Source organism: Trichosurus vulpecula, chromosome 1 (genome assembly GCF_011100635.1).
Source record: "Trichosurus vulpecula isolate mTriVul1 chromosome 1, mTriVul1.pri, whole genome shotgun sequence".
Lineage (NCBI taxonomy): Eukaryota > Metazoa > Chordata > Mammalia > Diprotodontia > Phalangeridae > Trichosurus > Trichosurus vulpecula.
In genome coordinates, this window is record NC_050573.1 from 15,454,973 (window position 1) to 15,743,330 (window position 288,358).

At 45.5% G+C, this 288,358-nt stretch overlaps 4 protein-coding genes across 10 annotated transcripts; 2 read left to right on the forward strand and 2 right to left on the reverse strand.

The window, feature by feature from the left end:
* Positions 1–2,864: 2,864 nt before the first annotated feature.
* NF2 (neurofibromin 2) lies at positions 2,865–120,407 on the reverse strand. Of its 5 annotated transcripts, none has more exons than XM_036753699.1 (17): positions 120,236–120,396; positions 78,316–78,441; positions 76,563–76,685; positions 70,724–70,807; positions 54,750–54,818; positions 53,619–53,701; positions 52,679–52,754; positions 47,226–47,360; positions 42,051–42,125; positions 41,437–41,550; positions 34,680–34,802; positions 23,863–24,080; positions 21,622–21,727; positions 20,622–20,752; positions 19,530–19,689; positions 17,848–17,892; positions 2,865–6,458 (listed from the first exon to the last, which is right to left on the reverse strand). In XM_036753699.1, the coding sequence occupies exons 1-16, from the start codon at positions 120,347–120,349 to the stop codon at positions 17,857–17,859; spliced, it is 1,773 nt and encodes a 590-aa protein (XP_036609594.1). In that variant the 5' UTR covers positions 120,350–120,396; the 3' UTR covers positions 2,865–6,458; positions 17,848–17,856. The 5 variants fall into 5 exon arrangements, with proteins under 5 accessions (XP_036609594.1, XP_036609603.1, XP_036609588.1 ...); XM_036753708.1 differs by having other exon boundaries at positions 17,833–17,892; XM_036753693.1 differs by lacking the exon at positions 17,848–17,892.
* Positions 120,408–169,876: 49,469 nt separating this feature from the next.
* On the forward strand, positions 169,877–214,852 carry NIPSNAP1 (nipsnap homolog 1). Its single transcript, XM_036762538.1, has 10 exons — positions 169,877–170,019; positions 187,224–187,351; positions 191,569–191,614; positions 192,876–192,970; positions 197,261–197,331; positions 202,462–202,602; positions 203,717–203,748; positions 205,434–205,528; positions 208,181–208,264; positions 210,502–214,852. The coding sequence occupies exons 1-10, from the start codon at positions 169,910–169,912 to the stop codon at positions 210,564–210,566; spliced, it is 867 nt and encodes a 288-aa protein (XP_036618433.1). The 5' UTR covers positions 169,877–169,909; the 3' UTR covers positions 210,567–214,852.
* Positions 214,853–215,682: 830 nt separating this feature from the next.
* THOC5 (THO complex 5) lies at positions 215,683–253,514 on the forward strand. Of its 2 annotated transcripts, XM_036757664.1 has the most exons (21): positions 215,683–215,889; positions 219,991–220,095; positions 221,623–221,766; positions 225,525–225,638; positions 225,721–225,818; positions 231,499–231,645; positions 232,753–232,867; positions 239,287–239,419; positions 240,159–240,194; positions 240,955–241,032; positions 241,249–241,289; positions 241,429–241,528; positions 241,950–242,058; positions 243,596–243,697; positions 244,980–245,076; positions 246,462–246,576; positions 247,385–247,488; positions 247,646–247,733; positions 248,277–248,392; positions 248,875–249,065; positions 250,603–253,514. In XM_036757664.1, exons 2-21 carry the CDS (start codon positions 220,000–220,002, stop codon positions 250,664–250,666), a joined length of 2,088 nt encoding a protein of 695 aa, XP_036613559.1. In that variant the 5' UTR covers positions 215,683–215,889; positions 219,991–219,999; the 3' UTR covers positions 250,667–253,514. The 2 variants fall into 2 exon arrangements, with proteins under 2 accessions (XP_036613559.1, XP_036613566.1); XM_036757671.1 differs by lacking the exon at positions 240,159–240,194 and having other exon boundaries at positions 215,707–215,889.
* A 19,829-nt stretch (positions 253,515–273,343) lies between these two features.
* NEFH (neurofilament heavy) lies at positions 273,344–282,607 on the reverse strand. Of its 2 annotated transcripts, XM_036767711.1 has the most exons (5): positions 281,718–282,552; positions 279,026–279,225; positions 278,079–278,203; positions 275,211–275,799; positions 273,956–274,904 (listed from the first exon to the last, which is right to left on the reverse strand). In XM_036767711.1, exons 1-5 carry the CDS (start codon positions 282,550–282,552, stop codon positions 274,005–274,007), a joined length of 2,649 nt encoding a protein of 882 aa, XP_036623606.1. In that variant the 3' UTR covers positions 273,956–274,004. The 2 variants fall into 2 exon arrangements, with proteins under 2 accessions (XP_036623597.1, XP_036623606.1); XM_036767702.1 differs by having other exon boundaries at positions 273,344–275,799; positions 281,718–282,607.
* Between the last annotated feature and the right edge of the window lie 5,751 nt (positions 282,608–288,358).

The following is a 288,358-nucleotide window of genomic DNA, read 5'->3' on the forward strand; positions in this document are numbered from 1 at the left end:
ATCAACTCTTCATCACGGGAGAGGGGCTCCTCATCTGCTCCCTAAAGGCAGCCAGCTGCCTCTGGGGTGGGCTGCTATCAAGAACAGGGGCCAAACAACACAACACGGTGGTGGAGGATTAATAGAAAATGCCAATTCTGAGTTCAAACTACCCAGGGGAGGGTGTCAGAGGATACCCGGGAGGGAAACAGAGTTGTACAGGAGGGGCAACAGTGATCTCTCTCACACACACACACACACACACACTTCATGGAGGTTTGTTTTTGAAGAGGGAAAACAACCGAGGTAGAGTCCACATTTTCTATTTTGTGATTCCATCGTTTTTCAGTTGTCTCTAACTCTCCATTTGGGGTTTTCTTAGCAAAGATACTGGAGCAGTTTTCCATTTTCTTCTCCAGCTCATTTTACAGATGAAGAAACTGAGGCAAACAGAGTGAAGTGACTCGCCCAGGGTCACACAGCTAGTAAGGGTCTGAAGCCACATTTGAATGAAGGAAGAGTCTTTCTCACTCCAGGACTGGCAGTCTATCCATGATCCACCTAGCTGCCCTACATTCTCTATTAAGCCCCTTGAACTACTGGATAATTTAAAGACAGGTCTTCCTGAGTTCCTCTAACTGTAGTATCATCACCCTGAAGCCAAACTGGTGAAGAACCCCTCCAAACTTAGCCAGGGTGACATCTGGTGTTTTTTGTTTTTGAGAAAGAAGGCGGCCTCCCGCTCACGAGGTAGATGGAGAATGGAGAATTTCTTTCTTTTTAAAGGCTGCTCTAAATCGACTGGTTTCTGTTAAACACAAACACAATTACTGAGGAGGTTACTGGAAAGCCCATAGTTGTCTCGGATACTGGTTTATTTTCATTTTGGGGATTTCGCTTTTGTTTTCCCTTAAAAACCACACAGCCCCACTCCACCTAAGCAGTCTGCCCCATCATGGGGACTGGAGGGAAAGGGAAAAGAGGAGCTAGGGTTGAAATGGCCTTTCTCTGATGGATGTCGAGTGAACTCCAGCAGGAATGGTGTTACCCGTCACAGAGAAGGTCTACTGTTGGTTTTGTCTGGCTCAGCAATATGTGGCTTCCTCCAGGCCTCCGAAGTCCTGGGAGCCACTGAATGCTCCAGGGATTCTAGTATGGCTGTCACCAATGGATGACTAGACATGCCAAAGAGGAAGCTTGCCTGCCACTGACCTGGGTGTGGTTTTGTGATACCAGGATGGTGCAGGATAGCTTCCCCAGAGTCCTTGACCCTTTCACAAGAGCTGTAGCTGGAAGTGGTACCCAGACATTGTTGGTGGCAGTCCCGGGTTGCTACAAGCCAGTTGCTGGATGGGACTGCTGCCATGTTGTTTGGTCTTGCTTCCTGTGATGATGCTTCTGGGCAGACGCTGTCATGCAGCAGCCTGTGCAGGATGATAAGAGGTGAGCTGGCTTATGGGAAGAGGGGCAACAGAAAATGTAAGCATTCTCTGAGTTTCCTCTATGGAAAACCAGTTCAGCACTAATTACCTACACACCTTCTATGATCCTGGAATCCCACAGAATGGGAAGGCATGGAGGGCGGTGATTAGTACGGCTGGAGGGAATACTCAAAGACCATCCAGTCCAAGGGTTCTTAATCCAGAGTCTGTGAACTTTTAAAAATACTTTGCTAATTACTGAAAAATCACTGGTTTTCATTGCGATCCCATATATTTTATTTATGCATTTAGAAACATTAGTCACCAGACTGCTGAAGGGGTCCATGTCACAAAAAGGTTAAGAACATTCGGACCAGTCAAGTCCCTCCATCTTACAAAGAAGCAGGCTCAGAAAGATTAACTGATTGTCCGAGGCCCATGATAACATTTACGTAGAGCACTTACTACATGCCAGGCATTGTGCCAAGGCTTTACAATTATCACACCATTTAATCCTCTCTACAACCCTGGGAGGTAGGTGTTAATTCCATTTCACAGCTGAGGAAACTGAGGCAGAGAGAAGTTAAGTGGTTTGCCCAGGGTCACACAGGTAGGAAGGATCTGAGGCTGGATTTGAACTCAGGACTTCCTGATTCCAGGCCCAGTGCTCTCTCTGCTGGACCACCCAGCTGTCTGCCAGGCAGACCCGAGTTCTAATCCTAGCCCGAAGACATGGGAAAGGCTGTGTCTTTGTATGCCTGCTGCCTCACCCACAGCATGCCCATAACCAATGCCTGTGGATGGGGTTGGATTGTCCCAAGTCAGGCACCAAGTGATAGAGTCAGGCTGGCAGAGAGCTTCGGTCTGGTGACTATCAGGGCACACTATGTTATCCGTGGGTCTGATGCTTTTCCCTTGCCCCCTCCTGCATAGATAATCTTGTACCCTGTTCATTAGGGCATGCCTTCCATTCTGGGGTGATGCCAACTCCAGTCAAGATGTGGCTCTTGGGCTCATGTTACTAAGTCTGGCCCTGGTAAAACACCTTGAGAAAAAGAACATTGTCTGTGTTCATCTCTGGCCCCCCAGCACTGGGCCAGACACACAGACACAGACACACATACACACACCATATGTAGATGTTTGTAGAACTGACATCAACTTTGAAATGGGTGTTTATCACCAACACCCAAATGATGCACCCCAAGAGCTGAAGAGTCACCTCAGTTTGTGTGTAGTCAGTTGGGGGTGTCATTCTGGCCCAGAATCCCCCAGATCTGGGCTGGGGCAGCTCTTAGAGGCCAACCGTCTCACTTAGACAGGAGGAAAATGGAGGCTTGGAGAGAAGTGACTCACCCAAGGTCACCCAGCCCGGGAAGTGGCTCCTGGCCCTCCCTCCTCCCCACGAGAAAGGGTGAAGAGCTGAACCTCCAATCCAGTTGCAAGCTCAAGACAACCACAGACTTTTACAGCTTTGAATTTTTATTAAAACAATCAGTTAAAATATAACAATCCCCCAGAATAGAAAAGACTTGTGGGTATTTCACCTGGCAGCAGAGGGGGCTGTACAAATCCAAATCTCAAACTTTTGTTTTGAAAAGAGGGCTGGACGAGACATTCGTATTGGGGGCGTGACACGCCAAGAGTCAGACCAGAGAAAGGGGTCGACTCCCCTGGGTTGGAGACCAGGGAGATTGGCACAAATGAGAGCCAAGGTTTCCTTCTCCCCAGGCTGGGAGCTCTGAGCTCTCTAGTCAAAGCTGGAGAAGGATTTTGATTTGCTGGACTGCAGAGGTTTAGACAGACTTTTACTCTGGAGAGAGTGGAGCCAGGGAGACAGAGATACACGGAGACATGAGAGAAGGACAGAGAGACAGAGAGAGAGTGGCAAAGAGAGAGAGACAGAGAGAAAGAAAGAGGTGCAGGGGCCTCTCCCCGCCAGGTTACAAAATGCACTTTCACTTGGAAGTGTGAGTGTGAGGGTGTCCAGCTTGGGGGGCTGGGCCCAACATTTTTTCACGGATTTCTAAGTGCTGTGATGTAACTCAGGGGAGACAATCAGTCTGGATGCAGGAGCAAGGGGTAGGGAGTGGGGAAGTCTGGGGCCACCAGCATAGCCTTCTGGGGGTGCTTGGCAGGAACCTGGTTCCAGGAAGCCACTCCCACCCTCCACTGCTCCTGCCCACAGGCCTTCCCAGGGCTCAGTGAAATCACTGCTAAGTCAGCACTATCTCTTCCCTTCTCTCCTATGGCATGTCAGAAGCTCAGGTACACGTTACATGTTATGCGCTTTATTGACATAAAATACACCTAACAGAGCCATCTCTAAGCTCTGGGGGACAAGCATCCAAAAGCCAAAGCCCCCACCCCTCAATCTTCCTCCAGACAAGACCCTCATTGGGGCTGACTACTTCCTGCCTACAGAGCTTTACCTGGGGGGGGGGAACCTGGCAGCCCACATCCCCTGCCCTGCCAAGGATCGAAGTGTTTGGTCTGCCAGGCAGAGGGGCCAGTGGAGCAGACAAGAGGGGTAGTTCTTGAGTTGAATTAATTGGCTCTCCACAGTTTTCCCTTCCCATAAGCAGAGAATGGCCATTAAATCCTTTGTGGCCAAGGAAGCTTGGCGGTTTCCTATCTTTACAGATTACAGACATTTACTTTTGTGGCCCTGGGGGGGTGAGGGGTGGAAGCCAGATCTGTGATTTCACTGACATGGGGGCTCTCCTCTGCACAGGAGAGAAGGGCTTGGGCACTGAGACATTAAGTCAGAGAACCAGTACTCGAAGTTGGGGTCTCCTGCCTCCAGGGCCAGCTCCCTCCCCCTATGTCTTTCAATTTTCAAGAGGAGCAATGGTGTTTATGACAAGAATTCAGGTAAGATCATGATGGATGGCAAAGAGAAAACGTGAGACAGGTTCAGGGGCTTGGCATCACTGTCCAGCCCACACCCCTCCCCCCAAAAGGGAGAGGTTCTGACCTTGGGCAACCTCACTCACAAGTCTCTCGAACCTCTTTGTAAGATAAGGAACAAAGACTGAGAAACTGAAGTTATCTGGTGAGCCAGGCTCATGCCCAGCAGCCAGAGGAGGCACTGGACTTTCACTGCTAATTAAATAAGAGCAGCAATCCCCAGAGGCAGGGAGCGCAGACACCTCCCAGCTGGCCCCAACCCATCCCAGAGGTGGCTGCACCAGAGACAGCATGGTACCATGGAGCCAGAGCCCCATCCTATGGAGCAGGTGGGGGGTGGGGCAGGGTCCCAGGCCTTCCTATAGGCTGGATGACTAAGTGTTTTTATTATTCAAAAAGAGGTGACCCACAGAGAGCAAAGCCCCCAGATTCACATTTGCTGCCTAACAGCCACAAGTAATCATGAGGTCATTTCAGCCATCCTCCTGCCAGCAGGAAGGGCAGAAACAGGGCCAGGCAGCAGGGTGCTGACCCGCCAGCCAGACCAGGAGGGGCTTCACTAATCTGCTACTCTTCCTGAGCATGGCTCTCAAGGCCCAGAGGGCAGACTGTGGAGGAGCCACACAATGAAGCCCACAGCTCCTTCTGACCACACAGGGACGGCCTCCTTCACTTCTCAGTCTGACAAGCTGTCAAAGCCATGTAACCGCTCAAAACCACCCAGGTCACACTGTGCACAGCAGCTGGTGGCCCAAGGCAGGGACATCGCCTAGGGAGGAGCAGCACCCAACCAAGTACAAGGGAGGATGATTTCTTTAGCATAGAATATTCAAAGAGCATCTACTGAGCACCCACTACAGTGGGGCAGAACACCATCCTAGGCACAGCGACAGGAGGAAAGGGAGCACAAAAGGACCTAAACATCCAGCAGGGAGTTTTTTTAAAAAGGGCATTGGGCACAGGAACAAGATTAAACATGTGGATGATGCAAGGGTTAAGTAGTATGTTTCAAGATACAGAGAGCAGAGCTTAGCCAGAGCAGTCAAGCTTCTTGCCAAGAGAGAACATAAGATAAATTAGTGCCAAAGAAAGGCTTGCCATCGACAGCAGATTAGAGCAGCGGGGAGTGCCTGCAAAGACCCACAGCCCTCTGAGTCTTGGCTGATTACTAGAAGGTCCCCAGAAACACTAGGTCCCTCACGTCTTATGTGAACCATGGCATGGGGAGTGAGGCCCAGAAGGGACAAAGCTGTGCAGGCTTTGGGGGCGACCGTTCTCCTCGGCTGTGGACAGGGCACAAGGCAAGCTTGGGAGCTGAGGCCGCTCCTTCCTAGACCCAGCCCCAGCTGCAGCTTTGGCCTGAGCTTCTTCTCGCAAACACGGCTGCTGTTCTAGCACCTGGCTGTCTGGCAGCCAAAGCCCATTCTCAGGGGGCCGGGATCTGAGGCCTGATGGCTGGGATGAGCCCATGGCCCCACTCCGGGAAGATTCTCAGCCTCCCTCCTCCAAAGAGGCTGGCCCTCTACAGCACCAGCATGAAGGCATTTCCTTCACAGGTCTGGCTACTGAGACGCCACCCTGGCAAGGTCAGATCTTTCACTCTTCTGAAACTCTGGCTTGGGGCAGCAGCACAAACGCACTGATCTTCTTGACCCCTGGTGTTTCAGAAGGTGTCACGAGAACACTTGTCCACACAGGGGCTTCGCCTCTCCCATCTACTTGGATATTCTCTCTCAAATCAGCTTCCCCTCTCCCCTTGGTCGAATAGGCTGAGACTGCAGCTAGCAAAAATTACATACCAAGGTGTCTGAAGACCACATGGGATGTCACAACTATACATTAGAGAAAAGAGACTGCACATTTTTTTAAAAATCCATAGGGCTGAACTTGAATCCCACATAAGAAATCCTTGGAAGGGCTGGAATTCAAGGCCATTGCACATCGTTGACGTTGGGGTCACCGCTTGGCCAGAAAAAGTTCAAGGAGATCCTCATCCTCCGGCCAGCATGTCCCACGATCGCTCCCATGGTGCTCGGTCAAACCTGCTGATGCAGAGGGCCCAGGCAGAAGTGGCCGCTGGGATGGCTGGGTCACTTCCTAAAGTTCCTCAAAGAAGGCCACTCGGGACTTTGTACTCTGCAGGGTGAGCTGTAAGAAAAGAGAGAAGGTGAAGGTAGGTCTAGCTGCCCTCCCCCTGCCCAGGGGGATCCACCCTGTTCACAACAGGTCTTGGTTCAGACAGGAAAGGAGGCCTGGGGACCAGCAGGGGGGCTTTCCCAGGCTCAGGAAGATGCTAGAGCACTTAGTGAGGTTCCATACTTTCCTCCCAATTCAAAACTCAGAGGCCGTGGCCACTTCATTGTGGATGACTAGTGGGCAAAAGCATGTTAGCAAAGAGATGTCATCAAAGCCATTTTCCCACAGAGAGCATGACGTCCGTGCCACATTAAAGAGCAGAGGGCACTTTCCTCAGTCAGCCTCTGTCTCACCGCTGACTGCAGAGAGACCATTTGTGAAGCCCACGTGGGACGAGGCTCATGCTGGCGAGGGCCACTTGGCACTCACCCAGTCAGACAAGCAGAAGTCTACTTCCCCCCATGCTGACCCCCAGGGAAAGCCCAAGGAGGAATCTCTCCATCTTCCTAACTCTTGCCGCCTAGAATGGCCCAAATGGAAAGTGCTTCCCCCGCTCCTGCGCAGGGTCCGAGGCCAAGAGCTGTGCGCAGTGAAAGGCAGGCAGGGAGCAAGCCTGCCCCTGATGTGTGGAGGAAGGAAAGGAGACGCCAGGACAGCCCATCTGTCTGCCTATTGCATCGTCTCTCTCGGCTCACAAGCATACAACTCCAGACACTTTGCAATGGATCGCAAGCCCGGGACATGATCCATGGAGAGAGCTCTGGAAGCCAGAGAGGAAGGCAGCATCCCGCTTCTGAAACCATCTCCCTGCTCTTAGGCTGGCCTGCAATGAAGCTGCTCTGCCTGGCTCTTCTTGGGATGGGGCACAAGCCATGAAAACTCGTAGCTGGCTACTGTGTGCTTTAATTTCTCCCCAGAATCAGCCAAGCCACAAGCATCTGGTGCACGAATGCCAGAGGTGAAACTAAAGCTTCTGGGGCAGGGGGATCTGGAGAGGTGGCAACATCCTCCACCAGCCCTGGGCCAGAGAAGCAGCAACAGCGCCGCACTGGGAAAGGGCGTTCTCTAGACTGGTGAAAAACCGATTGGCACTGTTGTGCTTGCTGTAGAGGCTGCTCTCAGGGCTGCCTTTGGAGCATGGAACGGTCTTCTTTGTCCCAACTACAGCTTTTATCTGCCAGCATTGCATTTCCTGCCTCCTCTGCCAACTCTGATTTCTATTCCCTTCAAGGGAGAAGAGTAAAAAGGGCTAGCGAGCTACTAGCATTTACAGAAAAGGCAGGAGGACCCAGTGGGGTTGCCCAGCAGCAGCCCCTCGGGCAGACGTCCATGCTCCCAGGTCGCCCTGCAGCGCTCTCGGGACAGGCTCCTTCCTCCTCTGCCAGGCCAGGCTGCAAGTGCAGGCACACAGACCTCCCAAAGAAGCTGACCCACTGCTCATGAAGCCAAGCTCCCGAGCTCCTTGCTGGAGTCCAAGAATTCTTGGATCCCACACATGACGAGCCAGGCTGGCTGTGCCCAAAAGGCGAGGGGAGGATCCTGGCAGCCAGAGCAGCCCCATATTCCAGGTACTCCAGCATGGGCTTCTTAGTATGCAAAGTGCCCTGGTGGTGGTAGCATGCCTATGTTCCAAACACTCCCTGCCTCTGCACAGACTCCACCTGGTCTTGGGTCTTTTAGGAACAGAAGTAGCATTGCCTCCACTCCAGGAAAAGAGGCCAAAGGCAAAGGAGAGGAGCAAAGTCAAAGGCTCCTGAGGGTAAAAAGGAGGACCAAGGCATTGGTTGCCCTCCCTGACAGAGCAGGCCAGCAGGAGCTGAGCCCCATGCGCTCAGGCAGAGAGAAAGATGGCCCTCCACAAAGGCCTGAAGAGGGCGGGCCTCTGGCCTGACGCTGGGGAGCCAGGATTTCCTGGTTGCCAGGCCTGGCTTCCAGCATGTGCCCACCTCACCACCATGCCACACAAGGCCTCGTGGTTCCAATTCCAGCAGGGACCTTAGAGCGCCAAAAGAGTCACTGTCAGTGCCAAAGGCTTCTCTATGCTCTGGACCTCTGTCTGCTTCTACCATGGCGGCTCTTCCTGTCCCTGTCCTCCACCCTGGCTGCCTAAAGGTGTCCCACTGGGCCGCCATTCCTCTCTCTAGCCAGGAGAGCAGGCAATTCTTCAGGGGGCAGGAGACAAGCAAAGGAGTAAGCCACAGAGCAAAGGGGAAATTCCGGGCTTCCTTCCTCAAGACAGAAATCCATTTGGTTCATAAACGCACGAACCACAAGAGCTTTGCTCAAGGAAGGTCTTACCAGAGCCTGGTTAACCTTAAGGTTAATTGCCAATTTCCCCAAAATGCCACCAGGTCAGCTTCCTGGCTCTTCCATCTCCTAATCTGGAACAGCCCTGAGAAGTACCTTAGAGATCAGCTAGTCATGTGCCAACATGTATTAAGCACCTACTGTGGGCACACTGCTGCCTGAGGCCTTTGGGATGACACTCCTAGAACCTGTTTTTGATTCCTTTACCATAAGGAAACTAAGAGCCAGGCTGGAAAGCATGCCCATGATCCCTGAGGGAGTCAGGTGCACAGCAGCGCTCCAGGCCACGCATCACAGTGCACGGCTTTCCCAGAAAGAGGGATGAGAGACCCAAAAGATATCGCGGTACACACATGACAGCTTGGACCTGGAGCCAGGAACCTCCTCCAGGGGCAGCAGCAGGAAACCCAGAACATGGACATCAAGGGGCAGGACCAGGTCAAGACAGATGGGGCAGAGTCAGGGGCAGGTCTACACTTGGGACCTGCAGAATGCCGATTCTAGCTCCCTCAAGTCCCAGGAGTTTGGTGTGTCACAGGGGCTGCGAGGCGGCACAGCCACATGGCTGGTGCCTACCTGCCTCTCCATGGCCCAGCTCATTGAGGGAGAGCTACACGTACCTCCTGCTGCTGCTGGCATTGCTGGCTTCTTCCAAAATCTTCCCAAATGGCCACTGGGACAAGAGACAGCAGAACCACAAGGGGGATGAGGGCCAAGACACCAGCTATTGTTGGGGCATACCCAGCCTGACATGTGGGGTACAGAGGAAAGAACACTGGACTTTGAGTCAGAATACCAACAATTACTGGCCATGGGACCTAACCCCTCACAGACTCCATTTCTCAATTTGTAAGATAAAAGATATCTCCATTATTTACCCCAAAAGGTGACTCCAAGTCAAGTGTTCTGTGAGTCTTAAAGTACTATGAAGAAAAGGGAGCTCACAGAGATGACGGCCTTTGACCCCAGATGGCCTCCCTGGTCCCTCTGGGGCCCTCACACGCCACAGGTCACAGGGCTTAGAGTTGGAAGGGCCTTTGGAGATGCTCTAGGCCAATGGGTCACCAACTTTGGGGTCTCAGGACTGTCTCCCCTTCCAAAGAGCTTCTGTCTACGTGGCTGATATTTATGGAAAGAGCTCTGAACCTGCCGATTCCTGGTAAGGGTCTCGGGGGACCTTGGTGAACTGCTGACCTAGACCAATCTCGTACAAATGAGACAATTCTGAGACATGAAGTTATCTTGGACCAGGTCAGAGTAGCAGCAAAGAGCCCAGATTCACACCCAGTATGCTTTTTCTCTGTAATAGGCTGCCTCTCCTTACTTCAGGGGATCTCCTTCTAGACAAACAGAGCTGCACACGGTCCTTTGGGCCCTCCACTGAGGCCCTCCAGGGCTTCCCAAAAGTGACAGTGGGGGATAAAGAAATGTATATGCAAGGTGCAGCCTACAGCAACAAGGCAGGTTGATTAAGAATAAATTACATTTTCATCAGCACAGAGAGAAAATTGATTTACAAGGCCGCATTGTGATAATCTTGTTCCTACTGCAAAGTAGGATGGAGGGGCAGGCAGGACAACCAGCATCACTTTGGATCTCAGTGAAGAGAGGAAACGTTACGATTAAACTGGGAGAACAAACCACTCACGGGGCCAAGATTCCTCCCATCATCCTCTGGCAGCCTCACCTCAATGCCTGAAGCCTTGGGGAATGGAAAGGTGCTGGAGCTGGAACACCGTTTAATTCATTTAAAACAACGACTCCCCACCATTGCAAACCCTGCAGGCCCTGGAGCTCTGCTCATCCTATCAAAACGCAATGGAATTGAAATGCAAGCCCCCTCTCCTCCTCTACACACCAAGCACTAAGGAGCAGGTCAGGGAGAATCTAAAATGGCGTGTGGGTGGATGCTCAGTCCCCAGACCTGCCAGGAAGGTGGCCTTTCAGAGCACCGAGGCGCGAGCCAAATCCTGCAGCCCTGAGCACCAATATAATCTGGGGCTTAGGGGGTGATAAACATCCCTGTTCCAAACTAGGAAAGAAGGATGGACAGGAGGGGATTTCCATTTTAAAGCGAAATGGTTAAGCTTTCCCCAGCCTCTCCTGGGGGTAAGTTTCATCTAAAGAAATGGTTTCACATAATGCACAAATGGGAACAAGTCACACACAGACAATGGCTCACCTGCCTGTCCCTAGTCAAAGGAAGAATTTAAGGCCAGTTCCGTCCTAATTAACAAACTGAATTTGGGTTTATCTTCTTTATCAGTCCTAGGAAAGAAGGCTGCCCTGGGAAATTCCAGAGGATCTCTCCTAAATGCTTCTCCTTTGGGGGGGCTGTGTCGATACAAAAAGACTGTGGAGGAAGCTGAATTATCACAGCAAAGGCAGCAAATGGAGGTAAAATGGTCTAAGACGAAATGGCGCTCTCTGCCAGGTGGGCCCAAAGCCTATTTTTGACTGCCCCTAATTTACCATGTGACAGACACTATGTCTCAGTTTCTCTAGCTGAAAACTGGGCTAATGACAATGACTCGCTTCACGAGGCTGGTGAGGAACCAAATGACGTCTATGAGGCTCTTTGAGCTCCTTGGATGGAAAGGTCCGGCCAATGACCTTGCCAGGACACGACCAAGGTTCATCTAAGAGATTGGGGCTCCTCCCTGGGGAGCCGCGTGTGCCGCCTGTCCCGTTCCTGCTAGTGCTGTGGTCCCACCATCGGGGGCTAGGAGTAGCACCAAATGGAACATTCCCCTCCACCACCATGAGACAAAGAGGGCTCACATACCAGTCCGAGTCACTTTCCAAAGGCACTTGGGCAGCAGCAGACCGCATTTCTTGGGCTCCTCACCACCTCCCAAGGATGCGGAAACCTACTCACGCAAGTGGCCTCTCTCTCAACCCCTGGACGCCATCTTGGATGCTTCCTTCTTTCTCACGCTTGACATCACCTATTCTTCCTACCCTTCTGCTCTCCCCTTTATTTCTGCTGCTGCCAGCCCAGTTCAGGACTATTTTAATCACGTATTAACTAGTCTTTCTGCCTTCAGTCTCCCTCCTCCCATCCATCCTACTTCTTTGTGGGCCAGAAAACATGTGGAACTGGGGGCTGACCCCCTACATGTTCACAACACCAGCTGGACTGTTGTGAGCAATGAAACACTGGTGTAGACCTGAGGTAACTGGAGTTAACTTTGCTCTCTGGGGGACTGGCATTCCACCACGGGCCCTCTAGGCAATAAGAATATAAAAGCAGTGTTTAAGACTTTTGTAGGGAGCTCCCAAAATGCCAGGGAACCTCCACATCCTTCATGGCAGCTTTTATCTGTTATAGTGTGCAGAACTGCTTTTAACTGTCTCGAGAAATGCTTCTTCTACCTTGGGGTACTGGAATATATTTTAAGTAAAAAACACTGTTTGTCTGAACCTAGGGGCTCTCATTCACTGTCCATGCACCAGACGCAGAAAGTCAGCTGGGACAAGTGTGCTGCTCGACTCCACTTCCCAGAGCACTGCTGGGACATCAACCCTTCTTTGGGAGCCTCACTGGCCACCCTCACATCCTGAATAAGACCCCACTCTTCCACCTGCTTCCAGGAAACTTGGTCCACAAATGGGCTACCGCCACTCTCCTTCGGAGCCCCGACATTCCAAACCCAGTTACTTGCTAGGACCGCAAATAGCCCCTAATTTCCTGTCCTCAATTTCCTTGCTTATGCTTTTCCTTAGACTGGAACGACTTTCCCTTCAGATTTATCTATTGAATTCAACACATTTTATTTATTAGGTACCTACTCTGTGTGAGGCCCTATGCCAGGATACAAAGATAATTATGACACAGGAAGTGCTCCTGAGGAGCCTGCAATGCTATGGGGGAAAAGATAAACAGATGAACATCGATGATACAAGAAAGAGTGAGCAAATGAAAAGGAGAGACCCCAACAAAATGCCATGGGACATGGGAGGCCGGGAACGCCAACTGGGAAGGAGGCGTGTAATGGAGTTCCCTAGGGAGCTACCCTCGGTCCTATACAGTTCTACATTTTTACCAATGACTTGGATGAAGCCACAGAACATATGCTTGCAAAATTTACAGATGACATGAAGCTTGGAGAGCTGGTTAACCCCTGGGATGGTAAGAGCCAGTATCCTAAAAGATCTTGACAGGTTAGAACTATGGACAAATCGAATTAAGATAAAATTTAATGGAGAGAAATGTAAAGTTCTACACTTGGGCTCAAAATGGCAACTTTACATGTAAAGGTTGGGGGCAGCCAAGTTAGATTAGGCAAAATTCTTCTGGCCCAGGATAAGTCAAGAACGTGACAGGACAACCAACCAAGGAGATGCCAAGGGAGTATCCTAGTGAGGCTTGGCACAGGGCTCCAAAGGAGGGAGACAAGAGGCCTATGGCCACAGTCCAGGCCATGTCTCTAGCACTACATTCAGTTCTGGGAACCCTATTTTAAGTAGGGCGCTGACAAGCTGAGTTGTGCCTAAGAGTGGGTGACCAGGACAATGCAAGTACCCTGAGGAGTAGGCAAAGCAATGTCAGGATGCTGACCGACAGAAGAAAAAGCACTGTCTTCAAGTGTCTGAAGGGCTCGGATGGCAAAGGAAGATTGGTCTGGTTCTGCTTGGCCCCACAGGTCAGAAATAGGCAGAAGCTGCTGGGAGGAGCAGTTTAGGCTGATGACAGGAAACGCTCCATAGAGATGGGGGAGTCCTCTACAGGCTCATGGAAAGGGGTGAGCGAAGGCCCAAAGAGGGGAGAGGGCAGAATGTGAATGGAACAGCACAGTTCAGTGTGCCTGGAACATGACAACTATTCCTGATTGGTCTCCCTGAATCAAAGCTCTGTCCTCTCCAATCCATCCCACACACAGATGCCAAGATTATATTCCCAGAGCACACGTCTGGCCGTAGCACTACCTGCTCTAAAAGCTCCAGTGGTGGCAAAGCCAAGATGGTGGAGGAGCAGGGAGTAGTAGAGTAAGCTCCCTCCAACCAAAAAGCCTCTTCCAAATAAATCTAGAAAATGCACCAAACCAAATACTGATGAGGAATTCCAAGAAAAAAATCAGTAATTTCTTGCTCCAGTCCAAATAGCAAAATATGAAAAAGGAGACTAGTTAGCACTCAAATGAAAAACCAGTTTGAGTGGGTAGAGACCCCCGATTTTTTGGAAGGGCTCCTTACTGATGTCATCCAGACAGCTACTAGAAACAAATAAAATAAGGCCAGGAGACATACAGAAGGGTAGGGTTCTAAAAGAGGAAGCCATCTTGAGGAATTAACTTAAGTCTTTGCTCAATCTGAACTCTAACAATCAAAGTGCCCTGGCTGGGAAAGGGAGAGGGATTCCTGAGCTCTCCACTGCTCCTGAAGAGATGGAAAGCCTGGAGGGGCCTTCTGGGCAGCCAAAGAGAATTTGGTACCACACTCGATGCTCGTCCTGTACTGGTACCCCCAAGGTGGACCGCTTCTCTAGGACACAGGCACTCGATTCACTCGGTCAGAAAGTGGGATTTCTACGTTAAGCACATAGTGAAGCATAAAGTATTGAGCAGCTCACTTCAAAGTAGGCTGTGCAGAGCAGAGGTCGCCAAGGTGGCCGTGGCCGTTTGTTTTAATTGCAGCAGATGCCTTTCATGAATATGCAATTTCCTTTCTGTGATTTATTATTTCCTGAGGTGTTTTAGCGTCTCATTTGATACCAATGGTGCTCCAGCAAGAGGTGGACTCTAACAAAATTAAAAATGACGTTGTGTTTTTATGTCTTCCTGGCCCCGAAGAGGCTGATCACAGATTGCTCTGCCCTGGAACGAGAGACCCTCATCCAAGACAGAACCGGGGGACTGGAACCATTTGGGCTTTTAAGAAAGGGCCTCTTCCACCATCCACCTCTGACCCTAAAAACCCTATTACTTTTCCTCTGGATACTCACTCTATTACTTTGGCCCTATCAAAATTACACAGGGAAGAACACTGACCATTTTGCGGGCATGTCCCCCATGTGCAAACCCTGAGAAGGAAGCCATCCTGGTGAGAGCCCTCTCTCCCAGAGCCTTGGGTGGGCTTCAGGGTAGCTTCTGAACAGCTCTGGCTAGTGAGATAGTTTAGCCCAAACTCTGGCATTGTCTCCCCCAGCCCTCAGACCCTTCCGTGGTAGCTCCAGACAATGGGAATCAACTGCCTTTAGCTTTGCCCCCTAAGCTGTGCTGTGCGCACACAGCCCACGCTCCATAGCGACTCCACGGCAGCTTCCCCAAAGACAGCTGTCACAAACAAAGCTCTTGCCACCAGTATAAATCTGACTCACATGGAAATGCCAACATGGTCATACTAACCAATTGGTATAGAGGAGCAGAGAGAACAGAAAATACACCCACCAAACCCCAAACCAAACCCTAGTAACATTACATCCCAGTCGGACTGACTCCCCCTCTCCTGATCCACCCCCCCTTAAAGTTTCTAACCTAAAATCCAAGTGGCCAGGTAGATTGGCGGATAGAGGGCTAGCCTTGGAGTCAGGAGGACATGGGGGCAAGTCTTACCTCTGATATATGGGAGCTGTGTAGCACTGGACCTCTCAGGACCCCAGGCCACACTCAAAGACTGAACTACCTTACTCAGACCCAATGAGGAAATTGCACATCTGGTTCCCCACCTCCCATCTAGATGTGAACTGGGAGAGACACTTCTTTAAAATGGCTTCTCCTTCCCCAGCTGAAGCTGCTATCTTTCCTGCAAGGCTACCACCAGGAAATCAGTTCTCAGCTCAGGAAGAAAGGGCAGCCCCTTGAACCGATGGCTTCCCCAAAGACTGGATGAGAGAAGTTCTCACATTCTGACCACACAGTGAAGGGGCCACCCAAGAGAGAGGAGAGCATTGACAGCCATAAGCCACAACAGGCAGCGAGAGGTAGTCAGGTAGAAAACACTTTAGTTCTATGAGTCGAAGGATGAAAAATGGAAAAAATCACTATGGGGTGATTTTAATGGAGAGCACCAGAAGATTCACTGGTTCTCCAATGGCCCTCCTCCATTCACCTGCCCTGGCCATCCTCAGGCAAGCCTGCAAGGCCACTCTGGCCCAGACTGGGGGCAGTCTAAAACCATGTGGTTGTGAGTGAGTTCAAGCCAGATCCCAGCAAAGGGAAAGAGTATCAAACTTTACAAATGTGGCCAAAACAACTACTATTTAACTAGAGATGATGAGGCAACCTTAGCCAAATATAAACCAGGACCAACTTTCTAAGCAACAGTAAAACCTCTATTAACCAGAATCCTCCATGAGCTAGATTTATCCTTTTTTCCTGTGGTTACTCTGATCTTGACAGAAGGAAAGAAATTATCTAACAAGTTTATATTGGGGGGCTGACTTTATATACTTTTTTAAAGCTGCTCTCTAGAGTATGACATAAGATCAGGGATAGATTCAGTCCATTCCGTTATTCCTTTTGTGGCTGCAACACTGCCCAGGGAAAAATGACATTCAAAGTCACAGCCTTGATGCATCTGAAGATCCTACATCAGTTTAAAAAAAAAAGCAAAATTCAATTTTCTTCTGTTTACTGTACTTAGCCAAAAAAGAGTAGATGAATTTATCTTATGAAGCTTTTCACCAAGGGTCAAAACAAAAAGGATTTTCTACTTAACCTTGAGTTAATCTGAAAACTTATTAAGACTCTCCATTCCCAGAGCATTGTGGGTGACTGGGCTTTTCCCCTGCATCAGCAGGTCATGCCCATTGCCCATCCGTGGCAAGGCTCATCCTGACACAGCGCCCTCCAGCTCTTGGCACCAGGGCACTTAATGGACTGTAGCTGTAAGGGAACCTAGGATTAGAGGCTGAATTGTCCAGCTCTTCCACAGGGCTGTCCTGGGGAGTCACGCCGCAGAAGCTGCCTCCCAGATCAGGGGCCTCATCATAAGATCTCTTTGGTACTTTAATTACTGGCTTCCCTTCCGTGGGATTCCAGATGAACCCAACAAATTATGTTTCACGATAAAGAGTGTGATAATAATGGATTCATTTTCCCGTCAACCTCTGTACTGCTCATGGCCGGCATGAACACATGAATGGGCGCTCACTGGCATCTGGAGGGGAGCAAGGGGAGAAGGTTGAATGAAGGTGACCAGCCCTGTCCCTTATGAGAAAACAGGCCCAGAGAGGGGAAGAGTCTTGCTCAGGACTAAACAAGTGCTAAGTAACAGAGAGAGGTTCTGAATCCAGGCCCGCTGCCGGCCAAACCGGGGCCCTGCCGCTTCCCTAGGATGCCAGGCATATGGCTCACTAGGAACGCTTTACCCTACTGCCCAGGCCCCTGGCAAGTCTGATGGCTGGATTGCGTCAAAAGCTTCTGAAGATCACTGCAGATCCATAATCATAATCTCACTGAATTTCACAGCTAGAAGGGAATTCTGAGATCATTCAGCCCAAACAAGTACCTACTATGTGCACAGGTCTGCACAGAACTAACAGTGACTGCATGTTCTCAATCTAAATTCACCCAGGCCACAAGCTCACTCCCCTCCCCGCTTTGGGGAAGATGCCCCTTGGAATTCTGGTGGGGGCACCAAGGCCCTCAAACTTAGTGAGATGCCACTCGATGACTGTGTTTCAGAGCATCTGGCAGCACTAGGTGCTCGTGCCAGGAAGGCGAGGCTCTGGAGAAAGACGGAAGGGAAGGGCTGGGGTGGCCATGCTTGCTCAGAAGGCCATCGCTCCCTCCCCACAGGAAGGGTCCCAGAGAAGAGTTAAAGCTCCCACTTGACTAGTTTCCATGCCAGATGTCACCCCCACGAAGGACTCTCCGACACAGCAGAGCAGATACAGCTGGGGCACCCAGAGGAGGGGTCAGGCCGGCTGACTCCATGGCATGCGCCTCTGGGGGAGGGGGCAGGGCACTTCAGAACTCGCACCTGACCAAGCATGCAGTGGCTGCAGTCCCTGCAGTCGCTGGGGGCCCAGCGCCCTGGGGGGCAGGGAGGGAGGACGACCTGGAGCACGAGGACAGGCAAGCTCATGCACAAGTTAGTGTTACAGAGGGCAGTCCCATCACCACACACAAAGTACCTTGGAACAACCTACTTGGAAGGCTCAAATGCAGATAGGTCTTCTGCCTTGGGCTTGAGGCTAAACCAGCAAAATAAAATGAAAACAGAGAACAAGGAATGACAGAGGCCGGGGAGGTATGAAGGGGAGTCAGCCTCTTCCCCTCACCCCCTCTCTGGCAGCACCCCCTGAGGCCCAAGGCTTTCCCCAGCTGCTGACATATGCCTCTCAGGACTTCCAAAGGGCAGGCTGAAATACTGAAAACGAAGAGACCTCTCTTCAACCGGAGAGCAGCTCTCAACTCAAGACTACTGCTGTTCAGTCATTTTCAGTTGTGTCCAACTCTTTGTGACTCCACTGGGAGTATTCTTAGCAGAGACACTGGAATGCTTTGCCATTTCGTTCTCCAGCTCATTTTACAGATGAGGGAACTGAGGCACACAGGGTGAAGTGACTGGCCCAGGGTCACAAGTTAGGAAGCATCTGAGGCCAGATCTGAACTCATGAAGACGAGTCTTCCTGACTCCAGGCCCACTGCTCTGTGTACTAAGGCACCACCTGGCTTCCCAACTCTACAATAAACAGCCAAATAGTAATGAGCTGGGGCTCTAGATCACTAGCCAGCACCAATATTGAGACTACCAACTGTTATCACCTCAGTGACACCCACTGGATGAGGCAGGTAATGGCATATTTGAAAGAACAGACTCTGGAGTCAGAAGATCTGGGTTCGAAATCTGCCTCTCATGCTGACTGCATGTATGACCTTGAAAAAGTCCTACCCACTTCCCAGGCCTCAGTTTCTCCATCTGTAAAATAGGTGAGAGTTGGACTCGCTGGCCAGAGGCCCCTTCCCACTCCAGGGCTCGGATGCTCCGACAGACACAGGGAAAAGGAGGCCTTTGTCAGCGGAGCAAGACGGCAGCCAGCCTCTGTGCCCAGAGCTATGATTTAACCATCACAACTAACCTCACCAGTTTGGAATAATGCCAATAGAAATAGGATGTGATGCTTGGAAGGGGAGGGGCATGTGACGCTAGATCTGGTGCAAATTCAAGCCAAACATCAGGGCCCACGGGTGTCCATCTGACCATCTTCCTGATGGGCAAACCGCGACCTGGGGGAGGGAGGCGCCAGGCCCAGGGCAGGGGGCCTGGCCGGGGAAGCTGAAGCACCAGCCAGGGGGCTTTTCTTGACACCACTGCAGCCTCTCCACATCCAGCAAAACTGGACAAAAAGGGGGTCGATTGAGCTGTCCAGCCCAAGGGAAAAACCAAGTAATAAATGATGGTTTTGATTTATTATTTTCTTGGGGAAGAGGAGCACAGGACACCGTGACACGTATGAGCACAGCTCTGGTCTCATGGTAGGCTGGTTTCTGCAGAAACGTATTCAACATAGCTTAGAATTTTGTTTTCCAATCCGCCCTCTCGACTCTGTAAACATCTCCCAAAGGAACGCTTAGTCCTCAGCGCCCTCACTCTGGTGGTCCCTTCTGGGTAGGCCAGGTGGCTCCCCCTCCCCCAATGCCAGTCCGCTTTCCTGCTAAGGGGGCGGGGGCTGCAAAGCTCTGGTGCACGCCCCCCCCCCACCCCACCCCCTCCCCGGGCCTCACTTGTTCTCAGGACCTTTTCACACCGACTTGACATCCCAGCCAGCCAGTACCTCCACAAGCCCCCACTCTGATAGTGGCCCTCAGGCCCCCAGAGGCAGCCAACCTTTCGGATGGTGTTGTGCTTGCTGCCACCCCTGTCGGAGCTCTCGCTGTGCAGAATGTCCAAGGCCGTCTCCCTCTCCTTCAGCTTGAGGGCCTCGATCTCCGTCTTCAGCTCGTTCAGCTGCTCCTGCAGGTGCTTGCTCTTCTCCATGTACTCCACTCTGCCAGAAAGGAGACAGAATGTGATCGCTGCTGCCAAGGGGGTGACGCATGCCCAGTCAAGGCACCCCAACCCATTGAGATGCTCAGATTGGCTTCTCCAAAGTGCTGATGCCTCACGTTTCTCATCCTGGTGATGCCACCCCCACCCAACAGAGCCTTCCCCATCCAACCAAGGAAAACAAACTTGTCGGATGTCCTTTGGATGTCTTAGCCAGCCCGGGGGAGCCCAACAAGGCGCTTCCAGCCTCAGGAAGCCCCCAGAGCCTGCCAGACATCTTCTCACCTGGCTCACCACATGTTAGCATCACATTCTGGCAGGCTGCGCCCCCATCCCACTGTAAGCATGAGTGGCTGCAGACGATGGCTCCATGACCCTATGAGTACTCCAAGAGCCCCAGCGCAAGGAGGGTCTTTGCAGACCCTCTCCAAGCCAGGACTGCTTTGGGGACTCACGCTCCCTACCACAGCCAGCCACTCAGGGTTTGCTTGCTGCACCTGCCGGCCAAGGGCTCTGGGCACAACTTTGCTGGCCTTCTGCCCAGGTCCAGTCTGTGGCCAGGGAAAGCTGACCTTCAGGTGAGCATGAATCATGGGTCCCCTCAGTCCCCCAAAGAGTCTAGAGGAGTCCTACTGAAGGCACCAAAGAATGCAATTAGGAGAAAACACCTGTCGAGCACCATGGGGGTCATCATTCAATTGGCTGACAAGGGCTGGTCTGACCAGCCAGTCCTCTCTCTGGTTATTCCTTAGGGCGCCTTGTCTCCAACGGGCATTACTGGCCCTTTGGCAGGTGGGAAGTTGTGATCAGGAGGTGATAAAAGAACAAAGGCTTCATGGACACCAGGACTGCCCTGCTGTATCACATTCCCTCAGACCTAAACCCTTCATCACCAGCTGCCCCGCCCAGAAAACAGACGAGTAAGTGACTTACTTCTCTTTCTCTATCTCCATGGAGAGCCGCTTCATGTCAGTGTCCTTAAAGTCAAAAGACAGGCTCTCGCCAATGAGCCCGAAGCCAGGCACATCGGGAGGCAGGGCTGTGGTACTCGAGCTCACGGGGGGCTGAGGAGAGAGCTCTGTTTAGATGGCACCCCAGACAGCAGGAGGTGCTAGGGGCAACAACTGGGGGGCCGTGGGTTTGTGGAAGCTCAGGAATGAATGGTGGAAGGGCTGGGACCTGGGAATGGCCTAGACTACTTCCTGAACACCCTGAAAACATCATTCTTACAACATCTCTAAAACCTCCTCTTCCAATGACTCCCCAACCCCCAAAAGAATGGTATTTACAGAAACTAACTCAACAGCTTGTAAAAAGGTGACCGAATAAATGGGGGAGTCTCTCAGACTTTACAAAGAGTTCCATCCATTCAATCATCTCTTAACACAGCCTGAGTAAAGAGTCCCAATGATGGCAACATCATAAATCCCAGAGGAGGAACAAGAGAAAGAAACCAGGGCTCACACCCTCTGCCTCCTTCTTGAAAGCCAAGAGCTCGAAGCTGGCCCTTGCTAAGCTGGGTAGACTGACCAACGCCATCACTACAGTGACTCAAGGAGCAAGTGTGTATGCTAACAATGAAGCTCGAACTCAAAGTCCTGTCTGTGGCCACTGCCCAGCAGCTCAGCATTTCAAGGGTGGGCAGGAGACTCTCTTACAAAAACATCCCTCTGGGATTCAGGGTGTAGAGCGACAGGACCAGAGGCTTTGAGAGCTGGAAGGGATGGTGGAGACCACCTTGCCCATTCTTCTCATTTTACAAATGAGGAAACAAGGAGAAATACAGAGTAAGGGGCCAAGGTTGTGTGTTCGAGGCAAGTCGAGGACCCCAGGGCTCTGCCGCTGAGAGCAGAAGAGCTGCTGCTTCGGGGATGGGCCCGCCCACAGCTCAGCCCTCCCTTGGCCCAGCGGCCCTCCAGCACATGGCTCTCACCGGGTAGGAAGCCTTGCTGGTGATTTCCAAGAGCTTCTGCTTTGCTCTTCTCTCAGACTCTCTGGCCTCCTGGAGATCCTGCTTCAACTGATCGGCCTCCTTCGCTCTAGCAGGAAGAGAGAAGCAGAAAGGAAATGAGACCCTAGCTCCAAGGGAGCAGGAGGTGAAGGGAGACACAAGCTCTAGGCTGCAACGCCAGCTCAGCCCTAAGACCGAAGCATCCCAGGGCGAGTTCCTTTGTCCCTCTGAGCGCCCACTGGCCACTCTGTGAAATGAGGGCCCCTGCAGCTCTAAAGCTGGGTTCAGTCACAGCAGACCCACTGTCCCATGGGGTCCTTAGGGTGGACCTGAACCCTAAGAGACCTCATTCTCCCCGTTCTACACTCAGAGACTGGGCCACACAACCAGGAAGCCTCTCCCTTTCACCACCATTCCACCTCATTCTACAATGTCACTGACAAGCAAGTGGCCAGCCTCCATCTGGAGAGCCTGGGCCAGGACATCTCTCCCTCCCAAGGCAGCTCCAGTCTCTCATTGTCAGGATGGACTAATACGGCTTCCTTGTGACTCCCACCTTCCAAGCCCAGTTCCGTCTTCAGAAACTCATCCCTAGTTCTTCCAACCAATCCTCGTGGCATGGTCTGAGCCCTCTCCTCAGCCTGCACTCTGGCTGTCAATGTCCTGCCTCAAATGTAGAGCCCAGACCTGGAAACACTATACCAGAGGTGGTCTCATCAGGCCAGGGTACAAAGAAACTATCATCAGCTTTCTATTAATGAGGCCTCCTGTCTGTATGAGCTTTTTTGACTGCCACATCACAAAACTAACATCTACTGATCTTGGAAAGATCCCAAGGTCTTTTTTCACACGGACTGTCTCCTAACCCTGTCTTGCTCATTCTGCAATGGTTTAGTTGATTTTTTTTTAAACCCAAGTTCAGAACTTTATACTTGGAAATCAGAGTGGGTGAGATGAAGAAATTTACTTAAGAGAGGAGAGATAAACAAAGATTTGGCAACAAAATTATCGGTCATTTGAGCAAAGACTACTAGGTACCAGACATGCCAAAAAGGGAACCTGAGTACTAACAACTTCCCTTGCTTCCTTTTGAGTTCATCCTGCCTCCTGCATCTATTGCCAGGCCTCTTCTATCCCACTCAGCTGTAAGTGCCTCCTCCCCCAAAACTGTTCAGTGCTTCTTAATATACTTCTTTAGTACATATTGCCCAGGTCACACAGCTAGGAAATGCCTGGGGCAGAATCTGAACCCAGGTCTTCCTGGCTCCAGGCCCAGTGCTCCATGCACTATGGAATCATGTTAAGACCTCCTTTGGCATAGGCTGTAACAGGACAGTGGCCCTCTGTATCCCATGCCAAATTTCTACATCTGGTCTGACTCACAGGAATCCGTGCTTGGCAAAACACGAAAGGCCACAGCCACCAAAGGGAGCTCCTGGCAGCTGAGTGGTCAGCAGAGACCAGTAAGGAAAGACACTATTTGGTAGGGGAGCAAGAGTGCCAGGTTAGGGTCTGCACCCTTAAATATGAATGAGCAGAACTTCCTGCCCTGAGATTCAGCAGGCCACTCTGCAAACTGCATGGGGAAGGGAATTTCCTCCCATTACATATAAAAAGACACACTTTCCTTTAGATGTAAATCTGAAAATAATTTGGAATAAAAATAAATTTGTTTTAAAGCGAACAAATAGGAACTTCAGAGGGAGGGAGGCTGGCAAAAATTGCCCTCATACCTGAGGTGTGGTGAAAAGATCCCTGGGCCTGGTGCCAAAAGAAAAGGCTTTGCATTTTGCTTCTGTCATATACCAGCTGTGTGACCTTAGCCAAGTCACTGAACCTCTCACTGAGCCTTATTTTTCTCCTCTGCACAGGAAAAAAGTGATTTCTAACCCTTAAAGGGCTACAGGAAAGCCGGCAGTTGTTCCAAGCCAATGTCACCTCCTCCCTAAGAGATGACTGCCTGGATCCCTGGGCCCTCTCACCTCAAAGCTGACAGAGATACCTAACTGGGGAGGTGGGAACTCAGGCTGCTACCCTCCACCCATAATATCCTAACAGCGCAGCTAAAGAGCTTGAGACCAAGCCCAGCCAAGCCCTGAGCTGGAATACGGCAGAAGCTACAAGGGCTGACCATTGCGACCGACCATGAAGCCACCCTCGGAGCCTAGTGGCCTACGGGCTTGCTGGGAATGTGGAGAAGAGCAGCTCCGCCGCCCAGCTCACCGCCTCTCTGACTCCTCTGCCATCTTCAGTGCCAGCATCTCGGCCTCTAGCACCTTCTGCTCCATCAGGCGCTTTTCCTCCTCCGTCCTAATGGCTGTGGCCTTGACCCTCTGCATCTCCTGCTCAGCCTCAGCCGCCTTCTGCGCTAAGAGCTTTGCCTCCTCCTCTGTGATCTGGGCCTTTTCCGCCAGCAGGTCAGCTGTCTCCTCAGACCGCATCTGAAAGGTTAAAAACTCCCTGGTAGGAACGGACTCCATCCTTATCGACCACGTGACCTCCACCGCAGATCTTAGGTCTCTGTACCATTAATATCCCAGCTGCCAAGGGCCTACCCTATCCATTCCACTGAGCTAGGAGCACTGCCCCAAGTCCAAAGGTGGCCCCAAACACTTCTTAGCTGTGTGGCCGTGGACAACTCACTTGGTTGTTTGCCTCAGTTTCTTCAACTGTAAAATGGGAATTGTAACAGCATTTATCCCCAGGCTTGTGAGGATCAAATGAGAAAATATCTTTAAAGTGTTTTCCAAACCTTAAAGCTCGACAGAAATGCAAGCTGCTGGTGACAGAAATGTACTGACCTGCTTTTTGGAAATGAGACAGCAGTTTCTCCCTCTACCCCACTGGAAGAAACAACATTTGGGAAAACCCACATGCCTTGCCGGGAAAAGGAGAACCCTCCGGCTACAGTAAAGGAACGAGCTGTAAGACTACTATGCAGGAAGGAATCAAGATGGCGGATGAAGAGGAAGAATTAAGAGTCTAGTTCTTCCCCCTCAATACCTCCACAAAGACTCAGAAAAAGCATCAGACGACTGAATGCTGATCAGGAAAGCCAAGAAAAAGTCACACAGTGTAATTTTTCCAGGCCAGGGCAGTTTAGGGAGACAGAGAGGCCTGTGGGTCTGGCCAGGAGTGTACAAAGAAGCAGCAGTGGCTGCAAGAATTCCAGTGTCCAGAGACTGAAAGAGGGTCAAGAAAGGTACCAGGGCAGAAAGTTCCAGAGCAGAGCGTGATTCCAGGGGATCACAAGAGCTGGGTACAGGAACGGGCGCATTGGGCAGCTCTGTGGGCCAATACCCAGCTCAGGTCATGGATATAGGGTGGAAAGAAATAGGTGTGCTGGTCCTAGTAATGTACCAAGCAAGGAACAAGTTCTGGGGAGAAAAAGCATCTGTGTGGCTCTGACCCCAGCAGACTAGAAGTGGAGAGCAACATCCCAGACCAAAGTGGGGGCAGTAGGTCAGACACTCTGAACCCACAGAACCTCCCAGGGGAACAATAGTAGCTGAGTCCAGTGGCAGGTTGCAATCTGGCTTAGGAACTTGTAGAACTCAGACAAGGAGAGCAGTGAGCAAACCTTGATCTGATTACATCACTTTGGGGGGGCACTGAAAGCTTGCAGGCCCTTAGCCTGAGTTATGAAAGCAGCAAATGGATATACAAGGTCAGAAGCTTGAGTCAAATATCTCCCCACCAGAGGTACACAAGGCCTGGCACTAACATAAAGTCCAAAGTCAAGAAATTGGCTCAAAGAATAAGCAAACAAAAAAAGAATCCCACAATAAGGAGCTATTAAAACAACAGAGATGCTCAGGACACACACGAAGTAAAAAAGAAAACTCCCTTCCAAAAAAAACTACAAATAAAGCCTCAAAGAAAAGTGCAGCTTGGACATAAGCCCAACAAGATTACCTAGAAAAACTGAAGCAAAGGTTTAAAAAAGAGCTAAAAAATTATTTTAAGAACCAAAAGAAAGTAGAGGAAAAAATGGGAAAGTAGGGAAGAAGGATGTGAAAAGAAAATTAACAGCTTGGGAAAAAGTACAAAACCTAACTGAGGAAAATAACTTCTTAAAAGCTGGAATTGGCCAAGTGGAAGCTAATGATTCCATGAGACATCAAAGAATAATAAAGCAAAATTAAAATGCTAAAAAAATAGAAGAAAATGTGAAGCTCTCATAGGAAAAAAACTGACCCAAAAAATAGACTGAGGAGAGATAATTAAGAACCAGTGGACTATCTGAAAGTCAAAAACAAAAAAAGAGCTTCAATATCCTAAGTCAAGAAATCATAAAACTATCTGATATCTCAGAACTGGAGGGCAAAGTAGAAATTGAAAGACTCTACCTCCTGAAGAAACACCGAAAGGAAAATTCCCAGGAATATCAAAGCCAAAATCCAGAGTTCCCAGGTTATGGGGGAAAAAAGTACTGCAAGTAGCCAAACAGAAAGAATTCAAGTACCAAGGAGCCACAGTCAGGATCACACATGATTAAGCAGTCACAACTATAAAGGAACAGACAGCTTATTCTATGACATTTCAGAAGATAAAGGATTTAGGCTTACAAAAAGAATAACCTACTCAAAAAACAAAATTCCCACAGGGAACAAAATGAACCTTTAATAAAATAGAGAACTTCCAAACATTCTTGATGAAAAGACTAAAGCTGAGTAGATAGTTTGATAAACACAGGAGTTAGGAGAAGGATAAAAAGATAAACATAAGTGAGAAATCACGAGGAGTAAAACATGGGTGGGGAGTCCCCACTCCTGGACTGAAAATTAAAATGTACCCATTCTTCCGTGGGAAGATGATAGATGTAGTCCCTTGGCATTCTATCCCCACCAGGAGTCCCAGAAGGAGTCTAATTAGAGTGCCTGGTGTAATTCTGTTATGGTAGATGATCTCTAAAGAAGAATAGAAAGGGTGAAGAAGAGGAGTGCATGAGGAGAGGGGAGAAGTGAGAGAAGTATGGGGAAAATTATCTCACCTAAATGGGGTGAGCAAAGAAGAGTTTATATGACAAGAAGGTGGCAGTGGGGGATGAGACCTGAACTGTACTTGCATCTCAACCAGCTAAAGAAGGGAAGAAAATACAATCCCACACGAGTGAGTACAGAAATACATCCTATGCAACAGGGTTAAGAGGTAAATAAGAGGGAGGGTAGATTAAAGAATGCATTAGAAACAAAACAAGTTCATAAAGAGGGAGGAGGGGGAAAGAAAAGAAAAGCATAAGAGAATAAGATGGAGGGTAACATGCAGTGAGTAATCCTAACTGTAAAGGTGAATGGGATGAACTCACCCATATAAAAGAAGAGGATGGCAGCATGGATTAGAAACTAGAATCCAACAATATGTTGTTCATAAGGGACATACTTGAAACACAAAGATACACACAGAGGTAAATAAGGGGTTGGACCAGAATCTATTACACTTCAGAAGAAGAAAAAAGATAGGGGTACCAATCATGATCTCAAATTTTGGATTTCAACCTAAGTAGTACTTGGGGAAAATTTATATTTTGAAACACTTTCATCAATAAAAAAAGAGAAATTAGACATAGAAATAAAATAAACTAGAAAGCCAAAAAATTAAAAACTTTTTATTAAAAACCAAAATAGAAATCCTAAAAAATCAAAGGGGAGATGAACAAAAAAAAAAAGGAAGAAAAACCCCAATGAATGAATTAAGAAATAAACTAGGAGCTGGATTTTGAAAAAAAAATTTAAAATTCATAAACCATTAGCTAATTTAATTTTTAAAAAACCCCAATAAATTACCAGTATCAAAAATGAAAAAGGCAAATTCACAAGCAATGAAGAAGAAATAAAAATAATTATTAGGAGTTATTTTGCCCAACTACATGACAACATAGATGAAATGGATCAATATTTACCAAAATATAAATTGCCCAGGTGAATAGGAAAAACAGTACACATATTACCTCATCTTAGAAAAAGAAATTGAATAAGCCATAAGTGAACACTCAAAAAAAAAAAAAACAACCCAATCAGGATAAGATGGAGTTACAAATGAATTCTACCAAAGACTTAAAAAACAATTAATTCCAATACTATATAAAGTGTTTACACTCTCTCTATAACATGAATATATCTTGATACCTAAACCAGGGAGAATCAAAACAGAGAACTATAGAACAACTTCACTACTATTAAACTAAATTACATTTTAATTTTTAAAATAAAATATTAGCAAGGAAACTACAGGAATATATCACAAAGATCATCACTATGACAATGCTGGACACTGAATACTAATGGTGATAATGAACATTTTTGCTTCACTCTTGATCTTACTGGAAAGGCTTCTAACTTGTCCTCATTACAGATAATGCTAGCTCTTGGTCAGGAATGCAGGGATGGTTCAATATTAGAAAAACTATAAATTTGACCATATAACAATAAAAACAACAAAAAAATCATGATTATTTAAGTAAATGTAGAAAAAGCTTTTTACAAAATACCACACTCATTCCTGTTAAAAAGCACTAGCAAAGAAAATAAAGAGCATAGGAAATAAGCAGTTTTCCTTTTTTCCCCTTAATTTTATTATTTATTTTAAATATTTTTTTCTTTTTAAATTTTGAATTCCAGACCTCTCTCTCCCTTATAACCCTCTCCCACCCACTGAGAAGGCAAACAATTATACATGTGAAATCATGCAAAACATATTTTCATATTAGCTATATTGCAAAACAAAACACAAAGATAAAGAAAGTGAGAAAATTATACTTCAATTTGCACTCAGAATTCATCAATCCTCTCTCTGGAGGTGGATAACATTTTTCCATCACAAGTCCTTTGGAAACTGTCATGGATCATTGTATCGATCAGACCATTTTCTCTTCCACTATAAAAACTCTTGCATTCCTCTTTAATGAGAAAATTTTCCCCATTCTCTCTCTCCCTTCCCCCTTCTCCCAGTACATCCTTCATTCTCAGCCCTTCATATTTTGGGGGAGGGGGACATTATCTCAACATAATTGACATACATCCCTGCCCCCTGTCTATGCAGACTCCTTCTTAATTGCCCCAATAATGATAAAGTTCTTGCGAGTCACGTGTATTATCTTCTCATGTAGGAATGTAAATAATTTGACCTTATTTTGCCCCTTATGATTTCTCTTTCATGTTTACCTTTTTATGCGTCTCTTGAGTCTTGTGTTTGAATATTAAATTTTCTGTTCAGCTCTGGTCATTTCATCAGGAATGTCTGAAAGTCCTCTATTTTGTTAAATGTCCAGTTTCCCCCCCGAAGGATTATATTCAGTTTTGCTGGGCAGGCTATTCTTGGTTGTAACTCTAGCTCCTCTGCCTTCTAGAATATCATATACCAAGCACTCTGCTCCTTTAACATAAAAGCTGCTAAAACTTGTGTGATCCTGACTGTGGCTCCATGACATTTGAACTGTTTCTGGTTACTCGCAATATTTTCTCTTTGACCTGGGACTGCTGAAATTCGACTATAACATTCCAAGGAGTTTTCATTTTAGGATCTAAAAAGGTGATTGATTGGTGGATCCTTTCAATTTCTATTTTATCTTTGGATATAAGATATCACAGCAGTTTTCCTTAATAATTTCTTGAAATGTGATGTCTACATATTTTTTTTTGATCATTGCTTTCAGGTCATCAAATATTAAATTACCTCTCATTGATCTATTTTCCAGGTCAGTAGTTTTTCCAATGAGATATTTCACATTTTCTTCTATTTTTTCATTGTTTTGACTTTATTTTTTCTTGATGTTTCATGGAGTCATTAGCTTCCACTTTCCCAATTATAATTTTTAAGGAATTATTTTCCTCAGTAAGCTTTTTTTTTTTTAACAGCCAAAGCAAAACAAAGTTTATTGAAGATTTGCCATATAGGTAAGACTCTAAGGAGTCTGAGTATTTGTGATGCTTGTGTTGACAAGCAGGCCAGACTGAATCTGAATTAGATTGAATCTGAGCCTTCAGTCAGCTTTTGTACTTTTTCCATTTGGCCAATTCTGCTTTTTAAGGAGTCCTTTCCTTCAGCGATTTTTTTTTTGTATCTCTTTTTCCATCTGGCCTATTCTGCTTTAATGAAGCTTTTTTCTTCAGTGAATTTTTGTGCCTTTTATCATTAGGCCAATTCTGTTTCTTCCAGGAAGTCTTGCTGGCTTTGGGTCCAATTAGTATTTTTCTTTGACGCTTTGCTTGCAGCTGTTTTTAAACTGCTATCTTCTCAGTTTATGTCTTGTACTTCCCTGCCACCATAGTAGTTTTTTATGGTCAAGTTCTTTTTTTGCTGTATGCTCATTTTCCCAGCCTATTTCTTGACTTTGAACTTTATGTTAAAGTTGGGCTCTGCTCACCTTCAGGAGGGAAGGCACTGTTGCAAACTTCAGGCTTTCTCATGCTCTTGTTTTCAGAGCTAGTTCTGGGGGTCTGCAAGTTTTCAGTGCTTCCAAGGTGGTGTGATCCTGGGAGACTTGTGGTCACTGCTCTTCTTGTCTGCACTCTGGTCTCTTGCAGCTACAAGCGCTAGCATTCCTCTTGGCCCTGAAACTGTGACTTGGGTCCCTGCTCCTTTCACAATCCTCTCTATCTTGGAATTGCGACCCAGAACTGATTATGGGCAACAGTCTTTCCAATCAGCAGCAGCTACACCCAGGGCCAGCAAAGGATCCATTGTAATCTCTTTCTAACCAGTTGTCTGACCTCCTTACTGTCTCCGGGTTGAGAGCTCCCAAAGTTGTTGCTACTACTGCTGCTGCGGCCACTTCTAAGGCCCACCGCTGGTGGTCTTGCCACACTTTGGGCCGGTGCCCATTCCTCTCTTGCAGACCTCCTAAGTTGTCTTAGGGTGGATAAATATCTCCCTCTGATCTTTTGTTGGCTTTGTTGCTCCAAAATTTGATTTAAGGCATTATTTTGAAGTTGTTTGGAAGGGAATGTTGGGAGCTGGGTCCCAAACTCTACTCCATCATCTTGGCTCTGCCTATCTCCAGAGTTTTCCTTAAAATGATAAGTAGTGTCTAAGACCAAAAGCAAGCAACATCGGTAATGGCGACAAGCTAGAAATCTTTCCAATAAGATCAGGAGTGAAGCAAGGATGTTCACTATCACCATTACTATTCTATACTGTACTAGAAATGCTAAATATAGCAAGAAGACAAGAAAAAAAAAAGAATTGAACAGAATAAGCACTGGCAAATTTTGCAGATGATATGATTTACTTAAGAGAAACCTTAAAGAGTCCATGAAAAAACTAATCGAAGCAAAGAACAACTTCAACAGAACAGCAGAATATAAAATAAACCTACAAAAGTCAGCATTTCTGTACATTACTAACAAAACCCAGGAAGAAGAAACAGAAGAATTCCATTTAAAATAACTACAGACAATAAAAAACCTGCCAAGGCACACACAGGAACTATGTAAACATAATTACAAAATAATCTGCACCCAAATAAAGAGAGATCAAAATAACTGGAGAAATAGTAATTATTCGTGGGTAGGACAAGCCAATATCATAAAAATGACAACAGCAGCCAGTCAATAAGCATTCGTTGAGTGTCTGCTACATGCCAGGCACTGTGCTAGGTGCTGGACAATTTATGTACTCAATGCCATACCAACCGAACTATTGAAGGATTACATTAGAGAGCTAGAAAAAATAATAACAAAATTCACCTGGAGAAACAAAAGGTCAAGAATATCAAGGGATTCAATGAAAACAAAAGGAAGGAAGGAGGCCTAGCAGCACCAGACCTAAAACCATAACCGTCATTACAACTTGGTAGTAGGTAAAGAAATAGAGAAGCCGATCAGTGGAGCAGACGAGGTACACGATACAATAGCAAATGAAAACAGTATTTTAATGTCTGATAAACCCAAAGATCCCAGCTATTGAGGCGAGAGCTCACTGTTCAAACGAAAACCACTGGGAAAACTGGAAAGCTGCCTAGCTTTCCACAGACCAACATCTCACTCTCATCTACCAAGACAAGTTCAAAATGGATACATGATTTGGACATAAACAGTGATGTCATAAGCAGATTAGTAGAGCAATTACCTGCGACATCTGTGGATAGCAGGAGAATTCATAAATAGGTTCAAAGGAGATAAAAGGGGTTATTTTGATTACGTAAAATCAAAAAGTTTTTGTACAAACAAAGCCACCTTGGCTTTTTTGCGGCAAGTTTCTTTCATAAAGGTCTAACTTCTAAGATATATAGGGAACGGATACAAATTTATAAGAAGAAAAGCCCTTCCTTACTTGACAAAGGGTCAAAGGATGTGAATAGGCAGTTTTCAGAGGAAAAAATTCAAGCCATCAGCAACCACATAAAAACGTTCTAAATCACTAAGAGAGAAATACAAATTAAAACAACTTTGAGGTAGCACCTCACACCCATCAGACTGGCTAAGATAAAAAAGGAAAATGGCAAGTGCTGGAAGAGATGTGGGAAAACAGGCATTTTAATGGTAGAGCTGTGAACTGGTCCAACCATTCTGGAGAACAATTTGGAACTATGCCCAAATAGATATTAAACTGTGTATCCCCTTTGATCAATACTGCTACTAGGTCTACACCCCAAAAAGATCAAAGAAAGAGGTAAAGAACCCATACGTACAAAAATGTACCTTTTTTTGTGGTGGCAAAGAATCGGAAACTGAAGAGGTACCCATTAACTGGGGAATGACTAAACAAATTATGGTATATTTAATATAATGTAATACTATTGTGCCATAAGAAATGATGAAAGAGGTGATTTCAGGAAAACATAGGAAGACTTTTAAGAACTAATACAGAGTGAAGTGAGTAGAACCAAGAGAACAATTTATACAATAACAATATTGTAAAGATAAACAATTTTGAAACACTTACTTGCTCTGATCAACACAATGACACACCACAATTCCGAGAAAGTCATGATGAAACATGCTGCCTAGGGAGCTGATGCACAGAGAATACTGACTGAAATTCTCATTCTCTCTCTCTCTCTCTCTCTCAGAAGGGCGCATGAGAAAATTTGTTTTGCATGACTATACATATTTGTAATGGCTTTTGTTTTTCTTGCCACCTCAATGAGTGGGGTAAGGGAAGGAGGAAGTAAGAGATTTCAGAACTGAAAATAAAATGGAATTAAAGAAAATAAAACAACTCTGCATCATGAAGTTTCCTCTACCTACTTTACATGGTCTGCATCCTCAATGACTTATAATGTGAAGCTTAATATACATAGGGTCTACAGTGCTTAGCACCACACCTGAAACATAATAGGTACTTAATAAATGCTTGCTGCCTTGACTTGCAATGTCTCATCATCTCACTATTTAAACTCAATCTAACCCCAAGAATGTCAAAGATTAAAAAAAAAGTCCAATGAATCCCAAAATATTCATAGCAGCATTTCTGTCATACTGAAAAATGAGAAACAAAGTAGGTGACTACACACTGGGGAATGCTTAAACATATCGTGGGGCATGAATGTAATCGAATATTACTGAAATTTGGACTTAAAAATTGAAAGAGGTGTGGAAAGACATATGAACTTTTGAAGAGGAAAATAAGATGAAAAAATGGAAAACCAGTATACATGATGAAAACAAATATGGCAGAAAGTGAAAAAAAATGAAGAAGCTTCTTGATGAGGGTGAAAGAGGAGAGTGGAAAAGCTGGCTTAACAATAAAAAAACCCAAAGCACCAAAGATCTTGGCAAACAGAGGGAGAAGAAGTGCAGGCAGTGTCAGAATTTCTATTCTTGGGCTCAAGGATTCCTGAAGACAGTGGCTGCAGCCATGAAATTAAAAGACACTCACTCCTGGGAAGGAAAGCTGTGGCAAATCTGGCCAGCAGACTAAAAAGCAGAGACATTACCTTGCTGACAAAGGGCCATACAGTCAAAGCTATGGTTTTTTCAGCAGCAACGTTTGGCTACATGAGTCAGACTGTAAGGGAAGTTGAGTGTCACAGAATCAACATTCTTGAATTGTGGTGCTGGAGACTTTGGAGAGTCTCTTGGGGATCGAGGAGATCAAATCAATCGATACTTAAAGAAATTAATTCAGATTATTCATTGGAAGTGAAGCTGAAGCTCAAATACTTTGGCCACATAATAAGACGGGACTCACTGGAAAATGATATTGAGAAAGACTGAAGGCAAACGGAGAAGGGGATGGCAGAGGATGAGATGGATAGAGAGTATCATGGAAAAAAGGAACTTGAAATTGGACAGACTTCCAGAGATAATGGAGGGCAGAAAAGCCTTGCATGCTATGTCCCATGGGGTCATGAAGAGTCAGACACGGCTAAACAACCAAACAACAATAACAAAGGAACACTGTGAAACTATAATAACCAAGCTTTAGCTTGGAGCAGAGTTGAGAAAATTCTACTCTCCCTTCATTGCAGAAGTGGGGAACTACAGGTGCAGAATATCGTACACACTATGAGACATGGGGGATTTGAGGATTAGTTTTGATTTGCCCTGTGCCCTCTTTTTCATTCTTTGATACAAGAGACTGGCTCTCTAGGGAAGCAGGAAAAAGATATAGCTGGTAATGAGTTTGATGAAAACAAAAGGTATCAGTAAGAGGTAAGACTTTAAGAACTCAGTCTAAGTGTGCTTCTGATGGTAACAATGGAGAAATGTAGACACAGCAAAATTAGCAAAGAGAGTGAAGCTGGGTCTGTGTGTTTCCCCCCAAAGAATGTCTTCAAAAAGGAGGGTTATTAGGCTCAAAAAGAAATCCCAGAGCTGCCAGGTCCTCTCGGATACCAGTGGCCACTTCTACTCTCACAGGTTTTCAATTCTCACCCTGATTAAAAATGCCCAATGACAACAGTGACAGAAGCCTAGGATTTACAGATGAAAGGGACCATCCAGTCCGCCTCTACCAACCTGCTGCCCACCTCCCCATCTTGGATAGGTTGAAACTGAAGCAGGACTAGAACCCAGACCCTCGAGGCTCCACTCCCCTCTCCTTTCCATCACACTGGGCAATGTCACATAGCATAGTTGGTCTCTCCAAGGACTCACCAGAGCTTCATTGGCCATGGTAGCTTCCTCCTTCAACTGTAAGAGCCTCCTCTCCAATTCATCCCTTGTTCGCTCAGCCTCTTCCCTCATCTGCTTCTCTCGAGCCAAACGCTGCCGCTCCATCTAGGGAGGCGAGGGACAAGAAGACTTAGAATGATGACAAGTGATGAGGAATCCACACCAGTCCAGCCCACAAGCAGACCCCTGTAATCTCTGCAGACTGATATGGAAAACCACAAAGTAGCATCACCTATGGCACATGCATCACTCATTCAGCACAAAAATTTTACTGACATTTTCTGCTTCTTACATCACACAGTATCCCAAGGATCCATTCCCTACCCCCCGCCCCCAGCCATAGAACAAACGGTATTTCTTGGAAAGGGAAAAGTGGAACAACTGATCGCTACCCTGGGGACGTCCGAAAACCCGTGCCCTGGGCAACAGCAGAGGTCCTGCCACCTCCATGATGGGGCAGGACGCTCATCTCTCTTCGTCCTGGCCCCAGTCGAGCTTTACAATTTTGGGACTTTGACTTCTGGCTTTTCCAGGCATCATCACTCTTCTCATTTACACCACTGCGGTCACTGGGTATAGTGTTTCCTTGGCTCCACTGACTTCACTCTGCATCAGGTCATGGAGATCATCGTGGGCTTCTCTTAATTCATCACAGCCATCATTTCTTACAGCTCAGTCACGTTCCCTTCACCACCCTCCAATGGACGGGCATCTACCTTGTTTCCAATCCTTGGCCATCAGTATTTTGGATTATATAGGGACTTCCTTGGGGCATAAGCCCAGTCATGGAGTCTCCGGTTTAAAGGGTGAGGACATTTCAGTGACTCTTATCTGCATAATTCCAGAATGGCTGCAAACCTTTCACAGCTCCACCAGCCACGTATCAGCGTGCCGCCATTGCTGTCAATTTGCTGGGTGCGTTTCTCTTACTCCTTGTGATTTCGAGCTTTTCATGTGGTTGTGAACATTCTGCAGTTCTTCTTTTGAGAGCTGTCTGTTTATATCCTTTCACCATTTACGTACTGGAGAATGGCTATTCGTCATATATACTTACTGTTTATGTGTCTCGAGACACCAAGGCCTTATCAGAGAAACACAGTACAGCGATATTTTCCCATTCAACCACTTCCCTTCTCATGCTTGATGCATTAATGTTGTCCGTGCAGAAGCTTTGCAGTTTCCCATTCCCTCTTCTGCTGTGGACGCAGCCTAATGCTCCTTCAGTTACTCCACTTCGGTCCTTAAGGTGGCCCTGTTCCCCCAGCTCTCTTCCCCTCACCTTGATCCCCTCTTCTCATCCGATATCCCCCCTTCAGCTTAGTTTTTAAATTTCCTTCTTTTTTTGCCCCTTTCCAAATAAGGCCTTCTCTGACTCTCTCCTCTTTCTGTTTATTCCAGACCCTCATTCTCTGACTCCAGGATCTCCATAGTTATCTGCTCTCTCTCTTCACGCTATCCGAGCTTCTGAAGCATACCTCCTGAGTTCTCCTCTCTAGGCACTTTCTGCCACTGCCTGGTAGGGCTCCTCCCATGGATTCCCCTTTTTGGTGGTGCCTCATTTCTGGAGCAATGCCAATCACTATTAATATTGCTGATATATTACATATTAATGTAGTACTAGTAATAACGTTATCAGCTAGCATTTATCATGCACTTATCCTGTACCAGGAGCTGTGCTTAACGCTTTACAATATTATCTCATTTTATCCCGGGACGTAGGTGCTATCATTATTAAATTATTATCCTCCTTTAACAGATGAGGAAATCGAGGCAAACAGAGATAAGGGGCTTGCCGAGGGTCACACAGCTGGGCACTATCCAAGGCCAGATTTGAACTTGGGTCTTCCTGACTCCAGGTCCAGCACTCTATTCACGGTGCCACCTGCCACTGCCCCATGGTGGGGCCCCAACCCACCACATCCCTGACTATGCAATCCACTACTAATTATATCCTTTCTTGCTGATCGTTTCTTCTACATCTGCCTGAAAATCATCTTCCTACGTCCATGCTCTCCCAGTCCTCTAGGTGCCAGCTGGAACCTCCAGAGTTCCCAACATTCTCCTTTGTCCCCCAGCCCTAAACAAGCAGACTTTTCAAGCACCAAATCCCCCATTCCTTACCCAGTGTAAGGTCCTAATCTCCCTTCACTGCCCACCTATCTTCATTCATATGAACATTAGTCAGTGGAACCCCTCCACCTTCAAAGTAAGGCCTCCTTCCTCTTCCCATCCTTTTCAAGCTTTGCCCCCTCCCCACCCACTCCCTTGTAGGCTCTTCTCTTTCTGAGACCTCCTTTTCACTATTCTTGATTTGACAACGGTGCATCACTTCCCACCACCCCCCATCATGGACCCTCCTATGTTACAATGTAGTCTCATGAAAACAAAAACAAAAACCCATTGCTTCGCCTGTAGGCAGGGTGCTGCCAGATTCTGTCCATATTTCCCACTGACCTCCTCACTGCATTTATTCATCCCTCCTGCATTTCTGTTGTTTGGAGTATTTGAAAAGCACATGACCTCTTTTAGTTCCGGTTTTCTTTCTAAAAATGTTTCCATTTTTCTTTATTATTGAATTTATTACTGAATTTTGCCTGTATGGTTAAGCTCAGATTTGTAGGTCTTCAAGCTATGTATGTTTTACTTGTATAACGAGTATATTTCTTTTGACGTACTTGTTTTTCACTTCTTTTCTCCTAGATTGTCCTTCACTTCTGTGTATTTATATTCCCAAGCTAGTGTTCTCTCTAGTTTCTTTGAAGAGGCTTGCCATTGCAGATTCAAGTTTTTCAATTCTGCCTCTTAGGTACATGTGTGTATGTGTGCATATGTGCAGGCCATAAATTCTGCTTCCATAATCCTCATTTTTCTTTGTAACCAGTCAGAAACAATGTATTATGGTTCCACGCTCTCAAATTCCCCAGGGTCTTCTGTCTAATCAAGTGTGGGATCATTTTTTTTGCACACCATTTACTCATAGATGCCTGAACTCATTTACTAGATCTAGACTCTATATTTCCTTTTGTTGATGTTTTTCCTCTTGATGTCTCTGTTTATGTTCAAGGAATTTGAATCTTCTTCTTCCTGAGACGTTTGGTAATTTCAGTCTTTTTTTCCCCTTATTTTCCCATCACTCACTTCCTGACTCCTTCCCCTCTGCTTGTGGTTCCCTTGGGGCTGATCTCAAAGCATCTCGGCCTCCTCCTACACTGGGCAATTCACAGTCCATCAGCCTAGGTAGCGTACTGGACAGCCCCCTACATGCGCAGTGTCCTGTCTTGGTTACCTGTCCTTCCTCTGTTCCTTAGGTCTCTGGCCCAGCACCAGCAGATCCTGCTTTCCCCAGCATTGTCGCTTCTATATTACAAGCCCCTGGTTGGCTTTTGCTCCTGAAGGGCTATGGCTGAGCTGGCTATGACACCCAACGAAACTTCCACAGCTTGGAGCTGGGATCTTTCTGGCACTAGAAAGGGGGAAGGGGACCAGGGCATAAGAGTGGGTTTCAATATAGGCCTGTGTCATGTCCTTGGGTCTGCCAGTGCAGCCTTGCTGTTAGTGGGAGGTGGGGAAGGGGTGCTGAATGAGCTGAGTCAGTGGGCATCAGTTCATGGGTTTTTGGAGGATTTTTTTTTTTTACCTTGCCCTAGACCACAGAAACAGCTGAAATGGCATTATCTTTGGCATATAATTTTTGCTTTGGAGAGGCTTAAGTTTATGTTCATGGTCACAGGGTTTAAGGTCATGGGGATCAGAGAAAATCTCTAGTCCACCATCTTGCTGCTTATGTGACTCAGAAGTCATTGCAGGACATTTTTATTTGTTTTGTTAAACATTTCCCAATTCCATTTTAAGCCGGTTCCTATACCCTGGAGACATCTATGGGCTATGTCATATCTGATACAGGCTATAACTTCTTTGAGTTACAGATACTGATTGTGCAAAACATCCAAGATTTACAATAATAAGAAGAATGTGAGAGTGGTGTACAGTTGTACCGTAATTTAAAATACCCAGATGCAGTAAAATGTGAGAAAGAGTGCGGCATGGTAGCCTGAGGGCTGAGCTTTGCAGTGGAAGCCACACAGCAAGCAGCCCAGGACTGGGGGAGGGGCAGCCTTCACCACTGCCTCCAGCCCTTCACCTGCACGCTAAGCTTCAGAGGACCAGAGAGTAGGGTAAAGAAGAGATGTAGAGAAATCTGCACTGTGCAAGGAGTTCTGCCACTTCCGAAATCACAGGTCATCTTGACATAGAGCAGAATTTATGGTGAGAAGCAGAGAAAGGAGAGACAGAGAGGGAAGAGAGGAAGAAACAGGGGAAAGGGGAGAGAGGGAGAGAGACAGAGACAGAGAAGGAAAGACACAAGAGACAGACAGTGAGAGGGCGCTGTTGTTAAAGCCCCACCTCTGCAAACATACTATCTGTTTGTGGGACTCTGGGCCAATCACCGAAAAGCTCAGTGTCCCCCACAACGTGCCGAGACTAAGTCGCCAAACTCCCAGCGCACGCATTAGCGAGGGAGGCCACATGCTCCTGACAAAGCGGCGACACCAATGAATGAGAGAATTCATGCCCCTGCCCCATCACTCGCATTATTTTTCATCTCATCCTTAAACTGACCCTGTGAGAGAGGAGGGCACAAATATTAGCATAACTCTTTTATGGATAAGAAAACTGAGGAACAGAAAGAGTCCGAGGTCACCAGGGGAGTAAGAAGGGAAGCCAGAACGCACACCAGGTGTCCCGACTCCTTGCAGTAGCAAGAGGGGCCCTCTGACCCTGTTTCCTAGAACACCCTCCTCGTGAAGATGCTATTAGCTGCAACGCCACAGGGCAGAGAGGCCTGCTCTCCTACACGGCCCCGACTGTAGATGGAACAGATGCTCACAAAGGCCCTGACGGCTCCAGGTCAGTCAATGACACGAGCTCCACAGCCTGACTCATCTGAAGCCCTGGAGTCAGCACCTCCGTGTGCATCCCAGGTCCCCAGCAGCACCGTGCACACCCGCATGGACCCAAAAGCAGCAGCCTGGCAGGGGGAGTCTGGCTGGGAACACAGGGAGCACCCACGTGGCTCCCTACAAAGACAGCACCCCACCTTCATCCTGGATTACTCTGCTGACTGGCCTGCACGCTCAGATTGAGACATAAGCACAGGACAAGCGCTGTGTTCTTGGGGTTCCAGCTAACTTCAGGAAGTGAGCACTGTACTGTTTTCTCCTTCTTCATTAAAGGCATGGCTGGGGTTATTACTTCAATCCATTCCCAAGATGTAATAACACGTGTCTTCTCCGAATGCCGTGCAATTACACTCATCCATCTCAGCCGAAGAAGGGATGCTCGAGTACATGCCCCCCTTGGCGTGACCCCTTCAGAGTCATCTGCTTGGGAGCTGCTCTCTGTCACTTCTCTCCCCGCTCCTTGTCTTATTCTTTGTTCTAAGGAGTATTTCTCTGCGAGAGGGCAGACTTGGAAACAAATCGAACATGAAAACAAAAGGCAGCAATATGTACATATATTTTTTAAAAACATTAATGATTCTAAGGTTGCATGTTCCTACTAAACTCTAAGCAAAAAAAGGGAAAGGGAAGACCAGAGAAAAAGAACCAAACGGTGCCCAGGCCCTCCCCCTTTCCCTCTTACAAATACGCCCGAAGACACCCTGGAAAATTCGTCTCCCTTTGAAGAAGCACCCAAGGGGAGAGCTAACCTGCTCCTCTTATGTTAGTGGGAAGCAGACAAAGCTGGGGAAGGAAGATCACACGGTTGCTGGCCAGAGGCAAAGCCAGGACCAACCTAGTGCACCTTCCACTGGTCTCCACCCTGAAAACCTCACCGCAACGCCCCCAAAGCAGCCCTCCCTCCTCCACACACTGACAATCTCGGTCTTTGTTCTGAGCACAACATCTAAAGTGGGGTCACTGGGACTTTGAGAAGCCTCCCCTCGCTCCTGAGCCCTGCCCATAGGAAGGGAGGTCAGACTGGGGTCTCAGGAAGAATGTCAGTGCATTTACCTGACTGCCCCATCACCCCACTGGGGACTGCTCCAGGAGCACTGCCCCCCACTACCGTTCCAGAAAACAAAATGACACGTGAGTCTCCTAATGGCCAATGCCCCACACTCACAAGAACCAACACACATGCTCCGTCCCAAACTCCAGCCTTCGACGCTAACCGCCCCCTTCCTTCCGGGACCCCAATCTATGTGAGGCAAGGAGCCAGGTCAGGCTACTAGCGGCCGGCCACTCTCTAGTGGTCTGGCCAAAGATGCCATTGGTATTCTGAGCAGCAGGGCTCAAATTAGTTGTGTGGGTTTCAGGGAGTGGAAAAGGTCCATGAGCACAAGACAATGATTCAGACAGCCCAATTTTGCTGACGTGTGCTCATTGGCTCCACGCTGCTGCCTGGGATGGGCTGTGACTAGTGCTGGGGCTGACCTGCAGGGAAGAAGCAAGTCCAGAACCTGATCAGCATTCTGGTGGTGAGCTGTGAAATGCTGCCATGCATTCCATCACCATCTAATTAGTGAAGGAGAACACTGGGCCAAGGAGTGAGGCCAGCCTTCTGCCAACTGCCCTCAGCTTCACTCATGTACCCCAACTTCCTCTACGCCTGGGGCCCAGACACACAGTGCAATGGCAATGCGGGCAGCCAGGGAGGCCCTTTTGGGAGATCCAACTGCTACTCACTCCTATGCCAGGCAGGAAGGCCATCCCTCCATAGGGAAGGGCTCACTCACCTGCTTTCGGGCCTTCTCCTCTCTGGCCTGGGCTTTCATCTGCTGTACTTCCAATGAGTCGGCCTTCCTTCTTCGCATAAAGAGGTCATGGTTCCCAATGCACAGCTGCAGAATCTGTCCAGATGAGACGAGAAGCATTACTGTCCGTGGTTATTTCATGGACCCCATGGCTCATGGCCACATCTGTAAGGTCAGCAAACTTGGAAAAGCTGGGAAAGAGGGAGCCAAGAAAAGGTTCTGTAGGGGATCTTTTCAGACCTTTAGGGCTATGACACTGAAAACGGGTTAGCCTTCTCTAGGCTTCTTAATTCCTGGGCCTACATGAGAACGCATTTGGAACAGGTGTGCCGTGGGTGGGCAGAGAACCAGAACTGAAGGAGGACAGGATGAGGAAGTCTCTCACCTTCCTTCCAGATATAGTTCAATGTTCCCCACCAGTATAGTTTAAGTGTGACTCTTCAAGGATAAGTAAAAAGAAGTAAAAAGCTGCGTGCTACTTGGCATGTCCCTCCAATTCACAAGGATGACATTCTGATTCCTTCTAAGAGAGGGTTCATTTTTTTTCTGAAATCCCAGCTATGTAACAGAGCAGTAAAATCTGAGCCTCCACTTACCAGCTTGTTAACACGCAGCTTTGAGGAGTTAAATTTAAAGACGTCAATCTTCTTGTCCAGAGGCTTAATGGTGAACTACAAGAAGAAGAAAAGGTGTCATGCTGCCTGATGCCCACCCGCCCAGAGGGAGCTTGGCAGCAGGGCTGCTGCCACTGCTACGGGCGCAGCCACTGCTGTGGGCACAGTCACTGTGGTCCCTTCAACATGGAGTGGATGAAGACGGGGGAACTTTCCTCAAGGTGCTGCCATTTGGAAGTCAAAATTTCTGAGGGCCTGGCCAGGTGGTAGATGGGCTGGCAGGGTCATAGTTGCACTTGGACCTTGAAGGCAGCCAGACTGAGCTGAGAGCAGGCCAGACAGCCAACAAACCCTGAGGTTCAGAGCCAGGCACTGTAAGGGACCGAGAAGAGGAGAATGCACTCTCTACCCCAAGGCGGCCTACACCCAAAGTGGCAGAGCCGAACCCAGTACACACAAAGCAACAACTAATGGTACAAGATGTTCTAGAAGAAACCAACACAGGACTGTGTGACAGAGACTGCGTCTTACAGAATTTCAGCCAAGAGAAACACCGGGGAGGCCTGGGATGGCCAGGACAGGACAGAGGCAGGTGGTAAGAGAAGGGGCAAGGGCAGGGAGAGGAGGGCAAATGTGATAAGGGGAAGCTGCAGGGTAGAGTAGAATTGTGCTGTAGGAACCAGTGAGAGAATGGAGGAGATTGGGCCACAGCACACAGGCTGGAAGAGGGGTGGGAAATAACCACGGAGAGACAGGCTGGGCCCAGATAGGTTGAGGCCCCAGAAAGCCGGGCTGCAGGACTTCAGTTTGACATGACAGGAAAAGGGAATCCTCTCAAGGTTCCTAAGCAATCACTTCATCAACACAATTTTCCTAAGGGCTAATGAAGCCAGGCATGAATCAAGCCCTGCCTTTAAGAGTGAGAGAGAGAGAGAGTGTGTGTGTGTGTGTGTGTGTGTGTGTGTGTGTAGGCATTTAGCTAGCTTTAAGTCAGCATTTATAGAGCTCTTTAAGGTTTGCAAATTGCTTTACAAATATATCCTTTAACCCTGATCATATCCCTGAGAGGTAGGAGTATGCCCACTTTATAGATAAGGACATTGAGGCAGAAAGAGGTTAAATGATTTGCCCTGGTCACACACTGGAATTCAGGTTTGCCAGGGTTCTACCCTTAGTACCACCTCACTGCCTCTGTTGATACAAAAGGATCTGGGAGTCAGGTATATGGTTGGGCTGGGGTGGGGGGTGCGGTGGGCTGTCAACAAAGTCTTGATGCAGATATATTTTCTCAAGGGACCAGGGTCACCCAGCCGGCCAGTTTCTAGGGCAGATCTCCTGACTCAGTGGCCTGCACTCCATCCACTCCTGCAGTAATCTGATTTCAGCTGAAGACAGTACCGGCCCCTCAAGTGGCCAAGGCCAGACTCATCCTGAAGCATTCTTCTCCCTCCCTCACCCCTGAATCCAGTTGCTGCCAAGTCCTATCACTCTCCCTTGGTAAATTCTCCTCCATCCACGTCCTCCCCATCCCAACTACATTGTGTCAAGGGCCTCTCTCCTCTTGTCAAGACAAGTGCCTCCCAAGCAATCCCTGTGGCCACAGTCCGGCCTCTCGCGCTGCTTGCTGCATGTGCGGCAGTCCTAGGGAATGGGACTGCTGAAGGCTGTTTTAGACCCCTGAACAGTTCCTCACTGCCAAGCCCGTTTGCTCTCGGCCAGACCCCCGGGCTCTCTGTGACCCGAGGCCCACTTTCTGTTCTGACTTGATCCCACTCCATGGTCTACAGCTTGTCCCCTTGTTCATGGCTCTCCTCCTGCACTCTCCTGGGTCGTCCTTCCCTTTGCTCACACTGTTTATTTGCCCATGCCTCAATTCCACTCAAAAAGGATTTATTACACCTCTACTTTGAGAAAGGCCCATGTGCTAGAATGGGCTCTTCCCCTTCTGGGAGGCCTCAGTCAGGAAGACCTTCCAAGTCTGCCTCCTCCAGGAAGTCTTCCCTGCCCCCTGCCCACAGCTGAAATGGATCTCTGCCTTCCTCAGGCCTCTCCCTGGCCTGCTGCCCTGGTGGCACTCCCCACATTAGACATGCGCAGTGAGTAGAGCACCGGCCCTGGAGTCAGGAGGACCTGAGTTCAAATCCGGCCTCAGACACTTGACACACTTACTAGCTGTGTGACCTTGGGCAAGTCACTTAACCCCAATTGCCTTGCCTTCCCCCCTCCAAAAAAAAAAATAAAATCTGGACAATGAAGCTCATACCACTCACTCAAAGCAGTGTTGATAAGAAAAGTGCCTTACAAACTTAACTGGAATTACTGCAGGCCCACGAAGCAAGGACCCGGGAGCTCCTGCAAGTGGAGCCCGAGGCCTACCCCCTTCCTGCATCACGCTTGCCACCCTAGGGCCTCAGTAGCTGGAGCCCTCCAGGAGATCCTGAGGAGTTTCCCTACTTATTCAGTCATTGTGGCTGATCCAGTACTTCAGGAATGCCTTTTAAACACACACACACACACACACACACACACACACACACACATCACACTCACCACATGGGGCGGCGGGGTGGGGAGGGCAGTCCTCAGAGTGGCAGAAAGGTTCTTTCTTTCACACATCAACAAGAGGGGAGCCAGGCAAGCAAAGAACCGCCCGGAATCCTTCATGGCCATGGCCAGGTTCCTTTACCACCCCAGGCAGCTCTAGAAGAGCATTTCTTGAGCTCTCTTTGTTGTTTAACTGGAAAGCTGTCAGTGGGAAACCACAAACAGTGGAGAAAACCCCAGTCTCAGCACTAAAGAACATTCCCAGGATCAATGGATCGCTTATAATAAATGAACCTTTCTGTTCTGACAGCTGGGCTGTCACGCATGCAGAACCATGAAGACGACTACCTTACACCAAGTCAGGTCAGCTCAGGGTTGTCTTATTATGTGGATTATGGACATGATGGAGCACGATGGCTCCGTTCCCCTGGAGAAGCTCTATTAGAGTTTATGATGTCAGGTCTCACTAGGGGAGACTTTAATCCTTGGGTTCTTTGAAGAATGGGGGTTTGGGGAGCTTTTAGTGCTCCAACCCAAGGTTGTGCAGTAAACATTTTTATAAAATGGGAGAGGAAGAATTATCATACTGGGGCAAATCAAATGCTTGAGTAATGTGGGCTTTCGACTGAAGGGCTTTTAGAAGGAAACACGTAAAAGCCCATCCCAGGGTCTCTATCTCTCCAAAACTTTCAAAATCGATTACAATGTTCAATTTGTCTGACACCAACCCAATCTAAGGTCTAGGCCTCTTTTCCTCTGGTTTATATAAACAAAGGAAACAAGGAATTGTCCACCCCACCTCCTAGACACAGTGGCCCACAATGCCAGGGCAGCCATTGGGGTGGGGACCTCGCCAGGTCACCCATACTTTGTGCTCAATACTCATCCATCCCTGACGGCAACCCCTGTGGGCCTCTTGTCTTCCCTATTACGCTAAGGTCTTCGAGGGTGGAGACTACTTTCTCTTGTGTTTTTATCTCCACTGTCTGAGATGATGCCTTGGATATTAATAAAAGTCTGTTAAACGGAAGACTTTCTGTAATGCTTTGTCAGTTATCAGAGAACATTTTTAATAAATATTTGTTGAGTGAATTAAAATGGCTGAGAAATCTGGGTCATCATCTTGCAGGAAGAGATTTAAATTCTGAGACCATACATCTCTGTTATTAAAACTTAATTATGTGCTAACTGTTTAGGGTGAGCTAGTTTTTTCTTCATTATTAGTTTATAAGTTTCATGAGGACAAAGTCTGCTTGATTATAATGATAACAACTCATATTTGCAGAGTGCTTTAACATCTACAAAGGTGCAGCTAGATGGTTCAGTGGATTGAGTGCTGGGCCTGGAGTCAGAAAGACCGGAGTTCAAATCTATTTCAAACATTTACTAGCTGTATGACCGTGGGCAAGTCAATTAACCCCTGCCTGAATAAAACTTGAGAAGGAAATGGAAAACTACTCCAGTATCTCTGCCAAGAAAATCTCACGGGCAGTTGGTCTATGGAGCCACAAAGAGTCGGACACAACTGTAAGACTGAACGACAACAATTAACATCCACAATCCCGTGAGATCAAGCATTATTATCCCTATTTTACAGATGAGAAAGCTCTGGGGTTACATCACTAGCCCACAGACAGAGAACAAAAGTGTCAGAGGCAGGATTCAAGCCCGGCCACGAGCGCTGGCTCCAAGCGCCAGATATAAATTCCATCATCTACATCAGTGGGGTCCAGCTCAAACAGAAACAGGGATCACCAAGCCATCCATTCATTTTGTTCAGTATTTCCCAATTATATTTTAATGTGGTTCAGGCTGCATTCAGGAGTGCTGTGGGCCACATGTCTGACCTACACCACCTCAGACATGAATCTTAACACGCTCATGCCCCAGCTTCCTCATCTGTAGAATGGAAAGCGTGATCCTTGTACAGTCTGGCTCCCGGGGTTGTTACGGGATAAACACTGGATGAGAATCATTCACCCTGCTGTAAGGCTTTAAGGCAAACAAAGCATCTTCCTCAGAACAGCCCTAGAAAGTCAGTATTGCCAGTACGTTTTTAATCCCCAATTTACAAACAAGGAAACAGACAGAAAGGGTAGATGCCTTGCTCAGAGTCACACAGCCCATAGGTGTCTATGCTTGCTGCAAACACTAGTCTTCCTGACTTCATGCCTGACATTCTTTCCAGGACAGTGTACGGTGAGTTACTATTGTCACGTTAGACCCCGCAGAGTATTTAACAAAAGACTGGGCACTGAAAAAGCCCTCAGTAAGTTCCAGCTCTCGCCTGACTAGCTAGCCTTGAAACCCAAAAAAGCCTTTCTAACCAGGCTCAGAATCCATCTGTTAGTTAGAAATGTTTATTTTCCATTGTACTTGGTGGTATAAGCAACCCAGCCAGGTTAAGCCTCTTGCCTCCTAAGCAGTGGGGCTGGGTGACTCTCTTTGAAAAAGCAGCGGAGGCTGCCAGAGTTGACAGCCAGAAGCCACCATTCCAGACCTGAAGAGTCCTGCACTTAGAGGAAGCATCTGTGCCACGGTGCTTCTGGACGGCGGGACAAGCAAGAACATTCTGGGCTGCCCCGGCAGGGGAGGGTGCCGCACCCGCCCTACCTCTTTGTCGCTGTAAGAGATGTTCCGGATTTCATTCCAAGGGAAGGAGATTTTGGGGGTCAGCCTGTTTTCAGGGTCGTAGATGTGGAGGCCCAGAGCATCTACCCCGAGCAGCAGTTCCGTGCCCTTCTTATTCTGCACAGCAAATAAAGAGCCACTGTCAGGTTCAACTCAATCAAAAGATTTGATTCACATTTTTAAAGATCCGTACAAACGGTTACATTTGGCATATTTCAACTGGTTCCAGCTAAAAAATGCAGTAAGTGGTTAAGCCAGAGAAGTGATAGCTTCTTGGAGGAGGCCCAGTGAGACACCCAGAAAACAAATGTAATATGTTTTGCCAACATTAAAGCACCACAGAAATGTTAGTATTATTATCATCAAAATACCACTGAAATGTACTGTTACGTGATACCTTGGTAGCCCAGGAAGGTGACAGGTAATTCTTAATGCAGGCTCCAAGAATATCCACAGGCTAAAGAATGCAGATGCATCTAACAGCTGCTCATTTATTGACATCAAAAGATAATCTAAAATAAACCCCAAGACCTAAGCTATGAAGCTTAACAATTCACTATAGGACACAAACTGCTGGGGAAACGGGAGAGTAGTCTGGCAGAAAATATATATAAAGACCAATGTCTCACACCACATACCAAGATAAACTCCAAATGGATACATGCCTTAGACATAAAGGATAATATCATAACCAAATTAGGGGACCAACAGAAAAATTAGGATGGATAGGGGAAGAGTTCATGACTTAAATAAGCAATAAAATCATAGAATCACAAAATCATAAATTTGATTACACAAAATTTAAAAGCTTTTGAACAAACAAAACCAATGCATCCAAAATTAGAAGGGAAACAAGTAATAGGTGGAAAAAAAAATTTTTTTCAGCAAGTTTCTCTGTTAAGGGCTTCAGAATCACTTCCAAGATAGACTTTTTAAAGACACTGATCAAAATTTACAAGAATAAGAGCCATTCCCCAACATAAATAAATGGTCAAAGGACACAAATAGGTATTTCTCAAGGGAAGATATAGAAACCCTCTATAGCCATATAGAAAAATGCTTCAAATCACTAATAATTAGAAAAATGCAAACTCTTGAAGTCTTAGCTTAAACTTATCAGACTGGAAAGGTTGACAAAAAGGGAAAATGACAAATGCTGGTGGGACCATAGAAAAACAGGTATATTAATGCCCTACTGGTGGAGCTATGAATTGATATAGCTGTTCTGTACTAACTATATCCAAAGAGCTACTAATCTGTGCTATCACTTTGACCTAGTGATATCATTACTCAATCTATGACCCAAAGAGATCAAAGAAAAAGGAAGAGGACCTATATATTAAAAAATATTTATAGCAGTTCTTTGTAGACCAGCAAAGAACTGGAAACTAAGGCTGTACTCATCAATTGTAGAATAGCTGAAGAAATTATGGTATATAAATGTGTAATGGAATTCTATTGTACTGTAAGAAATGATGAAGGGGACAGTTTCTGAGAAACATGGGAAGACTTATCTGAACAGACATAGAGTGAAGTAAACAGAACCAGGAGTTTAACAACACTATAAAGACAAACAGCTCTGAAAGACTTAAGAACTCTGGTCCCCTCAATGACCAGCCACAATTTCAGATGGCCCATGATGAAGCATTCAATCTCTCCTAACAGAGAAGTGATGGATTCAGGATACAGACTGAGACAAATATTTTTTGGACACAGTGCAGAAATCCATTTTGCTTGTCTATGCATATTTGTTACAACAGTTCTCTTTTCCTTTAATGGAGGGGCAAGTAAAAGGAGGGAAAGAAAATAAAATTTTTGTTAATCTTTTAAAATTAAGTTTAAAAAAAATTTTAAAGTGAGAATTTAAAAACCAACACTAAAGTAACATAATGAAGTTCACTGCAAAAACCTCAAATTGTAATTAAACAACCACACTATCAGTGATGTAGAATAAAAACTTAAATAGTAGATAAAGTTATCCTTACCTGGGGGAAGGAGGAGGAAAGGGAGAACTGTAACTAGAACCTGACTGATTTAATTTTAAAACAGGTAATCATATACCTGACAAGCTCTAGTATTTAGAAGTCAGAATGGACACAGAGAATTCTCAATCCAACCCAATATGAACTCCATTCCAAATCTAAGATGGTGCTCATGTCACAGCCCAACAGTCTTTCTCTACAACAGAAGATGTTTACACTGAGGGGAAGCAAGGAAAGGTACACTCCTCCACTAACCCACTTACCAATGACAGAGAAATCTAACTCAGAGTCAAGAGCATATGAGGTACAGCAACTCTAAAGAGGTAGGCAGGATAGGGAACTGGGCTCAATCAGAAGGCCTGTGATTTAGTCCCAATTCAGACAATTGCTAGCTATGAGACCTTGTGTGAGTCACTGGTCCTCAGTCTCCTCATTCATAAAGCTGACACTTGTTCTAGCTACCTCCAGAGGTATTCTGGGGATCAGGTAACATATGTAAAACCCCACATGAGTACGAGCAGTTATCATGATCCATCTATTATGCAAAGATGAAACTTCTTGTAACACTTTGAAGACAAGCATGTGCTACCAGCCTAAGGTTCATAATTCCTCTCTCTGACCATAAAGCACTTTAAAAAATAAATAAAACTAAGGGGCATTTTGGCACTATTTTTTATAGCTGCAGTTGAGTTTAAGTAAAACAAGAAAGACTATATTCTTCTTTTTGGACCATATAGCCATTAGGGTTTTAAAAAATGATAGTAAGAAAACCTGGAAAAACTTACACGAACTGATGCAAAACAAGTGAACAGAATCAGCAGAACAGTGAACACTGTGAACTCTAACATTAATGTAATATTAACTTGGTGATGAAGAACTGTGAATGACTTGGCTATTCTCAGCAATACGGTGATCCAGACAACTCTGAAGGAATTCCGAAGTTCACTTACCTTGGTAGTGCACTTTCCAGGGATGTTCACACTGATAATGAGGTTGATGCACGCATTGCCAGAGCTACCTCAGTGTTTGGGAGGTTCCCAAGGAAAGTATGGGAGGGAGGAGGTATTAGACTGATGGTCTACAGAGCCATTGTGCCGACCTCATTGTTGTATGCCTGAGAAACCTGGACAGTCTACCAGTGCCATGCCAGGAAAGTGAATCACTTCCATTTGAACTGTTTTAGGAAGATTCTGAAGATCGCCTGGTAGGTTTAAGGTACCAGACACTGAGGTCCTTACTCGAACTAAATTGCCAAGCATTCAGAGTCTGGTGCATAGAGCACAACTCTGATGGGCTGGCCATGCTGTTCAAATGTAAAACATATGTTTGCCAAAAAGACTGTTTTATGGAGAACTCACACAGGGCAAGTGCTCACATGGTGGTCAGAAGAAGCGATACAAAGACACTCTCAAGGTCTCTCTTGAGAACTCTGGAATTGATTGTGTGACATGGGAGACACTGGCACAGGACCACTCAGCATGGCGTGCCCGCATCGGAAAAGGTGCTGTGCTCTATGAGCAAAACAGAACTGAAACAGCTCAAAGGAAACACAGGATGTGCTAGTTTAAAGTATCCACCCCAAATATTCATACCTGACTATTTGTGCCTGACCTGTGGTAGAATGTTCCAAGCTCATAGTGGTGTGATCAGCCACAGTCAGACACACTGAAACTTGAGTTTAGTATTGTGATATCATTTTGGTCCTCTTTGAGAACAGAAGACAACAACTAACAAATATAACTGAGAGGTCTTTATCAGAGAAATCTCCTGTAAAATATTTTGATATTACTTCACTGTCTATGGTACCTTTTAGCAAAATGCAGTTTCCCTGATTATCTCTTATAATTAGGTATATTTTATCTTTTGTTTTGTCTGAGATCATGATTGCTACCCCTGCCTTTTTTTTATTTCAGCTGGAGTATCATAGATTCTGCTCCAGCCCTTTATTTAACTCTGTGTGCGTTTTTCTGTTTCAAATAAGTCTCCTGTAAACAACATATTGTTGGATTCTGGTTTCTAATCCCTTCTGCTATCTACTTCCATTTTATGGGAGAGTTCATCCCTTTGGCAGTTAAGATTAGTGTGTATTTTCCTCCATCGTATTTTCTCCTCTTTATCCTTACTCTCTTCAAAAGTCTATTTTGCTTCTGAGCATTGTCTCCCTCACTTTGTCCTTCCTTTTTTCATACCTTTCCCCCATAATCTCTTATGTCCTTCCTCTCCTATTTCTCTATGGGGTAGGATAGATTTCTACACCCAACTCTGTGTGTGAGAGTGTGTGTGTGTGTATTCTTTCTTTGAATTAATCCCAATGACAGTGAGGTTCAAGCATTGCCTGCTACCCCCTCATTTTCCCTTCCATTATAAAAGCTCTTCCTTTTTCCACTTTTTAAGGAATTCTTCAGTGAATTTCTGTGCCTCTTTTACCATTAGGTCAATTCTGTTTTTTAAGGTGTTATTTTCTTCAGTATTTTTTGGTGCCTTGATGTTAATTAATTATTATTGTTTTTGGTGCCTCGATGTTAATTATTAATTAACCAAGATGTTAATTTTCTTGCATCCTTCTCATTTTTCCCTCAATTTTTCTTCTGCCACTCTTAATAATTTTCTTTAACTCCTCCAAGACTTCTTGCTGGGCTTGGGTCCAATTAACATTTTTTCTTTAAGGCTTTGGTTATAAATGTTTTTATACTGTTGTCTTCTTCTCTGCCACTGTAGTTGCTTTTTATGGTGAAGTTCTTTTTTTGGTTTTTGGGAGGAGGGTTTTGTCCATTGTTCCAGCCTGTTTTCTTGACTTTGAACTTTACATTAAAAGTTGGGCTCTGCTCACCTGGGGGTGGGGAGGCCCTGTGCCAAGCTCCAGGTTTTTTCATGCTGCTCTCTCCCTTCCCCTCCCCCCTCTTGTCTATTCCCACTGACCCCACAGTCTGCCTAGACAGTACTACCAGCTACCTAGAATGCTCGAGTAGCCAGTCTCTGGTCTTGTCTCCAAGGAATAAGATGATCCTCCCAGGATAAGCTCATCACTTCTAAACTCACCACCATGATGCTGACTCAGGCCTTCAGGACCACCTCTCTGAGCTTCCTTTCCCTTCTGACTCAAGGGCTGCAGGGTGGAGCATGAAACTCCTTCCAATGTCTTCTTTATAGAGAACAGAGACTGGACTCTGCTCTCCTCCACTCTGCTTCTGCTTCCTGACCTGGTTTCACTCCACAGAATGAGATGACCCCGGCTGGCTACTGCGAGATGTCCCTCTCCCTCCCCCCCGCCCCATTCCTGTGGCGTGCTGTCTCCTTTTAGATCAGGAGCTCCTTGAGAGTAAGGTCTGTTTCTTCTTTTTATTAACTGTCTCCCTGGTGCTTAGCACAATGCCTGCCACGCTACAAGAGCTTAATAAATGTTGACTGGATTGAATCATTGGGCACAAATAAGGAAGCAAGGCCTTAACTCACCCGGATGGCAAAGTAGTTCACACCATACATCTCCAAGTCCTGGGCAATCTTCAAATACTCCATTTCCGCTTCATCTCTGTGAGAACAATGAAAAGCATTGTGATAGCAGTCAAGTGAGAAGGGAAAGGGATGATTCTGCCAGGAGTCACTGAAAGAGACAAGGTCTCAGACAAACTGGGCTGCGCATACAAAGACGTCGTACTCCCATTAAAAGCAGGGCAACAGTGTCACTCTCTTAGAATCAGGTGGGACCTCAGAGAATGTCTAAACCAACTATCTATGGAAATACAAATCCTCTCTACTGTGTCCTGATGGATAAGTCACAGGGAACTCATCAGTTTACCAAGGTTTTGGGCAGAATTAACCTCAGGAAGCTCTTCATGAAGTTAAAGGAAGTTGAAATCAGCCTCCTAGGTACCTTCCACCTATTTACCCCAGGTTCAGTGGGAGGAGTGCAGGATTTCAGAATTCACACTCCATCCCAAGTCAAGACTGGCGCTGTCTTAAGTAGCTCCAGTTCACTGGCCCCTGCCTGAGTACAAGAAGCCACAAGAAAACATTACCATTTGCTTCAGTACCGGACAAGCACGTCTAATGAGCCTTACTCTAGACTCCAATTCATGTTTCACAACCTGCTTCTTTTCTTCAAGAAGCCAGGTTAAACTCCCCCAAAGGTCTACAGAGAGAGCCAGCTAGGCCTGGCTGCCCCATCAGGTGTGTGGCTCCACTCCCAAATCTTCACAACTAAACACCCTGAGCTCTCCCTATGTAGCTCAGCACATAGCATTACCTGCATCCAACATAAGGGCCTTTATAAGAAAAGTTATTTACGGCCTAGGAAGGTTGGCTCAGATCTTAGTTACCCACTACACAAGGAAACAAGCAGTGTCCACATGACTAGAGGAGAAATCCATCACACTCATGCCTTTGGGAGGCTCACCTTGCTCTGCCCCGGTGCTCTGCATACCAGGAGGTAATTCTCTCTTCCCACATCTCCTGTGTCATCTGATACAGATTTATTACCTAAAAGAAGCAAACAAGGATGTGTACACATATGCATAACACCTATTTTGGTAGCATAGCCAGGCTTCCCTATAAAAGGCCTGCTCTAATGGCTCCATGGAGCATGAAGGGAGTACCAGGATCCTCAAAGGCAAACCATGGTGGGCAAGCTCTGGCAGGTTCTACCAAGCCAGGAAAGATTGAAGTATTGACTCTGTATCTGTCATTCCAGAAATAACTAAGTTTAAAAAGGTCATCACCAGGTTTGTCACAAGATTATTTTTTTTGGTCGCTACTCATCAAATTGTCCATTAAGGCAAGAAGAAAGTGCAATCAACATTCATGAAGCAAATCCTCTGCGAGAATGAAATCACAAATGAACTACTGTTGGAGAAGAAATTCCTAGTGACCAGGTCTCAAAGAGGATCACCACCAATCAAAAGCCTGACCAGACATGTGATTTATTTCAATCACATACATGCAGTGTTGGCTTCATCTGTTCTACGCTGGTAGAAGACACCAAATAAATAGTTGAAGGCCACATGAAGTGACATTTAGGTCTTTGTTAAGCATTGCAGACCGAGCAGATGCACTACACGCATGATGCAGCAAAAGATGTTTGTGCTGTCGGTGAACTGAAGGGGCAACATAAAGGTATTACTCTCGAAAACCACTCTTCCCTCCCTCCAATTTGTCTTGTCAAACTTCTCACAGCTCAATCCTGAATCCACTTGAATAACTTCAAAATTCAGGTTGCCTCATCCTCTGACCTAAGGATAATGTCATGCATGATTTAGTCAACCACTATCTGGAGCAATACTCACTGAGTAAGATCCCCCTTTTATCCCTAAACCAACATGAAAAGTCTGTTGGAAGCAACTGGCCTGTGGTCAAGACCCAATGGGCACCAAAGCTCTGTGCTCAAGACTTATTAAGAATACCTTAAAACTCTTAGGTTTCTGTCGTATACTTCCCGAGGTCCTTCTGGTCCTCTGGCTTGCTTCCTTTAGAATGTGTACCTGCCTAGGCTTCCCAAAGAGGTCCATCCAAACCCAGTGTCGTTACTTACCCTTTTTGGAAGCAGCTCTTCCTGGGCCAAAAACCCACGCTTGTGAACAGAGGGGTCATAGTCGCCATACTACAGGAAAAGGAAAGCGAGCAAATGAGACAATACGACTGACATTTATTTCCATACAAGCTTCTTCCCTTTCTGTATTCTCAAAGCATTTCCATTGTGATCACAGTCAAGATTTAAATGTTACCAGTTTGTTATCCCTAAATAAAAATACAAAGCTGACCCTATCTGCGAATTGAGTTGCAAAATCCCACAGGGACAGGGTTGGGTGATGTGGTAATTAGAATGGGTGATGGCACAGAAATGGTGACCCTACTTTCTAACTTTCAAAGAAAGCACTTTTTTGCTAAAACATTAGTTTTTCCTTAAAAAAAAAAGGCTATGTAAATTGCTGGAAGCAATATGAGATAAGAATATTATCTATTTATGATACAAAAATGTTAAATGGTTGTGAGGCCACAAAAATAATACATGTAATGGTTTTAAGTAACTTTCCCTCAGAGCCCTGAAAAGCGCTTTCAAACATAAAAAGGAAGGAAGGAAGGAAGGAAAAGAAAGAACCCCAATGTCAGTATTGTCACTTCCATTTTAGAGACAAAGAAACTTGTAAAAGGGTTAGCTGATTTTCTCAAGGTTACAAGCAAGTCAATGAATAAAGAAGCCAGAAATAGAGGCTCAGGCATTTTACTGCATTCATTCATTCCATGACAACAACTGAGAAATTTGTTTCATGATAAAAAACATCCTCCTTTTCTCCTAGGAGACTTAAGGTTGACTAGTTAGAAAATCAGAACTGACACTATTTACAAATGAGGCATGCAGGAGAATATAAAACAAATCATGCCTTTAAACCATTGGCATTCACAAGAGCGGCTATTGGTTGAAGTCCACCTACCACCTCATCTGAACCAGCAAAGCTCAGTATTCCATCATGAACTCTGTATAAACATTTATCCTGTTAGCAAATAATACTCACCAAGCAAAACAATTAAGGCAGAGAACAAAGATTATAACCACCACCAAAAAGAAAAGAGACAGCTAGCTTGATAAACCAATCACTGAGTTAAGACTGAACGAGTACTGGAGTTGGAGTGCATTTAGGGTTCCAAGGCCTTGCTTTGCCACTGACTGCATGACTTTGGGCATGGAATTTCTCTACTCTGGGCCTCAGTCTTCTCTTCTGTAATAGGATAGGGTTGGACTAGATGAGCTCTAAAGCTATGACCTCATGAGCCTGCTTATTGCCTGAAAAAACTTGAGCAAATCCCTCTCCCTCCCAGGGCCTTGTTTCCTTATCTGTAAAAGCAGCAGGGCGGGGTGAACAAGGTGGACCTGAGTCTCTTCAAGATCGAAGGTTCAACAAAGCTGAGGCCCCACCACATCTTCTATATGACACACAATGTGCTCAGCAGCAATCATCGCCCTCTTTCTCTTTTTAGGAGGATGGCGTACCTCTACAATATCTTATGAAGACGAAGCCGGCACTAACAGTCACATCATAATACAAAAGCACGCGTGCAAAGTTCAAGTCATAAAACACTGAGTCCAAGCAACTCACGAGACTGACTATCCACATTATTCTCTATGCTGCCAGCAAACAACCTATTTATCAAGTTCTTGACATCTGAGCAATACAGCTCTGAAAACACAGTGACTTCTCTAGTCAATCTGTTCTATTTATCATATTAAAGCTACCCTGATAGAAACATTTTTCTAAATGTAGCATTTCTGAGGTGTACAAGGCATTTTCATAATGTCATGGTTTTATGGTGAACATCACTTTAATCAGTAGATGTATTCCTCAAATGTACAACAAAGAATTGACCGTTTAATGTAACTGCTGGATTTTCCAGCTGGAAGGGCCTGGGAAATCATCTTGTCCAATACATTCATTTACCAAGGGGGAAGATGTCTTGTATAAGGTCATACAACTAATGAGTGACAGCATTAGGACTAAAATTCAGCTATCCCAATTCCCAGTATAGTACTCTTTCTACTACACCATGCTCATTTCAAAAACATCCATAACCCAACTGAACAAACATGCATTAAGTACCTACTATGTGCAGGGCCTGGCGATATAAAGACAAAAGGCTTGGGTGCCACAGTTTAAGAACCGTAATAAGTTAGAAAGTGTCCAGAGGATGATCAAGAGTCTTGAGTTTGTGAGGATCAATTGAAGGAACTGGGAATATTTGCCCTAGAGAAGAGAAGACTCATGTGGGATATATTAGATGCCTTCAAATATGCCAAGGGCTGTCATGTGTCTGTCATGTGACTAGATTTTTTCTGTCTGGCCCCAGAGGCAGGACCAGGAGCCACAGGAAAAAAATTGCAAAGGGGCAAACAGGTTCAGGGTCAGGAAAAATTGAACACCTTAGCTTTGCCTGAGGAGATGGGACCCCACCACTTGAAATGAAGCATCCAGATGGCTGCTGAGATCCTTTCTCCATCTCACCTCATGCTCCGAGCAAAAGGAGCTTTGGGTCATAGGGAGTGTAAGAAACATTTGTGAACTGTGTTAATAGACCAAGGCAAGGGCAAACTATACTGTTTTGAGAATTATTTCTTTTGAGTTATATCTGTAATTTTAGTTTTTCTTTTTTACCAAAGTATGTTTACTTTTTCTTCTCATTTTTTTCAATTTAAAAAAATATTTAATTCTATATAAAGTCTATACCACAGGAAAATTTACATCTGCAAACCAATGATATCTAAGCTGTGGCTATAACATATGTATCAGAAAAAATAATTTGTTGAACTATTGGACTATTCATCAGAATGAAGAAAATATAAAGTCCAGGAAAAGCAAATATCAGACTGGAGAGGGCTAAATGTCAAAAATGAAACCTGAATGGAAGAACATTAGCAGCACAAACCCATTCTTTTTCTTTTTCCTTTTAAAACATTCAACTGATCTTTTGGTCTTGACATTATATTCATTTCCTAACATAAGCTCCTTACTTCCAAAAAAACCCCTAACTTTAAAATAAAAAATTCAAAAGAGGGGAAAAAAAAGCAATTCAGAATGGAAAATGAAAATGCGAGCTCTCGTCTCTCTTCTTTGAAGTCAAGTTGACTCATTCATTCAATAAACATCTCATTAAGTACCTGCTACATGCCGGGCACAGAGCTCAGTAGGGATACAGAAAAAGGCAAAAGCCAGCCCCTGCTCTCAAGGAGCTCAGTCTAATGGGGGAGATGACATACAAACAAACAACTCTGAATAAGCAATATTGAGGGGGTAAATTAGAGGTAATCGATGGGTCATCACTGCACAGCCTTCATTTCGATTCGATGATTGGTCTTTCCTGTGACATTGTTGTAAGCACTGTCCATCCTCGACCCGATTCTGCTTACTTCACACTCTGGGTCACTTATGTCTCCCCATGCTTCTCTGTGTTCAGAATTTCTTACAGCATAACAATAATCCACCCCATTCATGCAACATGTAGTCCTTCCCCAATCAACAAGCATCGACTCTGATTCTAATTCTCTGTTACTACAAAGAGGTGCTGCTCTAAATATCATGTTTGTGGGGCTTTTTTTCCATCACCAACTTCCTGGGGTATATGCCTAGAGGCAGCTAGGTGGTAAAGAGTGCTGGGCCTGGGGACAGGAAGACCTGACTTCAAATCCATCCTCAGATACTCCTCGCTGTATGGCCCGAGGCAAGTTATTTAACCTCTGTTTGCATTAGTTTGCTCAGCTGTAAAATGAGGATGATGATGGTGCTGCCTCACCGGACTGTTGTGATGATTAAATGAGATGTGTGTGAAGAGCTCAGCACAGGGCCTGGCACATAGTAGATACTGTATTAAATGCTCATTTCCTCTCTCCCTCCCTCCAAGTCAGAAGACACGGATGTTTCAATTAGTTCTTAGCCTGATTCCACATTGCTTGCAAGAATGGCTGAACTCATCGATTTAGTGGTCCATCAATAGTGTACCAATATGTGTCTTTCCACCACTCGTCCAACACTGACGATTCCCATCTTTTGTCAGCTTGTTCAGTTTACTGGGCATGATCAATCTGTAATCTAACACTTCAGGGTTGCTTTGACTTGCATTTCTCATTATTGATTTAGAACACATTTCTTATGGTTATTAACAGTTGGCGATTCTTCTTTTGAGAGTGTTTGTTCACATCTTTTGATCACTAATAAATATACCTGAGTCATTTGGATATCAGATTCTTGTCAGAGATATTTGATGTGAAGATTTTTTTCCTCCAAGTGACTACTTCCCTTATAATGCTAGTTATGTTGATTTTATTCATGTAAAAGCTTTTCAATTTTCAGTTTTGTATATTCTAAATAATCTAGTTTATCTTTTTTATCTTGTGTGGTCAAGAATTCTCCCCCTCATTACAGCTAAATGCAAGATACCTGGTCTGATTGCATTTTTTTTTGGTGTGATCTTTAATGTTCAGGTCCAGTGTGCACATTGCTTGTAGGGTGGTGTATGGTTATAAGCTGTTGGCCTAAACTTAATTTCTGCCAAATGCTTTCCAGTCTTCCTGGCAACTCTGGACAAAGAGGTAGTTCTTTTCCAAGTAATCTGTGCTCTTGATTTTGTCAAATACTGGAAACCCTCCTTTTATATCAGTAGATTATCTTGATATAGCAATCTCTCTCTGATTTGGAGATCATATATCCAGCAACCTAACCGGAACAATGCTGAGAACCAAGATGAGGCAAGGTCTTTGGGTAGCCCACACAGAAGACTCCAAGTCCATACCAATAGCTCATAGTTATAGTTGGCATGTTCAAAGCATCTTAAGATTTACAAAAGCACTTTCACAAGAGCCCAGTGAGGTGAGGTCATGTACTTTATTCACAACAGGGTTCCTCATACCCTCATTCATACAGTTCTAAGAGGCTTAGCAAACTGATTTCTGAGTTCAAAGCAAAGAGGAAAGGAGAGGAGAGGAGAGGAGAGAAAGAAGGGATGAAGATTCAAAGCAGTCACACTAATGGTAGTAAGATGTGACAGCTAAGAACAAGGGAAAAGACAGAAAAATCACAAAAAGTGAACCAGAACCCCAAAACCATAGCACATGGAATCATTCTGTGTGGCCTACCCATCCTTTAGAAACAGATACAACAAGTGTGACTTCCTTCACAAAGCTGACAGGTCAAAAACTGCAATCCAGAAACATTTCTAAGTGTCTCCTCTGTACAAGGAGAGAGGCAGCACAGTCTAGCAGATAAAGGGGCAGTTCCAGAAAGCCAGCAAGAACTGGGCCCAAGCCCTACGTCAGGTACATCCTGGCTGTGTGACCCTGGACAAGGCACTTCACATCTCAAGGCTCAAGATGAGAAGCTACAAAGACAGAGGGTGTACAAGGTGCTGCCGAAAGCATAAGGGAGATCAAGATAAACAATGACGTTTCTCCCCCTAAAGAAGCTGATGCTCTACTGAGAAGGGGGACAAAGAATACATTATGGAATAGGACAAGTACAAAGATAAGCACAGTACAAAGCTGGGTGAGATGAGAGCACAGGAGAGGTGCAAAGTCATACACGAAAATCTGAAGAAAGAAAAAACGCATACATCTAGCTGGGGAGCCGAGGGAAAGCTTCTCAGATCAAGGAGCACCCAAAAAAAGAAGACATGAGGAGGGAGCCCTGCCAGGGATGGGGGACTGGCAGGAGAGAGCTGATAGTTTAATGTGAGCGGAATGTGGAATGCACCAAGGGGGCACAGTGAAACAAAGCTGAGAAAGTTTGGTGGAGGTCTTAACTACTAGACTAAAAAGTCCTCTAGGCAATCGAGAATACTCGAGTGCTCCTGGGCAGGGAAGCATCATGATCAGACCCATCGTGTGGAAGATGGCCCGGTATGGGGAGAGACCAAGGGTTACCAACAAGAGAAAGAGAACAGGGTGCAAAAAGATGCTTAACTTAACACTATCCTCAACCTTTGACTCCCTTGTTTCACTGTTTACTGACTATGTAGCTATGGCCAATCAACCAAAGCTGGATTCGAGGCCACCTACCAATTCCACTCCTACACAAGTGCAGCTGAACATGGAGAAGGAAGTGAGACGAGCATGATGAATGGACTAAAACTTCTGTAGTATACTTTCAAGGGGGCCTTCACAGCTGCACCCCAAAGCTCAGACTATTTCTGATCAACTCTCTTCTCGACTTTCATCATTTGTTGAAGCTTTCTCTTCCCTCCTCAAACCACCTCCAAATTTACTCCTCTTTACTCTCAGCAGACACTCTACCTCATACTTAGCTAAAATATCTGAGGCTCTCTTTCATGAATTCCCTCTTCTTGCCTCATATCCAACTATGAATTCTTTATGAATTTTCTCTTGCCCTCAACCCTCTAATTCAGACTGCTCTCTCCACACCTCACTCCCTCTTCCTCTCCTCCAGGCTCTGATGAAGATGTGGTCCTTCCTCTTGCAAAGGCTAAGCCCTCTACCAGTGCCTTTGATCCCACCCCATCTGACCTTCTCCATAAGCTTGTATCTCCCCACCTTCGCACCTTCACCCCAACTTCCAGTCTCTCCTTATCCACTGATCCGTTCCCTACGGCTTAAGAGAAATGCCCAGATCTTCTCCGTCCTTAAACTAATTTGGTATTGGTATTCCCCCTCAAGCTGTCACTCTACAGCTCTCCTCCCTTTCAGGCCAAACTCCTAGAAAAATCTGCTTAGTCAACCTCCTTGCCTTCACTTTCTCACCTCCGGTCACTTCTCAGCCTGTTGTGACCTGGCTTCAGACCATATCACTCAATAGAAAATGCTCCCTCCAAGCAGCATTTGGAAGTGCAGCCTGAGGTCCACACTGCTCCCCCTTAGACACCCTCTCTTTCTTGGTTTTTTATGACCATGGTTCTCCTCCCACCACTGGGGCCCCTCCCTCTCAGTCCCACCATTGGGGCCCCTCCCTCTCAGCCTCCTTTGCTGGGTCATCGTCCACATCTCACCTCCTATGCATGAGTGTACCCCAATGCTCTTTTCTCTCTACACTTTCTCTCAATGATGTCATCAGTCTTCATGGATTCAGATTCCCTAAATATTTAGCCTCACTCTGCCCTCTGAACTCCAGCCCCATATCCCCACTGCCTTTTGGAAAAACAGTGCAATCAACATTAATTAAGCACCCACTGTGTTCAAGGCACTGTGCTATGTGCTGGGAACACAAATAAGAAGAAAAGAAGATCTTTACTTTCAAGGAGCTTCCAATCTAAAGGGGGAAGACAACAAAGGAAGCTGGGGGGGGGGGGCCTGTACCCAGCAGGGGGCATGAAGGTGGTGGGGTCAAAATCAAGCAGTGCAGCTGGTAGAAAAAGCTGACAGTGCTTCTGAATCCTCATTAAACAGAGGAAGACTTGTTTTATCTATCCTCCAGCCCTCTGATTAGAGGGACAGAGGCAACTGAGGGTCCTGATGAGGTGTGGGAACCAAAGCTGATGAGCTCTCTTGACGATGGGTTCCAGGATGAGAAGGAGCATGACAAGAGTGAAGTCCAAACCGAGTGGCCAAAGGGATGGCCCCTGGCATCTCAAAATCAGCACAGGTAAAACTAAAGCCCTCCCTTCTTGATAACATCCTTATTTCTGTGGAGGGCACCGCCACTCTCGCAGGCAGCCAGGCTCACAGTTCAATATCACAGTCAGCTCTTCCCTCTCCCTCACACCCCACACCCTGTCAGCTGTCAAGTCCACAACATCCTGAATCTTCTGTTCACTCACACTGTCATTTCCCTCTCTTCCTGTACTTTCTCAACAGCCTCCTAATTGGTGTGCTGGCATTTGGTTCCCCTCACCCACAGCTGTCACGCTGATATTCCTGAAGCACAGGTCAGATCAGGTCACTTCCCTGTTCAGGAAGCTCTAATGGCCCCCAACTACCTCTAGGCTAGAATGGAAACTCCTCTGGTTAAACATATAATAGCCTTCCCCATGTGGCTACAGGCTACTTTACTGCACACTCCTCTCTTCATACACTCTCTGCAGCCTCTTTGCCACCCCACTGCCTTTCTCTGGGCCTCACCATCAGCTATCCCCTGGGCCTGGAATGTCCTCACCTTCCTCATATCATATCCACCACCTAGCATCCCTAGCTCCTTTCAAAGCTCAACCCAAGCACCAGAGCCTAGAGAACATCAAATTCTTTCCTATCAGAAATTATTCTTTATCAGAGGTTCCCAAAGTGAACAATACCATCCCCTGGGGGGCGCTGAAAGGATCCAGAGGGGTTGTAGTAGCCTTGCGTGCAATTAGGGGTGTGGAATAAAAATAAGAAGGCAGTGGAAGTGTAAGGAAAGAAGAGAAGAAAATTGTGAAAAACCATTCCTACTTGTTTCATCTGTTGTGTAACAGAGTTAAAGTCACAGTGATTACATTATTGTCCAAATAAACACACGAAATGCAAGTCATAACCAATCAGTGGTCAAGTCTGCTGACAGGTCTTAACAAGCAAGTGTTGGCAGGCAATCCTGTTGGAAAGTCCAGCGCGCATCAGCAGGAATATGTGCATATAATGACTTGTTTACAATATGATACTCTAGGGTTACACGATGCAATACTGAGTCATTGAAATTTCAATGCAGGAGAAAAAACCCAAATTTACAATAAATTATTAAATTTAAGATGCGTTGTTTAAAAAAAATTTATAATTTTTTTTGAAATGACACAAATTTCCAAAAAATTGTTAATGGGTTAAAGAAAATAGATTTCCAGGGGGGCACTAAGTAATTTTTTCCTGAAAAGGGGGTGGGAGGCCAAATAAGTTTGGGAACCTCTGCTCTACATAGTATTTCATTCCATGTTGTTCTCTCCTCCCAGTACAATATAAGCCGCTTGGGGGACCTTCAATCAATCACTCCAGTATTCGTTAGGTATCTACTATGTGCCAGGTGCCAGGGCTACAAAGAACAAACCAATCTCTAATCTGAGGGTTTACCTTATACAAGTATACACAGAATAACTCTAAGGAGAATAAATCCAAGGAAGGCTAAGGAAGAGGGACAATCAGAAGTGCTTCGTGTAGAAGATGGTGCTTGAGCTGCCCTCTGCAAAGGAAGAGAGGAATTCTTGGAGACAGAGGAGAGAAGGGAGTGCGTTGGGCACAACCAGAAGGCCCAGGGTCACCTGGGAGGAAGGACAGAGCCTGTCCAGATCATAAAGCACAGGAATAAAAGGCATGTATGAGGCGGCTGGAAAAAGGAGTTCACATTTTTTCTAGAGGTGAAGGGAACCCCTAAACATGAATGAGCAGCAGAGCAACCTGGTCAGATCTGTGTGTTAAAAACAATGATTTTGGCAGTTGTGTGGAGCATGGGCTGGAGAGGAGAGGAAGGAGACAAAGTAGGAGTCCACTGGAGTGATCCAGGTGGGAAGTAATGAGGGCCTGAATAAAGGTGGTGGCTGAGTGACTGGAGAGAAGGGGAGAGATAGGAGAGATGTGACAGACACAGAAGGACTGTGAGGCAGAAAAGGCAGGCTTTGGCCACTGTGGAGTGAAGGAGGCATAAGAGCCAAGGATCACAGCAAGGCTGGGAACCTGGGAGCCTACTGAGAATGCTGGCACCTCTTACAGAAACAGGTAAGTCTGGAAGAGGAGACATGTATTCACACTTGCTGATTTTGAGATGTCTCTGGGACATCCAGTTTGAAATGACAAACAAGCAGTTGAGAAAGTCATGGGGAAAGGCTGTGGCTGGATATAGAGATCTGGGCCTTATCTGCAGAGAGATGATCATTAAACTTACTGAAGCTAACGAAGGCACCAACACAGAGAGTCAAGTCAAGTCAATTGGCATTTATTAAGCACTTACTATATGCCAGCCACCATGCTAAGCCACTAGAATACAAATCCAAGCAGAAGGAAGGAAGGTGACATTCTAAGGGCAGAAACAACACAAAAGGAGGCTGGAAGAGGGCAAAGGGAGTTAAGATGAAATTAGCTGGAGGCAGAGGCCTTGTAGAGAAAGTCTGGATGGAGAATCCAGAGAAAGAGAAGAGGGCCCAAGACAAGGACTTGAGGTATAGCCACGGTTAGGAAGCAGGATGTAAACAATGAGCCAGCAAAAGAGACTGAGAAGGAGAGGTCAGGCAGGTTGGAGATGAGCCTGAGACAGACAAAAACCCAGAAAGCCTGAGAAATCTTCAAGCAAAGAGGGGTCAACCACATCAAATGCAAGAGAAAGGTCAAGAGCAAGAAGGCAGAGACAAGACTATATCCCTTTGCCCGGTTTATTTTTTCTTTATATCCACAGTTCTTAGCACAGTGCTAGGCACATGGTAGGCTCTTAAATGTTAAATGAAAAGAATGAATTTTACGAAGATAGAAGGACCTCATATAGAGCTTGGTTTGGCAGCTTTCTGATGGATGGACTGGGAACTGCTGGGCATTCTAGTCACCCTAGTGATTGTCTCATCTGCCAGCAGGGACAGAGAGTTCCACAAGGGAAGGAAACATGTCAGGCAGTCAGTGAGCAAAAATTTACTAAGGACTAACTTCTTCTTCAAAGGGATGATCATCAATGTGTATGAGTGAGGTGAAGTGGAGGAGCAGGTTGCGGGAAGGGAGCAGACTGAGAAACTGGGACATCGGAGCATCTGAAGGAATATACACATTGACACACACATCTATACATAATATATATATACACATACACACATACACATGTACACCCCCACACACATACATACGTGTGTGTGTATGTATTTTTTTTTAAGTTTCCCAGTATGAGGGGAGGAGGTGGGGTAGAAAGACTGCATCTGGCACTGAACTCATTGGATTAAGGAAGACAAGTATCCTGAGGATTCAAAGATGGAAGCTACCAGAATCTTCACTGGGTAATAAATGTGGATTGAATGAACCTTAAAGGAGGAGAAGCTACTGAGTTAAGGTGGTAGCCTAAGAGCCTGGGAATGGTAATGGGGAACAAGGGGTATGTGGGTATACGCGCGTGTGCACGCGCACACACACACCAGCAAGTTATAGTGGATATACAACCAGGACTAGAAAGGGTCGGCCATGGAAGCAGTGCCATCAGCAGGGAGCCAGATCTCAATGAGAACCAGAATATAGAGGGGGTGAGAAAGGAAAAGGCCTAAAACAAAAAACACATTTATTAACTATAAAGCAGGCATTCCAGACAGCATAGTGGAGGGCGCAGGCAGCCGGCCGGTCAGCCAGCATTTATTGAGCACCTACACTGTGCAAAGTTCTAGGAATACAAAGATAAGTGTAGTCTAAGGTGGGGAGCATGTCAACAACCACATACAAACAAAATAAATACAGGAAAAATGAGAGCTAATCAGCAGAGGACTCCAGAGACTTGAAGGCTGCCAGAAGGCCAAGATGAGGAGTTCAAGAGTTCTAGATACAGGTGAAGGGAGTGAAAGTGCCTCAAGAGGAGAGATGCAAGAAGGCCAGTGTCACCAGGTCACAAGAGTCTGTTTCACAGCTGGGGCATGGTGTAAGAAGGCTGGAAAGGGCAGATCTGGAAAGGGACAATGTTGGTTGCGGGGACGGGGGGAGGCAGAATAGAGGAGCAGGCCATGAGGCACGAGGAATGGGACTGGCACAATACCACGTAGGGGTTCAGAATCCCTGGAAAAGAGAAGGCATAGGGGACAGGAGTAAGCCACCCATCAAGGAATGAGTCCAGGCCAAGAACCAGTGCAGAACATGAGGGAGGCAGGCAATCAGGCCCAAGACCCAGCTTCTGGCAGGTGGCAACATATCTCGAAAGGCTCAGGACGACCTCCCAGCAGGCAAAAGTATGGCCTGGGGGAGTCTGCACAAGAAGCAGGAGTTGGCAGTCTAGGTGGGTCAGCCTCAGCCTCCAGGAGCACTGGGGAAGGCCCTGGAGGGGACAAGAGGACAGAAGGCAGGTGGTCTGGAAGCAAGGATGACTCAGGACTCCCTGGAAAGCCTTCCCTAAGCCTTATAGCATGCTCCACATACTGCAGGCTCCCAAAGAACTGTCTGCTGAAGAAAAACACCAAACAGCCCCCACACCTAAATGAGCTCTAGGGACATGATTCAATTGAACACAGCACAATCACTGGTATTCGTAATAATGATTCTAAGTCATCCAGAAAAGGTTAATTGTGTTCTCAGTCTTCTGTTTCAGAAGACAAGGAAGTGATTCATAATCCATTTTTGAAAGGTTTTCATCAAAAGTGTTTAAACTAAAAACTGTTTGGGTATTTAAAGGGTGAGAATTTTAGTTATATAGAAAATTTCAATTACATACAACAGTTCTTTTTCCACTGTCACGGGAGCCAACACTGCAGACGGCTAATAAGACCTCTGTGCTCTCCTTACTTCCAACTCAGCTCCTTCTACCTAGAGACCCCTAACTCCTGGGCACGTCAGAGAGCTCTGCAGGCCCAGACCACTGTCAAATGCCTACTGTTGTCTTCCACAGATGCTTTTAATTAGTACAAGTTTCAAAACAACACATTTCCAAAATTAAATCAACTGATGGCTGAAACCTTCCAAGGTGAGATGCTATCCTCCCAACACGCTCCCCTCCCCCACCATCTAAAGCCCATCCTTTTGATTCACGCATAACTCAAAGCCCATCCAAGAAATGTGGTGCTTGCTAACTGAACCATGTGATTAATATTTGTATTTACACTTGGACGTTAATTGTCTCTTTATGCCGTGGGATTGAGTCTATATCATTCAAGCAGCTGACACACTATAATGAGTGCATTTGTTCCCAACTACTTTCCATATGTTAATGAGCTCAATTCACTTTCCTTTCCATCTTAGAGTTGTGCAGGCCAACAATCCACACAAGGAAATAAAGCACCACAAATTCACTCTGATGGGAAGAAGGCCCATCAGACTCAGGCCAAGGTCAGAAGCAACCTAAAGGGGTCGTCCAAAGACTTCTGGCAGCTGGCATAACTTGGAACGATACAGCTTTTGAAAAGTGCTCATTTTCACTGGATCTCCATGACAATCCTGTGACATCGCTAGGGCAAGAGATGATTACCCTCAACTCCAAAAAGAGGATGTTCTACGCGCCCTGACCAAGGCTACTTTGTTAGAAAGTGACGAAGTCAAGATTCTGGACTCCAGCGTCAATCCACTTTCCGCCACATCAGATGGTGCCTCATTAAATCACAGAAAATACAATTCACCTTAGGTCCACACTATATAAGAAAGCACCAAATACAGAAGTCACCAGACTACACAGAATTAACTAACATACTCATAAACTAAAGAATTAGTAAGAGAGATCCTTAAGTTCTTAAAGCCGTTAAACCCTAGGTTTGAGAAAACCACTCATCATGGATGGGGCTCTCTTCACTTCTAAGACACAGATAAGTCACTGGGAGCTTTTTCCTGAATAAGAATCATGTATACTGCTTCTAAATTTGTATAAGTTTCTAATTACTAGAATCCAAATTTATGGGATTTTCTTGCAGTAAAATCTATTTAATGAGACACCTGCTGTTCCCTGGGAAAGGTATTTTTTTTTCCTGGACAGGTGGCTTCTGAATGCAGGTTCTGATCATTTGTTGTCTAAAATCTATGTTAAGAAAATCCAGCCTTTCAGACAGGTGCCCTTCAAACAGGAGAGGTCTCCTTGAAGGTTTCAGTCTAGTTAGAGCTGAAGAAAAAGTCATGCTGAAAAGAAATTGGAGTCAGAGCCAGGCTGTGTATGGATTTAATGAAAGTGACAGCGGCAGCTTCAGCACTGGCAGGAGGACAGTGATTGAAGGGACACGCTTTTCCAATTACTAATGTTCTTCTTAATCAAAACATAAAAGGAAGTGTGTTTGGTAGAATCAAACCCCTCTTTTGTTTTCTGAATCACTCACTTCTCAGAGGATCAGTATACTTATGCTATCAAGTACCAGATGAAGCCCCCAAATTCCCACCCCCCATCTGCCACAGATTGTCTGGGTGACTCTGGACAGTTCACCTGGCCCTACATTCCTGTCTGGGATAGGAGCCCTAGAAGTCCTGGGAATACTTAATGAATGTAGACCTCAGTTATCAGATGAATAAACCGACTTAAGCACCTTTGTGGATGTAACTGAAAAAAAATCTCACGTTCTTTTTTCAAAAAAATTCATTTATCTAATTTTACAATATATATTTTATTTGTACATCATCTTCATTTCCAGATACATCCCTCCTTAGAGAGCTACCCTTTGCATCAAAGAAAAAAAATATATAAAAAGTTTGGTCAACCCAACTGAGCTGGCCGGTATCCCTGGTCACCCACATGTTCTGGCCCCAAGGGAGAGGACCATTTTCTCATCTCCTCCCCAGCACTGGTTCATCCGCTCCTTAGAAGGCTGTTCTGAAGTCTTCACACACATCGCACCTAATGGCCCAGGAATATTCTGTTACATGTACATGCCACAAATGGGTAGCTGCTCTCTGGTGGATCAGCCACTTTGCTTCTTGTCTTTTGCTACTATATAATATGCCGCTATCAGTGCATGGGACCTTTTTTCCTGTCTTTGATCTCCTTGGGCACAGGCCCAGGATCCAATAGACATTTTAGTCACTTTCGTAGTCTAATTCCAAACTGCTTTCCAGAATGGTTGCATTGATTCAGAATTCCACTACTAATATATTGCTCCCAGGCCTCCTATGGCCCCTCCACTACGAACTCCTCCACCTTTAGTCTCATGCATTCATTTTTCGATAACAGAGGCAAATCTAGGTGGCACAGAGGATAGAGCACTGAAACTGGGGTCAGGGAAACCTGAGCTCAAATCTGACCTCAGAGACTTATGAGCTATGTGACCCTGAGCAAGTAACTTAATGTCTATCTCAGTTTCTTCACCTGTAAGATGGGGCTATCAGCACCTATATCCCAGGATTGTTGTGAGGTGCAAATGAGTTAATATAAGGGCTTTACAAACATTAAAGCATTATAGAAAGGCTAATTATCATGTGAGTTCCATTAGTTATCATTAATGGATGTGGACAAGCCAAGCGATTCCATAGTACTCAATGGACAAACTCTCTACAAAAACAGACTTACAACACTGGGATCAGCAGATACAGGCATGCTGGGGGGTCAAAAGACCTGGCTTCCAATTCTAGCTCTTCCAATAATTAAGCTAAGTGACCCTGGGCAAGTCACTCAATCCCTTAGGCTTCAGGGTCCTAGTCTAGTCTGGATCTGGGTTTGGCAAACTACGGCCAGCAGGCCTATCGTGGCCTGTCACCTGCTTTTGTACAGAGTGGGAGCTAAGAATGGTCTTTACAATTTTAAATAAAGCTTTACTGTATTTAAAAATATAAACTCTTCTTAGCTTTCTGGTAGCCATCCAAAAACAGGCCAGGCAGCAGGCCTGGAGTTTGCCAACCTCTGACCTCAACGATCTTCAAGGCCCCTTCTACCGCTGAGATACCCAGATACGTGTGAGGGCAGCAAACGCTGGCTATGCATCCTTAGAGCGCAAGGCACTGTCCAATCCCTCAACAGATTCAAAAGGTGTGGCAATCATGTCTTAGGAAGAATGTTGAGATGGGGCTGAAATGGCTTTGCAAAAGGCAGAGCACAGAACCTAATGGACTGGTTCCTAGCAGCCACCAACAGAAGAAAAAGTGGGGTGTCTAGTGAAAATAATCAAGGCCAGCACAGTGCCTGGGGCTGTTCCAATAAATATGGGAGGATGGGGATAGACTGATGCGGAACTACAATAACACACAGGACCAACAATAACGTAAGTAAAACTAGTCCTCAAAGGTGGCAAATCCAGACGCATTGCGATGACCAATGTCAGCTGGGGGCCCAGAGGGGCAGTGTTTCATATACAAGGAGGCCCAGCTGCTATGTCAGGCGGTTCTGTTGAACCCTTCTGTTTCATTGGAAAGGAAGGTTCAACAAGGGAGCCTCCTTACCTGTGGTGTAAAAAGAGAAGGCATCAATGACCCTTAAACACAAGCCAGCTCCCTCCCCTGGCAGGCATCTCAGTCCCAGGTTCAGAACCACAGGGAGAACGGCCTACCTTGGCCTGGACTGCGTAGGAAGCCAAAAGCACCGACGCCTCAGGAGGGCAATAGATCTTCTCATCCAGAATCTGCTTCTTCACCTGCACAGAGCACCAAGAGAGACGTGAGAAGGCACACGTGGTCCATGCGACACATGACAGCCATGGCAGATGGCTGCAGCCCACTCTGACAAGGTCTCCCCAACCAGGCCAATAATGAGTTTTCTGACATGGGGTATGAGTCTTTACTGACAGAGCCTCCAGGACTCTATAGAGCGGACCCTTCCTCACTAGGAAGTCAGCATTAAGAAGACAGCTTATCTTCACCTTATCATATGCTGACTAAGCACAAAAAAGATCTTTACTATCAAAAAGAAAATGACAAATGACGGGGAGTAAAGCTGGAACCCTGTGTTGTTGGACTAGGTTATAGCTAAACACAAAAAATCTCCAAAGATACAGCTCTGACGGAGGCTTCACACTGGGCCCTGCTGAGTCGGAACACAAGATCAAAGCTGCACAGTCAGCCTAGCTGAACTAGAGCCGATAAAGAGCCAGCCCTTTCAATTTGATCCCTCTAACATAAATGGAAGCAATCAGGTCTGACCATTAAGCTTTTCAATGCTTCCAAGTCCAGGAAACTGAATTCTGGGGCCATAATGTTGAACTGCCATTCTGTCATGTCAGATACCCAAAATGAAGGGGGGGAGGAAGAGGATCGATTGTGATTTCACAGAGCTATGTCCCCTAGACGTCCCTGTATACACTGTAGTTCAATCTTCATCCAAACACTGAGGCTGCAATATGGGAAAACCTGGGAGGAAGCCACACTGTGTCTATGTACCATTTCCAAGTACTTTTAAGGGAACCATTTAACACCTGGGCCATCACTCATGCCCAGTCAATGGTTACATGGTAATCAATCCTACTCGAGATTTCTTCTCAAGTTTTAAAGTTGTCTTTGCCTTCTTGGAGTAAAAACTAAAACCCAGATGCTTCCAAATGCAGGAAAGAAGCGTCCCCTCTATCTTTTTATCCCATGGCTTAAAAGAGGAGGAGGGGAGGGAAGATACATACATGAAACCTCTTGTTTTTGAGACTAAGTCTCAAGCTTCTGTCCTCTCCCCCTCCCTGCACCTCTCCTTCTCTGTCCCCTCACCTTTCCTGTCCATCTTGAACTCATGTCCAGGAGGCCTTCTGGTCTGGCTACCTTGCAGGGTGGCCTTCATGCATGCACACACACACACACACACACACACACACATTTTATTCTAGCTGTGGATACTGTCTTTCTGGTTCTACATCAATTTATGTAGATCCCTTCTTTGAGGTGGTGGCACCCAGACAGGAAGAGCCCCTTGGCAGGTCAGAGCAGGACAAAATACGCACCTCCATCCTCTCCCCCTGCCCTCTTCGCTAAGGGCAAAAGCTTGTCACAGCATCCAACAGTTCAATGACAATGAGTGAGACTGAGAATGATGATATGGGGAAGCAAGGCAGGTGACCCAGGCCCAGAAGGATAAGGCCTAGGCAGGTTTAGATCAACGCCAAGAGAACAAGCAGCTGTGTATGCCAGAGGTCCACTGAAGTAGCCAAGTCAGACGGCAGCGGGTCATCGAGCTGCAGCGGCCCCACCACGGACCATCCGTCCGTGTCAGAGTTCTGGGGAGCTGACAGTAACACAGGGGTGCCACGCTCCTACCATCCTTTGCTGCTCTCTCTCCTATACCACTGAAAATACATTTTATTAAGTGAATGAGCTGCATCTACATGCCCGTGTCTTACTGTCCTTATTCGACTACAAGGCCCTGGAAGGCTGATCCCCTGTCTTCCTTGCAAAATGACAGAATCTCCCAGTGAGGTGGGATGTGACAGCACATTCCTGTATCCCCTACTACGCTCAGTTCCCCTCTTCTAGTAAAAGAGGAAGACTAATGGAAAGAGAGTCATCTTTTTTTCTCTGAGAAAAGTCTGTTATTAAATTTAGCTTTCACTGAGCACAACAATATGCTGAGGGCTCAGGCTCAAATTAACGATAATAGCGCTACATGACAGACACAACATTCACTTCTGGGAAATTATGTAATTATCCCCCCCCCCAGTAATCTTTTCTATCACTGACAGCTGGCACCTTTGGGCATAAAAGGCAGCTCAGGCACAAATCGCTGGTAACTAACCATGAAATTGTGGCAGGGCTATGACCAGATAGGAAAACAGGAGGACGAGCAAAACTGGCGGCCTTCTTGTGTCCCTGAGGACCATGCCCAGCAACCCCAGAAGAACCCAACGCCCTGGCTTGTAGCCTTCAATCGTGGGTCTCTTGATTGCTTCCATTCATTCCAGTTCAACAAGTATTTCCTTTTGAGCGCTCAAGTCTCAACCTGAGAAGCCTTTTCCAGTTAGTCCTCTTTATTCTCTCCGAATACTCCCAACCTATCCTCTCTAGCTGGTTTGTACCTAGTGATCAGCACGTGGTCTCCCCAGATCCTTGAGGGCCCTTCTTTGCATTCCCAGTACCTAGCCTAGTGCCTGGCACACAGCAGGTGCATAATAAATGATCGTTTACCGACTACTTCCTAAGTACTAGAGGTTGTGAGCTATCAAAAGTTGGCTAACAAATTTTCCTGACCCCCATGGCTTGAGTAAGGGAGCTAAGCCATGACTGACTATAACGCAAGGCAGAATGTGATAAAAGGCCATATTAGTGGTTTAAAAAAAGTTCTACTGGAGCTCACAGGAGGGAGAAACTCTCTCTTCAATGTGGGCAAGAGTTAGAGTTCTTTCCCCTTGTGACTGTCATCCACCACTGCGCCCACCTCTTCTTTCCCTGGTACATATTTGACGGGCTGTAGCCCGCTGCCCATTCCACTTGCGTGAACTCTCTCTCAGGCATCCCCCGCTTTCTATTCCCATGATCACCGTGCTAGCCCTTGCTCTCATAAGCACCCATGGGGCCTCACAGAAGAGCTCTCTAACAGGAATCCCGCCTCCACCGTCCCCTCAAGCCCAATATGATCTCCATGGCACTGCCCAAATCATCAGCCTTTATACAGGATCAGGCAGCAGCATGAGGTAGTAGCTAGGAAGCCGGACTTCGAGTGCTGCTGCCAACACAAACAGGCTGGGCACCCCTGGCAAGAGACTCAGGCAGCTGTCTGGGCCACTGAATTGAAGAGCACGGCCAATCTTCTTCACTGGGAGCTCCTGTACCAATAATTCATACATCTAGCCAAAAAAAGCCAATCAATGTGGCCTGGCTACGTGGCCTGGAGGGGAGAATCCAAACTTTTCTGCCTGGCAGTCCTCGTGCCATCCCCAGGACCCCCCCGGCACCACCAGCTGGCACCTGCACTCCCCAGCCTTGGCTTCCCTGTCTCCTCTGTACTAGGAATACCTTCTGTGCTCCCTGCTATCTTCACTCACACTGTGCCCTGTGCCAGGAATGTCCTTCCTCTGGGGATGAATGCCTAACTCAAAAGCCACCTCCTCCATGAAGTCTTCCTGGATCTGCCACATGCAGACAACATGCTCTCTGCATGTCTGACTACAAGACCTTCCATCTGTCCCTGCACCTCCTCCCTCCTCACTGTGGCTTCAATCCCGCCAGGGCTTAGACTCTCAGCCATGCCTTAACTCATCCAACTCTACACTGTTCACTTCTCTCCTGACCTAGTGGCCAAGCCCCACCCAGCCCTCATCACTTCTGTCCCTTGCCTCAAGTCCAACAGAGTCAGAACGAGTTAACTGGATCCATGACAAGCTTGTTATGTGTTCTCAACTGGGCCCTCACTGCAATGAGGCAATCCTTTTACTCCTCCCTAATTGACTCTTTTTTTAAAGTGACTTGCCCAGGGTCACACAGCTAGTAGAGTCTGAGGCTGCATTTGAACTCTGGTCCTTGTGACTCCAGGACTGGTGCGCCATCTTTCTCCCCAAGGAGGAGCCTCCTCATTCTCCTCCTTCCTGTCTTGACAAAGCCTTAGCAGACGCCTTTCCTGGTTCATCATCCATATTATGCTCTTTAATGCTGGGTGTACCCCAGGCCCTCTTCTCCTTTCTCTATTCCCTCCCTTTTTGTTACTTCATCGGTATTCATAGATTTAATTATCATCTTTATGCAGATGATTCCAAAATTTACATATTTGGCCCACTGGATATTTCAAACTAGATGTCCCACAGGCATCTCAAACTCAACTGAGGAAGTTATATTTGGAAAGCTACCCAAAAGAAAATATATTCAAATAGAAGTCAAGACAAAACTCATTGACTTTCACCCCAAACACACCCCTCCCTTGGTCAAGGACAGCACCCCACTTCCAGTCCCCCAGGTTTGCTACCCTGGCATTAGGGTCAACTCTTTACTCTCTGCCACCCACATCTCTAATCAGTTACCACCTCCTGCTGCTGCTGCCACAACATCTCCGGCATCAGCCCCTTCTCTCCACTCGGTCACCATGTCTGTCTGTCAGTCCCTCATTCCCTCTCACCTAATCCCCTCAGACCTCTCCTCACTGCAGTCTCCATAGAGTTAGTTTCTAAAGGGCAGATCTGGCATGGTCACTCCCCTATTCAATAAACTCCAGTGATTCCCTACTGCTTTGAGGATCAAATATAAATTTCTGTCTCTGAGTTTTAAGGGGCTCTACCCCAGCCCCACCTGCCTTTCCTATCCTCCTGCACTTTGCTGCCTAGCCAGACTGACTTTCTTGCAATCTATTTCTCCCAAATGACACTGATTTCCCATGTCCATGCCTTTTCATTGGCTGTCGCCATGCCTGGAATTTACTCCCCACCCCCAGCCTCTCCTCACTGAAGCCCTGGGGTGCTTCCAAATCAGCTCAGCAGCACCCCCTACACAAACCATGTCCCCACCCCCTCTGTTGCCAGCCCTGTCCCCTTGTGCAGGGGAACTGCCTTGTGCAGACTTACCCAGGTTCAGAGGGCCCTCGGTGACCCCAGTGTCTAGCACAGAACGTGAGTTTATTAAATCCTTGTTACTGACTAATCTACCTTTCATGGAGGGCTTTGTTTTCTAGTCATCTGTGAATGGCTCCTACCTCAACGAGGACTCTCAGCACTACAGAAAGAAGGGTGGCCTCTCCTCTGAGGCTGGGGTCTGCTAGGGCTCGTGAATGCTCACTGAGCCTGCAAAGATCACTTTAAGCCTAGAGGAAGGAGGGTGAAAGGAGTGATGGATTAGAAGCCAGCACCCTGGGATCCAGCTCCAGCTGACCAACTGGACACATGGCCACAGGCAAATCGCTGTAGCTTTCTCAGCCTCAGTTTCCTTATCTGTCACATGAGGAGTAAAGATTAGATAGCTCTTAGGATGTCCTCTAATACAAGACTTACATGGAGAATGAATTCCATATTCAATATTCTCTCCTCAGACTCTGTGGCACAGTAGATTTAGAATCCAGACCTGGGTTCAATTCTGCCATCTACAGGCTACAAGCAAGTGGGCAAGCCTCGTCACTCTTCTGGGCCTCAATTTCCCTTAGATGTTAAAGAAGGGGGAGGGGCTGGGACCTCGGCGCTTCTTAAGACCCCATGGGGTCTCAACCCCCCGTTTAAGAAGTGCTGAAAGGTTTAAGTCCTGGACTAGGTGACCTCCAAAGGCCCCTTCAAACCCCAAATCTATGGGCCCATGGTCTCAACTCACAAGCTAAGGTTACTCTCAAGCCTCTTCCTGTACAGAGCTGTAGGGCATGCCTCGCTGAGCTCCTAGAGGAGGTGTTTTTGCAATAAGACAGGCTGTCCATAAAATCCTAGAGGAAGTCTCTAAACCAAACCTTGCCACTGCATTTGGGGCATTCACCTCAGGGATAAGGGGGACAGCAGGGATATATCAAGGTACCTGTAGGAAGAATAAATGCTGTGTGATCTCCTGGACCAGCTCCTCCTCTGCATTCTCTGGATAAAATTTGGCCAGGAAGTGAAAGGTGACTGGCTCTTCCTTTGAAACATCATGATCCAGCACCTGAAAAATTGCAGGGCAAAAGATCAACGAGGCAAGAGCCAGCCTGTGCCCAAAGCACCGCTGCCTTCATGCGTGAGGCCATGACGCGGCCACATGCAACACGCACAACCCAGCACTGAATGCCACAAAGGTTCACCTCACACTGCTGTTATGGAGCTAAGCTAACCTCCAGGACCTCCATGGATGCTGTTTTTTTGTTTTGGAAGGGAAGGAAGTTGAACAAAACTATTTCTTTTGCTCAGATAAAAGGTAAAAGTGACGTCTTCAAGGTCAAAAAACATGGCCATCCACCTGCTAGCTTGTGACTGGGTCTTGTTTGGGCCACTGGTTGTCCAACATCAGGGTCTACAGAGCCCCTTGGGCACTGCTTTCTCCTCCTGCCCAACCTCGGTCCATGTACTGGAGTGGAACCTGGAAGTGATGGGCAGGACAGAAAAAAGCCTGGCCGCCGCGATCTCACTGGTTTGGAGCGAACTCTTGAGATGCTTCCAGCACCCTGGAGGCCTGAAGGCCCTCGTCTCGGAGCCCTTGGCCAATCTGGCAACTCCATCCACTGCCTCCCCTAATGTCAAGCATCTGCTACCCAGAATGCATCTGAATTCAGGGGACAAACATGTCATCCTTCAAGCTACAAAGTTCCATTAACAGGTCATCATTTATTTCCTCTGAGCAGTACACTCTATAGGTCCTTATGCCCTCAATCCATCATCAATTTTTCTAGTAGTCAGACGTAAGTCAAACTCACTTTGTTTAGAATTGCGAAAGACTAAGAAAAGTTCTACAGTTTTGGGGGTGTATGATTCTCCTGCTCGAACTCCATGTGGAATCACCCACATTAGAAACAAACCCAGAGTCAGTGCCCTGCCTCTCACATCGGCCAACTGCCAAGCGTCCTTGCTGTGAACTCTATCTTGCTGTGTTTATAACTGCAAGGGATTCCAATATGTCAGGTCACATTAATATGTGTACACATTCATACACACATAGTCTAGGTGTTAAGACTGAATATAAAATGAGAAAAAGCTTCCACAGTTTGTTAGGCACGTAATTAGTGCAGATTTTTGAAGAGTTTTGGACGTAAGCATGAGGCCCATGTCCAAAACGCCGGAGAAACACAATTTCTCCTGCTCCAGGAAGCCTGATACAGAAATGGCCTGCCCTGAATGGTGTCAAAGGAACTCCATGCCCTTGGATTATAATCTGAATTCAAGCTGGGGTCCTGGACTTACTTAAAAATCTATAAAATTCAAAATCCCAGCAGAAGAGCAGAAGCTCTGACACAGCCTTTTAAACTCACAAATTGCAAAAATGCAAGTGGGAAAGAAATAGACATTTTTGTTTACAAAAGCAGACCAGTGGCTCGATCAATTGAAGGGCATAAAGCCAGTCACAAGCAGCTTAGCAATAACAGATAAATAAACTGGGATCGCAATAATTTCATCTTGGTTTATGTGACTTGACCAGTAGAGCCTGGGAGTAGAAACTGCCTTCTGCCTTCCTGTCTGCGGGTGGATATGAAGGACTCCACTCTCCTGAACACAGACCTAAAGCGCCTGATGAGTCAATATTAAAACTAGATGCACACTCAGGAAAAGGGCTGGGATAAAACAGTCCAAGTTCAAGGCCCAACCTTTTTGTCCATTTTGAGCCAGGCCACAGTATCCTTGATTGTGTACTGCAGTCCAAAGAACCAGGTTTCCCGTAGTCCCAGAGTCCGGCACACCAGGTCAAACAGGTCCTTCCCCTTCCATTTCATCTGCAATGGAACCAACAGCAGAGAGCATTGAACAACACCAACAAGAACAAGAACAGATGCTCCCCTGACTCAGCCACTCTGCACTATCACTTTCCAGTTTTAGGATTCCAAAGCACAAAGCTCCTAGGAAGATGGCTGATGACCACAGAAGCTAAAATGGACTTTCCCAATATACTGAGCAAAGGCAGCTGGAAAATGTCACATGAAGCTTAATGATTTGCTAACTGTGAAGCAAACACACCGAGCACCTCCCAGGGACATTTCCAAAGGTTCTGAGAACAGCTAGTAAGTACACACAAACCTGCAGATGAGTCCAACATGGTTTGTGAGCCTAGTAAGACGCTGAGCTTTCAGAGACATTGTCAATATTTTTTTACGTCATTACTCTGTCCTGTGATTAAGGGGAATTAAAAAGGCTAAGTTTCAGAACTAAATGTCTGGTTTTAACCACTGGTCCTTTGTTAGTGCCACAGTAAGAATTTAATAAATGCTAGCTGAATCAATCCTCCACGTGGAGGGTAAGAAGACAGAGTCGTGCATGACAATAAAAGGCAACAAGGATCTAAACAACTATAAGGTCCAGAACAATACACGGAAAAAAAGTTTAGATAAACTATAGGAACTACCCCTCTAACAGGAGAAGGCAGGCATGTGAACTGACAACCACAACCTGACACTCTATGTAGGTATGCTAGAAAGGCACCAAACAAAGGACCGATCGAGAGCGGAAGGAGGAAGGAGGCAGGGCCTGAAAGGTCTCCTGCTCAGATGAGGAAAACAACACGAGGCAGGCAACGTCTTGCCCAGGCTGACACAGTAATTCCAAAATTTTAAGAAACTGAGATTGTTTGGTTTTCTTCCTGAAACCAAAGTGGCTGGCCCAGATCTGCTGGCCATCTGGAAGGCTGGCATCTTGGTGCACACCAGCATTGACGTGACTCGCTCCCTCCTTAGCTTTAGGCGCTGCTACCCCCTTGTGGATAACCCAGTTAAACCAACCAGGGTCACAGCCCCACAGGCTCCTCCAGGAGAAATGCTGGGGTCCAGCCATCCAAACCATTGCTGGGGTCTTGCTTCTGTCTCCAAGATTCCAAAGCAAAAGCTAAATGGCACCGTGTGGAAGCATCACCAAAGTGACGGGAGCGTCGGTGGCAGGCCGTGATTCGGGTCTATGTGCTGTACCCGCCGAGAGATGAGGCTACTGCAGCACTAGCTCTCCCTTGGGGCACTCAGGCTTTAGGATGCTTAATGTTAATCAGTGAAAAAGAGTGCCCCAAACTCCCTAGCATCATCAAAAAAGGGACTGAGGGTAAGGGACTGTTTAAAATTGTAAACAAAAATGAAAACTATTCTAAAAAAACAAAACCTCCAGTGTTTGAGCTGCTTTCATTAGACAGTGAGCTCCTTGGAAGCAGGGACTATTTTGCCTTTCTTTGGGCTTAGCACATAGTAGGTGCTTAATAAGTGCTTGCCGATGTTGATGATGCTTTACTAAAACCTGACTCTGAAAGGGTTCTTACAACTCCCTGTGCTACTGTCCCTATAAGTGAGTGGGCCCAGGGCACAGGGAGTTCAGATCCCAGCTACTGAGCTTACCAGCAGGCAGCCAGAGGCAGGACAGCAGCGCAGGGAGAAGTCTGGGAGGCAGGGGTCATCCCAGGCATCATCATCCCAGGCCCTTCGGCCTACTCTCTGGCTCAAAGGAGCTTGGGTTTTAAGAGTGATTTTAAATAAAGTAAAACAGCATAAAGTTTATTTCTGCGAGATCTTAACAAATCGAACTTTCAGTGACAGTTTTGGGCACACCTGTTTCCCCATCAAGCTAAGGGTTTTTCCAGTTCCCAGCATATTTTAATCCCAGGGTACAGACTTTACTGAAATAACATTTATTTTGGAAAAGAAAAACCACATAAGTTCAGAATATTTTCCTCCTAACACTATTTTAAGCCTGAACACAGTACATTACTTACAAATGCCTGGCTGTTTAACAGGAGAATGCCAACACTGAACAATCACTATGAGCTCTGGAGAAGAGGAGCAGCCAGGGTCCAAGAAGCTCTGAGAGCTGACGCCCCCAAACTAAGCAACGCTTTCCATCACATCCCATCCCATTCAGAGTGTACAGACTAGCATCTGCTTCTTATGGCAGATGTGGGTGGCAAATTGTATGCATAACGTTACTAAACTATAGTTACTAAGGGAATTTTAACCAAATTCCTTGACTTGGAAGTTTGAATCCTCAACTGAGATACTGTATCAGGAAAGTTCTACCACACTGCACAGTATATTTGCACTGAACTTTACAAGCAAACACAAAAACCACAGATATGGGAACTATGGCCTCCCAGACAGGAGGCTTGGCTTGAACTCAGGACTATCAACCAATCAACAAAAATTTAGACGGTAATCCTGGGCCTCTTCTGGGTCCACCTCACAAAAACAATGAAATTAGCAAACCCTATTAGGGATGGAAGCAGTAGACACAGCACCCGCCCACCAGCCACTGACAAACTAAGAGACTAGCTTTCTTTATTTTCAAGGAACCTGTGCTCTCCAGGGCCACTAGGAGGGCCTTGCTGAGTCCCACACGTGGACCTTCCCAAGCCACCTCTGGCCTGTCCAGAAAGGAAATCCCTTCTCCCTTTTAACTAACCAAGATTCACCAAGATGACAGAATCCAATGTTACTAAACAAGGAGCGTAATGAAAACCTGGTACAAAGATTAGCTGAAATAAATGGTGAAGGTTACAAAGACACAATCTGTCAGTAACCTGGTCCAGGCAATAGCAAACATTCCCTTCAGCTCTCCAAGATCCCAACTCTCCCTCCCTGTTCCCCCTCTCCTCCTCTTCTTACCCAATTCTGATCCTCTGAGGATCTCTCTAGGCTTCCTTCTAAGTCTTTTCCATATCCCAAGGGCCCTCAACAACATCTTCAGCAGGGCCAGCTCTCACTTTCAGGAAGTTAGGAAGCTTTAGCCTGCCTTCCCACAATTTCCCAGCAAGGCCCCTCCTGCCCCCCTCCCTCCCCCCGCCACTTCCCAATAAGCATAATCCTATTTCTAAGTGACCATCCTGGCTCTCAAACTCTGGCCCAGTTGGCCCACAGAGGGCCTGCATTTCAGGGTGGGGTACGCCAACCCGAAGGACTCCTGGGGAGAGCAAAAGGAAGCCCCAGAATTTTGGCAGCAGGAACTTTTTTGTGTAGCCATGGCCCAGGCAGGTTTCTGGTTCAGCCACTCCAGGGCTCAGACACCTTCCACAGACAAAGTTCATGAGTTCCCACGCCTGGTTAGCCAGCTGGCCCTCCCGAGGTGACCCTCCCGAGGTGGCCCTCCCAGAGCCGACCATGGAGAGCTGGTCCTTAAACAGCAGACACGCACAGCTTGACAAGGACTGACAATCTTGGGCTCTGCTGATACGGACTTCAAAAACGTAGCAGGGTCCTGGGCTCTCTTCGGCAGCACACAGATGACATGCAAATTCCTGAAGTGTCCCATATTTTTTTAAAGTCACCCCTATGCCACAGAAGGCGTTAGATGCAGAGTGAATTGAGTAGAACACAGAGAACCACTTATATTCTAACAAGGTCACTATAAAGATTTTAGAACTCTGATTGATACTCTCACCAAGCATCGTCCAGCGGATTCCGGATACAACAGCTGCCTGCCTGCCAACAGTGAGAAAATGGGTCCAGAGGGCACAATGAGATGCCTTCTTTTGGACGTGGACAATGGAGGAATTCGTTTGCAACAGGGGTTTTGTTTTTCTTTATTTTTTCAATGGGGGAGAGGTGAAAGTCGGAGGGAGAGAAGATGGATTTTCAAGGACTAAAAAAATAATTGAATTTTTTTTTTTTTAAATGAGACCTTGGGGGCTCCAGTGAAATCCCTCAAATACAGCTGTATAATTTTTTTTTTAATTAATGAAAATCCACCTTCTCTTCCTCTCACCTTCCTCTGACCTACTCCTGAAAAAGAAAAACAAACCCATTGTAACAAGTATGCATAATCAAGCAAGACAAATTTCCACATTGGCCATGTCCCCAAAAATGTCCCAGTCTGCACCCTGAGTTTATCACCTCTCTATCAGGTGGTAGAGAATCCATATAAAATTAACCTACTGTATAACCCTGCTCCCCTCCACTGATGTCTGCCAGACCAAGGAAGGATGGATCACCAAGCCTCATAAGCTAATATGAAGAAGACAGAATCTGTGTGTCTGACAGAGACATCACTGCATAATGGATGGATAGTGACCTGGATTTAAACCTAAATCACAAAGATGTGGATTCAAATCTTCCCCCAACATTGTGTGGGTTATTCAGGCCCTAAGCAAGTAAGTAAATCTTTCTGAGCCCCAGTGGAGATCTAGAAAAACAGCACCTACTTCACAAGGCTATCGTGAGGATGAACTGATGCAATGTATATAGAAGGATTTCTGATGCTTCCAGGGCTATAAAAATCCCAGCTATTATTATGATGTCGGGGCAAAAATAGTTGCAAGGTAAATAAATGCAGGAGAGGTCAATGTGTTCCACTTTCCCCACCTCTGAAGAGCCTAAGCACGGGCTCTGCAGTGGAACCCTGATGCCTGGAGCCTTGAGGCAAACCAGGGAAACACAGACCAGCTCATTTCCGCCTTGGTTCACAGGAGCACTGCCTCAGACACAGTCAACACAAATATTTTTTGGACATGAAGCACTAGCACAAGGACCTTTTCAAAGCGTTTCCACTAAAATATCTGTCTAATAACCACTATTTTCCACCCTGATACGCCTCTCTTTCAGGCCCTGCACCAATATTATTTTAGTATCTTTTTTAAAACTTCTTTAACAGAATGCTGAAGGAACAGTGAGTTTCTGTTAAGGGCACTCACCGTGCCAGGCACTGTGCAGAGCACTGGAATGCAAAAACAGGGAAAATCAAAGAGGGCAGCACGGCCCATGCCAGGGCTGGCAAACCAGGGCCCCAGGGCCAAATGCAGGCTGTTGTTGCTCTGATGGCCCGAACTAAGAAGCAAGCAATCAATAAGCATTTATTAAGCACCTACTATGTGCCGAGCACTGTGATCAGTACTGGGGATACAAAAAGGGGACAAAAGATAGCCCCTGCCTTCATGGAGCTTACAATCAAATTGGGTTTTTATGTTTTAAAATATTATAAAAGTTTATTTAAAAATCTAAGCCCCCTTCTTCGCTCCCCAGGGCTACACAAAGGCAGCGCTGTGGCCCCTCTGGTAGATGGAGAAAGCGCCAATCTGGACTCAGGTCTCACCTGGGCAGGGTGACTTGGGCAGCTGAAATGTCCCCAAACCAACCATGTATACCTAGATAGGAATGCCCCAAGGGCCATGTTTGTTTTGAGCCTATCACGAGCTAGGCCTGGGGAATACAAAGGCAGTCCTTGCCCTCCAGGAGTTTCTGACATGCTACAAAGGGGTGGGGGGTGGGGATAATGATGATGAGAAGGAGGATGAGGATGAGCAGGAGGAGAACAGCTAACATTTATACTGCACATACTAAGTGCCAGATGTGCTGAGAGCCTTACAGTTATTATCTCATTAGATGCTCACGACAGCTCTGGGAGGTGGAAGCTTTCATTACCCCCACTGTATCGGTAAGGAAGCTGAAGCAGGCAAAGGCCAAGAGACTTGGCCAGGGTCACAAAGCTAGTAAGGATGGAAGTCTTCCTGACTCCAGGTCCAGTGTTCTGCCCACTTTGCCACCTCGCTGCCCTGGTATACCACATGTTCACAAAAGGGTAAATACCGGCTATAAACAAAATAAATGCACACTGTTTGGGGGGTGGGAAGAACATTGAAACAAATGGCGAAATAAAGAAAGGTCTCTTGAAGGAGCTGGCGGCTGAGCTAGGTGTCTGAGGGGGGCCGGGTGCTGCCCATCCCAAGCATGCAGATGTGAGGCCACAAGGCAGGGAGGGAGAGATGGAGTGTCGGATGCCAGGGACAGCCAGAAGGCCAGTGTGTGCTATGAGCACAAGCCAGAGCCCACAATGAAAGCTGTAACGTGTCCCCAAGGTGGATAATGGGAGCTGGGAGAATTCAACACAATACCAACTCATCTTTCCACCCACAATCCCAAAGACCCTCCAGCAGAGCCCTCCCCCTGCAGTTCCTAAGGGCCCAGTCCTTGCCTTTAGAGCCGTGCTCTCCATGATTTTAACACGCTGCAGTTTCATTTCTGAGATAGGTACTTGCTGTGTGTACTGAAGACAGATGGGGGTGAACTGTCTACAAGAGCTGCTGGCCTGCCCTTCTGTGTAGGGTCTGGATTTATGAGTTCTTTCCTGGGATCAGCACAGGCTGTGCTCGGTGAGTGGCACGGGGCACCGGAGCCGGGAGCTGCTCTCTGCTACAGGAAAATGGGGCCACACCAACACCCCACAGCTGCTGTATGCGAGCTCCATCAGCAGGACCCCGAGATTCTGTGCCCTTTCACTCAGTCTCTCCAAACCCCTCTGAGCCCTATCATAAGGGGCATTACATCTGGCAGTGGGAATAAATTCCCCCCAGCCAAAGGCCAGCCAGACCCAAACTGCCTTGCCAGGAAGCCTTCACCCTGAACGCGTGGGCTCTCACCAGACAGCAAATGAGAAGCAGCCCAAGTCTTGCGGAATAGTCACTAACCAGGGTTTTTATAATAAGCTCACAAGCTGCTATGACATTTGTCACAGATCTGATTAAAGGTCAGCTCGGTCACAGAAGAAATTCATGTATTTCATTCCCCAGTCACCACCAAGTTCAGCGGAGATCTCTACTCACCAAATCACAGGAAAGGCAGAACACCTAAGGCCTCAAGGCCACCAAAGGGGAGCCGAAGGTGACCAATCACATGGCATTTAAAGCTGGAAAGGATCAATAGCACCCCCTCGTTTTACAAACAAATGAATTGAGGCCCATAAAGGTTAAGTGACTTGCTCAAGGTCACACAGGCAGCAAATGACAAAGGCAGGATTCGAATCCAGGTCTTCTGACTCCAAATACTTTCCACCATCTATACTTCCCATTTAACTTTAAAAGTGTAATAAACCAACGATAGACATGATTTGTTCATTTAAAAACCACAGCAAAACAGATGTCAAATACCTTAGGTTACAAGCTAAACACAACAGGAAGGGTTATAGAACGATTTTGCTGCTTTACAAGTGCTGGGGAGCAACTTGCTAATGAATTCCATTAAAATCTATTCCAATTAACCCCAGAGGATGCAGAAAGTGCTAATGCTTGTCTCCAGCTGACACTCTCCAGAATTAATGGTGAGGTCTCAGCACAGGGAGCAAAGACAGGGCCTCATGCTCCTTAGGCTGAGCCATCTTCTCTGGCCAGGAAAGGATATAGACCCTCCTGGATTCAGGTCCCTCAGTAGAGCAGAACCGGGAACTGTCCAAATGAGAATGTCTCCCAGCACAGAGAGTCTTCATGAGGGAGCACTGCATTTGTGGAGTTTCATCTATTTCCTGTGTGATAAAATCCGCTCCTTTTGTCACCCCAGCCACAGAATAGAAAGGGATTTTTCTGTTCCACACGACTGTCACTGGTGACTGCCCTAATGAATCACAGGGGCTAGTGCATTTCTCTCATTTGTCTTCTTCCTATTGCTAGCGTCTGGCAGTTATATATTTTTTACAAATCACTTTTTCCCAATAAGCAACATGATTCTTAAATATCCTTTCTCTCTAACTGCTTCCTCAGAGAACTGAGCGATCCAACATGGTCTCAGTTACAAGATTTTTCTCAATTCTGGGCCTCTTCTTCCTTAGTCCAGGGTTCATTTTATCTCTGTATACAGTAAGAGTTTAATAAGTGGGCTTTTTTTTCATTCCTCTCTTCCAACTGCCTTAACGATTGCTACCATCTCAAAACCAGCAGAGTAACCCTCCTTACCAAACCAATGGCCAGTGTGCCACCTAAACGGTCCTCCCAAATCAGTCATCAATGAAAGAGTTTCTTTTGGGGCTTATAGGTGGTGCAGTTGTAAGAGATAGGTAAAAGTTAGGGAAAGTTAGGTTTCCACAGAATTGTCAGCTTGAACAAAGAAGGAGTAAAGATTAACCAGGATGAGGGTCCCCAGCCAATGGGAATAAAGTTTGCGGTTTTGCAGAAACCACAGATTCAGAATACTATCCAGGATGTTAGGGAAACTGGTCTAAACTGGCCAGAAAACAATCAGGGTTGAAGAGAAAGCTGGGTCAAATGGCTACCAGGCATGATTAATTGGCTAACTGAATATTACCTCACACACCCACAGGGAGGAGTTTTCCACCATTTTTAAGCATGGGACATATGTTGAGGAGGGAACATGTTAAGGAGTTGCATGTTGGGGGCGTATAGGGAAGATTGTGACCTAGAAGGGAGCAGGCCAATCCGTTCTCTGAAGGGAGGTACTGAGCTGATGGTGCAGCAATCTGTCAGTCTAACAGAATAAAGTTGGTCTCACTCCTGTACTCCCCACTCCCCCTTCCTAGAGAAGTGTGGAGTCCACTTCTGGCCAGGAACGTTCACCAGTTCCTTTGGATTCCTCAATAATAATAAATTGCCCTTGATACCTGAATTTCAGTGTCAAGCATGTTTCTAACACAGAAGATAGGCGCTGGGCTTGGAATCAGGGAGACTCATCTTCCTGAGTTCAAATCCAGCCTCAGACACTAGCTATGACCCTGAACAAGGTGCCTCACCCTGTTGGCCTCAGTTTCCTCATCTGTAAAATGAGCTGGACAAGGGAATGGCAAACCTCTGCCAAGAAAACCCTAAATGGGGTCACCGCCTGGCCTGCCTATTTCTCTACTTTCTCATTGCCAGACTTCACTCAATCCTTCTGGTCCTCAGGTCACAGCTTCCACAAAAACAGAGTCCAGATGCTTTCCCCACTTTCTAATTTCTCCTCCTGTCCATTTCATACCTAAAATGTCCTCAGCCTGCGCCCCACTTCACCCCACTCTGAGTCTCCTACTCTGCTCCAGGAAGCCTGTCTGCGAGATCAGAGACCACACAGACTCAAAGCTGAAAGGAACCTACTATGTGTAAGGGTACTAGTGATACAAAAAAAAAAAAAAAAAACCAACAAGCCCACAGTCCTTGCCCTCAAGTAATCCCATAATCTTAGGATCAAAAGGCCCTCAGAGGCCATCCAGTCCAACTCACACCTCAACAATACATCTGACAAGTAGTGACTCAACCTTGCATGAAGCCCTCCAGTGAGGGGGAACCTGCCACCACCCTAGGTGGAAGAGATTTGTTAGCAAGTTTTTCTTTACATAAAACTAATAGTGCCCCTTGATAACCTCCCTTCCCAAAACTAACTAACTAATCCCCCTCCAAGAAGGACTAAGCCAGGCCCCTTTCAAATTCCTGAAGATGACTAGCTTGCGCCTTCCCCTGCCCAAGTCTCAAGTCTTCTCTCTCTCAGCCAAATATTTTGTATCATTTCCCCTATTAAAATGTAATAGTTATGATATATAGCTGAATTGAAATTCAGTGTGTGGGTGTATATATACATATATAATCGTATCTACAATCTATATAATACATTTATATATACATATATTCCCTCAGAATATACACACATAATTGTAATTCAGTCAAGTATATTTATTTATACTTATCATCCACAAATTTCTGGGTAAGACAGCCTATACACTACTCATGAGGCTTACTTAATACAGCAGGCAGTTACAACAAATAACTATAATGCACAATACATAAGTACATAAAAGATATATAAAATTATCATTTAGAATAGATATTAAAAGATACAAAATGGCACCAGGCTGGAAAGATCACTTCTAACTGAGGAAAAAAGAAAGCCGAAGAGAGGATCACCTGATAGGGGGCGGGTGGAACCCTCAAAGGATGGATGGAGAGCCCTGCGCTTAGAGAATGATGGAAACAAAGGAAAGAAGGCCCCAGGTGTGTATGAGAGATGGAGAATCCAGGTGTGACTGGAGCAGTGAACCAGAGGCACGGAGGAGCCCAAGGAAAGGGCTGGAAAGGTAAAGGGACAGCCCCAGGCTCCAGGACTTTGGATTTTATCCTTTGGGGTGGGCACCAAAGTGCAGAAAGCCTGGAAGCAGAAGTGCATGAGCAGATCTGTGCAGAAGGAAAATCTCAGCTGCCTTTCACATACAGAACTCCAGTGACCCAGGAATCAAGGCATTTATTCAGACTCTCGAGTATGAAAAGGAGCGTTTCCTCATTCACCACCATGTATACTCCCTTTGTTTAGGAGCAGCTGGCTGGCAGGCCAGAGACCTGGATGTTAGTCTTGGCTTTGTCCCTAGCCCACCGAAGGACCTTGGTGAGAACCACAGCAGCCAAGGCCTCCCTTGTCTGGGCCAGAATTCTTGATTTGCAACACGAGGGGACTGAATTAGATAATGTTGAGGTACCTTCCAGACGTAAAATGCTGTTATCTCTGATTTGGAAGATGCAGCTAAATGCTCCCCAATTAATTCCAAATCCTTAACCTACCACTCCCCTGCAGCTACCCACTGCAATGATTAGGATCTCTCTCTCTCCCTTCCCTTATCTCTCTCTCTCTCTCTCCCTCTCACACACACACACACACACACGTTAGTATGTGTTAAATACATACATGTGCATAATGTGCCCATATTTCCTTCAAAATATAAACTCTTTGAAAGCAAGAACTAATTACATTCTTGAATCTAAAACATCCTCAGAGCCTAGGGAATGCTCCCCACTCCAGACACTCCACAACTGTTTGTGGTTGCTGTGAATGTGGATGAGTCTTCAGAGCAGCACAGCTTTCAAAGCAATGATTGCAATAAAGCAAGAATTTATTATCTGCCTTATGAAAGTTCTAATTGCATAATTAAGCCTTAAGGTGTATATTTCCCCCATTGGTGACACATACTGATTTCCTCTTTCTAAAAATACCTTGAAGAAAACCTAGATCTCAAACTTTCAAATATTAAAAATATCCTAAGAGCAAAAAAGATAAGCATGAAATATATTAGAGAGAGCTTAAAATGCTACAAATTAAAATTCTAGCCGTCCAAATTGCCTGCTGTGTGGTAACAAGTTTTAAATGCATGCACACACACACACACATACAGAGCTTCAAATAGAGAGATATATACATATATATGTGTTTGTGTGTAACATTTATGCACACACACCAACACCTCCCACTTATTCTCTATGGCTTCTTGCATCTTCCCCACTGAGAAGCTGAGGGCCTGGCTGAGGAATCCCAAGCCCTGGGTTCTGGCCCTGGCTCTGACACATTACAGCTGTGGGATTCTCAGCACAGGGGTCAGCCCCAGGTATACAGAGATAAATAGTAAGGCCCTGTTCTCAAGGGGGACATAAGGGGAATAAAACAGGTAAACAAGATACATACACATGAATCTCAAGAAGGCCAGAGTACTAGTAAGAGGGAGGCATCAGGAAAGACCTAATGTAGAAGTGGCACCTGGGCTGGGCCTCCACTTCTCCCACATTCTGACTCAGTGGAGGGCAAGGAGAATCAAAATCCTCCCTCTTCCCCATCCCCACTTCCAGAGTCTCCCCCCATCACCATAACTCTGCAATCTCTCTTCCTTTGAGGTTCACTCAGTTCAAATTTATCATCAATCCAGAGACCCTGGTGGCCATTAGCTCCCCAATTGCAGGCCACTCTCTGTCCTTTCTCACTCACTCCTTCACCCCAACTCCTGCCTTCATACTAGGTGACTTCATGTTGATGTTCCCTCAAACACCCTAACTTCCTAGCTGCTCATTCACTCCGCTGCCATGATATGCCCTCTCCTCTCCCTCAGCCACATGAGGGATGGTCATACCCCTGATTTTAGCATTACCCACACTTCCATCAAGAACTCCAAAATTCTCCTCTTAAATTGTGATTTTTTTGACCATTCCATATCTCCAGAGGCTCATCACTCCTGACCCTACAACCTCCAATCCCAACTACTGGGGATCATCCATCACTTCCTGTGCTACCTCCATTCTCCTCCCCTCCATATATGACCTCTTGGTGAACCAGGGCAGCTCCACACTCTCTTCTCCTCTTTAACCCCTTCCTCCCTTGTCCTATTGCCAATAAGCTTAACAAACCCCAACCCAGAATTACTCTCCCTCTTTTCTTCCCTCCTACTTATGGTGCTGCTAAGCAGAGCTGGAGAAAAGTCACAAAACCCACTCCAAACTGTCATCTAATCTCCACTGGCCCCTCAGGAGAGGAAGGCAACCCTCCTACTCCCTAATCAATTTTCCATCCTCCTCACTAGTGGCTTTTCCAGACCTTCTCTACTCTCCTCAAGCCTCCCACGTGTGAAAGCATCTTAAAAGCCTCTTTTTTTAGTTGAACTGAAAATGTTAAGACATAAATATTTATCAGAAGTACTTAATCAAACCTCTGAGGAAACAAAAAATCCTTTCTCTCCCACCTTTTTCTCATAAGAAAGTATTTAAAAAGTTAAGAACAAAAGCTAAGGCCCTAGAAAATAGAACTGTGCTGATAACCAAACTCAGACTGAGAAATATCTCATATAGTCTAAAAGAGAAATTAGCCGATGAGACCAGTCCCTACAAGCAAATACAAAGAGTCCATGATGCAGTTCCCCACATGCCTCCTGGAGAAGGAGAGTCGTGGTAACAGATAATGGAAGTGCCTTGAAGAGTCTTAGAGCCTACACCGACATCACCTAACTGGAGCACAGGGTAAATAAGAGGCCTCTGCATTAATAATGCTGTAAGGGGAGAGATCTCCTGCCTTCCTCTCTTCACAGCCAACACGTGCCCCTTGTAAACAGGCCTTGGTTCTTGATATTTGTTCTTTCCTTTTTGGTGAAGAAAGCTGGAGGCAACTAGTTTGTGAGTGTCCTAAGGTCAGGAGAGCGAGTAGTGCAACAGCCTGGAGATTCAGGCATCAAGTCCATGCTGGTGCCGGGTTTTACAGAGAGTACGGTATCAATGCCCTGAGGAGCAAGAAATGACCTTTGGGACCCAGCCCAGCATTAGCTGAGACAATATAGGATTCATCCTCCACCAATGATGCATCTGGAATTGAACTTGGCAGGATAAAGGGTATGCAGAAAGAGCACAAAGCCCAAGCCCACTCTTCCCAGAGGGATCAACAGCCAGGGGCCCAAATGGGAGAGAACACGTATATGTAGGGCACCCAGTTGGCACAGTTTTTCCTTTATTTCAAATGTGCCCAGCAGAATTCTGAATCACTCGGAGAAAAATGGGAAGACTTGTATGAAGCAGAGCAGAGTGAAGAAAGCAGAACCAAAAGAATCATTCATACAATGAAAACAATGCAAACACAGTTCCCTTGGAGGGGCAACGACACTCAAATACCACAGCTAAACTTCAACACTGGAAAAAGGGGCCCCACCGTACTTCCTGCAGTTGTTGATGACAACATATTAAAATAAGTTGTGATGACAAACAAAAGCTTTTTTTTAAAGAATGTCAATTGACAAAGAAGGAAAAAGATGTCACAAGTAGCACATTAGTTCAAGGTGCTACATAGAGGCTGGCGCTGGAGATGGAGACATTTACGTGACCAGAGCTAGAACATAAAATAGCTTTTCACTTCAGTCAACGGGGTGGGTAAGCATCATCATAAGAGCAATCAGGGTGGTCACATAATAATTATGAAAAAAAGTGAATACTTTCAGCAACTCTCTTTTTCATGGTAGTAGAATAAAGGCTGAGACCTTAAAATGTCTCAATTTCCTTCTTGATAAACTTTGAGGACTGACAAAGCTCTGGAAATTAGGAGCCCAGTGGGAATGAACGAAGGGCAAATGGACAAGCAGAAGCGGCCCACGCTGTTCGAGCACTTTAAAGGTCTGCAGAGTGCCACGCACATTATTCCATCTGACCTCACAGCGACTTGGCACGTACAGATGCTTTAATGAGGCCTATTTTACCAATGAGCCAACTGAAGGTGGGGGAGCTCAGGGTCACACAGCTACTCCCAATTGGAATGCAGGTCTTCCCAACTCCAAGTCTAGTGTTCTAGCTACTTTACCACCTTTTCATTCAATAAACTAAGTTTAATAAACATTTAGTAAGCATTCTAGGCATTCCCCGTCTCAATAAAAACCAGGAGACAGTGATTGTTCTGAAAGGGCAGAGCTCGAATGTGAAGCCTGGTCTCTTTTACCTCTAAATCTGGGAACTTTTCCCTACCCCACTTCTCCCTCTCTGACTAGATAAGAAAGGAAAATATAAAAATTCATTTGCAAAAATGACTCCCAGCAAGTTCCAATGATCCAACCAGCAATTCTGGTTGGCGATTAAGTTAGCAGTATTTTTCTCCCTGCTAATAATATGCTTTTCTTTAAATTCTTTAAAATGACTCCAAAAGGACTTCTGAGATGATAGAGCGAGAAGTCATAGGGGAGTCTGGGTCTTCATGATACTCCTCCAAAACAATAGGAAAAGAATCGTAATAAAATCACTAGAAAGACTGACACAAAATTAAAATTCAGCAGAAACAATGAGCAAGCTGAATAACTTCAGTTTTAAAATCATTATGGATGAAAAGAAATAAGGTAAAACAACAGTAGAAAAGTTTACCACAATGATTACAGAAGCAGCTCCAAAAATAACACAAGAAATCCTGAGAGAGGAAGAATTAAGCAGAGAGCAGACCTACTGGAGGAATCAAAGGAAGAATTAAAATGACTCCTTTGCCTCTCCAAAAAATAATGAAATCACAAGAGAAATTAAAAGAATCCAAACAGCTTTTAAAAATCCTGAAGGAATTAAAGAAGAATCACAATGCCGCTAGAAAATCTTAGGAGATGACACTACAGAGGAAAGCAAAAGAAGGCGGCAGGCCACCTAGCAAGGGCTTGGAGAGCCCAATGGGAAGCGGCTCAGGCGCTTCAGTAAACTGAGGGGCTGGGGAGAAGGTCTCTACAGACCCTTCCAGTACAAAATTCTAGGATGTTATGATTCTATGACTCCAAAAACACTGCTAAGTAGGAAGTGGAATCTCAAAAAGGGCGGTGGATTTGGAATCAAGCCCCCAAACATTTCTGGGCTCCAGCTTCTTCCTCTCTAAAATGGAGTTCTCCAAAGGACCTTTTCAACTCCAATATCCTGAGTTTATTATTAAAACAGGAGAAGACAGAATGGCAAATAATGGTGGGATAGGAGCAAACCAGCTCAGAAAGTAAGTAATTCAACTAGAAAAAGCTTAAGAGCACAGATTTGTAGAAAACAACAAATCAAGGAAAAGAAAACCTCAGAATTACAGCATTGCTTGGAAAATATCGTAGTTAAGAAAGCTATTTCAAGAAAGTTTACAAAAAATTTTCCTAGGGCCCACTGGAAGGGTTTTGGGGGCTCATCTGGTCCAACCTATACCTGAAGCAAGAATCCCTCCGCATCATTACCTGACAAAGGCCTCTCGCACACCTCCAATGCAGAAGAGCTCACAATTTTTCAAGGCATTTAGGGATAGTGCCAATTGCTAGGAACGTCTTCCTAGACTGAGCTGAAATCTCTAAAGCGAAACAAAGCTAATGCCAAGTCAGGGCCCTACTAAGTCTTCTCTTCTCCCAGCACAAAAAACCAAACCAAAAAAGCCTTCAATTTCCACATGTGATCGATCACTGCAACATTCAAATGTTTTTGACCAAGGCTACACAAAACTGTCTAGCAGAGAGACAGAATACATATAAAGACAATAAATAACAATAGATAGAACTAAAAATAAAGTGGTAATTTCAACTCTCAACCACAACTTGGCAGATTTTTCAGAGCTGACAAAATGTCCCATGATGTCGATACAAAAATCCATACCCACTGCTAGTATTAATTTTTGTGGGATCAATAAAAAAGACTGGTAAATAACCTTAATGTTATCTCCGAATCTTCCTTTATCATCATCTCTCACATCCAATCGGTTACCAAAGTCTTCTTCCCATCTTTTGCATCTCTTCTCTATTCCCACCGCCAGTGGCCTAGTTCAAGCCATCATTATCACTATTAGACCAGCCTCTGAAGAGTGTTCCTGCCTCTGATTCTTCTGCCAGAAAAAACCTTCCCCAATCTGGTCAGATCATTCCTGGGCACAGAATTCCTGGCTCCTTATTACCCGCACAGCCCAGGTAAACCTGGCCATCCCACCTGCAGCCTAATATCATGGTGCTCACCTCTGCATACTCTATACTCCTTCCCAATGTCACCTGCCCTGGTTCTGTGCTTTCCCACCTCTGGACCATAATGATTCCTTCTATTCCTGTATCAGTAATTAAGGTGGGCTTTTTGCTGTTCTTCTCTTAAGTGCCTTCAATGATGCTGGCCTCTGAATGGGGCAGGAGTGTTTCTCAGCACTAAGACAGTGCAAAGGTAATCAGCAAAGGCTTGTGGTTGTCTTCTCCTTTGGAATGCAGGGAGTAGTTAAGTACCTTTGATGAGTCTTGCCTTTCAAATGTAATGGCCAGCCAAATGGGATTTTTCACTGTTCTTTGTTTGAGTGATTCTCAGGGCCCTGATATAAGATCCAAGGTTGGTGTTTGACTTCTGGGGCTTGCGACTTGAAGAGACTCTGGGAGCCATTGTTAAGAGCCCCCCGGCTTGTAAATCCAGACGTTGATGCCTTCTTGGTAACTATGAACTGTGATTTGAATCAGACAAGGTCCGTCTGTTGATGTTTGTAATTTCTATTTGTTTGTATGTGCTCTGAAGTTCAGGTTGCTGGCTTTTCCTCCTGAACTAAGTAAGTTTATGTATGCGTGTGTGATTAAAGGGAGACTGCTAACCCTTTAACGTTGCTTTCCTTAGTAAGGCAGATCAAAGAACCTGTGCTGGCAGCTCTTGTTGCTGGTCTTGTTGGGTCTTACACCCAGCGACAGCTGCCAGCTGAATTGTTGCTATGACTCCCACATCAGTCAGTTAGTCACTTAGGATTTATGAAGTGCTTACTATGTGACAGTTGTTTCAGTCACATCTGACTCCCTGTGACCCCATTTGGGGTTTTCTTGGCAGAGAGGCTGGAGCGGTTTGCCATTTCCTTCTCCAGCTCACTTCACAGATGAGGAAACTGGCAAACAGGGTGAAGTGACTTGCCCAGCGTCACACAATCAGTAAGTGTTTGAGGCTGGATTTGAATTCAGGTCTTCTGACTCCAGGCCCAGCATTCTATCTACTGCACCACCTAGCTACCCTTACTATGTGACAAGGACTGTGTTAAATGCTGAATACAAAAAAGGGAGCTGGGTTCTGCCTCTTATATTCTTACTTTCTTTTGTCCTTAGTCATTGAATGGGCATTGCCTCAGACAAACTGAGGCCTGGGAAAGACCTTATTTTACAAAGGCCAAGGTCTGCCATTGCCTCATGGGCCATCGCCATTCATCCTGACTTCTGTCTGGCCACTAGACTTCAATGACTCCGGAGGAAAGAGTGAGGCTGACGTCTGCACAGCTCTTCCTCACTAAAATCCAGTTCAAGAGCAAGTCAAAACATCACCCTCCTGACTTCATGGGAACTCTTCTGGAGCAAAGGATGAACAACTGGAGATACAACATCAATGAAAAATGTGCCCAGAGTGGCTTGGGGGGATAGAGGGAGGATGAGGGCCCTGATCAGAGAGCCAATCAGGAAAGGCTTCCTAAAGGGGGAGGCATGTGGGCTGGACCTGGAGGGGAGGCTGAGTGACTAAGGAGAGAACATTCCAGGCCTGGGGGCACAGATGGCTGTGAGGCCCGCCACATCTGAGGATCAGCAAGGAAGCTGGCCTGGCAGGAGTGAGGTGTGATCAGCCAAAAAAAGAGGTGCCGAAGCTAGACTGGGAAGGGCTTTCAGCACTAACAGAGGCCATGGGGAGCCACTGAAGTTTCTTGAAGAGAGGAGTGACAAGTCAGACTTGGAAAGGAGCCCAGGAGGCACATCATCCAACCTCCTCACTTTACAGAGGAGGAAACTGAGGTCCAGAGAAGGGAAGTGGCTTGCATGAGGTCACACAGGGGGTAGAGAGCAGAGGCGGGATTTCAGCCTGGCTCCGACTCCAGACCCAGCATTCTCTCCTATTCCTCTCTATCTGTGAAGGCCTAATTTTCTAGGTAGCTTGCTCTATGAAGCACAGCTCTGATCTGCCCCTCCCCCAGCCCCATTCTATCCACTCTAGGAACACCCGATTACTGGGATCAAACAGACGATCCTTTCCTCAGGATGCTGAAAGCCCTTCCCAGTCCAGCTGAGGCCTCTCTTTTTAGGCTGATCACACCTCACTCCAGCCAGGTGGCTTCCTTGCAGATCCTCAGACATAGCAGGCTGTCTCTTCTGCACTGCTGTCTGTGCCCCCTCTGCTTTATCACTTCTGCCTCCTTCTTCTCCTTCCCCTCCTCCCCCCACCTGGCTCAGCTCACAGGCCCGCTCTTTTAGAAAGCCTCTCCTGAACACCCTAGCGCTTGGGGCCCTCTCCCTCTCAAACCAGCCTGCTGTATCACTACCAAGAAGGTAAGAGGCAGAAACAGCTCCCTTTTTTGTGTCCCAGCATTTAGCATAGTGCCAAGCACTTCATAAATCCTGACTGATTTATATGAACATTTCAAGCATCAGGGATAGATGAAGTTATGGTCCAGAGATGGGAAAACAGAACCAGAGCAGGTCACATTGGAAAGGAGCATGGAGTGCTCAGAGGTAAGCATAGTAAGATCGGGCTAGAAAGATGAGACGGCCCCAGACTGTGACGTGCCCTTAATAACCTGGCCCCTCCTGCCTTTCCATGCACATATTCTATGATCCCACAACACCAGCCTCCTTGCTGTTATTCGCACATAACACTCCATCTCCCAATAGCTGACCTTTTCTCTGCCATTCCCTATGCCTGGGACTCTCTGCCTGCTGGGCTTCTGTGGCTTCCTCAACCATAGATTGTTGTTAGAAGAATACCCCTTTATTGGTGACAGGAAATAAGCTGGGATCACTGAAAATGCCTTACCATTTGCTAAATGTGACCTACCTCCTCTTTTTCCCCCTTTTCTAAGCCTAGCTCTCACCAGCCACACACACACACTAACTCACTCCCTTTCTCTCTCTCTCTCTCTCTCTCTCTCTCTCTCTCTCTCTCAGTAGCTACCATGGAGCTCCACTAGCATAATCTTCAAGAACCCAATATCATTTCTATACTATGACAAAGAATCAGTTAACACTTCACTGGAAGAAGACATAGAAAAGATGTAAGATGCAGGCCAAATGGGCCTCTAAATATCACTCCATGCCTGTATTAACAAGAAAGAAAAAAGGAACTCAATGAAATTGGTTCTATATTAAAAAAAAAAAAAAGAAAATGAAGAAGTAACTAATACATCAAAAGAGCAAAAAAGGCATGATTATTAGAGAAGAAATGAATAAATTGGAAAACAAGAGGAGCTACAACTATGGGTGCCCCCAGGGCTCTGTCCTGGGCTTTCTTCTCTTCTCCCTCTATGTTACTTTACTTGGTGATCTCTTCCACTCCCACAGGTTAGATGATCATCACCATGTGATGATGTTTCTCAAATCTAACCATCTGGCCCTAACCTCTCTGCTGACCTCCAATCTCTCAGATCCAACTGCCTTTCAGACATCTCAAACTAGATATTCAGCAGACATCTTCAACTCAACATGTCCAAAACAGAGCTCAGTATCTTCCCCGAACTGTCCCCTGCTTCCAAACTTCTCTATTATTGTCAAGGGCACCACCAACTTCCCAGTCCCTTGGGCTCCCAACCCAGGGTCTTCCTCAACTCCTCTGTATCTCTTATCCCCCAGATCCAAGCCGTTGGCAAGGCCCCCCAGCTTCACCTTAGTGACATCTCTGGAATACAGCCGTTCTCTCCTGACACTGTCACCCCCTTAGTGCAGGCCCTAATCACCTCCCTGGACTATTTCAAGAGCTGATGGGGCCCTGCCTGCCTCCGGTCTCTCCCCACCCGGTCCATATTCCATTCAGCCACTAAAGTGATTTTCCAAAAGTATGGATCAACCATGTGACACTCACTATCCCCCAACTCAATAAACACCAGTGGCTCCCAATCATCAAATGCAAAATCCTCTGCATGGTGTTCAAAGCCCTTCATGACCGAGACCCTTCCATCTTCTCCAATCTCCTTACACCTTCCCTTCAATGACACCGGCCTCCTTGCTGTTCCATCTCTCCATTCTGGCTGTCCCCCGTCCCCCCCCCCCGGAATGCTTTCCTGCTCATCTCCACCTGCTGGCTTCCCTGGCTCCTTTCGAGTGCCAGCTAAAATGCTACCTTCTACAAGAAACCTTTCCAGTTTTCTCTTAATTCTAGTGTCTTCCCTCTGCTATTTATTTCCTATTTATCCTACATATAGTCTGTTAGTATATATTGTTTGTCTGTTATCCACCCCATTAGATTGCGTGAGCTCCTGGAGGGCAGGGACTATACTTTCTCTTTGCATCCCCAGCACTTAGCACAGTGCCTGGCACATAGTAGGTGCTTAAATAATGCTCACTGACTAACTGACAGACTACCTCCCCAGGAAACCTATTCCGTTTTGGGTAGTTCTACTTGTTGGGAGACGTTTCCTCCTATCAAGCTTAAATTTGTATATTCTACTCATTGCTCTTAGTTCATGCCCTCTGAGGTCAAAGAACGTGAAAACAAGTATCACATCATGTTCCACCTCAGCCTTTTCTTCTCCAGGCTAAGTATTCCCAATTCCTACAATTGGTCCTCATATGAAATGGAGTCCAAGGCTCTGACCACTCTATCCTGGAAATGTTTGACATGAAAATATTTGAGACTAAGAACTGACATCTTAAAGTTTATTTCTTAAAATACTAATACTAAACAAATACAAAAACAAAATATGGGTCAGCTCCCCAAAGAAAGCTTTAAAATCCAAACTGGGTATATTTGTATTTAAGAAAAACAATCAATTTTTATTTATTTATTAGCGTTCTTTTTTGAAACTTTGAGTTCCAAATTCTCTCTCTCTCTCTCTCTCTCTCCAGCCCCTCCTACCACCCATGGAGAAAGCAAGCAACTTGCTATCAATTATATATATGAAGTCATACAAAACATATTTCCATATTAACTATGCTGCAAAAAAAGCAGGAAAAACAGTGAAAAAAAAACTATGTTTCACTCAAGAATTCATCTGTTCTCTCTCTGGAGGTGAATAGCATTTTTCATCATTAATCCTTTGGAACTCTCTGGGATCACTGTCTTGATTAGAGCAGCTTAAGTCTTTCACAGTTGATAATCATTACAATGTTGCTGTTACTGCGTACAAAGTTCTCCCGGTTCTGCTCATTTCACTTTGCATCAGTTCATCATCAGTTTTCCAAGAAAACCAATAAATCTTACCCACGTAGCAACAATTTGTATAGTCTCCTTCTGAATCTACGTAGTCACAGCTTCGTGGGCCATTTTTTCAAGAGTACATTTTCAGCCTTATTCAATTTTTTAAAACCCCATTAACTTATAGAATCACAGACTCAGAGTCGAACAAGACTCCAAAAGTCTTCTAGGTTAGTCCTGAAGGCTTCTAGCAATACAGTACACACTAACCTCTTAAACCTGACTATTCCAGTACTCTACAGCTCTAAAAGGATTACAAAATTTAAAACACGGAGAATAGACAAAACCACATCAGTTTACATTAATATAAGAACATAATTATTATGGTACAGTAGTTGTTCTTGGTTCTCAAAGAGGACCAGAATGACATCACTATGTTTGAGTCAAGTTTCAGCGTGCCCACCTGCGGCCGATCAGACCACACAAGCTCAGAATGTTCTACCGTAGGTCAGGCACAAACAGTCTGTGTGAACATCTGGGGCAAATTCTCTAAATCTGTGCATCTCGCATTTCTTTTGAGCTACTTCATATAATTATTATATTGTAACATCATAATGCAAGTAAGACTGAATAATGTGAAGGGACAAAGAAATCTGGAAAAATTCTTTATGAAATAATGCAGAGCAATAATGCGGAAGCCTCAGAGGGAGGGACTAAACACTGTTCTGATCTGTCATAGGTTAAAGTTAATTTTACACGTCAAGAGCTATTAAGCAAAAGGAATTAGTTATGCTGGGGGTACAATGATAGTTTTTAATAAAATATGTAATTAAAATGAATAACAGACTCTAGCTCCTTTATTACCCATCATGGATCTTTCTAACGCCCTTTGTGACAAATGCAACTCTAACTCTTCCCAGCTCCCTGCTACTCCAGAGCTGAGCCCGGTAATAAAACCACGAGATCGAGCAGAGGCTCAGCACTTTCCGTGATCCCAAAGATGTTGTTAAAAAGATGGCTAGTGAAGCCTAGTGGTGACAAATATTTATTGCTGTTTTATTTGTAATAGTGAAAAACAGGCAGCAAGTTATATGTCCAACTACTGCGGAAACAACTGAATAATTTTGCATATTCACATAATGGAATATTACTAGATCATAAAAAATAACCAAGAAGCTGCCAAAGAAACAGGCAGAGGCATTCGAAGCTATTTACAATGAAGAAACACATATTAAGAGCACACACTGACTATAACTATATAAAAAATAACAGCAGCAAAACTTTATAAATATATAGAAAAGAGATTGAAAACAATTACTACATTTGTTAAAATTTACAATGCTTTCTTTTCTCATGATGTAATCAGATTAAATTTTATAACTTTATTTGGTTTTTATTCTTCATTTGACCATTTATAAGTTTATAATAAAAAGATTAAATAAAATTAAAATAAAGTGAATTCACCCTACACTTTAGACTCATTCTTTAGAATACTAAGTATCCGAACAGGCATCTTGAGCCTAATTTACATGTATTTTTATAGTCTTTCCCTTTATTTAGTCTAGATTATCATATTTCGTGTTTCTCCTCTGATCAAAAGCTGATTATATAATAATGAGTCTTCCAAGCTAACAAAGTGATGATTTCAATCTGCAGAACAGAAATTTTGCAGTACCTTCTACACTGTTGACAATTAGTAATTATCAAATAATTATGAATATTTGAATTACTGAGAATAATTCTGGATGTAGCTACAAATAAGCAATAATCAATTCCAGGCAGCCAGAAGCGTGGCCAAACTTCAAACACCTCACAGTCCACAGAAACTAGGAAAGAAATGCAAAAGCTGATGAAGTATTATTCCACTGACTAATTATTTTTGCTCTGGGCATTTTAAAAATAGTACTTTGCATTTAAAAGTGCCTATCTTCAAAGAGCTCCCAGCACATTAGACATACTTTATTTCCCTCATGCAAATGAGCCCAGGCCCCAAGGCCTAAAAGTAAACAGTGTCCTACAAAGACATTGTTAAACCTCAAAGTTGGGTTGGGTTTTTTTCCCTTCCCTTCATTATCTTTTAGCTAAGTTTCATGGTGAGGTATGTTGATGAGAACACTAATGACAAACTAATGCGCCAAATCTGTAATAAATGTCTACTGTGTAGTGGGGAGATGAGTCAGAGTTTTTCTTACATTTCTAGAGTTTACAATTCACAAGAAAAAAACAAAGCACACAAGACAAAGATAATAAAATAAAGCCCACAAGGGCATGAGAGATGTACAAAGTGCTAGGGATACGGAAAGGCTTTAGAGAGGAGCAGATACATGAACTAGGTAGGATTTCAACAGGCAGAGATGAGGCAGCAGGGTGTTCTAGGCAACTAGAACTCATGGAGCATGCATATCGAATAACGTAGAGGTAAATCTGAGCTGAAGAAGGTCCCGGTAGAGGCAGAGAGGCAACATGAAATTTAGGTTTGGAAGGACCCTGAAACTTAGGAGTCCGGAGGGCTAGGTCGAAATCCACTTCTGATACCTACAAGCCATAAGACGACCATGGACGAGTAGTTTAACTTCTCTGGAATTTAGGGACTTCTCACCTGTAAAGGGAAGACATGAGAAATGGAGCACCTTCTTCGCAGAGCTTTCAGAGGAAAAGAGATAATGCATTTAAAATGCTTTATAAACCTAAAATAGGGAGCCAAGATGTAAGGGTATCAGGAAGCAGAGCAGTAAGCTCCCCACAGAACTAGAATCGCAGCAGACCAAAGCCTGAGGAGAAAACCCAAGAGAAAGGTACAGTCCAGGTATGCCTAAAGAGACTAGAGGGAGCAGATCATGCAGGGAGAGGCTGTCCAAGGGCAGGAGGCGGTTCCAGACTCATCTGAGGGCAGCACAGGGTACAGGAACCCACTACCCAAGTACTGGGTCATAGGCTCAGAGTAGATTATGGGAGGGGACCTGAACCAGGGAAGGGCTGGCAATCTAAGAGAGGAAGGCTCTAGAGAAACAAGTGCAGAGGCAAACAGCAACAATGTGACTCCGAGCCCAGGGGCAGAGCAGGGTCTCAGGGTCCAGCTTCCAGTCCAATCTGAAGCCTGCAGAAGAATATCCAGGGCAGAAATCCCAGACCAAAGGGGAGCCTGCAATTCTGTTCCCCAGAACCAGCAGAGCTTCCTAGCTGGCTGATAACGGCTGAGTCCAGCAGCAGTCCACTGTCGCTGACCAGACCCAGATCGGAACTTGCAGAGCTTGACTAGGGAAGAAACCATCAGACTCTGCCCTGGATCAGACCACTTCAGGAGCACTGAAAGCCTGCAGGTCCCCAGCCTGAACTGATCCTGAAGTCCACATTCACTACGCCAAGAAAGCAGTGACAGGGACCAGCAGCTTAATATCAAGTCTGAACTCAGGAAAGAGGCTGGAAGAATAAGCAAACAAAAAGAGAATTGTGCTACAAAAAGCCAAAAAACTATTATAGTGACAGGGAGGCTTAAGGCACAAATGCAGAAGGAAAGAATGATTTCAAACACCTACAAACAAAGTCTCAAAGAAAAACATAGCGTGGACACAAATTTAACTAGAATTTCTGGAAGAGATGAAACAAGGGTTTAAAAAAAAAAGAACTATAAATGTTTTTGTCAGCGAAATGAGGGTGCCAGATGAAAAATTTGGAAGAGAAGTAAGAGCTATGGAACAAAGAACTGGAAAGGGGATCAATTGCTTGGCACAAGAGGTATAAAATACTAACCAAGCAACAAACTCTCTGAAAATTAGGATGGACAAATAGTAAATGACTCCTTAAGACAAAAAGAAATATTAAAGCAAAGTCAAATGCCTGAAAAAAAATAGAAGAAAATGAAAGATGTCTCATAGCAAAAACAACTGACCTGAAGAATAAACCGAGGAGAAAAAAAAATTCAAGTATCTTTGGACTACCTGAACACCATAACAAAAAAAGGATCCTAGACATAATTTTCCAAGAAATTTCAACAGAGAAACTGTCAAGATCTCTTAGAACCAGACGGCAAAGTAGAAATAGAAAGAATCCACTGGTCACCTCCTGAAGGAAACACGCAAATGAAAACTCCCAGGAACATTAGAGTAAAAAACCAGAGTTTCTAGATCAAAGAAAAAAATACTGCAAACAGCCAGAAAGAAAAAATTCAAGCATCAAGGTCCCACAGTCAGGATGACGCACGATCCACTAAATAGCCACTAGTAAGAAGCCACTAAGCTCCTATGAAGGAGCAGAGAACATACTTCCAAATTGCTCTCCAGAATGGCTGGATTAGCTCATAGCTCCACCAACAGTGAAGTAGTGTTCCAACTCTCCCACACCTACTCCAACATTGATCATTTTCCTGTTTTGTCATGTTAGCCAATCTGATAGATGTGATGTGGTACCTCAGAGTTGTTTTGATTTGGTTAGTCCTTTAACATTGGGCTTGCTTTTTTCTGTTTCTCTTCACTCTTGTGTTTGAACTTCAGAGTTTCTAGACAGATCCTGTCTTTTCACCAGGAATGCTTAGAAGTCCTCTCTTTCATTAAAGGTCTGTGGTTTCCCAGGGCATTACACTCAGCCTTTGCTGGGTAAGTGTTTCTTGGCTATAAACCTATATCCATTGCTCTCTATACAACATGACTAATGTGAAAATGTTTAATAGGAATGTATATGTAGAGCCTATATAAGATTGCATGCCATCCAGGGGAGGGAGGGGGAGAAAGTTTAAAACTTATGGAAGTGAATGTTGAAAACTAAAAATAAATAAACTAATAAAATAAATAAAAAGGGGAGGGGGAGGCACGGAAGAATCACAGATCTAGAGCTGAGGGGACTTACTTACCTAAGTGGCAGTGCTAGGAATTCAAGCCAGGGCCTCACCTCAACTCCAGCTTCTTCCCACGGTGCCATACACTGCCACCTCACCTTTACTAGGTGCTAAGCCTATGTGGGTGTGAATTGGTAACTAAGGTAGGGCCAGTGAAGGGAGGTGCTAACACCAGAGCCAATCTAGGGAGCCTAAGTCCTGGTCACTCAGATGACGGTTATCATCTGAAATGGCATAAAAAGGGAAGACAGAGCTATCTGCTTAAGGCTCTCACTCCTGGAGGCTCGGGACTCTGGGCAGCCGCTGTAAGGGGCTTCCGGCTGAACGCAGATGTTGATGGTTCTCTTGGTAACTATAAATTGTATTTGGTCTGTCGATGTTTGTAATTTGTTTGGATTTGTTCTGAAGTTCAGGGTGCTGGCTTATTCCCCTGAACTGAGTGAATGATATTTGTATGCTGGATTAAAATGAGATTGGTAACCCCTTAATGTTGCTTTCCTTAGTAAAGAAATCAAAAGAATCTGGGCTTGCAGTGTTCTGTGAGCTGGTTGTTGTTGGTTTTACACCCCCACTGCAGCTGCTAGCCAGATTGTTGAAACAGTGGGCAAAACACAATCAAACAAATTCACAATCTGAGCCCAGCTATGGGAGGCACATGTGAATCATGGGAACTGTTTAACCTGATCCAGCTGATCTTTCCCAGCTCTGTCAATCAGCATGGCACCTGGAATAAACTCAACTTAGTGGGAGGGCTGAGAAAGGGCACTGATTCTAAAAATGCAAAAAAAAAAAGTTGGATTTAGGCACTGATGAGAATGGTTCTGCCTATCCCCTTATCAAGGACAGCGAGCTGGCACAGTGGATAGGGTGCTAGGCCTGGAGTCAGGAGGACCTGAGTTCAAATCTGACCTCAGATACTTCCTAGCTGTGTGACCTTGGGCAAGTCACTTAACCCTGTTTGCCTTAGTTCCTCATCTGTAAAATGAGCTGGAGAAAGAAATGGCAAACCACTCTAGCATCTTTGCCAAGAAAACCCCAAATGAGGTCACAGAGAGTCAGACATGATGAATAACAACATCCCCTCCTTTTCCTTCTCAGAAAAACCCTTAAAAAAAAACAACACTCTGTCTCTGGTGACTGAATATAAGACTGGAGTGTTCAAAGAGCCAGGAGAATCAAAGGTTCACAGTATCTCTCAATCAATCCACAAACACTTTTTAAGTACTTTCTACAATGCACAGAACTGTACAAACTGTACTAAGTGCTGGGGAACAAGGCCAAATCCAGTCCATTACACTGTGGGAAATGCTTTTGGCCTTCCTTTATATCTTAGCATGTAGCACAGTGCCTGGAACACAGTAGGCACTTAATAAATGCTTACTTGTTGCCTGGGGATACAAAGACAAAATGGAAACAGCCCCTCTCTGCCCTCCAGAAGCTTACCTTACTCTCTAGGGCCTGGCAAGGATCGCTGAGAAGGGAGGAAAGTGAAGAGCTGAGACTATCCCAGAAATTACCCACCTGAGTGAGGGGGTGGGGATAGAGGAAGAGATAAGCACTTATACAGCACCTACTATGTGCCAGGCACTGAGCTAAGCACTTTTTACAAATACGATCTCATTTGATCCTCACTACAATCCAAGGAGGGAGGTGCTGTTATTATCCCATTTACAGCTGAGGAAACTGAGGCAGGCCAAGGTGAAGTGACCTGTCCAGGGTCACACAGCTAGTAAGTGTCTGAGGCTGGATTTGAACTCCAGTTTCCCTGACTCCAGTGCTCTATTCTCTGCACCACCTATACATCTTATCTAAGCTGACTGAAAGGATGGTGATGATAGAGAACAGAAATATACACGTAAGTTGGAAAAGGGGGATAATTTTGAAGCCCTCCAAGGAAATGGAATCCAGTATTTCCCCAGGCAATCTAGTCCACTTTTAGAAAGCTCTCAGCAGTAGGAAGTTTTTCCCAACATTGAGTCTGCTTGCTTCTCCGAAGCTCCTGGTTCTGTACTGTGGCACAAGCAGAACCAGCCTCTTCCATGTGACCGCCCTTCAAATATGCGAAGAAAACCAGAATGCGGCCCCTCCCCCCAACAAGTCTCTTCTTTTTCTAAGATAAATGTCCCGTGTCTCTCCAGCCAATCCTCAAAATGGCCCAGACTCTGGGCCTCAGACCTTCCGGCTGCCCTGCTGGAGACAGTGGATTCAATTCAAGGAGCAGCTGGCATGTGTTCTTGAGGCCAGAGGCCCTAGGCAGGGAAGAGGGAGCAAAAGACAAAGAAGAAACATGGGCGGCCTTCAAGGAGCTCACCTTCCCTTCCTCACCACAGACACCCCCGTTAAAGCCACTGCTTACCTACCATTGAGATACCAGGCTGATCACGAATGTACATTAACCCAGAGAGGTGAAGGAACTTGGGCTAAACCACAATTTCAATGAAGAGACTAACTGCACCGGCCTCCCGGCTGTCGTGAAAGGGATATTATCCATGTCCTTCCTAAAGCCTGGGCTGTAAAACTCATCCGACGGCTCGACGGCCCTCCTCCCTCAGAATCCTCCGTCTCTCTCGCCTAGGATCACTGCAGCTTTCCATGACCACGCTGCTAGTTAACTAATGTTTAGTTTAGAGTCCCCTAAAATGCCCACATCTTTTTCAATCACATCAGGGTCTCTAGTTCAACTGGCTCATTACCAGGTCCTGGACATCCATGGACAGACATCTAAGACCATTAGTTTCATTATTCAATCCTTAGATTTTTTTGTCCGCCATCTACTTTGGATGTCTCAGCCAATATTCTTCCCGCACTGTAGCTACTCGCCATGGTATCTAGTCTAGGGAATGTAAATAAAAAGAGGCAGCCCCACCCCACTTCTGTTTGAAGCCCCTTGGATTAGATTTGTAAGATTTTAGGCCATGGTACAAATGAAACAATATTTATAAAGCACTTAGCACAGTGCCTGGCACACAGTAGGTACATACAAATGCTTGTTCCTTCCCCTCTTCCCCATTCCGGGACTGGGTCTGTTATTTCTATATTTTAATGTATCATCCATATCTTTTGGCCACATACTTCTGGGAAACCATTTTTGGTCTCACAGATTTCTTTTAGTTGCCTGTATATCTTGGATACCAAACCCTTATCCAATAAATTTGATACACACATCTTTTTTTTCCCCAGTCAATCACTTCCCTTCTGTGCATTAATTTTGTTGATGCAAAAGCTTTTCAATTTCACATGATCAAAATTATCCATTTTATTTTCCATCTTTGCCTCTACCCGTTCTTTGGTCAAGAATTCATCTTCTGCCCACATCTACAAAAGGCATATGATCGCCTCTTCGAATTTATTTCTAATTCTTTAATATTCAGGCCATATATCCATTTTCAATTTGTTGTGGAGTTACTGGTCTAAGTCTAATTCCTGACACACTGCTTTCCAGCTTTCCTAGTAATTTTTGTCAAACAATGGTCTCTTCTTAAGTAATTTATGTTTCTGGATTTCTCAAACACTGGACTACTGAGTTCCGTTATTTCTGATTGTCCATTATCTATACTCTTCTATTTTTTAACCAATACCAAATGGTTTTGTTGACTGATGTTTTATAATACAGTTTGAGGTCTAGAGATGCTATTCCCCCTCCAAGCCTGCCTTTTTTCATCAATTAATAATAAATGAATAATAAAAGAAATTTAAATCAAAACAATCCTATGATTTCACCTCACATCTGGCAAAGATAACAAGAGATGGGGATAGTCGATGTTAGAGGAAGTGTGGAAAGACAAGCACATTAATGCATTGTTGGTAGAATTGAATTAGTGTGAATTAGTGTGCCCATCTGGGCCAAAGGTTATGGACATTTTAACCACATCATCAGCATAATTTCAAACAGCTTTCCAGAATGGTTGTACTAATTCACACTAATTCAACTAATTCAACAGATCACATTCATTTTCCCAAGGCTTGTCCATGTGTCCTGTGCAAGCCACAAGTCACCAGACAGATGCCTACCTCAGTTTCCCTCAGCAAGGACTCACCATCCTCCACTCCTCTGACCCTTACTGGACGATCTCTCACCTCACGGCACCCGCACTATTACTCCTCAGAGCAAGCGCTGGCTCCCTCCTCTTCAACAAGAGCTCCAAGCATTCAGTGGTCTTTCCTCTTGCCAATCTCCAGGCACAGGGTCAAGATTCACCTCTACAGGTAAGGAGTCTGCCTCTTTAGAACCTCTTAATTTAGTTTCAGGAAGGCAAAAGTGGAATGAGTGGCCCTGCATTCCTCTTCACTGGAACTCAAGAGAAAGCTGTTAAAAATGTCAGAGGGGATTCCCAGTCAGGTGTAAGTTGGCTTAGAGGACTTCTTGGATCCCTTCCAACTCTAGATACTCACAATAATCCTATGGCATAAGCCAGGAGTTTGACTTCCATTTCAGAGATGAGAAAACTGAGGCTCATCTGTAAAGTGCTGTGGTCCCACTGCCATTAGATGATGGAGCTGGGGCCTGGATGACTTTTTTTCAGGTTCCTGGCCCAATGTTCTCTCTACTACTACATCAACTATCAAAACAACCAAGGTAAAGCTGGCAAGCCACCACCCACAAAATCCTTATGGAGCCAATACTGAAGTCTAAAGTGTGTGACTATTAAGGAAAAAAAAGTACTGAAAGTGAGAAAAAAAGCCTATCTGAGTCCCTGGGAAAAAGATGAGCTCCATCTCCGCCTAGTGGTCCTGGAGTGGGCTATGCTGCATCTGCTGCCTTCAGGCTGGAGAGAAAGGATTCAAGATTTGTCCCTGAAAAAGAAATACATCATCTTCTTATTAATAAATCTTAAGCACTACCAATGTTCTAGAACATGACAATTTGTCATCGGAATTAGCCAAGGCACAGACAGAAGGGAGGAACACATCATTCCCCCCAATACTCCAGAAAGGCTGAGTGACCAGCTGGTTAAGAAGATAGGCAAGCCGAAGAAAACTTAACTCGAGTTTCTAAAACACTTCAAACAAAGACCTTCAAAAGCTTTTAACTTGTGAAGCCAAAAATAAATATGCCCCAGAAATGTTCCTGGAGCAGAATGCAAAACAACTGTGACAAGCTGAAGTGGAACGTGAAGTGTGACGAGTGGAGACCAAGACAATGGACGGTGGAAAGAGAAGTCTGCAGAGCAGACCGGTCAGGATGGGGAGGAAATCTCATGGGACAGTGAGCCATGGATAGAGCCAAAAATCAGAAAAGGACATTGGCCTACACGAGGTGTGAGCCTCAGAACCTCTCTGCTCAGCACCACACGGTAGGGAGACCAAAGGCACAAAGTCCTCCCAGACCCAACATGTTTAGAAGAGCTCTTTTTGTCACAGAAAACACCTAGAAATAAAGGAGACCTCAATCGACAGAGGAGCAGCTGGACAAATACAGAGCATGAATGTGAGGGAATATTCATTACTGGGCTACAAGGAACAAACATGAGGAATTCCAAAAAAGGGGTGGGGAGTGGGGGGTGATATATGTTATATATGGCCAGACTCAATTAATGTGTGAGTCTAGTTCTGCTGAATTGCTTTTTGTCTCCCTCTTTAAAAAGTTATTACAAGGAATGATTCATTGCTTAGAATCTGGAAATGAAGGTGATGCAAAAACCAAAGATAAAAATTTTAAATTTTTTTACCATAGAGTAGAGGATGAGGTAACCTCTTGTTAGATCCCACATCGGTCAGACCCTCACTAAGAACTAAGATGAACCGGTAAGTTGAAAAGACTCTTTGGAGAGAAAGGCCAGAGAAGGAAGGAAGATAATTCAAGGACTGGAAAATTCTGTAATCCTGCCCTTTTTCCATCTTATTCCCCATGTTCCCAACGTGAGGCCTCATCATTTCCCTTGGTGCCAGGGCTATAGGAGGGCCCCCACATATCTAATCTCTTTACCCCTCTGACCAATCTACATACCCACTCCTGCCGAATTCATCTAATACACAGGCCTGATCCCACTACTTCATTGTTCAAAAATCTGCAGGGGCTCCCCATTACCTAAAGCAACACTGAAGTTCCTTATCTGCCAGATTGTGGGAGGTATTCAAAGATCTCATAGTATATATTGTATTATACACGTGGTATATATTTACCTCTATGTCTCTTACCACTCCTATGAGGCTGTAAGCTCCTGAGCAAGACAGGCTGTGTTTCATTTCTCTTTCTATCCCCTTGAGGGCACCTAGCCCAATACACTGTGTAGGTAGGAATTCATGGAGAGTAGGAATTCAATAGTCTGCTGAATTAATGACTATCAGGACCCTACCAGTGCTTAGCAAAGTGCCTGGCACACAGGAGGCGCCTAATAAATGTTTACTAATTGACTAAAGTTGATACTCCATTCATCTGAACCAGCTACAGCCACATTCCCTGCACAGACCCAGACTGTTAAGACTATTTCCTATCTAGACCACACAAAAGAGAATGAAGGGAAAACAAACTCTGGCCTAGGCTCCTTTGGATGTGCTCTGGGTGCTCATGCAATTCCTCTGCATAACATGACCCTCTGGACTCCTAACCAGGGACTGCCCTCACTCCTGAATCTTGATTTCTCTCTTTTACCTGACTGAGCCCTAGACCCAGTCAATCCCCTCCGCATACTCTGCCCTCCTGGCCATTCCTCCATCCCCCAATCACAGACATTTTCATTTGCCAACCCCCACACTGCTCTCTCTCTCCCCTCACCTCTGACTCCTGGCTTCCCTGGCTTCCTTCAAGGCTCACCTAAACCTCACCTTCTACCAGAAGCCTTTCCCAATCCCCCTTCATGCTGGTGCCTTTCCTCTGCTTATTACTTCAATTAGTGTGTGTGTGTGTGTGTGTGTGTGTGTGTGTGTGTGTGTGTGTACTGCTAGATGGACAGATAGATAGATGAATGAATGGACAAATGGATGGATAGTCACGCAGACAGATAGACGGATGGATGGATAGACAGACATATAGAGGGATGGATGGATGAGTGAACAGATAGATGGATGATGGATGGATAGATAGACTAAAAGACAGATGGACAGATGGACGGACAGATGGATGATGGGTGGATGGACAGATAGATAGATGGATGAATGGATAAATGGATGGACAGTCATGCAGACATATAGACGGATGGATGGATAGACAGACATATAGAGGGATGGATGGATAAGTGAACAGATAGATGGATGATAGATGGATAGATAGACTAAAAGACAGATGGACAGACGGACAGACAGATGGATGATGGGTGGATGGACAGATAGATGGATGAATGGATAAATGGATGGATGGTCACGCAGACAGATAGACGGATGGATGGATAGACAGACATGTAGAGAGATGGATGGATGGATGGATGGATGAACAGATAGATGGATGATGGATGGATAGATAGACTAAAAGACAGATGGACAGACGGACAGACAGATGGATGATGGATGGATGGACAGAGAGATCGATAGATTGAGGGCTTGTTGTTCTCATGCTGTCTCTCCCCATTAGACAATGAGCTCCTTGGGAACTGGGTTTTTGTCTTTCTTGTAGCCTCAGTGCTTAGCCTGGCACACAGCAGGCACTTAATGCTGACTGACCTCTGCTGTGACTTCCTCATTCTTCTTCCTGAATTAAAACAAATGAGAGGGGAAGAGGGGAAAGGAGAGAAAGAAGAGGAGGCATTACAGAACTTCCTCATCTTTAAATTATCCTGTTTACGAAGGTGAGAGAATACAAGTACGGAACACAGCAAATCCCATCTGAGAGAATCCATAATAGTGCTTGGTTTTGCTGAAATGCTACATTTTTCTTTTTTTTAAGTATCTATCACAAGAGAAAGCTCACTGGGTAAGGAGAGAAGGACATATTCACAAATGAATGTATGAGAATAACCGAAAATATCAATAAAAATGTTTTAAAAATTAGAGCTGCTCTTTAGATCCTGACGTGCGCACTGCAGGCCCCAGAGCGATTAGTATTCCAGCTCTAGCAGTGCTCACATTGTTCTCTATTTCGACAGAAGGGTTGCAATCTGTGTTGTGGAAGGGAATAATCCCCTTGGATTCCTGAAGCACAGGGCATACACAACCAACAGAACAGGGGCTGGCTGCCAGTCACAGAAAGCTGAGCGTGACTCTCACCAAAACTGGCAAATAGAATGTCGTCAATAAAGACCTCCAGAATCAAGCTCTAAAGTGCCACGATCACCTGTCACCTGGATGGTTGCACAGCCTTCCCACTGCTCTCTGCCTCCAGTGTCTCCCCCCACACACACTGATGCTAAAGTGATTTTCCTCCAGCTCAAGTCTAACCATATCATTCCCCAAACCCACCAGCTCCTTACTTCCTCTAGAATTAAATACCAACTGCTATGTCTGGCATTTAGAATCCTCCAAACTATCTGACTGGACGTGACTCATCTTCACCCACTTAATAAATGTTCTCTCCATCAGTACTTATCCTTTCCTCCGTGTTTCTGTCTGTGTTCATTGGGGCCCACTACTAGGACATACAAGGCTTCACAGAACCAAACGAACCGGTCCATGCCAAAAGCAGTAGACGCTTTAGCTTGGCAAACTTACAGGAAGGCCTCACCAAATGGCTTAATGAGAGGAGCTTCAGGGAGCAGAGGGGAAGGCAGGAGCAGCATGAAAAGGGTGGCATCCATCCCCTAAACTGGGCCAGCACAGCAACTGACACCTCCACAACAAAGGCAGCCCACCAAGTCCTCCCTCCAACACACACACACACACACACACACACACACACACACACACACACGTACACACACTGAGGCCAGCACCAATACCAACAAAGAAGCAAAGGCAAGATCAGGAAGGCACATAAGGCATACAACCAGACCTGTGCTTAGAGGATCTCCTGGCCTTTGGGCCTTGGCAAGAGGAAAGATTCTACAATCATGTCACAGGAGGCCACTCCTAGGAGCTCCGACTAACTTGGGAACCCTGAGTCCTTCTTCACTCCATGTATGAATCAGAAATTACAACAATGTCCATTTCGGAGAGGAAGACCAGGATTCCAATCCTGGCTGTGTGGCCCTGGGCAAGTCCTACCACTTTTCAGGGCACCGTGTTCATCATCTGTAAAATGGGGGGTCGGGCTGGATGACTCCTAGTGACCCTTCTAGACTAAATCTCTAACCCCAGGATCAAAGCCACTCTGAGAGGCTGAAGAGGACCAAGGCTTGAGGCCCTCCGTAGTCTACCAGGGCCTCCTCGTCTGAGCTCACATTCCACTCACTTGGAATACACCTGTGTGCCATCCACATCTCTACCACTACGAGGGCAGAGGCTGCTTTTGCCTTTCTCTGCAGCCTCCCAGGTTAGCACAGCGCCAGGCACATGGTAAGTGCTTAATAAATTCGGGGTGACTGAAAAGGGGTAGGGCACAGCAGGGAGGTGCCAGGGAGTATTAAGACAAGTACTGCCGATGCCCACCTCTATACCATACGCATCTTCCTTTCCCCAGATCTATTTCCCTTCCTTCTCAGCTAAAGCCTAAAGCCCAGCCAAAGATGTGCAGGCCACCTGGGGGGGGGGGGCGGTGCAGTGTGCATCCACTGGAACTTAGAACAAAGCAATTCCAAAGAAAATCACTGCCCTCTGGGAAGGTAGTCCACAAGAGTTCCACAAAAGTTTTCAGAATTTTGCAGTTAAACTCCTCATTGAAAACACCAGAATTTTGTACCAGAAAGAATATGAGATTTGGAAGGTCCAGGTTCAAATCCTGGTTTTGCCACTTATTAGCTATGCCCTCTTGAACCAGGCACTTAAACTTTAACTTAAGTTACTTATTAACACTCGGTGCTCCTGGAGTCATGGATGATTCTTCCCATTTACAAAATGTCTCATGTGCAGGTGTGATCTGCAGCTCTAGGTTTGATTGCCTCTGCTCTGGGATGGAAGGCCCACCCAAAGTGCCAAAGCAGGCGTTTGTCTGCAACAGAACAAGTAGTTTGGGAATCTCTTAAAGCTCAATTTGGAGAATTCTCAAAAGTGGGCTCTTTCTTGATTAATTATTAGGGAAAAACTCTGAAGAAGGGCCATTCCCATTTACTGGCAAAATCATGGGCAGCACCTTATTTCTCAAAATGACTAAAACCAAAATAACAACTCTTTCAAACATAAAATTTCTCCAAAGCAGCAGGCTAAATGTGCAAAGTGACTCAAGGAACAAGAAGAGGCTGGGGAAGGTGGAAGAGCTGGGCCCTAATTCTCTTCAGTAAAAGTATGAACTTGTTAGCTTCGAGTCATCTGAATCACATACTATCCACATCGTGAAATCTAATCCTTCTTGGAAAGCCACCTCAACTTAATCTCACCTAGCTGAGAATTCCTCTCGCCCAAAGGCCATCTGCCAAAGATGGCACTGACTTACCCCTTGTTCTGGTAATGCCGAACAAGCAAAAAGTCCCTCAAGTTCGGAGCACACTCTGTTATCACACATCACTCAGCTGCTTTCAAACTGACATTCAACAGCACTTTACAAACATATTTCCACTAGAAATCTCAGGATGAAACAACTTGTCAAATCACAGAAACTCACTGTCTGTCTAATTCATGAGCTCTTAATCATTTTTAGTTTCAGAACTCTTTGGCAGACCCTTCTCAGAATCCTGTTTTCAAATGCATCAAATACAATACACAGGATTACAAAGGAAACCCATTCTATTGAAATAAAGGTGTAATCCTCCTGGCCAAGTTCATGGATCCCTAGAAATCTACCTACAGATGCCAGCTTAAGAATCTTGGACTCAATGAAATCTACTACTCTAAAACAAATTGTTTAAAGAACATTCTGCTCATAGAACAAAAAAATTGCAAAAGACCTTGGAAGCCATTCAGTCCAACTTAGACATGGGCCATGAAGGTCCTCCATAATAACCCCTACAAGCAGATTCCTCCCCATGGACAAGGAAATCATTATCTCTGCAAACAGCCCATTCCTGCCTTTCTAAGGATACTGGAACTGAATCACAATGGGCTTCCTTTATGTGCCTCTTTTATTCTGCATTCTGGAGGCTTCCACAAGACAATCATTTAATATCTGAACACAATTATCAAGTTTCTTCACACACGACAGTTTTGTGTCGCCTTGCCATCCTTGCTGGATTTCTTCTGCCTCAAATCCCCAAATCCCCAAATCTGGGATCACTCTGAGAAACCAGGTGCTGCATGTGATTTGCCAGTCAATGGGAATGGCCCTTCTTGGTCCTTCCTAATATCTCTACTATGTCTCTTTCTATAATGGATGATATTTTCTTTCCACCTTCAGGTGTCAACTATACTTGAGGGAGAGCACAAGGACAAAGGTCAAATCCTTCAAGGAGTGAAGGTGGTTTCACTGAAGGAGGCTGCAACCCTGTTTACCACTCCAAGTAAATGGTGTTCCAGTGTCCATAGGGCCAAATCTGCCGGCCTGTCTTAGCTAGGCTGGGCCTCAGGAGACAGGCAGACATACAGCCAATCCATCATCGGCTCGTACCTAATGAACAAGGTGGAGAAGCCATGGTTACCTCCAATCAATCAATCAACATATATTAAGTGCCTAGTGAGTTCCAGGCACAGAGCAAAGCACTGAGGACACAAAAAAAGGCAAAAGACAGTTGAGCTTACAATCTAATGGGGGAGACAACGTGCAAACGCACACATACAAAGCAAGCCATATAGAGGACAAACGGGAAATAACTAACTGAGGAAGGCCCTAGAATTCAGAGGGGTTGGGGAAGGCTTCCTGTAGAAGAAGAGATTTTAGTTGGGCCTTTAAGGAAGCCAGGGAGGTCTGTGGGCTGAATGGAGAAGGAAGAAAGCAAAAGCTGAATTTGAAATCCCCCCTCTTCCCTTTATCTCAGTCCAACTTTAGGCTAAAACCTCTCACCATGTTTTTAAAATTGAGTTTTCATTATGATTATGATCAATGAACAAACATACATTAAGTGACTGCTACATGGAAAGTGCCACGTTAGCCGACTGTCAGAGACAAAGACCAGACGCTGCCTTCAAGGAGTTTGATTTTCCCCCCAAATACTTCACTTATATAATTTCTGACAAGTGAGGTGCATGACACCATTTTAGATCTGTCTGGCATCCCATCTCCAAGATAGGAATGGTATACCTAAAACTGCAAAGGAGAATTCCCTCCCGAGATACTGCCAGCCTGGATACAGCTGCTGGGGATCTGCCTGCTATCGGTCTCTCTCCCCTCCAAATTCATCCTCCATTCAGACACCAGAGTGACCTTCCTAAAGCACAGATGCCACCATGTCACCCCCCCCCCACTACACCCCAGTGGCTCCCTACCGCCTCCGGGACCAAAAACGAAGTGCTCTCTTTGGCATTTGGAGCCCTCCACATTTGGTCCCTTCCTAGAGCCCTCCAACAGGTACTCAACTACGAAGGGCCCCCAGCCTCCTTGGTATTCCTCCCCACAATGCTCTAGCTCCCAAAGCCAAACATTTCACTGGCTGCCTCCCATTCCCAGAATGCTCTCCCTCCTCCTCTCTGTTCTTGGCCTCCCAGCTCAGATCTCATCCTCTCTAAGAAGCCTTTCTGGAAGGCCTTCAGGGCTGCTGTCTGCCCTCAGGGTATTAGCTCCAATTTTCCTTGTCTATGGCTGGTCTGTCCATAGTTGTCTGCATGTTGTCTCTCCCATTAGACTGGGAGCCCTTTGACAGCAGGGCCTGTCTTTGGCCTTTCTTTGCATCCCCCGTGCTTGGCACAGTGCCAATAAATGTGGGCTGACTGGACTGCCAGCTTCTCCCAGGACATAGTAATGACTAAACCTATTAACAGGAGCTTTCAAATTCAGAATTCACCTATGGAAAAACTGTACCTTCCCATGATCATAATGAGGCACTGAAGATCACACAAGATGTGGACTCTTCTAAAGTGCATGGCCTTTTCCCTTGGCCTTTGCAAAGACTACTGGGTCCAGGGCATTAGATCCACTTCATTAAAGGTGATTCTCTATTTCTAAGTTGGAACCAAACAATCGTCTTTCACACCCTACCAAAAAAATTACTACATAATGCTAACTAGAATAATTGCTAACATTTATACTGCACCATGTGCCAAGCATTGTGCTAAGAACTGTTTACAAAGATTATCTCATTTAATCTTCACAACAACCTGGTGCTAGGTAGGTGGCATTATCATTCTTAGGTGGCAGCTAGGGGACCCAGTGGATAGTGCTGGCTCTGGAGGGAGAAAGACCTTAATTCAAAGCCAGCCTCATACATTTACTAGCTGTTCAACCCGAGGCAAGTCACTTAACCCTGTTTCTCAACTTCAGTTTCCTCATGTGTAAAAGGAAGGGCTTGGACCAGATCACCACGAAGGCCTCTTCCAGCTCCACAGAGCAGTATGGCACGGTAGAAGGAGCCCTGAATTTAGAAATCAGAAGGCCTGGGTTCCAGCCCCGTTCTGACACTAACGAGCTCTGTGACTATGGACAAGCCACTTCGCTTACTGTAAAGTGAGGGGGTTGGACTAGGTGGCCTCTAGCTGGAGGTATCAGGAGGCAATATGGCCCAAACACATGGACTCCAGCCCTGCCTGACCCTGCAGTCACCTGGCCGAACAGCACAAAGTGAGGATGACCCGATCAGCCCAGGAGGGTGTGTGCAAGGCCCTTCACTGACCTAAAAGCTCCCCAAGGCTGTCATTATTACATGCTCTCCCCGCCAAGCTACCCTGGCTGAGCTAGCGAAATACCCCCTTCCTCACCCCAGGCAGGGCCTCCTGGTGCTGGATAACCAGACCTTTTTGGATGCTTCACTCCATGCACTCTCTGGGCAACCAGCAGGGCCCAGAACGGACCAACCTGCCCTCTCACCTGCCTCTCTCTTTACAGAGGTGGAAACCAAGGCCCAGAAGGGCCAAGCACCGAGTCACACAAGTAACAAGCAGCAGAGGCAGAGGCAGGTCTCTGCCCCCCATCCAGGGCTCTCTTCACTACAGCCCAGCTCTCTTTCCCCTAGGGAAGCATGAGGGTCCCTGTCCTAGGGGGGGCCTCAAGCAGAGGGGGGCCTGGCCACTTGCCAGGGATGCTACAGTGTGGCTGTTTGTCATGTATGGGTGAGTCTGGACGTCACTGAAGTTCTAGCCAAGTCTCCAAATACTTCACATTTCCTTATCTGTGTATCTCTCATGAAATGAATGTTGGCTCCAGGAGGCTGGGTGACGTTTAGTGATCCAGGGAAGCAAGACATCGGAGGCCTGAATCCAGTGCTCTTTCCATCCCACAGGGCTGCCTGCTACACACCAGGGTGCACATACACAGACGCAATCACAGTCTATATATACATACGTACACACAGTTGCACATCGGTTTACACACATTTGCATGTATACGTATACATGCTTAGATCCTTATACGTGGGCAGCTAAGTTGCACAGTGCATAGAGCACCAGGGCTGAATGGAGAAGACTCATCTCCATGAGTTCAAATCCGACCTCAGACACTTACTAGCCGTGTGACCCTGGGCAAGTCACCGTTTGCCTCAGTTTCCTCATCTGTAAAATGAGCTGGAGAAGGAAATGGCAAATCCCCCTAGTATCTCTGCCAGAAAAACCCCAAATGGGGTCATGAAGAGTTGCACATTGCTGAAACGACTCAACAGTTACAACATACTTACACATACATGTACATATATTTATATACTTATGTATACATGTTTATATTATATATATGTAGATAGATACTTGTGCATAATGATATATACTTACATTGTGCATATATACCAATGTACATGTACATTTACACGGGTGCAGATATACATATGCAATACACATGTGTACTAAGATACACAACTATACTTACATGTGTGTATGCATACATACATATACGTGCTTATGTGTGCATATATACCTAGATACACATCTAGACTTAGGTGGATATACACATGCCTATGTATAATGTGTCCTTACATGTGTGTATGATAAACACACACATCTATACTTGGATGCACGTCTATACTTACAAGTGTGTATACATATACAGGCTTATGCGTGCATATATACTTAGATACACATCTAGACTTAGGTGGGTCTAGGCACACCTATGTATCCTTATATGTGTGTGTAAATAGAGACATCCACATCTACACTCATGTGGCATAGGGGTCTGGGTGTGTCTTTGCTAAAATTAACCACCTGAGTTGGGACGCTCAGGGGGGCGGGCACTTCGCACACTGGGGCTCCAGGGACGTGTCCCATTTGCCAACAGGGCAGGTCACACCGGACGCTGAGCTCGCACGAAGAATCAGCAGAGGTGGCCGGTGGACAGGAAGCCGGCCTGTCCCGAAGTCCACAGGGCCAGGCTGCAAGTCCTGCCTGGGGCAGGGAAGCAGAGGCGCCCCTCTCTGCCTTATAGATCCAGGGATCGCCTTCTCGATCCACGGATCGATCCGGGATGGTCCAGAACAAAACAACGGCCACCTAGTCCCTAGGTTCCCCCTCCCCCCAGCCTAGGCACACAGTGGGTGCTAGGCAGCCCAGGACCGCCCAGCCTGGCTTCGGGCGGGGACTGGAGGGGTCTGGACCGCCCAGCCCCCAGCCGCGGAGGGCTTCTGCTCCGGGGACACGTGGCCCGCGCCCCCACGTCCCGCCCCCTGGCGGGCGGGGCTCTTTCTGGCAGTGTACACACTGGCGCTCAATCAGTGCTTGCAGAGGAACGGATTACCTCGCAGTTGAACTCCATCTCCGCGTCCATAGTGACAATGCGCACGGTGAACGTCTTGGGCTGCTTCCTCTTGAGGGAGCTGAAACTCATGCGTGAAGCGATGGCCCCGGCCATGGCGAGGCCCCGGCCCCGGCCCGGCTCGGGACACCCCCCCCACCCCTGGCCCGGCCCGGCTCAGCCCACAGGCCGCCCAGGCCTCAGGGCCGCCAGGGCGCCTGCGCGGACCCGGGGGGCCTCATGGCGCCTGCGCGAAGCCGCGCGGCCTCGGGCCTCGGGGCCCCGGGCCCCGGACCCCGGACCCTGGGCCCAAGCCGGCCGCCCACCCTGCGGGGCCCGGGCGGCGGGGACGGGCCCCCTCCGCGGTGGGCGGCGGCCGGAGGCTGGTGCTCAAGTTCTCGGGAGGCACGGAGGCTTCTCCACGTTCTGCTCCCGGCGCTTCGGTCCCGCCTCGGAGGAACCGCGGCCGAACGGGCACGCGAGCGAGTGGACGGGGACGTGCGCGCGCTCCCGCGGGCGCCCAGGCCCGGGCCCTGTCCGCTCGGCGCGCGCCCTCGGCCCGTAGCCTTAGGCACTGGCGGGCAACCGAGCGCCACTCTGATTGGTCCGACCTCTCCTCTCCCGCCCCCAGCCCGGCGGGGGCGGGGCTTCGCTACTCGGTCCCGCCTCCTTGGAGAAGGTCGGCCAGTGGCAAGTTGGGTCTCACCGGCGCGTAAGGCCGGACTGGGCACTGAGTGGCCGATACGGCTGTCGCTCTAGAGGCCTTTGTTCCCCTGGGTTCCTCCTCCTCCATCTGGAGAGCTGGAGAAAGCAAGGTTTGATTAGGGGCCGGCTCGGCGAGCGAAGTGGGGGGGTGGGGCGTAGCAGTGACGTCACTGCATGGTATGCGGAGGGGCGTGGCATAGCGGATAAATCCTGTTCTTCAGGAGTTTCGGCTTCCGTCATTCCCGGTTTTGCCCAGGCTGTTCCCCGTGGCAGCCATGCGCTCCTCCATTCTCTCCCGCCAGGGTTTCCCTTCCAAAACACAGCCACCACCTAGCAGCACCTCCATTACTACTACTGCTGCCGCCGCTGCTGCTGCTGCTAGCATTTTTAAGATTTTGCAGGTCGTAGCGACAATGGGCATCCTTACTTTGCGTCTGAACTTACTGGCAAGGAAAGAAGAGGAAAGAGGAGGAGGAAGAATATTTACGTAGCAAGTTTACAAAGTGTTTCCCATCTGCTCCCCATTTTATAGACAAGGAAACCTAAGGGTGGAAAAGGTTAAGTGATGTCATGCCCAGGAAGACGCATCCAGTCACTGAGGCAGGATTCGAATTCAGATCTTCATGACTTGAGGTTGAGCACAAACAACAGCACCGCCTAACCACCTGAAGGTCAGCATGGGTGCCACGCCCCCCGAGAAGCCTTCCCTGCCCCTCCTCCCTTTAATGTTCCTCGCCCAGCGCTTCTGTATTGTGCTTGTGAGTATACATGTTGTGTTCACCCAATAGAATGTAAACTTCTCGAGGGTAGGGACTGTTTCTTGAGGACCCGGACCCTTCATTGTCGTGTCTTTGCATCCCAGCACGGCAGCTAGGTGGCAACAGAGTGCGCAGAGGGCAGATCCTGGAATTAGGAAGACTTCCAGGAGTTCAAATGTGGCCTCGGAAACTGACTAGTTGTGTGACCCTGGGCAAGTCACTTAACCCCGTTTTGCCTCAGTTTCCTCATCTGTAAGATGAGCCGGAGTCTCTTTGCAAGAAAACCCCAAGTGGGGTTGTGAAGAGTCAGACACGGCTGGACCGACTGGACGACAACAAACCGCAGCCCCTCGCCTTGCACGTAGGATGGACTTCATGAATTTCTGCTGCGTTAAGTTAGAGTTTAGCTCTTAGTGGCTATGTGACTCTGGTCAAATCTTTTACCCTTTTTGAAACTCGGTTTCCTCATCTGTGACATGGGGGTGCGAGCCATTGTATCATTTACTTCGAGGCTGTCCAAATCCTGCCGCAGGCTCCACGGAGCCCCCAGTGCGATTTTCTGCGGCCAGTCTGCGGGTTTTAATTTTCATAAGCAAAAAAATAAAGTAATAATTTACACAGAATATGTATTAGATTTTTTAACTCTATCGCTAATAAATAATCTCCTCGATGTTAATTTTCTTTGGTGTTTTTAAGCAGTGTTTCGTGGGAATATTCAATCCATCTGTGGGATGCATTCCTTCTGTGCTACGCAGACTAGTCAGCGTGTACCTACCTTTGTACTGTCCTATTGTGGCTTTGCTGTTCTGTGTTTGCTTTCACGCTTCACGCCTTGGCCTGTCTTATCGATGATGACACGCGATGACACGCGTTCCCCCACGTTCTATCAGCCTACTGTATTTTCTATTCTGGGTGCAGCCCTCGAATAACTATTTTATTTTAGTGCAGCCCTAACCTAAGGTTGGACAGCCCTGGTTTACTTCACGGACTTGTGAGGCGAGAGATCCTTGTTAGACCCAAACTATAGAATGTGAGTTGTCCTTTACCGGGGAATGCATCGTAAGCATGAGTATCCACCTGAAAGAATGAGGTTGTTTGTCTGCCTCCAGCTTTCTAGCACCATGGTCTCCCGCCCCCCCCCACTCCAGCTCCAGCCCGTCCCAAAGCACAGACCTGACCAGGTAAGTACCCCGCTCAAAAAGTTCCAGCGGCGTTTACCTTCTCCTTCTCCAGCTCATTTGACAGATGAGGAAACTGAGGCAAACAGGGTGAAGTGACTTGTCCAGGATCACACAGCCTGTAAAGTGTCTGAGGCCGGATTTGAACTCAGGTCTTCCTGACTCCAGGCCCCTCACTCTATCCCACTGCACCACCTAGCTGCATACATATATGTACACACATACATCATGTATGTAAACAATAATAATAGCTAACACATATGTGGTGCCTGAAGCAAAGCACATTATCTCATTTCATCATAGCGGCTCTTATTATCTCCTTTTTACTGCTGAGGAAACTGAGGCAAACAGGGTGAAGTGACTCGTCCAGGGTCACGTAACAAGCAAGCGTCTGAGGCAGGATGTGAACTCAGGGCTTCCTAACTCCAAGTCCACCTAATTGCCCTAGTTGTTTGCATGTTGAGTGTGAGCTCCTTGAGGGCAGGGACTGTATTGCTTTTCTTAGTACCTCCAACACTTAGCGCAAATAGAAAGGGCTTAATAAATGTTCTTTGACTGTCTGGCTCAGGGGTGGGGGCCCTCTAGGTCCTCAAGTGGGGACCTTTGGCAGTCAAAGGGCCTTGAGGCCGCAGGTTCCCCACTCTTGATCTGGCTTGTCTTCTTTTGGGACACACTTGGTTATTTCGACTACACGCTGTTCAAACTCTGCCCTTTTGTTCTTTCCAATTATCTTTTTGAAGTCATTGTGTATGCTGCTCTCCTGGTTTTGCTGACTTCATTTTTTTTTTATTCTATACATCTCCCCGTTCTTCAAATTTGTCACTTCTTCCAACTCAGTAATATTCCATATCATCATTCGTGTTGACTTCATGGCCTACAAGTTGTCTGGCCACTCCCTATTTGATGCCCAAAGTGGTGGAGGGAAGGGATGGAAAGAGTTGTCATTTGTAAAGAGCGATTTCCTCACAAAAAGCCTATGAGAAAGGAAGTGTCATAGAAGCAGAAGGGGAAGTGACCTTGGAGGCTTTGAAGTCCATCCCTTCATTTCACAGATGAGGAGCTATGACAAAGAGAGAGTTGATCAGTTAATAAATTTATTAAGCATCTGCTGTGTGCCAGGCATTGTGCTGGGTGCCAAAGATAGTCCCTGCCCACAAAGAGCTTATGATCTAATGGGAGAGACACCATGCAAACATAAACAAAGCAAGCTATATACAAGATAAATAGGAAATCATTAATAGAGAAAAAGTATCAGAACTAAGAGGGGTTAGGGAGGGCTTCCTGTAGAAGGTGGGGTTTTTGTTGGGACTTAAAGGAAGCCAGGGAGGTCAGTAGTTGGAGCAGAGAGAAAGAGCATTCCGGGGGCGGGGAGGGGGGGGCACGCAGCCAGAGAAGATGCCCAGAGCCAAGAAATGATGGAGTATCTTGTGGAAAAGCCAGGAGGCCAGTGTCACTGGATCAAGTCCAGGTGTGGGGTGAAGAGGGCCTGCCCCAGGGTGGGGGCAGCATCAGAAGAGAGGAGGGGTATATTGGGGAAACTTTGCAAGGTGAAATTGAAAAGTCTTGGCAATGGCTTGGATACGGGGGAGGCAAGAGGTAGTGAGGAATCCAAGTTGTGAGCCTGAGGGAAGATGGGCACCCTCTACAATAGGGAAGGTGGGAGGGAAGAGAAGAGTAGATTTAGGGGAAAAGATAATGAGTATAATTTGAATTCACATTGAGTTTAAGGTATCTACTGGGCCTCCGGTTAGAAATGTCTGAAAGGCGTTGGAGATGCAAGATTGGAGGTCAATAAAAGTCACATTTGAGAATCATCAGTAAAGAGGTAATTCAATCCATGGGAGCTGATGAGATCACCAAGTGAAATACTATAGAGGGAGAAGAGAGCCCAGGGTAGAACCCAGTGGGACACCTGTGGTTAGAGGGCATGATCTGGAGAAGGATCCATCAAAGGAGACAGAGGAGTGGTCAGAGAGGTAGGAGGAGAATCAGGGGAAAGTTTGGGGGGTGAGGTGTGCCCTGAAAACCTAGAGAGGAGAGTATCAGAAGGAGAGCCATTGGCAGTGCCAGAGACTGCAGAGAGGTTAAGGACAATAAGGATTGAGAAAAGGCTGTTGGGTTTGGTAACGAAGGGGTCGCTGGTAATTTTGGAGAGAGCAGTTTTAGTGGAATGATCAAGTAGGAAGCTGGATCGGAATGCTTTAAGAGGAGAATTCTAGGAGACAAAGTAGAATGCCCCTGTTATAAGAAGGCCTTTTCAAGGAGTTTAGCCACAAAACACAGCAGAGACATGCAATGATAATGAGGCTGGAAGTATTATGTAGGGTTTTTTGGAGGATGAGGGAGGACGTGGACGTGTTGATAGGCAGTAGGGAAGGAGCCAACAGACAGAAAGAGACTGAAAATTAGTGAAAGACTGGGGCTTGACAGAGGGGGAAATCTTTATTTAACAGTATTTTATTTTTTCCTAATTACATGTAGACAATTTTTAGCATTCATTTTTAGAAGAATTTGAGTTCCAAATTTTTTCTCCTTCCCTTTCTCTCCTCCCTTCTTCCTAAAACAGTAAACAATTTGATATAGGTTATATATGTGCAATCATGTAAAACATATTTCCATATTAGAGTTGTAAAAGAAGAAATAGACCAAAAGGAAAAAACCATGAAAAAATAAAGTGAAAAAAGTGTGCTTCGATCTAAATTCAGAGTCCATCAGTTCTTTATCTGGATGTGGATAAGCATTTCCCATCATGAGTCCTTTGTAATTGTCTTAGATCATTGTGTTGCTGAGAAGAGCTAAGTTATTCGTAGTTGATCATCACACAATGTTGCTGTTACCCTATACGATGTTTTCCGGTTCTGCTCATTTTACTTTGCATCAGTTGTGCACGTCTTTCCAGGTTTTTCTGAAACCTGCCTGTTTGTTTCTTATTGCACAAAAGTATTCCATTACATTCATATACCACAACTTGTTCAGCCATCTCCCAATTGATAGGCATCCCCTCAATTTCCAATATTTTGCCACTATGAAAAAGAGTGCTATAACTATTTTTGCATAATGCAATAATAAAATTTTTGCAAATACAATAAATATTGTAGGTCCTTTTCCCCTTTTTATGATCTCTTTGAGATTCAGATCTGGTAGTGGTATTGCTGGATCAAAGGGTATGCACAGTTTGGTTGCCCTTTGGGCATAATTCCAAATTCTTCTCCAGAATGGTTAGATCAGTTCACAGCTTCACCAATAGTACATTAGCATCCCAATTTTCCCATATCCTCTCCAACATTTATCATTTTCCTTTTTTTCATATTAGCCAATCTGAAGGTGTGAGGTGGTACTTCAGAGTTGTATTAATTTGCATTTCTCTAATCAAAAGTGATATAGAGCACTTCTTCGTATGACTATAGATAGCTTTGGTTTTTTCATCTGGAAACTGCCTATCCATTTCAGAGGGGGGAATCTTATGGAGAAGATGAGATGGGATTGAGATCACTTGAAAACGTAGAGGGATTGGCCTTGGTAAGGAGTAAGAAGATGGAAGGTCTAAGGTCAAAGAGAAGGTTGGTTTACCCAAAGTCATATACAAGATCATGGAAGAGAGCTCACTAGCTATACAGTTCAAAACCCTCATTTTATAGATGAGGGAACTGAGGCCCAGATGGGAGAAGTGACTTCATAGGTCATTAATCTATAGCTGGAAGGGGTCTCAGAAGCCATCTGGTTGAACATGCTTATTTTACAACTGAGGAAACATACAGAAGGGAAGTAACTCGATCAGGGTCACCCAGGGAGTAAACAGAAGAGCCAGGATTTGAACCCAGGTATTGGAGTCCATTACAGAGACAAAAAGAACTTTGAAGAAACAAGTCAATTGAGAAGCAATGGTTTCAGAGAATCCTGGGAAGACTTGTATGAACTAATGCACAGTGAAATCAGCAGAACCAGGAGAACAACTTATATACCATGACAACAACATTGTAAAGACAAACAACTTTGAAAGACTTGGGAACTTTGATCATTGCAATGACTGGCCACAATTCCATAGGACCAAGGATGAAAAATGCTACCCACTTCCTCCCAGAGAGGTAGGTGACATCAAGACTGAGCAAGATAGAGGGATCAAGATGCAGAATGGCATATACATTCTTGGACATAGACAAGGTGGAGATTTCTTTTGCTTGACTTCATATTTGTTATGAGGGTTTGTTGTTTTTTTTCAGGGGAGGGAGTTAGGGAGAGAGAACAAATTTTGTTAACTTTTAGTTAACAAAAAGAAATAATGAAAAAGTAAACACTGAAGGCAACAGGTCTTTTATTTGTCATGTTTGAGGGAAGGCCATTTGGCTTAATTGGATAATACCAAAGGTACTCAAAAGATAAGGCAAAAGCAACAAGAGTCATGCTAGCATACCAACAGCTCCCCATCCATGGGTTGAGATTGACTCCTCCAGAATAGGACTGGGCAGGGTAGAGAAGACTTACATAGTCTGATAGTCTTTATACTAGCAGAATTTTATTGCACTGGTCTTTAACCTGGGAATGGCCAGAAACAAAACAGAACAGGTCAGAGGCAAGTGTGCCAGCAATCGAATAGCTATTTAATTAATTTCAGAGTGAGGAACTCAGTTTGCAAACCTGAAGTTCTCCTGGGAATGCAAGCTTATCATGCTGGAATAAAGGCAGAGTTTATATACATAAATCACAGGTGGGAAGAGTTGGGAGAAGGTGGATTACAACATAATCATTTCTAGGTTTTGAGAGGTTTCCCACGGCAAACCCACATGTGTAGGACAATACAGGTGTTCTTGAGTCCTGTGGGAACAGTTCTTAAGCTGATTGTCTCAAACCTTGGGGGTCATGATTACTTGATGGGGCACAGAACCACAGTTCTGTGACAGGAACAAGTTCTACAATCTTTGATTCGCTTCACTTAAGGTACACAGGTGCTGGAATGTAGGAATTGTCAGAGTTGATTGATCACTTTAAGCTGCATCATGAATCTCTGACTTCCAAACCAGAATCTGCTGGGAAAACAGGAGCTCTAAAAAATCCAGATAGCATAGTCATCACACATATCGTATCGATTAATATGAGAATCATAAATCCCTTTGCAATGCCATAATGAAGGAAGAGGAGGGGTCCAAGATGGCCTCTCATGAAACTGTTCCCATGATTTGGGCTATGGTCATACCTACCTCTCCCTGGGATTCCTGGGTCCAGTTTCACTCTGTGCTTCAGGGCAGCTCAGGAATCAGGGCAAAGGTTTTAGAGGGATAAGTAGGGATCCCAATTAGGATCAGACAGATGAGGTTGATCTTGCACCCCTAACATCCAGGAAACCAAATAGGTTTATAGGTTGGAAGCCTCCAAGCATAGAAAATCCAGATCTGAGAGGTGGGGAGTAGAGAGAGTGTTCCAGAAAAGGGTCAGGGCAGGAGAGAGTGGACCTCCAGCCAGGAGGAGAGAACATGGCTAGGACACAAAGGACCTGTGGGGTGGAGAAAGACCAGAAATGAAAAACTGGTTTTTCCAGAAGCCCTCATCAGGCTTCCTGATTTCAAATCCATGTTCTTTCCACCACACCATGCAGGGCAAATATTAGAGCCCTGGTTTTTCAGTTGAAAAATCTGGAGCAATGAAAGGCAGAATGACAATTTTCACTCAATCAAAACGCATATTAAGTACCTACTTTATGCTACACAGTGCTAGGCACCAGAGACACAAAGACAAAGTAATCCCTCTCTTCAGCGAGTTAGTGTTTTATTGGAGAAAGCAATATGTGCCCTTCTAAGCAAGGCAGTTGTTGGAACCTTAGTTGGTCTTTCTATTCTAAGATCAATGTCCTTCCAGACTTCCTACAGTTGGCCTGGAAGCTCCTCTGGGGCAAGGACCAGCTTTTGTATCCCTGAGGGCTTAGAATAAGGGCCAGGCACATAGCAGAAGCTTGATAAATGCCAGTGACCTTGACTGCATAGCACACTATCTCTTAAACATTAGATCTGGGAGCCTTTTTGGCCACCTGACTTGTGATTGCAATGACTTCTCCCTTGATTTCTGTTCATTTCAGATTTTGCAACCAGCAAGCACCATATTCTGTTGATAAATGAGTGAATATGAATACTTCCTGCTCTTAGAAGAGTCACACGAAGAGACAGCTTGGAATAATAAAGAAAGAGTTGTCCTTGGAGTTAAGAAGACCTAGGTTCAAGTCTCACTTTGACACCTACTGGTTTTGTGACCCTGGACAAGTTCGTTAGCCTCTGAGTGTTCCATCCTACTAAGATCACAAAAAGCAAAATAGTTCCCATTGTGCATTGGGAGAGGGAGCTGCTTCACCTTCCCCATCCCAATGAAGTAACAGGCTCCAAACAAAAACCATGCAGTTCTCTATTCTTTTCCTCGGTAACTAGGAGATTCTGGGCCTTTTGTGCCTCATCAGATGGAATCCGGCTCTTGCCAATGGTGTGAATGTCTGCTGTGTGCTTGGAGCACCCAGATAAGGCAGACACTGCTCAAAAGATGTCACCTCTGTGATAGAATATAGACTCCTCTGGTCGGTATTTAAGTCCTTGCAGAACCTAATTCCAGTCAGTCATGGATTGACTTTTCTAGCTATTACTCCAATTCTGAACTTCAGTAACCTGGACCTGTTCTCCTGACCCATGACACCCCATCTCTGTGAGCGGGTCCTACCCCCAGAGCCAGGAATGCCCTCTCTTTTCATCTCCACCTCTTAGAATTCCCATTTTCCTTCAAAGATACCACCTGCTACATGAAGCCATTCCTGATTTCCCCCAAGCTGCTAGCTTGTGTGTGTGTGCGCGCGCGCGCACATGTGCCTGATGGACCTGGAGTCAGAAGACCTGAGTTTCTGCATCCCCAGACACTTACTAGACACTTTACCTCTCTATACTTGTTTCCTCATATGTAAAAAATGGATAATAACCACACCTGCCTGCCAGGGCTATTGTGACAATAAATTGAGTTAATATTTGTAAAGCTCCTTGCAAACCTTAAAGCACTAGCTTACAGTATCATTATGTGTATAGCGGTAGTTTTTATTATTATGTATATGTTTTATAGACATACTTGCTGACTCCCCTTACAGAATGTAAATTCCTTGAGGGAAATGGCTGTTTAAATTGTATCTTCATATCCCTAGTATGTGGCAAATACGAGGGGCTTAATAAATGTTACTGATTGAATGACTGAACTCATACTGGTTATTTGGTATATGTGAGTGACAGAGAATCACGTGTCATGCATGTAGAGAGACTATGCTCTACTATGTTTTACTATCTCTTTCTATGAGCTTAAACAGGCCCCTTGTATTCCTGTCGCTGCTTTACATTCCTAGAGGGAAATTGAGGCAGACAAGTCAAGTAACCTGCCCGGGATAACTTTCCTAACATACAAATCTAATCACATGATAAGATGATTGGCAGAGGTAGAGCTGGGAGAGATGTTGGAGACCACACATTAAAAGGGTCACACAGCTGGAAGTACCTGAGGCAGGATTTGAATTCAGGTCTATACTAACTCTAGGTCCAGCACTCTGTCTACTGTACCACCTAGCTGCCTCTAAAGGATATATATATAAAGGAACGCAGTACAAGGTGAGTTAGAAAGATAATTGGATGGCAGAGAGCCTTAAATGTCATGCTGGCTGGCAATGGGAAGTCTCTATAGGTCCTTGGTGATTTTTTTTTTTAAAAAGCAATAGGGTTAAGTGACTCGCCCAGGGTCACACAGCTAGTAAGTATCTGAGGTCAGACTTGACCTCAGGTCCTTGTGACTCCAGAGCTGGTGGTGTTCTATCCACTATGCCACCCAGCTGCCCCATCTTTGGTGATTTTTAAAAGACAGCATAGACTTGGGTCTGGATTCTGATCTGTCACTTAATGGTCATGTGACCTTGGACAAGGCATTGAAGGTCTCAATCTATTCATATACAAAATGTGAGGATTGGACCTGATAGTCTCCAATGAGCTCACCAGCTCTCCCTCTATCTCTAATCCTATTATGTGATTAGATTTATACTTTGGGAAAGTTAACTCTGGCATCCTGAGCAGGATGGTGTCGTCAGGCCCAGACAAGGGAATATGTGTAAACTGCTTTACAAACATGAAAATATGACTGCGACATTGGCTCTTTTTTAAATTTCTGGGTCTGTTACATCACTGGTATGGGGAGCATTTCCTTCTACAGAGATGAGTGTCTTCTTTGAAAATTAAAATCTTAGTGAGTTGCCTGGTGGTAGTAAAAGGTCCAGTGACTTGGCTAGGGTCACACAGACAATGTGGGTCAGAGGGAGGACCTGAACCCAGGTCCTCCTGATTATAAGGCCAGCCCCTCCCCCCACTCCACCATGCTTCCTCTCTGAATGAGTTATCTCACAATATTTTTGTGGTTATTACTATGAAGAATCTCAGGGTGGGGCATCTGGTCCAAGCCAGATCCACACAGGAGTCTCCTCTACAGCCTTCCCAGTGAGGGGGTATCCAACCTCTGCTTGAGAACCTCCAGGGAAGGCAAGCCTACCACCTCCTGAGACAGCCCCAAGTTTTGTGATGGGTTTCTGGTTCTGCCCTCTGGGGCTTAAAATGAGGTACCTGAAGCTAGATATCATGGCTAAACTCCCCAGTTCCATGATCCAGTTCTGGGAGGTAGAAGACCTGGTTCCTTGCCCTAGAGGTATGTATCTTGCTGCCACGAGGACAGTCTAGGCCTGCCAGGATCCAGACAGGGACTTGGAATATCCATTCTCTTTGCTAGGAGACAGATTCTCTCAATGCTCCAGCTGGGCAGAGAGGCAGCCCCTCCGCCTCTTATCTCTGGCTGCAGCTTCCCAGCATCCAGACACTTAATAGCTACCCCTCCCAGCTCCCAGAACATTTCATAATTCACTGACAGATGTAGGGAAGCTCTCACAATGACCTGTTCACAGACCCAATCCTTCTTCCTGTGCCTTTCTCTCCACCCCAGGCCCCAGCAATTAAATGAGCTGCCAGCCAAACCAGAAAACTAATTCCACCCCCACCCCCATGGCAGCTGTTTGGAGGACTTTATAATCTGCATCCAATAACCAGTCACCTCCCCAGGAAGCTGCTTTTTTTTTAATTTGTGAGAATAAAACTTCCAGCTTCATGCTTAAATGACTGCATCCCTGGGGTCCCTCGATCTATGCCTCTGGTGGGAACAGCAGGTGGAGAGGATGGTTAGAACGTTTGCAGAGCGCCCCCGCCCTGACCTGCCCCAGAAGAGAAAAAAACAGCCTTTACCCTGACATGCCAGATGGGCAGAGGCTCAGAGAGGCCACTAGGGGCCTGGCTTCTGCTCCCAGCTTCAACATAACCCCAACAGACCACCTTTTTGTGGACCCATTTCCCCTCTTTCTGAGAACCCTAGGTACACTCAGATCCATTCTTCAAGTCTTTGAAGAGCTGTCTTGTGGAAGACAATTACCCTGGTTCTGCTTGGCCCCAGAGGGTGGAACCAGGAGCAATTGGGGGTGGGGGGAGTGGGAGGTAGGGCAGGGAGCTGCAGAGGGTCAAATTTAGGCTGAGAATCCCCCAAACTGACTCACAATTGGAACTGTCCCCAAGTGGGATGGGCTTCCTCTAAAGAGTAAGTTTCCCATCACTGAAAGTCTTCAAGATAACCACTTATTAGGGATGTTGTAGAGGGGATTCTTGGTCAGATTCAGGTTGGAATAGCCTGGGGTGGGCCAAGAGTGATAGTGTCAAGTAAACTAATTAATGATCTAGGTGGGCTGGGGTGGGCCAGATGCCTTGGGCAGAGGTACCAGTGATCTGGGCTACTGAGATGTACGGGAAAATTCAGGGACTGGGTTGCTTTCCAAGATGCAGTCTTTCTCTTTTAGGTTTAGGAGTCCAGGTCCCATCACCCCATCAGTGTTGCTGGGTCAAAGGGTATGCACAGTTCTATAGCCCGTTGGACATAGTTCCAAATTGTTCTCCAAAAGAGTTGAACCAATTCACAACTCCACCAACAATGCATTATTTTCCCTAGTTTTCTATATCTCCTCCAACATTTGTCATTTCTGATAGGTGTGAGGTGGTACCTCAAAGTCGTTTTAATTTATATTTCTCTAATCAATAATGACTTAGAGCATTTTTTCATATGACTAGATAGCTTAGATTTCTTCTTCTGAAAACTGCCTGTTCATATCCTTTGATCATTTATTAATTGGGGAATGGCTGTTATTTTTATAAAATTTGCCTCAGTTTATATTTTTATTTATTTATGTTTAGTTAGATATGCATATAGATGTACATACATATTTGAGAAGTGAAGCCTTTATCAGAGAAACTTGCTGTAAAAATATTTCCCCAACTGGGGCCGGTTCTGACTACCTAAAAGTCACTTGCACTAGTAAGCAGTGAATTGACCAATGTGGGAGGAGACTGAGATAATTTGAAATGCACAGTTCAGTTCAAAAACAAATTCTGCAAGTGATTGGGAGAAAGACCTTCCAATAAGAAGGAAAGGAAATTTGAATAATACAAGACTATTCTGTACCCACTATAAAAGGTAGGAGGGAATGGAATAATGTGTTCCCGAGAACAATGGAGCTCAGGATGAAGGCCAGGGTCACCTCCCCTGCAAATCTGAGCTTAACCATACTTGAAAAAAGGATGGACTCCAATAATAAAGAAGCATTTGGAACATTTTTGGAAAGAAAACGAGAACCAAAGAGATTATTTGTTTCTGAACACTCCAAACAACAGTAATTCAGAAGTGAATAAATACAACACTAACAGAATGACCAACAAAAGAATTCTTTCTAAATGTGCACAAGGAGCCGGGGTAAGGTAACAAGGAGTCTGGTGAAGGTAACAGTGAAGAGGATGGCCTGGGCATTGTGGAGAGAACCTGGTGACAACAAGCCCACAGATGAATCAATGTGAGACAACATGGGAGAGTTCATGAAGAGGGGGGAGGAAAGCAAGGGGATAGAGAAGAATGAGGAATGGGCTGGGGTCAGATCAAGAGCTAGTAATAGGAAGGTGATTCCTGCGGTATCAGAAGAGGAAAAGCCTTCTGGGGAGTGATTGAGGAGAAGAGGGGAGGAATTGAAAAAGAGGGAAAAGGAAGCAGAGGCCCAACTTTGATGGAGGGAGGTGGGTTCCACTGATGCTTACTCCAATGGATTAAGAGAGGTAGTTTGTGGAGGGAGACAAAGACCTTTGCACTAGGTGTGGCCTGGGGGATTTGGTGCTTGAAAAGTCTAGTCATGGAGGGGGGGGATAGAGATGGAACTCATTGGGGTAACTAGTGCCTGGGGGAGTGGGAGAGCCTGGACCCAGGGAGGAAATTTTGAAGCAAAGGAGAGAAAAAAAGGTAACCAGGAAAGGTATAGATCAGTGTTGGGGTACACAATCTGATGGGGGAGGGGTCCTGCCGTGGGACAGTGTACTTGCTGACACTTGTTATAATCAACATTACTTTGGGAGGGAGACACAAGGGAAGGAGAGAATCTATGGGAAAAACTTTACTTGGAAGTGTCAGGTGCTACCTAAAGGGGAGAGTCTGCAATGGATACATTAAGAGTTATGATTGCATAAGGAATACAGAGAAAAGGGTGAAACCAGATAATTAAAGGAGTCATCCATCACAGAATGGTCTAAACTAGACAGAAAGAGAAGATGGATGATGAAGAGAGTAATAGAAATCCTTTTTGGAAAGAAGCACAAAAAAATGAAATGTAAAAAACTAATGAACAGGACTATTTGAAGGGGAGGAGAGGAAGGAAGAATCTATTTGAATTTTTTTGAAAGTGGAAAGAATTATATAACCAGATAAAAGCAGGAGAAAAAAAAATGAACCAATAACCTAAACTTCAAAGGATGAGAGGTAATATACATGAGGTAATCTGGGATGAGGAGAAGAGAGCCAGTGGGAATAAGGTCCCCCTTTTAAAATTAATTTTATTAATTAATTTGTTTTTTTTAGCTTACAATACTCAGTTCCACAAGTTTTTGAGTTCCAAATTTTCTCCCCCTTCCCCTCTGAGACAGCATGTAGTCCCATATAGGTTCTACATATACCAATAAGACCCCCTTTAAAAAGATTAAGGTAAAGTAACTGAAGGAATGTAGTACTGTGCTTATAGCAGAAGAGGGAAAAAAAATCAGAACTTGGTGAATAACAACAGCAACATTAGAGACAGATGGAAGAAAACATAAACCTAACTCTCAGAACTTGAAATGTGAACAAATTAAACAATCCAAAAATAAAAATAAAAAAGAATGACTGATTGAATAAGAAAACAAAACTCTATAATCTGATGCTTATAAGAAGTGTAGTTTAAAAAACAAAGGCATCCCAAAAATAAAACTGAGAGGATGGAAAAAAAATTATTATGTATCAAGTGAATCCTTTGCAGGAGTTCTAATCATACTATCAGACAAAGCAAAAACAAACATTCAAAAAATAAAATGAGATAAACAAGGAAATTATGTCATGCTATAAAGAAACTATAGACAACAAACTAATATCAGCAATGATATTAGCCTTAGCACTGGAATTCATAAAGGAAATATTATCTGACCTACAAGAAGACATATATAGTAACACAATGGTGGGTAAAAATTGGAAAAGGCACAGAAATCTTGAAAACAAATGTAAAAAGTCAGAAATAGTTAATACATCCTTTATAGATCACAGTGCAATAAAAATGGTAGTTGGCTCAAGGACAAAAAATAAAAGATGGACTTAACGATGAAATACGATGAAAAAATGAAAATGAGGAAACAACATACCAAATTCTGAGATGCTAAAGCGGTTCCCAGAGAACAAATATTATCTGCACAAACATAAATGAACGAAATAGAAAAAGAGAGGATTAATGAACTGAATGTGCACTTTAAAAAATTAGAAAGCCAACAAACAAGCCGAAAATACGCACAGAAGAGGAGATGCTAAAAATTCGAAGAGTAATAGATAAACTGAAAACAAAAAATACATAAATGATAAAACTAAAAGCTGCTTCTTTGAAGAAAATTAATAAAATGAATAAACCTTTAGCTCATCTGATTAAAAAGAAGAGAGCAGAAAATCAAATCAATAAAATAGCTACTGAATAATGTAAAATCACAGCAAAACCAGAAGAAATAAAAAAAATCAGAATATTATGCACAGTTATGTGCTAACAAAACAGGAAGCACAAAAAATAGAATACATTCAAAAACACAAAATACCCAAACTTTCAGAAGGTCAGAGAGAGAGAGAGATCTTGACCCAAATTCAGAAAAGTAGCTAGATCTAGTTGTAAAGGAACTGCTAAAGAAAAAATCTTCTGGTCCTAATGGATTCACAGGAGAATTCTATCAAACTTTTAAAGAATATTTAGTACCCACACTACACAAATTATTTAAAAAAAACTGAGAAAGAAAGCACCTTAGCAGAATTTTCCTTATAAGACAAATATAGCCCTAATACCTAAACCAGGGAAAGATAAAACACAGAAAGAAAACTATAGATCAATATCATTAATGAAAATTGACATAAAAAATTTTAAACAAAATCTTGTGAAACAAACTTCAGCAATTTATCCAAGAAATTATTCATTATGACCAAGGAAGAACTATACCAATTAATAAATGTATACAGAGAGAGAGAGAGAGAGAGAGAGAGAGAGAGAGAGAGAGAGAGCAGCCATTCCCCTATAGATAAGTGGTCAAAGGATGTGAACAAGCAGTTCGCAACAGAATTGCGATGTATTCGCAACCACACGAAATAAAAATTAAAACAACCCTGAGGCTTTACTTCATACTTGCAAATTGGTAAAAATGACAAAAATGTCAATAATGAATGTTGGGGGAATTGTAGAATAATAAAAACACTAAGTGATTGTTGGTGGAGCTGTGAAATGGCACGACCTTTTGGAAAGCAATTTGGAATTATTCAAAGTGACTAAAATGGCCCTTTGAATCAAAGACTCCATTAATGGGTTAATACCCCAATAAGAAGAGAGCCCCTATATACACCAAAATATTTATGGCAGCATTTTTTTTTGTGATAGCTAAGAATTGGAAACAAAGTTGATGCCCATCAATTGGGGAATGGCTAAACAGATTGTGGTGTGTGGATTTAATGAAATATTACTGTGCTGTAAGAAATGATGCATGTGATTAATACAGAGAAACATGGAAAGATCTGATGCAGAGTGAAGCAGAGCCAATAACACATTAGGTACAATAATTAAAACAATATAAATGTAAAGAACAATGACACACCAGAAATCTGAAGTACACATAACAAAATTAAAAAGATCAAGCAGGATTCTAATGAAGAGATAGAGAAGACACCCCTAATGCACCTCTTCATGGAGGTAGGAGGTCCACAAGTATTATGCATTGCACATGTTTTTGGTCTTTTTCAATGTATTGATCAGTTGTGTTGGGTTTTTTTCCCTATCTAAGAAATACTATTTGTTATATAAGATGGCTTTCTGGGAAAGGGTGCGGGGGTGGGGGGGCGGGAATACTTGAGATAATAATAATGATTTAAGAAGTAGAAGATGTCAATAAAAACTTATTTAAAAAATTAAAGTAATTTTTTTGAAAGAATTAGCAGTATTATCAGGACTGATTTCATGAGAGAAACACACCAGTGGGGACTCATGATCTATAGTTGCAAATAGTAGAAGTGCATCCTCCCCCCAGTTGTGTTACTTTTAGGATCCTGAGAAATTAGTGAGTTTTACCAGGTTGTCTATGGCAATCTCAGATCTGAAAGCATAACTACAGGCTGATTGAGTAAACTAGCCTACCGATTGAGAATGGGTGTCATTCAGTACTCAATGGTGCTACAAAGGTAAAAGATAGGATCCTCAGATGAAAAAGGGAGGGGTAGGACTTTACATGGTGGGAAGGGGCATATATTATAGCTCTTTCAATGGAACTGGGATCCTGTTAGTAGGACCAAGGAACCAATCAAGATCCCTCTCCATGGAGCAGAAGTGCCCTTGCCCATCTTCACAGGAAGTGTTCTAATCTAGCAACTCATCAAGGATGGCTAGGATGACCACTTGTCAGGTATGTTATTAAGTAAGGGGTTCCTTTCATTTATGGGTTGGACTAGGTAGCTCCAGAGGTCTCTTCTGACTCTTAAAAACATTATGTGACTCTATGACTCTATGAACTCTTTGTTATACATACATTATTTCATTTGAGCCTTACAGCAATCCCATAAGACAGAGAATACATTTATTATTTTCCCATTTTATACATATAGAAATTGAAGCCCAGAAAGATTCATGACTTGTCCAAGGTCACAGATAATAAATGACAAAGGGAGGATTTGAACCCAGGTCCTCTGTCTATAGATCTATTACCCTTTCCACTATCCCATGCTGTCTTACCAGGAAGGCATAACTAATATCTCTGTGTAACAGATGTGAAATGGGAACTTGGGTCTTCTTTATTTCAAGACAGCTAGGAGGTGCCACAGTGCACAAAGCACTGGGTCTAGAGTCAGGAAGACTGGAGTTCAAGTCCAGCCTCAGATACTCATATAACCCTGAGCCAGTCACTTAATATCTCTCCGACTCAGTTTCTGCATCTTTAGACTATAAGCTCCTTGAGGGCAGGGACTCTCTTTTGCCTCTTTTTGTATCCCCAGCACTTAGCACAATGCCTAGAACACAGTAGGTGCTCAATAAATGTTTATTGACTCGAACTGTAAAATTAGGATAATAATAGCACTTCCCTCTGTGCCATGTTGTAAGGAACAAACGAAATAATATTTGTAAAATGTTTAGAACCATGCCTGTCCCATAAGAGACATCATACAAATACTAGTTACTTATCATTATCCTTATGGTCCAGAACCTTATATACTACACCTTGCAGACTCTCTGATAGCTTTTGAAACCCTTTCGAACTCTAAGGGCCTGTGATTGTGCCCTCCTACCTATTTAGCAACATTAAACAGAGCAACGATAGTGAATGGTGGGGTCTATTTAAGCCCCTTGTTCAACCCCCAGCTGAGTCAACCTGACTGTTTCCATTTCAGAGAACCACAGTTGGTCGCCTTGTCCAATTTAGGCTCTTTCTGGCATTGAAGGATTGAAGTGTTGTGGGAAGAATGTTGGATTTAAAGTCAGCCTCAGTCTGAATTCTGGTTCAGCTACTTACTTCCTGGGTGACCCAGGCCAAATCATTTCCCTTTTCTGGGCCTCAGTTTCCACATCTGTCAAATGAAGAAAGTTGGGAGAAATGGACCCATCAGCTTCCAATCCTAAAACTATGACGTGGCGATGGGCCTGCTCATATTTCCTCCACTAGTATACCCACAAACTTGTTCTTTGGTAACAACCAGCTCTCAAAAGAAACCACTTAAATGATTAGATTTCAGGGCAGTGGCCTTCCAAAAATATCTCTCCCAAAGGAAAATACCTGCCCTACTGATATCTTTATAGGGAGACATCAGGGTTAACCACTGACCAAAGTGTAGCACCAAAGCTAGGGAGCTGTGTTGGGGACAGATTACAAAGCAAGAGAAATGCCTTGGTGTTTGTGGAGAATAATGTCCAGGGGCATGTGGGAGCCTGGTTGTTAAATTTAAATTGTTAAATTTTCAGTGTGAACATTTTGGCAAACACAACAAATCGAGCCTTAATTGATTGTTTCCTTGATTGCCTAGACCTAAGAAAGTGATGAAGAAATTGAAAATAATGCAGATTAAACTTACAAGTGTTTCGAGAAAATTTGTTGGGGGAGGGAGGGTGAGTTGTTAAACATTTACCAACACACCCTTGACCTTGCTTTTTTCTCTTCCTTACCTTTCATTCTGGGTCAACTTCATTTGTATCTCAAGTCAGGGACAATATCAGGAATTTTCAACCCTCAACCAGACAGTGGTCTGGAACAAAGGACCAAGATCACAGTCATAGCCTTTGGGGCGAAGAGATAATGTTGGCTGAGGTGCACTCTCTCTAGCTATGGTTACCTGGGTATGATGGCTGTGACCAAAGAAATGTCACCCTGCCCTTATCAGGAAGGTTGCTAATCACTATAGCCTAGTAATCTGAAGCTGAGATGATCAGCAGAAAAAAAAATGCCTAGCTCAGATACTACACCCAGCAGAGACCAGATCCAGGGGGAAGAAGACAACAACATCACCAAAAGACAGTAGTGGTCCTTCAGCATCAGAGGCATGACCACCTGCCCTGGTCACATACATTCTGTGTGTTTGTATATGAGTGATTCCTATGCGTGCCCTCTCTTTTCATCGATGGTATCTATATTTGTGGGAGAGGTCTATCCAGAGTTTATGGGGCAATGGACAACTGCTATTTACATATGCAGACTGCATTAATAGCCTCTGACCTGGCTATTAATTATATTATATTCACCAGAAAGAATCATAGGGCCCAAGTCTCATATTCAGCCTAGAAGTTCTAATGCTTCTCCTCCATGTCTGTCACTGACAGGGGTGGGGCCATCTCCAAAAGCCCTAATCTATATCTTGCCACCTGACCCAGATGGCTCCAGAGGAGAAAGTGAGACTGGTGACTTTGCACAGCCCTTCCTCCCTTAAATCCAATTCACTTGCAAGTCATGGCATCACCTCCCTGATGTCATGGTCCTCTTTGAGAAGGAAAGACAAACAGCCAGCACAGGAATCTAAACTGCTTTTCTCCTGGCTAGCGTACAGAAGAATGAGTTCACACATCGAGCCTGACAAAGGAGTCTGTTACTGTTCTACTTTGATCTCCTATCTCTCTAATCTTGAGACTTTTAGCTTGAGGCACCTTGCCCCATTACCAAATTGCTTTCAGTTCCAAATTTCCTCTGCTTTTCTACATAAGAGATAAGAGAAGATACTACAGTTATTTTTATTATTGTGATTATTTTGCTATTTGTATAAAGTGCTTTGCAGCCTTTAAAGCACATTAGCTTTTTAATGTTAGCAATTATTATTATTAAATGCATTCTTTAACTAAATGTATGCTTTGGCTGACTATAAAAAAATTAACACACTAGTGGGGGCTCTGGGGCTATGGTTTGGAATAGATATGTGCCCACAGAGTCCTTTGAACCTAAGGTAGCTATTCTAGGAGCCCTGCATGTAAGAACCACACCTGAGATAACAAGGAACAAAGTTGTTTATGGTTTGGTCAATTTACTACCTGTGTGAAGTTGCACAGGTTGCTTCTCTGAGCCTCAGTTTACTCATCAAAAAATAAAGATAATAATATCTACAGGACCTACCTCATCCAATGGCTAGATTTGTAATTTCATTGGTACAGAGGACTCCTGAGTGAGAGAATTCCCTCTTCCAGTGCAGGTTAACACCAACACCCCTTCTCTTCGAATTTTAAGAGAGAGGCCCAGAACGTTAGGATATGAAGTAAATTAATTACCCAGAGTCAAACGGCCAGTATGTTTCAAAGGCAGGACTTGAAGCCAGCAAGGCCAACTCTATCCGCTAAGCCACTCTGCACAGGGTTGTTGGGAAAATAAAGTGAAATAACGCAGATGAAGCCCTTTAGAAAGCTGAAAGCACTTCCCAGCTCCAGGGGCTAAGTGCAGCCCTAAGATTTATCTAAGGCTTTTCAAGGTAATTTTCATAGTTGGAATAGTTGCCAGAGGTGTGACCCAAACCAAAAGCAATTTGTTCAACCAAATATCACAGAGCTAAATGTCACAGAGAGCTGGGGACTTCCTGTACAAGTGAAGCTGGAAGAAAAAGATGTTGATTAGAGGTGTCCTCTTGTGAGCCTGCAGGGGCCTTTTGGAGACAGAAAGAGTCTGAATCTGCTGTCTGGTTTAGTGACAAGGCAGTTCATTTAGATACACAGAGTGTCAGAGCTGGGAGGGGCCTTAGAACAGGGAATGACAGAGCTGGGAAGGGCCTTAGAAGAGAGGATATCAGAGCTGGGAGGGGCCTCAGAACTGGGGAATGTCAGGGCCTTTGGGACACCCAGGAGATAAAACCCCAAAATGAGCCTGGCCTCCAGTATCTGTAAAGTTGATCAGGAGATGAAGACCTTTTACCTTCCTTTCCCCAATCCCCTTCCCCCATCCAGTGGATGAAATCCCATCATGTCAAAGGACAGGTAATAAAGAGGAGGTATGAGGGTGTTAAGGGAAGTACCAGGCAGTTAGCACCTTCAGAGATAAGAAAAAGCATTCACCCAAGCTTGGTAGAATCAAATCTATGAGCCAGTCAAAATTCAACCATACCCCAGGGGAAAATATCACTTTTATTCTTCTCCCTAACCCCCAGCTAATGGTTTAATCCCTGGTCATGAAATATGTAAAAACATATAACCACACAAAAACATAAGCTATGAAAAACAATCACAATATATCCCTTGAGTCTTCTTACCCCTGGAGAGGTAGCAGGGCTCAGGGCTCAGGGTGAGGAGAGGTAATTACAAAATAGAGAGGAAAAGGGGTGGTGGGCCCCTAAGCCACTAACACAAGTAAGATGTCTCCTGAGGAACCTGTATGCAGGCCAAGGAGCAACAGTTAGAATCAAACATGTAACAACTGGTTGATTTAAGATTGGAACAGGAGTATGACAAGGCTGTATATTGTCACCTTATTTATGGAACTTCTGTGCAGAGTACATCATGCAAAATGCCATTCAGACAAATGGAAAGAACCAGAGCTAAGAGACAAAGAGAAGAGAGCGACTCCTCAGTGAGAGGTTCAGGGGAGAAGCTTCTTATGGACAAGGCTGCATCTGGGACATGGCTCCAGAGGTGGGCAGCGTTTGGAGGCAGCGGAGGGATGCTGAGGCATTTCTGGGTGAGGCTGGGAGCTGCAGGAAGGTAAAGCAGTAGCAATGGAGGAAAATTGGCAAAATGACAGAGGTATTCCTGCATCAAGCATCCATGACCCAACAGAAGGATTCCCAGGGCAAGGTGGAAGCCGAAAGCTTCAGTCCTGGGGTAGGGGTTACCAAGACAGTAGCCATTCCCAGAATGAGTGGACCAGAGGACCAGAGTGAAGATTAAACAACATCATTGCTTTTGAGGCCAGGGTTAATACCTGAATTCCAGGGGGACCCCAGCCCACCCAGGAGTTGCCCAGAATGGAAATTTTTCATCCAAATGTCACATATGTTCAGGGGTCCCAGAGGAGTTATGGGAATCCTATTCATTGACAGCTGATTAGGCCTTTGCATAAATATCCCATCTATATAGAGCCCATGACACTACCAGCTGCCAGGTAATTTGTCTCCTTGATCACTTACAGCCCATTCTGTGTGATCTATTTGTCCTAAGCAATATACGGTGGCAGATTTGCCCATATTTTATACTTATGAACCTACCTGTTTCTTTCTTCCCTGTTCTGGTCACATTTATCTTTGTCCCTTATAGCTTCCCCTTTCAGACTTTGCTCCCCTCCCCCAACTCCCCCTTCCCACCTGCGACTGCACATGGAACAGTAGCTGGCCTTGAAAAGACTAATGAATAAAGATTACATCAAAAGAAGCATTAGGGAAAAATGGAAAGGCGGTAGCAGTGACAGACAGTTTGGAGTGGCTAAGAGGACAAGCACTGTGTGAGGTCCTGTAGACTGGAGTGGGAGCAGAAGGAAAATGGCGAGACAAAGGGAGGCCATTGAGGTTTCTCCTCCTTCCCAGCACATTAACAGTAAACAGTATTGGAGGGGGTGGGGAAAGACAGCACACTACATTGTTGGTGCAGCTGTGACGGTGTACAACCATTCTGGAGAGCAATCTGGAATTGTGTAAAAAAAGGAGATTATCATAGCCCTTGTCCCGGAGATTTCACGGCTAGGCATTCATCTTAAGGAGGCCTTTGGCAGAAAGGAAGGGTCCGTAGGCACCAAAATATTTGCAGGAGCACTTTTCATGATTGCAAAAAGACTGGAAACAAAGTAGATGCCCGTGGATGGATTGGGGGATGGTTCAACAAAGAGTGGCATGTGAACGTAGTGAGACGTTCTGTACTGTAAGAAACAGTGAATATGATGAAAACAGAGAAGCATGGAAAGAATTCCATGAACTGATGCAGAGCAAAGTCAGTAGAGCCAAGAAAACAGCGTACACAGTGACTGCAACAGGGTAAATGGAAGAAATAAGCAGAAAACAATGGAAACAGTGCTGTGGGATTGTAAGGACTAAGCTTAGCTTCACAGGGGAGATGAGAAAATATAACTTCTCAGGCTCCTTTGGAGAGGTGGGGGCGGGGTGGTGGTGGTGCAGGGCAGGGCAGGTCCCTGGATATGGAACATTGTATATAATGTCAGAATTGTTTTGAAGTGTTGGCTGATTTTGCGGAATTATTTTTTCTCATATTTTTCTTTTAAAAAAAATGTTTTTATAAGGGATGGCTCTCTGTAAGGCAGATGAGGAATACAAGGAAATCTATTGATGTGAAATAAAAATATCAATAAAAATTTGTTTAAAAAGATCAGAATCCTAGAATTCACAGTTATTAAATTAGAGCTGGATGAGGCCTTCCAGGCCATCTGGTCTGAACCCCCCAAAGGATCCCAGAGCTAGCATTGGAGGGGATCTCAGAGGTAATCTAATCCACCTCTTTCATTTTATAGATGAGGAAACTGAGGTCCAGAGAGGTGAGGTTACTTCCTCAGATCACGCACCTAGGAAGTATCAGGGCCAGGATCTGGACCCAAGTCCTTTCACTCCAAATTCATTATGATTTTTCCACTATATGGGGCTATAATGTCAAAGGAACGTTAGATTTGAAGGGCAAAAGATAGTGAAGGCAAAGGGAGGAAAGAATATGAAGAAGAAAGGGAGATGATCTGGATAAAGATGAGGGGAAGCCAGCTAGGGGTGCTTAGGCATCCTAAACAGCACTAAAAGAGGGAATAGTAGTTATAAGTTGTTGTGAAGCCAAGTCATGAAGAATTAAGAGATAATAGGAAATAACATCATGGCATAGTGAGGAAAACAGTAGGCAGAGAATGGTCTCTGTTCTAGACCTTATTCTGACACTCTGAGGAAGTTAACCTTAAGGTAAAGAAACAAATTTGGCCTCAGAAATACCGCTGAAATTTAGTGGAATGGAACCAGGTCTAGAATATGGCCCTAAGGAGGTATACTATACTCAGAAGAAATAGAATAAGTAAAGGGGGTAGTAGACAGTACATTCATGTGAAAAGCCAGAGGGAGGAAGAAGTAAATCTTTTGGGGGGGAGTGGGGGGAGGTGAATCACTCATGAGAGCTATTTGAATGAAGAGGCAGATACACAGGTGATATTGTCATTGTAGTATACTGGAGACCACCTATGCAGAAGGAGAAAATAGATGAAGAGTCAGGGGAAATAGTTTACCAGCTTGGCACAGAAGCATTGCATAGTGATGATGAGTGATTTCAATTATCTGTGAGACTGCTGAAATGCTCTCTTTTTCCCTCTCCTTCCCTTCTTCTCTTTTTCTCTGCCCTCTCCCTCCCTTTCTCTTTCTTTCCTTCTTTCTTTCCTACCTTCTTCTTCTTCTTCTTCTTCTTTTCCTTCTTCTTCTTCTTCTTCTTCTTCTTCTTCTTCTTCTTCTTCTTCTTCTTCTTCTTCTTCTTCTTCTTCTTCTTCTTCTTCTTTTCCTTCTTCTTCTTCTTCTTCTTCTTCTTTTCCTTCTTCTTCTTCTTCTTCTTCTTCTTCTTCTTCTTCTTCTTCTTCTTCTTCTTCTTCTTCTTCTTCTTCTTCTTCTTTTTCCTCCTCCTCCTCCTCCTCCTCTCTTTCTCTCTCTCTCTCCCTCCCTTCTTCCCTCTTTTTTCTCTTTCCCCCTCTCTCTCCCTCTTTCCCTCCCCTCTTCTTCTTTCTTTGCGTCTCTCTCTTTCTCTCTATCTCTGTCTCTCTGTAAGATGCAAAGCAGTTAATAATTTCCTGGTTTGTCTTGGTGATATGTTTATTCTTTAGAAGATCATTCTCATAAGCTCAGAGGTAAAGAAAAGATGTCTATTATCACCATTACTATTTGACATAATGTTAGAAATACTAGATCTAATGATGAGACAAGAAAAAGAAATTGAGAGAATAAGCATAGGCAAAGAAGAAACAAAATTATTGAGTTTTGCAGATGATTAGAGAACCCTAGAGAACCAACTCAAAATTTATTGAAACAATTAACAACTTCAGCAAAGTTGCAGGATATAAAATGAACCCACACATACCATCAGCATTTCTGTATATTACCAACAAAATCCAGCAGGAAGAGCTAGAAAGAGAAATTCCATTTAAAATCACTGCAGACGGTTTAAAATACTTGGAGGTCTACCTGCCAAGACACACACAGGAACCATATGAGCACAACTACAGAATACTCTTTACACAAATAAAGACAGAGCTAAATAATTAGAGAAATATTAATTGCCTGTGGGTAGGCCGAGCCAATAACATAAAAATGACAATACCATTAAACTTAATTTACTTATTCAGGGCAATGCCAATCAAACTACCAAAGGATTACTTTATTATTTTATGGAGCTAGAAAAATCATAGCAAAATTCATCTGAAAGAACAAAAGAAATCTCAAGGAAAATAATGGGGAAAAAGTGGGAAGGAAGGGGACCTAACAGTACCAGATTCAAACTATATTACAAAGCAATAAACATAAATATCATTTGGAGATGGTTAAGAAATGGAGAGATTGATCAGGGGAACAGATTAAATACATAACATATAGGACAAGGAAGCACAATAGCCTAGTATTTGATAAACCTAAAGATCCCAGTTATTGGGGTAAGAACTCACTATTCAACAAAAACTGGTGGGAAAATTGGAAAGCAGTATAGCTGAAATTAAGTATGGAGCAACATCTCACATCTTAAACCAAAATAAGCTCCCAATGGAGACATCACTTAGACATAAATGGTGACACCACAAACAAATTAGAGGAGAAAGGAAGGAATTACCTTTCAGAACTATAGATAGAGGAAGAGTTCATGACCAAAGAAGACATAGAGAGGGTTACAAATGTTAAAATGAACAATTTTGATTACATAAAATGTAAAAGTTCTTGCACAAATAAAACTAATGCAGCTAACATTAGAAGTGAAGCAGGGAAACGGGAAAAATCTGCAGCAAAGTTTCTCTAATGAAGTTACATAGGGAATAGATTAAACATTTATAAGAATAAGAACTACTCCCCAATTGATAAATGATCAAAAGATAAGAACAGGTAGTTTTCAGAGTGTAAGGGATGACTGAATTTTTTTCCAAAGAAATTATATGAAATATAATTTGCGAAACCCAAGAAAGGTCATACCGATAGCAAACTGATTGTAGCGGAGGGCAGTGGGGGATGTTGACCGCCTGTTAATCAGCATATCTAAAAGCAAACTCCTCTTCTTTTGTTCTGAGAAGGCCTTTTTCCTGTGTATGAAAAAAACTGCCAGACCAGGCATGGCTCACAAAGGATGAGGTCCTTTGACCTAGATGCTATCTTAGATAATGGGACTCTCTTTATGGATATCCAGGTCTGAATCTTCAACTTGCAGCAATTGAGAAAATTCCTTTCTCATGCTATGGAGACCATAAAATCTAATGCAGACAAGCTGGAATGAGACTAAATGCATTTTATGGCTTGGCATTTCCTTTATTAAATAAAGTATAAAGAAAATGAAGATGAAAGGGTGAGGGGATTGAAATGTGGAAATGAGAGATGTAAACAGGGGTGTAGACCCAAGTGGGGGTGGGGGTTAGGTGTTTTCAGATAGGCTGTGAACCCTGAAATGCCTGACTAATGGAATACAGGGGGAAAATGAGAATCAGGATAGAAATCATAAAAGGGCATTGTGATTGTCTTGAAGTATGCCTGCGCCTGCTAGGTTATCCTTTTTCACAAGACAGGTGAAGGCTAGGTTACCCATCCAAAGTGATGTGAAATGAAAATCTTTCCTTAATTCACTGAGGGCCATGTGAAGTTTTTTTTGTAAGATGATTATTTCTCACAAGAGGAAGAAATCCAAGCAACCAATAGCCATATAAAGATAAAACAGTCCAAATTATTAATAGAGAAATACAAATTAATATAACTGAGGTACTAATTCACACCTCTTAGATTGGCAAAGTGGGCAAAAAAGGAAAAATTATAAATTCTCCAGGGGTTGAGGGAAAAGACACATATTATGCATTGTTGATGGATCTCTGAACTGGTCTAGCCATTCTGAAAGGTAATTTAGAACTGTGCCCCAAGATTTACTGCATTGCGTCTACCCTTTGACTCAGATATGCCACTAGTCGGCATATACTCCCAAAAGATCGAAGAATGAGGAAAAAGACCCATATGTACAAAAATATTTATAGCAGCTTTCTTTTGTAGTGGCAAAGACCTGGAAACTAAGAGGGTACCCATCAATTGTTGAATAGCTAAACAAGTTATGGTGTATGAATGTAATGGAATAATAAAACTGTGCTGTAAGAAATGATGAAAGGGATGGTTTCAGAGAAACCTGGGAAGACTTATATCATCTGATGTAGGGTGAAGTGAGCAGAACCAGGACAACAACTTACACAATAACAACAATATTGTAAAGACAAGCAACTTTGAAAGACTTAAGAACTCTGATCAACGAAATGACTGACCACAAGTCCAGAAAACTCATGATGGAACATGTAAGCCACCTGATAATCGAGAGGTGACAGGCTCAGGGTACAGGTTGAGACATACTTTTTTTTTAAATGTCCAATGTGGAAATTTCTTTTGTTTGGCTATGCATATTTTGTTTTTCTCTCTTTTTTAAAGGGGGATAGGGGAAGAAACGAAATTGTCCTTAATCCAAAACAACCTAATTTTTCTTTTTAAAAAAAGATCATTTTCCTCCTTGACATTGGTAACCATTGAGAGGGACTGCTATTCTGGACCTGTTTACTAAAATAGAAACAAAGCAGAATTCAGGCCCAGTGGGGTTTTTGCCCAAGGGCAGGATTGTTGGCAGTAGCACCTTTACAAGCAATTGGAAAGACAAATAGAGCCTGAGGACAAAGGTCGTTGTGGAGGCTACAACAGGCTAGGTTCAGGCTTCTTCTCTTCTCCCAAAAATCCTTCTAGTGATGGGTAAAAGAGAACTGAGGCCGCTATGGTCAGGAGATCTCAGCTCGGCCTGACCCAAGTCTGGGCAGAGAAATCCCAGCCCTGGTCATGTCCTGGAAACTTCTCCCCTAAATGGGGACAGCAGGTGCCCTTCAGAGACCACTGAGGGAGCGGCTGCAACCCAGGGACTGGGAAGCTCTAGTCAAGCGGCAGGCTAGGAAAGAGCCTCTCATCCATGATTACTCCGTGTATGTATGCATGCGTATATGTGTCTATCTGTGTGTATGTATGTATGGATATATGCATGTACGTGCATGTATGTATGAATGTATGTGTGGGTGTATGCGTGGATGTATGTGTGTACATGTGTGAATGTATGTGCGTACATATGTACGTGTATGTATGTGTGAATGCATGTGTTTATGTATGTGTGAATGTACATATGTGTATGAATGTATGTATGTGTGTATGTGTATATGTGTCTGTACATGTGGATGTACGTGTGGATATATGTGTGGATATATGTGTATACGTGTGTGAATATATGTGTGTAGATATATGTGAATGTATGCGTGTATGTATGTGAGAATGTATATGTGGATGTGTGTGCCTCTACCTCTCCTGTCCAGGAAACTTTTCGTTTCCCTTAAGATTTTCCATCCTCAATTTCTCAAGCATATATGTATTGCCATTTACCCCACCACCACCCACAGCTCAGGGGTTAGGCAGGAGGATAATATTGGAAATGTTTGTGTGTGTATGGGACAGGGGAGGAGGTGCAGACATTCTGTTTACTCATGCAATTTTACTTCATTTTCTGACATCCCGGAGTTCAAAGTCTGGTAATAATCGATAGTACTAAGATTTCTTCCAAATCTATCTTCTTTGTTCTGTGCTCTCAGGTCCTTCCCAGGTCTGACATTCTGTATTCTATGTTCTAAGGCAACTAATTGAATCAATTGGGTGCGGGTGCGGGGGTGGGCTTTAGGCCTTCTGCAGGAGACAATCAGTCTAGCAATAAATATTAAGTACCTACTATGTGCCAGGTACCTACTATGTGCTAAGTGGGGGGGGGGCAGGGCTGGAGGGGGGGGGATACAAAAAGAGGCAAAAGACAGTCCCTGCCCTCAAGGAGCTTACAATCCAATGGAAGCGAAAACAAGCAAAGGAATATGTACAAACAATGTATAGACAGGAGAAATAGGACACAGTGGCAGGGCTGCAGGGGGAGCCCTGTTATCATCTGCCCCTTGGTACAGTCTGGGGGGGTGGGGGGTGGGGGGGGGTGGAACAGAGACAGTTTTGAAGAGACAAGGTAAGGGTGGAGGCTGTCCTGGGAATGCCTCTGCCTTCCCCATCTCAGGGACCTTTTCTCTCCTTTGTTATTTTATCCTTCCCATCTTCTCAGTCCCTACCAAGAGGAAGGAGTGGGGTATCAGCTTGGGGTCAGTCAGGGTGTTCATGTTCCTTGAAGGAGTAAGGGTTCCCTACATTGCTCAGCAGCTTGTTCTGTGTCACAAAATCAGGAGCTTGTCACAGGGGGTCAAAATCAGACAACCTTGCTGGAGGCAGGAGACCTGAGTTCTAGTCACTCTAACTGCAACTTTTAGGATAGAGTTCCTCAGTTCAGTCTCAATTTTGGCAAAATTTGAATGAGCCTTCTTCTGTGATCATAGGCAACTTGATACCAAATATTTTAAAAACCTTGGAATATAGGCTTAAGCTGACGGTGAGTATATCCTTTTAATGGTTACAAGTAACTGGTTATAACCGGTAGTGTGCTGGTAAATATTTAACAACCAGATCTCTTAGGGGAAAATGTATGCCTGACAAATCGTTCAGTTTAATTGGCAGTATTAACACATTCTCCTTCACTTTCTTAAAACAATTTCTCAAAACAATATATCAGGCCCTAATTGTAGCATTTGCTGATTTCCAAGGTGTAATTGCTCACACTGAAAACTTAACAAGCAGCTCTTTCAAGCCAACACGAGCTGGCATCAGTATACTCCTGGTTATAACTAATAAATAATGTTTCTTCAGTTTCCTTTGCTGCCAAATTCAGCAGTTAGCATAAATAACTCCCTAAGGTCCATCTGGCTCTAACCTGGTACTTGGAGGACATTTTTGGGTGGGGGGGTTTAGCTTTAAGCCTTCTTTCTGCCCCTTGCCCAAAGCATCTCTCTGTTTGCTGTAAGGGTTACAGCACTCCTCCTCCTTCCACTAAAATTATCAGGATTTTTATGTGCTAAAAATACAGAAACAATGGACCTTAATATCCAACTATCAAGGATACTTAGTTAATAACAATGATTGCTAGACTTTATGTAGGATCTGAAGGTTTGCAAAGCGTGTTATAAATATTATCTTATTTGATACTCATAACAACCTTGGAAGTAGGTGCAATTATTATCCCCATTTTACAGGTGAGGAAATAGACAGAGGCGGAAGTGGTTTGCCCATGGTCACACAGCTAGTGAGTGAGGCTGGATTTGAATTCAGATCTTCCTAATTACAAGTCTAGCCCACTATCCACTGTACCACATAGCTGCCCTGATTAGAATAGAAAAGTACCAGATGGGCTCCTTGGGAGTGGGAGGAATAAATAAGAAATGTCCTCTTGGGGTTCCGGAGCATGGTATCCTGGGGTCACTGTCTCTCTACTAAGGGGCATTGTCTACCTGTGACCTTGACTTTGGCACTAAGGATCCATTCCATGCTTGCCTGTTCTGGGCTCAGATGTGCCGTGATGCTTTACCCAAATGCCCAAATTCCCAGTTATGGTTTTCAATAGAAATGATGGCAATCTTAGGGAGAAGGGACCACTTCCTCTTAGACTTTGACACATCGACAGGAAGAAATTCTCCAGTTAGTCTGACGTACCCATTAGATTTGGGGAGAATCTTCAAAGGGATCCTGGAAAGGCAGAGAGGAACCCATGGGATGAAATTTTGTAAAACAAGTCAGCCCAGGAGTAATGGGGAGAACTGTGAAAATGCAAAGAGAGACAATTTTGATGAGGATTTCAAAAATATGAGGCTATTGTCTAGAACAGTGGATGGAGTGCGGGGCTGGAAATCAGAGAGAGCTGAGTCCAACCCAGCCTCAGACACTTAGCAGCTCCTTGACCTTGAGAAGGTCACTTATCCTCTCTCAGCTTCATGAAGTTTCCACATCCGTAAAATGGGCATAATCCTAATAGCCCGTACTTCTCTGGGTTGTCATGAGGATCAAATGAGATCTTTGTAAAGTATGTTGCAAACTTTAAAGTGCTATGTTGTTGTCGAGTCATGAAGCACTATATAAATGCTAGCTATCATGGTTGTTGTTATTAAAAATTCACCGAGCAAATTAGATTTTTAAAGACAGGTACAAAAGATGGAACCTTGGCTAAACCCTATCACCTTACAAAAGGCAGTGACATTATTATAAAAACCAATAACAGTATAGTCATCGGTGGTAATAATTTTTATCTCAATCATGACAAACATTGTGTGGCGGTGTGCACACTTAACAAATACCTTCTTAAAGTATTGAGGTAAGAAGTGGGAGGTCAAGATCCATAGCAGTAATTTCAGTTGGCTGTTCTACACAATATATCTCATGTTCCCAGTTCAATCTTTTCTTGTTCTTCTCAGAAAGACATTCTTTTTTTAAAAAAATACTCATTTTAGACATTCTTTTCTTTTTAAATTTTCAGTTCCAGATTCTCTCCCTCCCTCACCCACTCAGAAGGAAAACAATACGGTATGAATTATAGCTGTGAAATCATGCAAAACATGTTTCCATATTAGCCATGTCACCAAAAAAGCAAAAAATATGGAAAATGAGAAAATTATACTTCATTTTGCATTCAGAGTTCATCAATTGTCTCTGCAAGTGGATAGCATTTTTCACTGAGTCCTTTGGAATTGTCTTGGATCATTGCGTTGAGCGGAGAAGCCAAATCTTTCCCAGCTGATCATCGTTACAACACTACTGTTACTGCACGCAATGATCTCCCAGCTCTTCTCACTTTCCTGTGCATCAGGTGTTGCCACGTTTTTCTGAAATCACCCCCCTCATGATCTCTTATAGCACAGTCATATTCCATCATAGTCATAGGCCACAACTGGTTTAACCATTCCCCAACTGATGAGCTTTCCCTCAATTTGCAATTCTTTGCCACCACAAAAAAAAAAAGTTGGTATAAACATTTTTGAATATACAGGTCCTTTCCCTTTGATCTCTCTGGGGTATAAAACTAGTAGCAGTTGCTGGATCAAAGGGCATGCAGTTTTATAGCCCTTTGGGCATAGTTCCAGATTGTTCTCCAGAATGGTTAGACCAGTAAACTCCTCTAGCAACAATTCATTAGTGTGCCTATTTTCCCTCATCCCCTACAGCATTTGTCATTTCTGATAGGTATGAGCTGGTACCTTAGAGCTCTTTTAATTTGCCTTTCTCTAATCAATAGTGATTTAGAGCATTTTTCACGTGACTATTGATAACTTTGATTTTTTCTTCCCAAAACTTCCTGTTTATATCCTTTGACCATTTACCAATAGGGGAATGGATCTTTTTTTTTTTTTTGTAATTTGTCTCAGTTCCCTGTATATTTGAGAAATGAGGCTTTTGTTGAAGAAACTTGCTGTAGAATTTCCCCTTAGCTTCCTGCTTTCCTTCTAATTTTGCCTGCATTTGTTTTGTTTGTGCAAAAGCTTTTCAACTTCATGTGACCAAAATTATCTATTTTACTACCCATAATCCTATCTGTCTTTTGCCTGGTCATGAACTCTTCCCTTATCCATAGATCCGACAGGTACATTTTTCCATGCTGACCTATCATTCCCCCCCCTTTTTTTATCCCCTTCCCCTTACTTTCCTGTGGAGTAAGATACTCGATTGAGTGTGTATGTTATTCCCCCCTCAAGTTGAATCCTATGAGAGTAAGATTCACTCATTCCCCCTCACCTGCCCCCTCTTCCTTTCCAACAGAACTGCTTTTTCTTGCTGCTCTTATGTGAAATAATTTACCCCCATTCTATCTCTCCCTTTCTCCCTCTCTCAATATATTCCTCTCTCACCTCTTAAATTTATTTCATTTTTTTAGATGTCATTCCTTCATATTCACCTCATCCTGTGCCCTCTGTCTATATTCCCTTCAACTCCCCTAATACTGAGAAAGGTCTCATGAATTATACATATCATCTTTCCACGTAGGAATGTAAACATAACAGTTCAACTTTAGTAAGTCCCTTATGTCTAAATCATTTACTGATTTTGACCTTAACTTGGCATATGAGATGTTGGTCTAGGCCTAGTTTCTGCCAAACTGCTTTGCAGTTTTACCAGCAAATTTTTTCCAATGTTGAGTTCTTACCCCAAAAGCTTGGATCTTTGGGTTTATCAAACACCATATTACTATGGTCCTTTACTACTGTGTATTTTGTACCTAACCTATTCCATTGTTCCATCACTCTGTTTCTTAGCCAGTACCAGCTTGGTTTGATAATTACTGTTTTGTAGTATAGTTTGAAATCTGAAACTGCCAGGATGCTGTTAGAAATACACTTGACATTGAAATTCAGGCGTCAAGGGTAATTTATTATTATTGAGGAATCCAAAGGAATTGGTAAACATCCTGGCCAGGAGCAGACTCCACCCTTCTCTAGGAAGGGGGAGTGGGGAGTACAGGAGTGAAACCAACTTTATTCTCTTAGACTGACATAGATTGATGCACCATCAGTTCAATACCTCCCTTCAGAGAATGGATTGGTCTGCTCCCTTCTGGGTTACAATCTTCCCTACTTGCCCCCCACATGTAACTCCTTGGTATGTTCCCCTCACTTCAACATAAGTCCCATATTTAAAAATGGCAGAAAACTCCTCCCTGTGGGTGTGTGAGGTAATATTCAATTAGCCAATTAAGCATGCATAGTAGCCATTTGACCCAGTTTTCTCTTCAACCCTGACCATTCTCTGGCTAGTTTAGACCAATTTCCCTAACATCCTGAATCTGTGGTTTCTGCAAAACTGCAAACTTTATTCTGATTGGCTGGGGACCGTCATCCTGGTTAATTTTTATTCTCTTCTTTGTTCAAGCTGACACTTCATTAATTATTCTGGGGAACTTAATTAGCTCTTCTGTGGAAACCCTAACTTTCCCTAACTTTTACCAATCTCTCACAGCTGCCTTCATTCACAATTTTTTTTCATTGACTTCCTTGATGTTGTAATCCTTTGTTCTTCCAGATGAACTTTGTTACTATTTTGTCTAGCTCTACAAAGTAGTTCTTCGGTAGTTTGATTGGTATGGCACTGAATAAGTAAATTAACTTAGGTAGAATTGTCATTTTTGTTATATTGGTTCACTTTGTTGCAGTTTGGGGTTCTGGGAACCCCAAAACACAAGGGTACAGGGGGTCTGCCTTGAAAGAATTCTACCACTCAAGCTTTCTTTCAGTCAGAATAGTGAGGCTTTATTATTACACCAGCCAGGCAGGCAAGATTCCTAGTAAATCCATGGTATTGTGCTGTCAATAGGAGTGGGTGAGATTGTTAGAGAATCTGCCCAATTTAATGGGGGTAAGATTGGTACTTATATACAAGGAAAGATGGTGAGAAGATCTGGACGGGGTTAAGGAGTAGTAAATTGCCTGGGGTGGTCCGGGTGCACACAATGAAAGGGGTTATATGGTCAGAGAGCCACCGTGAAAGGACAGTTAAAAGGATTATTGAGTATCTAGGCAGACCAGGATGGGCCTGATGCCTCAGGAGAAAGGCCAGTGTGGGAAAGCTCAGCGGCTTTTAGGGGTCCCAAGGACATGGGCCAGGTTCCATAACCCCATCAGGTCTACCCATGAGCTAACAATATTTCTCCAATTGTTCAGATCTGTCTTTATTTGTGTGAAAAGCATTTTGTAATTGCGTCCATATGATCCTTGCATTTATCTTGGCAGGTGGAAGACAAATTTTCAAAGAAATGTTTTGTATTACAGTAACAAAACCAATTATCACCAATGAAACCAGTTGAAGCACTGGAGGAAGGCAAAGAAGAATTACCTTCATTGTGAAAACAAGCCATCTAGAAGAGCAAGACCTTTAGACAGCCTAACATAAGCTGAAAGGATAGATAATCATAATTGTTCTGCTGGAGGGGTGGGAAAATGCTACGTAGGTCGGCTATAGAGGCCGCCTGGCTTTCCTAGAGATAGCTAGATGGCACACTGGAATCTGGAGTCAGGAAGTCATGAGCTCAAACCAGCCTCAAACACTGTAAATGGGGATAATGACAGCTCAGTGCCTCAGTTTCCTCATCTGTAAAATGGGGGGTAATAATAGGACCTACTGCCCTTCTCTATTTCCCCTCTCTATGCTTCAGTTTCCCCTACTTTCCAGGGTTGTTGTGATAATCGAATGAGATAATCTTTATAACTTTTTTTTTTTGCAAACCTTAAAGTATTATGTAAATGCTAGCTATTAGTATTGTCTAAATGGCCTAACCATTCCCAGGAAGGTCTTAGATTGTATTTCTAAAAATATCCCTCTGCATGGGCTTCCTGCAGTCTACAAAAACCCAAAGATGCTGAAGTCTGTTCATGATTGAAACCATCCACTTCCCTTTTTTGATCCTCTCTTCTCTCCTCCCTCTATACTATTTGACTAGGTGATCTCATCACTTCCCATGGATTTAATGACTGTTTCTATGCTGATAACTCTCACCTCTACCTTTTCTGACCTAACTTCTCTGCCAACTTCTGGTGTCATATTTCCAAATACCTTTCAGACACCTTGAACTGGATGTCCAGCAGATACCTCAAACCCAACATGAACTAGGACTTCACTGGTTATCTTTCTCCCTAGGTAAAATGCCCCATTACCTCCTTACTATCCTTCTATTCCCCCAAACTCCCAACCTAGAATCTGCACCATCTCTCATCTTCCATATCTTAATCTGTTGCCAAGGCCTGTCAATTTCACCTTTGCAGTATGTCTAGAATACTCTCTCTCTCTTCTCCAATGCAACCACCATCTTGGTGACGAGGATACAAATGGTGTCCTAAGGGTGAAGAGTTGCTTTTTCAGTACTTTGTGAAACCTCTAGTTTATTCTCTAACCTGAAGGCATCCTAAAGTCTCTTCCCCTTATCTTGAAATACAATAAAACCTCCCCCCTTATCCTGGACCATAAAATTCCTCATCTCCCCCCATCCTGGGTCATAAAATTTCCTGTCTCCCTTATCTAGTGTCTCCTGTCTTCTCATCCGTTTTCCTCATCCTCTCCCTAATCTTTTAACCCACATAAAACCTCTAAAACTACATCACCATTCTGAAACATGTATATATTATATATAAGCATAACTTCCCCAAATATTGGGGTCTCACTTAGCTTTCCTGCTAGGAGATCCGTGCTGCTTTTTCATCAATAAAGCTCCCCTTGGTTAGGACAAAATTGTCTAAGTGAATTCTTTCACACCTGAACCTGCACTCCCAACTCTAAACCTCATCACTGGTGCAGGTCCTCATCACCTCATGCCTGGGCTACTACAGTAGTTTGCTGGGGGTGAGGGGTGGGGTCTGTCAACCTCAAGTCTCTCCCCTGCTCTAGTCCATCCTCCATTCAGCTGGCAAAGTGATTTTCCTAAGCACAGATCTAACCATATCATCTTCTACTCAAACACTAGTGGTTCCTTATCACCTCCAAAATCAAAGATAAAATTCTCTATTTCAAAGCTTTTCATAACCTACTCCCCTCCCCCACCCCAGACTCCTAACAAATTACACAAGGCCCCAATGTGCTTATTCTTTGATCCAGGAAAACTGGCCTCCAGGCTGTTCCATGAAAACTACGCTCTTATCTCTTGGCTCTGGGGATTTTCCTTAGCTGTCCCTTACACCTGGAATGCTCTCCTCCCTCACCTCCACCTCCTGGCTTCCCTGGCTTTCTTCTAGTCCCAACAAAAATGCTACTCTCTACAGGAAGCCTTCCCCAACCCCTCTTAATTCTAGTACCTTCCCTCTTTTAATTATTTCTTATTTATCCTGTGTGAAAAATGATTTTTCTTAGTAATCATAATCTTGGAGACTCAGATCTTCCCCCCATCCCCCTTTCTTTCAAAGTTCAGCTTCTTCCTCATTGTGTCGCCCAGATAGGTCTGGGAAAATGTTGATTCCTCCCTAACATCAAGCCAAGTGATGTGGAAACCGATGTCTCTTTGACCAAGATGAAGTGACCTAACCCAAAGATGCTCATTTTAATATAGCCCACTTCCCAGTGTGTTGACCAATCAGAGTTGATTGGCACCCCTTGGGAACACCTACTCTCCAAAGGGCATATAACTCTGTACCCCCAGCTCCCAAATTGAGCCAGTTCTGGACTGGCTCCCTTAGGGGAGCCCAGTTCTGAATTGTAACTCCCATGCAATGCATGCATGTTGCCAGCTTGAGAGAAATTAAAAACATGGATACAACCTAATTGTGTTTGTCTCCTTTTTGAAAATTAATTAATTTTTAGTTTTCAACATTCACTTCCACAAGATTTTGAGTTCCAAACTTTCTCTCCGTATCTCCCCTCCCACCACCCCAAGACTGAGTGCATTCTGATTACTCCTTCCCCCAATCTGTCCTCCCTTCTATCACCACCCCCCTTCTCTTATCCCCTTCTCTTCTATTTTCCTGTAGGGCGAGATAGATGTCTATACCCCATGGCCTGTATATTTTATTTCCCAGTTGCATGTAAAAGCAATTTTTAACATTTGTTTGTAAAACTTTGAGTTCCACATTCTCTCCCTTCCTCCCTCCCCACCCATCCTCATTGAGGAGGCAAGCATTCGATAGAGATTATACATGCGTAGTCCTGCAAAATACTTCTGTAATAGTCATGTTGTGAAAGACTGACTCTACTTTCCTCCATTCTATTCCACCCCCCATTTATTCAATTCTCTCCTTTTACTCTGTCCCTCCTCAAAAGTGTTTGATTCTGATTACCCTCCCATTTGCCCTCCTTTCTATCATCCCCCCCTCCCTTATTCGCTTCTCTCCTACTTTCCTGTAGGGTAAGATGGATTTTCATACTCAATTGAGTGTTTGTTATTCCCTCCTTAAGCCAAATCCTATGAGAGTAAGGTTCACTCATTCCCTCTCACCTCCCACCTCTTCCCCTCCATTGTAAAAGATTTTTCTTGCCTCTTTTATGTAAGATAATTTACTCCATTCTATCTCTCCCTTTCTCCTTCTCCCAGTACATTCCTCTCTCACCCCTTAATTTTATTTTTTAGATATCATCCCATCATATTCAACACACCCTGTGCCCTCTGTCTATACACACACACACACACACACACACACACACACACACACATTCTTTCCAATTACCCTAATACTGAGAAAGGTCTCATGAGTTATAAATATCATCTTTCCATGTAGGAATGTAAACAGTTCAACTTTAATAAATCCCTTATGATTTCTCTTTCCTGTTTACCTTTTTATGCATCTCTTGAATCTTGTATTTGAAAGTCAAATTTTCTATTCAGCTCTGGTCTTTTCACCAAGAATGCTTGAAAGTCCTCTTTCTCATTGAATGTCCATTTTCTCCCCTGAAGTATTATACTCAGTTTTGCTGGGTTGGTGATTCTTGGTTTTAATCCTAGATCCTTTGACCTCTGGAATATTATATTCCAAGCCCTTTGATCTCTTAATGTAGAAGCTGCTAGATCTTGTGTTATCCTGATTGTGTTTCCACAATACTTGAATTGTTTCTCTATGGCTGCTTGTAATATTTTCTCCTTAACCTGAGAACTCTGGAATTTGGAGTAACAGCAACCACAGTGGTATACTCAGGATGGCTGCTAGTACAGGTCCTTTGATGTGCTTTTCTAAAGGAAAGCAACTTTAAAAGGGTCAACAATCTTACTTTAATTAAACATATATATTTATCATTCACTTAGTTTAGGGGAAAAGTCAACACCCTGAACTTCAGAGAAAATACAAACAGAGATTACAAGCAGAGAAAATAGCACATATCAACAGACAGGTTTCTAACTGTCTGAGAAATTAGCACAGATCAACAGACAGATCCAATGGTACATACATAGTTTCCAGAGAGAGAATCACCAACATCTGGGTTTTCAAAGCCTGGGGGATCCTTAACGGCCACCCAGAGTCTCATCTGGCCAAATCACATGAACACTCTTCCAATGAGTGAGCCCCAAAGCAAAATGCTAACCTCACAGTATATATACACTTTTCAGAGCCAGAGGGCATCACAACTCGTGTGACACAATGCCTAATTAGAAATTAGCAAAAGGTGTGAGCCTTCCTATAAACAAGCCTCCCCTAATCAAGCTTCCCTTAATGGGCTCCACTTGAGGCCTATTTACAGGTGGGGAAGATCTTGCCATTCTATTAACCTTACATTTGGCTACAATGTTCCTAGGAGTTTTCCTTTTGGGATCTCTTTCAGGAGGTGATCAGTGGATTCTTTCACTATCTATTTTCCCTTCTAGTTCTAGAATATCAGGGCAGTTTTTCTTGATAATTTCTTGAAAGGTGACGTCTAGGCTCTTTTTTTTTAATCATGGTTTTCAGGTAGTCCAGTAATTTTAAAATTCTCTCTCCTGGATCTATTTTCCAGGTCAGTTGTTTTTCCAATGAGATATTTCACATTGTCTTCTATTTTTTCATTCTTTTGTTTTGTTTTATAATTTCTTGATTTCTCAAAAAGTCATTAGTTTCCTTTTGCTCCATTCTAATTTTTAAGGAATTATTTTCTTCAGTGAGTCTTAGGACCTCCTTTTCCACTTGGCCAATTCTGCTTTTTAAGGCATTCTTCTCCTCACTGGCTTTTTGGACCTCTTTGCCTTTTGGGTTAGTCTATTTTTAAGGTGTTATTTTCTTCAGCATTTTTGGGGTCTCCTTTAACAAGCTGTTGACTCATTTTTCATGATTTTCTCATATCACTCTCATTTCTCTTCCCAATTTTTCCTCTATTTCTCTTACTTGATTTTCAAAATCCTTTTTGAGCTCTTCCATGGGCTGTGACCAATTCATATTTTTTCTTGGAGGCTTTGGATGCCTAGTCTTTGACTTTGTTGTCTTCTTCTGGTTGTATGTTTTGATATTCCTTGTTACCAAAGTAAGATTCTATAGTCTGATTTTTTATGCTGTTTGTTCATTTTCCTAGCCAATTATTTGACTTTTTAGCTCTTTGTTAAGGTAGGTCTCTCCTTCCAGTGTGGAGAGTGTACTGTCCCAAGCTTTGGGGATTTTGTGCAGCTGTTTTCAGAGATATTTCTTGAGACCTGTAAATTTTCAGTTCTTCCAAGGCTGTATGATCAAATGAGAAGTGTTTACTCCTCTCTTGGCTAGTGTTCTGGTCTGTGAGTGACTACAAGCACTCTTCTCTGCCTTGGAATTATGAGGATGATTCCCTCTCTACTGCTTGCCAAGCTCCCCCATGCCAGAGCTCCTCCTTGCCCCAGGACCACCACCCAGGATTGCTACCCTGATCGAAGCACAGGTAAAGCAAGAGAATCCTGCCTCAGCTCTAGCAAAGAGATCCCTGCAACCCCACTCTGATCAGCCACTCGATCCCTCCACTGTCTGTGGGCTGAAAGTTTCAGAAGCAGCCACTGCTGCTACAGCCACCACTGTTGCCACCACCCTGGGATTGGGGCTGGACCCTGCTCCTCTATCACCCAGGTCTGACAGACCTTTCCTACTGACCTCCTTTGTTGTCTTTGGCATTTGTGGGTTGAGAAGTCTGGAAATCACCACAGCTGCTAGTGATTCAGTCCCCTGAGAACTGCTCTGGCTCAGTCTACTGGCGCAACCCATGCTAGATTTCACTCTTCTCTCATACTGGTGCAACAGACCTTTCCTGTTGACCTTCCAGGTTGTCTTGGGCTGGAAATTTGTTTTATCATGGGTTCTACTGCTCTAGAATTTGTTTAGAGTTATTTTTCTAGGTATTTGGAGGGGTTTGGGGGACAGCTCAAGCCAGTCCCTGCTTTTACTCTGCCATCTTGGCTCCACCCTCCTGTTTGTCTCTTTCTTAGAACAAACTCTACAAGGTTGACACCTGTACATAGTTTGTTTGTACATGTTTGCATGTGGTTTTTTCCATTAGACTGTAAGCTCTTTGAGGTCAGAGACTGTCTTCTGCTTCTTTTTATTTCCCCAAGACTTTGACACAGTAGGCACTAAATAAATGCTCATTGGCTAGTACCAAATCCTAGAGGAAGAAACAAGCAAGTCTCCTGCTGGGTTCCTGATGGAGCTGTTTGCCTTGAGATCAAAGCTTTCCAAATCTGGAGCTTTTTTTTTCTTTTCTTCCTCTAAATTGGTCTTTGAAGGAAGAAGATTTTGAGAGGTGATAAAAATGGGTCCTTGTTTGCATTCAGTTTCCCTGGGGTCAGAAGAATAAGGGATTGAAGCTCCTTATCTGGGTTTAGATGAGTCAATACTACTATATGCATAATTCCTTTTGTGGATTCCCCCTCTCCATCCCCACCCCCCATACTTTTAGGGGCAACTTTATACATTTCTCATTGCCTTTGAATTAAGCGACCTGAAGGTCTACACCATGTCAGTGGAAACTACTTCCAATTTCTTTCAAAATTATTTTATTTTTACTCATTGATTAATGGAGAGTAAGCCTTGGAAATTGCGGAATTCCTTTTATCATGATTTAACATTCCCTAAATTTTACATTCTAATATTGTTCATTACTAAACCTCGTATTTTGGTTTTCAAATCACATTTCGAATCTTTGTTTAGATCTGTTTTTCTTTTACTTGATTGTCACTGAGTCAACTGACATGCATTTATTAATTGTGTTCTATGTGCCAGGAACTGTGCTAAGCAATAAGGATAGAAACTATTGCTATTTGTCCTTTGTTTACAAAGAAGACCAATGACGTCACATCATCATGATGTCCTGACTGGCAAGTGAATTGGATTTAAGTGAGGCGCAGTTACACATCAGCCTCTCTCTACTCTCTCCTCCGGAGTCGTCAAAGTCCAGCAGCTAGAGGAAAGCCAGGGTGCCTGGAGAGCAGAGGATGACTTTGGTGTTTGATGTGTGAGCTCTAAGCTCTCACAGAGCCTGTTTCAGCCACCTTCGTGGTGATACAAATAGAAGCAAAAAGACAACTTCTGCCCTCCAGGAACGTACAGTGTGGATAGGCAACAGGTGAGAAGCTGGAGGAAGGGGCCATGATGGAGAAGTCCAGGACACAGCCTGGTGAACAAGGAAGAGGTGGCTGGCCTCAGCACCCTCTTTAAATAGAAGTTTTTTCTGCAGTGAGAACTGGGGTAGCTGCAAAGGAATCTGACTCTGGCTAATTTGCCTACTCTTATGCGTCTCAAATTCATTGCCAAACTTTGCTTTAAATAATAGCTAGCATTTACACAATACTTTCAGGTTTATAAAGCATATGGTATTTCATCTGCTCCTCGCTATAACCCTGGGAGACAGTTGCCACTATTCACCCCATTTTACAGATAAAGAACTTGAGGTTGAAAGAGATTAAGTGACTTTCACAGGGTCCCACAGCTAGTAAACTCTCAAGGCAGGATTTGAACTCAGGGCTTCCTGACTGGAGGCCCAGCCCTTTTTCCACTGAGCCACCTGGCTCCTTTTTCTTAGTCTAAGCTGAAACTTTACTGGCAGTTTCTTGTTTTGGCATGGAAAGCATTTCCAATTTGGTTTCTTACTTAATAATTTATAAATTCATTAGGTAGCTAGGTGGTAAAGTATAGAGTACCAGATCCCAAGGTAGGAAAGCCTGAGTTAAACAAACACTAGCTGTGTGACCCTGGGCAAGTCACTTGTCATCTGCCTGCCTCAGTTTTTCTCATCAGCAAAATGAGGATAATCACAGCACCTACCCACCAGGGCTGTCATGAGGAGCAAGTGAGATATTTGTAAAGTGCTTAGCACATGGCCAGGAACATGGCTAACCATTTTTATCAATTAAATTCTGCCAAACACCCTGAATTTTGCCTTTTAAAAATTGTTTTACTTGCCTTTTCTGAAGTAGTCTCTTTTGCTCAAGGCAATTTAAACAAAAGAAAACTTAAGAGGAGAATTGCCTGCTAGGCAGTTCTTAAACACTAGAGAATAGCTTCAAAATTCCAACTGTAAAACTCTATCTCTCTGTCTCTGTCTGTCTCTGTCTGCCTGTCTCTCTCTCTCCTCTTCTCTTCCCCTTCCCCTCCCCTCTAGGTCACAGGAGGAGAAACTTTTGAACTGGCTTCAGTTCTGTTTGGGAACTGATCACCTTTGTTTGTATTTAGTATTTAATTTTCCCCCAGTTACATGTAAAAGCAATTGGTTTTTGAAATTTTGAGTTCCAAATTCTCTCCCTTCCTCCTTCCCCATCCCCCCTGGTTGAGAAGGCAAGCAATTCAATGTAGGTTATACATGTATAGTCATGCAAAACATATTTCCATATTAGCCACATTGCAAAAGAAAACAGACAAAAAAACTCGAGAAAAATAAAGCTTAAAAAAAAGTATGCTTCAGTCGGTATTCAGTCTGTACACCGTCAGTTCTTCCTCTGGAAATGGATAACCTTTTTCATCATAAGTCCTTCAGAGTTGTCTTGGATTGTTGTATTTGGAGAATAGTTTAGTCATTCATAGCTGATTGCCTTTTTTACTGAATAGCTATCAACACATACTGTAAGATAAAAACATACATTTCTGTTGTTTTAGCACCAGTCATTCATACAACCAAACAACCCAGAATGGACTCTGTGATGCCAATCAGTGATTAAAGATCTTTCCTGCCCATTCAATAGGCCTCAGGTGGGACCAACAAAGGGAGGCTTGATTAGAGGCAGCCCACACCTTTGCAGATGCCAATCAGTGATTAAAGACCTTTCCCACCCAGGAAATAGACCTCAGATGGAGCCAATTAAGGGAAGCTTGACTGAAGTTTGTTTGTAGGCAGGCCTTTACTTACTAGGCACTAAGCCTCAGGCCCATACCCTTTTGACGATTGGTTATGAAGCCCTTGGGCCCTAAAAAGAGTATATACACCCAGAAGGTAGCCATTGAGAACTGAGAATTCAGAAGTCAGAAGTCAGAAATCAGAAGGGAGAATTTAGAAGCATGAATTCAGAATCCAGCGAAAGGAGAAGTAAGAACTCCTGAGAAGACAGAGCTGCAGAAAGAGTGCAGAGCCGAGAGTGGAGTACAAACCAGAGAGCTTCAGAGACCAGAGAACTGAGGGGCAAGAGAACTCAGGCAAGCAGACAGTTAGGATTTGTGAGTGTTTATGAGGAGGCCCCAGTAGGAAGTAAGGTTACAAGATGACTTGGTTCCTTGCTATAATACTGTGTTATAATTTCCTTGTTGCTACATTAAGGTGGGCTTACTGGTTTTAGAATATAATTACTGCTATATCCAATTGGGGTTATTTGGGACTGGATCCTCTGGTGTCTAAATAAATGTTATACTTCCTCTGCCTTCTTCCTAGAAAGTTTTTCTTACTTTGCAGTTCCGAACCAAACAAGCATGTTCATGGTCTTCCTCCAGGTGATGAATCTTTCCTTAATGATTCAGACTCTTAATTTAAATTAAACAAGGATACTTAAAAAAAAAACTTTAGCCAAATAATTTTGGCCAAGAATTTGCAAGTTTTATTTCTCTAGCAGGTGAGATGGAAATGCCAACTTTTCCAGCGACAGACACATTTTTATATGTTCTGTTTCTATGGTCTATGGTCCTTCCAACTTTTGCCAAGTTGTTTTTTATTGTTCATTTTAGTTGGGTCTGAATTTTCATGGCCCCATTTGGGGTTTTCTTGGCAAAGATACTGGAGCGGTTTTGTCATTTCCTTCTCCAGCTCATTTTATAAGTGAGGAAACTGAGGCAAACAGGGTAAAGGGTAAAGTGATTTGCCCAGGATCACCTAGCTAGTAAGTGACTGAGGCCAGATTTGAACTCAGGAAGATGAGTCTTTCTGACTTCAGGTCTGGCACTCTATCAACTGTCCCACCTAGCTGCCCCTATCAGTCTGTGTTTAAAGATATATAAAATCCTAAGGAAGTGCCTGATCTTAAAACCAGTATATTCTCCACTTCGCTGTGGGGTGTATGATCTACTAATCTAGTTATGTAGTTAGCAGCCACTCTGAGATTGATGACCTGCCACCCAGGTCTGCTGCTCACTGCTAAGGAGAGGGTGAGGAAAGAGTACCTGTCACCTGGGCTCAGCTGTGGGGTTAGGTACAAGCTTCCATTGCTATCAGACATATTGAGGAACTTGGCAGCTGAAACTAGTTTAGTCCCAGAGAAGATAGGGAATTTGAAGTTCTTAAAGCAGGTTTTAATCTGGCATGGTAGCCTGGGGAGGTCAGGAGAATAGAGGATCTTTTCTTAGAGCTCACTGACCAATAGAGAGTTGTGTCGAGCTCCACTCCTACAGTTGGGGTCAAGCATTTCTATATAGCACTTACTACAAACCAGGAACTGTACCAAATGTTTTACAAATATTTAATTCTCACAACAGGCTCATTTTTCTCATTTTACAGTTGAGGAAACTGAGGCAGACAGAGGTTAAGTGGCTTGCTCAGAATCACATAGAGGCTATTAAGCATCTGTGGCTGGATCTGAATTCAGATCTTCCTGACTCCAGGCACACAGCCACTTAGCTGCCTCTGTTGTATCTCTAGCCTCATTTCTCATAACCTGAGGATCTGCTGACATTGACATCAGTAGCCACTCTCAGATAGGAGGGTCTGTTGACCAAATTTTGGACCAGCATTTCAAAATGAGCAGCAAGAGGGGCAGCTAGGTAGTGCAGTGAATAGAGCATCAGTCCTGGAATTAGGAGGACCTGAGTTCAAATCCGGCCTCAGACACTTGAAACTTACTAACTGTGTGACCTTGGGCAAGTCACTTAACCCCAATTGCCTTGCCTCCCCCCTTTCAAAAAAAACCCAACCAAACAAAAAAGATGACCATCAAGATCTTTAATTAATGTCAAGCATTCCTGGTGGGAATTCTTGTAACTTTGTGTTCATACACCCCACAGTAAAATGGAGAATTATACTGATTTTAAGAAAAGGCACTTCCTTAGGACTTTACATATCTTTAAATGCAGAACAGACTGATAGACATGGAAATGTACCACAAAACAGTGGAAAACACCAAATGTCACTTAGTGAGCTTGGAATCTTCGAACTGAGAGCCATAGGGTTTGTGAACTTCCCAGGGCAGCTGGGAGCGATTAGGCTGCTACTCAGAGCTGGTGTTCAATCATTTGTCAATTGTGTCCAACTCTTCATGACCCCATTTGGGGTTTTCTGGGGCAAATATACTAGAGTGGTTTGGCATTTCCTTCTCCAGCTCATTTTACAAGTGAGGAAACTGAGGCAAACAAGGTTAAGTGACTTGCCCAGGGTCATATAGATAGGGTCTGAGGCCAGATTTGAACTCTGGAAGATGAGTCTTCCTGACTTAAAGTCTGATGCTCTATCCACTTCCCCATCTAGTTGCCCCTACTCATAGACTGGTCACTAGTCTGAGGTAACCTGCCACCAGATCTGCTTATCCAGAAGAGGGTAAGGAAAGTTTACCTGTCACCTGGACTCAACTACAAGGTCAGGTTCAATCTCCCTTGTTAGCAGACATACTTGAGGAATTTGGCAGCTAAAATGGTTTAATCCCAGAGCAGACAGTTGTTAAAAGAAGGGTTTAAGCTAGCATAACAGAAACTGTACCCATTTAACAGGAAAGGTGAGGTGGCCTCTGACATAGACACACACAAATGCTCCCTGCCTGTGTCTGACAGACCGGCCTTCCTCTCAATCAGATTCTAATGAGAGTAATCAGCAGACAGCAAGGCTGGGGCAACTATCTTCCAAAACTCTTCCTATTGAGGCCGAAAAGGTCCTTTGCCTCTAGTATTTAGTCAGCCATGGAAGTCTTCGGCAGAGAAGGTCCTGGGCTTGATGCTCATTTCTCTGAGGCTTAGGCATTTGAGTCTGAAACACCATTAAGTTGTTGAAGAAAAAAAATTACTATTAATCCACTACTCTACACTTTAGTCTAAAGTCTTCCAGAAAGTTCTATTTAACTTAATATTGAACTAATATTCAAGCCATTTCTAGCTTGGAAAGCTTGGCATAATCCCTCATGCCTTCCAATAGGACTATCAGCCCCAAGAAGGTTCCAGGTAATATCTATAGAAATCTGGAACAACCCCGTTCCAGAACTGAACAACCATATTTCTAGCCCCTTCTTCCTGGACTCCTCTCCTAGAGGAATCAGTGGAGCTCCCCCCCACAGATTTATGACTAGAATGTTGTTCATCCTTTGTTCTCTTAGGGGACCAATGACGTCAGGAAGGTGATGTCCTGATTTGCAAGTGAACTGGATTTCAGTGAGGCAGAGCTGTGCAAAGTCGCCAGCCTTGCCCTCTACTTGAGTCATCATGATGAGGTTAAGGAAAATGATGAGGGATTTTTAGGGGTGCTCCAAGACCCCAAAATACCGACACACCGAGTCTTGCCAAATGAATTCGACTCAAGCCTTCTCAGCCCAAGAAAAACAAAGTTTATTAAAGATTCTCTGTAATGGGTAGGCTCTTAAGTAGCCTGAGCATTTGTGACACTAATGCTGGTGGGCCAGATAAATCTGAGCTGAGCTAGATTGAATCTGAGAGCCTTCATGGAGGCAAGATGAGATATATACAGAAAGATTGTGGGAGGGGTCTAGAGGTGGTCAAGTAGTCTGGGGTGACTAGAGGAGAGGTTTAGGGAGGGTCTTGAGGAGGAGCCTAAGGGGGATCTTGATGGGACTGGGGTGACTAGAGGTCAAGACTCCAGGAGTGAGATTAAGGGTGGGAAATAGCTGAAGGCCACCTGGAGATAACAGACAACACAGGGCTGGCTAGTTTAGGGGTAAGGGAGATTTGGGCCTAGCTGATGGAAGGCTTATAGCCTCAGGCGAAGACCAGATCAAGTGGGAAGATTTAAGGAGAGTTCAAGGGGGTTCCCAGATACTGTACCCCATCAACCAGAGTACAGTGGCAAGACAAAAGTCAAGATGATGGCCCAGCTATATGTAGAATAGGAAACAGTTTGAGCGCCCCTCATTGAAAGGAAGAGGATGCTTTCCATGGGGTTGACTCTAGTCCTTTCTGCAGGATAGAGTGAGGAAATCATGTTATCTTGGGGTAGGGAAAGGATGTGATGGAGAAGTACAAAGTAGTACATTGGGATCCAAAACAGAGATGGCTTGCCAAGAGCCCAAAAAGGCCTTTAGAGAAAAATAATTCTGAATTTATACAGAGAAACTAAAGGGGGAGGGAGGAGTTAAAATGTGCTTCCACAGAGGGTCTCCATTTTGGCCAGATCCAACTTCCTGACCATGGGAAGGCCTGGCTGCCCAGAGGGAGTGGGTGGCCTACAAGTGGAGGCGCTGAAGCAAATGCAGAGGTAGGACTGAGTAACTTCCGAGTTCTCTCTGTGGTCTATGCCTAGAATTTGAATCCAGCTCTGTATGAGTGGGTGGCTGAGGACTTGAGGGCTATCTTCCAACATCAGTAGGGTTGTTTCTTGGGGGAGGAATATTAGACTTGCTCTCCTTAACTCGGAAAGCAGAAGTAGGAGAGATGGTGAGAAGGGACCAGGAGGCAGATTTCAGGCCGGATGTGAGGGCCAGGAAAAACTTCTTAATGGTGAGAGCCAGCCCAAAGTTCAGAGCGAGCCCCGGAAATCCCCAAAGGCTACACCTCAGGGCATGATCCTGGGCTCCCTCTCCTCGGGGAGCTTCAGGCAGAGGCGGGGTGACCACCTGTCCGGGATATCTTGGGGAGTTGTGCCCCCTGGGCACCTTGCCCAGATTTGGGGACGTGGCCCCAGGTATCAGCCGCTGGAGGCGGTGGGGTGAGGGGCGGGGCTGGAAGGGGCGGGGGCGGGGTGTCACTCAGCCCGCCCTGCCCATGCCAGACACCGCCCCCTGGGCGGGGCCGCCGGCCCTCCCCTCCCCTCCTGTTGTTGGGTTTCCCTCGCGCCTCTGCTGCTGCCGCCCGAACATGGCTGCGCGGGTGTGCAGCATCTCGGCGAGCGCGCTCCGCCGTCCGCCCCTGCGAAGGGGCCCCGGCCCCGGCCACCCCACCGGAGCTGCACCTGGGGCCGGGCCGAGGTGAGCGCGGGCTCGGGGCTTCCTGCGGCCCGGCCTGAGGGGCCAAGCGTGGGGCTCCTGCTGACTCAGGAGGTGCCTGGGCTGGGATGGGAGAACGGGAAGCGGAGAGGGGGAGGGGCGGAGGCCACCCCTAGGATGGAAGGAAGGTGGGGGGCAAAAGGGTTGAACCTGGCGGCGGGGGAGGCGGTGTGCTGGGGTGGTGGAGCGAAGAGCAGGGTCCACAATGGGAAGATGGGGCGGGGGGAGGGGCAAAACCCAGACGAACGGGGTGAGGAGCTAGCCTTGGGATGGGAGGATGGTCAGTGCCCACAATGGGAGGATGGGGGGAAGGGCAGGACCCGGAGGGATGGGTCGAGGGGCTAGATCTGGTGTGGGAGGTTGGTCTGTGTCCACTGTGGGAGGGTGCGGGGGGGAGGGGCTGGACCGGGAGGGATGCGTCGAGGGGCTAGGTTTGGTGCGGGAGGGTGGTCGGTCTGTGTCCACTACGGGAGGGTGGGGGGGAAGAGGAAAGCTACAGTAGGACAAGGAAGAGAGGGAACGGATGGGGGGGGGGGCGGAGAGAGAAGAAAGAGTTAGGACTCAGCGTGGTGGGGAAGAAAGGGAAGGTTTAAGTCTAGATAAGGGGGAAGGACCGTGCCCACAATAGGATGGGGGAGGGGCAGGCGCTGCCCTGTGGAAGAGGTAAGGGCCTGGGATGGGGCTGAGATTGGAGGGGGGAGGGTCAGAATAGGAGAGAAGAGGGAGGTTGGGAGGGGGACTTTGCTGAGATGGGGACAAGGGAGCTGGGAGGGCCAGGACCTCTCTGAGGATGGGGGAAGGGCCGACACTAGGGCTGGGTTGGGGGGAGGGGCAGGACTGGAGCTGTCCCTGGGTGGGAGGTGAGCTATACTTGAGGGGAGCTGACGTGGTTTGTGCTCAGAACCCCCCTGAAAGGGGGGTGGTGGAGTGGGAAGGGAGGGCTCTCCTATTAGGCCGGAGGCCAATCGGCAGGAGGGAGAAGGTGTCCTATTGTGCTGCTCTCCAGAGGGGCATTGTTGGGTGATTCAAAGCTAAGAAAGGGTCCTTGCCTGTGTGCCTCGGTTGAAGGAGTGGGGGAGGAGCAGGGCGAGACTTCGGGCTGGTGAATGAATGCTGCTGGTTCTTTGTGCACACACAGTGCCTTGTAGCAGGCATAAAGTGGACCATGCAGTGAATCCTCTGTCCCAGTAAGCACCTCGGTTTCCCATGTGTTAGAGGGAAAGGGGGCCTACTGGGTCACCTGAGCCTCAGCTCTGGAAGGGACTTGAGAGATGGGCCATGGGTAAGGAAGCCCAAAAGATCTCTTCCTTTTCTCTGGCTAAAGGTTACACTTGGTCTGATCCCTTAGCTAAAGAAGAGACAATGGAACCCTGGTAGCCTTGACAACTAGAAGGGCCCTTAGAGGTCATCTACTTCAAGCCCCCCTCATTTTTCAGGTGGAGAAACTGAAGCCTAGAAAGGAGAAGTGACTTTACTCAGGGTTGGGTGGGGAGCAGCAACAGACACTGGAGTCTGCTCTCACCTTTGCTCCAAGAAAGGGTACTTACCAAGTATGTGCAGGCCCTGGGAGAGAAAGAATCAGGTGTGAGAGAGCCAACTACCACAGACTGATGGGTAGGAGGCCTGAATCTGCTACCTAGTTGGGTGCTCCCGGAGTCCATTCCTTCCCTTCTCCAGGTATTGGTTTCTTCCTTCGTAGAAATGAGTAGTTAGACTCGATTTGGTCCAGCTCCAGTTGCCAGTGATCTTACTTTTTGGCTTGTTTGTTTTTTTTAAATGAGAGAGCAGTCTAGGTGTTCTTAACCGGAGGTTAAGATTTCAGGGGGTTCATGAATTTCAATAAGAAAAAACAATCCATCTTTATTTTCACTAACCTCTAACTTTCTTTGTAACTCTGTGTATTTAAAAACATTTTAAGAATGAGTCCCTGATTTAAAAGAGGTTAAGAACCCCTGATCTAATCTATCCCTTCCTCCCCCCCCCCACTAAGACTTGCCTAAAGTCACATAGTTTCGAAACTGGAATTGAAAGTCTGGTCTATCCCTGGGGCATATGTACCCTTGAGAAGAGAAGACTGGGGTGGGGGGGAGGAGATGGGGAGACTGGGAGAAAGCAGACATGAGAAACCATCCTCCAATTTTCCAAGGGCTGTCATGTCCTGGTGGGATCTACCTTGTCCTACTTGGCCCCAGAGGACAGAACCAGGAGCATTGTAGAAGTTGGCAGAGAGGTGGGTTTAGGCTTGATAGCCCAGTCATCAGAGCTGCCCTAAGGCAGAAAGCCCTGCCTGGACAGGTGGTGAGCTCCCCATCCATGGAAGTCTTCAAGCAGTATTCCTTTCAGGTCTGAGTGGGGTTCAATTTTGCTCCTCTCTCTTCCTTCACGTTTTGTGACTCATGCCCATTCCCACAGTACACATTGTAACCCAAGTGCCAGCACTTACCACATGTGCTACTTCATATCTTTGTCTTTTAAAGTTTGTGTCCTTTCTCTCTAAATAGATTGCAAGATTGTATCTTAGACTACCACATCATAGGCACTCAGGAAGTGTGGCCCTGGTTTGGAGGCAGATCAGAAGCCTTGACCTAGGAATGAGTCAAGTTTTCGAGTCTGTGAACATTCAAAAACCATTTGCTATCAAAGGATTAAACTATTGCAATAGCGACCTACCTGGCTTCCATTCTCTCCCCTCTTTAATTCCTCTCTACGGTTCCTCTCTACTCCTAAAGCAAAAGCGGGAGCACCTCACTACTCTAGAAACTGTTGCCTCTAGGATAAAATATAAATTCATTAATCTGCCATAAAATAATTTGGCTTCAGCCAATGTTTCCAGAGTGATTCGCTATCACTCCCCTCTGCACAGTCTACCCAACTTGCTGACTTGCCTAGCATTCCGTCTCCTGCCTGTGTGCCTCTGCAAGGCTGGGCCCCATACCTAGGCTATGTGTCTTCTTTACCTTTAAAACCCATTGGTCTCTTTAAGTCCCACCTCGTGTGCCACTTTCACGAGGCCTTTCCTGGTCCTCCGGTTTTTAAAAGCCCCCGTGAATATTTATTTTGTCTTCATCATCACATGTATTGCCCAGTTGGAGACTCTGTACTATTTGTATCTCCAGCACACAACAGGTAGGTACCTGGTGTAGCCTCCTTATTGTTCAGGGAAAGAAACTGAAGCCCAGAAGAGAAAAGATTTGTTCCAAAGTTTTATAGGTACCAAGTCAACCACAAGTCAGCAAACATTTACTAAGTGCTTACTATGTGCCAGGCACTGTGCTAAGCTGTAGAGATACAAATACAAGCAAAAAAGAAACATAATCCCTGCCTTCAAGGAGCTTATATTCCATTGGGAAAACAACATGGAAAAGGAAGATGTAACACATAGGGGGAGGGAGGGCAGAATGAGAAGGGTCATGATGAGGAAATGTAGGAGAGTGAGAGATGGTGGGAAATGAAGAAATGTCTGGCTTGGGCAGCCCCCTTAAATGGAGCCCTCCTAATCAGAGGGTGCAGGGTACCTCTGAGGTGTGAGTTCCAGGGCCAATGTGCTCCTTCCAGATGAAAAGCTTTCTGGGGTATGATGAAAAAATACAGAAGAGTCCAGCCTGGTGGCCTCCACAGGAGCCTTGTTTAGCCCTTTTGATTAAAGGTTTTTTTTTTTAAATAAGCATTTATTAAGCACCTACTATGTGTCAGGAACTGTGCTAAATGTTTTACAAATATCAGTTTGATCCTTACAACAACCCCGTGAAGTAGGTGCTGTTATCCCAGTTTTACAATTAAGAAAACTGAGGCAGGCAGCAGTTAAGTGACTTTCATAGGGTCACACAGCTGGTAAGTGTTAGTTTGGATGAGGTGAGGGGTCTGCCAATCTTGGTCAGCTGCTAGTACTGTTCAGAATCTTTGCCTGACAGCCCTCAGAGCTTCCAGAGCAGAGATCAGAATTAGAACGGTGAAAATTACTGGAAGTAATGTTATCATCTGAATAAGTTAAAATGGAAGGGCCCTGAGGACAATGATCTCTAAATTTCTTTTAGTGCTGAATCTTGTGAAACAATTCAAAAGCCCCAGCAATGCAGATTTAATTTCACTTGGGTGTCAGCCCGTATCGAGGCTCATGGACCCTGATGGGCAGTTTGATAGCTGAGTCTAGATCGGCCTGCTCGGACTTTTGAAGTGGCAGGTCCACTAAGCGACATTTCTATAAAGGTTCTGAACCTGTCTAAGCAAAAGAGGTGAGACACCACAAGGGATGTTGAGTATTTGGTGCGGTTGGGAAGACCAGTCATTCAATCACTGAGCATTTATTACGTGCTTGCTATATACCAGGCACTGGGCTTAGTTCCGAGGACACAAAGGCAAAAAAGAAAGAGTCCCTGCCCTCAAGGAGCTTACACTCCAGGGAGACAACATCAACATAAATATGTATATACGCAATATCTTTGAGATAAATTGGAGAGGCAGGTGGGAGAGCATAAGCAGATGGAGATGATCAGGAAAGGCTTCATGTGCTCATGTGGTGTTTGGAAGGGGTTCCAAGAGGTGGAGGTAAAGAGGGAGTGCATTCCGGGCATGGGGGACAGCCAATGCACAGATGTGCAGATGGGAGATAAAATGAACAATGGGAGAAGAACAGCAAGGAGGCAAATTTGAGGTTGTAGAGTGCATAGAGAGGAGTAAAGTATAATAAGGTTGAAAAAGCAGATTATGAAGGACTTTGAAGGGTAAATAGAGGACAGTGTTTGATCCTAGAAGTAATAGGGAGCTAGTAAGGTTGATTGAGTAAGAGCAATGACCTGGTTAGATTTGTGCTTCAAAAAAATCACTTTGGTGACCAGGTGGAGTATGGATTGCAGTGGGAAGAGCCTTGAGGCAAGATCAATGAGAAAGCCATTGTCACAGTCCCAGCAAGAAGTGACAAGGGTCTGGACCAGGGTGGTTGCTGTGTGAGTAGGGAGTAGGTGGGAAGACACACTTCACAGTAGCAGTGCAGAAGAGCAGATGCTAGGAGCCTCGTACTATTGGAAGGAGAGGTTAAGATTGTAGAATTTAGGCCTGGAAGGCTCTTAGAGACCATCCAGGCCAACTTCTTCATTAGACAGAAAAGAATACTTGGCTCCAGAGAGAACGTAGGATTTGCCCAGCAGCAGAGAAAGGATTTGAACTCCAGACTGAATTCTTGGTTCTATCCTCTAACCCAGGTTCTTTCCCAAATTATCAGCTTTAGCAAAGGGGTCTAATAGATTCTAGTATCTGAAAGAGACTTGTAGGACTCATATCCAAAATTTAACAATTCATTTTCTTTCCCTCTTACCTCCTTTGCCTTGAAAAAGAAAGAACCAAAACAAAACAAAAGAAAACTCTTACAGTGAACGTGCGTAGCCAAGTAAAACATTTCCACATTGGCCATGTCCGAAAAATGGATATCATTATGTGCCTTGGTCCATTACCTCTATGTCAGGAGGTGGGTAGCAGGCTTCCAGACTGGTCTTCTGGAATCAGGGTTTGTCACTGAACAGATTAGAGTTCTTTGTCTTTACAATGTTGTTACTGTGTCAATTATTTTAGCTCTGCTCACTTCACTTTGCATCAGTTCATATAAATTTTCTCAAGTTTCTCTGAAGCCATCCCTTTCATCATTTTTTAATGATACATCAGTATTCCATTATGTTCCTATACCATGATTTGCTTGGCTATTCCCCAGTTGATGGGGACCCCTTTAATTTCCAAGTCTTTGCCACCACAAAAAGAGCTGCTAAAAATTGTTTTTGTCTATATGGGCCCTTTTCCTTTTTCTTTGATCTCTTTGCAGTATGGATGTATTAATGATATATGCTGGGCCACAATTTAGGTGGAATTTTAGGGGCCTAATTCCCACATATTACTGATGCAGAAACTGAAACCGAGAGAGGGAAAGTGACATCCAAGGTCACATAGGCTATAAGAGGCAGAGCCCAGACCCAGATTTGAACCTCAAATCTAATTCTCTTAACTGCTGAGTCCCACTGCCTCTGACCTTAGGCTGAGGGTAGTAAATGTGGGAGCTCAGCTGCGTCCTTCCAGGCAGTGGGAATGCTGTGACCATATGGAAGTGTGAAAGTGTGTGTATTTAGTGATCAGATGGGTCTGCTTGAGGGGAAAGGGAAATGGGGTCAGAGAGAAGATAAGGAAGGGTCAGATGGTGGAGAACTTTAAATGCCAAGCTAAAGAGTTTAGATTTTATTTCATAAGCAATGGGGAGCCATTGAAGATTTATGGGAGACAGGACGAAAGTCATTTTTCAGAAACAAAACCATTCTTCTGCAGAATGAATTGGAGAACAAAAGGGACTGGAGGGGAGGAGACCCATTAGGAATCTACCACAGGGTCTGGATTAGTGCTGGGACTTTGGGGATGGAGAGGAATCTAATAATCAACTTGATAGTAATACTCAGTTCCAACATGCCCACTTGAGCATGGTGCCCTGGAAAATGTGTGCCATCTATAATATGGCATTGGGCTAGCCTGGGAGTGGGGAAACCAGACTTTGGGAGTACTCTCTGCCTCTGAATTTGTTCTTGTATGTAACCTTGAGGGAATGAAATGAAACGTGAATGGTGGGGAGGACCCACCTTATGCATTAAATCAGCAAACCTATATATTAGGCACCTACTGCATGCAGGGAACATGTAGTACCTTAACAATGCATAAAATTGTATGGCAATAGAAGGCTGGACTTGGAGCAGTTAGGGGAGCCTTGGGTTCAGATTCTATCTTTGACTGGGTAGTTGATAAGTTCTAGCTTTACTTCTCTTCTTTGTAAAGTGGGGATAATAATGAGGTTGTTGTGAGAGATAGGTTTTGTGAACTTTAGAGCACTGCCTATGTGCCTGTTATTATTAGTGTATGGAATATAAGATTTTTTTTTACAGATGGAGAAACTGAGGTCCAGAAAACGTAAGTGGTCTTGGAATGGTTCATCCCAGGAATAAAGTGGGTTGACTTTACCGAATTTGGGAGAGGGTGATGGGGGTGAAATATTAGATTATTTCTACTGTGTGCTCTAAGGTTCCCCTAAAACTCAGTTCTTTTTAGACTTGATTTACCATTGGATTGGACCTTAGAGGTGATCTCGTCAATAAAGAATGTTCAGGTACTAAACAGACAAAGACAAAAATGAAATTATCTGTACTGTCTGAGGGTATCTGTTTTATTGTTTCCAAACCCTCCATTTTATAAGAGAAAATTGAGGACCAGAGTGAAGTGACTTACCCAGGATCTCATAGCCTTGGGAGCAAGACTGCCTCAAATGTTCTGTAAAGAGCTTTAAGCCAGACACTAGGGCAGTGAGGCCAAGTGACCAGGGCCTTTCCCTAGCAGAGGCTTGGAGCTTTGCAGACTGGAAGGCAGCTAGGTGGCTCAGTGGACATTTTGCTGGGCCTGGAGTCAGGAAGATAAGAGTTCAAATTCAACCTTGGATGCTGACTGGCTGTGCGACCCTGGTCAAGTCATTTAACCTCTGTCTGCCTCAGTTTCCTAAACTGTAAAGTGGGGGTCATAATAGTACCTCCCTCCCAGAGTCGTCCTGAGGATCAAATGGGATAATATTTGTAGAGTGTTTAGCACATAGTAGGCGCTTAATAAATGCTTATTCCCTTCCCCGGAAGGAGAATCTGGCTTTGGGGTCGGACTGCTTGATTGTTTATCTTGGGCATTTCCAGTGTTAATGAATGACTAGAGTCTGAAGTCCAAGAACAAAGGTCTTGCCCTGCGTAAACAGGACAGGATTCTGAATTCATCCCCTAGTGACAAACAGGTTCTTTAAGTTTTGAATAGGAAGGAAAAGCAGAATATGTCACCGCCACCCCTCCACACATGCTCTGCCTCCAAACAAAGGTCACAGCGACTAGTCATGCACAGTAGCCCCTCACAAGTCCAGCCCCAGGGGTGCTGCTCTGACTCCTTGGGCAGTGTGGCCCAGGCCCTGGCAGGCAGTGAGGCATTGTGGGGGAAAAGCTGGGCAAGATAGCAGGCCTGGGCTCTAGCCTGCTGCTTACCTTGGCAAGTTAGCCTCCTTCTCTGAGGGGGACATTCTCTGTCTAAGGTCCCTCCCAGCTCTGACATTCCTTGTTCTCAGGCCCCTCCCAGCCCTGACATTCCCTGTTGTCAGGCCCCTCCCAGCCCTGACAGTCTCTGTTCTAAGGCCCCTCTAAGCTCTGACATCCCCTGTTCTAAGGCCCCTTCCAGCTCTGACATCCCCTCTTCTAAGGCCCCTCCCAGCTCTGACATTCTCTGTTCTGACCCTCACTTTTCATAGTATTCTGATGCTATGATCAGTGGTTAGAGGCTTTAAAGCTGGGATTCTTAACCTGAGGCCTATAAACATTTTAAAGATATTTTGTCAACTGTTTTGCATATACAATTGGTTTCCTTCATAATCCTATGTCTGCCTTTAAAAATGCAAACACTTAGGGGACATCTAGACTATGCAGCGAATAGATTGTCAGATTTGGTGTCAGGAATACCTGAGTCCACATCATGACTTAGATACTAGCTGTTTGACTATGGACAAGTCACTTAACCTCTCATCCTCAGTTTCCTCATCTGTAATTTGGGAGTAATAGTAGCTCCCACCTCCCAGGGGTGTTGAGAACCCCAAATGAGATTATGTATTTTAAAAGCTCTATAAGCTTTAGAAAGCTATAGAAATTGTAGCTATTAAAAACTTGATTCTGGGAAGGGGTCCTTAGGCTTCCCCAGACTGCAGAAGGGGGCCAGAAAATGTTGAGAACCCCCCCCTCTCCCCGGGGCTAGAGGATACCACTTGACTATCTCAGTGGGCCTGTTGGGTATTTTTAAGATTGAACATTTCTAGCCCCTATGTGCCAGGCATCGTGCTAAGTACTGGGGATATAATGAAAGGCAGAAGACAGCCTTCTCTCAATGATCTAATGAGGGAGACAACATGCAAAAAAGCTATACTATATATACAGTAAAACCTTATATGCAAACTAAACTGGAGATTACCACGGAAAGAAAGCACTGGAATTAAGGGCATCAGGGAATCTTCCTGTAGAGGGTGTGATTTTTGCTGAAAGTTGAGAAAGACCGGATCTAGAGATACAGAGAGAGAATTTCAGGGGGGACAGCCAGAGACTATAACATGCACTGAGTCAGGAGGTAGCATGTCCTGTGCAAGGAAGAGTAAAGTGGGCAGTGTCACCAAGTCACAGAGAATGTGGGGAGGAACATTTAAGGTGTAAGAACAGAAATATAGGAGGGAGGCAGCTTGTGAAGGACGTTGAATGCTCTTTAAATGCGGTTTTTATATTTGATCCTGGAGATGATAGGAGTCACTGGAATTTATTGAGTGGCTAACATGGTCAGACCTGGGCTTTAGGAAGATAAATTTGATGGCTGAGCGGATGATGGTAATGGGGAGAGATTTATGGCAGACAGACTAAGCAGTGATGAGGCCCTGCACACAGTGGTGATGGTGTCAGAGGAAAGAGGAGGCGTATTCAAGAGATGTTAGGAAGGTGGCAGGTGATGTTGGCAAAAGATTGGATTCGGTGGAAGGGGAAGGTGAGAGAGACCGACCGATCAGGCATGACAGCCAGGGTGTGAGTCTGGGGGACTGAGAAGGTGATGGTGCCCTTAAAAGCAAGGGAGAAGTTTAGAGGCGGGGGGAGAACAGGGTCTAGGATAGAGACCCAGGTTTGAACCTCAGCTTGAGTACTTACTTTAACAAAGATTCAGCAAACATTTAAGTTCTACTATGTGCTAGGACCTGGAGATACAAAGTCAAAAAAGGAGCTAGCCACAATTGGTGGCTGTGACCTGGATGAAGTTCCAGCAAAGGAGACTGAGAATAGTTAAATAGGAAAACCAGGAGAGAGCAGCATCCCAAACACCTAGAGAGAAGAGTCCCAAGGGCAGCTAAATGGTGCAGTGGTTCAAGTGCTCGGGAAGATCCGAGTTCCAATTCAGCTTCAAGACCCTAGCTGTGTGATGCTGGGCAAGTCATTTGACTTTGTTGCTTCATCTGTAAAATGTGAATAGCACCTGCCTCCTAGGGTTGTGAGGAGAGATGGTGATTGTAAAGCACTTACTTAGCACACCGTGCCTGGCACTTAAGTGCCATAGAAATGTTAGCTATCATTCTTAAGGAGAAGAGAGTGAGTGATAGTGTCAGAAGCTACAGAGAGGTCAGGAAGGATGAGAAGGAAAAGCAAGCTGTTGCTTTGGCAATGAAGACGTCATTGGTAACTCGGGAGAGGGTGAGTTCAGGGAGATCAGCCCAGTGACTGGCCAGGGTGACCAGGACGCTCTCCTCAGGTGGCTGTTTTCGAGGATGCTGACAATATTGGAGCGTGTCAGAGGTGTGGAAAAGGCAGAGCCCAGGGCCAAGGCAGCGATGGCAAATAACAGCTCCCATTCACAGAGGGCTACAAGGTGTATAAAGCATTTCCCATTTTCTCCTTCGAACCTCAACAAATGGTACCCCTTGTTATGGACAAAGAAACTAAGGCTGAGACAGTGACTTGAGCAGGTCATTGGAACTTTGGCTCAAACCTCACTTCTGTCACTGCTTGTGTGACCCTGTGTAAGTCACTTCCCTCTCTGGGCCTCAGTTTCCCCATCTGCAAAATGAGAGGGTTAGACAATATGACCTCTAAAGCCTCTTCTCACTCCAATAAAACTAGCTACCATAGTATAGTGCTTTCACATTTCCGAAGCTCTTTTGATCCTTAAAACATCCCTGTGAGATACCCATTTTACAAATGAAGAAACTGAGGCTGCAATGGGGTTAACCGACTTGCCCAGGGTAGCACAGTTGGGAGGTATTTGAGGCAGGATTCAACCTCATGTCTTCCTGCCTCCAAATCCTGGATTCTAGCTATTATAACACCTGGCTGACTCTGACAAGGATAATTAGTTTGAAAAGAATTGCAAAGGGCCTTGAATGCCAGGCTGAGAAGTTTGTATTTTCTTTTCTCTAACATGATGTTCTGGAAAGAATGCAGAGTTGGAGCCAAAACACCCAGGTTTGAACCTCAGCTTGACTACTTACTTTAACAAAGATTCAGCAAACAATTAAGTGCCTGCTACGTGCAAGGCCCTGGAGATACAAAGTCAGAAAAGGAGCTTTGTGTTCCCTTTCTCTGGGCTTCAGGTTAAGTGGACTAAATACTTCCCAAGGTTTCTTCCATGTATGTAATCCTCTAATGTTTGCAAAGCTCTGTCCATCACGTCGTTGGAGTCAATACCCCTCTACAGCTGGGTAAGAAGCTGAAGCTTAGATGTGTTTAAACCATTGGCCCATCGGAAGCCGGCTAGTGAGTGTCACAGAGCGGGGCCTTGAACCCAGATCTTCCAGACACATCTGGCGCTTCATCTGTGACGTCATTCTGTGAATCTTCATTTATCTCTAGGGCTTGGGGAGCCAGTGGAAGTTCTCAGTTAACATCATGTCTAAAGCACCTACTAAATGCTACAGATTCAAAGAAAGACAAATCACAGTTCCAATCCTCCAGGAACTCATAATCTTATGGGGGAGATAATAGGCCCAGCAGCTTTTTGATAAGATAAGAGTTTATTTGATAAGAATAAGAATAGTGATCTGGGAGTGATAGCTGCCACCATAACAATGGTTTGGGGTGTGTGTGGGAGAATGAAAGAGGTGGTTGGCACTTGGGATTGGCTAGTGGTGTGTGTGGGCATAGCTTGGGAATGGCCAGTGGTGCCAGGAGGCAGAGGCTGGCTATCCTACAGCTACAAAGAACAATGAGATAAAAAATGACTTCATATCTCTAGGAGGGTGGTATGGGAGGGGGCAGATTAGAGTTTAAGCTGCTGGAATCCTTTAAGAATAGATGTGAAAAAGAGTTGGAATATTTATCCCCCACCCAGCAAGAGATTTTAGCTTTCCTCTCCTGGGTGGTGCTGAAGGGTTAGAGCTGGACCAGGAGAATTCGGTCATTCGCTTGCAAACATTTATTACCAGTAATAGTAGTCAACATATATATTATTATTGCTATGTTTTATATATATACACATATTTATGTATTAGTAATATGTATGTTGACTATAATTACTTCTAATAGTATATATGTATATGTGTTTACATGCATATGTATGTATGTATGTGTGTGTGTGTATACTCAAATGGGGCATCTAGGTGGAGCAATGGATAAAACACTGATCCAGGAGTCAGGAAGGCCTGAGTTCAAATCTGGCTTCAGACATTTACTAGCTGTGTGACCCTGGGCAAGTCACTTAACTCTGTTTACCTCAGTTTCCTCATCTGTAAAATGAACTGGAGAAGGAAATGGCAAGCCATTCCAATATCTTTGCCAAGAAAACCCTAAATAGGGTCACAAAGAGTTGTACACGATGGAAACAACTGTATAACAACTATATATATATGTATATATCCATACACACATACATGTATGTATATGTAATATAAAAATCCATGTGTATATCTAGATCTATCTATCTATATCTGGGTCAGCCATTATCTCATTGGTCCTCACAACTACCCCATCAAGTAGTTGTAATAGATCCATACCCCTATTTCACCAGTAAAGATACTCAACTTAGAAGTATAAAGTGAGTTACCCATGGTCACACAGCTGGCAAGTGTTAGAGGCAGGATTTGAACTCTAGTCTCTTCTGAGTCCATTTCTTTCTAGTAAATCCTGCTGCCTTACTACAGATATTGACAAGGATGAGGACTGGCCCCTTGATTTCATCTCTATAGGGCAGAAGTGTCAAACCTCAGAAGGCAGCAGATTAAAATGTAATTAGAAAGTGTTTAACAAAATAAATAGAAATACAGTGCAACGTAGATAATGCTAATTTGTGGTTTTCTAAGTCACTATGCAGATCTGTTTCTGTTTGTGTTTGGCACCACTAGTCTAGGGAACTTTGAGATAGAAAACCCTTCATCAGTGCAGATCACCACCCTCTCTTCAGCTTCTGGTTTTAGACAATTGCCTGATTTGCTCAGAGGTTAAGTTATTGATAGGCTCAGGGCATAATATTATCCCCTAACTTTGTGTTAGGGGATAATATTAACATGTAACATTGTCTTGGGGGATATTAATACCTGACATCATCTACCTCACAGGGTCTGTACATGTGTGAAGCTAGCATCCAACCCAGATCTTCCTGACTCTGAGGCTGGCTGTCTTTCCACCCAGCCAGTGCCCATTATTTCAGGCACTGTGCTAAGTAAGCAGTGGGTTTGATTTTTTTAAAAAATTGAAATAACATAATCTGTGCCTGCCCTAAGAGCCTTGTTATCTGACTGGGAGTCATCCACAGATGGGTCTCATCCAGATTAGAGTGGGATAGGGCAAGGAAAGATCCAGAGGGCACTGGGAAAATTTAAGGAGGAGTGAATGTATTTAACTGAGAAGTCAGGAAAGGCTTCCTGTAGGAGGGGGCCACTGGGGCTCAGCCTTGAAGTAAGAGGTGGCTTCTAAAAGGCAGAGACAAAGAAGGGAGTCCATCAAAGGCATGGGGGACAACATGTCATGTTTGGGGAACACATAGCAGTGCAGTTCACTTGGAACATAGAATGTGTAAAGGAGAAAAATGAGAATTAAAGCTGGAAAGATGGGCTCAGCTCTGATTAGAGAAGCCCTTAAATGGCAGGCTAAGGAGTCTGTATTGTAAGCCCTTAGGCAGTAGGGAGCCAGTGAAAGTATTTGAGCAGGAGAGTGACATGGTCAGGTCTGTCCATTTGGTTATTGTGTGAAGGATGGACCCAAAGAGACTGGAGGTAGGGAGACCAATTCAGGAGGCTGTTAGAGTAAGGAAGATGAAGCGCAATGAGAGTCTCCACTTGAGTTATGGTATTATGAGTGGAGCAGAAAGGACAGCTGTGACATGTACTGTGCATATGGAATTGAAGGGATCTGGCGACTGATTGGATGTGGAGGTGGACTAGCCATGCGGGAAGTGAAGAGTCAGCCATTACAAGATCTTCATCCTGAGTGACTGGGAGCATGGTGGTGCCCTCTGCAGGAAGGGGGGCATTTAGGGGAGAAGAGGATGTATTCTGCTTGGACCATGTTAAATTTGAGCGTTTGTCAGGATCTGGTGGAATGTCAGCTCCTTGAGGTCAGCGATTGTTTCATTTTGGTCTTTGTTCCCAGAGTCTAGCATATTCTCAGCTGGCACGTAGTAGGTGCTTAATAAATGCTTGATGGTTGATTGATTGACTTCTAGATGAAAATGTCTGGCAGGCAGTTGGTGATGCTAGTGCTCAGCGAGAGAGATTCAGGTAAGTTGCAGAGATTTGGTAGTCATCTGCCTGGAGATTACTGCTATGTAATTGAATTCATAGAGGCAGTTGGTAGCCCACTGGATAGAGCACTGGGGCTTTGGTAGCCCAGTGGGGAGAGCGCTGGGGCTTGGAATCCAGAAGACGAGCTAAAATCTAACCTCAAACACTTACTAGCTGTGTGACCCTGGGCAAGTCACTTTACCCTGTTCCTCACCTGTAAAATGAGCTGAAGAAGAAAATGGCAAAGCACTCCAGTATTTTTGCTAAGAAAACTCCAAATGAGGTCAGGAAGAGTTGGACATAACTGAAATGCCTGAACAATGGTGCCTGGGACCACTCTGGACACAAATGTTTATTTATTGATTAAACATTTATTCATTGATTGATTTAGTCAATAAGTAAATACTTACTAAACACCCACTGTGTGCCAAGGAAACCATAGATGCGGTCACAGAGTTTGACACAGCAGAAAAATAACAAAGATGTGTCTGGCACTCTTTGTCAACTGACGACCAGCTTCTGTAGAGGTGTGAGATAAGAAGCCAACTTTCCGAGTTGAGGAATGAATGAATGGGGAGTGAGGAAGTGAAGTGGAGGGAGGAGGGGAGACAGTGCTTTCTTTGGAGTTTAGCAGTGAATGGATAGAGGATGACGTTTGGATTGGATAGGTAGGATCAAGGGAATTTTTTCAAAGTATTATGGATCCCTGAGTGCCTTTGTAAGAAGCTCGAAAGGGACAGATTGAAGATGGGGTGGGGGGAGGGGAGAGAATATGAAAATGATGGGGGCAGGCTCTTAAAGGAGACTGGAGGTGATACAGCAAATTCACAAAACAAACATAATTTGACCTATAAAGAATGTAGTAGTAACATCCTGCTGCAAGAACGTTTTTCAGGTTTTTTATAATGAATCCAAGTGTGTCTCACCCACAACAGCTATGTTCCTGAAATAGAATGACTTTAAATTAATTACAGAAAACTAAAGGAACCCTTTTGTAAATCACATTATTATAATGTTAAAGCTACTTTCCAATCTGATCTGTCCTAAGTTAGACTTTCACTGTTAGTTTTGAGAAAATGAGATGTAATCTGGATCTCTTTAAAGACAAGAAAACATCACACCAAATATGTGTGCATGTGTGTGTTTGTGTGTGTGCGTGCATGCACGTGTGTAATATGTGTAGAGAGATAGAAATGTGGCTATAGCTATATTCAACTGGGTCAAAACATTTAAATTGTCTCTTTTAAATACTATGCTATTAATCCATTCCTCATATTAGGGAAAATTTTCACCTCAGCTAATGATAGAATCTGTTTTACAACAATATTGTAACAAAGCACCAAAAATCTGGTAAAAAGAGACAGATTGGAGGTGATGATGGGAAGGGAGAAAGAGAATCTGAGAATGGGGGAGAGGGATAGCTCCAAAACGAGACTGGAGGCAATGCAGTCAGGAGCACAAGGGAAAGGTTAGCCTTGGTAAGGAGAGCCACCATGTCCTAGGAGCCTGGAGAAACGGAGATGGAGACTGGTGACAATGGAAGAGTGTGAAGGGAAGGTGAGGCAGCTTGAGCTGGCCTCATGCTTCTCTGGGGAGTAGGAACTGATCTCTACTGAGCTCTGGGGGAGTGAGATTGGAGTTGAGGGATTCAGACGAGAGCTATGGGGGTAGAGCGTGGGCTCATAGACTGAGGGCCGGAGGAGACCTTAGAGGTAGTTATCTGGTCCAACACCCTCATTTTACTGAGGAGTAAATATGAAATGTAGAGGATTCGAACGCAGATCTTCCTGCCTTTGTGACCAGCACTCTATCCATTACACTAGTAAATGAATAAGTAAAGCATTTGCTAAGTACTTACTGTGTGCAAAGAGCTGTGTGAAGGACTGGGGATAAAAAGAAAAATCAGACAGTCCCTGCCCTCAGCAAGTTTAAGCCACAAGTCAGCTGGAAGGTGCCAAGGCCTCTGGTGACAAGAACTTGCTTTTCTGGGTCTTCAAAACCTGTGGCTATGGAGCAGTTTCTGAGTGGGCTGACTCCCCAGGATGATGGCTGCAGAGACCAGGCTCGAAGCCTGGCTGTTCCCAAGGCCCTTGGGCTCCTGGACTCTCTTCATCAGGATCTGAGAGGCCTTGGTGGTCAAGGTGATGGTGGTTTGACTGGATAGAATTGCTAGATTAATAATCGATAGATAAAAGGAGATCCACACAGGACGAAGACTCAGTTGAAGTCATATGGTATCGGTTCTTAGATCTGTGTCAGGTCTCAACTGTAGGGTTTTGTGCTTTCCTCTCCTAATTATCTCCTGTTCCTCCCATTTGTACTTTGTACATAGTTGTGTGCATGCTGTCTCCCCTATTAGACTGTAAGCTCCTTGAGGGTAGGGATTTTTTTTTGCCCTTTCTTTGTATCCCCAGCATTTGGCACATTGCCTGATGGATTGACTCGGCAATGATAGAAATTGAGAAGACAGAGGTTAAAGATTATAAGTACGTCATGAGGTCAAGGAGTATGGTCAAATGAAGAGAGTGTTGGATTTGGATTCAGAAGACCTGGGTTCAAGTCTTGCCCTAGCACCTTGGGCAAATCATTTCCTGCCTTTAAACACCTCTGTTTTCTTGTCTGTAAAATAAGGGAGTTGGTCTACACAGCCTTCGAGGCCCCTTCCATCTCTAGCTCTATGATCCTGTGAACTACCTGTGACCTCTGGTACCTGTGATCCTCTGAATTTACCTGGGGGTAAATGTCCTTTCCTTAATGAGCCTCAGTTTCCTCATCTGTAAAATGAGCACCTTGAATTCAACAACCCCCAGGTCCCTTTCAGCTCTGTGTATATCCCCGTGGATGGGATTGGGGTTCCTTCCACCCCCTCCCACCTGCCAGCCATGACCCTTTGACCTCCCTGCTTTTTCAGGGCCTACTCAAAAGACAGCGAAAGCAGCTGGTTCCGTTCCCTCTTTGTCCACAAAGTGGATCCCCGGAAGGATGCCCATTCCACCCTCCTGTCAAAGAAGGAGACCAGCAACCTGTACAAGATTCAATGTGAGTGTCTTCCCCTCCCCTCCCCTCCCCTCCCATTCCTTCCCCTCTCCTTTCCTCTCTCCTCATCTTTTTCCTTCTCTTTATTTTCCCTCCCTATTGGAGCTTCCTAGGTTCCTTTCCAGGTAACAGGTAGAAACTTTGGATTTGACTCAGACATAGGAGTAAATAAGATGTTATTTTGTTAGGCTGACGCATGTCTACTATGTTGCTGAGAAATAGCCCAATGTATTGACTCCAGGTCTTAGAATCGGGAAGAGATGGGGTTCAAATTCTGCCTGACCTATATTGAATGTGTGACCCTGGTGAAGTCACTTCCAGGCAGCTCTCTAGGACTGTGAGCTCTCAATTGGTACCAGTGGAGTGAGCTTCCACACTGGGAGTTCCCTGTGCTGATAGAATCAATGTGTCTTGACCACCCCTCCCTTGACAAATAACAATGATGTGTGGATTTGCCCCTAAAGCCTTCCTCTGCCTGAACTTGGCGTCATGGCAACCTTGGGCTTTGGAAGGCTAAGTCAGCAGTAGGTAAGCTCTGCTAAGTTTTATCAATCAATTAATTAGAAAGCATTTGTTAAGCACCTACTATGTGCCAGACACTATTCCACATAGGGAAAGGCTTTGGGATAGGCTCAGTGTCCACTACGTGCCGGGCGCTGTGCCAAGTGCTGTGGATACAAAAAGAGGCAAGAGACATCCCCTGCCCTCAGGAGCTCAGAGCAGTGGAGGAGACAACATTCAAACAAGGGATGTAGAAACCAGCTATAGCAGGATAAATAGGGAATACTGACCGCAGGAAGGTATCATATTTTAGTGGGATTGGGAAAGGCTTCCTGGAGAAGGTGGAGATTTTGAAGGAAGCAGGGGAGCCAGTAGAGTGTATGGAGATGAGATCACTCCAGGCATGGGGGATGGCCACATATGATTCCCGGAGCTGAGAGATGGAGGGTCTTGTGGAACAGCCAGGAGGCCAGAGTCCCTGGATGTAAGAGTATGTGTCAGGGAGGAAGGTTTGAGAAGACTGGAAAGGGAGGAGGGGGCCAGGTTAGGAAGGGCTTTGAAGGCCAAACAGAACATTTTGTATTTGCTCCTGGAGGTGATAGGGAGCCACTGAACTTTACTGGTAGGGTTGGATGGGAGGGTGATTCTTCAATGAATGGATTAAAAAAAATTTCTTAACCACTTACTATGTGCCTAGCTAATAGAGATACAAAAAAGGAAGACAGTTCCTGTCCTCAAGGAGCTTATATTCTAAACAGGGGAGACAACACACCAAGGCCTGGAAGACCTGAGCTACATAAGTTGGCCCAGTAGCAGAGGTAGGGGATGGTGGGGTAATGAGGCAGAGCAAAGGGTGAGACATGGTGGTCTTCCATCTTATCCAAAGGGCATGGAGATGTTGACTCCCATTTCCTCTAAGGTCAATGAGCAACTAACCATGTGGTGAAGGGGAATGGCAAGGGCAGAGGGTGCTCCCTGCAGGCCAGGCCAGGCACACAAAGACCAAAGAGACAGTCATGGGATTAAGATTTAGAGCTGGAAGGGGCCGAAGAGGTCATTGATCCCCCCCATCCCCCTTCGTGTTACAGAGGAGAAACATGAGAAGTGATGTCCCTGAGGTCACAAAGATCGTGAATGTCTGAGGTGGTTTTTGACCCTAGGTCTTCCTAATTTCCAAGTCCAGAGCCATATCTGCTTGCTATACCTGAGCTGTCCCTGCTCTCAGGGAGCTTATATTCCTTCCATTGATATAATCATTCACACTCTTTATTGCCCATCGCTGGTTGTAGATCAGAGCCTCCTTATCCTCCTCCCTGCTTGTCTTTGGGACGCCCTGCAGTTCTGAGGCTCCAGAACTCACCGCCCTCCATGGCCACCATTACCCAGCATCACTGGAAGAATGCTGGTGTTAGAAAGAAGGACTTTTGTAATGGGGATGAGAGCGGGCCATTGGGAGCTTGAAGGCAGGGAATGCTGGGTTGTTTTTGTTTTAGTACTAGGGCTGAGGCCTGTGCCCATTCAATTCAGTCCACATTTTTAAGTACCTACTATGTGCCAGGCACTGTACTTAAGTTCTGGGGATACAAATAAGCAAAAAGACAATCCCTGCCCTCAAGGAGCTTATAAAGTAATGGAGGAAGACAACACACCAAATGAAGCTGAAAAGAGGTGGGGAGGGGCCACCAGGGGTACCCGATTATGTAGGAGGAGGATATTCTGTTGGAGGAAAGCTGTTGATGGCAAATGGAGAGTTATCTATAAACTACGTGCTGCTCATGTAGCAGGTGCTTAATGAATGCTCACTGATTACCTAATTGTGGAATGACCCAAAAGAAAGTCAGGTGGTCCTAGAGTCATAAAATGTGAGAGCCAGAAGGGCCCAAAGGGGGCTCTTGTCCAGGAATGCTGGGGTCCAGACCTCTCTCTCCTTCCCATTTGATTCTGGGCCTAGCTTGTGGTTCAACCTCCATGCCTACCCAGGGTAGGTGGACTGATGAACTGAGTCAGTGGGCATGGGCCTCTCTGACTTGAGCAGAGACTGGTCCTTAGGCTGGAGACTCCAGTGTCTGCTCTGTATGGGAAGGCCCTCCCAGCTTGCTGCCCCCTCCCTTCCGGAACACACATTCTTCTGGCCTAGCTTTGAAAGAAGCACAAATGCACATGGAAGCCTTTGAGGAAGCTGGGATGGGGAAGGGAATGCTCATTTGTTTGTTTTTACAAACTGAAAATAGGTCAGGGTTAATGAGTTCATGAGTTTTTCAAGTTTTAGTGAAGCTTCTGACCTCCTAAGTTTTATGAATGAATGAATGAATGAAGTAGCAGTTATTAAATGTTTGCTATGTTACATTATTACATACTATGTTACACATTTACTATGTTTACAACGTGGGTCATACAAGAACAAAAAAGACAGTCCCTGCCCCCAGGGAGTTTGCGTTTTCATGAGAGGGGGAATAAACATTAATCAACAAACATTTATTAAACTCCTTCTATGTGCTGGGCACTTTGCTAAGCACTGAGGACACAAATAAAGGAAAGAATTACGCCTCCCCATAGGAGTTCATAATGTAATGAGAGTGACTAAGTCTTTCAATGGATAGAGCGTTGGGCCTGGAGTCAGGAAGACCCAAGTTCAAATCCAGCCTCAGATACTTACTAGCTGTGTGACCCTGGGTAAGTCACTTCACCCTTGTTAGCCTCAGTTTCCTCATCTGTAAAATGGAATGCAATGCACTGATAATACTTTCCTGGGTATCGTAAGGAGGCTAAGTCTTGGGGATGGTGAGTAGAGCCTCATTCATCGTACCCATTTTACAGAGGCAGTTTCTTATTCTCTCTCCTGGCCTCCCCTCTATGCCTTTTCCTTTCCTAATAATAATAATAGCCTGTTTACATAGGCCCTTAAGCTTTGCTAAGCCCTTATATACGTTATGTCATTTGAGCCTTCATAACCAAGATCATTTTAATAATTCTAGCCAGTGTTTATTTCTATGGTGCTCTGAGGCTTGTAACATTTTACATGTTATCCCAATTGATTTGATTTTTAATATTTATTTCAGCGTTTTGATGGATGGTTATTTGGTTTATACCTTTTTAGAGAGGAAGATGTAAATCAGAAATGCCTAGCTTTGATTAAGGCTTAGCTGCCTTAGGCAAATCCCTTTGCGTCTGCAAGTCTTTGTGTGCACAGATGGCGTAGATGGATGGCCTCTTGGGGTCCTGGGAGCTCTGCCAATACTTAATAATGATGATGCTAGCTAGCAGGTACATCGCACCTACTATGTGCTAAGCTATTTACAAACTGATCTCATTTGATCCTCACAACAACCTTAGCAAGTAAGTGCTCTTATGATGTCTTTTTTACAGTTGAGGAAACTGAGGCACGTGGCATTGATATAGTGCCCGAAGGTTTGCAAAGTGTTTCCCATACATGAGCTTCTTTGATCCTCATGGCAACCCCATGAAGTAGGTACTACTGAGCTTTTCCTCCTCATTTTACAGATGGGGAAAGTGAGGCCCAGAGCAATGCAGTGGTTTGCTCAGGTTCACATAGCCACGAAGTGTCAGGGATGGGACTTGAACCCGGCTCTCTTCTTGACTGGCTCCAAGTCTAGCGCATTCTTGTGGCTGTTTCTGCTCGAAGTCACCCCCTCTGGAGCCCCATCTCTGTTCACCCGAGCCCCAGAATAACTGCTTCTTCTCTGATTGGCTTATTACAGTTCACAATGTGAAGCCTGAGTGCCTGGATGCCTACAACAGCCTGACGTGAGTCTCCTTCACTCCTTCTGTTCTTTCAGCCCTGAGGTGGCCAAGGTGCCCTGCCTGTCATCATGGCCACTGTGCCCACCTTCCAGGGCTGAGCCTTGTCCCCAGACTCCTCTTGCTACCACATTGGTTCAATCCAACCACCAGTTTATAAAATCCTTCCTGTGTGCCAAACACTGGGCAGGGAGTTGGGGATACAGAGACAAAGTATCCAAGCAGTCCCTGCCCTCCAGGGGCTTACATTCTATTGAGATGAAACATGTATCTGCCTAAATGAAGACAAAATGTATACAAAGTGATTTTGATTGTATTGGGTGGGAGAGGCTCATCCTCATGTAGCTGGCACTTGAAGTGAGCCTTGAAGGTTCTAGAGAGCTTTCCAGCCATGGGGCACAGCCTGTGTACAGGTACAGAGGCCGGAGATGGGATATGGTATATGGGGACAGGAAGGAGGCCTGGTAAGAGGGAGGAATATGTTATCAGCCTAGTTGAGGAGAGATAGAGGAGTGGGGGAAGAGAAAGAAAAGGTGAAGAGAAGAAGGGGTAAGGGAGAGAGGAGAAAGAAAGGAAGAAAGAAAGAGAGGGGGAGGGAAGAAGAGAGAAAGGGAGAGGCAGAGAGATAGAAAGGAAGAGGGAGGGAGAGAGGAGTGGGGAAAGAGAGGAAAGGTGAAAGAGAAAGGGAAGAGAGGGGCAAGGGAAGGAGGAGAAAGAAAGGGAGGGAGGAAAAAGAAAGGGAGTGGAAAGAGAGAAGGAGGAAGAGGGAGAAAGGGAGAGAGAGGGAGAGAGGAGTTGGGGAAGAGAGGGAAGGTGAAAGAGAAAGGGAAGAGAGGAGGGGGCAAGGGAGGGAGGACAAAGGAAGAGGAAGAAAGGGAGAGAGAGTGAGAGAGAGGAGAGGAAGGAAAGAGAAAAGAATGGGGGGGGGGAGGAAGAAAAGGGGGAGAGAGAATTCTAAATACAAAAGAAAAAAGCCACAAGTCTGGTTCCTGCCCCCTACCCCCCCCCATTTCATTGACTAGAAAACCAAGGCCCAGAGAGGTGATAACCTAAGTTGCCCAAGGCAGTAGAAATGGTAGAAGCAGGTCTTTTGTCATCTGGGATCAGAGCTGTTTCCTGCAGGGTTCCCAGGGCTGGATGGCTATGGAAGTGGGAGAGAAGCTCTTAGCCTCATCCTTCTCTGACCAGGCCATATACTAAGTGCCTGGAGAGAGAAGGCAAAGCCCTTCCTCATCCTCATTTTCCTTCTCTTTGTTTTTTTTTTCAGGGAAGCAGTGCTCCCCCAGCTTCACCTGGACCCGGACTACCCTTGTGCACTGGTGGGAAACTGGAACACCTGGTATGGGGAGCAGGACCAGGCAGGTGAGGCCTCAGCTTTTGCCTGGAGGACCAGACCTAGTGCCTAGCTTCTCCAGACTTCCCCCTTTCCTCGCCCCAGAACCCACCCCAACCTTCCCACCGGTGTCCCCTGCTTTTTGCTGGCTAGCTGCGCACTGAGCCCCCTTCTCTACCCCTGCCAGAGGGAACCCAGACATCCCTCTCCACTTTGACCCTTCTCCGAGGCCGTGCATCCTAATGACTCCCAGGCCTTGCCGTTTGGACCGTGGTTGCACTCTCAGGACCTCTGGTCCTTTCCCTCTGTGCGGTGGCCAGATTTTCTTACCTGTGTTACGTTCCTCCATGAGGACAGGGACCTTTCTTCTTTCTCTCTTTGTATCCCCAACACTTAGCACGATGATTGGCACACAGTAAGCCTTTAACAAATGCATTCATCCATTCATCGTCTTTATTTTAGACACTGAGGCTCAGAAGGAAGAGGAGCATAGAGTTTTACATTTCTGTGCAGTCATGTCCGACTCTTCATGACTCCATTTGGGATTTTCTTAGCAAAGATATTGGAGTGGTTTGCCATTTCCTTCTCCAGCTCATTTTACAGATGAGGAAACTGAGGAAAATAGGGGCGAGGTGACTTGCCCAGGGTCACACAGCTAGTAAGTGTCTGAGGCCAGATTGAACTCAGAAGAAGAGTCTTCCTGGTTCCAGGCCTGGCACTCTATCCACTATGGCACCACCTAGCTGCCCATTTTAATGCTAGAAGGAACCTTGAGGTCATCTGGCCCAGCCCTGTCATTTTCCATAAGAGAAAGCTGAGGCCCTCAAGGATGAAGTTACTTACCCCCTTACTAGACTCAGAAATCATAGAGTTGGGATTTGACATGGGGTGGCTGTGGGGCCTGCCAGAGGGTCATTTTAGAATCCAATGCCACCCCCAGATATGGCAGAGGGAGGCCAAAGAAGGGGTGAAGATCCCAAATTGGCTGCCCTTGGAACATGGGAATGTTTCTTCCTTTCCTTCTAAAATGTGGGAGTCATATTTTGGGATGGATGTCGGTAAGTTAGACCCTCCACCAGATGGCAGCCAGGATGGGGAATTGGTCCCATGCAATGGGAGAATCTGTTGAAGGAACTGGGAGCATATACTGTGGAGAAGAAGAGACTCAGGGGAGACGTGATCACTGGCTTCTGTTATTTTAAGGGCTATTATGGGAAAAGGAGTCAGTTGTGTTGTGCTTGGCCCCTGTGGGAAGAACCAGTAGCAGGGGGAGGAGGGTGTAAAGGAGCCAATTTTGGTTTGATGTCAGGAAAACTTTACTAACAGTGACATGTGAAGTGGTGAGCAGCCCCTTATTGGAAGTAAGCAAAGACTTGAAGAGCCTTTTTCAGGGAAGCTGACCCTGTATGTTTTCTGTGTTCAGGAGGCAGACTTACTAGAGAACTTTCTCAGGGTGGGAAGACAGGTTCTAGTCCCTCTTCTGACACCTTCTGGCGTGTGACCAGGCAGGGAACTTTGCCTGTCAGTGCTCTAGACCAGAGGTGTAAAACTCAGAAACTAGGACCATTAAATCCTACATAAGAATTCTTCCTGGCTAAATATTAACTTAGAAAACTGTACACCAATATTTTATCCATGTTCTATTGTATTTTTAGGGAAGCTGGGTGGCGCAGTGGATAGGACACCAGGTCTGGAGTCAGGAAGACCTGAGTTCAAATCCAGCTTCAGACATGTACTAGTTGCATGACCCTGTGGGAGTCACTTAACCCTGTTTACCTCCATTTCCTCATTTGTTAAATGAGCTGAAGAAGGAAATGGCAAACCACTGCAGCATCTCTGCCAAGAAATCCCCCAATAGGGTCACAAAGAGTTGGACACAACTGAAAGACTGAACAAATTGTATTTTTATTTATTTTGTTAAATATTCCCCAATTTCATCCTAATCCGGTTCCTGTGTTTGACACCTCTTATATAGACAACCTTCCATGACCAAAAGTTGAAGAGAAGGTGCCCATCTCAGTGGTAGAGGGAGTTTCTTCATGTGCGAATTAGTTCCCTATACCAGTGAAATTATGGGTCTGGTCTGTACCCCTATTTATGCATATGTTGTTAAGTCCCTCAATAGAGGGTAAGCTCCTCGAAGGTAGGGATTGTTTCATTTTTGTCCTTGTTCTAGATCTATGATCCTATGACTTAAATTTAAGAAAAGGCAAACAAAAATCAGTGGACAATAGGCTGGCACATTTTTGTCGTTCAGTTGTTTCAGGCATGCCCAACTCCTTCTGACTCCATTTGGGGTTTTCTTGGCAAAAATACTGGAGCAGTTTGTCATTCCATTTTCCAGCTTATTTTGTAGATGAGGAACTGAGGCAAAGAGAGTTAAATGACGTGCCCAGGGTCACACAGCTAGCTGCCCATGCGACCTAGCTGCCCATAATAGATCTTGCTGGCACATAATAGTTCATTAATAAATGCTTGCTGATTCATTGATGTTTTAGAGGAAATTCTTGTTCATGTCTGGGTTGGACTACATGACCTCAGAGGTCACTTCCAAAGCTGAAGGTCACTTCCAAAGCTAAGACTCTGATTCTTTTCTCCCCAGGCATTTCATAGAAACAGGTGACAGGGACCTAAAGGGGCTTCTCTATCTGAAGAATGAGCCCCCACCTATAGTGTCTCTGAAAAATGGTCATCCAGTCCTTGTTCTGCCCTTCATTTTTTAAAGTTCAATTTTAGGTATTTAAATGAAGGGCTTTGCAGCGATCCCTAGTCTGTTTTATCTGGCCAGAGCGGCTCTATGTTCCAGATGGCTGAGATCATTTTGAATCTCAATTCTGTCATTTACTGAATTGGCTGTTCTGCAAGCTTTGTCATCCAGAGATTTAGTAAGGGTCCTTTTTGTATCTTTATTCACAGAATTTCAAAGTTTGAAGGACCTCAGAAGCCAGCTAACCTACTCCATGTACCACAAAGAATCCTTTCTATAATATCCCCAATGAGGTCATCGAGCCTTTCCTCAAAAGCCTCCAGTGAGGAGGGGAACCCATTTCTCCGAGCTGCTGCCTCTTTTTTTGGATAGCTCCAGTTATTAGGAAGCTAAAATCTGCCTCTCTGTAACTTTTATCCACTGAATGAATGAATGAAAAGGCATTTATTAAGTGGTTATCATGTGCTGAGCCCTGTGCCGGGGGCTTGGAAATTGATTCATCAAGCAAGCAAGCGATACGTATTAAGTATTGGTTACTTACTGTGTGCCAGCCATTATGGAGTACTGGGGACACATATACAAAGAATGAAATAATCCCTGCCTGCAAGAAGCTTGCGTTCTAATAGTCAGGGCAAGTGTGTGTGTGTGTGTGTGTGTGTGTGTGTGTGTGTGTGTGTGCAGCATAAAAACAAAGGTATAAAAAGTAGTTCTACAAGAGAATTTGGGAAGGAGGGATACTAGAATAAAAGTAAAGATGGTCCCTGCCCTCAAGGAACTTGCATTCTAATGGGGGAGATAGCATGTATAGGGAAGTGATGGCCAAATTGCAGGGGTGTTTAGATTTGGAAAGTTGCAGGGATGTGAGTGGAGAAGATTAACCTGGCCTTTTCAAAACAGTGACAGAAATGATTTGATTTTCTTCCAGAATTGGAGGGTTGGGGGATTCAGGGGACACACCTGCAGTGTTGTGGTGGCTAGTGAGATTGTCTGAGAAAGAAGTGAAATGTGGTTGGAGCCAGACCCCAAATAAAGTGGGCAACTGAGGCAACTAGCAATCAGCTATCATTCTCTAAGACAGAGATCCAGGCATGAAAGAGTTAAGTTGTTCAGAGCTTGGATTCTGGATTGGTCTATATGTCAGTGGGTGAGATGGTTAGGGAGTCAATTGTTTTTTGTTTTTTATTTGTTTTGTTTTTTGGAGGGGGGAAGGCAGGGCAATTGGGATTAAGTGACTTGCCCAAGGTCACACAGCTAGTAAGTGTGTCAAGTGTCTGAGGCTGGATTTGAATTCAGGTCCTACTGACTCCAGGACCGGTGCTCTACTCACTGTGCCACCTAGCTGCCCCCAGTTGTTTTTATGGTTCTGCCCACTGGGGCCGAGCGGTACAACTCTAATCCCTCTTTCCCATGAATTGAGTGGCATTTGAAGGACGGACTTTGTTGCGGCCGTCATCATGGGGACTGATTCCCCAGCCAAAGGAAAGAGAACTCATGAGGGTCACAGTTCAGGGAAGCTGGGCGGTCCTGGGGCAGAAGATCTGGGAGGGACAGTCTGATGGGCCAAGGGCTCAGTATGTGTTTGACATTGTCTTTTACTTCCATCTCCTTACAGTACATCTGTGGCGATTCTCAGGAGGTTACCCTGCCCTCATGGACTGCATGAACAAACTCAAAGGAAACAAGGTAATCAGTCAGCAATAAGCATTAAGCATCATGTGCCAGGCACTGTGTTTAAAAAAAAATAAAGGTAGCGACCATCATCATAGCTCATGAGTTTTAAAACAAGTCAATAATTACCTAGAAAAGGAAGCGTGATATAGAACTGGCATTGGAACTAGCAAGCACCTGGGCTTGATTCCTGCCTGTCTAAGACCGCAAGTTGGAGAAAAGTTGGCACGCTGCACTAGTGGAAAGAAATTCTTCTCCTGGGAGTTCCCTAAACTGATAAAATCACAGGTTCAGACCAAAAAAGAAAACTATACATTTAACAATTACCTAAGAGGCACATGTCATAGTAGATAGAGAGCTGGTCTCGGAGCTTCTGACACATACTGGCTTTGTGACTGTGGGCAAGTCACTTCTTTTGTCCTTCTATGTTTGTAAAAAGTTTTGTTGCCACTGCTGTTTTTTACATTTTTATGTCTGTTCTAATCCTTTTTTTTTTTTTTTGCTCTTCTTCATTTCATACTGGTAATTTGATTTTCCTTCTTTTTTAAAATCAAGTTAACTATGGCCTGTCTGCTTTACTATTATTAAATAACAGCTCCTGGTTTTATTAATTTAATGAGATTTTTGCTTTCAATTTATTAATCTCTTATTTTCAGGATTTCTATTTTGGTGTTTAATTGGGTTTTTGTTTTTTATTTTGCTGGTTTTCTAGTTTTTTTAGTTGTATGCCCAAGTTGTTGATCCACTCTTTCTCTTTTTTACTGTTGAAAGTGTTTAGAGATATAAACTTTCCCCTAAGGACTTCTTTGGCTGCATCCCCAAAATTTTGGTATGTTGTCTTATTGTTATGCTTATCTTTAATAAATTATTTTGTTTCTGTGATTTGTTCTTTGACCCATCTTTGACCCATTTAGGATTGAATTATTTAGTCTCTGATTAATTTTTAATTGTTTCATCAGCTGCCCTTTATTGAGAATAATTTTTATTGCATTGTGGTTTGCACTTTGTGGAATAAAATTTTTAATTACATCATAGTAAAAGATGCATTTTAATATTTCTGCTTTTCTGATTTGTTTATGCAGATTTTATCCCCTAATAGAAGATTGACTTTTATGAAGGAGAAATAAGTATACTCCTTTCTACTTCCATTCAGTAATCTACAGAGGTCAATCTTATTTAACTTTTCTAAAATTCTGTTCAACTCCACTTCTTTTTTGTTTCTTTTTTGTTTAGATTTAGCATAGGTTAGAAAGGGCTAAAATGAGTAAATTGAGTTCCCCCACCATTATAGTTTTTTGGTATATTTCTCCCTGTAATTCATTTAACTTTTAAGTATTTAGATACTATGCCATTTGGTGCATATATGTTCAGTATTGATATTAATTGTCTATGGTACCTTTCAGGAAAATGTAGTTTCTTTGTTTATCTCTTTCAATTAAATTGATTGCTGTTGTCTTGTCTAAAATCGTGATTTACCCCCTTTTTAATTTCAGCAGAAACATAATAGATTTTGCTCTAGATTCTTAAGTTTCTGCGTATCTTTCTATTTCAAGTATGTTTCTTATAACAGCATAGTTAGATTCTGCTTTCTAATCCATTTTGCTGTCTTCATTTTTATGGGTAAATTCATCCCATTCACAGTTATAATTGTTAACTGTATATATCCTTGCATCCTATTCTCTTTTACCTTTCCTTCATTTTGCTTCCCATCCCCTCTTTAGAGTTTGTTTTGCTTAAGATCTCCCTTAATCTACTCCTCCCTCTACCCTAACTCTAACCCTAACTTCTCCCCTTTCCTTCCTATTAACCCATTGAGTGAAATGTATTTCTGTACCAAACTGTGTGTGTATTTCACCTTCCTTCAACTAGTTCAAATGAGAGTGAGTTTCAAATGTTACCCACTCATGTTATTCCTTCTTCCTTATTTGTGTAGACTTCTACTTGTGTACTACACTTAAGTGTGATAATTTTCCCCTTCCTTCTTCTCCCTTCCCTCCAACCTCCATGTATTCCTCTTCTATTCTTCTTTTAAGATCATCAAAACACAACAATCACTCTCAGGGCTTCTCTCTGATTAGAATCCCTCTATGACCCTTGATGATGATGATGATGATGATGATAGAATTCTGAGGGGATACATATTAGGATGTAAACAGTTGTCTGTTCCCTCATAGTGGTGGCAGCTTAGTCTTGGGATACTGACTGTGGCTCCTCAGTACTTGAATTCTTTCTAGATACTGGCAGTATTTTTTCTTTGACTCAAAAGCTCTCAATTTTAGCTTTGATATTTCTGGGAGTTTTTATTTGGGAGTTTCTTTTAGGAAGTAATTGGTGGGTTCTTTTTATTTCTACTTTACCTTCTGGCTCTAAGAGATCAGGAAAATTTTGTTTTATGATTTCTTGAAATATGATGTCTAGTCTCTTCTTTTGTGCATGGCTTTCAGGTAGTCCAACGATTCTTAAATTATCTCTCCTCTATCTGTTTTCCTGGTCAGTTGTTTCTTCTATGAGATACCTGCATTACATTTTCTTTTATTTTTTCCCCAGTATTTTTATTTGTTTTAATATTTTGTTTGATATCAGTCAATAAGCATTTATCAAGTATGTTTTATGTGCCTACAGTCCCAAGCACTGTGCAAAGTGCTGGGGTCATTTGCTTTTGATTGGTCAGTTCTAATTTTCAGAGATTTATTTTTTCCTTTGGTTGGGTTTTGTTCCTCTTGTGCTAAGCTGTTAATTCTCTTTCAAATATTTCTTCTATAGCTCTCCTTTGGTTTTAAAAATAGTTTTTAATTCTTTTAGAAACTTTTGTTTCATCTTTTCTAGGAATTCTCCTTAAATTTGTGCCCAAGCTGTGTTTTTCTTTGAGATTTTGCTCATAGATGTTTTGAGTCATCGTCTTCTTTGGATTTGTATCTTAAGCATCCTTGTCGTGATTAGGGCTTTTTAATGGTAGGATTCTCCTTTTGTTTACGTATTCTTCCAGTCTCCTTCTTGACTTCAGAATTGATATTGAGGCTGAACCTTATTCACTTGTGGGGAGAATATCTCAGCTGAGCTTATGTCGTCTTGGGCACTTCTGCTACATTCTTGGGGTTTTGAGTGTTGTGCTATTCTAGACTCTTGAGGAGAGCTCAGGCTGAGGACTCAAAGCTGTTCCCATGATTCCTGATCCAGGGCAAAGTCTGATCAGTGCCTTCCTGGTATGACTTCTGCAAGTTCCTGACCTGGGTTTGGGTCTGCACAACACTTGTTGTCTTGCTCCTGGCTGGAAGTACCAGCAAACTATTGCTAGACTCAGCTACTATTAGCAACCCATGGAAGTTCTTCACGGTCAAAGTGACTGAAATGCAGGCTCTTCTTTGGTTCAGAATTCCTATCTTCATTTTTCCACTGTAGGCTTCAGCCTGGGCTGGAGGATGGAGTTGAGGCCATGTTCCACTCCTGAGGTCAGAGGTACACAGCTACTGTTTGTTTCTAAACACATTCCTAGCTCAGTATATAGTCTAGGGCTTGCAAATGCTTGCCTCCCTGGAATTCTTCCCTCCCCCTCCCTAGGCACAGGTTCCCTTCTCATTTCCCCCTTGATCTCTGATCCAGAACTGGGTAGTGATCATCAGAGCTTCCAGATGGCACATATTCCTGCATCTTGTACAAGTCCTTATCTCATGTGGGGTCTAGGACTTTTCCTTGCCCTGGTGTACAGTCCTCAGTCCTCAGTTCCTGCACACCAGAATACTTCACTCTGTGGGTTCCTGGCCAGACCCTATCCTCAATGTCCTTAGACCTTTCTGTCTGTCTTCCTTTGTTGATGTAGGCTGGGAAAATGACTCCCTATGATTTTTTAAAAAGTACTGGATCTAGTGCATTTTTAGATCTATATGGAGAAGAGAGGGAGGCATGGGAGGAGGGGAGTTAGGCCATACTTCTTCTTGATACTCCTCCATCTTGGCTCCACCTTTGCCTCAATTCCAGTGAATGAGCCTTGCAGCATTTCTTAGTATTTCTTATCTTTTTTGCACAATAATAATCCATGATGTTGACAGATGACATTTTCAGCCGTTACCCAACCAATGGTAGGTTGTTTCCAGCTTTTTTTTTTTTGCCTTACAGATAAGGTGGCTCCCATATAGATAAGGTTTTCCTGCCTTTTGTTATTATTAATAACTGACATTTGTATAACACTTTGATAACAGCAAAGCACTTTATTACCATTATCTCATAAGCCTCCTAACAACCCTGTGAGCCAAATGCCACTTTTCCAGATGAGGGACCTGCTGTTGGGGGGGGGAGGGTTAACTTGCCCAGGGTCACACAGCTACTGAGTATCTCAATCAGGATTCATGCTGATGTCTTCCTGACTCTAAAGTCAAGGCTACTGAGTCCCTCAAACTTAGGTTTTAGTCCCCTTATGACTTCAAGACCAATTTTAATATCTACTTACCTGTAAGCACCACCTATAAGGTGGATGCTTTATCTGTCTCTGTTTTACAGCTGAGGAAACTGAGGCTGGGGGAGATTTAAGTTATAATCATAGCTACCATTTTTATAGTACTTTAAGGTGTACATGTATATGTACGTGTGTATATGTGTATATGTGTGTATATGCATGTATAAGTGTGTATATATGTATGTACGTGTGCATAATTTAATTCTCACAACAATCCTAGAAGGTATTATTATCCCCATTTTATAGGCTAATACCATGAGGAAACTAAAGTAGGCAGAGGTCAAAGGACTTGCCCAGGGTCATACAGTTAAGCTAGTTAGTGGCTGGGGCAGGATTCAAACTCCAGTCTTCCTGACTCCAGATCCAGCACTCTATCCCTCAGCTGCCTCCACTCTTCCTTCCATATACTTGCTGCGTCCTTAGTTATATGCCTTTTTCTTTTTTGACATTTCTATTAGCAACTCAGGCAGATGTACCATGCCCCATCATTCATTCATTTATTCAAAAATTGTTTATAGAATACCTGCTATGTGCAAGGCACTATGGTTCTGGGTTCAGTACCTCCAGTAGACCTCCACTTAGTGTTCTAGCCCAAATCCAGCCCTTCCCCTGGTCTCCCTGTTATGTCATGGCTAGGCTAAGCTCTTCTCCCTTTGCCCCATACCCCAGAGCTACCCTACTGTGTGCCCCAACAGGAGTATCTGGAATTCCGGAAGGAGAGGAGTAAGATGTTGCTGTCCAGGAGAAACCAGCTGCTTTTGGAATTCAGTTTCTGGAATGAACCCCAACCTCGTGAAGGCCCCAACATTTACGAATTAAGGACTTACAAGCTGAAGGTGATTCTGGGCTTCCTCCCTGCCCCATTCCCTCTTTTCCTCTCTCAGAGCCAGAATGGAGAGGCCATGGGGATTGAAGGTCCCTATAGCTCTGCATCTGGCCACCACTGTGCTCTCAGCCCAGCCCATTCCTATCCCACATTGAGCTAATCCAATGCCCTAGGTGCTTGTCAGACACTTGTTATGTGTAGGGCATTAGGGAAAGGATTAGGTACAGAGAAAACCCAGCCCTTCCCCCGAAGAGCTCATAGTCTGCTGAGGTTGTAAGACACAGACAACTGGCAACAACAATGATGAAACCGTAGCTCACATTTCTGGGTCTCTCCCAATTTAATAAGCATTTGTGAACTACTTATTATGCAGTACAAATCTAAAGTGAGACAGTCTCTGCCACTGGGGATCTTATATCATTTTAAAAAATTAGATCCTTTTAAAAATGGATTTTGTTATTTTATTGTTTTTTGAAAGCTTTTATATCGGTATCTTTTTTTTTTTACCCCACATTCATTTCCAAGTGTATCCCACCCTCCTCTTCTACCCTTTATGCCATTCCCTGTAATGAAGAATAAGGAGAAGGAAGGAAAGCAGTTCAGCAAATCTAATGAACTTGTAAAGTAATTCTGTTAGGGTATGAAGTATTCCAAATCTATTTCTCGCCCCCCCCCCCCCGCCCCTTCTGAAAAGAGGTAAGGAGAAAATCCCATTTCTCAAGTGTTCAAAGCTTTACAAAGCCTTGTGAAGTAGATGGCACCAGTATTGCTATCCCCATTTTACAGATAGAGAACACTGAGGCTTATAAATTAAAATGATTCGCCTCTGTACTTTGCAGCGTAGGCTAGCTCATTAGCAAGGTATTGTATGAGATCAGAGGACAGAAAGTTATCTCTGACAGGAGAAATCAGGGGAGGCTTTCTGGAAGAAGTGACCATGAAAAGTTGGATAGAATTCATTAGATGAAGAAGGAGAGTCACGGTCCCACTTAATTAAGGTGAACTGAGGTCTCCGGGATGGAGAGATTAATGTCCCTTCTGGGTGTCTCTTATTAGCCTGGGAGCCGAAGTTAATACTAGAAGGTCAGCGTCTGTATTCACTAATCCCTTATGTTTCCTTTTAGCCAGGGACCATGATTGAGTGGGGAAACAATTGGTAAGTAAGAGCTCCAGGCCTGAGAAGAGTGCGGGGTGGGGGGAGACCATCCTTCGTTTCACCAAGACCTCTTGTTATTTTTTAAAGTGAATAATGTATCGCTGTGTTGGTTTTACATCCCTTCATCTTCCAACCTTTTCCTTCAACGTATCCCCCTCCCAGAGAGCCATCCTTTACGATGAAGAAAAAAATTGAGCAAAACTAAACAAAAACATTTGCCAAATCTGACGTAACATGTAGCGTTTCACACTCATCGTCCACCGCCTCCACAATGACGGGAAGCTGGTACCTTTTCATGTCGCTTCTTCAGGGCCAAACGTAATCATTTTAGTTGCCCAGAATTCAGATTCACTTTTTCTTTTTTTCCCCATTTTCTTGTAGTCATTCTTGATGCTGTTTTCCTGGTTCTGTTTATTTCTCTGTGCATCAGTTCATAGAAGTCATCCTGTACTTCTCTGAATCCTTCATATTCATCGATTCTTACGGCACAGTGCTATTCCATCACATTCACGTATTGTAGTATGCCCTGGTTGATGGGCATCGGCTTTGTTTCCTATTCTTTGATATCTCAAAAAAAGAAAAATAAACAGTCCATCACCGATTATTTTGGCTTTTATGGAACCTTTCTTTTGGTCGTTGACTTCCATGAGGTATATGATCTCTGTGTCAAAGGATATGCGCATTCTGATAACTTTTCTTAGCGCGTTCCAATTTGCTTTCCAGAATTGGACCAATACAGCTCCACCAACAATGTATGAATGTTCCTGTCCTTCCATGACCCCTCCTACATTGTCTCTTCCCATCTTTGCCCATTTGCCGGCTGTGATCACTAAGCCTTCTCTTATTTATGTGACTCCTCTCACAGATCAGGGATCAGATAAGACAGGTGATGGATTTAACCCGTCAGTCTCCAAGACAGCAGTAGCATTCTCCCTATCTCCATCTTTCTGCTCTTCCCCTCACCAAGCCTTGAGGCTTGGTTTATACTATACTTTTTAAATAGTTTCTACTATATATATATAGTATATACACACATATATAGTTTATATATATGGTTTATACTATAGTTTAATACTCACTGGCATTCACATAGGGCTATATGGTTTGCAAAGCATGTGATCTCCATCATAGCAAGAATAATGATGAAAGCATTTATAACGATTATTATTTATGTGTTTATAGAGTATTAAGGTTTGCAAGGAGTTTTACAAATATTATCTCATTTTATCCCTGGGAGGTAGATGCTGTTATGACCTCTGTTTTACAGATAAAGAAACTGAGGCAGGCAGAGGTTAAGTGACTCGTCCAAGGTCAGACAACTAGTAAGTGTCTGGAGTCAGGTCTTCCCGACTATAGACCCAGCATTCTATCCACCACACCTGATAGCAGCCTCTTACCTCATTTGAGCCTCACCATCAGCTTGTGACTTGAGCTGATTAATTGGCATCAACTCCATTTTCTCTTGGACAAAGCTGAGGCTTTGGGTGAAAGTGACTTGTCCGTAGTGATACAGGTGGGTAAAGTAGACCTTCGGATTCAAACCCATATCTCCTGATTCCGAGACTGGTGTCCTTGACCCAACACCATGAGCTTAGACTATGACTATGAATATGGTACCCAAGCTCCAGGCCAGGTCAACCCCTAAGCTATGGTCTCTTCCTAACTTCCGTTCTGCCCTCCTCCAGGGCCCGAGCGATCAAGTACCGTCAGGAAAACCAGGAAGCCGTGGGTGGCTTCTTCTCCCAGATTGGAGAGCTCTATGTGGTCCACCATCTCTGGGGTAGGTTGGTCTTTCTCTCGTTTTTTGTCCCTATTGCCAGCTGTGGGTCTGAGGCAACTGGAGATTAGCCATCTAGTTTACCCATTCCCTATTTTCTGAAGTACGGCCCCCTTGATTAAGACAAAAGAGGAAGAAAACTCTCAGGGACTTAGCAAGGAGAAACAGAGTTTCCTTCCCCTGGCCCTGTAAATGATGGGCTGGGTCCTGGGCTGTGCCCTCTCTTTTATGTGGATATGAGCTAGATGTTATAAGTAAACAAGTGAAAATATCAGTCCACATCTAGGCAACACATTTTAGAGCAGGAGGTTTAGATCTTTTTTGTATCATGGTCCCCTCTTACCCACTTTGGCCATCCAGTGAAGCCTATGGATCCCTCCTCAGAATAATGTTTGTAAGTGGTTGAAAGAAATACTAAATTTTAGTTCAAGATGAGTGAACAGAGATATAATTGTTTTCCCAGTCAACTTCACAGACCCTCTGAAATTTATCCCCAGACTCCTTTATGTTCTAGAGCAAGGGACGCGTGAGTCCCACCTTATTCTTCCGGGCTCAGAGAGTATCTGGAGTCCTGTGTTCAATTTACGGCGCCACATTTTAGGAAGGACATGTGGGAGGAGGGCCAAGATGGTGAGAGTACTGGAGACTAGACCATATGAGGATGGATGAAAAGAACTGGAACACTGTGGGTGTGGAACATTGAATATACTGTCAGATTTTGATGTGTATGTATACCTGCATTTATTTCTTCCTTTTTTCTCCCTTGTTCATAGTGACAGCTGGCTAGGTAAGGGTAGAGTCTGACATGAAGGCGATGGAAAACCAAAGCGATCTATATAAATTTAGAATGAAAAAGACAGAGAAGAACTGGGCATGTTTAGCCTAGAAAAGATCAGGCTTAGTGGGGATTTGATTGCTGTCTTCTTTCTTTTCCCCTGAACTTAACCAACCCCAATAAAACCAGCATTTGTATTTACATATAAAAAGTAGTTGAGAAAAAGGAGGATTATACTTGAAGCCGTCTTCAAGTATTTGCAATGGGCTGTCATGTGGAAGAGGGATTAGCCTTGTTCTGCTTGACTCCAGGGGGCTGAACCAGGAGCTGTGTAAGACAGAGATTTAGCTGGGTGTCAGAAAACCCCAGGCCATGTGATAGCTGGCCCAAGGTAGGATGAGCTGCCTCCTGAGGTGGCGGCAGGCTGGCTCCTCCTCTTTAGAGATCTTGAAGCAGAGACTGGACAATGGAGCACTTCTCGGAGATGTTGTTGGGGGAGCTAATTATTCAATTGGGGCTTGGACTGGATTCTTTTTGAGATGCCTTCCAACTCAGAAATTCCGTGACCAAACTTAGCCTCCTCCATTTAGAATCTTATAATCTTGTGAACAAATCTTTCATACCCATAATACCAACTCCCATTTCTATGATTACATCACCATAAATGTTCCCTTTTGGTCCTTGTGATAACTCAGGAATTCAGCATATTTTAATTTCACTTTCGCAGACATTGAAACTGAGGGGTTATGGTTCCTTAAGCCAGTGGCAGACCCTGGATTTTGTCCTGTATTCTATGGATTCCAAGTCCGTGCACTTTCCGTTATCCTGCCATTCTTGTTAGATGCTTTACACATAGACTTAGATCTTGTGATCTAATAACAATAGAGATAAAGGTGGCCATGAGCCCATTAAAGACACTCACGGGCACACTGGGTCAGCCTATGGTATGGTCAAGCCAGTATTCCCACCCCACCCCCCACCCCAGTGGTGACTGCCAGGCTTCTTTTCATCTGAAGTTGTTGATGCTCCCTGCTTGGCAAAGAGCTGCACTCCTCTAGGTAGGAATCACTGAATCTGGGAAATGGAAGGAACCTCAGGGGCCCTACCTCATCCTCCAACTCATACACCAAAGGACTTCCCACCACAACATACCCAATAAATGGCCTTCCAGCCTCTGCTCGATGACCTCCAAGGAGGAAGAGTGTACTGCCTCTCTAGTCAGCTCCTTCCATTTTGGGAGAGCTCTCATTGGATGAAAGGGGTGGGGGGAGTGTTTCCTGATATCAAGCCTAAAGTGGCTCTTTGCACCTTTCCCCATTGCTACTGGACCTCTCCTCTAGGGGCAAACAGAACAAGGCTGATCCCTCTTCTATGTGATAGTCCCCTCCAAACACCTGAAGACAGCTATCATTCCTTATCTCTGCCCTGCCCCAAGTCTTTTTCCTTCAGTTAAGGAGTGTTTCCTCTCTTTCACCAAAATCCCCAGGACCAGCCAGACTTGACCTGGAAGCCTGGGCCTTCCCTGAGGTGAAGAGACAATAAACATTTTTTTTGTACCTAATAGTATTTTATTTTTTTCCAATTACGTGTAGACGTAGTTTTCAACATTCATTTTTGTAAGATTTTGAGTTCCAGATTTTTCTCCCTCCCTTCCTTCCTCCCCCCCAAGACACCAAGCCATCTAATATAGGTTATGACAGTTGTAATATAGGTTATGTCAGATGTTGGGCCTGTGGGTCTTCACTCCTCAGTAAGGTGGATCCAAAGCAGATGTCTTTCTGGGGACCCTCTGGATGTTCCTAAGCTGGAGAAGAGACAGAAGAAGGACCTCCTGGCCATGAATTCCCCATTTAACGAACACATCCTGTTTCTTCCCCTAGCCTATAAAGACTTGCAGTCCCGGGAGGAAACTCGAAATGCCGCCTGGAGAAAGAGGGGCTGGGACGAGAATGTATATTACACAGGTAAGGTGCTTGGCGGTCCATCCTGTTCTCAGTCTCTCACCTCACCACCACTACCCTCAAAAATGGGGCTGCACTTAATCGCTCAATAAGCATTTATGGAAATGCTGATCAGTTCCCAGGTGTGATGTGAAGCACTCAAGATACAAAGACAAAAAATTGTTCCTGTCCTCAAGAGGGTTACATTCTATTGGCGGGGGTGAGCTAGGTGAGAAGCAATATGGTGCCTGGCAAGATGTAGAGGACCTGACTGACTTGTCGGAGTCACTCATTCTCAGGGTCTCAGTTTCTTATCTTTAAATTCTTTATCTTTAAAGTTGTTCTAGATTGTCTCTAAGCCCCCTTCCAGCCTTGAATCTTTGAGCCTATGATTTACGACATTTCATATTTGTGTGTGTGTGTGTGTGTGTGTGTGTGTGTGTGTGTGTGTGTTGTTCTCTTTCCTCCCCACCCACCCCTATAGAACATAAGTGCCTTGAGGGCAGGGACTGGTCCATTTTTGGTTTTGCATCCCCAGGTCCTGGCAAACAGTAGGCACTTAATAAATGCTTGCTGCTTATTTGGTTGATTCTCAACAGCAGGAGGATAGGTAGGATCTTAGCTTGAAGTCATAGATGAGAGAGTTTGAGAATTAATGCTCTAATGTCTTTGAGCTCTCTTATAGCAGTTATTGGCAATCCAGGCAAATGGACCATGCGCCTCATTCATTCATTAACTCATTCATTCAACAGATATTTATGAAACACGTACAATATGTAAGACACTGGGTTAAAGTACCTTTACTAGACATTTACGTGGTCCTCTCCATCAAGTGAAGGGGTCACTTCTTGGCCCTTTCCTCTTTCCATTTCTGCTCCATCTTATGGATGGACCTTGGATAATATCTATGTGATGACTTACCATTTATAGTATTTTTTCACAGGCTTCCCTGAAGGAGAAGCAATACAAATCTTATCTCCATTTTATAAGGGAAGGAACAGAGTCTCAGAGAAGTCAGGCGATTTTTTCCGAGACACACAGCTACAAGGAGTCCAGGGCAGGAGCTCAAGTTCTGGGCTCTGGGTTCTTTTGACCAGCCCATGCTATTTCCTGATCTAGGTCTAGAGCTGGTGTCAGTAAACTGTGGCCTCCAGGTCAACTCTGACCTGCTGCCTCTCCTTTTCATACATATTATATTTAATGTACATATAATAATTTAATACATGTATGCTAAATGTCTGTATAGTAATTTGCATTTAATGTAAAAACCATTCCGATCTCAGAGCATATAAAAACAGGCAGTGGGCCAGATTTGGCCCATGGGAGATAGTTTGCTAACACCTGCCCTAGAGGATAGGTGTATGGCATGGTAGCTGGGGTCATCACTGTGTCATAGTGAGTAGAGAAGTGGCCTCGGAGGGAGTCAGGAAGGAGCTGGTTTTAAATCCTGCCTTTGCAGGGCATACAGTCCAATATTGACTATGTGACCCCAAGGAAATCACTAAGCCCCTTAACCCTCTGGGCAACTCTGTGGACCAATTGCTGATCTGCATTGGAAGAGAGCGTTTCTTCGTTGGGAGGTCTCCAGATCGATGAAGTCATAGGACTGGTCTAAAAGGGCATTGGAAGGATGCCTGTTGGATGAACCACAGCAACTGTGTAGGACACAGTTGACAAATCTGTGTAAAGAATAGAATCTAAGAAGTGGATGATGAAAAGGAGAGGGGGGGCAGCTAGGTGGTGCAGTGAGTAGAGCACTGGCTCTGGAATCATGAGGGCCTGAGTTCAAATCCAGCCTCAGACACTTGACACACTTATTAGCTGTGTGACCTTGGGCAAGTCACTTAACCCCAATTGCCCTGCCTTCCCCCCTTCAAAAAAAAAAGAAAAAAAAGAAAAGGAAAGAGGGTTGTCATGAAGGAACAGCCAAGGATAACCAGGGACAACCTGCATGCCCCCTGGGTGCCCACACCATGGCAGGAGAAAGGGAGGAAGGCCTCCAGCATGTTGGGTGGACCCCTGGGGGTGAACTTATGGGAGGCCCTGTGTCAGGAGTTGTCCAGGATGGACTGCTAGCATCATCATTGAAGGGAATGCCATATCAGATCTCCATTGGCATCCTGGACTTCACGGGGCAATAGCCTGTGAGATTATGGATGTAAAGAGCTTCTCAAGCTTTGAATCACTGTCAAAAAGTCCCTAGTTATGAGGGGAGGGGTCCTCTGCGCAGCCCCAGTGACCTTGATCCTTTCTTTCCACAGTCCCTCTGGTACGGAACATGGAGTCTCGTATCATGATTCCCCTGAAGATCTCACCCCTCCAGTGACCCTGCGGACTCCTTCCTCATTCCTGGAGGGAGCTGTTAGCCAGAAGAGCCCCTCTCCTCCCCTCCCCAGACACTCCCCCTTCCTCCCTGCAGCCCTCCCCCCACCTCATACCCCATTTCCCCTGCTCCCCGCATCCTCTCAGACTTCATGCCTCATTCCTTCTTTGGGGTCTGACGGGCTCCTCAGGGAATTAGGTCAGGCTGAGGCTAGCTGAATTAGACCAAGACCTGGCTGCTTCTAATTCCCAACTGCCCTCACCCCTTTCTGCTCTTCCTTTGGTTTCTGGCAGCGAGGTGACTCAGTAGATAGAGTCTGGGCCTTGGAATCAGGAAGACCTGTGTTTAAATCATGCTTAAGACACTTACTAGCTAGCTGTGTAACCAGCTGGGCTATGTCCCTTCATCTCTAGGCCTGTTTCCTCATCTCTAAAATGGGGATAACGCCACCTACCTCCCAGGGTTGTTGTGAGGCATGAACAAGATAACGTATGTAAATAGCTTTGCAAACCTTCGAGCTAGCTATCATTCTTCCACTTTTCCTTGTTCTGCCAATCCCTTATCCCCTGGAGAGGTCTGAGCAGATCTCAGCTTCTGATTTCCTTTTCCCAAGGCCCCTCAGCTCTGGCTGCTCAGGCCTGGTCTCCTTCCATGTGAACATCACAAATGCAAACGTTTTACATAAAAGGTGGTGGTGTCCCGTGGTCAGAAGGCAAGAGCTGGGGCCATGCCTACCTCAGTTCCTAGCTCCCCCATCTGCCTGAGCCAGGTCCCTCTCTGCTTCTTAACCCAGGCTCTTATCATATTATCCTGAACCAGTGAGAGGGCTAATAGAGGTCAAGGGTGTTGGGATGGGGACTTTTGAGCCAACAGCTCCCTGCCTCAGGCCAGGAGCCCAATGGAAGGACAGGCTTGCATCTGTGCTATCCTGTTCTCATGGGTATGTCTCTGGGTCAGGCTTTGAAGTATTACTGCAGCCACCTGCCAGGCAGAAGGGGAGCTTCCCCAGTAGGTTTCTTTTTTTCTTAGAGCTCTGGGCTGTGCTCTCCCTGCCCTCCCCAATCTCTGGAATGGGGGTTTTGGCTATCATCCCCCTTCTCTCTCCTCCCTCCTATTTCCTCTCGGGTCTACAGTCCTTCCTTCTATGACTATCTGCTGCCATGTGGGGATCATTGCAATACCTGGGAGGGGCGGGGTTGGGCCTCTTCAGGTCCCTGTACCCCATGAGGCTTGCACCCATCCCCCTCCGGGGCAGCCTGTACTGAAAGTCACTGACTGACCTAATTAAATATTTAATAGAAATGGTGTTTGCTCTTCTTCACTTGCCAGGAATCTCCCCCAGCTGCCCCAAGATTCCAGAGATAGGAGAAATTGGAGCTGGTGAAGGGGAGGAACTAAGAAGCAGCTCGGAAGATGAGGTTGGAACCAAAGGAGACAGACAGGGTTGGAGTTTTTCAGTGGGACACCTGGGCAGAGAACACATTGGGGTTAGCCTATTTCTCCTGAAGGATCTGGGATCCGGGGAAGGGAAGGATCAGGGAAGGCTTGGGAGATCTTTCTGAAGGGCTATCACCTGGGTGTATTACTTTGTTCTTGGAGGGCAGAACCAGGAGCAGTGGGAAGAAGGGGGAGCTTCAAAGAGGCAGATTAGGCATTGTGTCAAGCAAAATTTCCTCCTTACAGTTAAAGTCTTGGGGCCAGGGTGTCTTCAAGCGATGGCTGGATGCTGATTTATTGGGCATCACAGTCTGAGTGTAGGAAAGACCTCAGCAGCCATCTGGTCCAGCTGATACTAGAAAAGGAATCCACATCATAACATACATAACATGTGCTTGTCTGGCCTCTGCTGGAAGACCTCCCAAGGATGGGAAACCATTCAAATCTCCAGGCAGTTCATTCCACTTTAGGGTAACTCTCATTGTCAGGAAATCTGTCCTGGTATCAAACCCTGAACTGGCTTCGCTGCAAAGATCTCCCCTTTCCTTCAGCTTTTCCTAGCTGAAGAGGGGTATTTTAACTTAAAAATGGAGGCAATTAGGTGGCAGAGTAGATAGAGGGCAGTACCTGGAGTCAGGAAGACCTGAATTCTAATCCTCCTTCTGATACTAGCTGTGTGACTTTGGGCAAGTCACTTCATCACCATGCCCAGTGCCTCAGTTTCCTCATCTGTAAAATGAGGCTAATAATAGCACCTACCTCACAATGTTGTGAGAATAAAATGAGATAATATGTAAAATGTTTTACCAACTTAAATACTTGTATAAACGCTAGCTGTTATGAACCATGTGGACATTAGTCACCTTGGCCTAATGACATTGCAGCTGTGTTTGAGAAGGGGTTTGGTTTGGTTTTGTTTTGTTTTGTTTTCCCGAGTAGGACCGGATTTTGTGGAAATCATTTCTATTACTTTATAGCTAAATTTTATTTAAAAGGACCAACTCATCTGACTTTTAAATCAGCAAGAAGGACCACAAAATCTGATCCAATGAGTGCAATTACTATTGAAAATAAGCCCCAGAGTGAGAGGGAAGGAGAGTTAGGAAGGTGGTGGGGAGGAAGAGATAGGGGATCCAAGCTGGAAACGTGGAGAGAGGCAGAGGAACATCTAGCACCCACATACTGACTTAATCCTGCAAAAACCTGAAATTTACTCCAGATTGAATAATGATTAAGACGATCACTGTAGTTCAAGAAATCACAAATGAAAACTACCCAGATTTATTAGAACCAGAGGGCAAGATGAAGATGGAAAGGATCCACTGATTACCTCCTGAAAGAAACCCCCAAAGGAACAGTCCTAGTAATATCATAGCCAAAATTCAGAGCTCCTACGTCAAAGAGAATGTACTTCAAGCATTCACAAAGAATCAGTTTAAGAACCAAAGAACCAAAATCAGGATCATACAAGAACTGGCCAGCATCTACTAAAAACCAGAGGACAGCATGGAATTCAGTTTCCAAAAGGCAAGAGATACTGGTTTACAACCAAGAATAACTTACCCTGCAAAGTGTAAATTTATTGGAGTAATTAATGGGACTTTATTTAACATGAACATATTAATGGGAGAGAACAAACAAGTCCTCCTTCAGAACTGTAATGTCTTCAAAGGACATTGAAGGAATTGAATAAGAAAAACAGAGGAATTTGGGATTGGATTAGTTCTGTTTTAACTGGTTGTAGACAGGAAAAATAAGGGAGAATGAAAGGAATATACTTGTGTTGTATGGAGGAAAAAGGGAATAGAACTTCTCATAACCGAGATGGATGAGAAGACAAGTATTTTCAAGCATGAAGGAAAGGGTAGGGGAAACATCAGGGGAAGCTTTTATCAGAATCAAACAAAAGAGGGTTGAACACACCTCTGGTTTGGTGTAGAAATAAATCAAACAACAAAAAAAAAAAGGATTGTGAAGAGGGGAGATAATGCCTCTGAGGGTATAGTTACCAGCCAAACAAACTTCTGGATCTTTAAGGGAAAGAGAAAAGAGCTAGAATCTAAGGAAATGTTCAACAATTAGGAGAATGCCTGAACAAGTAGTGGTCCATGGATGTAATAGAATACGATCATGCTCTAAGAGACAATGAAAGAGATGTTTTTAGAGAAGTAGGAGCCGATGCAGAGTGAATTGAGCAAAACAAAGTACGTATGGACAACAAAATTGCAATGAAAAAATGATACAGAAAGACCTAAGAACTCTTGAGCGAAACAGTGACCAACCATGTCTCCAGTGGACCCATGAGAAAGCACAGTACCCTCCTCCTGACAGAGGGATGATGGACACTCAGGCTGCACAATGATACATAGATGTATAAAGATATATTGGTGTGTGATCATTGTATGATTTTGTTTTTCTTGACGGCTTGTTATAAGAGTTTTTGTTTTTTTGAGGTAGTGAGGTGGTGCTGTAGATAGAGCACTGATTTGGAGTCAGGAAGACCTGAGTTCAAATGCAGCTTCAGCTTCTTACTAATTGTGTGACCCTTGACAAATTGCTTAATCCCTCTCTGCCTCAGCTGCTGCCTCTGTAAAATATGGATCATAACACCTACCTCACAGAATTGTTTTGAGGATCAACTGAGATATTTGTAAAGCACATTGAGATAAAGTGCTAATTGGGGAGCTGAGATAGAGGGAATGACCAAGAGCCATGAAATGTTTTTTTGAAAATATGTGAAAAAGACCAGAAGGGAAATACATACATTTGAGGAGGGCCAGTTCTGAAAGCGATGTGAAATTGATTGTATGCTTTTAAGTGAATGTAATAGAGACTCACGATTTTATACACAATCCTATTTTGTGTTTTTATATGTTTATGAAAATGCTTATTATTACTATTTTTTGGTCTTTAAGTTCAAAATAAAAGTAAAATTGAAGAGTGCTGAATTTCACATCAAAGCACCTGGGTTTAAAACTCTAATCCTATCTCTGTAACACTAATCAAGTCACTTGACCTCTGAGGGTCTTGGGTTCCTTATTTGTCAAATGAGTGGGTTTCACTAACTTCTCAGAATCCCAGACAAGTCTCTTAAGACTTAGAAATGAGAAGCCTCTAAGACCATAAGTTTCAGACAAGGCGTTTATCTGCATTGCTCGAGGAAGTCCCTCGATGGAAATTCCCTTCACCATTGAAATCATAGGGCTGTCCAATAAAAATTGCTTGAAGAATGCCTTGCCGGAAATCAGGGATTCTCAGGGATGGAAGTGAGACAAAATACCTTCCACCTCTCAGAATCCCTATTTTCTTTCAAGGTACAGCTCCAACTACAAATACCTTCTCCGGCTGCGGTTGTTCAATAAATGCTATATGTTGTTATTGCCTGGGCCTCTTATTTCTGTCTATGCTGGCCGTGTCTGCTCTGCTTAATTGAGGTTAAGTGACTTGCTCCTACTCACACAGCACAGCAGGTGGCAGAGGTGGGATTTGAATTTGGGTCTTTGTGGGTTAAGAGCCACTAAGCCCGGCTGCTCCTAACCAGGGAGGGAACTTGACACTTGAGTGCCAGAGAAGCTGAAAGGCAGTGAGACGCCTGCGCTGAGCGCCCGGGGCCACTAGGGGGTAGCAGAGCGCCCCGGCGCGCGCCGCTCCTCTCGCCTGCTTTTCTATGGTACTCGGGTGGGCGTGGCCTGGACTCTCTAGCCACCGGAAGGGGAAGGCTCGGCGGCTCTGGTTTGGTCTGTGGTGGTGGTGGCGGCAGAGGCGGCTGCTGTGCTGCTTCTCCGTTGTTCCCGTCCGGGCCTGTGGACGTCGAGGTCCTGCTTCCCTCTGCCCCACGGACGACCACGGGAGCTCCCGCGGCCTCTCCGAGCCTCGGGCCGGCCGTCAGGTACGTGACTCCTCCCGGACTGAGCCCCTCCCCCCCCACCGCGGGCGCCCTCGCGCCGGGCCCCATCCCCCAACCGTGCCCCTCGTCCCTCCTCCAGCCAAGCCTCTCCCCAGGACCCCCACCCTTCCAATTGAGCTCCTCCCCCTCCCTCCAACTTGGTTCCTCCCCCAGCTCTTACCCCCAATGTGTCTCTCTGCCCGGGACCCCCAACTTACCAGCTGAACCCTAGGTCCCTCCTCTGGGGTCGCCATCCCCTGACTCCCCTCCCCCCAGGCTCCCCCCCCCATGCTCCCAACTAAGCCCCTCCCCCGCCGCCTCCCCTCTCCAACTCAGCTCCTCCCCCAACGCCCCCATCCCAGGACTGCGCCTCTCTCCAGGACCCCCAACCTTCCAGCTGAGCCCCTCCCCCAGGACCTTCCCCCACTCCTCCCTCAAACTGAACCCTTCCTTCCCTGTGCCTTTGCCCCCCATCTTCCCTTCAGCTGGGTCCCCTCTCCCCAGTGCCCTCCTCCATACTGCCCCCATTCCATCACCTCTACACCCCGTACTTCCCTAGCGTGCCTCCGTCTCTCAAACTGAGCCTCCTGCCCCAGGGCCCACATCCTCCTCCTCCAGACCCCCTTTGCCCCTCTAGCTGGATCTCTCCCTGTAACCTTTGGCCTCCCTTTCATCCCTCAAATTGAGCCCCTTCCTCCACACTTGGCTTCTCCTTCACCCTTTCCCCCTCCAGTTCTCACTCCCCCTTCATCAGTTTGAGAGGTGGAGCTATCTCACACTGAGCCCCTTCCTTAGGCTCCTTCACCCACCTCTCCTCCAGACCCCCTCCCCCCAGCTCATCAATCTGCTACAGAGCCCCTTCCCCTCCAGATTCTCCTTCCATACAGCTACCCCCCCAGGCACAGTCCCCTCTTCAAGAAGTCCTGGTGGCCTCCCTCTGGTCTCTTGATCTAATACAGACTTCTCTGGGTGTTGAAAGCCATTCTTTCACAGGCCCCAAACCTTTTAGGTTAATGGCACAATCTGGTCCAACCAAACTGGACTCCTGGTTATTGCCCTGCAAGACAACCATACATTCCTTCCTTTAACCAGACATTTATTATGTACCCGCTGTGGGCCATCTGCTAGCTCTGTGCCAGGGGCCATCTCCCCTCTCCCTGACTGTCCAGGTTGTTCCCTGTGCTTTAAATGAATGAAAAGCACTTATTAAGCCCTCCCTCACTTCATGCCAGCCCCAGGAATGTGCTCCTTCCTCACCTCCCTTTCCTCACCTCTGCCTCCTGCATGGAGCCCCAGGCTCCCATCAGGCTGTAGCTCATCTCCTTGAAGGGGCCTTTCTCCTTCAACTCCTTGTGAGTGGGGCTGGTTTGCTTGTATTAATGTCCCCTGCTGAGCCTTGACCAGGGCATCTCATGGGTGGGCTGATGACCCAAACTGTTAGTGGGTACCCCCCACCCCATTCCTCCCAGCAACTGCTTTGCATTTACTTTGTACCCATTTCACGTGTATGCACTGTTTCTCACACTAGTTAACTTCAGGTGGGGACATTCCCTCAGCCTCAGTTTCTCCCTATAAGAAGTGGGGTCAGGGTTAGGGGTGGGTAGGTGGAGAACTAAATGATCTACAAGGCCCCATCCAGTTTTAGAACTGGTTCTGTGTTCTCTTGCTTTCCTCCACTGTGCTGGAGTACGCAAGACTCCTGGAGGGCAGGAGCCATCCCAGCTTTTGTCTTTGTCCTCTCTGAGCCTGGCACAAGGACTCTTGGAGACCAGGTCTTCTTTTTTGTGACCCCTAGAGTGTCTAACAGCACTTGACTCATGGAATTAGCTGTAGAGCAGGAGTAGACCTTGGGACCAGTGTCTAGTGTAACCTCACCGTTTTACACGTGAGAAAACTGAGACCTAGAGAGGTTAGATGATTTACCCAAGGTCACACAGGCTCCAGATTCAGTGTTCACTCTCCTGTGCCACAACCAGAACTTAATAAATGCTTGACAGCAGAGCCCCTTCCCTGCCTGAGCTCCTGCTCCCCGAGATTGATCTGCTTGACTGAACCTCCCTCTTGTGGTGGGTGAAGACCTGAGCCCTAGGTGAGAGGCAGCCCAAGGGCCTGGAGCATTTGCTAAGTGAGACAAAACAGGAGAAGGCTTTATTTTGAAGATGCTCCCATGCTTTTGGAGAGAGACACCATGTAGACAAGCATAGCCATGATCATCTGGAGGTGGAGGATAGAGTGGGTGCAATTCAAAGGGAATCAGAGAGTGCTGCTTTTATGAGATGGTGCATTGTAGACACTGGAGATGAGAAGGTGAAACCTTGGGGGGAGTGGGGGCTACAGCCTAAGCAAAGGCCTGGAAGTGAAGGTGCAAGGCCAAATTGGAGGAGTAGCTTTTAGGCCAGTGTGGCTCAAACACAGAACTCCCAAGAATGCCTTTGGGAAGGCGGCCTGCTGCTAGGTTGTGAAAGTCTTTGAAGGCCAAGCTGAGGCGTTTGTATTTTGTCCTGGAGGCCATAGGGCCCTGAAGCTTCTTGAGGACAGACTTGTGCTTTAAGAAGATTATTTTGACAGTCCTATGAAGAGGGACTGGATTAGATTCCTGCAGGCCTGATAGAAAGCTGTTTGAAATAGTCCAGGTGAGAAGTAATAGGGTCTGAACTAATAAGAATAGCTAGCGTTTATATAGCACTTTGCATATTTTGACTCTTTCGGGAGTGGAGAGAAAGATAGAGCAGAGGAGTTAAACTCAATTAGATTTGGCTGCTAATTAAATTTGGGAAGTTAGGGAGAGAGGGAAGAGTAGGGATGGCTGAGGTGTTGACCAGAAGGACGGTGTAGTAAGACTGAATGCATAGAGAACACTGTGAGTTCTGTACCCACTTTCCATGTATCACATCATTTGATCCTTGTAGCAATCTTGGAAGGCAGGTGCTTTTATTAGTCTCCATTTTACAAATGAGGAAACTGAGGCTGAGTGACTTGCCCATTGTCACACAGTAGTAAGTGTCTTAGGCAGGATTCTAGTGCAGGTCTTCCTGATTCCACATCCAGGACTCTAGTCACTCCCTGCATCACCGAAATGGCTGGCCCTGGGCTGACCTTAGTCGTCGAGGTCTGAATTCGGCATGCTGCCCCATAGTCTGGCTCAGTAATGGATGAGGGCTTCAGACCCCCTTCCCCGGAGGGGATGTGTCTCTTGTCTCCCAGGCTCACGTTTTCCTTTTCCTCCTTTCCCATGCCAGAATTGCATGGAAGTCCAAGAGAAAGAGGCATGCTATGACTGTTTCTCTAGAGTGGGTGTTCTTAACCATTTTGGGGTTGTGGACGCTTTTGGCAGTCTGATGAAGCCCTTCTCAAAAGAATGCTTTTAAGTGTATAAAGAGCCCAGTGAGGTGATGCAGACCTGTCATCCCTGCTGTTGGAGAAAGCTGAGGCTGGTGGATTGCTTGAGTTGGGGAGTTCTAAGCTACAGTAGGGCTGAAGTCCATCTCCCTAAGTCTGGCACCAGTATGGTGAGTTCCTCAGAGTAGGGGGATCACCTGCCTAAGGAGAGGCAAACGGGCCCAGCTGTAATTAGCAGGTGAAAACTTCTTGGAATTGGACTTTTGAATGACTACTGCACAGGGGGAGTCAGTCTCCCCCAAAATGCATAAAATAAAATACTTAGGCTTAGAGATATTCAAATGCAAGTTCCCATACCCCAGGTTTAGAATTCCTGCTCTTGCATGTAATCAGTCATTTACCAACTGTACTTCGGGGATGCAGAGGGAGGTAAAGGGGGTCCCAAGACTTTTCACCTACTGTATCCTGCCTAGTTGGGGGATTTATATGACCTGTCTTTGTTAAAGTGTTCCCCATATTGGATACAAAGAAATCCAGAGCTACTTAGTAGCTGTGTAGTCTGGGCAAGTCATTTCTGTAATCTGGTCAGAATAGCTGTCTGCAAAATGAGGGCCTTGTCTGATAAGACCCTCCCAGCTCTTTCACATTCTAGCATTCTCCTGTCTGGGCTTCAGTGTTCTTTTCTGTAAAATGATAGAGTTGGATTGGATGATCTCTAAGGATTCTTCTTGCTCTAACATTCTACCATTCTTTAATTCCTTGAAGAAGTCAGCCATGTCCACAGAATCAAACAAAAAGCGGAAACCCAAAGTGATCCGAAGTGATGGAGCCCCACCTGAGGGAAAGCGGAATCGGAGCGAGCTAGACCTGGTAAGAACCAGAACCCAGCAGCCCCCATAGGCAGGTGTGCCCTCACCCCCTGGGCCTTGAGGCCCTGGCTCTGCGCCTCCCACCTTTGGGATTGTCAAAGGTCGGTGGGTGACCTCTGGCCAAGGGCCTTTGACTACCTGTATCCCAGGCTCGTCATCTTTGGACTGAGAAACCTACAGAGACAGAAAAGCCTTGGCTTCATCACTTGAAATAGCGCTGGAGCCTTTTTAAAGTGGTGATCTTGCCATGCCATTTGTCTTAACAGTGGCGTTCTTCCTCAGGATGCACAGCCAGACCAGCCCCTTGGGTCTAGATGGTCATTTAAAATACACTGGCCTAAAATTCTTGTCACTGGCATGCTTCCCCTCCCCCATACCTGTTGTCTTCCTTTTAAAATGTGTGATTGATATCTTGTCTTGTATCTTTACATGGCTTTTGTTTCACTGGCCCCAGAAGAACACTGCCTTGTGTCAGAGCAAAGTGATAAAGCAGCATTATAACAGAAGGGGTATGTCTGACAGCGCATACAGAACAGTTCTGTCCTGGTGGTGTCAGCCCTGCAGCCCCCTGAAAGTGGTCTTTTCTCTGGGACCGTCACTGGTTTTTCCTTACTTGAGAGTTCTGCTGTTTTTAGCGAGTTTTTCATTCATGTTGTCGCCATTTTTATGTGCTGTTCTTTTGGTTCTGCTTATTTCATTTGGTGTCTTTTCATGCTGATCTCTGCCTCAGAACTTGTCATATTGTTTCTTATTGCACAGTGATTTTTAAAAGCATGTGCCATAGTTTTCTCAGCCATTCCCCTAACCATTGGGCACCCCCTTTGTTTCCTGTTCTTCGGTACCACAGAGAGTGCTGCAATAGACTCTTGGTACCGTAGACTTGGATCTTTAGCTGAAGGGACCATCTGGTCTAATCCTCTTGCTTTGCAGATGAGGAAACTGAGGCCCAGAGAGGTAAAGGGACTGTCTAAGGTCGCATGTAGGTTCATAAATCTGAGCTGGAAGGGACCTAAAAAGCCAGCCAACTCCCTCATTTCGCAGAGCACGAAGTGGTCCTCATAGTCTGATGAGTAGTTAAGTAATGAGGTGGGTTTTGAACCCAGGGCCTCTGACTCCAGAGGTAGTGTTCTTTCCCCTGTGCCACACTGCCTCCCTCATGTATTGGAGCTTCTGCATCTCTCTCTTCAGATCTGTAGAATAAATCTGAAAAATCAGAACACCAGCCCCCAATGTAGTCACACCATAAAGTAGAGCATCCCAGCCTGCTGGCCTGAGTTAAATGGGAAAGAGGTTCTTTGCTCGGCACCAGGGAAGAAACTAGTGGAAAAGACAGGGGATATTTTGCCCTCAATTGTCATTTGTTTTTCTCCCGACCCAGTTGGCTGCTTGTCTACTCTTCTGATGGCCCACTCTTTAAGACACCAGATAAGACCATGCTCCTTCTCTCTACTTTCCCTGTGTAGCTAAAGCCGCTGTCGGCAGGTACGCCCAACACCTGAAGGGCCTCTCTCTCTGTGTTCACCTGCAGGACATGAAATACTATAGCGAGGAGGCTGAGGTGGACGTTCGAGACCCCAACAAGGACTATGACCTCTACAGGTTCACCTGCCATGAACTCCAGCGACTCATGGCTGAAATCCAGGAGCTCAAGAGCAGAGGCAGCAGAGACAGTGTAAGGAATGAGGGCTGGGTATGCTACCTCTTCTCTCTCCAGTACTCAGCGGGCCTTCCAACCTTTTTCAGGGTTGAGGAACCTTATGCGGATTTCCTAGACTGCTCACATGATAATCCTTGTACTTTTATAATCTACTGATTGAGAAAATACATGTCTGGATGTACCGTGACTTCTCACGACATCAACTGGCACACAAGTCGGGAACTGCTGGGTTAGGCCATTCTAGCCTTTCAACCTCATATTCATGAGGATCTTCTTTCTGTTTTTAGGCAGAGATTAGAAACTTTGAAATTCTCCATACCTGTGAATTTTCTTATAGTATGGAATCTTTTTCTCCTGTTGGTATCTAATTAATATTTACTCCGAGGAAGGGAGAAAATATTTCAGCACCTGAGCAAATATTTGAAGGATGAAAGTTCCTTTTTCTTGTGACCTACTGGGCTAGTACTATGGCCCAAAAGACAAAACCTAAACAGTCTCTGCCCTGGTGGCACCCCCACTGTACTAGAGGGGTACACCATGCACACAGATGAGTAAATATCAAGTAAAAACCAGATAATTTCCAGGTGATGGAGGGGGACCTAGAAGCAAGAGACTTCAGGAAAGGCCTCACAGAGGAGCCTGTACTTGAGGTGGGCTTTGAAGGAAGCCAGGGATTCCAAGATGCACAGGTGAGGAAGGGAGCATGGTCTAAGCATGGATGCAGTCTTCACAAGACCTGGGGATTAGCTGGGAATCCCGTTTGTCTGGAACCTCCTATGTATGAAATAGAGCAATGTGAAGTCAATCCAGAAAGGTATACTGAGGCCAGAAGCTCAAAACTTTATCCTAGAGACAACAATTGAACCAGTGCTGGGGCTTTTTGAGGAGAGGAGTGGTGTAGGCACATCTGTCTTCTGGAATGTCACTTTGTTAGCTGTGCTGGAGTGGGCCGGACAAGGGAAGGCCTAGATGCAGAGAGACCTTAGAGGAAGCTCTTGCAGTAAATGGTCTAGCCAGCTCAGCTAGGTTGGTGGCCATAGAAGGGGGAAGAAGGAGTCAGATGTGACACGTAGAAATGACTCAACTTGAAGACCCAGTGGGTGGATATGGGAGGTCAGGGAGAGTCATTTTGAGGTCAAGAACCGCAGGATGGTGGTGCCTTCTAGCACCATTCTTCTCCCTGTTGCTTCAGCAGTAATAGGGATGTTAAGAAGGGGTGGGTTTTGGAGAAAAGATAGACTCTTTTGGACATGTAGTGTAGGAGTGGCTGACGGGACATCCAGTTGGAAACATTTTGATGTATAGATAGCTATAGATAGAAATTGTCATATCTAGGAATCATCTACATTGAGATGATTGAACACATGGGAGCTAATGAGGTTGCTGAAGGAAGAGTCTAGAGAAAGGGAATAAGAGGCCCAGGTCAGAGACTGTTAGGGGATGTGATATAGATGATGAAATGACAAAAAGACTGAGGAGGAGCAGTCAGACGAGGACCAAAGAGCAGTGTCATAAAAACCCTGGGAGGAGAGGGTGATCAGTGAGAAACACAGAAGAGGGTTCCAGAAGGATGAGCACTGAGTAGGAGTGATTCCCCCCAGCACTTAGAGTGAATGAGAGATGAAATCTGACATAATGAGGTCAACCAGGGTTTCTTTGGGATGGTACAGATGTGAGCAAGGCATTGGAAAGAACCATCAGATAGAAGAAACTGAAGATGCCTGGGCGGGAGGGTGGCGGATGAGGTAAGCTTGTGTATAGTAGAGAAAGTAGCTTTATGGAGAAGGGCCACCATGTCCTCGAACACAGGCGTCAAGGACAAGAGGAGAGGGAGATTGGGACGGGGTTTTGAGGTATATCTTAGAAGAGAAGAGGAAGTTCATGCATCGTCTTCGTTTTCAGTAAGAGGAGATGCTACCTGCCTAGAGGGAGGTGTTGGGTGTTCAAGAAGGAAAGGTTGGAACAGCTGGAGAAGGGAATAGGTTAGAGTCCTTTGGGGAAGACCATGAAGCATAGGGAGCCCAATTGTACTGGTCATAGTTTAGACAGTGATGATTCTTCTGCAGAAGCTTGAGTATATGAATGCAGAAGATCGATGATAGTTCATGGGATGATCCTTGGTTGAGGATTAGAAAAAGATGAGGAAACAGGTTCAGATGTTAAATGATGGTAGGATAAGGGTGAAGGTTAGCATGCACTTGAACTGGTCACTGCAGTCAGGGCTCTAAAGAGGACAGTGAGGCCAGAGCAGAGCTGATGGCCTGGGAGAACAGGGAGGTTGGAGGGCCTGGAGGTTCCATTAAGGAATAGCGTTGGGAAGATGAGGGGGATGGAGAGGTGGAAGGTAGGAGCTTGTGATCAGAGAGGGCAGCATCAGGTTCAGAATACTGGAGGTGGCACAATAGATAGGATTGTGAGGTGTCCTGGCTGTTCCCGTGAATGGCTGAGGTCTAAGAAAGCTGCAGGTCACAAGAGTGGAAAGGTTGATGAACTGGGAGACCAGGATCTTTGAGGGATGGCTGGCTCATCAGTGTGTTACTGACATTTCAAAGTGTCTGGGCTGGAGAGAGACACTGACCCAGGGACTAAATTCCTTGAGGAAGCTGTGTGTGACCTAGAGGCTGGTAGATCCAGACAACCACAGTCTGGCCAGGACGATTCAGATAGATGGACAAGAGTGGGGAGCAGGCAGTATACCCCCTCCTGACTGGGGATGGGGAGGGGGCTTTCATTGCAACTAGCTCAGAATCCCTGGGATTAGGGGAGCAGAGAGTGCTTGAGCTAATGTACTTTTCCTCTTTAAACACAGGACCAGAGATTATCTAGTCCAATCCCTTCATTATACCGATGAGGAGGTTAAGATTAAGTGGTTTACCCGAGGTCACATAGGTATTAAGTATCAGATCTGGCATTGAAACTTAGGTGTTCCAAATCCAGTGGTCTTTCCGTTCTACCACAATGCCTCTAGGTCTGCAAGGATTGAACTGAGCTGAACATGTGACACCAACTAATTAGTTCATTAATGACATCTCCAAATGACCGGGGATGACACCTGCCGTAGGCTCTTGGTGACTTTGTGTCAGGCCTGCCTAGTTCCAGGGCCCTCGTCCGGCAGCCCTGGGCCTGGGCCTGAAATCTTCCAGTCTTTATTCCTTATTTTGGTTGTTTCAGTTACCAGATCAGACCCAGAGCCCCTTGTTCACTTAACAGTGGGGAGCATTTGCCTATATTGATGAAATTTAGTCCGATAGTGTCAGATGAGCAGCTTGGACTCCAGAGACCTAGAAACTAGAAGTGTGCCTGAGGCCTAGACAGTGGCACAGTACGATGCCACAGGTGCTTAATTGTTTCCTGGTATTCGTAAACTCGTAGCCCACCATGATTTAGGGTCTGAGCCGCGTAGATGGAGTGCCATTATTTTAATTTAAATGTTTATTGCTGTTGTGAGTGTAATAGAAGTAAAGAGATCACTTTTACAATTTAAATCCCCATGCCATCATGGTGATTATTCAGCATCTGTTGTTTAAAAAAAAAGATCTCCAAACCTAGGACCTAACAAGTACAAGAGCTGTTCTGGACTTCTGATCTTTCCTGATGAGTTTATTACATTTCCTCACTGGCTTTGGTTGGTCCTGCTTTTCCTCCAAGTTATCCGTTCTTCCTTGGAATGGACTGCACGTCCTCTGTGATTGATTCTGCAAGGCGGTGGAAAGCCTGAGAAGGGCCAGGCCCACAGGTGATGCCTACCTTTTCCCACGTCTGTTTCTCCCTAGGCTTCTGAAATAGAAGAGAGGAGGCTCCAGAGTTGTGTTCACTTCATGACCCTGAAGAAACTCAATCGCCTTGCTCATATCAGACTGAAGAAGGGCCGAGACCAGACTCATGAGGTAGGGCTGGGCAGAGTGGGGAGTTGGAGGACTACTCCCATGCCCCGCTTCCAGTGATTTCAGTCTCACCTTCTCCTTACAGGCTAAGCAGAAGGTGGATGCCTATCACCTCCAGCTCCAGAACCTGTTGTACGAGGTGATGCACCTGCAGAAAGAAATCACCAAGTGCCTCGAGTTTAAGTGAGTATGGGAGCAGGTGGCACATTGGACAATGGCTCGCAGAGCACAGCAGGCTGGGAACAGAAAGGCCTTAGATGCTGACATTCATTGGGTTATGTCAGATGATGACTTGGGAGCTGGGAAAACAAACCCAAACTGGGATTTTTTTCTTAGCAGATTCCATGAGGGTGCTAACTAGACTTTCAGGATGTATAGTAGTAACTCCCTCTGAAATCACACTATTCTTTCTGCTACTCCCTGTTGATTTTTTTCTCCCAGATTCCCACAGTTCATGTGTTAATGGGTTATGCTTTTGGGGAATTGACCTGATTTTTTACATACACAGTTGTAGCACCACCGCCCCTTATGTGGGACAACAATTGTCCTGTGTCCTCTTTTCTAGGATGGACATGCTTAGGAACTTCCCACGTTCTTCATAAGACATAGTCTCTGAGCTCCTTCCTCTTCTCTGAGCTCCTTCCTCTTCTGGTTGCTTTCATCCAGATGCTGAACGCTTCTTTTAATGCAGCCTGAAGTGGGTGTGCCTTTTGGGGATACTGTTCTAGTAATTAGATTTGTGTTCAACCTAGACCCATGTGCTGCTACTGAGCCAGGCTGCCTTCGCTCTAGATTTCTGCAATTTTAAAAAATTTAAACGAAGGGATATCCTTTTGCTCTAGCTAGATTTCATCTGGCTGGAACTCAGTGATTTTGTCACTTAATTGAATTAGCTATAGTCCTTCCAGCTTTCTGTCACCTGAAGAGTAAATGTTCTTTGTGGCTGCTTATTTACAGAATCATAGAATTTCAGAGTAGGAAGGGATCTGTAACCCTAACCCATGTTCCCCAAATAAAGTCCTGGACAACATTGATGACTCCCATGAAACAGGAGGGAAAGGAAGTCTGGCAATTCATTCCTCTTTTGGGAGGCTCATATTTAAAAATAAATAAATTGATCTTTTTATTCTGGACTTAGCAAACACCAAATAGAATGGACATTTGTGTATACACAGTAGAACAGAAAAGAGAATTGTACATGAAATGCACATCTCTCTTACATAGTGAGAGTAACTGGTAGCTTTCAAAACTACCCTGCTTGTCTGGCCTTTCTGGGTTTTTTCTCTCTACTTAAAAAAAAATGCCTCTGTTTTCCTGGTTTCTTTCTTTTTGAGTAGCTCAAATTGTTAAGGGGGTGGGGCGGTGTGGGGGAAGGCAGTTCTTTCTGCCACATCTGAATCCCCCTCTCCCCTTTCTACCTGCTACTCCTGGTTCAGCCTTCTGGACCAAGCAGACCAAGGTCATCTTCCTCTGATAGCTCTTTAGCTACCTCACCATCATGTTCTGAGGCTCAAGCCAGCCCGGTCAAGGCCCTTCATCATCCAGGCCTCTCTTTTCTGGAAGCTCTCCAGCTGATGCCTGTCCCTTCTAAAATGGTGACATCTAGCTTTGGGCATGATATTCCTGAAAAGGTCTGACCTGGCCGCAGCACAGCACAGCACAGCTCTTATCTCCCTCATCTTGACACTTGAACTCCTTCATTTGGTCTGTGATTGGGTTAGGTTTCTTGACTGCCTGATCACACTGTGGAACATGAGGGAAGAGAATAAGCATTTACATCGCATCTGCTCTGTGCCAGTCACTGTATCAAGTGCTTTTTATAAATATTTGCCTACAAAGGTAGGAGCTATTATTAGTCCCACTTTACAGTTGAGGAAACTGAGGTAGCAGAGGTTAAGTGACTTGCCCAAGGTCACACAGCAAGGGAGCATCTGAGGCCAGATTTGAACTTGAGTCTTCTTGACTCCCGGTCCAGCATTTCTTTGTGACCACACACTAGTGACTGTTGAGCTTGTTGTTAGATGAGCTGACCCCAGATGCCCTCATGTTTTTTTTTTTAACCCACATTAAGAATTTACATTTATCCCTATTATGTTTCATCTTAATTGATTCAGCCCAGTGTTCTAAGCTGTTGGGGTTTGGTGGGAATCCCAGGTGGATTAGGTAGTGCTAGTTATAACTCCATGTTTTGTGCGTTCTCCACCTTTAAGCATCTTCCTTGTGCCTTTGTCCATGTCATGGATAAAAATATTGAAATGAGTGAAACCAGCTTCAGGGGCCCCTGTCCACGTAGATATCAGATCCTCCACTGACTTCTCCAGTTCAGCTGCTTCCCCACATCCATCCAGTTGTGATGTCTCCTCGTCCACGTCTCTGTCTTTTCCACAAACACAGCAGAAGAGATGCGTCAAAGGCTAGGCTAAGAGCTGCGTCAATTCTGTTCTTACCTTTTTCTTTATTTGCCAACTCAGTGACCCCGTCAAGTAGAAAATGAGGTTATTTTGGCATGAACTGTTGCTGCAGTTCTAGCTCCTTGCGATCCCCAATTCCTGTTCTCAGTTCTCCTCAGTTGTTGCCTTAATATTCCCTAGGGATTTGCCAGGGATCAAAGCCAAGCACTCTACCCTCTGTTTACGAGATCCCATTCTTTGTCCTTGACAATTAGGTTGGCATTTGTCCCTTCTTAGCCTTGTGTGCTTGTCTCATGCTTTGAGATCTGTCAGATTATCACCAAAAGTGGGTCAGCAATCCCCTTTGCCAGTGTCTTTCTGCTTCTGATACGGTTCATAGGTTCATCAAGTTAGGGCTGGCAAGGATTTTTGAGGCCATCTAGTCTAACCCCGCCTGGTCATTTTATAGACAAGGAAATCAGAGCCTGGAGACATGAAGTCACCTCCTGGGTCAGCATTGAAATGCAGACCTCTCTAAAGCCAGCTACTCATCCCTCTGGGCTGCAGGATTCAAACTCACCCAGGGCAGAAAGATCTAATCTATGTAAGTCTATCTAACTTACCTTGAGTTTCAGCTTCCTCTTTACCACGTCTTCTCTCCTCTGTAAAGGTCCTTCTCTTGGGCAGAGGAAAGAGAAGCAAATTAAAAATTAGAGCTGTCATCTTTCTCCTTTCATCAGTTATCCCAATCACCTCGATCTGCGGTCCGAGCCCTTCTTTGATCTTTTTTTCCCACAGTAAAGCAAAAGAAAAGTGTTTTGTTTTTTTTAAAAGCCTGCTTAGCTTTCATTGCCTGCCTTGGCTCGTTCTGAGCTTTTGTATCCTAGACGGGTTTCTGACTGTACTACACTTGACCTTGCTTCCATTTTCTGTACCTGATTTTTAAAATCCAAGGTGATTGATGAGTTGGTCTTTCAGATGAGCCTTCCTTTTCCACCTCAGCACAGTGGTTTCTCTCTGTTTTCAGAATATCCATCTAGATAGTTTTCCATCCCTTTGGGTTGATTTTCCCTGTAAGTTAAGGCAACAGACATTTATCAATCGCCTACTATATGCCAGGCCCTGGAAAAATTTAAGACATGGGATCCTATTTATCCTTCCTCTGAACACTTTGATAATTTCTGTCCCATAGAGTGCATGTCAAACTATTCCTGGCTTTCTCCTCTATTATAAACTGGAAAAGTCAGAGGTCACTCTTCTTTCTCCCTTCCCCCCCCCCCCCCATCATTTCCACTTCAATAACGAGTTCTTCCTTACTGGTGTCAATCAGATGTGGAATAGAAGTTCCCCTTGGTTAGTGCTTCCGCCTTTGGGAAGATGATATGATTAGATGCTCTGCTTTTGGCCCAGAGAGCACTCGGACAGATGTTGTGTCTGCGTCACAAGAGTGTCCTGTCATTGCTGTCTCATGCTTCTGCCAGATGAGTGACGTATGGGCTGATGGTGTAGCTTCCGTGGCCCTCCCCATCATTTCCCAACCTTGCTAGGTGTGTCTTGTTTTTAATACTGTTTTGTTTTTTCCCAATTACATGTAAAGATATTTTTTTCCAAATTTTCTTCCTCACTTCCACCTTCCCTAAGATGGTAAGCAGTTTGATATAGGTTATATATGTCAATCATGTAAAACCTATTTTCACGTTAGTCACGTTGTGAAAGAACATAGAGACCCCCTGCCCCCCATTTAAAAAAAAAAGGAAGGACAATATGCTTCAATCTGCACTCAGACTCCTTCGGTTCTTTTTCTGGAGGTGGATAGCATTTTCATCATAAGTCCTTTGGAATCTTCTTGGATCATGGTGTTGCTGAGAATAGCTAAGTCAGTCACAGTTGATCATCATACAGTATGTGTGTTACTGTGTACAGTGTTCTGGTTCTGCTCACTTCACTTTATATCAGTTCATATAAGTCTTTTCTGAGAGCATCCTGCTTATCATTTCTTACAAGAATATTCCATCACAACCATACACCACAGCTTGTTCAGCCGTTCCCCAATTGATGGACATGCCCTTATTTTCCAGTTCTTTGCCACCACAAAAAGAGCTGCTAGAAATATTTTTGTACATTTGGGTGCTTTTCCTTTTTCTTTGATCTCTCTGGGACACAGACCTAGCAGTGGTGTTGTTGGGCCACAGAGTATGTGCCCATTGTTATAGCCTTTTGGGCCTAGTTCCAAATTGCTCTTTGGAATGGTTGGACCATAAGCACGAGGCTCAGTCTCCCCACCAAACATCAGGGATAATTCTAAGTTCACATCTGCTTCCTTGAACGCAGCCTCTTGAGTGCATCTCTATCTATATCTGCACCCCTGGACCAGACTGTTGGGGGCATCTGACTCCTGGGACCTTCTGGGCATCCACATGGCTGTTCTGTGCATCATGCCTGTCTCTCTGGCAGAGTTTGTGTGGGTGATTTTCTCCCTCCAGTTTTAGTTTAGTTTTGGATCAAAGTTATAAGACTTCAGAAGGCAAAAGCATTCTAAGTGGCCCTTGCACTTTCCTCCATCCCTGTTATGGTCCTGAAATAGATACCCCAACCTCAAATACTTAGTTCTCTCTTCATTTCTCAAACAACTTTTCTCTTAGTCACTCTGCCTTTTTTCAGTGGGCAGCAGGGAAAACGTCATCTCTGCCTCTGTGGGCTTCAGTTTCTTGCCTGACTTCCCAATCTTTGGCAGTACTTGGTACTTTTGGGGTTCCTTCCAGCAGTACAATTTGTGCATATGTGAATCACCAGAAACAGAGATAGTCACCTGGTTGGCAAGTCTTGGGAGAGTCTGTCCTAGCTTGGATTCATTCTCTCCAGAAAGACAGCAGGCCTGTCTTGTCTTCGGATATCAAACCATCATTACTTTTCTTGTCTTTCTCCCACTTGTGCTGGATTCTTCTTTTCTCCCAACAGCACTTTTCCCCTTTCTTTTCTTCTTCTTAAAAGGTGAAGTATTATCGATAGATTTTTGTTTTCTTTATTTTGTTTCTGAGTAAACTATCTTCCTCTCCTCCTCCTCCTCCTCCTTCTCCTCCAGTGAGCCCTCAGTTGTAACAAAGAAACACAGTTAATCAAAACTACCTTATACAAGGTTACCACGAAATGGCAAGGAGAAGCAGAAAAAAAAAAGTGGCCAATGTATCCATAGACCCCGCCCCTCTCCACTGATAAGAAGGTGTATTTCCTCATCTCTGTTCTGGGGCCACCCTTGTCCTGACAGCATTTTTATTAAGCCATCAATAAAAAGGGTGGGTGGCATAAGTCAAATGCGGGAGCATGGGGATCTCCCACCTGAGTGAATCGGCAGTGAACATTGAGTTAGCCAGGGAAGCTGCAGCTGGGCCCTGGGACTGAAGCTCATGGCTCTAGTGGGTCCATGATTTGATTTTCCCAGAAGCTAAAGTTTGAATCTTTGCCTCTATTTAAAGGTCAAAGCATGAAGAAATTGAGCTGGTAAGTATGGAAGAGTTTTACCGGGAGGCCCCTCCCGAGATCAGCAAGAGTGAGATCACCATGGGGGACCCTCACCAGCAAACCCTTGCTCGCCTTGACTGGGAGCTCGAGCAGCGGAAAAGGTGAGCGCAATTGTTGTGTCCTGGAGATGGACGGGCCTTGTCTCCAAGGGGTCAGATGCTATACCTCACTCCCTTTCGAAGATGCAAAGGTAGTTTAACTTAAGATCTCTCTGTGTGGTTGTCAGAGACCCAGCAGTCTAGTCTCAGGCTCCTCCTTCCCTGCTTTCTGTGATTCTGGTTGTTTTAAAGTCATACCATGTCTTCTGAAAGACATGAGAGCCTGTCCCTGTGCCTTCTATTCTGTGGTTCTTTTGTTTCTTGCCACAGCCAGAGGAGGTAGTGGTTCTGTTTTCTTCCCTGTTTTCACAGTTGAGGAGACTTAAGCCAATGCCCCTCTGGAGTGAATGAGCTTACAGTCTAATGGGGATGGCTAGTGTGAGTCAGAATAGAGTTGGTGTGTGAGAGAGACAAGCCCCCAGGGGAGGTCAGTGCAAGAAGCCTTCGGTTTTTAGTCAGAGCTGGTGAGGCTTGTTGCTTTTGCCAGCAAACTACAGCCATCCCGCTCACTGGATCCCCTGTTAGTCATTCCCATCACATCCTAGCCTCAAGAAACCACCTCTTCAGAGCCCCAGGGAAATAGAGAGCACATATACTCTTTCTTTCTGTGCAGTACAGAGAAATTTATTATACTGCCCTTAGTCCTACAGCCATGAGTTGTAAGGGCTGGTATTCAGGCCCTGTGAGTGCCTCTGGACTGTTGGACAAGGAAGCAGGGGAGTCCCAAGATCGAATCCCACCTCTGATGCTTACTAATTTAATTGTGTGACCATAGGCAATTTCCTTTGTTCGGGAGGAGATACCTGGACCCTTGGGGCCTCCATTTCCTCATCTGTAAAATAACACTGATAGGGTTGTTGAGGATCCAGTGAAATGGATGAAAAACATTCTGCACGCCTAAAAGCACCGAGGGTTGTTCCTCTCTGGCATGGAATGAAATTGTGACTGGGCCCCCTACACTGTCTGACCCATGTCTCTATGGCAATGTGGGCACCTAGAACTGAACCAAACACGTCGACCAGGCTGGGCAGGGGGAATTGTCCCTGAATGGAGGCTCGGAAGAATGTTTCTCGAGATTAAATTTGAAATTGTTGTAACTTCCTCCATCAGGTTGGCAGAAAAGTACAAAGAGTGTCTAGCCAACAAAGAGAAAATCTTGAAGGAGATTGAAGTCAAGAAGGAATACCTGAGCAGCCTTCAGCCTCAGCTTAACAGCATCATGCAGGTAAGTCCTCTCAGACCTAAACGCTTTGCCTGCTGAAACTGAACCCTGAGCCTTCTCCATCCAGAGGATTTTGCTGGTCAGGTACTTGGGTGTAGCCCTCAGATCGTTTTGGCTCATCTGCCTGAACCTCTCGGGCCCAGTATCTTCCTCCATTACAGTACCATGACCTCCTGCTTGTATGGTGAGATGGCATGCCAGGGTCAGGAAGCGTTTGCTGAGCCTATGGAACAAGGGGATGCATGCATATGCAAACATTAGGAGCATAATTACAGACGACTCTTCTGCTCTCCCACTTTTTCATTATTCTCAATTTATGGATTTGTGTAGGGGGAGCAGTCAGTCTCTAGTGCATTTTAGTGTCTACTGTGTGCCAGGTACTCTGCTAAGTGCTGGGAATACGAAAAGAGGCAGAAGATGGTAGCTGCCCCCAAGGAGCTCCAGCCTAGTGGAGGAGACAGCAGCTGGACAAATGTATATGGACAGGCTGTGGAAAGGAGAAATCGGAGGTGATGAAGTGATGTTGGGAAAGCCGCCTTTTAAAGGAGGGGATTTTGATTGGGACCTGAAGGAAGCCAGGGACATGCATGAGCTTAACGTTGGGAAAGGCCAGAACATCAGTTAAAGCCAACACCAGTGGCCCCTCTTGTCTGGTGACTTTCTGAACCTTCAAGATAATTTGCATGGCTGAGTGCTCTTTAGGAGGCTGGAGCCAAAAATGGAAAGAAGAAAGATTGAGTGATTGGTGTTAATCATGGGGGAGGAGCATGTTGCCTGCGCTCTTGAGGTGGGGAGGAGGTGAAAGGAATTCACTTGCTCTCATTCAGAGAGGACTAAGGATGAAGGACTTTCCATTGAATGGAGTCAAGGGGAAAATGGAAATGCCACCATGGCTCCCCAGGTGGTTGGGCTTGATCCTTGTCAAGGACTGTTTGTGTTGAGTATAAGAACTAGTGACTGCTAATGGTGGCTGCTCAGTCCTCTAGGGGTGGGATGTAAGTTGTAGGGTTCAATCTTCAGGAAAGAAGAGGCAGTTATGGTACTCTAGAAGCTGTTGGAGGCTGGGAGGGGGCCCCAGAGGGATCAGTGGTAAGTTGGGGAGCTTAAGCAAGAGTTGGTGACAGAGAGATTCATGGTCTTGTGCTGCTGGCTGGCTAGCAGGGGACCACTGGAAAGGACTCCTTCCCTTGCAGCTGTGGACTTAGTCCTGACTCCTTCTGCAGCCCATAGGTATCCTCTGGTAGGAGCTAGTGTAACAAAACATGGTGGGCTCCCGGTCCAGTGACAGGGACATGATATGTAAAGTCATTCTCTTTTTTTCCCTTTTAAATTTATTTTTAGTTCACAACATTCAGTTCCACAAGCTTTTGAGTTCCAAATTTTCTTCTCCTCCCTCTCTTCCCCCCTTCCCCCAAGATGGCATGCAGTCTGATTTAGGCTCTACATACACCTTTACATTAAGCATATTTTCACATTAGTCGTGTTGTAGAAAAGAATTATAACCAATGGAATAAACTATGAGAGAGAAGAAACAGAACAGAAAAAAAGGAGAGAGCAAATAGTTTGCTTCAATCTGCATTCAGACTCTGTAATTCTTTCTCTGGATATAGATAGCTTTTTCCATCAAGAGTCTTTTGGAGTTGTCCTAGAACCTTGCATTGCTGAGAAGAGCCAAGTCTATCAAAGTTAGTCATCAGAGATACCATGTGTCTGTGTATAATGTTCTGGTTCTGCTCCCTCTCTCAGCATAAGATCATGTAAGTCTTTCCAGGTTATTATAAAATCTGTCTTCTCATTTCTTATAGCACAATAGTATTCCATTACATTCATATACCACACCTTGTTCAGCTATTCCCCAATTGATGGGTATCCCCTTGATTTCCAATTCTTTGCCACCACAAAAAGAGCTGCTATAAACAGTTTTGAACATATGGGTCCTTTTCCCACTGGTATGATCTCTTTGGGATACAGCCCTTGAAGTGTTATTGCTGGGTCAAAGGGTACGCACATTTTTATAGCCCTTTGGGCATAGTTCCAAATTGCTCTCCAGAATAGTTGGATCAGTTCACGACACCACCAGCAATGCCTTAGTGTTCCAATTTTCCCACATCTCCAGCATTTACCATTTTCCTGTTTTGTCATGTTAGCCAATCTGGCAGGTGAGATGTGGTACCTAAGAATTGTTTTGATTTGTATTTCTCTAATCAATAGTGATTTAGTGCATTTTTTCATATGACTATAGATATCTTTAATTTCTTCCTCTGAAAACTACCTGTTGATATCCTTTGACCATTTATCAATTGGGGAATGATTTGTATTCTGATAAATTTGACTCAGTTCTCTGTATATTTTAGAAATGAGGCCTTTATCAGAGACACTGATAGTAAAGATTCTGTCCCAGCTTTCTTCTTCCCTCCTAATCTTTGTTGCATTGGCTTTGCTTGCACAAAAACTTTTCAATTTTATGTAATCAAAATTATCCATTTTGCATTTTGTAACACTCTCTATCTCTTGTTTGGTCATAAATTCTTCCCTTCTCCATAAATCTGACAGATAAACTATTGCTTGCTCTCCCAGATTGCTTATACTATCAGCCTTTTTATCTAAATCATGAACCCATTTTGACTTCATTTTGGTTTATGGTGTAAGATATTGGTCTACGCCCAGTTTCTGCCATATTATTTTCCAGTTTTCTTAGCAGTTTTTGTCAAATAGTGAGTTCTTATCCCAGAAGCTGGATTCTTGGGTTTATCAAACAGTAGATTTCTGTAGTCATTGACTACTGTGTCTTGTGTACCTAACCTATTCCACTGATCCACCACTCTTTCTTAGCCAGTACCGAGTAGTTTTGATGATTGCTGCTTTGTAATGCAGTTTAAGATCTAGTATGGCTAGCCCACCTTCCCTATCATTTCTTTTCATTAATTTCCTTCATATTCTGGACCTTTTGTTCTTCCAGATGAATTTTGTTATTTTTTCTAGCTCTGTAAATTAATTCTTTGGTAGTTTGAGTGGCATGGCACTGAATAAGAAATTAATTTGGGTAAAATTGTCATTGTTATTATATTAGCTCGGCCTAACCATGAGCAACGGATGTTTTTCCAGTTATTTAGATCTGACTTTATTTGTGTGAAAAGTGTTTTATAATAGTGTTTATATAGTTCCTGGGTTTGTTTTTTACCAGGTAGACTCCCAAATATTTTATAATGTCTGCAGTAACTTTAAATAGAATTTCTCTTTTAATCTCTTGCTATTGGGCTTCATTAGTCATATATAGGAATGCTGAAGATTTATGTGGGTTTATTTTATATCCTGCAACTTTGCTAAAGTTACTAATCATTTCAAGTAGTTTTTACTTGATTCTTCAAGTATTTCATCAAATCATCTGCAAAGAGTGATAACTTAGTTTCTTCTTTGCCTATTCTAATTCCTTCAATTTTTTTCTTCTCTTATTGCTAAAGCTAACATTTCTCGTACCAAATTGAATAATAGGGGTGATAATGGACATCCTTGTTTCACCCTGATCTTGTTGGAAATGCTTCAAGCTTATCGCCATTACATATAATACTTGCTGATGGTTTTAGGTAGATGCTACTTATCATTTCAAGGAAGACTGCATTTATTCCTATGCTTTTTAGTGTTTTTAATGGGAATGGGTGTTGTATTTTGTTAAAAAGCTTTTTCTGCATCTATTGAGATAATCATGGTTTCTACTAACTTTGTTGTTGATTTGATCAATTATGCTGATAGTTTTCCTAATATTAAACCAGCCTTGCATTCCTGAAATAAAGTTGCTGTAATCTTTTTGCTAATATTTTATTTAAAATTTTTGCATCTGTATTCATCAGAGAAATTGATCTATAATTTTCTTTCTCTGTTTTGACCCTTCCTGGTTTAGGTATCAGTACCATATTTGTGTCATGAAAAGAAATTGGTAGGACTCCTTCACCTATTTTCCCAAATAGTCTATAAAGTATTGGAATTAATTGTTCTTTAACTGTTTGATAGAATCTGCTTGTAAATCCATTTGGCCCTGGAGATTTTTTTCCTAGGAAGTTCATTGATGGCTTGTTCAATTTCTTTTACTGAGATGGGGTTATTTAAGTATTTTACTTCCTCTTCTGTTAATCTGGAAAATTTATATTTTTGTAAATATTCATCCATTTTCCTAAGATTGTCAAATTTATGGGCATACAATTAGGCAAAATAATTCCTAATTGTTGCTTTAATTCCTCTTCATTGAAGGTGAATTCACCCTTTTCATTTTTGGTATTGGTAATTTGGTTTTCTTTTTTTTAATCAAATTGACCAAAGGTTTGTCAGTTTTACTGTTTTTTTATAAAACCAGTTCTCAATGTTATTTATTAGTTCAACAGTTTTCTTAATTTCAATTTTATTAATCTTTCCTTTGGTTTTCAGTATTTCTAATTTGGTATTTAATTAGGGATTTTCATTTTGTTCTTTTTTTAGCTTTTTCAGTTGCATGCCCAATTCACTGATCTCCTCTTTCTCTATTTCATTCATGTAAGCATTCAGAGATATAAAACTTCCCCTAAGAACTACTTTCACTGCATCCCATAAGTTTTGGTATGTTGTCTCATTATTATCATTCCCTTGAAAGAAGTTATTGTTTGTTTCTATAATTCGTTGTTTGACGTCTATCTTTACATGGCCCTTTATTACAAATAATTTTTATTGCATCATGATCTGAAAAGGATGCATTGACTATTTCTGTCTTTCTGCACTGGATTGTGAGGTTTTTATGCCCTGGTACATGGTCAATTTTTGTGTATGTACCATGTATCACTGAGAAAAGGTATATTCCTTTCTCTCCCCATTCAGTTTTCTCCAGAGGTCTATTACAGCTACCTTTTCTAAAATTCTATTCACCTCCTTAACTTCTTTCTTGATATAAAGTGATTCTGAGGGCAGTGTCCCAAGCCATGAAGGATACAATAGGAACTGCAGCAGAGAAAAGGCCTGAAGCAGAGAAACATGTATGTCAGTAGAGATACTCAGTGGGCCAGCCTGCCTTTGACCTCACCTGCTCCTTGAAAATGCTAGCACCCTGGTTTATGGTACTTGAATGTTTGCGAGGACAGCTTGGTGACAACAGTGTATGGGAGGAGATGGCACCATTGTAAAAAGGATGATACAGTAAAAATTCCTTTTTGTTGGGATTGCATAGGCTGCATCAGAAGTCAGTCACTGGAAGTCCAAGGCTGCCATAGCCGCTAGAGGTTTTGACTCTGTGCTCAGGGGGACGGTCTGTGATCATATCAGCCTCCCAGTTAAGGGCACTGAAGGACACAGCTGTTGATCCTAAAGGGATTCTAATGTTTAGGCCTCCCCGCCCCCCATGTTAGTTTGGGACCACGAGTCCAAATTAGATGTCGTCCCATACCTCCCTAAGGCCAAACCTGGCCGTCTCATAAAGCTGTTCCATTCAGGAATGGTCAGGATCCGAGGGTGAGGCTGGTCAGTTTGGAACTAACACCAAGGGAGCACCTTGGAACAAGCAAGGGAATAACTTCTTTGAAGTTCCAAAAAGGTAGATTCAGCCACCAGCCTGGATTAAATGCTTGCTTTGCACTTCATGCTAAGAAGCGTATGAAGAAAGGCAAGTCCACAGTCCCTGTTCTGTCCTCAAGGACTGGGGGAGTCAGCACAGAAACCATTCTGTATGTGCAAGGTCTTTAGAGGTAGAATGCCAGGTAATCCCAGAGAAAAGGCACCAGTGTAGAAGGGGAAATGGAGACCTGATGTGGGGACCCAGAGTGGAGGGAGCTGCCTTGAGGTCTGTACTGGAGGTCTATGAGCAGAGGCTGGGTGAGTCCAAGAAAGGAAGGGATTCCTGATCAGGTACCATATGGGCTGGATGACCTCTCAGGTCCTTTCCAGCTCAGAGGGTCTGTGGGTCTGGGTATTCTGGACCTCCATGACCAAGATGGACACGGGTGTCAGGGGCCCTTGGGAGGAGTCACGGGATTTGCAAGGGACTTCACCGGCCATCTGCTTCAGCTGGGAAGAGCACATCAGGCACCTTTCTGGGCCTTCCTGTCTGGGCTGTGCCGCAGGGGCTCCGCCGTGCCAGTCAGCAGCCCTTGCTGCTGCAGCAGGAGGAGGGCTAGGCTGAGGCTGCCAGGCTCCTCCTTTCCCACAAGGACAAACTATTCTGGTTTGATATTTTCTGACCTAGAGGCAGTGTGGCATAGATAAGATGACAGAGAATGCTGGTCTTGGTGGTGAGGGTTCAGATTCTGTCTCTAACACTTGCCAAGGCAAGGCCTTGTTTTCCTCAGCCTCCTCTCCCTCTCCCAAGGTTGTGATGGGGATGGGAGGTGCTTCCCCCCCAGGCCAGGGGACAGTGTGGCCTCAGAGCCGTTTTCGGATGGGTCACTTCTGGTTTTTCTTTTGGTCAGGCCTCGCTCCCTGTGCAGGAGTACCTCTTTATGCCATTCGACCAGGCCCACAAGCAATCTGAGACGGCCCGACACCTTCCCCCACCCCTCTACGTGCTCTTTGTGCAAGCCAATGCTTATGGGCAGGCCTGTGGTAAGTGTCTGGAAGCCAGGGTGGGCTCAGCAAGGGCTAGATTGGGGTATTCAGGTGGCCCTGTCGAATTTCACAGCTCCCTGCAGAAAAAAGCATGTCCCTGGCAGCATTTGGGGGCTCTCAGGTAATGCTTCCCTCAGGGTTGGGTGGCTTTATCCCTCCGCTCCCCTCCCTTCCCAGCATGGAGGCTTCTCCTTGGCTGTCCCTGGTGCTGAGCAAGGCTGGAGGAAGCTGATGAAACAGCAGCATTTGAGATGCTCTTGCCTTTGAGTCTGGCAAGGTTAGCAAGCCTCACAAGCAGGCGGGGCAGGCTAGGGCTGTATCCTTTGTCTCTCAAGGAACTCTGGCCCCCTCCCCACTCATCACTCACTTGCCACTGCCTTGGCACTGGCTTTCCTTTGTGCCCTAGCCACCGTGTGCTTTTTTGATGCCTGGAGAAATGTTGTCAACAAAAGGATAGGAAGAAGGCAATGCAGTTCTCATCCCAGAGAATGCTTGGGACTCTGTGGGCCTAGCCACCTCTCCAATCCCAGAGGCTGCTGGGAGGTCTGGCTAGTGCCTCCCCTTGCCCTGCCTGCCTGCCAGATGAAGGCTCTGCTCTGTTTCCAGCATAGGGCACCTCTCTTCCCTTTGACTGTGCACCAGTGCATTACTGCATTACTGCCTCTTTTCTTGAGTCTTCTCTCCTTTCTGTCTCCTTTTTTCCCCCTCCTCTTCTCTGTCCTGTTTTCTGCATTAGCTTACATGAAACCTTCCTCTCAGCCCCCTAGGCAGGGTGAGTATTTTTCTTTTTTTGTGTCTTTCAAGATAAGCCTACCCACCTTATCCATTTTCCTGGTAGGACCCCAAGCATCAGACTTGCTCAGAAGGTAGCCAAGGACATTTGTCCAGTACCGTGTGAGGTTACTGATTTTAAGTAGTCATACGCTAGGCTAGACAGTAGTGACTTGCCACCCCTTGAGACACTGTTTCAATGGCTTGGCATCCTGGAATTTTTTGGCCCACTTAATATAGAGAACTGAGGGTCCCTTTGACTGCTAGAGCCCACCAAATTGGGAAAGTCAGAAAATTGGGAGCTATGGATTGCTGGCCTTTCACTGATCAGTCTGACCTCCCATCTTAAGCTCTGTGAGTTCAGGCTTCATGGCCAGGTGGAGAAGATGGCACAGCCCAAGAACTGGGCTTGAAGCCATGGTCTCAGGCCTCTATCGGCAGACTTTCAGGGCAGGAGCTCACAAGCCTAATAACAGGAGGATCCCTGGGGGATTTCATCTAGACAGCGCCCTGCATCTGTGGCACAGCTAGGGAGAGGCGTTCACTCACTGCCTCACTCCTTGGCCATATCTTGGCCTTTTGTTCTAATGTGGTGGCCTGAAGATCCAAACCGACCAGCTTTCCCTGCTTTTCTAGAGACTCCCTGACTGCCGGCCCCCAGGAAACATCTTATGCAGTAATTAAGTCATAGTTCTTGAGTTCTCTTGGCCTAGGGTTCCATGAGATTGACCTGAAGTGCTGTTTTTTCAAATTGCCTTCAGATAAAAAATTGTCTGTGGCCATAGAAGGCAGTGTGGAAGAAGCCAAGGCTCTGTACAAACCGCCCGAGGATTCTCAAGGTAAAGCCCCGGCTAGATTGGGTTTTCCCCTTCCCATACCTTCCTTGCTGCAGTCTGAGACCATCTCACCACATCTGGTTCTGTGGAGTCCTGGTGTTAGACCGTGTGGCTGGAGCCCTCCCTGACAGTGTGCTAATGAGGCAGCTCGGAGAGGGTGCAGAGGGCCCTTCCGGAGCCCTCTGGGCAGCCCTGGCTTCTCTCTCTCTTTGGATGCAGATGACGAGAGTGACTCAGATGCTGAGGAGGAGCAGACCACAGTAAGAGCCCTGCCTCTGGGATCAGGAATTGGGGATAGCCTTGGGGCCGATGACCAAAGATTGGGGGGTGCAGGGGGAGGCTCCTGAGGAAGCTGAGGCAGCAGCACTGAGGAGGGGATTTCTGGTCTTTTTTCCCCAGAAACGCCGACGCCCCACCCTGGGGGTTCAGCTGGATGACAAGCGGAAGGAGATGCTCAAGAGACACCCATTGTCTGTCATGCTCGACCTCAAATGCAAAGGTGAGACAGTGGGAGGTCCCAGGACAAGGCCTCAGCACACAGCTAGGAAGAGGTGGAGTCTGATTCAAACCCAGGTCTCTCCTGTCACTAAGCTAAATGCCTCCCATGCTGCCTCTGAAGCTTTGGGGGCTTGAAATGGTAGGAGGAGGAGAGCTTCTTTCCAACACCTTGGAGAGTATGAAGTTCATCCCTGGATGAGCCTTTCTGCTCTTCCTACTGTGGAGGGGTGGGGTGGCGTGGAAGGATTGACTAGGGGAGGAAGCCGCTGATGTGGCTCTTGGCCTGGCATGCATCGCTCCTGGCCCAGCGCGTTTGCAAGCTGTGTGGCCTGATGCCCATTCTCTCCTGTCAGTTGGGCACCTTGGCCTAGATGGGCCGTATTTGTGGTCTGCCTCTTATACCCCTCTCCCTTCCCTTACAGATGACAGCGTGCTCCATCTGACATTTTACTATCTCATGAACCTCAACATCATGACTGTGAAGGCTAGAGTGAGCACCACAACTGAGATCATCACTCCAATCAGCGCAGGGTATGTGTTCCCAAACCTCAAGTTGTTCTGTCCCAGAAGTGTGTGCCCACCCCCACCCCTTGGCCTCTAGACGAGCAGCAGTCCCACCCGCCCATGCTGGTGCCCAGACTATAGCGGACAGAAGGAGCAGCCCACTGGCCACAACCAGGGCCTGCTCTGATGGCGGAATGTCTCGAGTGGCACCTTTGGGTTCTCTGCCATTTCAGCTTTCTTAGGACATCCCTGGGGGTGCTGGTTTTGTCCCTGGGCTCGCCCGTAGCAGCCACGCTCAGCCTTTGGCATGGGCAGGTAGGAGGGCTGGTGGACAGGGCCTTCCTTATTGGTGTGAGCGCAGCAGAGATCGAGGGCTCTGGGAGCCTGAGCAGATGGCCATGTTCATGGAGAAGGGGGGCCATGACAGGAAGAGCCCCCTTTTAGCTCTACTGGAGTGCCGTCCTCTTCAAGGGACTTTGGTTACAGGTGCCTCTGTTTCTTCCTGAGCCTGTCAGAGGGAGCCCGAGGTTCCCAAAAGCTGCCTGGGCTCTCTATCCTGTGAGCCATGATGGGGCCCTTGGGGGCTTTGTGGCCATTAAGCTCCCTCAGCTCTGTACATGAGCCTGCAACCCTGTCTGATCTCTCATCTGTAAAAACAATTAGTCAGAGGATATACCCCATAAATTCAGCCAGAAAGAAAGTGGTGCCATGAAGAATCTCCCCCTCAGTCAGGTGAAGGGACACGCTTCACCTTCCTTTTGGATGAAATGGATTCTCTGTCTGCCTGCTGGCGAGAGAATGGGGCCAGCTCTCCTCTGCCTGTCACACTTAATTATTTTCTGTCCCAGCCCTTGTGAGTGGTGGCAAGGTCGGTGTTGCCAGCTCTCTGTTCTGGTTTGTTGGGTCACCTTGTCTCTAGTGCAGAAGATACTGTCTCTTCCCTCAGGGGGTCTGGAGTGGACAGGGGCTGTGTTTGCTGTGATTAGGTGGAGATTGGGCTTACATTGCCAAACAGAGGCAGATGTGACACTTGGAGTTCAGCAGAAATTTTACCCTTAGTAACACAGATGTGTGGTGCAGGGGGTCTGCCGAAAGGGTACCAAGCAGCCTGTTCAGTCTGCATTAGTCCTTTGTCAGGGTCACCTGGCCATGCTGCAGGCAGGATGCCCAGGCCACTAGGTGACACGTTGATCCTCCTGCCATGTGTAAGTTTCCTAGCAAAAAATAGAATGATCATCCCTAACTAACCACTTCCTCTCTGGGAGCAAGATCTTGGTCAGACCTGGCCTTTCCTCCCATCTCCAACTAATGACCCTGGGGAGTCCCTTTCTTTTTTTGTAAAATGGCATTATGGATGCTTGCATGCCCCATCTCATAGGTGGTGAGAGATTTGAGAGTATCTGTGAAAACCTGCTACAGAATCCCACAGCTCTTTGGGGCAGGGCCCTGAGTTAGGCCGAGAGCAGTGGAAGGTGGGAGCGGCCCTCAGGGATGCCTAGGCTGGAGCACAGACCAGAGCTCCTATTAGCAGTCCTCACACCTCTCCATTCCACCCTCTTCCTAGTGATCTGCTGTCTCCTGACATGATCTTAAGCTGCCTGTATCCTGGGGATCATGGCAAGAAGACACCCAACCCAGCCAACCAGTACCAGTTTGATAAAGTTGGGTAAGTCAGCCCAGCTGGTGGTTCCCACTCAGCCTCTCTCATAAGGTCCATGGGAGTCCAAGTTTTCAGTGGAACTGTCTTAGACTCTTAGGGTAAGTAGTTTGTTAGAAGGGCAGTTGTATAGTGACTCCCTGAGCATCCTTCAGAGCAGGGGACGAAGGTGTGGAACGCTGGGAAGAACACTGGCCTGGGTGTCAGGAGACGTGGGTTTGAATCTTGGCTCAGAAGCTTCCCATTCACTTACCTCAGAAGAGTCCTCAGGCTCTTCTGTAAAAGGGTAATGATGTTAGCACTCGACAGCTGCCCTCACAGCGCTGTGGGATGGAATGGAGAGCAAAGGCAGCCCTTTTCCTTGGGAGTCCAGAGGGTTGGGTGCCTTTTGGGTAGATTCAGAGCAAGTGGCTTAAAACTGATGGGAAGAGAGTGGAGAGCCAGTCCTCATTGCTTTGGTTGGTTACGAGAGGACACCTCGGACAATCCTAAACGGGCAGAGCCTCCCAGAGCTGGGAGGGAACCAAGGGCCCTTAAAGTCCAGCCTTGTCATGTTAACACATGGCCAAGCCGAGGCCCAGAGAGGGCAAGTCAGGTCACACAGCTTGTGCCTCTTGGAAGGATTTGAACCCAGGTCCTTGTGCCTCCATGTCTAGGGCTCTATGTCCTCCGTGCCATGCTGGCTGTCTACAGGCTCAGCTCTTCGGGAAGAACTCAGGGAGGGCCGATCCCAGTTAGTAAGCGATCCTGCACTGCAGACAGCATGGGAACCATGACCTGGCATGGACAAATGGAGGATGGACACATGCACGCACACATGCGCGCGCGCACACACTCTCTCTCACACTCACTCATTCACTCACACAAGCTGGCTTGTGACTGCACCAGAGGAGAGTCTTTCAAAGAGTCCTCAGAAGGAAGATGTCACTTTTTACTGGGATGAAGGAGGAGAAGGCACAGGGATGTCCTCCTTGGAGGAGGACATTGTGTCTAAAGCCTCACGGTTGGAAAGGGATCTTGCAAATCTTCTGTTCCCACCTTTTACAAATGAGGAAACTGAGACCCATCCAAGTGAAGTAGCTTGCCTAAGGTCATGCAGCTTGTTAGAGGCCACATCAGCAGTGAGATTCAAGCTGGGGCACAGCCAGAGGGAAGGGAAGAACTGGAGCCAAGGTGGGGTGTCTGGTGGGGGGTGTAGACGAGCCGCCTCTTGGAGAAGGGAGGGAGGGGAAGGGTGGCCCTGAGAGGAGGCTCCAACCTTGACCAAAATGACCCATGTCTTTTACTGCAGCATCTTGACCCTGAGTGACTATGTACTTGAACTGGGGCATCCCTATTTGTGGGTGCAGAAGCTGGGGGGCCTGCACTTCCCCAAAGAGCAGCCACAGGTACGTATGCTGAGTTGGTCTAACAATAATGTTGCTTGCAGCTGCTGTGGGGGTGTAAGAACAATAACACCAGCACACAGGAGGGATGCCAGCACAGGTTCTTGCATCTGCTTTTCTGAAGGAAAGCAACTGTAAAAGGGTCAACAGTCTTACTTTAAGCAAACATATATATACATATATATATACACTTAGTTCAGGAGAAAATCAGCACCCTGAACTTTAGAGAAAACAGAAACAGAAATTACAAGCAGAAATTATATAAACAGAGCAAATAACACAAATCAGCAGACAGGGCTTCTGTCTGTCCATAGCAATACATACATAGTTACCAGAGGGAGAAGCACCAACATCTGGGTTTTCAAAGCCGGCAGGCTTCTTAACGGCTACGCAGAGTCTCATCTGGATACATCACAGGAACACCCTTCCCATGAGCGACCCCCAAAGCAAAATTCTAACCTCTGGGTATATATACACTTCAGGGTCAGAGGGCATCACAGTCCTGCTCTAACTTTCTACTCCACCCTGTCCTGTTCCATTTATTCAGCAAACTCTTCCCACCACAGGCAGGCTTCCATGTGACTTAAGCAGGGCACATGGGCATATTAATGGATGGGAAGATCTTCAAATTAAACAAATACAATAACAATACAGTCGAGCATCATGGTGGCACTGTTCTGGGCAGCCTGTTCAGACTCTCTTACCGTTTTTCACAAGCTCCAGGGGACGGCAGGGTAGCCCTACTTAGAAATAAAGCTGCTTGTGGGGCAGCTAGTTGGCGCAGTGAGTACAGCACCGGCCCTGGAGTCAGGAGGACCTGAGTTAAAATTCGGCCTCAGACACTTGACACACTTACTAGCTGTGTGACCTTGGGCAAGTGGCTTAACCCCAATTGCCCTGCACCGCACCCCCCTCCCAAAAAAAAAAGCTGCCTGGGCTTTCTAGCCATGGGAGTTGGAGACAGCTTTGGGCCCTCGACTCCTTTGAATTGAACATGACCTGCTGGGCATAGGGATGTGGGCACAGCATTGGCTGCTTTCCTCTCTTCCATGACCAGCCTCGCATGGAAGAACTGGAACTGACCCTCAGGAAACATAGGGCATCTTGTGGTTGAATATTCACTGATTGATTCATTCATTCATCAGCCTTTTATGAAATGCCCATGTGCCAAATTTTCCTTAAAGTCCTCTTCAGGCATCTCCTGGGGATTTAGAGGTTGAGCTTCAGTCGAGACTCTGTCCTTCTCAGGCCTCCTGGCCCTGAGTCCAGCCTCCTCTGCCAGTCTGCATCACCTGGGGCATGGAGGCCATCCCTGCCCCTTTGAGAGTGGGTGTGGAGGGTGCAGAGAGGGCAGAGCTGGGCACTGATGTGGGCCTTCTCCTCCTCAGCACACAGTAACTGCGGACAACTCGCTGAGTGCCAGCCACATGGAAACCACCATGAAGCTGCTGAGGACACGGCTGCAGGCCCGCTTAGCTCTTACCAAACAGTTTGCTTCATTGGGTAGGTCTGGCATCAAACCAAACTTTGGGCAGCACCTAGACTAGACATCGCCACAGGGGCTTGTCTTACTCTCCTTGAGTTTCTCATCCTGAGCTGCACTGCCCCTCAACAAGTTCTGCTGGGTCAGGAGAGGAGAAGTCAGGCAGGGTCATTGCCAGGGAAGTTGGGCACGATTCCTAGCTCCTCCCCCACACAGCATCAGGGATGCCCTTGTCCCTTCTTGGACAGCCTGAGGCCTGGGCACCCCCAGCAGATAGAAAAGCATGAGCATGGGCAGGGGGTTTCTACCTAGTTTGGGGAGTTGATTCACTGTTGAAGAACCTTGGGGTATGATTTCTGGGCTCAGGGTGGAGGTGCAGCCCCCCGGCTCTGGCTCTGCAGCGACCACTTCTGCCCATCCCCCTTGGACCTGAGTGCCAGCAGCTCTGCGACTCATTAGTGCTAAAGCCCCTCATGGGTTCATCTGTGTGTGGAAGTTGGGGCACTGTCCCTGAGGGGCACCCTGGCCTCTCCCACTGAAGCCAAGGGAGCTGTAGGGCCAGGGGATTTCATTTCACTAGCCAGTGTTTGCTGTCAGAAGCAGTGAATATCTGATTTTTCTCACAGTGGAGCCATGTCAGGTGCGGAGGTCCAACTGTCTGTCCTGAACATTGGACACAGGTAATGACGACAGGACCGCCAAGCGCCTGCCTGTGCTCCTGGAGCCCTGTCTGAGGCAGCCAGAGAGCCCAGTGGGGAGGTTGCTGGCTCAGCACCACCACGACATCTTCTTGTCACATAACCCTGCTTTCTCTCTTTTCTCTTAAAGAGCATGGCATTGTGCCAGTCACCAGTGAGTGTCAGCACCTTTTCCCCACAAAAATTGTGTCCCGCCTTGTGAAGTGGGTGGCAGTCGCCTATGAGGACTACCTGGTACGTAGTGGGAAGGAGGGAGAGAGCTGCTTTCACTGTGAGCCTCCACATGTGCGGCTTGGATAACACACATTCACACACACGGTCTCTGGGGCACACATGCATGTTCACACCCCAATGAGTGACTGCTTTCCTCTCTCTCCTGGTTCTGTTGCAGGATCTGCCTTATACCCGGGACATTGTGGAGGCTGGGCTGGCAGAGGACACACACCTGTACTACCTGGCACTCATCGAGAGAGGGACAGGTAAAGTTGTCTTCCATTCCTTCCCCCACTGGCTGTTTGCTCAGGGCTTTGGTGGGAGAGCAGAGCCATGGAGATGGGGCCCTTCTGTGAGGAGCCCGAGATGGGTGAAAGAAAGCCAAGGAGGGGCCTTGAGGTGCTGCTGCTTTTGTGTGGTCCCCCAGCCTAGCCCTGGTATCACTGCTTCTGGGTAGCGGCAGGTTCAGACTCTTGAGAGCGCCTCTCTGATCCCCACTGCCTTGGGAGGCCTCTGCTCGTGCTTCTCTTGCTTCCTAGATTCCCCTGACTTGTGCCCGCTCCTGGTGCTGTAGCTGGGGATACCGCATCCCAGGGATCAGGGTGGCCAGTGATCCAGAGTCCTTGTTGGAGCGTGGCTTCTCCATGAGGTGCCCCTCCATGGGGGATGAGCTGGGTCGTGCTGCCCAAATACTCCCCCAGCTTCCCATGGGTTTGGGGGTAACTCAGACACAGGATGTGAGCATCAGCTGACTGGCCAGGTGTTTTTCTTTGTCACGTGGTTTGTTTTTCTCCTCTCTGTCTTTCCAGCCAAGCTTCAGGCAGCTGTGGTGCTGAACCCAGGCTATTCCTCCATCCCACCCATTTTCCGACTTTTTCTGAACTGGAAAGGAGAGAAGACCAGCAGTAATGATGATAACATCCGGGTGAGGGACGGCCGGTGCGGTGCTGGCTCTGCGGGGGGAAGATTGACTCACCAGGGAGCGCTCCAGTTACCCAGCAGCCGCCCACCTTACTCTAGATAGCGTCACCTCCGCTGGGGGAGTGGGACCTCAGAGGCCTCCAAGCACAGCTTCATTGTTAGCCTTCAGGCTTGGCTGCCAGAGTCTTTGAGACCCACAGCCGGCTGCCCTCAGGCCTGATCCAGCCCCCTGACTGTGGGATCAGAGAGAATCTGGGCCCATGGAGATAGACCAGGGAAGGTCTGCCAGCTGCTGTCACAGCACTGGGCAAGGAAAAAGAGGGAGGACTCCAGGCCTTGGCCCATGGAGACCTGAATGACCATGTTGTGGAGGGCAGGAATGAGGGGAATTGGCTGCTTTGGGGAACATTGGGTTTCCTGGGCCAAGCTTAGGCATTGGGGTGGAGATGCACTCATTGGTGACAAGGCATCTTGTATCTGTCACAGGCCATGGAGAGTGAGGTCAGCGTGTGCCACCGGGAGCTTTATGGCCCCAAGCCTGGCCACCAGCTCCTGACCAATCAGCTGCAGCGCTTGTGCGTCATGCTCGATGTCTACCTGGAGACGGAGAGCCACGACACCAGTGTGGAAGGGCCCAAGGAATTTCCCCAGGAGAAAATGTGTCTCCGACTGGTCAGGTGAGCAGGCTGGGCTTTGCGGGGGCCGGGCCTGGTGGGAATGACCATCACCAAAGGCCACCTCAGCAGTTAGAGAGGAGGCCGGCTTTCCAACTGAGCCTGAAAATGTGACAGGATTGCCAGTGAGCAAAGCAGATTCCAAAGGCACTCAGCACAAGTCCAGGGATGTGCCTCTGCCTGGCATCAAAGGGCATCCAGTCCACTCTCCTCATCCTCAGGTGAGGGTCCATTTTATCAGGAGCCTCTTCCTCCATCTCGTGGCTTCTGCCCCTGGGCTTCCTGAGTGACTGGGCCTACAGCAAGGCAGGAGGTTATTTTTCATCTTTGGTGTTAGGTCCTTTCCACAGACCGCTCTTTTTTTTCCTAAAGAGTAGATTTCAAATCCTTTGAGATGAATTTTCAGTATTTTCTTTATCTCTTTGGTACAGAAACAGGCAGGAGCAGTAATAAGGAAGGAGAAGCTTAGAAACCTATTTCTATCCACTCATTGATTGTTGTATAGCTGCCTTCTTCCCTGACATGTCCTAAGGGAGGAAATCCTGGCCACCTCCACCCCACCCCCCGATCCACAGATAGGAAATGCTCAGCAAAAATCCGCCTCCTGGCTGACATCTTTGAAAAGGACCCATCGGTGTCTGGCTCTGTCAGGTTGAGGAAAAGGGTTCTCTCCTACCAGATTGCTTGGTTCCCCCAATGAATCCCTGGATGTTTTCTTCCCTTCTTCCCTCCCTCCAACTTTCTATCTCTTTCCCCTCACTCCCCATCCTTCCCCCCGCCTTTCTCTTTGTCCCTCCCTCCCTCTACTTCCTTTCTCCTCTCAGCCCTTCCTACCTCACTCATAGCCTGTCTTCATAGTCCTAGCTGGTGCCCAGAATGGATTTATTTTACATGTTCTCTGAAGGACCACTTCTTTTAGCAGAACATCTGTCCTCCAAATTGAGCATTTCTGGCAAGGGAGGCTTCCTGGCTGGCTGACTTAGACCTAGTGAACCAGGGGCTGAGAGGGCATGAAAGCACCTGGAGGATCAGATTTCTGTCTCAAATCTCCTGCAAACGGGATTGTTGCTGAAAGCTGGAATTGGAGCTATGGACCAGTGAGGGGCAGGCGCAAAGCTGAGTCAGGAGACTTGGGTCTTGGTTCTGGTTCTGCCCCAAATAGCCCCTGACTTTGGGCAAATCACTGGCCTTAATTGTCCACAATCCTGAAGTGAGAAAATTAGACCAGCTGCCTCAAAGGTCTTTCTTAGCTCTAAAATTCCATCATCTTCATATTCACATATTCTATCATATGCATATCACTTCTGTGCCTGTAGCAGTGAAGGGGCCTTGTAGGCTCACTGAGGCAGGCCCCCATCTTCATCAGAAGGTGAAAGGGCCCTCAGATTTAAGTCTAGGTCCGGAATATCTTAACTTTGCACCCTAAAGAGGAAAGTGACTGGCAAAGTTCAGAGAGCCGGCCACAGCCTCCTGTGCTGTGCCCAGTGCCTTTGGCACTGCCAGATGAGCACTCAAAGCATGTGTGTGCCTCTTTCCCTAGGGGTCCCAGTCGGATGAAGCCGTTCAAGTACAACCATCCACAGGGATTCTTCAGTCATCGTTGACTGCCAGACTGCCTTTCGTCCATCCATCTGTCCGTCCATCACCTGGCAAGCTTCCAGCAGTGGGTGGGCACGAGGCTTCCACACCATGAGTGTGACTTGTGTGCTTCTGCAGATCATCTGAAGTCAATTTTGTATTTTTAACATATTAAATATGTCCCTGGGTGAAGTGAGCTCAGTCCTCTGCGTGTTTGCGTGAAGGATTTTGTCCTTGGCAGTGGGAGTGGGGTGTAGATAGGCCTTTGATTTGCTTCCTGCCTAACCAAGCTGGGGGTTGGGGGTGCTGCTGTGTCATGCTGGGCGGGTCACTTCCATTGCTTCATCTATCACATCCACCCATCACTCTGGTTATGTGGCTTATAAAATACTGTGTTTGGTCTCTCTCAATGAAGCCTCTCAGATTCTGGTTGGTAAGGAATCCTCTCATGTTTGCCCAAGAGACAACCACCCCACCTTCATTCACCGTCTCTCCTTCCTTGGTCTGGCAGACTTCTACTTAATTCCACAATCAGACTCTCCTTTCTTTCTGCCTTTGCTGCGATTTGATCAGGATTGTGGCTTGTAAGTCTCTTCCCTTCAGAGGTGATTCTGCATGATGGAAGGGCCCCCTTTCCTCAGGAGCAGCCTCTGCCCCCTTGTCCTTAGTTTCTCCCCAGCCCATTTGACCTCGGCTCTTGAGGCCCCTGCATTTCAGTCATGGCCAGCATCCCTTGCCCAAGCCGCCTGCATCCCCTTGTGGTCTCACTGCTGTGTGTACTGAATAAGATGGAAAGGGAGCCTAAAAATAGCATTTTAATGGAACCTGCACTGCAGCCTTGACTTCTATTCTTGGCTGGAAGACAGGCCACTGACTCAGCAGCCAGAGCGAGAGCGGGATCGGGAGCAGCCCGGGATGGGCGGGAGCTCAGCAAGGAGGCGCTAGTTCCTGGGGGGGCCGGTGGGCTCCTTGCTGCTGCTGCTAGAGAATCCTCCAGAATAGCCCGCCTACTTCATGAGAGCAGAGAGGAAAAGAAAGAAGCAGCTCCCTTTGTGCAGGGGAGCAAGCAGGGGCCAACGTAAGGGTGAGACTTAGAAGAGACCTCAGAAGACATCTGATCAAACCTTCTCTTTTTACAGAAGAGGAAACTGAGGCCCACAGGGCCTGAGTGACTTGCCTGAGGTCACTGAGCTAGTAGCTAAGTAGCACCATTCAGACCCAAGTCTTCTGACTCCAAACCCACTGCACTTTCCCCATCTCTGTGCTGTGTATGTTTCTCCCTATGGATTATTAGGGATTTGTGGAGAGAGGGGCTCCTGGGATAGGAGCGACTAAAGTATCCCCAGTCAGTGATAGGAAAGGACACTCGAGAGCTGGGGCTGAGCCCAGGCACGCTCGGGGCTAGTAATGACCAGAAGCCAAGAGGAGCCTCTGACCCCTTCGCTTAGAGATGAGCAGGCACAGGGAAGCCGCAGGTGCCTCAGGGCTTCCCCTTCCTCTTTCCTCCACCTCATTACATGGATTCTTGGTTTCTCCCCTGGCCTTCCAGGTCTCTCTCTCGGCTAATTCATGGCCATTTCCCAAAGATGCTGAGAAAAAGAAACACCTGCAGCTTCCCGCAGTTCATGGCTGCCCCTTACCAGATGTCACATTTTAATAGCATGGATCCCAAACCTTCTTATGGAGTAGGACCAGAACTGAATTGGAACCCTTTGTATTTTAACATTGCCCCTTATCTTGACAAGATCTTTGTGTTTCCCCAGTGGAATTTTCCTTGTGAAAAAGAAAAACCAGGTGGTAGGATTAAGTCTAAAAGCATAAGCAACATTCTGTCCATAGGCCCCCACCTTTATACCAAGAGGAGTGGGGACCAAGATAAGTCACCTCGTTTAATCGGAGTTAGCTGCCTTTCAGCTTTGTTTTTCTTTACATTAGTATATTGTGTATATATTCTTCTTGGTTCTGCTGTTTTCATTCTGCCTCAGTTTAGTCTTCCCGTGCTTCTGAATTCTTGGTAATTCATGTTCCTTATAGAACAGTAATACTCCACTATTTTTACATAAGAGTTTGTTTGGCCGTGCCCGCTTTGATGGTGTGTGCATGCGCGTGTGCGCATGCGCATGCTCTCTCTGTCTCTCTCTGCGTTTCCAGTTCATCATTACCACAAAAAGCATGGCTATGAATATGTTGGTATAGATGATGTTATGTGATTGATATCTTACCTTTGGGGGGGGGGGTTGTCCCCAGATCAAAGGACATGAACAGCTCATTCTTGCCCAATACCAAACTGATTTCTAGAATGGCTGGATCCATCCATCATCCCACCACCAGTAGATTAGTATCTGTCTTCATAGATCACCCAGGAATTCACTGTTGCCCTTGGTGGTTCTCCTGAAGGTGCCATATTCCTGTCATCCATTGTAGTTAATATCTCTTTTCATTCTTTGGGTGTGAGATAAAACCTCTGGTGAACTTGTGGAGCATTACTTAATTGAGGCATCGAGTCGTTTCCTCTTGTGAAAGGGCAGGTTTGGACTTACTGACCTCTACATTTCCTTTTGGTTCCCCATCCCTGCTCCTTTGTGGTGTCTTTGAAACTGTCCATGTCCTTTGAACACTTACCCACTGGGGAATGGCTCCTAGTCACCTCTCTTTGTATCAATTCCTCTATGGTTTGAATGTCGGACTTTTCTTAGAGTTATTTGGTGCGTAGATATTCTCCCCCACTTGGCTTTACTTGTGTTTTGAACGATTGGTCTTGGACTTTCCCCCTTGAATATTCTGTATCTCTACTCCCACCTCCCCAGCTTGTTCTGTTTAAGCTGCCTATGTGCTCTTTTTGACATGCTGTCAATAAAAAGAGAATCCAATGGCTCCCATTGCCTGATATTTATTCGAGTGAGGATGTAGAGGAGAGGTCGGCCCTGCCGGGCCCTGGGAGGCAAAGCTGTGCACACACTGACAGGTTCTGGCCCTGGCCCTGGCCCTGCCATGAATGCTGCTTTGCTTCAAAGGGCCCCCCAGTCAGTCAAGGGCAGTGACTCTGGGTCACCTACCTTACCTTGTATAATTAGCCTTACACTTTTCAAAACCCTTTCCCACTCCTTTTATTTGATTGTTACACCCGTGGAGATCCTGGTTCTACTGCTAGCTTTGCCACGAATTAGCTAACTGTGTGACCTGGAGTGGGTCACTTGGCCTAGGTTCAGGCATTGCTACAACAGGGATGTTGGACAAGATAGGCATCCTGTGGTTGGCCAGAGAAGGTGAGGGTCACCATGCATGAGCTGAGCCCATGAAAATGGGGATAAAATTAAGTGCCTTTCCAGTGCTCAAAAACCTAGGACTTGCACAGGAGTTGGGGTGGTTAAACGGAGTCAGGAAAAACTCCATCAGATGAGCAGGAGGGGCACCCTTAGTTGTATCTCTGCTTCCCAGAGCTGAGCCAGAAGGAGGGTGCTTCTGTTCTCTTCCCCTCCTCCCATAGGTGGCCAACAGAGCTGAGGAAGGACCTCGGAGATCCTGTAGTTGTACACTGAAGCCCAGAGAGTGTAACGCCCAAAGCCACACAACAAGTTCAGGCTAGAGTTGGGATTGGAGTCCCTGGTCGTCAAGGTGCCAGCCAGGCCTGTTGCCTCTCACTAGTCACTGTGGAATGGAACCAGCCATGAGGCATGGGTACTTTTGCTCTAAACTTGGTCTTAGTGATGACCTTGGCTAGGTAAGCCCACCTTTTCTGCAGGGGTTCACTGTGTTTGAAACCTCAAAAGAAGCCTCCCTGGAGCCCCCTGAGTTAAGGGACACCATGGAAAGTACATGTTAGTGGGAAGGACAGATGGACATTTCAAATTCAGATAAGTCAGCCACTGAGCTTTGCCGCAGAGCTCCAGAGCTTCCTCTGGGTCAGCGCAATGCAAAATTTGAAATCCTTGCCCTGCCTCCCATAATGACTATGGCCTTCCATCTTGATAACGTGTTGTAGTTTATTGGGCATTTTCCTATCCTTCATCTGAGAGGCACAATGGTGTAGTAGTGGGTAGAGACCTGGGCTCAGTAAGAATCCCCTCCATGCCACCCCTAGCTCCAGCCTTCACCTGGAAACATCTCACGAGGAAGCAACTGAGATTCTGAAACTCTGGTTGTATAACTCAAGCTCTGTGAGGGAATGTCAGACTAAGAGCTAAGTACTTGAGTAAGCAGATGTGCTCATGGAAGACTTGTGAGGTTGGACTTGACAGAGCAAGGTTGGGGAAGAGGCCACCATCAGTCCACTGCCGCCTAGGCTCCCCAAGACAAGGCCAGGCCCTGAGACCTTGGTCCCTGGCTACCTGTAACAATCAGAAATAACATTATTTTGTAGTCAGGTAGGATTGGCAGTACCCCGGCCAATCTGACCATTGGAAGGGAAGAGGGTAACCCAAGGAGGCTGCTGAGTTCAAATCCCAGCTGCAACATTTACAAACAGGATGATCCTGAGAAAGCCTCTTGACCTCTCTTTGCCTTCTGTGGAGAAGGAAGAGATTGTTAGGGGCCCCTTCTAACTCTGAACTAAGTTTTACTTGGTCTAAGCAACCCCCAACTTAGAAACCAACCGTATCATAGACATTTCTGAGCTGGAAGTTCTTAACATCAGGATTTATTCTGGGCATCTAAGACTATTAGCAACTTGTGTCTGACACTTCTACAAGACACTGTTCTCATAGCCATTCTACTGGGTAGATAATGTAACCATTTTGCAGGATGGGAACCTGAGGCCCAGAATGGTTCTAGGCTTGGAGCTGACCCCAGAGGTCATCTAGTCCCAAGCCCCTCGTCTTACAGATGAGGAAATGGGCCCAGAGAGACTTGGGTGACTTAGCCAAGGTCACCCAACAAGGAAGTGACAGAATTGGGATTTGAACTCGGGTTCTCCGACTCCAAAATCCTTTGCATTTTCCACTGTGCTGCACCCATGATCACCGGACCAGGAATCACAGAATCATTTGATTTGGGAATTGGAAGGAACCTCAGAGGCCAAGTCTAGTCCTGACCAAAAGTCCCTCCACAACATCTCTGACCCATGGTCCTCTAGCCTTTGCTATAAAACCTCATGTGAGACGGAACTGGCAAACTCTGTTAATTGAGGTTTGCTTTTCTCACTTTATTTTTCTTGCTTTTTTAAAAAAAATATATGGCTAATATGGAAATGTGTTTTGCACGATTCCACATTTATAATTGATATATTGCTTGCCTTCTCAGTGGGAGTGGAAGGGAGGGAGAGAACTTGGAACTCAAAATTTAAAAAGAAAAGAACATTAAAAATAAATAAAATAAAAATCAAACGAAGATCTCACGTGTGGCGGAGCCCTCTTCCCATTCCATCTTGGGACAGGTTTAAGTGCTAGGGCTTTTTCCTAGAGCAAGCCTGAATTTTCCCCCTGACATCTTCTACCCAGTTATTTCAGCTTCTCCCCTCTGGGGCCAAGCAAGGCTAATCTTTCTTCCACATGACATCCTTTCAGATACTTGAAGATGGCTCTCATGTCCTCCTTAATTATCAAATTGGATTTCAAAGTCTGTTCTCCGTTCTCCCAGCCCAGGCCCTCTCCACCATCTGAGTCATTACCGGGTTTCTTTAGATGCCCGGGAGGGCTGCCTTGACATGCTGCCAAGTGGCATAAGCCTGGGGTGGGAGCCTGTGTAGCTTCCCTCCCAAGCTACTGGAAACTGCTCCGCTGTCCCTGGCACAGATCTAGAGCCATTCGAAAATTGATTCCTATTACTTACAAGCAAGAACAGTTAACATCTTTTTCCAGCTGCAGTCACTGAGAACATTGTTCCCTGCTCCAGCTCAGGCAGTATTGATCATGGCTGAGAGTAAACCCTACATGCATTTGCCTTTCGATTTGGTGAATATATATGGCAAAAGTGACCAAAAAAAAAGAAAAGAAAAAATGACGGTTCCTGACCTCATAGATGTTATATTCTCCAGGAGGTGCAGAACATGATGTACCCAGAGGAGTAAAATACAAGCTGAGGGCAGAGAAGAAATCCAGACAAAGCATTCTAGGAAAATCTGAGAACCTCCAGTAGCATTTGCTATTCCCTCCTCCAGCTCATTTGACAGATGAGGAAACTGAGGCAAACAGGGTGAGGTGACTTGGCCAGGGTCATAGCTAGGAAGTGTGTGAGACTGGATTTGAACTCAGGTCTTCTGGACTCCAGGCCCACTTCTCCACCTCTCAGCCTACAACACTGACTGTTGCACATACGTCATACTAAGAAGTAAAAGGTGGATGATGGCTTTGTCTTGAGAATGTTCCAGTTTGTCTGTGTCCTCACAGAGCTGGACGCAACCTTGGCCATCATTTAGCCCCATCCCCCAAGGAGGGAAATGAATGATTTATTTTTTTTAATATTTAATTTTTTTATTTTTGGTTTACAACACTCACTTCCACACGTTTTTGAGTTCCAAATTTTCTTCCCCTCCCTCCCCTCCCCCTCCCCCCAAGACGGCATGCAGTCTCATTTAGGTTCTACATATACCTTCACAGTAAACATATTTACACAATAGTCAAGTCGTAAAGAAGAATCATGATCAATGGAGTGATTCATGAGAAAGAAAAAACCAAAAAGAAGATATTAAAAAAAAGAGCAGATAGTTTCCTTCAATCCGCATTCATACTCCATAGTTCTGTATCTGGATGTAGACAGCTCTTTCCGTCATGAGACCTTTGGGGCTGTCTTTGAACCTTGCATTGCTGAGAGGAGTCAAGTCTATCAAAGTTAGTCATCACAGGTACCGTGGGTCTGTAATCGTGTATAATGATCTCCTGGTTCTGCTCCCCTCACTCAGCATCAGTTCGTATAAGTCATTCCAGGTTATAATGAAGTCCATCTGCCCCTCATTTCTTATAGCACAATAGTATTCCATTACATTCATATACAACAATTTATTTAGCCATTCGCCAATTCATGGGCATCCCCTTGATTTCCAATTCTTTGCTGCCACGAAAAGAGGTGCTATAAATACTTTTATACATACTGGTCCCTTTCCCACTTGTCTTATCTCTTTGGGATACAGCCCTAGGAGTGGTATTGGTGGATCAAAGGGTATGCACATTTTTATAGCCCTTTGGACATAGTTCCAAATCACTCTGCAGAATGGCTGGATCAGTTCACAACTCCACCAACAATGTAACAGTGTTCCTATTTTCCCACATCCTCTCCAGCATTTATCATTTTCCTGTTTTGTCATGTTAGTCAATCTGACAGGAGAGACGTGGTACCTAAGAGTTGTTTTGATTTGCATTTCTCTGATCAATAGTGATTTAGAGCATTTTTCATAGGCCTCTAGATACCTTTAATTTCTTCCTCTGAAAACTGCCTGTTCGTATCCTTTGACCATTTCTCAATTGGGGAATGACTTGTATTCTTATAAATTTGGCTCAGTTCCCTGTATATTTTAGATGAGGCCTTTATCAGAGACATTAGTTGTAAAGATTTTCTCCCAATTTTCTGTTTCTCTCCCAGTCTTTGTTGCATTGGCTTTTTTTATACAAAAACTTTTCAGTTTAACATAATCAAAATTATCCATTTTGCATTTTGTAATGCTCTCTATCTCTTGTGTCATGAAATCTTCCCTTTCCCGTAAATCTGACAGGTAAACTATTCCTTGCTGTCCCAAATTGCTTATAGTATCAGCCTGGAAGTGAATGATTTCTTAAAGCATTTACTAAGTGCTTGGAATGTGCTAGGCATTAGAGATGCAGATATCAAAGGAGACAGTCCCTGCCCTCAAGGAGCTTGCCTTCTAGTTGGGGAAGACAAGACAGAGAGCAGAGCGGCAGAAAAAGAGACGGAGAAACCCACCAGGAGGTGGCAGAGGGCCACATGTCCCAGGAGGATGAGAGGCAGAGGCCAAGTGTGATCTGGAGCCAACCAGCCAGTAACCAGAGGGGCAAAGGAGCCAGTGACCAACCCAAGGGCCTCTTCTTTCTGCTTCTTCTTGGTAACTGAAGCCTGACTTCTAGGGGTAACCAAGACCTGGCTTTCTAGTGGAAAGTTCACCAGACTTGAGTGTGGGATTGAGTTCTGGCTGACAGTCACCACTACCTGCATGACCTTGGTCAAGTCACTTCTCATTTCTTCACCAGCATCATCTTAATTAGCCCATATATATTTAAAGGTCCCTCCCAGCCCTGATGTTCCCTGGTCTAAGGCCCCTCCCAGCCCTGACATTCCCTTTTCTAAGGCCCCTCCAGCTGTGACTTCCCTGTTTATTTGGGCCTCACAAGTCTTGACACTGTGGAGGTAGCTAAGTAGGCACCAGTTCCAATCTGAGTTGCTGAGGGAGGTCAGCTGAACTAAGGGGGGAGAACACCATGACCTTTAAGCCTGGGAGTCTTAAGACTCAAGCTTGGCCTCTGGAGAGGTGAGGATATGATGTACCAGAGAGAAAACTAGATGGGGAGTCATGAAACCCAAGCTGTTCTGAGTCTGCCAGTTGACTCATTGATCACCTTGGAAGGGTCATGCCCACACTGGCTCTATTTCTGTCCCCTGAGGGAGGCAGTCCATGCAGTGGAAAGGGCTCTGGATGTGGCGGCAGAGGATCCGGGAGACTTTGGGCCAGTCTTTTCCCTCTCTGGCCTTCTGTTTCCTCATCCACAAAATGAGGGGTTGGTCTAGATGGCCATGACAGTCTCTTGTCCCTCTCGATCTCCGATCCTCTGGCTGGGTTTCTGAAGTCCCCTCCTGCCCAAAGGGTACACAGTTCTGTCATTGGTACCTGTTCTTCCCAAGAGCTCATACAATGCTCCTTCATGGGCTGACCCAGGTAAAAGGAAGAAAGAGTTCCCTTCGTTTCGAGTTTCACTAAGACAGGCTCCCAGCCATATCTATGGCCACCATCTCCCCTCTCACTTCAGGAGGCAAGACTCAATTAAACTGAACATTCAATACCAGGCAAAGCACCTTGCTTTGAATTAAATGAAATAATCTCCGCCCCCAAAGAGCTTACATTCCACTGGGAGAATTCAACATGGACACAAAGAAATAGAAGAGAGAACCTCCCCTGGCCCTGTGCCTTTGCTGACCAAGCTCTCCAGCCTTCTTGCCATTTTTAAGGCCACACGGATCCACTCTTTTCCTTCCCAGCCAAAGCATGTCCCCTGCGGCTGGCGGACCCTGGTGTCATTACTTCACCTTATCCCAACCACCCAAAGGAGCTGGCAATCTCCTTGTCATCTCCTGGCTCTCTGACCCTTTTCCAACCAGCTCTGTCTCTTCTCGGTGGGGAGAAATGTCTGGCTGATGCTCAGCTCTGCATTGCAGTCAGGCTGCTACAGCCCTCCTGGGTTCCTAGGTCCCTATCATGACTGGCTTTTTAATTTTGCAAAGCTCTTCCTCTTCCAGCCTTAAGCTTGCTCATGCCCGGCTCCCACTGCAACAGCCAAAGGGCAGAGACAATCTGTGCCTTTTGCAGCTGTTTTCTGCAGGACCTGGAAAAAAGCGAGGTTTCTTTACACAAAATCTGTGAACTTGGGATTTTAAAAATACTGTGGTAACTACGTCAATATAACTGGTTTCCTTTGAAATCCTATGCATTTTATTTTATGCATTTTAAAACCTTCTGAGAAGGGGTCCATGAGCTCCATGACACAAAAGGTAAAGAGGCCTCAGTCTAAAGGAAATCTTTTTCCCCCTGGAAAATAAGGAGTTTGAGAACAGTCATCCCTCCATCCATACCTCTGTCCAATGAAGCTCAGCTGTCAGTGCCTGGGTGTCCGTTGTATTCGCCTTTGCAGTTGAGGTCCCTCTCATTCTCTTCTTGGCTTTCATCTACCCCTCCATCCACCCCTCCATCCATCCCTCCATCCACCCCTCCATCTACCCATCCATCCCTCCATCCATTCCTCCATCCCTCCATCTACCCCTCCATCCACCCCTCCATCCATCCCTCCATCCACCTCCAACTACTCCTCCATCCACTCCTCCATCCATCCTTCCATGCACCTCTCTCCATCCATCCCTCTATCCATCCCCCCATCCAATGAAGGTCAGCTCTCACTGCCTGCGGTGTCTGTTGTATTCCTTCTTTCAGTTGAGGTCCCTCTCATCGTCAGCTTGGCTTTCCTCACCAAGTGGAGAAGATTCCTTCTTGTATGTTCACATCATGTGCTCATAGCCCAGCCATTGGAGCAGAAAGACTCAGTTCAAGTTCAAAATGAGGCCTTTTCTGACCCACCCACCTCAAACTACAGTTAATACTCTTTACTTCCCTCTCCAAATACTTTGTTTCTAATTTGTGATTATTTTGTATTTGTTTACCAGAGCACATGTACGTGTTAGAACATAAGGGCAAGGGCCTGTTTCATTTTTTATCTTTATGCCTCCCAGAGACTAGCCCAGCATTTTGTACACAATAGGCACTTATTAATTACTCGTTAAATTGGATGCTGACCCATGACACAGCTGCAATTGAGTGCATAGAGGGCTGGGCCTGAAATCAGAAGGACCTGAGTTCAAGTCTCACCTCAGACACTGACTAGCTGGTGACCCTGGGCAAATCACTTGACCCTGTTTGCCTCAGTTTCCTCATCTGTAAAATGAGCTGGAAAAAAGAGATGACAAACCATTCCAGTATCCTTGCCAAGAAAACCCCAAATGGAGTCACAAAGGGTCAAACGCTATTAAAAGACAACTGAAAACAAAAAGATGACCCAGCACAATGCCCTTATTTTACAGAAATGGAAACTGAGGCCTCGAGACAATGACTCAGCCAAAGTGATGTGGTTAAGTGGAAGAAGATGGGACTACAGGACAGCTTTTCCAAAGCACCCTGGTGTCTTGTGGTATGGTGAAAAGAGCGTCAACTTTACAGACAGAGGTCTTGGATTCAAATCCTGTCTCTGTTGCTTATCCCTCAGTGATCCTTCTCTGGGCTTCAATTTCCTCTATAAGATGAGGGCAGTTAGACTGCCTGGCTTCTGGGATCCCTTCCAGAGCAATCATTCTTCCAGCAGAACTACAGGAAAGGAGAGAAACCACTTCCCCTAATCCACAAGAAGGTCCCTGAGGAGGGGACACCACTGTCCACATTCATCCTTTTCTTATGCAGTTCCTCAGTCTGTTGAAATCTCCTTCCTCAAAGTATCACCTATCCTCGAATATCAAGTGTCATTGAGTGCGACCAAAGATGCCTCAGTGAAGCCCAGCAGCAAGCAGCAAGGCTTCTCTTCCTGTTTTTTTTTCCAGTCTGAAATGTATGGAACCAACAGTCCAGCAGTAACCAGAGTAAACCAGATACAATTCCTGCAATGCATCTCCCAAGGGCAGCTAGGTGGCACAATGGATAGAGTGCTGGGTCTAGAGTCAGGAAGACTCATCTTTCTGAGTTCAAATCGAGCCTCATACATTTACTAGCTGTGTGACCCTGGGCAAGTCACTTAACCCTGTTTGCCTCAGTTTCCTCATCTGTAAAATGAGCTGGAGAAGAAAATGGCAAAGTGCTCCAGGATCCTTGCCAAGCAAACCCCAAAATGGGGTTAAAGAGAGTGAAACAACTTTGTGGCTGAACAACAACAAATTTCCCAAGGGGTTTAGTAATCCTGAAAAAAAGCTTGTTTCCAATAGCTCCCCTCCAGCGAGGACTCCCTAGAACTGGAGTTTGTGTCCCCAAAGCACAAGTCTTCTCTTAGAAACCAAGCACTCTGGCTCAAGGTCCCAGGAGTGGTCATAGTAACCCAGCTGCAAAGAACCTCAGACTCCATCCAATCCGACAGATCCGTCTCTTCTCAGCATCTGCTGCTCTGCCTGGTCTCCATCCTCTGCTCCACCTAGCCTGTGTGCCTCTGTAGCTCCTCAGCAGAGGAACTCACAGGACAGCTACATGGAAATATATGTTGTGGGAAGGGCCTGAGAGTGATAGGGGAGTGAAATTGAACATCATTCATTGGGCTAAGTGAAGAGGAAGGCAAAGAATGGGTGTGAAGTCACAGCCTGTTATGAAGGAATCATCTAGAGCTTCTGTGCAGATTGTCACCTATGTGTGTGTATACGTATACATACACATACACATACACATATACATACACACATACACATGCACATATATATACACATACACATACATACACATTAGATATGTGTACATGTACACACACATATGTACACACACATATACACATATAGTGTGTGTATATCTATATGTATATGTGTATGTGTGTGTATCAGTAAGTCAACAACAACACTGTAGATGGTAATTGTCAAAATGCCTGTGTGGTTCTGTATCACAAGGTATACGAGACTCTCCACATAGAAAGCAGAAGTCAACCATTTATTCAGACACCGAGGACCATATTCCATAACCAAGCGTTCAGCTTCCACAGCCAGTTAACCCACTTCATCATAACAGCAAGGAACCCAAAACACAGTATCACAACATGGAGCTTCGCCATCCCCAAACCTCTCCAACTCCCTGCTGGGGTCTTCCCCAAAACAGTACAGCTAAGTCAGCCTGTTCAGTCCTAACCACCACGAGGGCAGCCATTAGGCGCCATTAGCAGCCATAACTGTACTCTCTCTCTCTCTCTCAGCATTTCCTGTGACATAGCTTCCTTTTCCTGTTAGGAAGCTCCTCCCACCACATGTAACTTAGGCTTCCTGTGATGTAAGCGGGTCACATAGCCTATTAATGGGTGGGAAAGATCTTCAAATCTAAATTGCTACTAAACTTGGTCCCAAGATCTTTCATATCCATTACATAGGGCAATGGGAATTCTGGGATAACTGGTGCCAACAGAACTTTCTACAACAATATAACAGGGATAACACAAGATAAGCGTATAAAACAATGTCATCATTCCCCCTTTGAATAAATGGGGCTCAAAATCTTGGGGTAAGGGGCCCAGATCTCATCCTTCAAAGCTTCTTCCTGCTGAAATTGGACGTAGAACTGTCCCTACCCCAAGAGATTAAGAGAGTCCTATTCAAGAGGTCAGTTCTTTGGCAAGCTGACATCTGGAAGTTGACACCAGGTCCAGGGATGACACATCACAGTCATGGACAGGTCCAGAGGTGACATCTAAACACATCTGAGAATGACATTTGGCTTAAGTGATCAGGCATCTGCAGGTGGATGGTACTAAGTCTGCAGGAAACAAATCTCACAAACAAATTTAATAGACAAAAGCTAAAAAGAAACAAAGAGACTATCATAGCCTCGTTCATGATAGAATACATAAGTCAAAGATATAGTTTCATAACCATTTTCTCCTGGGTAGACTTCTGTTACAGTATTGTCTTTTCCATGTGCTATAATTTCTGCAGCCTTTGGAACATCGTCCAGCTTTAGCTTTACCCATACTTTAGCTCCCAATTCTATTCTATCAGTAGAACCACATCCTTCTCCTCTGATAGGTATTTTGGAAGGAGGGTCAGTTTTCACAAGAGGTATTGTTTCACAAGGAATAATAATCAAGTGAACTATTCTATCATTTTTACACAACTCTATAGGTTCTTCACCCAAATTCTGGAGTGTCAAAATAATTTCTACTTGATAACTAGAATCTATCACTCCAGCCAATACATGTATTCCTTGAGCTGCTAATCCTGGTTTAGGTAATATCCATCCAAAATGATTCTTAGGGATTCTCATACATATCCCAGTAGAGATTTTTTCTTATCTCTTTTCTATCCAACCAAAAGTTCTCTAAACAATGTAAGTCATATCCTGCCAAACCAGGTATTCCTGGATTCGATGGTAGGACATCTTCCCTCACAGTCCAACACTCAATATTTTGGATCTTATGTGTCTGCTGTTTTCTAATTTGCAGATTCGAGGTCATCATTCTGGCTGTACTTCCTCCTAATAGTCTATCATTCAAATTACATAAAGCAGTGAACAAATTATCCTTACAATGTTGATATGAATTATTAGAACTTAACTTTCTTAACTGTTCTTTCAACAATCCATTCATTCTATCAATCCAGATGCTTGTGGATAATGTGGAATATGATATATTCACTCTATATTGTTCAATACACAATATCTCTTCATCTCATTACCTTTGAAATGTTACCCATAGTCACTTTGAATCTGCATTGGGATTCCATGATATAGACTTATAATATCTAAAGTTTTACAGGTGTTTTTCTGGGTTGCATTCTTATTAGGACAAGCCACTAGTATACCTGAATAGGTGTCAACACAAGTACACATAAATTTGCATCCCTTGTCTTGGGGTGGTGGTTCAATATAATCTATCTGTCAAATCTGGGCTGGAACTTTCCCCCTTGCTTTTTCCCTGGTTAGTACCCAAGGAACAGTTGATTCCTTTTCCAATTGACATATATGATATTCCTCTGTTACTTGCTTTAACAATGAATAAGAGATACTAATGCCTCGTTCTTGTGCCCACTGGTGTGTGGCATGGACCCCTAAATGTCCTGCCATTTGGTGGACCCATTTTGCTAGTACTGGACCATCAGTTGGTGTAGGAGTAGGGACAGTATGTTCAGTAGCAATCTTTGCGAGTCAATCAGTGTGTGCATTGTACTCACATTCTGGCATAGTGAGGAGCATGTAAGCATCTACATGAAAAACTGAAAAATTAGTAACCAAAGATGTCCTATATATCTTCCCATAGTTCTTTGCCCCAAACTTCTTTACCATAAATTTCCCAATTTTGATTTTTCCACATTGGCATCCATGTAGCTAACCCATTAGCTACTGCCCATGAATCAGTGAATATATGACACTGTCCTCCTTTCTCTGTTTTGATAGCTTGATGTACTGCCATAAGTTCAGCATATTGACTATTTCCACCTATCCCAGTACTTTCCAAAGTTCTCTTAGTACATGGATTATAGGCTACTGCTTTCCAATGTCTTTTATGTCCCAAATATTTTGCTGTCCCGTCAGTAAACCATGCATGTTTCTTCTGTTCTTCAGTCAGTCCATCACATCCATCATTCCATTTTACCAAGAATCATACCAACTGTTCCCTTGGTTCAAGGTTTTTTCATTTCTATCAATGCTTGTGATGGATTCATATAGAACAGAAACTCCACTTTTGCCTGTTTTCGATCTATTCTGAATATACCATTTCCATTTAATTCATGTCCAATTCTGTGTGATGCTGGGGTACCCATTACCCAAGTCATAATTGGGAATCCAGGCCTTAATATCACTTCATGGCCCAGAGTCAGTTGTTCAGCCTCTATCAAAGCCCAATATGCAGCTAACAACTGCTTTTCAAAAGGTATATATTGTAATCCAAATGAAGGTAGTTTCCTTGACCAAAATCCTAAGGGTACATTTTGGCTTTGTTGTTTCTGCCATAAACTCCAATTCACATAGTCATCCTGTACAGTAACTTGTAATTCCACTGGTCCACTTTGCACAGGCCATAAATCCAGAGCTAATTGTATAGCAGCTTTGGCTTCTTCAAAAGCTGTACTCCGTTCAAGCCCCCAATCAAATTCATACTTTTTCCTGGTAACTTTATATAAGGGTTTCAAAATCTGCCCAAGATGTGGAATGTGGTGCCTCCTGTGCCTGCAGTGGCATGAATATATGATGAAGTAATTGACACAAAAAGACAAAGACATGAGGCTAGGCGAGTCATATAGTTGAGCTATAGACTGATTTTAGTGGAGTTACTGACAGTATTTTATATAGGTTAATTGCTGAGTCATCCAGACTCCAAAGAAGAGTACAATAAAGCATTGGTTAAGTTTTTTATCTCCCTGTTCCTAGGAGTGAGACACTATTTTTCCTCAAGGCTATCCAAATTGAAACATTTACGCTCTCTCGCATATAGATAACCAGACTGAAACATTTCTGTCATCTCCCATGTGGGTAATCAGCTACAAAGGCGGATTTTCTTTGCCAAGTCTTCTTATCCTAAAACTGGCCTTGCCGTGAATAGACCCATTCTCAATTGACCCTGCCTTGCAGAGGTCTAAGAGGCCTAAACAGGATATAGCTGGCTCCCCACAGCCTCCAATACCCAAACAGTCCTATGAACTTTTGGGCCTCCTTCTTATTGGTGGGGATAGGAAAATCTTGAATCTTCCGTTGAGCTTGTGGGAGAATTTCTCACAGTCCTTTATTCCATCGTATACCCAAAAATTTCACAGTTTGAGCTGGTCCTTCAATCTTTGCAGGGTTAATTTCCCATCCTTTGCTTTTCATATGCTTAATTAAAAATATCAAACTCTTCTCAATTGCTTTTACATTTTCTCCCTGTATCATAATATCATCTATGTAGTGGGTAAGCTGTACACCAGGTAACTTTAATTCATCCAAATGTTCAGCCACAATCCTATGACAAATAGTTTGGCTATGCAGATATCCTTGTAACAATCAGGTAAAAGTATTTTGTCGGCCCCTCCACGTGAAAGCAAACTGGTACCATTGTTTGGAGTCTATTGGGATCATAAAGAAAGCAGTGGCCAAATCAATAACTGCATTTGAAGTCCCATCCTATTTCTGGATCCTTTCTATTAAGGGAACAGTATCTGGAACAGCAACATACAAGCGTGGGGTCACTTTATTCAATTGTCCATAATCCACTGTCATTCTCCACATTCCATCTGACTTTTGTACTGGTCATACAGGATTATTACATTGAGTGGTTGTAGGGACTAACATACCTGCTTCAACATATTCCTTTATAGTATTAGCAATTTTGTCTTGCCCACCTGGCACACGATACTGCTTTAAAGTAACTACTTTTGAAGTTTCAGGTAAAGTGATTGGGACCATCTTCACTTTTCCCACTAAAACTGTATTAATTCCTATCTTCCTTACTGCAAATTGATATCTCCCCTCAGGCACATTCAGATTCACACCTTTCAATATATCTGTTCCAGTGATGTATTCAGGAATGGGTATGATGACCACGGCATATTCTTTCCAAGACAATTGTCCAATCTTCATCATCAGTTTAACTTGTCTGGCTGATATTTCAGCCACTCCTAGTCCTATGATGGTAATAGGTTGTTTCATGTTTAAATTTGTCAGGGTTTCCATAAATCAAGCTGGCCTCTGCCCCAGTGTCTATCAATGCCCTAGTTATAGTATTTGATCCATTTTTTCCAATATATAATCAGATTAATATGGGGTCTGTAATCCTGTCTGTGTGTTTCTTTAATATGAGCTGGGGCTCAGCCTATTCCCTAGTCTCCTTGAAGGTGTGACCCACTTGGATACAACGGTTCAAGATGTGTAGGATTTGTAGGGGCAGTTCTTACTTCTCTATTCCTTTTGCTATTAAGCCCCTTATCTCAGTACATTTTGTATAGTTCATCAGTTGTAATACCATCTATTTTTCTAAAATCTACCCCTACTTTCAATAGAGCAGTAAACATTTCTTTCCTTGTCATTCTTTTCCGATGTTGAAACTGTTGGTTTTGTACCCTTCTCCCCTGAGGGAGTTTATTATTTCCCCAGTCTCCTAAGTCACTTAACTGTGAAATCTTATCCAGCACCTTTGAAAGAGGGTTCCCTACTTCTGCAATCAGCAAAGTCAGAATCACATGTTTATAAGTGGGGGCAGGGTACCATCTTAACAATCAAATTCCTATGAGAGGCTCCCAAGGGAGTTTCATAATAAACTTCAACATTCCCTAACATAATAACAGTCTTCATTAACTCCTTCTTTAACTTTCTCGTACAGTCCCTAATTTAGAATACCAGGGTCTATCTGCAGTAGGCCACATAGTATCAGCAGGATATTCCTCTTTACAGCCTACCACAGCCAAAGCCAACAAATTGGTTGTTTGGTTACCTCTTTGCAAATTATAATCCCTAAAAGCTTGCTGTACAAAAGAATTCTGATTAATACTTATGAATCTTGTACAATCCATAGAATCTACAGACACTCCTGTGGCCTCTTCATCACTGATTCTCACCATCCAAGATATTACAGTTCTCCCATTCTCTGGGTGAACCTACTCAAGATGTCTGTGATTTCCTGCTTTGTAAAATCTTCCAAAATCTCCCTGAACTCAGTATTATGACCCTGCATTTCTTGACTCCTTCGCTGTATGGGACACATTTCTTTTTGAGAAATCTGGTGCGATACAGTAACACTCTTTGGCTCAGAAGTAGCATCATGCCACAAAGTATCACCTCTTGCCTGAGGTTCTGACATTGTGTCCTCCTGTCTAGATTCTTTCCCCCATTGCCATGATAAGCCAACTGACTTCTAGACTCGACCTCAGCTGAACTGAGGTGCACTCTCGACCTGCTTGGCTCCCTCTGCCTTGTAGCTGAATTTACAACAAGGCTTGTAGGTTCCTGTTGTTCTACCACCTGAGGGTCTCCATCTTGCTGTGGTATAGAAGAAGCACTTTCACTTGAATTATCAGACCTTTCAACAACTGTCTGAGTATGAGCTCTCTCTAGTAATAGTCTGTCTCTGTTTTCACATACCATACAATAGACTGTGAGTAAAATCCAGCCTCTTCTAGAGGTCTCTGTTGGTACTTCTGTTCCTGGCTCAACAGGAACCTCTCTGAGACATAGCTCCAAATGTCTAGGTCCTTCCCTCTGTAGCCTCTGCTTCACAGAGACCGGTGCCTTTAGACCATTCCCTTGCTAGGGAGCAATAAGTTATAACCTCCCATCCTGGGACAACCATTTTTTCCTCTAAAGGCCTTCTGCCTCTAAATAGAGGTCTTATACCTGGCAATCCCATCCTATTCACCACCAAACAATGTATCAGTAAGGCAGTAATAACAACGTAGACGATAATTGTCAAAATGCCTACGTGGTTCTGTATGGCAAGGTAAGCGAGACTCTCCACACGGAAGGCAGAAGAGGTAAACCGTTCATTCAGATACCAGAGAACCAGATCCCATAACCAAATGTTCAGCTCCCACAGCCAGTTATCTCACTTCATCATAATGGCAAGGAACTCAAAACATGATGTCACAACATGGAGCCTTGCCATCCCCAAACCTCTCCAACTCCCTGCTGGGGTCTTCCCCAAAACAAACTCACAGTACAGCTAAGTCATAGCCTGTTCAGTTCTAACCACCATGAGGACAGCCATTAGCAGCCATAACTGCTCTCTCTCTCTCTCTCTCTCTCTCTCTCAGCATTTCCTGTGACATAACTTCCTTTTCCTGTCAGGAAGTTCCTCCCACCACATGTAACTTAGGCTTCCTATAACTTAAGCAGGTCACATGGCCTATTATTGGGTGGGAAAGATCTTCAAATCTAAATTGCTACTACAGTGTGTGTGTGTGTGTGTGTATATATATATACATACATACATACACACATTATATGTGTGTATATATTATACACATATATATTATATGTGTATATATGTATGTATACACACATACACACGTATGTGTATACATGTGTAGTATGTGTGTATATGTATATATGTGTGTATACATACATACATATATAGTATGTACGTACGTGTGTATACATACATACATATATAGTATGTATGTATGTATGTATTACCAGAGCAGGGAAAAATGGCTCAGTCATATAGCAAGCAGGAAGAGAGGTGATATACATGTTCCATGGGCATCTGTACAATATCAAGAGAACTTGAGAAGTGTGTGCAGCATGCCTTTGGGGCAAATTTGTGGAAGGATATGAATGACAGTTGCCAAGGGTGCAGAGGCATGGTTGGGTTGTGATCCACCTTCCTGGACAGTCAGTCAGCAAGTATTTATTGAGTACCTAGTATATGCCAGGCACTGTGCTAAGCCCTGGGAATATAAAGAAAGTCAAAAGACAGACCCTGTCCCAAAGGAGCTCACCATCTAATAGGGGAAGACAAGAAGCAAACAAGTATGTACGAACATGCTATAGAAAGGATAAATAGGAAACAATTGACACAAGGAAGGCACTAAAATTCAGGGGGTTTGGAAAGGACAGAAAACCTATGTCAGTGATATCACAAACTCCTCAGAGTAGAGTGGAAAGAGTGCTTGGATTTGGGGTGATAAGACCTGGATTTTGATCCTGGCTCTCTCCTTCCCTGCCTGTGTGATTTGTGAGAGGTCATGAGCTCCCTCTGCCTTCTGGGAAGGATCCAAGCAGAAGCTGAATGACCACTTGTTGGGTAGGTAACCCCTGTCCAAAAGCCCTTTGGTGTGAAACTGTCTTCTTATGGGTGGAAATGAATGCCCTGCTTTGTGTGAGAGTCAGGGTCAGAGGAAGAGAGCTCGAGCTTCCTTCAGTCCTCTTTGGGACTCTTTAAGAATAGTTTTCTTGGGGCAGCTAGGTGGTGCAGTGACCTGAGTTCAAATCCGGCATTAGGCACTTGACACACTTACTAGCTGTGTGACCTTGGGAAAATCACTCAACCCTGCCTTCCCCCTCTGCAAGAAAAAAAAAGAATAGTCTTCTTCAGGCTCTTCAAGTGGGGAGTTGTTTTGGGTGCGTCTGGCTTCCAGCTTCAAGAGAGAAGATGGAAGAAGTCAACCCCACTTCAGGTTGCTGAAGGAAAAGATTCTGGGCAAGCATGAGAGGAACAGTCAGTCTCCATTGTGTCCCTATTCCAAGCTAGCTACAGAAGAGACTTCAGGGAGTTTCCCCTTGAGTGAGAACCAGGACTTTCCTAGTTGAGCTGAGTCCTCTTGCTCTCCTAGTGAGAACGCCGTCACTCGGTATTATCCAGCATAGTCTCCTGTGTATACTTTCTCTGATTTTTTTGTTTTGCAACCAATGTGGATAAATGGGTTTTCTTTGCTATTCGCTATGTGTGTTTGTCATGGAACTGGTATTTCATGGGGAAAGGGTCAACCCTCAGATATAAAACTTAGAATCCTCCTTCCCCCAAATGACAAAGTGTTCAGAAGTTAGATTGAACAATCTTTGAAGGAGCAGGAAGGTATGCTTCCAGCCCAGTACCCCATCTCTCTGAGGAGAGGTGGCCTCAACCTCCTGCTTCCTCTCCTGGTGGACATGAAAGTGTCCCTTGGAGAAAGGTAGGGGGAGAAGAGGCTGGAGATGTCTATTCTCCCTCCCTTTGAGCCTCAAAACACTTGGGACTCCTCTAGGAATGTCCTAGTGAGATTCCATTTGTGTATCGCTTAGACTCAATGCCCTCTGAGCCCAGATTCTGTGATTCTGTGAGTCTGGGCTCATTACCTCAGTTTTTTTTATCTATAATATGGGGATGATCATACACATATCATTCCTACCTCTAGGTGTGTGAAAAGTACTTTGTGAACCTTAAAGCCTTAAATAAATGAGTTCTATTAGCACATTAAATCCACATACACTTTAAGCTCTAACTTGTATGTATCATCAATGGCTTTTGTAAGCAAATTTACTCAAACTCTAGGACAGCCATATTCCTCGACTGTACCCTGGGTATTCTTATTTAAAGTCTGTCACAAGTGGAAAAATATCTAACAAAAACCAAAAGGGGAGGCAGGTCTTGGGGCATACAGGTTCAAAGCACATCCGTTGGAAAGAAAATTCCATTTATTCTGCCTGAAATGTTTGTGTTTCCCGTCAGGAGTATCACTTTCCTTCCATACTTCAAAGATCTTTGATTCTGTTTGCTTGGGTCCCAATATGACAGTAGCCCCTCAGCCATGTGCCAAGTCATCACAATGGGGTAGGAGTAGGTATAGTGGGTCAGGACTATAAGCCGTGCTGCTGTGGGAGGCTGAGGCTGCTGGGATGCTTGACCTCAGGAGTTCTGAGCTTCGATAAAGATGAACCAATCAGGTGTGTGCACAAGGTCTGGCACTAACAGAGTAAGCCCCAGGAGTGGAGGGCCACCAGGATGCCCAAAGAGGGCTTTTGGACAGGAGTTACCTACCCAACAAGTAGTCATTCAGCTTCTGCTTGGATCCTTCCCAGAAGTGGAGCAGATTAAAGCTTCCTGTCCCAATCAGTATTAGGATCAGGCATGAGAGTAGCCAAAGCACTTTCAGCCTGGGTGAGATGGGGAGTCTCCATCTCGAGAACAAGAAAAGGGATGAAGATCATGGCATTTGGAGCAAGAAGGGGCCTCAGAGGCCACTTAGTCCAATCTCATGTTACAAAGGATATTGAATCCCCAAGAGACGAGGCAGCTTGCCGAGGGTACCCGAAGCAGGAAGAGGCAGAGCTGGGATTCTGCCCCCTACCTTTCCAAAGCTTGGCACAGTCCAGTTGAATGGCCACTAGTGAGCACCTGAGTCTAATTCATTGGCATTAGCCCCCCACCCCCACTCTTAGAGCTGAATGAGCAATCCATAGTCACCAACTAAGAAGCTTCCTCTTTCCTATAGCAAAAAAACCAGGGCCAAGACGTGGAAGCAACTTGATGTCCCTATTAGGAAATATCTGCCATGTCTGCGGGCCCACTGCATAACTCTCCATCTCAAGAGCCCAGAGGATGCTGACAACTCCCTATGGTAGGCAGCTTACTTCCTACCCCCCTCCTCAATCCCCACCCCCAAAGCAAGGCACAAACTCCTACCAGCAGCAAAGAACATCATTTGTTACCAGAAATATGGAGGCAACTTCTGTCACATGCAAGGGCTAAAGGGACTTAGCCAAGGTCACATGGCTAGAGCTAGGACTTAAATCCAAGGCCCCTGGTTCCCAGGTCCATCTAGACCTGTCTCTCTAGCGTGGGTGGCCAAGGCTTCTGTGGAATCTTAGCAGCTTCCTCTCTCCCTTCACCTCCTCCCCACCATCCTCCTCCGGAAAAGGGAAATAACACAGCAGGAGTCCCCAGTTTTTATAAGCACTCTTTTTTTATTGCACACAAGCAATTGAAAGTGGCCTCAAGTTGAATGGTGCTCCTCTGAGTTTGTGGAGTGATTGACACTGTGTGGCTGACCCTGCATCCTCTGGGCCTACCCTCCAGCAGAGCTGTCTCTGCACCGGGGGGCCGACAGATTTCCTTTGGAAAATAAACAAAAAAAGGCATCTGTACCATTTTAAGACATCTCAAGCATAATGCATCTTCTAACAGTGCATACATTCATTATTGCATTTGTCCATCAATTGATTGCACATACAGGAAATAAATGCACTTATCGGGAGGGGGAGGGGCAGTTTTAAATAGTCAAGTGTTTACATGTGGCATTCGGCATATATCACATTCTGCTAGTTAAGCTATCATAACATAGTTGACCATCATAGGTGAGGGTTGAGGGTCGGGGGGGCTGGGTGGGGGTGGGGTGGAGGCCTCCAGGGGGAAGGGGATCTGGTTTTCCTCTCTCCCTCTTTTCCTTTGTATTGCAACCAGGAATTCCAGCTTGGAAAAGGAGAGTGCCCTGCAGTCTGAGCACAGTCTCTTGTGGGAGGCAGAAATAAAATAAATTAGAGTCGATTGACCTGTCTGAGTTTCTTTGGCTGCTCCTGGTGGGTGTTTCCGAGCCTGATCCCTGTGCCTACTTATCGCCCTTCTTGGCTTTGTCCTCAGGCACCTGCTCTGAGGCTTTGCTCTCCTTCTGGTCAGTGCTGGAGGATTTCTCCACTTTCTCCGCCTTGGGCTTGCTGGGTTTGGGGGCCTCTGTTTTGGCGGGTTCTTTGGGAGGGGCCTTGCCCTCCTCTTTGGCTTTGGGGTCGGCGTGGGGTTTCTCTTCAGCCTTCTGGGGCTCAGCTGCCTTCTCCTCTGCTTTCTTTTCCTCCTGTTTTGGTTTCTCGGGTCCCTTGGGTGGCTCTGGCCCCTTTTTCTCCTCTGCCTTCTTTTCTTGGGGCTTTGCCGGCTCCTTCTCCTTGGTTTCTGCCTTTGCAGGGGCTGAAGGAGGCTCTGGGGCTGGGGCCTTCTGGCTCTCAGCTCCTTCTGTCTTGGTTCCCACTTGAGGCTCCTTGGGTTTCTCCTCAGCCTCCTTTTTGGGGGTCTCTTTCTTGCTGTCCTTTTTTTCTTCTGCTTTGGCTGGGGCTTTCTCCTCCTCTGTTTTCTTGGGGGGTTCTTTCCCTTTAACTTCCTGAGGTTTTCCTTCTTCTTTGACAGGTGGGCCAGGTGACTTTATTGCTTCTTTCTTTGGGGTGCTCTCTTTGTCTTCTTTCTCAGGAGATTTTACATCTTCCTTTTCTGGGGATTTAGCCTTTACTGGGGATTTGATGTCTGCTGGGGACCTCACTTCCTCCTTCACTGGGGTCTTGGCCTTCTCTGGAGACTTGACCTCTTCCTTCACTGGGCTCTTGGCTTTCTCTGGAGACTTGACCTCAGGGGGGGACTTGACCTCTTCCTTCACTGGGCTCTTGGCTTTCTCAGGAGACTTGACCTCAGCGGGGGACTTGACTTCTTCCTTCACTGGGCTCTTGGCTTTCTCTGGAGACTTGGCCTCAGGGGGGGACTTGACCTCTTCCTTCACAGGGGATTTGGCCTTCTCTGGAGATTTGACTTCTTCTTTCACTGGAGATTTAGCCTTTTCCGGAGATTTGGCCTCAGGGGGGGACTTGACCTCTTCCTTCACAGGGGTCTTGGCCTTCTCTGGAGATTTGACCTCTTCCTTCTCTGGGGACTTAACCTTCTCTGGAGACTTGACCTCAGGTGGGGACTTGACCTCTTCCTTCACTGGGGACTTGGCCTTCTCTGGAGATTTGACCTCTTCCTTCTCTGGGGACTTAACCTTCTCTGGAGACTTGACCTCAGGGGGGGACTTGACCTCTTCCTTCACAGGGGATTTGGCCTTCTCTGGAGACTTGACTTCTTCTTTCACTGGAGATTTGGCCTTTTCCGGAGACTTGACCTCAGGGGGGGACTTGACCTCTTCCTTCACTGGAGACTTGGCCTTCTCTGGAGATTTGACCTCTTCCTTTTCTGGAGACTTAACCTTCTCTGGAGACTTGACCTCAGGTGGGGACTTGACATCTTCCTTCACTGGGGATTTGGTCTTCTCTGGTGATGTGACCTCCTCTATAGGAGGAGACTTGGTTTCCTTCTCCGGGGACTTTCCTTCTTCACCTTCTTCTTCCTTCTCTCCAGTTTCTTCTTCTGCTTCTTCTTTCTCCTCTTCCTTCTCCTCTTCCTCAGTTACCTCTTCAGTCACCTGGATCTCCTCAGTTTGTTCTTCCACAATGACTGTTTCCTTCTCTGACTTCTCAACCACTTTGATCTTCTCTTCACTTTTGACTTTTATATGTGTGGAAGCAGCTGGGGCTTTGGGGAGTCCCTCAGGAAGAGAGAAAGGACTTGGGCCAAAACCAATTCTACACTCTTCTCCTTCCAGAAGTTTTCTGTGGGGAAGAGAAACAGCATGAAGAAGTTACTGGAAAGAGAAATCATCATACATCCCTCCCTGGCCACCATTCCTTTATGCATGCTTTCTTCCTCATTAAAATGTATTCTCCTTCAGGACAAAGTCCTACAGCTATGACCATGGGTAAGCATACATGTATCTGCATCCCAAGTACTTAGCACTGTGCTTGACACAAGGTTTAATAAATTTTCATCCATCCATCCATCCATCCACCCATCTATCCATCCATCCATTCTTCCCCACCCTCTGAGCTTCATGGGTAAGGTTGGCAAAGGTGGTATTTAAGCTGCTAGCTCCTTCCCCCCCTCCACAATTCTTTCCCATCAAGCCAGAAGACCAATGTTCTATTCTTAGATCAATTACTATCTAGCCACGACCTTCTGCAAGTCAACTAACCTTGATGCGCCTCAGTTTCCTGATTTCTCTAACTGGGGTAATAAGCCTTCATGAAGACTTGTGAGCCCTGAATGATATAATGAATTTCCAAGTGGTCTGGACATATGAAGCTTTATACACACCTGGCTTGTTACATACTAAAATGAAGCCTGTGACCAGTAAAGGCCTTCAATCTGCACCCTCAGCTTCTTCTGCTGCTCCATCTAACCAGTGCTCTTAGCATGGGGCTGCTAAGGGCAGAAGATAGTCAGCCTGCCTTCCATTCCCAAATTCTGCCACTGAGAAGGCCAGGGAATTCTAGCTGCATATCCATCTTTGCCAGGGACCCTTCCTCTGCCTACTTGGCATGGTTATACTCCCCACGAAATGCTTTGCCAGTCCATACATCTTGTGATCTTCCTGGTGGCTTTGTGAGCTAATGAGGGAGGGCAAGTGGAATCATGCCCATTTCACAGAGGGACAAAGAAAGGTCCAGTGAGATGAAGTGAGGTTTCCAGAGTCCCCCAGCAGAGTAGTGACAGAGCTGGGATTTCTACCTGGCTCCTGGCTCCTAATCAAGTACTCTGACAATCCTGTAGAATGGAAGCAACTTGAAGGTAGGAAATGTCTTCACTTTCACTCTTGTATCCCCAGAACCCATACCTGGCAGGCACTAGGTGCTTAAAAATGTTGGTTGAATTTAATGCCCTGCCTCCCTTTGCACATAACTTTGGTACCCTGGACAGCTCCACTCTCTCAACTCCCTACAGATCTCACAGAGGGCTGGCAAACCCTCTCTAAGTCATAGAGTCCCTAAGAGTCCCTTGAACTCTCTTCCCCGCTACCCCACCCCCCCAGTGCTAAGTGTAAGCAGGGGGAAGAAAAACCCAGAGAGTCAGTCTTAAAAGGCAACAAACAGCTCAAACAGGCTCTGGGCTTCCTGGGTTGTGGGGAGTGTTAACCCTAGAATTCCCTGAAAAAGGAACATAATGAATGCTTGCTGCCTGCCTGCCTAGAGTGGTCGGCCTCGAGTCAAGAATACCTGGGTTCCAGATTTGCTTCTGACATTCACTATCTGTGTGACTCTGAGCTAGCCATTTAACTCAGTTTCTCTACCTGTAAACTGGGCACGGCTCCCACCTACAGTACCTAATTCTCAAAGCCAGTGTAAAGCTCAAATGAGACAATGTATCCAAAGAGCCCTAAGCAAATGTTGTAATGCCTGAAGGACAGAAATAATCCTCTCTTGCCACCACTCCGGAAAGTGGTCAGGATCGAACAAGAGCCCTTTGTAAACTGTAAAGTACTTAATAAATGCATAGTATTATCAGGTAGTGATGTTCAGGAAAAAGAGCTTTGGATTTGCAGTCAGGACCTGGGTTCGAATCCTGACTCTTTCTCTTCCTGGAAGTTAGGCGGAGTGCTGGGCATGGAATCAGGAAGACCCTCAGTTCAAATCTGGCCTCAGACACTAGCTGGATGACCCTAGGCCACTTAGGTGACCTCCGTCTGCCTCAGTTTTTTTCATCTGTGAAACGGGGATAATAACAGTGCCTATCTCCCGGGGTTGTTGGGAAGGCATAATGAAATAAAATCAATTTGCTATATAAATGCTAGCTGAGTGTGGTCTAGTCACTTTACTGTTTGTTCAACTGTGAAATGAGGGGGTTGGACCAGCGGACCTGCCAGGGCCCTTCCATCTCTCCCTTGGTGGTCCTACATCTGTAACCGCGGGAAGCCCATCCTGGTCGGGACCATCAGACAGCCTAAGAAGTGGTTTTTCCAATCCAGCATCTCCTCGGATTTTCTCAGCAGGGTTGTTAACTGAGGAGGGAAGCAAGAGTGCCCCTATGTCACAGAGGGGCCCTCAGAACCATGTACCTGTAGGCTGCGATTTCAATGTCTAGGGCCATCTTGACGTTCAGCAAGTCCTGGTACTCCCGGAGCTGGGCTGCCATCTCCCATTTGGTGTTCCTCAGCTCACTGTCCAGCTGCTGAATGGCTTCCTGGGGAAGGAAGGGTTCCCTGTGTCATGGAGGGGCCAGCCCCTGGCTCTCTGCAATGCAGATGCCTACTCCTGCCAGCCAATGGGGAGCAGCGCTGACTGTGGATCCCAGTCACCCAACTGCAGGGAGGGCAGTCCCAGGGCGAGCTGTCATTTGTGGAAGGGACAGTTCTCGCTTAATGCCCATGTTCCCTTGGAATAGAATGATTTCCTTCTTTGTACTCAGGTCCTGCAACAAGCAAGGGCTACACTCCCAGGCTCCCAGAATCCCCTTCCAGATGTTAGAAGTTCTGCAGAGCACAGAATGTCACCACTAAAGCAGGCTGGAAAGTCTCATAGACTCAGGAACTTCTAAGATCCTTTCTGGTTCTAAATCATCACAGATATCAGAGGTCATTCACCTTTTGGGTGGGGAGTGTGTCATGGACCCCTCCCCACCTTGGTGAAGCCTGTGGGTCTCTTCTCATAATAATGTTTGAAAACACATTTTTTAAAAACCATGGGGTTACAAAGCAAACTAATTATGTTGAAAAAGAGTTATCAAAAGAGTAAAAAAAAATTTAAAAAGAGACCCCAGGTTAAGAATCCCAACTCTAATGGCAAGACCCGTATTTTATAGAAAAGAAGCTGAAGGGCAGTGATACACTCAAGGAGGTGGAACCTGAACCCAGATTACTGGATATAGAGATGGAGAAGATTTCAGGAGACCCTAGTCCAATGGGCTCATTTGAAAAATGAGGAAGTGGAGGCCCAAGTAACTTTTCCAAGGTCCCACAGCATAGACACAATGCCAGCCCAGGCTCTCTCCTTCCCCAGCAGCTACCTGGTAGGAGATGACATCAGCATGATGGCGGTCTTCCAGATCTGAACGCTGCCTCTCCAAAGAGTCCTTTGTCCCCTTGAGGGCCTCCAGCTCGGTGGTCTTGGACTGCAGCTGACGTCTGTATTCCGTGATCTCCTCCTGGGCCGAGCGCATGGCATCTGTGTTCACTTTGGCAGCTTCTGACAAGCGGTCCAACCTCACTGTGGCAGGCCATGGTCAAGGAGTAGAAGGGGCAGAGGTTAGATTCTCCACCCCAACCCCCACCCCCAAGAGAACACAGTGCTTAGTACATAGTAGGAGCTTAATAAGTGCTCTTTGTCTGATACTGTGTGTCCCAGATCACAGAATTTCAAGCAAGAAGAGGGTCTGACAGATCTTGTCCAACTCTCTCATTTCACAGATGGGGAAACTGAGGCCCAGAGAGAGAAAAGGGCTTGCCACCCAAGGTTATGCAGCTTGCAAGTAGCAGAATTGGAATTCAAACCCAAGTTACTGTCTATATATAGGGTTCTTTCTGCTACTCCACCATGATTAGCCCTGCTCAGCTACTAGACCCCTAAACCTGAGCCAGTCCCAATTCAGGATGTATGAGGACCGCTATACAGATATTGCCTCCACCTTCCTATACCCTAGCCCCAAAGCCCTATGAGCCCCTGTGCACCTGCAGGACCTATGTCTCCTGAAAGGGCTAGGATGGTCCCTTTGGTGAAGGCCTTTCTTTCCTCTTACTGCCCAAAATCATGAGTCACTTATTTTGTAAAACTGGTGAACAAGAGAGCTGAGCCATCCCCTGGGGCACCTTGTACACTGTTGGCAATCAGTCAGATCACTTCCACATCACAGTCCCCTCTCCAGAAACCAGCATTATCTCTTCCTTTTAGAAACAGTCATCCTACAAGGCTGGCTCAAATGGACTGCCCACAACAATTCCTGGGCTGATTTTCCCTGGTCTAGCACTAGAGAATGAGGGACTGAGGGTTCCCACATCATTTCCCATCCACCCACTCAGCCAAGCTGGTGATTCAGTGAGTGTGTATATGTGAGTGTGTGTGTATGTCCAGTACTCTCCTTGAGGAGGTGCCAGTCACAATGCAGAATATGTCCCAGATCTTTGGGAGCTTATACCCCAAGAGGGAGGGAGACCGGTCAGCTAACTCTGTGCCCTAAAGCATTCTAGTTTGTCCAAGGTTGTAGCTGGAGCTAACCAGGACATTTTGGCTTTCACTGGAGATATCCAAAAAAGGGTCTACTTCCCTGAATGGCTGCCAGTTTTGTTACAGGGTCTGGGGGCAGGTGGTGGGCAGGTCCAAGCTTATTTCCTAAGCCTGTGTGCCAGGCTTAGCAAAGGAAAGGGGAGAACGAAAAGGAGCTGAAGAGTAGAAAGACTTAGTTCTGGGTAGGCATCTTAGTGCAGATAGGAGCAGGGAAAGGGATGGGTGGGGGCAGGGGTAGGGATCAGTCACTCTCACTATTCAAGGAAGCTCAGAAAACTCAAAATTAGGATGAGGTTTGTCCTGGCCAAAGAGAGTGAGATGAGGAGACTTAAGGTTCCATTTTGAGCTGCCTCAGCTGACTGAGGATAAAAAAGGCCACGAAACAGTTTTTCTTTCAGCCTTGGGATGACGGTGGGGGAAGGGAAGGTCTTATTAAAGGGTCACGGAAAGGACTTTACCAGAGAGAGTCTAACTGTGGGAATGTGTAGACTCCTACTCTAAAAAAGAGCCTCTTTAAAAAAAAATAAAAAGCAGATCTGGGGACGACCATGTGGATTCTGTCCCCTGTCCTGTCCCCTCCAATCTTCTTTCTAGCTCCTCCATTTCCTTCTTTCTCTCTCCCTGCAGTATCTCGATGCTGCAGGGAAGAGGGGGAGTGTCCTCAGCCCCAAGGGGAAACTCTGGGAGAAGAGGGAGGAGGGAAGGGAGAATAGGAACCCTGCAATATGTCGAGTCAATGCTAGGAGCTAGGTGCTGTAAGCCAGGATGAAGGCTGCCCCACCCCTCCCCCAAGGCAACCACAAAAGTGAGAACATTTCTAAAAACTGGAGAGGGAGGGACCTTAGACCATTTGTAAGGTCAAAGCTGGGAGGGGCCTTAGAACATAGAAAGTCAAGGATGGGAGAGGCCTTAGACCAATGTAAAAGGTCAGGGCTAGGAGAGACCTTAGAACATAAAAGATTAGGGCTGGGAGGGACACTGGACCATTTCTAAGATCAGGGCTGGTAGGGATCTTGTACCATTTCTAAGGTCAGAGCTGGAAGGGACCTTGGACCATTTCTAAGGTCGGAGCTGGTAGGGATCTTGTACCATTTCTAAGGTCAGAGCTGAAAGAGACCTTGGGCCATTCGTAAGGTCAGGGCTGGGAGGGGCCTTGGACCATTTCTAAGGTCGGAGCTGGTAGGGATCTTGTACCATTTCTAAGGTCAGAGCTGAAAGAGACCTTGGGCCATTCGTAAGGTCAGGGCTGGGAGGGGCCTTGGACCATTTCTAAGGTCGGGGCTAGGAGGGGCCTTGGACCATTTCTAAGGCCAGGGCTGCGTATCAGAGCTAGCCAGGATGGCGGCTTGGCCACCGGAGCGGGGAGCCTCGGAGATCACCTGCAAACAGGTGAGGGACCAGGGATGCGCTTCCAGCCCCGCCCCTCCCGCTCCAGCCCCGCCCCCTCCCCCCCACCTCCCCGGCTCGCGCGCGCGCACCTCGGAACCACTCCTCGGACTGCAGCGTGTTCTGTACCGTGTGGCCCTCGAGCTGCGCGCGGATCTCTCGCAGGGCCGACGTGACGTCGGACTTGACGAGGTCGCGGCCGTCCGGGGGTCCCGCGGCCTGGATCTGGCTGAGCAGCTCGGCCACCTCCTCGTCGTGGCGGCGGCGCAGGAAGGCGCCCTCGTCCTGCAGCGCCTGCACCTTCTTCTGCAGCTCGGCGCGCGCCAGGCCCGCCTCGTCCGCGTAGCGGTGCAGCGCGCGCGCCGCCGCCTGCAGCTCCTCGCGCTGGCGGGCCTCGTCGTCTAGGCGCTGCTGCGCGTGCGCGATGTCCTCCAGCAGGCGCTCGTGCTCCAGGCGCAGCTGGCCCTGCTCGGCGCCCAGGCGCAGCGCGGCCGCGCGCATCTCGCGGATCTCGCGCTCGTAGAGCGCGCCCATGGCAGAGCGGCCGGCCTGCTGCTGCCGCAGCGCGGCCGCCTCACCCTCCAGCTGCCGGTTCTGCAGCTCCAGCTGCCGCACCTTGTCGATGTAGCCGGCGAAGCGGTCGTTGAGCGCCTGCAGCAGCTCTTTTTCGTTGCGCGCCCCGCGGCCCTCGCCGCCCAGCCCCGGCCCGTTGAGCGAGTCCAGGCTCTCGGTGCTCGAGGCGGCCAGCGCGCCGCGGGAGCGGAAGCCCGAGCCCGAGCTCCGCGCCCACGAGTGGAAGCCGCTGGACGCCGAGCCGCCGGCGGTCGAGCGCAGCAGCGCGGTGCTCTTGCGGCCCAGGGCCATGGGCAAGGGCAGCGGGTACACGGGGCCCTGCAGCAGCCCGTCCCCGCTGCCGTAGCTCATCATGCTTGCGGGGCCGCGGCCGGAGCCGGAGTGCGGGGAGCGGGGAGCCGGCCGGGAGGACACTGCGGCACCAGCCCGCCGGCCGCGCCTTTTATAGCTGCCCGGGCTCCTCGACGCGGCCCGGGCGGGGGGAGGGGGGAAGGAGGGCGGGGGAGAGCTTCTCCTGCCCCTCCCCCCCCATGCCAGGCTCTGCCAGCCCTGCCACTGATGCTGCTGCTGTCGCCGCCACCCCCCTCGCTCTCTTCTAGATCTCTTCCCCAGTTCCCTAGTCCTCCCTGGCCAGGTCTCCAGCTACTCATCTTTACCTTCCTTTCTCCTCGTTCATCTCCCCTCTCTTCCCTTGCTCTTCTTTCCCCTCTTTTCTCCCTCCTTCTTTCTTCTTTTTCATTGTGAACTTGACAGTTATCAATAAGCAGACATTTCATTATACAAAGGATGACAAGGAACATTCCTCCCTCCCCCTTTAATTTTTCTTTCCTCCTTCTCCTATTCTCTCTTTCCCCCCTCCTCTGTCCTCTTTCCCTTCTCCGCTGCCTTCACTTTCTTCTCTCCCCTCTTTTTTGCTTTTCATTGTGAACTTAACTATTAACAAACATTTCCGTATACAAAGGACAAAGATTCCTTTCCCCTTTTCTTTCCCTCATTCTTTTCTCATGTCTCGCTTTCCCCTCTTTACCTTTCTTTTCTGCCTCCCATCTCCCCTCCTCTTTTCCTCAGCACCCCTTTTCTCCCCTTCCCTCTCTCCCTCGGTTTTCCCTGGCCAGGCTGGGGCTGTCACTTCTTCCTCTTCCTCGAGCCCCCGGCCCAGATTCCCAGATTTCTAGCAAACTGTTAGCTTGCCCTTGCTGCAGAGAAGTATGTGGGGGAGGGGTCAGAGGGGGATGGGGAAAAAACGAACTAGAAGCAGAATCTTCCCTGTCTCGGTAGAGAGAGCGATGTATGAGACCATTTGGGCGGAATATGATGGGGGACCTGGGCTTGCACAGTCGGGAAGGAGACTTGTTTTGTTCCGAGACTTCGGTTTGAGCAGGACTTTTTTGCTCCCCAAGTGTGAGAGGGGGGCGGCAAGGGGGTAAGGATACATTAGTCCTGTTCTGAGGTCAATCCCCACCTTGGGACTGCAGAGGAGCCTGGACTGATGGGACGGGCAGTGCACTCAGCACCAGGGGAGGCTGCGGCGCTGAAGTGCCTGGGTGGGGAGTGGGGCGAAGGCACATCTAGGCAGATCTACGTGCAGCCCCGCAGATCTACCTCTGCGGAGCGAGGAGGGCGCTGCAGCCCCAGTCCTAGGGGTGGGGGTGGCGTGCAAAGGAAGCCTTAGGGACCTTAACGGGAGCCTAGAACTTTCTCCTCAGCCGTATCATTGTAGGCTGAATTAGTCTACACTGCATCGCCCCATGTTGCGGGGGGGGGGGAGGGGACTCGTGAATGGAATTGTGGAACCTTCTCCTCCCCGCTTTCTGAATTCTTTTCGCTTTCTGAATTCACTTTCTCTGAATGTCTTTTCACCTCTTTGTGTCCTAACTCCCAATTCCTTTAGAGATTTCCTCGCCCTCTTTTTTTCGTCGGAATTTCTTCAAACGGGGTAAACTTGAGCAGCGTCTGGGGGCACTGCATTGGAGGAGGAGGCTCAACTTCTGTTTCTGCTGCCTCATAATCGAGAATGAGTCCCTCTGCTAGATTTTGTGGGTTGGCGAAGTTCAGAGCTGAGCCTGCAGCAAGTGCGCGCTCCCGGCTCCTGGGCTTAGTCGCTGTGGCTGCTTTCCTTGGTCCTGAAGAGAGCACACAACTGGTCTGTGAAGAAAGGCGCCCTGGGCGGTGCCCTAAAACTCCTGAAACCCAACCTAAGGCTCCTTTTCTCTCACTGCCACCAGCCTGTCCTTAACCTTGGGCTCAGTTCTGCAGCGCCTCCTCCCCTGAAATTAACAAATACCAGGCAGGGCACAAGAAAACCTCTTCTAAGGAATAAAGAGAGGAAATATGGTAGAATAGTAATTGCTGCTGTAGCTGAAGAGGCCAAAGCACTTTAGCTAGTTCTCTCTTACCCTCTCGGGGGACCCCACCTCGAACCCTCTTGGCTTTTCCTAGTGTCTTTCCCCTCTCCCCATCCAAGTTTTCATCTCTGCCCCTGTGGTTCAAGAAGTAGCTGAAGGGGTTAGGGATTACTGAAATCACCTTCCCTCTTTCCCCGCAAGTACGGGATTACCTAATCACCCAGCACTAGAAATGGGCACTCTTCCTCTTTCCTTTGGGTGAGGAACAAGGGGGGAAATATATCCATACACACACACACACATATGAAATGCCATATAGTGTCCAGTTTTTTGAGGCAATGGGAAGATTAAGTCGATGACCTGCCTCAAGAGGTTTTTACTGGGAATCCCTGTCAATCTCCATTTTGCTGCGTTTTGCCTGGTGCTTCTTCCCACTCCACCCCACCCCCCTCATGACCAGTGTGCCTCAGTATGGGCTTAACCTAGATAGGGCTCGTTGAAGGTCCAACAGGTCCCTTCTGCTTCCATCCCTGCTCACCTGTTCATATGGACTATTTGTGCCCGAATAATGATAGAACCTTCCAAGCTGATCTTGGTCTGGTCAGCCACAGTCAGACACACTATACCTTGACCCCAACTTATGATGTCATTTTGGTCCTCCTTGAGAACAAAGAACAACAACCATCACAATTTCTCTTCACCAAATTAGCTCTGTAAGATTGCAGTTTATAGCCTGATGTCTGTGATTTTTTTTTAAATTAATACCCATACCGCAATGTAATGCTATGTATTTTATTTTATGTATTTAAAAATTCTATTTATTTTGTAATTCTATGTATTTTGTTTTATGTATTTAAAACGTAATTCTGAGAAAAGGTCTCTAGCCATTACCAGACTGAGTGCCTAAGGAGACTCGAAAAAAGACAAAGGAGCCCTGACCTGGGAGAATAATTGGTTCTGCTGGAAGCCCCAAAGCCTCGGGAATGAGGTCATTGCAGGGAACTTGGAGAAAGCATTGAACTCACAGACAAAGGATCTATGTTGGAGTCCCAGCTCTACCATTAGATGTGTGATCTTGGGGATATCCCTTAAACTTGAGGTGTTAGCAAAGGCTCTAGTGTGTTTAAGACTGAGAGCAGCCTTGTTTGGCCAAAGCATAGAGTGTATGGATGGTAAGTAACATGGTATAAGACTAGAAAGGTAGAATGATGATCTACTGGGAAAGGCCTTGAAGGCCAGGCAGAATAGATTGAATGTTAAATACAGGGCAATGGAGAGAGTCGCCGAAGACTTTTGAGCAGTGAGAAGACCAGATCTGTGCATAAGGGAGATTAGTGTGGCAGCAATGAAGAGAGATTAGAGGATGGAGGCAGGGTAGAGGTGAAAGAAAGCTATTGAATTCTGACATGCATGGGAAGATGTATAAACTCATTGGAATATGAAAAAAGAAAAAATGCTGTGTAATTATAATGACCAAAGCTAGCCTTGTGAGAGATAGAAATGGACCTCCTTCCCTTCTTTGCAGGGGTGAGAGGATTCCATATGCTGTCAGACTCAGTTGATAGGTTGGTTTTCATGAAATTTTCTTTCTTTAATTCTGTCCCAAGGGCCTGAGTAAAGTGGGGGGAGGGTAGATGTATTTGGAAATGAAGGCAATGTAAAAGCCAGAAGTTCCCAATAGGGAAAAATTAAGATCTTAGAGAAAAATGGAAACTATTGAAATACTCTGAGTGGTGGTTAACAAGGGTTTTGGGGCAGTGGCAGCAGAAATAGAAAGGAAATACAGATTGAAGGGCACAATGGAAGAGGAAACACAGGACTATTTGGGTATTAGGAATAGGGGAGAAAAGAGTCAAAGGTAACCCAGCAAGCTTTGGAATGGAACATGGCAAACTGGGTGAGTGGCACCACCACAGACAGGAATGGTTAACCCAGGGGGAGGAGCAGGCTTGGGGGAAAGGTCATTAGCTCAGTTTTGGCATGAGATATTCTTGGCACATCCAGATGGAGGTGTCTGTATGCAACTGGAGGTCAAAAGGGAGGCTAGAGCTGCAGCTATAGATATGGGAGTCCTAGCCCTAGAGGTGGTCACTGAAGTCTTGGGAATGATTGGGACTACCAAGGGGGTAAAAAGAAGACAGCTCACCCTGAGCATGCCACACCCCTCCTCTCAGAGGAACTTTCTGCAGTGAAAGAGGCAATTGTCCAATGGTGGTCTAATTTTCTTTGACTTTGCAGTCCCATGAGAAATAACCATCTCCTTTCCCTTCCTTAGGCACCCTATTGCTGGGAATCTGGAGCCATCATCTCTTTTGGGCACCTGAAGACAACTGGACCTAAGAAAAAAAAAGGGGCACTTCCCCTTTAACCAGCATTGGTTGGAAGGATCGAGTTTCCTGGAATGGGATGGCTCCCAGTTCTGAGTGGAGAAGCCAACATGATAAAGCAAAAATTTTTTTTCCATTTAAAGACACAGTAGTACTTCAGTTAGAAAAGCAAAATTGCTGATGAGCCACGTATACTAAGAAAGCAGCCATGTTTTGCAGGAACTTAGAAGATGGGGTCACCTTCCTGAGTATGTGACTTGTGATCTGAGGGGGTCTCAAAAAGACCTCTGGCTCACAAGAATCCCTGCGTTCTCCTCCATAGAGGTTGTGACACTTGAAATTCATAGTATCATAGAATTTAGAGCTGGAAAGGACATTGGGAAGGGAAAGGGGACACATACAGGCTGTGTAAGGGTAAGAAGTTATTGGAATGGGAGGAGGGAACCCCAACTCCTGGGGCCTAGGGATCCTGGACATGGTAGAAATTCCCACACCCCCACCACCCCACAAGGGGAGCTAGGAGTCTGTGCTGAGGTTGCCATAGAAGAAATGGGTTGACAGAAATCCCCAATCATTATACCTGTAGGCAGAAAAATGGAAAGAGGGCCGTGAGCATTCTGAATTGGATCTGGTCCTAGAATGGTTTACAGATAGCACATCGGTTGTGCTCCTAAGGTCCACATAGAGGCAGCTTGGCAGAGTGGGACAAGCATTGGGCTTGGGGATGGCAGATCTAGGTGCTCTTCCCAGCTTTGCTCATCACTTGTTTTGGCAAGTAAGTTAATTCCTCCTTCTGAGCCTCAGTTTCTTCATCCATGAAACGGGCACAATGACCCCAGCACTATACACTTAAAGGGGTTCTTGGGAGGAAGTTATCTGTAAAGTGTGAGATGTTAAGTAAATTGGAGGTATTATTGTGAATCTGGTATTGAAAGGAGCCATGGAATGCCTCTACACAAGGAATTACTTTCACCTTGTTGTTCTTCACTGTTCTATCACTAGAACGGGGAGAGAAACGTGGTATTAGGGTGTAATGACTGTCGGAGATTAAATCCTTTCCATTGATCAAATCCAGAAAGCTATCTTGGAATAAGGAAGACCCGAGTTCGTCATATCTCTGACACGTTAGCTCTGTGACAAAGGGCAAGTCACTTAACCCTAGAGTGACACATTCAGTCCTGGACATTTATAAAGTATAGTCTGTAAGTTGTTGACCGACATCAATGGAAGGAGTCTCCACACCAAGAATTCTCTGCACTGATGAAATCACAGGTCTGAACCCAAAGGAAAAATAAATCAAGTCCCATTCAATATTGATTTCTAACAAGAACAGTTCACAAACTCAACAAAAATTTTCCTGATCACCTATCTGTAACGCATAGCACATGTCCAGGGGTTAGTAAGATCTGGTCCCTGCCCTTAGGAAACTTAACACCTAGTAGAGAGATCTGAACAATGTAGAATTATCTGAACTTTATTCTGACTTCT

Excerpts from the sequence above, each read along its gene's own strand:
- NF2 (XM_036753722.1), bottom strand. The coding sequence starts at position 120,349 with ATGGCCGGGGCCATCGCTTCACGCATGAGTTTCAGCTCCCTCAAGAGG. Across the intron at positions 78,442-120,235 it reads AGATGGAGTTCAACTGCGAG|ATGAAATGGAAGGGGAAGGA; the intron begins GTAATCCGTTCC and ends GTTCCATTGCAG. Across the intron at positions 76,686-78,315 it reads GGCTCAAAATGGACAAAAAG|GTGCTGGATCATGATGTTTC; the intron begins GTTGGGCCTTGA and ends GCAATTTTTCAG.
- NIPSNAP1 (XM_036762538.1), top strand. The coding sequence starts at position 169,910 with ATGGCTGCGCGGGTGTGCAGCATCTCGGCGAGCGCGCTCCGCCGTCCG. Across the intron at positions 170,020-187,223 it reads GCACCTGGGGCCGGGCCGAG|GGCCTACTCAAAAGACAGCG; the intron begins GTGAGCGCGGGC and ends CTGCTTTTTCAG. Across the intron at positions 192,971-197,260 it reads TGGGGAGCAGGACCAGGCAG|TACATCTGTGGCGATTCTCA; the intron begins GTGAGGCCTCAG and ends ATCTCCTTACAG.
- NEFH (XM_036767702.1), bottom strand. The coding sequence starts at position 282,552 with ATGATGAGCTACGGCAGCGGGGACGGGCTGCTGCAGGGCCCCGTGTAC. Across the intron at positions 279,226-281,717 it reads GTCCGAGGAGTGGTTCCGAG|TGAGGTTGGACCGCTTGTCA; the intron begins GTGCGCGCGCGC and ends GGCCTGCCACAG. Across the intron at positions 278,204-279,025 it reads CTGATGTCATCTCCTACCAG|GAAGCCATTCAGCAGCTGGA; the intron begins GTAGCTGCTGGG and ends TTCCTTCCCCAG.
- THOC5 (XM_036757664.1), top strand. The coding sequence starts at position 220,000 with ATGTCCACAGAATCAAACAAAAAGCGGAAACCCAAAGTGATCCGAAGT. Across the intron at positions 221,767-225,524 it reads GCAGAGGCAGCAGAGACAGT|GCTTCTGAAATAGAAGAGAG; the intron begins GTAAGGAATGAG and ends GTTTCTCCCTAG. Across the intron at positions 246,577-247,384 it reads CAAACAGTTTGCTTCATTGG|AGCATGGCATTGTGCCAGTC; the intron begins GTAGGTCTGGCA and ends TTTCTCTTAAAG.